The sequence below is a fragment of the Sarcophilus harrisii genome, chromosome 5, assembly GCF_902635505.1.
Source record: "Sarcophilus harrisii chromosome 5, mSarHar1.11, whole genome shotgun sequence".
NCBI lineage: Eukaryota > Metazoa > Chordata > Mammalia > Dasyuromorphia > Dasyuridae > Sarcophilus > Sarcophilus harrisii.
In genome coordinates, this window is record NC_045430.1 from 184,071,598 (window position 1) to 184,359,955 (window position 288,358).

The window sequence follows — 288,358 nt, forward strand, 5'->3', positions numbered from 1 at the left end:
TAGTGCAGTGCTGTGTTCACAGTTGGTATTTAATAATTGTTTATTGAATCAAATTGAATGAAGAGTAATGAAAATGATGCTGAAACACAATGGGACTATATTGGACTTCTGCAATGGTAAAAAAAAAAAAAAAAAAAAAAAACAAGAGGAAATTGTGAAATGTGAGCATCTGCCCTGGAAAAATTAGATGGTGACTGGGCTTGTATAGCATGAATGAAATTAATGTATAACCAAAAAGATTCTGTCAGATGGTTTCCCTAGAGACTTGCTCTCTTAGTGAAACACCAGCTGACAATTTAGTATTACCAAGTCTCTATCTGACTAATAAGGATGCATCTGCATCAATAAAGACAAACTGGGGCAAATGAAAGATAGTGTTAAACTAATTGAAGCTTAGCTGATAACCAGGACTGCATGACCTTCATCAAGCAAACCAGATAAACCCTCATAATTCTACACTAGTTGAAGTTTCTGATGATGGCAAGGCACTGCTTGACACCATTAATCCACCTTCCTTGTACCTCTGAATAAGACCAATAAGTATAGGTTACTCCAGAAGCTACCGAGCACATACTTAATTGCCTTTTAGGATAGTTTGACTCTAGTTGTAGCTTAATAAGATCATTATTAGGTCATAGCAAATGATGCCACAATTGCCAAATATGGAAAACATTCTTAATGTGTTCCCTAAAATTGGGAAATAGTAATGTCACATTTCCATGGTATATTAAAGTTTTACAAACTTCTTTCTAATAATTATGTGAGAAAAGTAGTATAAGCATTATTGACCCTATTTTATGAAGGAAACTGAGGGTGAGAGAAGTTGTTACTTGACCAGAATCAGGCAACTAACAAATGGAAGAGGCAGGTAGCTGTGATGAAATGAAGAGCAATGATGAGTTAAATCAACATACATTTATGATGTGCCATGTTCCATGCTACCCACTGGGGATACAAAAAAAGATAAAAATTTGCCCTCAACAGCTTACAATCTAATGAGGGAGAAAACTATGTAGAAACAGGACATATGCAGCATACATTTGAGATCATCTTAGAGTGAAGTCACTAGCATTAAAAGGGACCAAGATCACATTTGTGTCTAATGATTGCTAGTCTATAATTTGTGGCCCATATTTTGATGTCTTTGTAGAATGAGGCCTGAAATGAGCCTCTGAAGTCTTGTGATCCACATCCCCCTTCTACATATTAGCATCCAAAGCATCTGAGTGAATTATACACACTTAACAAATGTTTATTGAATGTATCTTAAAACAACAACAACAACAAACAAACATGAGATCATGGACTTTGAAATTTTTTTTAAAGTTGAAAGTATAAAGAAATGCATTGTAGCTGTTAATATTGTTACTATTTACATGTTAAAACCATTGTCCATTATAGATTGTAAGATTCTAGAGAGAAGCAATTGACTGTGTATCTTGATTCTTAGATGTCATGTGGCTTCTTGCATATGAAGTACGTTAGATAAATAAATCAATGATGATTTTGTCTCAAGAGACCAATTGGTCTGGGAGCTAGCTGTGTACTCTTATGGGTGATGAGGAAAGAATGAGCTTCCTTTATCCATCTGATTTACTAACACATTAGTAATGTAGCTGCTGGCTAAGGAGAAGCACACACAAGTATACAAATTGTTTTCCTCACTAAGGAAGGTAATAGAAATAGGGAGCACACTGGTAGAATTATTTCGCTCCAGTCTTGGCCATCCAGCCTCACCCTCAAGAAATTATCTTCATTGGTCCTAAAGTACACATGGGCATTTGAGTGTCAGTCATCCTGCAATACCTATGAATTGAGGAATGTGGTTAAACATATCAACATGCATGCATGTGTCCACTTTACCCAGAAAGTAATCAGTCTTTGTGTTTGGTTCTTTTTTTCCCTATTTAAAGATGATCTGTTTTCTGAACTTACATATTTATTAAATAATATTTTATTTTCCCTCCAGAAATATGTAAAGACACATTTTAGCATTCATTTAAAAATTTTTTTGAGCTGCAGATTTTTTCTCCCTCTCTCACTTCATCCTTCCCTCAGAGAGTAAGCAGTTTGATAAAAGAAATTTATGTTTAATCATGCAAAATACACTATCATATTAGTCACATTGTTAAAGAAAACACAGACCCAAAAAGGAAAAAAAAAACATGAAAAATATGGAAAGTGAAAAATAATGTGCTTTCATCTGCATTCAGATATCATCGGTTCTTTCACTGGAGGTTGTAGCAATTTTTATTATGAGTTCATTAGAATTGTCTTGGATCATTGTATTATTGAGAATAACTAAGTCATTCACAATTGATTATTGTATAGTGTTGCTGTTCAATGTACAAAGCATGTACAATGTTCTCCTAGTTCTGCTCACTTCACTTTGCATCAATTCGTATAAATCATTCCAGGTTTTTTCTGAAATATGCTTATTCATTTTTATATCATACTAATGTTGCATTACAATCACATATCAAAATTTGTTCAACCATTCCCCAATTGATGGGTGTCTCTTCAATTTCCAATTCTTTGCCACTTAAAAAAAAAAAGACTCTTTTTTGAATCTCTTTGAATACAAACCTAGTAAGGGTCATTGTATTTGGTTTTAAATCTAGGTTTGAAATGTTAGGGGGGGAAAGGAAGGCAGGAAAAAGGGAAGGAAGGAAGGAAGAAAAGAAGGAAGGAAGGAAGGAAGGAAGGAAGGAAGGAAGGAAAGAAGGAAGGAAGGAAGGAAGGAAGGAAGGAAGGAAGGAAGGAAGGAAGGAAGGAAGGAAGGAAGGAAGGAAGGAAAAACATTCTCCAGTGTATGCAGGCATATTTACTCCCCAATAGGATTCATATTTTCCAATAGGTGTCTTAAAAAAACAAATAACCTATTTTCCTTTCATGGCTTTTTTAGTAAGGAACACATTATTGAAAACTTCATAGCACAACTGTTTCCAAATATGCCTCACAATGTTACTATGTAGCCTTAGGGCAAACCAGTGAAAGAAAGTTACATATGCTGAGATAAAGGTCCTGTTCTTTTCTTTTTTCTCCTGTTGACCCTCTCAGTCTTTGACAAAAGTTGACAAAAATTTCTCTCTCTCAGTCTTTTGCAAAAATCATAGAGAAATGTTTCCAGTTCAAGGCATTTGCAAATACTAAACAAAAAGCAGAGAAATTGAGACAGAAAAATGCACTCCTTCATCTGGTTGAATTCAGTCTGCAATATGCCTCTTCTTTCCACTGGGAGAGACCAATAAAATTTACAGACATATCCCCACCCAAGAAGAAAGCTGCCTTAAAGCCACCAACAGGGACCATGTTACACCCACTCACCCAGCCATCCACCTACCCACACACAATCTAGAATATTCAAGTCAACACCTATGTTATATTGTTTATATGCATATATAAGCACAGGGTATGGAATTTTCTTGATGCAATTTGTATTTTTAAATGATTATTCATTTTAAATTGATTATTTATTTAATATTTACCTTCTGATTTCTTCTCTTTTTCAATAGAGGTATTTGGGGAAAATATAAGACCTTCTTATAAGATCTAAGGCAAAGACCTAACAGTTAACAAGCCTATGTGGCAAGTATTTTGCTAAGGCTACAAAGAAAAAACAAGAGCAGCCCCTGCCCCCAAGTTGCTCCCAGACTATTAGGGGATATGAAATATACATGAATAGGTACAAATAAAATACCCTATTTTTCTTTATTTTTTTTAATTTGTTGTTGTTTTTTCCTTTTTTCTTTTCTTTTCTTTTTCTTTTTTTGCTGAGGCAATTGGGGTTAAGTGATTTGCCCAGGATCACACAATTAGGAAGTATTAAATATCTGAGACCAGATTTGAACTCAGGTCCAGGTCCTTCTGACTTCAGGGGTGATTCTCTATCCACTGAATCACCTAGATGTCCCCCCTTTTTCTTAAATAAAATTTTTAAACAATTATAATCAATGTCAATTGATAAACACCGTGTGTTTACTATGTGTTGGGTATGCCACAGAATACCAGGGATATGAAGAGAGACAAAAGCATGATCCTTGTCTTCGAGGAGATCTCATTTTAATTTAGGGAGAAATATGTGAACAACAGTACACACATAAAATATATACAGTAAAAATAGAAGATGATCTCAGAGAAAAGGCACCAGCAGAGGGGAAAGTTGGGAAATGCCTCCTATTGCAGATAACATTAAGCTGAGTCTTAAAGGAATCCTCCAAGAGGAGGGAGTACTTTGGACATGGGCATTAGCAATTCAAAGTTATAGGAATAAAAAAATGGAACTTTGAGTGACAAATAAATACTTTGTCCAATATGATTGGTCCATAGAGTACTAGTATACATGGAATGGAATAATGTATGAGAAGACTGGAAGGACAGGAAGGGGGCAGCTTGTAAAGAAATTGAAATTACAAAGAATCATCCCCAGTTTAATACAACATAAGCAAGTAGGATTTATACCAGGAATTCAGGGATGGTTCAATATTAGGAAAATTATTAGTATAATTGACTATATCAATAACCAAACTAACAAAAATCATATGATTATCTCAATAGATGTAGAAAAACCATGTGACAAAATCTAACACCCATTCCTATTAAAAACACTATAGAGTTTAGGAATAAATGAAGTTTTCTTTAAAATGATCAGTAGCATCTATTTAAAACCAATAGCAAGCATCATAGTAATGGGGATAAACTAGAACCATTTTTGATAATATCAGGGGTGAAACAAAGTTGTACACTATCTTCATTACTATTTAATATTGTATTATATTACTATATGTAACAGAGGTCTATCTTGTTTCTAAGGCCAACTTGCTATCCCTTATGCCACAATGAATTTCTAACTCTGCAAATGACTGCCAAGTCCATCTGTCCCTACATTCTGAAATGCCAATCCCATAACACCATTATATTACTGGGTATCGTTACCTGGATGTCTCATGAGATTCTCTTAGTCAAGCAATTCCAATGGTTTCTTATCACTTCTGGAATAAATATAAACTGTTCTGTATAGTTTTTAAAACTGATTGTAATCTGACCCAAACCTACATTTCCAGTCTCATTGTACATGATTCAATGTACTTCAACTTCAACTTGAGATAAACAATCAATGGTTTCAACATTGATTGACGATGGTCTGTTGAGAATACTATGGAAGTGTTTGATCCATCTCTCCAGGATCATATCTTTATAACTAATCTCTATGGCTCCAATAGAATTGACTAGTGGCATTCACCATACTTTAGTCCATAAGTAGCCTTTAGGGCACCATAATTCTCTGAAGAACTTTGGAAGTGATTGTATGACATAGGAGACATTGGTACAAGACTACCTGGCATGGTGTACTCCCATTAAAGAAGACGAAGTGTTCTATGAGCAAAACAGAATTGAAGTTGCTCAAAAGAAACACAAGATTCACAACTTTAAAGAATACATTCCAAGTGTTCTTTTAGACTATTTGTTCCCATAACATTCCAAACTCACATTGGTCTGATCAGCCACAGTTGAACACAGCATAACTTGATTCTAACATAGTGATATCATTTTGTTCTTCTTTGAAAGTGAAAGACAACAACCAACCAATATGACACTTCTTGCATTCTGTGATACAACCAAGATGACTTTCTCTCTATTCCTCTAATATTGCATCTTCCTTCCCTTGCTCTGTTTGTCTCCATACCTGGAATGTACTCCCTCCTTTCTTACATTTTAGGGTCACTCTCTTCATTTAAGATACAGATCAGGTGCCATCTTCTTAATGAAGCTCTTTCTTATCTCCTAACCACATTTCCTCTTTCCCAAACTACAGAATGTAGTATTTAATGACTTTGTAAATGTTTCTAATTTTTAGCTTTATATTTATAGGATATTCATTTTAATATTTAGCTGACCGCTCTTTTAAAATATAAGCTTATTGAAAGTTGGGGTTGCTTCATTCTTTGTACTTTGTACTTGTATCTCCACCATCCAGTACTGTGCCTGTAACATAATACTTAATAAACATTTGATGATTGATTAATGGGAGCAATAGAGGTAGGGAAACCAATTAAGAAACTCTTGAGACAATCTAGATTTGCAGCTTATATGTAGTAGAATAGTGGCTGTAGAAATAGAAAGGAAAGAAAGAGAAGAGAGTCAAATCCAAGATCCTAAATATGAGAGGATCCTTAATAGAAACTGCACTCAAAAGGGAAGGATAAGTTTACTGGAGAGACAAGTTTGTTGCAGATATCTTGTATTTATTCTGTTCTGAAGCAATGGAGCACTTACATCCTGAATATTCAAGTAAGCATGTTTCCTGGAGGTAGGCAGTCTCTGGAACACTAGAGAATTGAGGTCCCTAAGGTTTTCTTATTGTGATGAAGAATGTCTTCAATGGGTTAGAGATTAGCTTAGTTTAATTTGGATGTAAGGTGTGCTAAAGAAAGAGTAGCATCCTTTTCAACAGCAAGGTGATTCTAGCCAGTTCCAATGGTCTCGTAAGGAAGAGCGCCATCAGCACCTAGAGAGAGGACTGTGGGAAATGAATGTAGATCACAACATAATATTTTCACATTTCTGTTGTTTGGTTGCCTTTTGTTTTCTTTCTCATTTTTTTTCATCTGATTTTTATTTATTTATTATTAAAATTTCTTTCTTTTTTAATCAAAGCTTTTTACTTTCAAGACATATGCATAGATAATTTTCAACATTCACCCTTGCAAAATCTTATGTTCCAAATTGTTTTCTCTCCTTTCCCTCCACCTCCATCCCTAGGTGGCAAGTAATCCAATATATGTTAAACATGTGCAATTCTTGTATACATATTTCTACAATCATGCTGCACAAGAAAAATCCAATCAAAAAGGAAAAAAGAGAAAACAAAATACAAGCAAACAACAATAAAAAAGGGAAAATACTATGTTGTGAGCTATACTCAGTCTCCATGATCCTCTCTTTGGGTGCAGATGGCTCTCTCCATCATAAGACCATGGAACTAGTCTGAAAAGAGCTATATCCACCAGAATCGATCATCATATAATGTTGCTGTTGCTATATACAACATGTTGTATGTTGCTATGTATGTTCTTTTGGTTCTTGATTAACACATCAGTTCATATAAGTCTCTCTAGGCTTCTCTGAAATCATCCTGCTGATCATTTCTTATAGAACAATAATATTCCAAAACATTCAAATACCATAACTTATTCAGCCCATAACTTATTCATCCACTCAGCTTCTAGTTCTTTGCCACTATAAAAAGGGCTGCTACAAACATTTTTGCACCCATAAGACCTTTTCCCTTTTTTATGATCTTTTTGGGTTAGAGGATAGAGACTCAGTAGATACACTGCTGGATCAAAGGGTATGTACAGTTTGATAGCCCTTTGGGCATAGTTCTAAATTGCTCTCCAGAATAGTTGGATCTGTTCACAATTCTACCAACAATGTATTAGTTTCTCAGTTTTCCTACATCCCCTCCAACATTCATCATTATCTTTTCCTGTCATCTTAGCCAATCTGAAAGGTGTGTAGTGGTACCTTAAAGTTGTCTTAATTTGCATTTCTCTCACCAACAGTGATTTAGAGCACCTTTTCATATGATTAGAAATGGTGTCAATTTGTTCATTTGAAAATTGCTCATATTCTTTGACCATTTATTACTTGGAGAATGACTTGAATTTTTACAAATTTAAATCAATTTTCTATATATTTTAGAAATGAGACCCTTAAATCTGATTTTTCCTGTGCAGAGTAATTGTAGAACTAGGTATAGAAGAATTACACATGTTTAACAAACATTGGAATATTTGCCATCTGGGGAGGAAGTGAGGGGGGATTTGGAACACGAGGTTTTGCAAGGGTGAATGTTGGAAACTTATCTATGCATATGTTTTGAAAATAAAAAGATGAGAAAGAAAGAAAGAAAGAAAGAAAGAAAGAAAGAAAGAAAGAAAGAAAGAAAGAAAGAAAGAAAGAAAGAAAGAAAGGAAGGAAGAAGGAAGGAAGGAAGGAAGGAAGGAAGGAAGGAAGGAAGGAAGGAAGGAAGAAAGAAAAGAAAGAAAGAAAGAAAGAAAGAAAGAAAGAAAGAAAGAAAGAAAGAAAAGAAAGAAAGAAAGAAAGAAAGAAAGAAAAGAAAGAAAGAAAGAAAGAAAGAAAGAAAGAAAGAAAGAAAGAAAGAAAGAAAGAAAGAAAGAAAGAAAGAAAGGAAGGAAGAAAGAAAGAAAAGAAAGAAGGGGAAGGAAGGAGAGAGGGAGGGAGGGAGGGAGGAGGGAAGGAAGGAAGGAAAGGTAGTATTTCTGGGATGAGTGGTGCTGAGCTTTTTTCATGGTTGCTTTCCACCTTTGATGTCCACCTGATCCACCCAACTCTCACCTATGGCTCTAAGAAGCTGTAGCATGCACAGCGGTCACAACCCAGTAAACTGTTTCAGCTGACAAGCTAAATTTAGTTGAGAGTTACCAAAAGATCTGAAATCCTACAGTGAGAGGGATGGGTATCTACCCCAACCATGTGAAGACTTCCCCTGGCGGAATGGGTGGATGAGAACAATTTTTTCCAATAGCTGTGAAAATCGGTTAGACACTAAAGAGACCAAAGTCATTTACTGCATCTCGAATCACTGGACTGTGATGATTCTGGAAGAGAGAGTGAGGCTGATGAATTCATGCAACTCTGCCTCATTAAGTCCAATTTACACACAAATCAAAAGATATCACATGACATTTTACCATTTCTACCATGTCCCTTATATACTCAGAAGGCCTCCTCTCTATTAAATATCCAAAGACACCTGAATCTTAGGTGCTAAACACATGGGGAAAATTTCTTATTGGGCCATTCTAACTGTTCTATGTTTGTGATCTAACTTGCCACATGCCCACCTTAGTTACTGGCTTGTTATGGACATGTTTGAGGTGCTCAAGGAACATCTTACTATATATGTCCAAAAGCAATTTGAGATATAAATCTAGAATTTAAAGAAAAGGGCAGATTGAATTATGTCTCTGAGTGCATGATATGATTTTAGTGTCACATTTAGTCAAACTATAAAACAAAATATCAGGGAGATATCAATTTACATAAAAGTAAGTAACTATTAAGTATATGCATAGCAATTTCAAGAGAGAGGAAAGCATTGGTAACCTGGAGAATCAGGAAAGGCATCCTATAGGAAGTAGCACATAAACAATCACCTGCCAGATGAACTATGGACAATAGAAAGGGGTGGCTTCACCTTTAGTCTTATTGCTAAGGAAGCTTATTGTTTTCTCCGTGCTATCTTGTGTGCCCTTTGGAGAAATAATTTGCAAAGTAGTTGTCTGTTTGCTGCAGTACAAGTGGAAGCTTTCTTCCAACCTCTTTGTCTATCCTTTAGGAATCAGTTGAGAAAGAGCCCTTCCCCCAGTTACATAGGCTCTTCCTGGTCAAACAGGGTGGGGCAGGATAGGACTGAGAGGGGCAGGACAACATATAAAGGGATAGTGTCAATTCAAGCAGTGGGCAAAGACAGTACTCAATGATACCAAGATTCTTCTGGATTTCTGGGGGTAAGGTGATTACTTATCATCTAGACTTGCTTAGCCTGCCAGTCCCTTACTTATCTAGTTTAGCAATAGTGGTTCATTTAAGATCAAGTTCTGGCTGAGAAGCTAGAAAAAGCTGGCATAATCTCAACCCTGTAGTCCATAGATATCCCTCAGCAAAATTGTCTTAAAAGCCCATCATCCTTGGGTTCAAAGGAATATATAACCAGATTAACACATTTTTATGGAAAAATTCTATCTACCTCCAGAAGATTTGATGGGGTCTGAATAATGATCAAAGCATATTTTCTTTTCTTGACATTTTTTCCCTTGGTTTGTGCTTTCTTTTGCAACATGGCTAATGTGGAAATATGTTTTGCATGATTGTACATGTATGATCTATGTGAAATTGTTTGCTTGCTTAAGGAGGGGGAAAAGAAGAGAGAGAATTTGAAACTCAATTTTTTTAAAAAATGAATGTTAAAAATTGTTATTACGTGTAATTGAAAAAATATAAAAATTTTTAAAAGAACAAAAAAGTATTTATGAATATGGTAGTAAAATATTTATTTACTTATCATTGGTATGGTTTTGTTTTCTAATCTACCAAAAATACCTGATATATTAAGAGTTAGTCCTAAGAGGAATGCCAAATCCCTGCTGGAATAATTGAAGACAAGCCTCATACTTCACCAATAAGAGACTACGCTGGATTTTATTTGGTATATCCTAAGAGATGTGCCCAAACTAAAAACTATCTTAATCAAATGTACATTTCCTATAGGCAGGGGTTCACAAAATGCCAAATCTGGGTGAGAAACACTAAGATTAACTTAGTCCATCCAATAAATTTATTTGGAAGGCTGACAGAGCATGAAGATATCCATCCTACTATAGTAGGATATCTTGCTCCCCTCACTCAGATGAATATAAAGTATCTTCATGGATATTATCTGGGCTTTAGGAGATTGCTTTTCCAGACCACTTGCAAGCCATATCTTCCATACTGAGATCATGTGTAATGGCCATTAGATCCTCTAGACTCCAGTGGTATAAAGGAGCTTGGCAACAAAGCCTTGTCTCACCAGTGTCATAAACCAAGAATCCTAGTTTTGGGGTCAAAACTCAATTAAGTGGGGAAGTAGTAGTGCAAAGAATAGATTAACCATAAATGAAGTTATGACACAAAAGAAGATGATCCATGTTCTAGATAGTCTGGTCCTTCCCCCTGGGAAAATTATGGTGGAGGAGGGTCCTACATCAAGGACAAAACAATGATTGTATTATTGGGGTGGTGGCACAGAGAAATGTACTGCATGGAAGACTGGGCAGATGGAAGAAAATCACATAATGAGATGTGGGAAAGAAACACACTTTACCAGGAAGGAAGCATTCCCATTTGCCTACTGGAAGTACTCCATAAGAAAACTCCTGCATTAATTATATCTTTATGTTCTACCAGTAGATGATAATCAATCAAAGGTTAATGGCCAGAAACTGTACTCAGCAGACCTGAGCATCCATCTGCCATATAAGAAAAGGAGATTGCTATCAGAATTTTGAACAGAGATGAAAAAGATTAGGACCACTAATGTACAGTGAAATAATGTGAGATTGTATAGATCATAAAAAAAAAAGGGGACTTGATTTAGAATCCAAAGATTTTGGATTCCAGCCTTGTTTCTGTCATTTTGAGCAAATCACTTAGGTCCTTAGAGCAAGCTGCTTACCTCATCTGCAAAACTGAAATAATGCTTATTTCATGTTCAGAATCATGGTATGTATAACCTATATCAGATTGCTTGCTGTTTTGGGGGAGGGGAAGGAAGAGGGAGGAAAAAAATTGGAACTCAAAATATTATAGAAATGAATGTTGAAAATCATATATGTAATTGGAAAAACAAAAAACTTTAAAAACAAACAAAACAAAACAAAAGAAATAATGCTTGTTTCTTTACCATTGGGCTATTGTACATAGGTGTGCTGTGTTATAAAATATCCAGATGCAGCTTCTGTCAAATTCTTTATTTAATTCAGGAGCTTAGGAGCAGTGGATAGATGAACATTTGTAGCAATCAACATATATACCAGGTCAGAATCCTCTTAACAACAGGCTAACAGATACCAACCATTTCTCCTTTTGCCCTTAAAAGGGTGCTCCACTTGTCCTCAGCAGAGATATTTTTTCAATGTCATCATTTCCCAAATTGGGCTAATTCATTCATTTTAAGACAACAATCATTATTATTGCAATTTTCCTGATCACAAATCATTTTTAGCGAATAAGGAAAAAATGCTAAATATTTAGTACAATACTATGAACTAATCATGAACAGTTCACATCCACATATAAATTCTAAACCACATTTCATTGAAAGGTTTAATTTTTTTTTACCACAATACTTTTTGCTGATATAACTTCTAAAAGTCACATGCAATGTAATTTATATAATATTCCATCTACTTATAGATAGCTCATTAGTATCAACGTTTTCTCCCTGGACATCAACTTGTAGCATCTAGGAAACTAGGATTCTATGGAACAAAACTCAGGAAACCATTGTGTTTGTTTCAAAGCTCACTTTGGACTGGAAAATCTGAGGTCTCACTCCATCCCAACTGATATAGATAATAGAAGGTTATTTGTGGTTATTTAAGAAGTAGGCAATACAGCCAGGCCAAACTTTTGTTTCCTTTTACATTCAAAACAGAAGATTCTAAAAAGAAGTCTGAGTCTATGTACCACATTTTTACATCCTATGCTATTGTCTTCTTCTATAAAGACATTTTCCCCCCTTCTATGTCCTCTGTCAGGAGCATTTCAGCACATTCAGTAGGAGCAAACAATGAAGTACAAGTCTTGACATAGCTTGACAAAAACATAGGTCAATTTTCTGACAGATGCATTTTTTTCAGTTATTTTCTTTCGGTTTTTTTTGTTTGGTTTTGGTTTTTAAGGCAATTGGGATTAAGTGACTTGTCCAGGATCACACAGCTAGGAAATGTTAAATGTCTGAGGCCAGCTTTGAACTCCGGTTCTTCTGACTTCAGGACTGGTGCTCTATCCACTGCATCATTGAGCTGTTCCCAGTCATTCTTTTCTTAAGGTCCAGAGAAAACAAATATATTTGGGAGGCAAGGGGCCTCCCTAAATAACTGGATCAGGGAAACCTTGGATCAATCAGTCATCAGTTCATGGTCAATTTAATTACTTTTTACCTCAGAGTCAGAATAACAAGGAAATACAATATATTCCTTTATCTTCCAGGCCTTAGAATAAAGATATGGATTAAGAGATCAGAGCTGTGGGTAGGATATTAGCCATGATGCTTTACATATATTACCCATTGTCCAGAACCAAAATTCTGGGTTTGCAGAGACCAGTCTTCATCCTGGAAGGCACTTCACAAATCACTCCTTTATGCTAATTCTGCCTTCACACAAGACTTCATACTAGAAAAATCAAAATGTGGCTCAAATCTAGAAAAAGAGTAAGACCCTCTTTTCCAGTGCAAGAATCTGGGCTAACAATACATCAAATATAGAATATGTTTTATTTGATAGCAAATGCAAAGTGCAAAAGACTTGCACCCAGGCCCAAAGAAGCAGGGACCCTTCTCAAAATCCTTTGGCATTGTATGGATACCGATAAAACAAATAGGCTGTCCTTCAGACTCTTATTCATGTTGAGTGACTGGCTTACTTCCTTTTCTGCTCATAAATCTCTCTGATGAGATTCTTTATGATACTTTTCCTGAGCAATTCTTCATTACTAACATGTTTCAGGCTATTTCATGAACACCATTTAAGGACCCTGAAACTTTAATTCTTCATAGACTCTGTCACTCTATAGCTAGCAGCCATAGATTTTTCTAGTAAAGATTTTGAAGAAATGAGAAAGTAATTGTTATTAATATTTTCTTGATAGCCTTTTTCAGGGAATAATAATGTCTGTAATATTTTCTAAGCATTTAGTACTCTCCCTCTTTTCACTTCTTTTGAGAATTGGTCTCTCAATACCTTCAAATTTATGCCATCAGCTTAACTCCTCTGTCTAAATTGGTATAGTCCAGATTAATCTTTGGAACTTCATTTTTCTCAATGACTTTTTTGATTTCTTACATTGCATTTCAGAGACTTATGTTAGGAGTTCATAGTTACTGATGGGCAAAAGAGTTTGTTATAGAAATCTTACTAGATTATTTCCATTTTTCAACAGATTTTTTCTTCCTTCATCCAGTTCAATTCTTAAATGTTCTAGGGATGATTTTTCTAAATCGGGTCTTTTATAAAACTTTTTGTTTTATAAACTGTACTGAAAATGTACATATAAAGTACTATGCTTCCCTATTCTTTTTTTCAAAGGCCATCAGCATTAAGTGATGTGACCAAGATCACATAGCTAGTAAGTGTCAAGTGTCTGAGGTCATATTTGAACTCAGGTCCTTCTGAATCCAGGACCGTTGCTTTCTCTATCGAGCCACTTAGCTGTCTTCTATACTGCTTCTCCTTGTTTGTTTGGGGTTTTTTTGACATGATTCTTTCATTATTTTCTTCTGTAAGTCTTTATACATGACTTTATATTCCAAATTGATATTGATCAACTTAACAAAAATTAGAAGGAAAAGTAGATAATTGGGAGAAAATCTTTATAAGTTTTTTTGATAGCCAAAGAAGTGATTAAAATATAAGTGAATAAGGGTCATTTAATAATAAATAAAGTGAAAAAATATATATATAGGCAATTTCCCAAGGAAATCCATTTGCTTAATTAGCATGTGAAAATGATGCTCTAAATCAGTAATAATTGAAAAATGCAAATCAAAGCAACTTTGAGGTTCTGCATCACACCCATCAGACTTGGCAAAGATGACAAGAAATTAAAATGACACGTTGGATGGACTTCAGGAAAATAACTATATTAGTACATTTGCTGGTTTAGCTCCTAGTTGGTCTATCCTTTAAAAAAAAAAGTAATTTAGAACAGTATCAAAACTTTTATTAAGATGTACATATCCTCTGACCCTATTACAATTATAGACTTATCTCCCCCCCAAAAGAAGAAAACAATCCATATGTATAAAAACATTTATGATAATTATTTTTGGTAGCCCAAAATTACAAATTGAGGGGGGTGCTCTCCTATTGAGGAATGGCTAAACAAATTGTGATATATTAGTAAATGTATTGTTATTTTTTCTTCTTAATAGCATTAAAATTATTTTTACTACTTAAGAATATCATATATCTTAATATATTATTGTACCATAAGAAATGATGAAATCAAGTTTTAGAAAAAAACTTGAGGAACAACTAAGATGGCACAGTGGATAGAATATGTGGCCTGAAGTCAGGAAGACCTCAGACACTTACTTCCTATCTGTGTGACCCTGGGACTTAAGGCACTTAACCCCAATTGCCTCCCCCCAAAAAACAAACAGAAACTTAGAAGATCTCTTTGAATTTATATAGAGCAAACCAAGTAGAAGTAGAAAAACAATTTCTTCAGTGATTACAATATCATAGAGCAGTAATATCAAACAAATAGAAATGGGATCCACTGAACCATGTATAAAGATCCCTGCAGGCCCATATTGACTTTTAAAAAAACCCACATACTAATATTAGTTATTTTATTCTATTTTCATTTATTTTGTTAAATATCCCAATAATTTTTAATCTGGTTCAAGTCACACTCAGGAGCATTATGGGCAGTACATTTGACATCTTTTATAGAGAAAAATAAGTTTGAAAGAATGTAGAACTTTGACCAATGTGACGAGAAACTATGAATCCAAAAGAATGAAGAATGTCACTTACTTTTCAATAGAGAATTGAATTTTTTAAAAAATTATTTTCAGTTCCAAAGAATATCATTACAATATTGTTGCTATTCTTTACAATGTTTTAGTTCTGTGTACTTCACTTTGCAAGTGATAAATAAAAAATGCAGAAACAAACATACATTTTTGGACATGATCAATGTGAAAAAATTTTTTTCCTTATTATACAGCTATGTACTGAAGGTTTTATTTTTTTGCGTTGTTCTGTTTTTGTTATTTTGGAATTTTTTTGGGGGGAAGAGTTACTAATTGGGGCTATGAGACTAATGAGAGGGACAGATCAAACAAAGAAAAATATATTGCTCATAGTTAATCTACCATTTTCTAGGAGATCAAATATTTGTTAGCTGAAGTAATTTTTGGATCTCTGGAATATTCCTATATCAAGTGATTTATACCAATCAAACTCCTTTAGGGAATACTGATATTCTGTTTTGATGTCCCCATTTGAGAATACCATAAACTTTAGAATTACCTCTATTACACACCATCTTTTAAAAAAATTATTCTTAATTGGTTTGCTTTTGATTACTGTTCTAATAAGGTAGTAGGTTTACTGCTGACAGTTGATTAAGATATAACTCAAATTAATAATAGTTTTCTATTTTTAGAATATAATCAGTTTAGCATCTTGATGATTTTATTCAATATTTGCCAATTTAGTGCCTCTTGACCCTCTGCTTGATGAAAGTATTCATGTGGTAAAGGTGTTAAGTTTCTACCTTCTTTTTTGGGGGGAGAGGGCAAGGCAATTGGGATTAAGTGATTTGCCTAGGATAACACAATTAGTAAATATTAAGTGTTTGAGGCTGAATTTGAACTCAGATTCTCTTGACTTCAGGGCCAGTGCTGTACTGTGCCCTCTAGCTGCTTCAAAGTTTCTATACAATACACAAGCCTTCACATTTTTTCCCCTACCTTCTTACTCCTAAGCCATGTTTTCCAATATATTTTGTATCATCTTCTTTTATGCCGGTATTTACAGTTGTCATCAAGTATGAAAAGTATGTGTTGATGTAATGTGATGAGTTCTTGGTAGAATTTTTCTATCTCCTTATCTTCTGTCACAGATGTTGATGCATTAGCTTAAATTATCTTCATGGTGGCTTTACTACATGATTTATGTCCAGTAAAATAGCTTTCCTTGGATGCATAATGTAAGAAACTCTACTAGATCCTTCACAAGCCTCTCCAAGGAAAACCTGTGAGCATCTTACCATTAATTTGCTTCCATTTATGTATAAAGATTATCAAATATAAAAGGCATTAGGATATGAATACATGTAAAAATGGTTCTGGGTGAGGCACATATACATATACTCATAATAAATCATAATTTTGTGACCCCTCATTCAGTTAAGATAGCACATATAGGGTGAAGCATAGTTTAAGAAGCTGGGCCTTATACTAATAACATAGAATTGATAATTATAATTCACATAAATGCCTTTTTTCATCCCTCATTCTTTGAAATTATTAACCTGGTCATCCTTTCTCCAAGCAATTCATCAGGCCGCCACCATATGGATACATATGCCTGTAAGAAAAAAACATTATTTAACATTGTTGCAAAGATATATCATGTATTTGATAATATTTAAAATGTGTAGATGGAAATAAAAAGAGGGGGTTGGCCTTCAAAATTTTTTAGAATACTTTATTTTTTTACTTTTTAATTTAAAATTTATTCTGAAATTCAATTTTAAAAGGGTTTTTTTTTTCTTCAAAAATGTTCTTCTCTTTTCTTCCTTTTGAACTTCCTTCTATTCTCTTTTGTGCCTTCTTTTTTTCTTTCTTTTATAGCACCTTTGTTATTTAAGGCAGGTAAGTGGTAAAGTGAATGTGAGTAAAGGACTTGGAATTAGGAGGATTTGAGAGCAAATTCTACCTTAAGACATAGTATTGATAAGATCCTAGGCAAATCACTTAACCTCTCAGCTTCAGTTTTATTACATGTAAAATGAAAATAATAAATGCACCCATCTCAGAAGGTCATTGTGAAGATCAACTAAGATCCACATAACTTTGCAAACCTTAAAGCACAATATAATTCTATATAAAATGATAAAGTACTACATTCTTCTCTTAAATTACACCAAATAAACATAAGTAAAATGAATATACGTATTGGCCATATTCAAAAATGAACGACTGTATCTGGTATTCATCACTTGTGTCAGGAAATGAGTAATATATTTCATCACTGGTTCTCTGTAGACATGATTGGTCATTATCTTAATCAGAGTTCTTAAGTTTCAAAGTTATTTTTCTTAAAGTGATTTTCCTTTCATATATTGTTTTCTTTATTCTACTCACATCACTGGATCAATTCATACTACTCACCTATTTTATAATTTTATAATTTCTTACAATACAATAAAACTCCATTGCATCTACATACCACAACTTGTTAAGTTTTTACCCACTTGTCTAAGAGACAAATTCTAAGGCACTCCATCATATTCTTATTCTTTACTCTCTCTCTGTCTCTCTCTCTCTCTCTGTCTCTCTGTCTCTGTCTCTCTTTCTCTGTCTCTCTCTCTCTCTCTCTCACACACACACACACACACACACACACACACACACACACACACACACCATTTAACTGATGCCCTTACTGGTTTTTTATTTTTCTCATACACCACAATTAGGAGAAATAGTACTTCCTTGACATCTTTTTTCTCCTTTCTATACTACTTTATTCTTCTTTTTATCCTTTCTTCTCTTCCCTCTTCCAACCCTCAGGTCAAAACCAATCTATATCTAGAACTTCTATTTTTTTTCTTATTTAAACTCCTTTGAAGACATTAAATACTATGCCATCAGATATTTCCTTCTAATTGCTGAAATAAATAAGTTTACCTTTCTAGTTTCTCTGGACTCTAATGCTGGAATTTCTTTTTTCTTTTTTTAAATAGTATTTTACTTTACCCCATTAAATGTAATGATATTCAACATTTATATTTTTCTCAACAGTATTTTATTTTTTAAATTACATGTAAAGATAATTTTCCACATTCCATATTTCCACATTCATTTTTGTAAGATTTGAGTTATGGTTTTTTTTCTCCCTCCCTTACCTCTCCATCAAGAGAGCAAGCAATCTGATATGGGTTATACATGTACATTCATTTTAAACATATTTCCATATTAATCATGTCATGAAAACAAAAATCAGAAAAGAGAAAAATACAAGAAAAATAAGAATGCTTCTATTCACGTTTTCTATTATGTATTTATTTCATCTTTACTTAACCAACTTATTTCTGCTTTATTTTATGAATTGAAGTTTTATGATAGGGCTCCCTTTCTTTCCCTGATGCTCTTTTGAATGGGATGATCCATATTGCTTAGTCTCAGCCTGGGTCCCCTTACACTGGGAATTCTTACATTGACTTTCACACCTTAGCAATAGCTCTCTTCTTCATCCCACTCTATAATTGAAGTTCATAGTGCTGGGTCTTCAGGGCCTTCTCTGAAGTATCACAAGTGTTAGAGATCTCAGAGCCTCCAGGCCAGAGTTCTCTTAGTCTGAGCACTGTGATACTATGGTAATCATAGCCTATTGCTGTTCTACTATGAATTCCATGCACCTACTCTAGCGAGTTCTCAAGGAAGCCCTCTGTTTTTGATATTCTTGGACAGAAAGTCCTGAAGGGTGCATGTATACAGTATCTGGTTGCATAGGAGGGGCTGGCACTGACTTTTCTTTAGGGGATAGGACTCATTTCTCTTATCTGTTGGATACTGGTTAAGTTTTTGTACCATTCTCAGATGAAAGATGATACTATAGTTTCTCACTGAATTTCTTGATCATTATCTGCTGTAGTTTCTTATTGGATTTCTTGATCATTATCTGATCTGTGAAAAGTTTGGAATTTTGCTGGAGCAGGTATTTGAGAGTTAGGATGGGAGTTGGAGAGATAAGGATTGTCTCTTATTCAGGAGACCATTTTAGCCACTAGTTTCCTGGAGCAGAGGAACTAAAGTTGCAGTCCACTATTCTCCTGGGTACTACCAAAACCATAAAATGCAATTGGGAAATACTAAAAATAAAAATACAGTAAATCAAAGATAGCATTACCTTTTAAAACTGAATCAATATGCTCACTTGAAAGGATTCTTATGTAGGGGTTAATGGCTTCCCATTTTGATTTGAGTTTGACACCACTGTCCTAGAATACTTTCTCTGAACTTTTCTTTCCTCCTTTGTTAACTGCCTTGTTTTATACATTTCTTTGTTAAGTGTAGCTCTGCCTTGAAGATAAGAATTATTATTATTTTTTTTTGCTTTTATATCTTTGGAGTTCCCAACACATGACAGACATTTCGGAAATGATGAATTTCATTGAATTAAAAAATCTGGAAAATAAACTACCATGGAAACTTAACAAAAAGTACTAAAACAGATTTATCATAAGGGAAGCTTGGATGAAGTGAAGTAGATGTCTGCTACCAGATGGATCCCTTTTTGGAAAGAAATCATCTTGGAAAGCTGTAATGCAAATGTTAGCATGTTGCACATGTCTTTGTTTCAGTACTGGTTTATCTCTCCACCAGACTAAGAGCTAACAGGCCTGAAAATTTAGAACTTGAGCCTTTTGCTTGGGAAAAAAAATGAAAGCAATCTTTTCCTAGGAGCAGAGACTGTTAGTATATGAAGTGCTAAATTTTAAAAAGATGGTCATTAAGGAGAAATTTAATGAATCCACATCTTTCAGGTCAGAAGCTAGATTCTGAATATAGTTGCTGAACCACTAAACAGTAATATTTGAGATTATGGAGGACAGGGACTTCAGATTTGGAGAAAGACAAGTGTACCAATTTTTCAAAAGGGGAATAGATTGGAATCTATAGATTCTAGGCCAGTAGATTAGATTTCAATTCTAAGTAAACTTTTAAAATCTAGAAAAGGAAGTAGATATGATAATGACATAGTCTGAATTCAAGGCTATGTCATGAGAGAATAACTCTACTATTTTTAAATAAGGTTTGTAACCAGATAAATCATGTAAATGGTGTACCCATAGTTTAGTTCAATTTTAGCAAAATGTTTGATAAATTGTCTTATCCTATTCTTCTACAAGAAGAATATTTTCTACAAAAGATGGATAAATGTGAACTATTCCTCTATATAATTAGATGCATTTGGGACAGGTTTAATGGCCAAAGTCAAAGAATAGTCCTTAGTGCTTCTATCAAGTTGGAAGGAAATCTCCATTGTAATACTCCAAGAATGGTCCTGTGCCATTTAACATTTTGTATCAATGAATTAAAGCACAGATGGTATAATCATAAAATTTGTAGATGACAGAGACCTAGTAAGGATAGCTAACACACTGGAAAATAGACAGAATTAAAAATTATCTTGACAAACTAGAACATTGGGCTCAATCTAATAAAATGAAATATAATAAGGATAAAATGCAAAGTTTATATTTATTGGTTAAATCAACTGCACAAGTATAAGGAGGAGTAAATATGGTTAAATAGCAGTTTATTTGGAAAAGGAATTTATTGGATCTTGCAAGCATAGTATTAGTCCAACAACATGACATGACAGACAAAAACAGTTAATTCAAGCTTAGGTCACATTAAGAGAGTCATATCTTCTAAGAATAAGGAGGTAGTCTTAGACTTCATTTGGATTGTCATGTTCAATTCTAGTGACCAAATTTTAGAAAAGACATTAATAAGATGGAGACTGTTTAGAAGAAGGCAAATAGAATAGTATAAGACCTCAAGTCTATGCCACATGAGAACTTGTTGAAGGAAATGGGGAAATTTACCCTGAAAAAAAGAAAATTGGGGCAGGGGAAATGGTGAATGAGAGAGGAAAGAGCATCAGGACACACATAATAGTTATATTTATATATTTGAAAAGCTATGTTTTGGAAGAAGAATTCTACCTATTCTGTTTTGCCCCAGAAGAAAAAAAAATAGGAGCAAGAGGGTAGACATTACAAAGATGCACATTTCAACTTAATGTGAATTCCCAATAATTAGAGACACTCAGAAATGGAATATACATACTCCCTCAGAAAATAATTGGTTCATTTTCATAGGACATCTTCAGGTAAAGATTAAATGACTATTTTGGATATATTATAATAATTATTAGTTATTGAATATAGGTTGGACTAGATATCTCTTAAAGTCTCTTCCAAATTTGAATTTCTGTGCTTCTATTATTCTCCCACAACTAATCTGAATATAGACACCATTGTGTAGTTCTGAATCTGGCTGTCCCTTTGGATTGACACAGAGTCCTCTTTGCTCTTTTAGCTCACTGAGAGAACTCACTAAGCATACTCTCTTTAAGAATAGAAGTTTCCAATTATAATGAGATTGACTGAGCAGATGTAAGTTGGCTAAGACAAATCGAGGCTTAAAAAAATGATAGTCCTTTAAGATGGCTTTACCAGAGATATATGGAATAATTTGCAAAAGATGATAATAGCAAATAGATAATAATTTAAAGTTTGTAAAGTATTTTGCATGTATTATATAATTTGAGCCTTTAAAAAAGCCCTTAATCCTCTGAGGTATTACTACAGTATTATTAAAAGTTGAGAAAGCTTAAGGCTCAAGGGAGGTTAAATGACTTACCTAGGTCACAATGATGTTATATGTCAGAGATGGGATTTGAACCCAATAACTCAGGACTATAAAGAATGAAAAGCATTTATTAAGTGTTTTATACTTAAAATTATTATTACGCATCAATGTGCTAAGTGCTAGGGATACAAATATAAAGTCAAAATATTTCCTCATCTGCACACATATATTGTATCTAGGATATACTGTGACATATTTAACATGTAGGACTGCCTGCCATCTAGGGGAGGGAGTGGAGGGAGGGAGGGGAAAAGTTGGAACAGAATTGAGTGCAAGGGATAATGTTGTAAAAACCAGTCATGGGTTCTGTCAATAAAAAGTTATAATTATTAAAAAAAATTTCCTCAATGAACTTAATTCTAATAGGCAGATCCAATACCTACCGATGAGTGACTGGCAAACAGAATGGGCTATTATGGTTTAACAGGAATGATGACTTGAGTGATAAGGGAATTGATTGACATGCTCTTTTCAATGTATTGATTTGATTAAGTTGCAGAGACAGAAGATAATTGGATAGAAAGTTTTAAGTCCAACAGTTTTTACTGTGATTCTCCAGGATACCCGAAGGCAAATTATAGATCTGATAAGCATTGGTCCATGAGGAAGCTCCTCTTCTAAAGTATGCCTTAATGTCAACCTAATCTGATCAGCATCATTTTACAGCTTCCTGGACCAAATGTTTGCTTAGTGCTTTGCTAAGTATGCCTCCTTGAAACTAATATTTTTTATTTTTACAGTCAAAGGTTCCGATAAAGGCCTCATTTCCAAAATATATAGAGAATTAACTCTAATTTATAAAAAATCAAGCCATTCTCCAATTGAAAAATGGTCAAAGGATATGAACAGACAATTCTCAGATGAAGAAATTGAAACTATTTCTAGTCATATGAAAAGATGCTCCAAGTCATTATTAATCAGAGAAATGCAAATTAAGACAACTCTAAGATACCACTACACACCTGTCAGATTGGCTAAGATGACAGGAAAAAATAATGATGATTGTTGGAGGGGATGAGGGAAAACTGGGACATTGATGCATTGTTGGTGGAGTTGTGAACGAATCCAACCATTTTGGAGAGTAGTTTGGAACTATGCTCAAAAAGTTATCAAACTGTGCATACCCTTTGATCCAGCAGTGTTACTACTGGGCTTATATCCCAAAGAGATTATAAAGAAGAGAAAGGGACCTGTATGTGCACGAATGTTTGTGGTAGACCTCTTTGTCGTGGCTAGAAACTGGAAACTGAGTGGATGCCCATCAGTTGGAGAATGGCTGAATAAATTGTGGTATATGATTATTATGGAATATTATTGTTCTGTAAGAAATGACCAACAGGATGATTTCAGAAAGGCCTGGAGAGACTTACACGAACTGATGCTGAGTGAAATGAGCAGGACCAGGAGATCATTATATACTTCAACAACAATACTATATGATGACCAGTTCTGATGGACCTGGCCATCCTCAGCAATGAGATCAACCAAATCATTTCCAATGGAGCAGTAATGAACTGAACCAGCTACACCCAGAGAAAGAACTCTGGGAGATGACTAAAAACCATTACATTGAATTCCCAATCCCTATATTTATGCCCACCTGCATTTTTGATTTCCTTCACAAGGTAATTGTACAATATTTCAGAGTCTGATTCCTTTTGTACAGCAAAATAACGGTTTGGTCATGTATACTTATTGTGTATCTAATTTATATTTTAATATATTTAACATCTACTGGTCATCCTGCCATCTGGGGGAGGGGGTGGGGGATAAGAGGTGAAAAATTGGAACAAGAGGTTTGGCAATTGTTAATGCTGTAAAGTTACCCATGCATATAACCTGTAAATAAAAGGCTATTAAATAAATTTTTAAAAAAAGAAACTAATATTTTTACTTATCCATTCATAACACTTGTTGGCTCAAATTTGTTTGCCCCTACTTTAGCAGGCATTATAGAATTTCATCTTTGGAAGGCACTTCAAAGACCATTAAACTTGGACTTCACTAAGAATCTCTTCTACAATAGCTTTAGCAAGTAGTCCTATTTCTAGTTGAAAACCTTTATTGAGAAAAAAAAAAAAAAAAAACTATTGCCTCATGGAGTTGATCTGAAAATTATCATTTCTATTCAACCAGTTCAGAATCTACCTAAATATATTGTCATCCAATATTATGACTTTGTCAAATATCTTGATAAAATCACTGTATACTTTGACTATAATATTTCCTGATCTAACAGTATAATAATCTTGTTAAACTGGAGGATTTCTTTTTTTGTTTGTTTTGTTTGTGAGGCAATTTGGGTTAAGTGACTTGTCCAGGATCACACAGTTAGGAATTATTAAGTGTCTAAGGCTGGATTTAAACTCAGGTTCTCCTGGCTTCAGGGCTGGTGCTCTATCCATTGCATCATCCTAGCTGTCTGGCAATCCTGTTGAAAAAGTAAATAAATTCAGTATAGCATGACTGGGGCTTAATGAACCAAAGTATCGATTAACTTGCTATCCTTTTAGTAACGGATTTTACAAAGAAGAGATGTCCACATAGCCAACCTAGAACTTAAGGTCTTCATTCTCTTCCTCTTTTTAAAAACTGAAATATCTATTGTCCATTTCTAGACCTATGGTATACAGATGTTCAGCATTCTCACCAATTTCTTTTGTTTCCCTTAAATGCTGTGTGTCAGAACTAGTTATCTTCAACTCATTGATGTCAGTCTTACTATTTTTCTCATTTCTCATGCATTTTTATCAATGGAGTTCTAGTAAATGTTTAGGAACCAGCAATCTAGGAAATTTATATACACATACATATACATATGTGATGATTAAAAAGATTCAAGAGACATAATTTCTTGGTAATTTAATCATTTCATTAATAATGCTAGTATTTTGATAAAAGGGTGATCATTTGGCTGTATCTCTCTTAGACCAAAGATAATCATTGTGGCCAGCTCATGGCTTATATGCCCATTGGAAGAGGGGTATTCCCAAGGATAATAATCAACTGTGATTGATTAACAATTAAGGAGATAATGAATATTACAGTGAAGGGCTGCATTTGAACTTTGGAAATAAAGTTTGTACTTTGGTTATGACATTTACTTCTAAGTTACCCCCAGTCTTGGGAAATCTATTCAAAGATCCCCACCCAAACCTGAGTAGAACACAATGACTTCTCTACCTGGGCAGAGTCTGATTAGATGAGAAGATTAGCTCAGCCTTCAGAGTCTGAGTCTTGAAATGAGAATAAATTGGGGAAATCTGAATCTTCCCAAATATTGGTCATTAAAAATCATTTCTCTTATATATATATATGTATGTTCATTTATTTACATATATATGTACATACACATAAATATGAACACATTATATATATTGTTGTTCAGTCATTTTAGTCATGTCAGACTCTTTTTGATCCCATTTGGCATTTTCTTAAAATAGCTTTTTATTTTTCAAAATATATGCGAAGATAATTTTTAATATTTGCTCTTGCAAAGCCTTGTGTTATTAATTTTTTTCTCCCTCCCTCCCTACTATCCCTTTCCTAGACAGCAAGTAATCCAATATAGGTTAAACATGCATAATTCTTCTAAATACATTTCTACATTTATCGTGCTGCACAAGATAAAATCAGATCAAAATGGGAACAAAATGAGAAAGACAAAACAAGCAAATAAAAAACAACAACAAAAAAAGGTGAAAATACTATATTGTGATCCATATTCAGTCTCCATAGTCCTCTCTCTGGATGTAGATGGCTTTCTCCATCACAAGCTGGCCTGAATCATCCCATTATTGAAAAGAGCCAAGCTGATCACTGATCCTCACATAATCTTGTTGTTGCTGTGTACTATGTTCTCTTGGTTCTACTCACTTCATTTAGTGTCAGTTCATGTAAGTCTTGCCAGGCCTTTCTGAAATCACCCTCCCATCTGACATTTTCTTGACAAAGGTATTGGAGTTGCTTGCCATTTTCTTCTCCAGATCAATTTATGTATGAAAAACAGGCAAACAAGATTAAGTGACTTGCCCAGGGTCACATAGCTAGAAAGTATCTGAAAACAGATTTAAACTCAGGTCTTCCTAACTCCAGGGTTGCTATTCTATCCACTGTGCCATCAGGCAGCATATGTGTCTGTCTATATGCATTATTATTAATAACATATTCTCTGTCACTTTTAAAAATCCAGACAATTAACAATAAAATCAAGCTCTGATGTGTAGTATTTTTTCAAGTTTTTTCCTCTATTACATTTATCATAAGCCAGAAGTCATAGTGGTCTTGATATTAAGAGTATTGTTCTATTATTGTCATTTATCTGCCCCACACTTCCTTCTTTTTGTATATGTTTGAACTCATCAAGGAAATGCTTTAAATCCTATAAGTCTTTGTAGACTATTTTTCAATAAATGCATTTGTGATTTTTTTTTTGTCAGAATTCTGTCAGAATTGTTGAGCATCCAACAATTCTCTTTAGGTAAATTTTCTCTTATAGTCTCAGATCATGGAACCTTATTTATCTTATCCTCAAACTCATCAAAATTAAATTAAACTTGAATGACCATGGCATTATTATTGCTGTAATCAATTTGTGTTAGGACCACTGCCTTCTGAGTTTCACTCATTTTCTCCCTACCAGTTAGTCCCTCCTTGTTGGTCATAGGTAAGTTTCAAGTAACTGTTCTCTTTTGTTACTTCCTCTAAGTTCAGAATGACACAAACATCAAGAATGTATAGATGGCCTAAGAGAAAGAGACAGAGACAGAGACAGAGATGATGGTAACAAAAGCATTTATTTCATAGGGTTGTTGAGAGGAAAAGAGCACCGAGGGAGGGAGAGAGAGAAAAAATGAATCACTAGCCAATCAATGCATACTTGATATTCCTAGTAACAACTATATTGTTCTACTAGATGACACTTATGGATAGAGCTTGGGATCAGAAAGACTTCTGATCTTCATGACATCTTCATAAGTTCAAATCCAACCTCAGATACTATTTGATTCTAAGCAAGTCACTTATTACTCTTTGTCATCTATGTAATAAATTGGAAAAGGAACTGACAAATCACTCCAGTGTTTTTGCCAAGAAAACCCCAAAATGGGGTTCACAAAGAGTAGGGGAAGACAAATGATTGCATCAGGATTCATGCATTTCTACTAGATACTTGTATAGGATGATGTACATATGTATATATTTTAAAATTTATGAACTGCTCTTTCTGTACTCTGAAGTAGATAGTATAAATATCATTATCCTTATTTTGCCAATGAGGAAACTAAGTTTTAGAGAAATTATGTGTGAGTATCAATGGTCACACAACTAATAAGTGTTAAAAGTAGCACTTTGACCCGGTTTCTTGCTTCTAAACTTTAATGCTATTCCATTAAATTTCAATGCCTTGGTGCATCATCCTCTTATATTCTGGTAATATTTCTATCTCAAGAACCAATCTTCATAATCAAAATATTCCTTTCCCTGGACAGTGTTGGCTACACAATAACAGATTTTTGATTCATTTTTTCTTAGGTTGCATGGGGATTACCAATAGTATACCCTCCTGTCATGGTAACTTTATCTTGAATGTACTAAAATATTTCCACATAGATTAGGATTTTTTAAGTCCCTCAAAACAAAGCTAATCATTATCACAAAAAAAAGTCTTTTACCTTCCCCCAATTTCTGTTTATACTCTGAGTAGTTGGATGCTTTTGTCTTTCACATGCTAACCATAGTATTTAAAAAGGAGTTGCCTTTCTTCTATACATTATAAAATGGCTTATGTTTGAAGGTAAAGGAACAGGCTTGGGAGTATGTTTAAGGTCTCCTCTAGCCTTAGGAAGCTATAATAATCAAGGATTCCTAACATCATCATAAAAAAATTACTAAGTACCTAGCCTTGTGCTAGGTATGATGTAAAGTTAATTTTTAAAAGCCCAGGAGCAACAAACATTTTAATGTAGTAATCATGTTTTTTTAATTAAATGCAAAAATAATTGCTTATTTTATCATTTTACAGTGCTCACTTTAATACAATTTTATGGTTGGAAACTAAAATTCTCAAAAGTCATGGAAAATGGCAACTTCAATGTTTCCTGAAGCAATATTAATTTGATATCTAATTTAGCATTTTAAATAAATGTGTCTATTACTACTTAAGCTGTTATTAAATGTTCATTTAAAAATATTCAGTGAACTTCAGTATGGCCAAGTTAAAACTGCCACAGGATGCTCAAAGCTTGATAGCACTAATAACATTCATGAGCATAATATACTGCTGTGGTAGTAGATTTCAAGTGATTTTCAAGTCTTTCCTAGGGGATGAGAATTCATCAACCTTTGGCCTTCTTTCTTTTTTTAATTGAGGATATAGCAGGAGCTTCTCCTATAGCCTTTGGTGTTTCAGAACGATGCTAAGGGGAATTCAGGGCAATGTATCCTATCTTATTTTTGCTAAATCTCATTAGCTGTTTAGTACAACCAGCCTTGGAATTATCTACATAATTCATATTTCTGTACTTTAGGCTGATTACTGTGACAATGTGGGTAAAAACGTTGAACTGAAGTAGAGAAAGACATTACATCTAGAGAGTCCAGATAGGACTTGACACTATCACTGAAGCTAAGAGAGTAACAGTATCTAGGAGAAGGGGGTGGCTAGGGCTCTAAAACTACAGAGAGGTCAATGAGAGTGAGGTTTAAGAATTTAATTAATAGATCATTGGTAACATTGGAGAAAGCAGCTTCATTACAGAAGTGTGATAAGAAGCTTGATTGAAACGGTCTGAGAAGTAAATGTGTAGTAAATGAAATTTGGGTTTGTCTTTTTTATTTTAATCTTTATTTGGCGCATTTATTTGTTTTTCTTACACATTGTTTTATGAATCATGTTGGGAGAGAAAAATCAGAGTAAAAGGGAAAAATAATGGGATGAATTTAAAAAAAAAAACAGAAAAAATAAGTGAACAAAACATATGTTGATTTAGATTCAGTCTCCATAGTTTTTCTGGATGCAGATGGCATTTTCTGTCTAGAGTCTATTGGGATTGGTTTGGATCATTGAATTCCTGAAAAGAACCAACTCTTTCATAGTTGATCAGGCATATTCTTTGCTATTGTGTGCAATGTATTCCTGGTTCTACTTGTTTTGCTTGGTATCAGTTCATGTAAATTTTTCCAGACCTTTCTATAATCAGCTTGTTCATCATTTTTTATAGAATAATATTCCATTACTTTCATATATCACAACTTGTTCAGCCATTCCCCAATTGATGGGTACCTACTCATTTTCCAATTCTTTGCTATCACAAAAAGAGCTGCTACAAACATTTTTGCATATGCGGGGCCTTTTCCCCTCCTTTATGATTTTCTTGGGATACAGACCCAATAATGGCATTGCTGGGTCAAAGGGTATGCACAGTTTTATAGCCCTTTTGGCATATTCCAAATTGTTCAATGAAATAATATTTGTAAATTGCTTAGCACAGTGCCTGGCACATAGTAGGTGTTATATAAATGTTAGCTATGATGATGATGATAAAACATACTCCCTACATCTTAACAAATGATGGACTCAGTATAGATTTAGACATTTACTTTTTGTTTTTCTTGACTGCATATGTTTTTCAGTGGTGAGGGGAATGGGAACAAAGGAGAGAAAGAAGATAGATTTTCATTAATTGTAAAAAAAAAAAACTTTAAAGAAGAAGTGTTACTTTTCTTTAGAGTCAAGAGTAAAGGAGGATTAAGTATGAAATAGGGATTCTGAAGTGTGGACTAGGATGAATGATGCAAGTTGTACTGGAGAGCCTCAATTTTTTTCAATCAGAAAGTTGAGTCATTACTAAGAAACAAGTAATTAGGGGTGTTAAGTTCTTGAGGAGAGAGGAAAAGGTTTGGAAAAGCTGCTGTAGGAAGGATTGACAGAGAACTCAGGTATATTAAGGTTAGGTAACATGAATTTGGATTGGTCAATCATCTTGGTTGTACGTATGATTTTCTTCAGTGGCACTCAGAAGCATGGGAGTAGGTGAAAAAGAAGGTAGAATGAAGGGAAGTGGCCCACCTCCCTTCACTGACAGAGCTTAAGGTTGATTGAAAGATGGAACCTATGTAAACTGGTTGTGACATCTTTGCCTATTCCAAGGTAGCTATTAATGGCTTTGGACATAGAGAATCTCCTAACTGCTGCACTCTCAGGATCTCTAAAAAAGATACAAGGAAAAAAGTTTTTAAAAATCTCTGAAGATTCCCTTTGTGGGGCAATGGATGAATCTCTCCTCTAACAAGAAGGTATCCTCCAAGGAGCCTGAGCCAATGAATTCACATTTTGGTAGTCCCTCTTCTGGAAGGAACTCAGAGTTGTTGAAAATTAAACAGTTTATTTTGGTGGCAGCCCTTGTCACTGTATCTTAGGAAGATCTTTTCTCTTCTCAATGAGGTATTCAGAGGTATGTCCATATGGAGAAGTGAACAAAAACAGACTCACTTTCCCCTGTAAACTCAAAAGTTTAATGGATGGATTATTTAAAATGCTACTGTTAGCTAAAGGGTCATGATGAAAGGAGGAAAGGGAAGTTAAGATTATTTATGATGGACAAGGAAGATAGAAATTCATATTATTGTTCCTGTTGAGGATGAAAGTTTAGATTTAAGAAGTGTCAGGTGGAGGCAGAGTTGAAAGAATAGGAGATCATGATCAGAGATGGGAACCAGGTTTGATTCAGGTAAAGATAGGAAAGGATCATTCACTGCAAAGGCTAAGTTTGAAGATGTTTGGAAGCTTATAATATTAAAAATTTCAGAGGGCACAGTGGAAAACTAGTACAAATTCTTTGAACAGCAGTTAGATCTATAATAGGTAGGGCTAAGTTAAATAGAAATGAGAACTGGAAGTGAGAATTGTAAGAGGTATTTGCAAAAAGACCTAATAATATGAATACAAGAGATATAAGGAAAGCTGGAGTTTGGAAAGTAGACAGGAAGTCTATACTGATGATACAAGAAGAGGATTAATGAATAGGAAGGATTTTGTTATAAATTGTAAAAACACTTTCAAGTTTCTAATTAGAATGTTAGTTTATGTTTGAGCATAACTGCAGCCCCAAGTGGCAGATCTGGGCATTGATGGGGAGAGTGCTAAGAGAAATTTAAAAGCAATTATTGTACATTCCTGTAGAAAATACATATATATTAGGAGTACCACTGTGGTTCAGGAATTCATATTGTTTAAACTTTGTGAGTGATGATATATGTACATCTGCAGTATCTCAATCTTATATTATTGTACCAAATGCTATATAAGTCCTTAAAGTTTTAGATGTAATAATTTTACTGGGTGTATCTATTAGGATTGTTTCATATGTTCTATGTATAATTTAGTCTTTATACAATGATGATTTCATGTACTTGGCATGCAATTATAATTTCTCATGCTACTATGGTATTATATTAAAATAGGAAGACACTCCATTCTTTTATTGTACTATAAATACATTTCAGCTCTAAGATTCATTGAAGGTAATTTCAAACTTAAGACAGGTCCAGGGAAACTAAAATCTAGTCTGCTTGAGGCCTTTTGGGGGCTAACAGGAATAAATATATTGAATTATTTGGGGGAATCAGGATGAATTTATTCTCTAGGAAAGATGACAGCTATGGTGTAGTGGGAAAATGACCCAAATTTTTCTATTTAAGGATTCATCCAAACCAAACAAAAAACCTGGGTTCCAACCCTGGCTTTTCTAATAGCAGCTACTCAATGAATTGAGTCATCTATAATATGAAGGGACTTTGGACTAGATGCTAAGTAGGATTTGCTCTACTTTTATTCTCTACTCTATATTTTTGCTCATGCTGAGTGTGTCTTTCTCTATGCTTCTTTTATTCTCATACATGTCTATTATATTAACACGTCAAGGAGCTGTGATTTCATAGATTGGTGAACTTCATAGGTCAGATGACAACCACCTATAATTTAGATAAATTTTCAAGAAACATTAAGTGATTGGTCCATAGTCACAATCTGATATGCATCAGAGGGAAGATTTGAACTTAGGTTCAGTACTCTGGCCACTATACCATGTTATCTTTTTTTGATATCTATTGTTTAATCCTACCTGGCTCTTCATGAGCCTGTGAACCATAGTGTTCCTGGGATATTCTTTTTTTGTTGTTGTTATTTTGTTTTTTAATAATTATAACTTTTTTTTGACAGAGCCCATGCCTGGGTAATTTTTTACAATATTATTCCTTGCACTCACTTCTGTTCCGACTTTTCCCTCCCTCTTTTCATCCCCTCCCCCAGATGGCAAGCAGTCCTATACATGTTAAATATGTCACAGTATATCTTAAATACAATATATGTGTACAGAACCGAACAGTTTTCTTGGTGCACAGGAAGAATTGGGTTCAGATGGTAAAAATAACCCGAGAAGAAAAGCCAAAATGCAAACAGTTTACATTCATTTTCCAGTGTTCTTTCTTTGGGTGTAGCTGCTTCTGTCCATCATTGATCAATTGAAACTGAGTTAGATCTTCTCTTTGTCAAAGAAATCCACTTCCATCAGAATACATCCTCATACAATATCATTGTTGTATATAATGATCTCCTGGTTCTGCTCATTTCACTTAGCATCAGTTCATGTAAGTCTCTCCAAGCTGAATTCATCCTGCTGGTCATTTCTTACACAACAATAATATTCCATAACATTCATATACCACAATTTACCCAGCCATTCTCCAATTGATGAGCATCCATTCAGTTTCCAGTTACTAGCCACTACAAACAGGTTTCCTCCTTGATGCAGTTTTGATGCAGTCATACTTTCTTTACAGCACAACATTAGCCTTACATTTTCCACATAGCTTTCCTTGTTATCACCTCAAATCAACCTCTCCATGTTTTACTTTTTTTTTTTTAAATTAATTTTTTTTCTCCATGTTCTATTCTTACAACACAACTTTAAGGTCTATTCTTACAACACAACTTTAGCCTTATATTTTCCAGGACATCTTTCTTTGTTTACTACTCCCTAGCCCTTCCTCATTCATGTTCTAGCCTAGAAGTAGAAACTTCTTTGTAAGCTCCTTGAGGTCATAGACTGTTTGATTTTTGTTTAGTATGCTCAGTACTCTAGCATACTCTTACTCCTTTTAAGTCCTTAAGTAGGTGTTTGTTAAACTGATTAGATCCCTCTTTGAATACTAACAACATCTTTACTTTTAAATATATAAAGTTGTTATGTTTGTACTATGTGATTTAATTAAATGCAATTCAACTTCTCTTTCTTCCTAGCCAAATTGCTATAAAACTTGGTTTAAACTCATTGGTTCTATTTCTTCATTTCCTGCTATTCATTTGTCAAATTCTTTACAATCAGTTTCTATCCACAATACTCACATGATAATTCTTACTCCAAAATTTTCAGTTGTCTGTTAATTAATCAATCAAGAGATGAGCATCAGTTAAGCACTAGCATGTCAGGCACTATACCAAGTGCACAGAAATACAAAGAAAGATTTTTCTTGGGTCTCATTCAACTTGATCTTTTTATAGTTTTAAACCACTATAGATTTCTTTCTCCTGGACACTCCTTTCTTCTGTTTTCCACAGTTCTCTTTCTTGTTTTTTTTTTTTTTTCTTCTACTTTTCTGTTCTTTTTTGCTGGCCCATCCTCTTCTTCTGTGATCACAAAGAATAAATTTCTCAAAGGGCTCTATCCTGGGCCTTTTCTTTCTATACTTTCTCTTGGTGACCATATTAGCTATTATGGATTTAATTATCATCTCTATGCAGGTGACTTCTAAATCTATTTAATTTAGCCTTAATCTCTTTGTTGTATTGCTTGGTGTTAAGATAGCTTCAATTGGTTATTCTGTAAGCATCCTAAACTAAACATGTATAAAAGTGAACTCATATTTTTTTCTAACACTTGTTTCTTCCTAAACAATCATTTTTCTATTGATGGCACCACTATATTTCTTGTCACTTACATTTACAACCTTTTGGATCATCTTTGATTCCTTCCCTTTCTCTTGAATGACTGATGATTCTGCCTTCACACACTTCTCAACTCACACAGCCTCCCCTTTCAATTTTCATTTTCTCAACTGGACCATTGTTATAGTATCCTAATTTGTTTCTTTGCCTTTAGTTCCTCTCCTCTATAATCCATTATCCACTTAGCTGTCAAATTTATAGTCTTTCAATGTCACCTATATGTCTGTGCTAGATACATTGTAAATGCTTTAATATCTACTTGTATCCTTCCCTTAACTAAAAAATATTCAATAGTTTCCTGTTTCCTTTAGGATAAAATATTCTTTTGTTTAACATTTAAAGCCTTCAACATTTTGGTTCCCACATAGCTGTCCAGTTTTATTTCATATTGTTCTTTCATACATTCTCCATTCCAGTCAAACTATTTTGTTTGCTACTTTCTTGTACAAAATATTCTATTTAACATGTCTATGCCTTAGCACATATGTAGTCTCTTTTCATCAGTGCCTTAGAATTTCTAGCTTCCTTCAGAGCACAACTCAGGTACCATTTCCTCAAAGAGAACTTTCTTGGTCCTTTCAGTTATTAGCATTCTTTTGCTCTTGAAGTTATCTGGAATTTACTTATTTGGATTCTTGTTGAATCCCCAAGGAGAATGTAAACTCCTTGAGGTCAGGGACTACAAGTGCCCCTCTACCTGCCCTCTTTGTATTCTCAGAACATAACAATGTAAATGCTTAAATAAATTGAATTTTCTCACTATCCTATTTGAACTTAAATCCTGGAATATATCTTCCAGTTTTTTTAGGTAAAATAGTTTAGGTAAAATAGGTAAAAAAAAGTGTTTTCCTTTTAACTCTGTGGAAAATTTCAAGAAAATAATGTTTCTTATCCATGGGATATGTTTAAAATAAAGTCATGAAAATGCAGACTCTCATCCTTTGCAAAGATAAGAGATCCAATAGGATGTATGTATATTGCATAATTCTCACACTTTTCCTATATATTGATCAGTATTTTAATTTATTTCTTTATTTCTTATGTGTTTTATATTCTATGTACTAACGGAATTTATAGTAATGTTAAAAAAAAAAAAACCCAAAATACATAAATAAAAACTTACTTTTCAAGAAAAAGAAATGTTTACATCAAAATATATGAGGTATTTATGTCCTAAAGCAACAGAGCTAGGAAAAGAAGCACGTGTTTGGGACATTCATGTACAACTATGTTGACAGATTAAACTTGGAATACTGTTTTGTCTTGTTTTTTTGGAATATTGTTAACAGTAGATTCAATTTCTGGTCTCCGGGAAACTTGGTAAAGACTTCCAGAAAGAAGGGAGTAGAGAAGAAGGATTTAATACGGAAAAAAGGATGACATTTCTCTAAACCTAGGAGGAAATAATAATAACTTATCCGGAACCAAGAAACATTAATAACGAGTCCCAAATGATTAACTTCGGGGATTTTGCTCTCCGCTTTCACTTACTAATTGATGATAAAACCGACAGTAACAACTGAACTACATGTCCCAGCATGTATTGCGAGGGGCGGCGTTCGTACGAAGACCTTATATGTCACTCGAGCGGCCCCTGCCTTATTTGAAAAGAAACGTTAACGACGAAAGTCGGTAATTAGCACCAGCGGCCGATATCTGGGCTGGGTCCACGCCTCCGTCGCAGAGGCCCGAGTTTCGTAGAGAGCGGGACCGCAGCAATTCTGTGCAGGCACCGCCACAGCCTTCCCTAGCTCTCTCGGGGGCCTCCATGCGCCGGGGAACCCGGGTAGTCGGCCTCCAAGATGGCTTCGTTGTTGGCGGTAAATTCGGGTAAGAGCCGGCGGGGCCCCTGATTGAATCCTCCGCTGCGCGGAAGCTTGGCCCCGGCGCCGGCTCCCTGCGCCCCAGGGTGCGGAGAGGCCGCAGGCGGGGCGCGGGAAAGCGGCTCCCGCCTCGGCCCGGGCTTGGGCCCCAACGCGGGCCTAGCCTTGGGGCCGGCCTCGCGACACGCCCCTCGGCGCGGTTTGAATGGAGCGAATTTGAATTCGCGTCCGGAAGGGGTGCGGAGAGACGTCCCGGGGGTGCCCCGCAAATGTGCTCTCGCGGGCACCCTCAGCCCCCCGGGGGGAGGGGCTGCCGTTTCCTCCGTCCTGCCGATGGGGAAACGGAGGCAGGCAGCGGTTCCGCGCATTTACCCTGGCTCCCTATCGGGATGCCGGGAACTGTTACTCCTCCTCCTCCTCCTCCCCTTTTACAGATGAGGGAACTGAGGCCAGCAGAGGTGAACTGGCTTGCCCAGGGTCACGCAGTCTCGGGAGAAAACCCCTATTAGTGGTTTTCTACAGGTGGAGAAACTGAGGCAGAGGTGAACTGGCTTGCCCAGGGTCACACGGCCAAGAAGCGTTTGAGGCTCAATTTGAACTGAGGTCTTCCTGTCCAGGGCTCCATGCGCGGAGCCGCTCATCTGCCTCTGGTCCCCATTTGTCTTAAGGCTCAGGGTGCTGCGGACTGGGATCAGAGGACCAAGAAATGTGAAAATGTCACATAAAAACAAATTGTAATTTCTACTCGAGATCTTTTAATTGTGTCATGTGCCAGGGTTTGTGTGTTATTTGCTCAGGTTGGGGGGGAGTGTAGTGGTGCTGGAGCCGGCTGGGCTGCCTGCTTTTAACAGACAAGGTTAAAAAAAAAAAGCCTTAGGGCTTAGGAAATTCACCTGGGCTACCTGCTTTTTTATTTTTTTTTTTTTTTGGGCTACCTGCTTTTAACAGACAAGGTTAAAAAAAAAAAGCCTTAGGGCTTAGGAAATTCACCTGGGCTACCTGCTTTTTTATTTTTTTTATTTTTTTTTTGGGCTACCTGCTTTTAACAGACAAGGTTAAAAAAAAAAAGCCTTAGGGCTTAGGAAATTCACCTGGCTACCTGCTTTTTTTTTTTTTATTTTTTTTGGCTACCTGCTTTTAACAGACAAGGTTAAAAAAAAAAAGCCTTAGGGCTTAGGAAATTCACATTAGGTATTAAGTCCACAAGCTTTTAATAAGTATTCCCCATAGACTAGGCACTGTTTTAAGGGATGATGTGCCCTAAGGAAAGCTAAAAATATCCTTACCTCAAGGATGGGAAAGACCACATACAAACCATTTTACATGCATGACATAGTATTTGTTGTATAAGTGAATTGGATTTAAGTGAGGGAGGGCTGTGCAAGGTCACTTTCCTCTCCAGAACCATCTGGGTCCATATGCAGTATAGATGAAAAGTTATCTCAGGGAAGGAGGACTGGGAATGTGGTTTGCAGAAGGTAGGATTTGAGCTGAGTCTGGAAGGAAACCAGGAGACTCAGGTGAGGAGAAAGATCCAGAGTCAGGATTCATAGTAAATTTAGGGCATATTGAAACCACATTTTAAAATTGTGTGAATACTTAAGGACTTTTTGGATCCTTGTGAGGAAGCACTTGTCTGTGACTTGGAGAAATCGCAGACACACATAAGAGATGGAAGGATTCATCCAGAATCACAGCCAGTAAGTATCAGAAGAAAGATTTGCATCCACAATTTTCATAGTTCAGTCCTCCATGAAGTCTTTCAGTTTCCTAAGGCTTGTTGCCAAGGATTCAAAGAACGTTTATTTGAAATTGTCCCTTAGAAAATTAGTGCAAAAAGTGATTTCACTTTACTTCAGGGTTCATATAAAAGGTTTCATTGACCCACAGCTTTTCAGGAACAAATGCCACCTACTGAAAAAAGTTATTCATCAGTGCTATCTACTCAGTCACTGAGCCCTCCTGCAAAGTCTTCTGGAAGAAGATTCAGAGTTTGGACACCCTGTGGAGCATAAAGCAAGGATATCTTTAACCGCCTTCCTTTGTCACCTCAGTCATAAAGAAACATTAAGTATCTGCTGTTTACTAGGCACTTTGGATACAAAATGAAAGGAACTTAGAATTTATTGGGTGAAGAAATGGACACACAAATGTGATGTGAAATAAGTGAATCAAAAGAAAAGAAAAGAATAAATAGTTCAAATAGAGATCAGATAGGGCCTAATATAGGAGATTACATCTGATTGGAGTGTTGAAGGAAACTAGCAATTCCAAGAGACAAATTAGGATTGAGGAATGCCTCTGAGAAAGAGGCATTATATTGAATCTGATAAGATGAAGTTCAGTAGAGATAAATTTTATATGTGATCGGAAATCAACTTCACAAGTATAAAATGGTGACTACATAATTAGGAAATATGTTTTATGAAAAAAAAAGAGGCTTTTATTGGACTAAGTTTAATATGTGGCAGTCAGAAAAGGTACTATATTTTTACTTTTACTCCGAGGTTGAATTGAGAGCCATTTCTTCCAGGAATATGGATCTGGAATATTACTTTGTTTGGTTCTGTATGCCCCAGTTTAAAAAAGACATTGATAAGTTAAACTTGAGAAAATTCAGAGGAAGCCATCCATAATGTGAAGGACTTGGAATCCATGTCATTTGAGGTTAAATTGAAGGAGCTGGTGGTTTTTTTAATGTTGGAAAAGACTATGTGGGGACTGTAATAGCTGCCTTCATGTATTTGAATGGTGTGTCAAGTAGGAGAGGGACTATATTTTTGTTTTGGCTTTAGAGGGCAGACTCAGGAGCAATGAGTAGAATTTTCAAAAGGAAATTTAGACGAGTTTTAGGAAAAATTTCCTGTCCAAAAGTAGAATGGTTTTTGTGTGGTGTTGATAGATTCTTCCCCTGGCTCGGGTTTTCTGGTTTAGGTATGGCATGGGAGTGAGGGGAAGTGTGTAGACCAATTCTCAAATTCTGTAATTCTGAGTTTTGTGATTCTTGAGTGAACCAGACCCAATTATTGACATTTCCTTTCATATTTGAAATCAGTTGTTGAGAATTGTTTGATGGTATTCTCAAAACGTAGAACTAGAATTTTAGATCTTGAAGGAACTTGAGGTCAGATAGTCCAATCTATTGCTCAGTGTGGAAATCCTTGTAAAATGTCACCCGATATTTGCTTGAACATATCCAGTGATTTTCACAGGCTCCTTTTTCATTTTTGGTAGTTTCTTTATTATATTGAGTTTAAATCTGCCTACCTTTTCTAGTTCTTACTGTTAAGAATGATAAAAAAAAAAGTCTAAAACTTTATTCTGTATCTTAGCCCTTCTAGTATTTGAAGACTAATAAAATATAAATATAAATAATAAAAAATATAAATATAAATAATTTCCTACTTATTCTTCCCTTTAAATGGTTCCCCTTTAATTATTCTAGTTGCCACACCCACTTTTCCTTCTGTACAGTTCATTTTATTCATATGCCCTTTTACTTTTTTGTGCCTAAAAATGCCCTAGTCAAGCCACATAGTACAGTAGGAATTCTATTTGCATAAAATTTTTTAAAGGGCACATAATGTTATTCTTTTGAGCCTTTAGGCAATTTAAGACCCAGATTTTTTTACATGAACAACAATTTAGACCTCGCTGAACCTGTATTTGTGCAGCTGATTTAAACAAAATCAAACTAAGATTTTGTTTCCCTTTCATATAGAATTTTGACACATTGTTCTAGGCCATTGTCTTTTTTAATCTAATGATTTAGCATTTTAAGTATTTCTCCCAGTTTTGCATCGCCTATGCTTCAATAAGAATGTTTTCTTTATCTTTATGCTTCTAATAAAAATTTTGTACAAGGGAGGACTATGGAAAGAGACACACAAGGTGCTTCTGTTGACCAATTCTTTAGTGTCTTAGCCCAGATCACTCCTGCTCTCATTGATTGATCAAAAGTAGGTCCCAGTTTGTCTTATTTGGTCATTGTTTGGGTACTGATGTCTCTTAGTGAGTGCAATTTTTTCAGTTTGGCCAGAAATCTTGAGGATTGATTGATTTTTTTTTTCTTGGACGAAATTAGAGGCCATTCTTGCTTTAATTACTGAATGGATATTGCCTCAGACATACTGAGACCTGGGAAAGACTGCAACCGGGACTATTTCCAGTCTCCTGATCTATATCTTGCATTGCCATGGACTTAGATGACTGTGAATGAAAAAGTGAGGCTGGTAACTTTGTATAGCTCTGCCTTACTTAAATCCAGTTCATTTGCGAGTCATGACATCACATTCCTGATTCCCTTCAAGAACAAAGAATAAACAGTCACACTCATAAATGGATCTCTGTGGCAGCATGTTAACTTAAAAAACCACGAATGAACAATTTATCTGTTTTGTATTATATTTTTATTTCATTCATTCATTTACTTTTATTTATTTGCTTGTTTGTTTGTTTATTCATTCATTCTCAATAACATTTTAATCTGGTTTGGGTTTGGCTCTTAAATGATTTGCTCTAGATTCCACAGGTTTAAGTAAATAGGGTTTTAGTCAGGTTTCCTGACTCCAAACCAGTGTCCTTGTACTACATTACCTGTTAGAAGAAAGGTGAAGAGCAGATTACCTGTTTGAAGAAGAACTAAGTTTCTCCTAGTTGACTAAAACAGAAATTTTTCAGATTATTACATATAAAACTTAGAAATTGACTGGTTTTTAAATTTTTGGCTATTGCCTTGAGTATAACTTTGTAGACTAGGACTTAAATATTTAAGTTCCTTAATTGTTCCTTTTCTTGTATTATTGTTTTTGTGACATTTTACCTTCAACTTTTTTTGTGACTTAGCTTAAAGTTATTTTGGCTCTTGTCCTTTTTATTTCCTGTCAATCACTAAGTTTAGTTGATTTTTTCTTTGCAATGCTTCTGGTGTCTGTCCCTTTTTATTTTCAAGCCAATTCTAGTCCATGTGCTGAAACCTAGATTACTGTAATAACCTACTACCAAACTTTTATACCTTTGATGTCTCTCCAGTTCATTCTGTATAGCGCTGCTAGATTAAACTTTCAGAAACACCAGTTTCATCAGTATTCCCTCGTCCCCAGATCTTACAATAACTTCAAGCAGAAAATCCAAACACTTTAACCTGGCCATTCAAGGCAGTTAAGTTGCTTACTCTATACTTCCACTTTCTCTGTTATATCGGTTTTTGTACTATATATTTGATTAAAGCACTGTAATCAGTAGGGCATCTTATATGTACACTTCGGTATAACATGTATATTCTCCAGAAATCATCTAAGAAAGTCCACTTAACCTCTATCTACATAAACTTAAATTAAAAACCTGTAGCATTCTCAAATAGCTTCCAAGAAAAATCATTTTTTTTTCCTCTAGATTGCTAAACGGACTTATTCACTGACACTTCATAAAACCATCTCTGCTTTTCATAAGCTATATATATTGTCTTCTACTGTTGTTTCTGTAATTTTTATCAGATATGGGACTGGTGTAGTGATTTGGTGCCAGGAATAACTGGGTTCAGTTAACTGTACATGGGGTGGGGTTAGGAGGCAGAGTTAACCTATACATCAAGATCCCTGTGGGTGGTATACTGACATAATTTTACATTAGAATATAATCTATGTTTTGTTGTATTTTTATTTTGTTAAATATTTTTCCAATTGCGTTTTAATCTGGTTTGACCTTGACTTGAATGTTGTATCCTGTTTTTAACTCCTCTGCTCTAGACAAATTTGAGAATTGATTGTTGTAAGAGAAAGTACCAAACTGCATTGATGGAGAGAGTTTTCTATAATGATCAAATCACAGATTTCATTTCTGTTCCTAATATGTAGGGAAAAAAATATCATGTATATTTGTTTTTGAGAACTTCAGAATTTCTAAATTTATGCTTGTGTGTGTGTGTGTAATAATTTGCACAGATAGCTTCATGTTTTTAGAAGTAGGATCATTTATCCTCTGCAAAATACTTTTCTTTGTCTACTGAATAGTTTTAGATTTACAAGATTTCATTCCAAATGTAGATTTAAATTTGTTAATTTTTCTTCAAGCTGCTAGCCTCTGGGGTCCATACAAAGACATCTGGCAAACAGTGGGAAACGCCATTTGGAGAAGACAACCTGAAGCTGTCCATCTTCTTGACCTGATTTTAAAGAAACACAAACCTGATTTCATCTCATTATTCAAGAATCCAGTAAGGGATTTTCTTTTGGGAATTATGTGAGAAAAGGAGTATTAACTGCTAGGGGTTTGAGGAACTATGTTGTGGCCATGTGAGTTGATAGAAAAGAAGGAATATTAGAGAAGTTACAGAAGTATGATTGAGAAGACAAAATAACTATTGGGATGTATGGGTTGAGGATGAAGGAACAACTCGGGATAATGCTGAGGTTATGAATGATAGAGACTGGGAATATAGTAAATTAATTGGGAATCAGAAAGTTTGGAGGAAGATTAGGTTTAGGACGAGGATCATGAATTTTTTAGATAGGTGGAATACAACTCACAGTTGTATATTGGATGTCCAGGTAGAGATTTCAAGCAGTTAGTAATGCTGCAGAAGAGCTTAGAATATAGGTTAGAATATAGGTTAGGGCTGTTAAAAAATGTGTGGGAATTTTCTCCATGAATATCATAAATGAATTCATGAAAATTGAGGAAGTGGTTAGACTGAAAGGAAGGGGCTAGAGTAGTATTATTTAAAATCATTATCTTAGGTCTGTCAAGTTCTTTTTTGTTTAAGAAAAAATGATTCTGCTAGTCCTATGTCAAGGTTAGGTTACTGATGTCATATTTTTAGGGATCATATGAAGCCTCTTGCTAACCATATGTTCGATTTATCATAATTTTCCTTTTTCAGGCCAAAAACGTTCAGCAGCATGAGAAGGTTCAGAAGGCAAGTACAGAAGGAGTTGCTATCCAGGGTCAGCAAGGAACTCGACTTCTTCCTGAGCAGCTCATTAGAGAAGCCTTCATCCTTAGTGACCTCTTTGACATTGGTGAACTAGCTGCTGTTGAACTTCTTTTGGCTGGTAGGTTGGAATTAAATCAAAGCTCTGTTGAATGCATGGGGTTGTGGTTTTAACCCCCCCCCCCCCCAAAAAAAAAAAAAAAAAAAAAAAACCAAAACACTTTGAAAATCTTAGACAAATTTATGTACATGTGGATCATACTGATGATTATATTTATATATCAGAGCATATTTAGAAAATGGCAAAGATCTAGAATTCAGATCTATCCTTTTTTACCTTGAAAGGTATTGCTCTTATTGATAGTTTTAAAAACTAATTCATTTTAAGGTAACTTTGAGATAGTAAACAAAGGGATCCCCAAATTACTTTATGACATAAAAAGTGTGTGTGTGTGTGTGTGTGTGTGTGTGTGTGTGTGTGTGAAAGAAAACTGAGTGGATATTATCTTAGGCATCTTTAGAGACAGATTTTTTTTTTTTTTTGCACATGGGGAAATTGAGGTTTTAAGAAGTTCCATAAATTTCCTGGTGTTACATGAGAGACTAAGGATAGAATTAGAAATGAATTAAACTTTCCACTTCAACTTTGGCAACTATTTATCAGCATCTGATATGTGCAGAACACTTGGCAGAGTGATGGAATAGATCTACTGAATAAATGGGACCCAGTTCCCTGTCCCTATGGAAAACATAGGCTAGAAGGGAATTATGACACCTACATAAATAACAAAGGTACAAAGTGATGTGAAATAAAAGCATAAAAGAGTTTACAGGGTCTTGGAAGGCTGGCATTACTGTTGTCTAAGAGAAATCAAGTAAGGCTTAATGCAGGAGATGGCTTTGAGACCAAAGATTTGGGAGTAGGAAATAGCATTAGCAAAGATTCAGAGGCTTGACAAGAGTAGGAAATAGGGAAGGCAGAAAAGTAAGTGGGTTTTTGGTGAGGATAATTAATCTGGTTTTGAACATGCTGGGTTTGAAGTGCCAAAGGGAAAGCCAGCAGGATGGTTTGAAGAAAAACCTGAAAGATCAGGAATAGGGTCCTAGAATACTGTATTATGGTACATTATTTCATCTTTTCTTAGAAAACTCTGTAAAACCACTTGTTTTAGGTAAAATAAATGCTGTAGCTATTATTATTATATATTTATATATTATTATATGTTATATATAATATATAATATTATAATATTATACTTATATATTATATTATATACTTTTTTTTTTTTTTTTTTTAGGTAGTTGGGGTTAAGTGACTTGCCCAGAGTTATATAGCTAGGAAGTATTAAGTGTTAAAATTTGAACTCTGGTTCTCCTGAATTCAGGGCTGGTATTCTATCCACTGCACCACCTAGTGACCCCTATATTATGATACTCTTTAACAGGCATACACCCATGTGCACACACACAAAAGAAAAACCTGCTGGAGGTGATATTGTTTCAAAAGTTTTGAAGGACTGATTTTCAAAATACCTGAAGGAAGAAATACAGAAATTTTTTTTTTGGGGGGGGGAAGAATCACAATAACTAAAAGCAGATTAAGAAGCTATCCGTAACTATTAACCCATAAGTCTATTTTCTTTCTTTTATTAAATTTTTGTAAGAATCTAGGGTATCCTTGCTGAAACTGTGAGATAATAATCATTTAATTGATCCTACTATATTTATTATTTTTGTAAAATATAACAAACTAGAACCAAACATGTCTTAAAGACATTTAAAAGGTGTCTGTCATACACATGTTCAGATCACACAAGAGAACATAAACCAGAGACATCACTTTTTTCATCAATCCATTGATAAGCAGGATGAATGGAGCCATCAAACAAAAGAGAATGAATAGTGACCAAAGATCATGTCATGGAGGATGTTCTGCCCAGAGACCAAATGGAAGAATGTTTTCTTTTATATGCTGAGATTTTCTAGATACTCCTGTTTGTAGATATCTCTTTGTTCAATACAGGTTTCCCCAGAATGCTGCAGAGCCTTTTCTGAAAACTATGACCAATGGAAAAATCTCAGGCTGGCAAACTGAAAATATGCCATATGAATGCAGAATGTTTATTTCTTCCAGCATGAAGTTAGATGGGCAGTCCATTCACTTAATTCATCAACACTGTAGGTTTCAGTTAGACTCTGCAGACACCAGATACACTGGTGGAATATTAAATCCTAAAAGGAGACCTCTGGCTGATTTATGGGAAGATATGGATAGGAATCACTCAGGAAAAAGTATGATTGAGTTAAGATCTGCTCTTTTTAATGGAGTACCTACACAGGCGAGATCAGATGTGTGGAAATGTGGAAGTACCAAAGCTGGTGTTAGGCTTTATCCATTATGCTTTCTCTCTACCTTTTTTTTCACATTGATGGTTTTAACTTGTTATAAGTAAGTAAAGATTATCCATTCAGTGATTTTTAGTTTATCTAGAAGTTTTTTTTTTTTTTTTTTTTAAACTAAAAGAGTCTTTAATGGACTCTTTTAGTCCATTAAAAAACTTGAATAATTATCTTTTTTTTCTTAAATGCAATTTCCTGGTGGGAATGAGGTTAAGTGGAAGCTAACAACAACAGTTGCTTTAATTTTTCCACCCACTGTTTTGTTATCATGGATTTTGATTTACCATATTGATGCTGAGATTTATGTGGCAAACATGCACTGAAGCTTCACAGTATCTCACATATTGCTGTTGAGTTAATATTCATCAACAATACTTTTTGCTGTGGTACAACATATATTTGATTTGAGGAAAGAATATTTTAAAACAATGTTGACTGGAATTCTATAAAGGCAGAGGTTCATATTTTATTTTGTATTCCTCTTTCAGGTATGACTTTATGGTTGCATTTCTGTATGATAACTTGTCTTTTAGAGCAAAAGTAAAGGTAGTGATCATTTAAAGCAAAAAATATATTCTAAACTAAGCAGATGTGATGTAAATGCATTGTTAATATGTTGTTGGTCTTTCCTTTACCTTTTATATGTATTATATTTTCTTGTAAATTTTTTTCGTTACTATTTTCCCACTTTTAGGAGAACACCAGCAGCCTCATTTTCCTGGTCTTACAAGAGGATTAGTAGCAGTTCTTTTATATTGGGATGGAAAACGATGCATTGCAAATTCTCTCAAAGCCTTGATACAGTCACGGCGAGGCAAGACATGGACACTAGAACTAAGGTCTGCTTATTTCTTTGGATTTCACTTTGCAGAATTTAAAAAATTTAATTTTAGAAGTTACATGGGAAATCTTAATTTAACTGACATGGAGACTCAAACCAAATATTTATAATAACCTGAACAATGACTTTTTTATTCTACCTGAGAACTGTGGTAAATTTAAAACATGTAATACATTGATTCAATATGAAAATAATGAGTGTACATAGGATGGAAACCTGATGAGATTTCAAAACATAAAAATTACATAAGGGATAATTTTAAGTATATCTAGTTTTTTAAATTAAATTTTAAATTTAAAAAAGTAAAAAAAAATCTTGTTATAAGGGAATTGTTTTGATTTAAACGTAATGTTTTTGTTTTTTTCTTATTATAGTCCCGAGCTGGTTTCCATGACAACACGTTTTACAGATGAACTAATGGAACAAGGATTGACTCATAAAATCCTAACTCTGGTGTCTCAAATTGATGTGAATAATGAGTTTGAGAAGTTACAGCGGGAAAGAGGCTTGGGCAGTGAAAAGCATCGCAAAGAGGCAAGGGTTCATCCAAATTACTTTAAAATGTCTCTGAAAAATCTAAAAGTAGTGGGACAGTTAGGTAGTGCAGTGGATAGAGCACTAGCCCTGAAGTTGGGAAAACCTGAGTTCAAATCTGGCCTTAGACACTTAATACTTCCTAGCAAGTATGACCCTGGGCAATTACCTTGGGGAAAAAACCAACAAGCAAACAAAAAAGTAAAAGTAGTTTTATAAAATTATTTAAGATTATACATCTGACCTAGCCATGAGGAATGAATGCTATAGGTAGGGCAGCCAACTGTAGGGAACTGCCTAAAAATTGTTGTTTCTCTGCCTCTTGTCACTCTTATCTGTGAATGCTTCATTCATGAATAACCTTCATGTACCACATGGTCCTAAAGGGTTGAATGGCAGGGACTGGCTACAGGTTTAAAAGTAATTTTAAAAATGACTTGGGGATTCAAATAGATTTCACTTAATTAGGCCATATTACCACTGTAGTTGATTCATAATGAGAATTGTATATTTGACTTCTAGGTTTCAGATCTTATCAAAGAATGCCGCCAATCTTTGGCAGAAAGCCTATTTTCCTGGACCTGCCAGTCACCTTTAAGCAAAGATGATACTCTGCTCCTTATCGGCCATCTAGAAAGAGTCACAGTTGAAGCTTCTGGCTCATTGGATAGTGTGAACTTGGCTCTCGTCATGGCTCTCCTTTATTGCTTTGATATCAGTTTTATAGAACAGGGTGCAGAGGACCGAGAAGGTACTGGAGAGTGCAAGGGGAGAGGGAGGGAAGAACTGTGTTCATGAATGTATATGGGTATGCTTGCATGTTAGTGTATGTGGGTAAACATTCTTGTTTGTATTGATGTGTGATGCGCATGTATTATTTTCCTCATTATTCATCTAGACCTATGATTTCATTGCATTGGGGAGTTCCTGGTGTGGAAACTCCTCCTACCAGTGCCTATGGGGAGTTAGGAGCTCTGCAATTTCATTGCCATAGAGGGTTGTTTAGGATACCCAGAGGTTCAGAGACTTGTTACATGGTGTGTACATGATAGCAATGGGACCTGAATCCAGTTCTGTGTTACATGTCAAAATAGGCATTTTTAAGTCTTTGAAATTGGGGGATTAGTGCTTAAATTTGATCACTTAAAATTGCTAAAAATGAGAAATGGTATAAAAGTTGTTTCCACATAAGTTTTTTTTATTACCAGTATTTTTCTATCCAAATGACATATGTACAGTTTTATATGTTTAGTTCTTATATGTAGCATATATAGTTCCATTTATATCTTTGACCTTTGCAGTTGGAAAAGAATTGGAATAAATGAATTCTATATGCCTGGTACATAATTCTAATAGCTTTTTTTTATTTAAGATTTCCTAAGCCGTTTAAAAATTATCTATTCTAAAGGAGGGTCTTGAGACTTGAGGTTTTTGAGCTACATATTCCTGTGTTTAAAATTTTACTTTGTTTCTCTGGCACAGTCAACTCTTCATGACCCCATTTACAGTTTTCTTAGTAATATTCAAGTGGTTTTCCATTTCCTTCTTCAACTTATATGAGAAGTGAGGAAACTGTAGCAAAAAAAGTGACATGCTCAGGGTCATGCTACTGGTATTTAAATTTGGGAAGAAGAGTCTTCCCATTTCTAGGCACAATACTATGTCTGTTGTGCCACCTAGCTGCCGCAAAATTTCAATTTAATTTAGAATTAAAAATAAAAGAAATAGTTTTCTTATTCCCAGCAAAATTGTAATCATAAATGTTTGAACATATAACTTTGAACATATAATTCTGTTTTGTTTGTTGGCCCAGACCTGGACTCCTTATAGGAGCTAACTCCTTATGAGGAAACTCTTGACCCAGGCTGATACACTTCTATAACAGTTCTCTGGGATACTGAGGTTAATTGACCTAAGTTTATAAGCAATGTGTGTCAGATATAGAACTTGAATTTTCTCTTTGACAAGCTGTCTTAGTTATCCCCTAGTTAAATTGTTTATCTCATCCTAGTCCCCTTAATTGGGATAATTGATGGAAGGGTGATGTCTTTGCTTTACCTGTGAACTGTTTTTCCAAGTCTCTTCAATTGTGACTAGTAGGATAATCTAGACAATTACAATTTCTTACTAAAACCTATTGTTAGGTCTCTTCATTGTGTTTTGGGGGAAAAAAATGGAAGTTTCAGTAACCTGTCTGATGCATTCTAATGCAATTTAAAGGCCTGTCTAAGCCGAGTGGCTTCTTGACTAATTTGGTGAGTTTAATTAGGATACATGATTTGTTCTTCCATCATGTTTTGGTAGCATTTGAGCTATGTGAAGATTTCTAAGTTTTTGTTGCTGATAGATTACTTACTAAAATTGTGTATAGATATGACTAAATTGTTTTCAGTTGTGTTTAAATTATTTTCAAAGACTCATTGATTTTCTTAATTCGGGAAATGAAAATATAATTTTTAATGCAGTTTTTGCTTAAATCATCCACTTTACAATTACAGATATAATTCATCAACTACCACTATTAACAGAGAGACAGTATATTTCATCAATTCACTCGCGCCTTCAAGACTCACAGCCTTGGAAACTACCCGGCCTACAAGCCACTGTTAGACTTGCTTGGGCATTGGCATTGCGAGGGATTTCTCAGCTCTCTGATGTGCCAGGTAAATTGATTAAAAATAATGTCATTTCTGAAGTCTTTGAAACAAAACCTGTAATTTGTTTTACATACTACAGTGTCAATAGAAATGGCATCTGCTCATTGAGATAGAAACATCTATTAGTATAGGAAACTATTTAAAATTATATCAAGTGTAAATTTTATAGTATGTTTTTCAGAATACATATACATATATCCTTAAGTTATTTAATTCTATCCTTAAGGCAAAGAAATTCAGTTATGCTTCTTATAGGAATTAATAATCTTTTAAAAAGAGCCTTTAGTCTTAAGTTGAACATAGTCTTTTTCTTGAACTTTGATGTTTGATGATGTTTGAAGCTCTTTCCCCCCACATGTCTGCTAATACACTTCTGCAAATGTTACTAAAGACTTGATTCTTCTATGGTCTGAGACCCTTCTGTCCTGCTTTCACAATTTCTTGAACCTAAGTCAGTGAAAATGATGTGGGAATTAGTGGGACTAGGAAAAGAGAGCTTCCCTGCCTCCTGGTCCTCTTCACTGTGAAGTTGATCTCCACGGTGAGCAGTAAAATTAGAAAACAAAAACACTCACTTTGAGTTTTTAAGGAAAGGTGGTTTAAATTTATGGGATTAAATCAATTTTATTTATGTTTTAATATCTTTTTTTTATTAGACTGTGCCACATTTTATGAGGTCATTCCTTAATATGCTTCTTTAGATAAATTTAAGGCTGTTCCTGTGTAGTTTTGAAGCACAACCCTTAGTACCATGTTAATATTGTGAAACTTGGTAGTCCAGATAATGTTTGGTCATATCAGATGTCACCCCTTGCCCTCTAAAGTAGTTATTTGTCCTTAATTCTATCAACCTGTGGAGATTGTGGAATGCCAGACCATCTCCTTAATATAAATATGTGCTGTGTAGTGCAGTATTCATTTGTACATCAGTGAATAGCATTTTGGCAGCTTTTCTGGTATTCTGCAAAGTAGTGAGTAATTATTTTATTATTTTTCCTAATTTCTTTTAAGCTCTTGCTGAATTTACAGAAGCCGATGAAGCAATGGCAGAGCTTGCAATTGCAGATAATATCTTCCTTTTCTTAACTGAGTCTGTAGTGGGGTCAGAAAATTTCTACCAGGAAGAATTTTATATCCGCAGAATTCATAATCTCATCACAGACTTCCTTGCACTTATGCCAATGAAGGTAAGTTAAAGAAACACAGAATTGGGACATAAATACAACAAACTTTGATAAACTTTGATAAATTACCTTTGTTTTGGAAATAAGCCAAACTTTTTTAAATGGCCAGAACTTTGAATCCATTCACTAAACTGACTTAAGAAAATGTTAAATGTTCATGCCCTAATTTAGTTTCTGAATCATGACAATTGATGGCATTATATATTCTGCTAATTGAGTTAAGAGGAAAGAATTTATTTATTATTTTTGCTGTAAGTGAGTTGTCCAGGGTCACACAACTGTGATAGACCAGATTTGAACTTGGGTCCTCCCAACTAAAGGGCTGGTACTCTATCCACTGCACCATCTAGCTGCCCGGAAAGAATTTTTATCATGGATAGAAAACTGGTTTCAGGAAAGGAAATAGTACATAAATGGATGATTCTGTGGACAGAAATGTAGGAACAATATGGTTTTCAATGAGCAGTGTTAGAGTTTATTTTATTTCAACATTTTTACATATGAAGTGGGAAAATGTCATCTTATAGATGACATCAAGTCCTTTTGGGTGCCAGACAATCCAGATGACCACCCATCTGCAAATTAGTAAACTTAGGGGAAAATACAGACTTCGCTTATTTAGTAATTTGATTTTAAACTTCTAAGAAAGAGCTCTCTTGGGTGCTATTTCCTAAAAATTTCAACTTGGTATGGTGCTGTGGCCAAAAAAAGCTCACAAAGTTTTTGAGGTTGTCGGGGAACAACTTAAAAACAACAACAACATACATTATTTAACTTCTCTCTTCAGTTTCCTCATCTGTAAAGAAGATCTCTATATTCCTAAAATATATGGTCATAAGAATCTGAATAATCTTGCCATGCATGATGTCCATATTTGAAATACATTTGTGCAGTGGTACTTCCAGTAGTGGATAGAGCACTTCCCTGGAGTCAGGAGGAACTGAGTTCACATTCTGTTATTAATACTTGTTAGAGGTGTGACTCTGGGTGAGCAATTGCCTCAAACCTCCCCCCCCCCCCCCCCCCCCCCCAAAAAAAAAGAAATGTAATTTCATTGCATGAAAAGATAGCATTTCATTTGGGAGTAAGGTCTGTTTTATTATTTTGAGGAAAATAATAATAGTGTCCAGAAGAATTTTCTGACTGGTTTGCTTTCTTTTCTGTTTTCATTGAACTGAAAGTATATTTGCTTGACAGCTACAAATTAAGTATTGAGCAAGTAGGAGCACATAAAAATTTGATTTTGTGTGCATATTTGCAATGAAGATTTTGGCTTTCATCTTTTCACTGTAATACATAGTACTGTTTTTAATGTGAAAATGGTGTTCTATTTTTATCTTTTTGGAATATGATATGATAAAGATTGGTAACAAAAAGTCTATCCCTATCCCTATCTGTAGCATGAAATGATTATTGAAAGTCAGCTGTAAATTTCTTCACTTGTACAACTAGGTTAAAAGAAACATTCTTTTATACTTAATCTTCTTAGGTAGGCTGCCTGTTTTAAAATTTTCATTACCTTTAATGTGTCTTTAATGTGTAATGAATGTAATAGGTGAAACAGTTAAGAAATAGAGCAGATGAAGATGCTCGAATGATTCACATGAGTTTGCATATGGGTAATGACCTTCCTATTTCACTTCGGAGAGATCTGGAACATCTTATGCTTTTGGTAAGCCAGATTATTAGATACAATTTACCTTTTTTTTTTGTCCTTATGAACTCAAGTTACCTTAAGTTAATTCATACGTGAAGAGATAATGTATGAACTATCATTATTTCTTGTTGAATCATGAATATTTTAAATGTTATTTTACATTGAAATTATTGTGTCCGAGTTAGTGTGGAATGTGGATAATTGAAAGGAAGCCAAAATGTAACTTTCTTTGTCTAAATTCAGCTTTTCTGGTCTAAATTTAGCTTTCCTCAAGTACTTCTAGTTTTTAGTGTTTTCTCTTAATTTTTTTTTTTCTGGACTTGTTATTCATTAGTCTAAGGAACTCCCAGTAAAGAAATTCCTTTTACTGAACCATATAGGCATCTTTTTGGCAACTTGCAATGTCTTCCTGGCCTGGGGCCATCTACAAATTAAATAAATTGCCTTGAGCCTTATGGGTAGTTTGTATCAGAGGTGGATCTTGAATATAGATTTTGTCTGTCTAGTACATGGCACAGTTTCTCTTAATTACTTAGAAAATCAATCAATTACTTAGAAATATCAATTGTGGGATGGATTGGATAGGAGAGGAAGGGGAGAAATCAAGTCAACTCTTTAATACTAGGATTGTGATCATTAAATTTCTCAATGTTTTGTTAAGGAAAAAAGTGACATTTCCCCTCAAAAGTCTTTGTTCACAACTTGCAGATTGCTGAGCTGTATAAAAAAAACCCTTTTAATTTGGAGCTTGCTTTGGAATATTGGTGTCCTTCAGAACCTCTCCAGACTTCCACTATAATGGGATCCTATTTAGGGGTAGCTCATCAGAGACCCCCTCAACGCCAGGTGACTTATACCTTTCATTCTTTTGTTTAGTTAGATTTGTTAAGATATAGCCTTAATTTAATTGTGTCCCGCTATTTTTAGTTATTTCCTTGGAACAAAAGACTATACATCGACATTAATAATCTATTTCTTTTTTTTATTTTTCTGGTTTCTAAATGTTTTAAAATAATTGAAGCCTTTAATTTTATGTCACTCCAGATAGTGTAGCTAGAATTATGATCTGTCCATCTTTGTGCTTAAAAAAAGAAACAAGCCTCTTTAATAGTCTTTTTTTTCAGGTTGAATGATTTATCTTAGAGAGCTGTTTGTTGTAGAGAAATTGAAACTTACTTTGGGTAGCCTAATTGAGGTATAGTATTATAATGATTAAAGAATACCTAGAATTCAAGAATTTTTTTAGTTCAGTGGAAATTTAGCAATCTATTTTAATTGTTGCATCTTATGGATGCTTAGTCCTTTATGGCCTTCCAGAGCCCCCTCTTTTTACTCAGTTTTCTTTGGACATAAAGAATGGTTGGCACTCCTCTCGTAAAATTGGAAAGGAGGCTAGGCCAGAGTACAGAAGAAAAAATACTAGAGGTCATGGTAAATATTAATGTTTCAGGTCAACAGTGTTGGGGTGTCAAGAACGAGCATGATGCTGGCATGTATTCTTAAAAAGCCTAATATATGAAGACCAAGAAATTGTTAAGTTGGGATTTGTATGACATGTAAAAAACCTGACATTGCCATCTCACTTTTTTTTGTGTGATTTGAAATTCTAAAAGTTACTGTGTAGTTGTAAAATATTTTTTTGTCGTTTAGTGTGGCCTGTAATTTGTAATGGCGAAGTGGATAGAATGCTGGAACTGACATCAGATCTGAGTTTAGATCTGGCCTCTGACACATCCTAGTTGTGTAACTATTCAAGTCACCTAACCTTTGCTTCCTTCAGTTTTCTCATCTGTAAAATGGGTATCTGTTTCAGAGGGTAGTCTTGAGAATAAAATGAGATGTTGTAAAGCACTTTGCAAACTTTAAAGCCCTCTATAATTGCTAGATAATAGCCACAGGAGAAGGTATCCCGTATTTGGACTCGGGAGGATTTGGCTTTGAGTTCTAACTCCTGCTACTTCCTGGTTGCATGACCTTGAGCAAGTCAACCTCTGGCTTCCTCTAAATGTTCCTAAACTTCTGCCTAAATCAGTGTGGGGATATGTATGGGATTCCACTACATATAGTCCAAAGGAAAAATAAAGAAGAAAAGAGAAGCAAAATATCAAAGGAGGAAAAAAATGGTATTGAGGGTTGGATATACCAACTCCATTGTGTTATCCTGTTCCATGTAATACCTTTTCCTAGTTTAACTAATTAATTGGACAAGGAGTGAACATTTACTTTTTTCAATCCCAAAATCTGCCTGTGGATTTTTTGTTAGGTGAGTCATTTCCTAGAGTTCTCTTTTATATATTTAAGATGTCAGTTGCCTAGAAATATTCTTGGATCTTTATGAGGTTATTAGCATTGTTTTAAATAAACGTCACTTGAAGTCCATAAAACAATTCCTCTCAGTTTAGATTAATTCTAATTAATTAAAAAGAGTGGCAAAAGACAGACTGTGCTCTCGGAGTTCATACTTTAATAGGGAAGTCAGCCTGAAAATAACAAAAGTAAGCTATATTTATGTGTGTATGTATCCATATTTCTATATTTATACATATTTATATTTATACATATATTTATACATATATGTGTATATATATAAATAATACACATAAGAATTAGAGGTAATCAGCATTGTGAAAGTACTAAGAGTTAATATGAGAAAAGCCTCTTATAGAAAGTGAAACTGAAGGAAGCCAGGTAAGCCGGGAGGCAGAAATGAGAAGGGAAGTAAGATAGCAGACTCTGCAGGACAGTCAGTGAAAATATCTGGAATCTGAACACAAAGATCATGGAAATTAGTAAGGTATAAAAATTCTGGATAGTTTAGGACAAGAGCTACAGGTTATAAAGGGCTTTGAAACGGAGGATTTTATATTGGATTCTGGAGATGATAGGGAGCAATTGAACAGAGAGATGGTGTCTTTGACCTTATACTTTAGGAAGGTTCCTTTGTCACTGAAGTGAAAAGAGATTTGTGTCAGGAAGACCAACCAGCAACTGTAGTAGCTGTAGTCCAAGTAGGAGGTGATAAACCAGAACAATAGCAGTGTCAGGAGAGAAGAGAATGTAGAGGATAGAAATATTATGAAGGTAGAAGCTGAGTGACCGTTGAAAAAATGGGTTAAAAATGTTATATGGGTTGGGAGTCTCCTGTTAAACTGGAACTGTTGATAGATTTTAAACTGAACTATTTTAATTTTAATTTAATTTGTTGTAAAGTACAGACTTTTTTTCTTTTTCAGGTTGTTTTATCAAAGTTTGTTAGGCAAATGGGAGACCTACTTCCTCCTACTATTTATATTCCATATCTGAAAATGCTCCAGGGATTGGCCAGTGGGCCACAGTGTGCTCATTACTGTTTCAGTTTGTTGAAAGTCAATGGCAGTAGTCATGGTAAGAGCATTTTCCAAAATTTTCCAAACTGGTTGTAGCACCCCTAGGCATAATATCCCCATATTTCTATAAGTACTGATGGTAATATTTATTTTCTATGTATATTTTCTTTAAATATTTATTCAAAATTTTTCTTTCAATATTTCAATATTAAACAAGATAGGAAGTGACAAGATTAGGCTGTATTGTATATTGTATATATTGTATTGTAGTATATTGTAGTGAAAACCAGTAGACAAGGCAGTGTTTTGTTCCATTTTAAAATATGATTCAGTTTGCCAAATTTTAGTTTTCACCCACTTTTTCAAGATCACATCTATTGTCAAAAGCAAAGTTTATTTATATACCTAGTCTTCCTGCACAGATCAGAGTTTACCATATTTTATTCAGTTTGATTGATTTTTTTCTAGGCTTTCTCAAACTTTCCCATTTAATTTAGATTATAAATTCACATAATCTTAACAGTACGAGTCTTAGCAAAACCAGTGTTTCCTGGTCCTAATTTTATTATCTTAATACTTCAGAAATTTGGGAAACTGCATTTATTATTCTAAGTACTCCCTCTAGTGGTGCAAGTTGCATCTATTTATGCCTTCTCATTCCATTGCACACTTTTGTCCACATACTCTCATAAATCCTTCATGGGGGCTACACCCATTGTTCAAGACTCTCCTCTGAGCACACAGTATGTCTGTCACCTCTCATGATATGCAATAATAAAATTTAATTTGAAAATGTTATCCCTTTACAATGTTATACATTGCATTATGGAATACTTTTTTGCTCTTTGTGGAAAGAAGCAACCCTTTTTATAGCTATATGATGATACTTTGTTGTCAAAGAGGGACTTTGGCTGACTAACCCATAAATGTTAATCATGAGCTAATTGATACATTGGCATAATCTCATATTAGACAATGTACGAAAATTAATCTGAAGGTTTGAAAATAGTGATGGAGAGAATACAATATAATAACCACCAAAGTTAGAATCAGGCAGAAAGAAGTTCATCATTTAAAAGTTGTTTTTCAACTTAATTATTATTAAGAAATAGTATATTGTGTCTTAACAGCTGAAAACATTCAAGGAGCAGGTGGCAGTCCTGTGTCTTGGGAACATTTCTTTCACTCTTTGATGCTGTATCATGAACATTTAAGGAAAGATCTGCCAAGTGCAGATAGTGTCCAGTACCGGCATCTCCCTTTACGAGGCATCACCCAGAAAGAGCAGGACGGATTGATTGCTTTTTTGCAACTTACAACTACAATCATTACATGGGTAGGTAATCAGACCCTCTAGATAAATAGACTTCTATCTATGTGCTCTTTGCTAGGTGGAGTAGATTTCTGTAATTAAAACCATAGGGTGATAAATATGACATACACCTAACATGCCATAATGATCTCCATGTCAGATGGAGGCATACACAGGCTCCTTAGGACAAACTGAACACTAGAAATGTCAGTCAGAAAAACATTTTGGTATAAAGGACTTAACAAAGTCAAAATATAATCCATAATTTTGGAATTATATTCTTGCTGATGTTTAAAACTCATTGCTGTTACTTCAGCAGTGGGATCTATGGAAATGAATATTTTTCTATGTTGATAGTAAGAATTCTCCAAGGAGTTCAATTCTAAAGCCTGATAATAGCATAGAAGGGACCCTGTGTTCTTAAGGGTTGTGCTGACAGAGCACAAGGACAAGTCCCACTAAGTGAACTTCCAGGATGGGCCTAGTGTCAAGGACGGGATATAAGTTTTAAAAAGATCATTACTAGCTGGGCAAAGAGCTCAAGACTCTCAATGACTCTCAAAGACCTGCTAAAGGTAGAGAAGTTGCAGGCTGTATTACAACAAAATTATAGATGCTTAATTCAGAATTAATGACTTGGTTTCTTTGTTCATCTCTGTAAGTTCTGCAAATCAGTTCTGCAAGCACGAAATATGTTTTTGTAAAACATTATTTTAAGGAGATCAGTTTCCTTAGTCTAGCATTTTAGGTTTATTACCTGATAGGCCCAGCTTACCTGCTCTGTCTTTCTATTTTCCAAAATAGTCCAATAGATTCAATTGACCAATAAGTCAAGTTATTGTTCTGCATACTCTCTAGGCCCATTTATGTTTTTGTCCCTTTGTTCATACACAGTACCTTCTCCCCTCCCCCCCTTTGCCCCAACTCTCTCCTGGGCAATAGAGATTTTATATTTTCTTTGCAGTCCCACATCACCTTTACTTTTAATGTCCTCGGCATTTAGCTGAGCCTTTGTTGTCATATAAATTCCTGCTTGAGTTGTTCTTTGGGGTTTTGTGGTCTTATATCCAATAATAGCTAATATTTGTATACTGCTTTAAGGATTTAAAATTTCCAACTGCACAAGAGAAATCATAAAGGGAAAAAAAAGAATAAAAAGCAAGCAAATAACAACCAAAAAGATGAAAATACTATATTGTAATCCACATTCAATCCCCATGGTGCTCTCTCTGGGGGCAGATGGCTCTCTCCATCTATTGGATTATTCTCTGTCTATTGGAATTGGCCTGTATCACCTCATTGTTGAAAAGAACCACATCCATTAGAATTGAACATCACATAATCTTTTTGTTGCTGTGTACAATGTTCTCTTGGTTCTACTTACTTCACTTAGCATCAGGTCATGTAACTTTACATGTAACATGTAAATTTTCTTAAGTCAGTAATAAAACCAAGGTCCTAAAATTGGTTGCCTTTTGATTTTTTATTTCTGTGTTTAATTCTTAAGAGTGAGAATGCTCGTTTGGCTCTCTGTGAGCATCCTCAGTGGACTCCTGTGGTTGTCATCCTGGGACTCCTGCAGTGTAGCATCCCTCCTATTTTGAAAGCTGAGCTATTGAAGACACTTACAGCCTTTGGAAAATCTCCTGAAATTGCTGCTTCCCTCTGGCAGTCTTTGGAATATACACAGGTAGAATAAATCTCAACTCATATGCTTTTCTAAATGTACTTTGTAGAGTAATGCCTATTACTAAAACAGACTTAAAGCATTATTGTGTATTAGTTGTATGTGCAGTCATAGTATAGGACTGGAAATGAATAGGCTTGGGTTTTGTTGGGAATGCCTCATCTGTAAAATGAGCTGGACAAGGAAATGGTAAACTTCTCTAGTATCTTTGCCAAGAAAACTCCATAGACAGTCAAGAAATATTGGACGTGACTGAAATGACCAAACTAGCAACAACATGAGTCTCTTGGTAAATTCACATTTAAAAATAGCAGTTCATTATTAATAAGATTCATTCCAGAAATACCTTTTCATTTTCCGTTACTGGAGTAATGAGGAAAGGGTTTGTTTGTTGCTAATATTTGAGAATTGCTAAAAACCTATTTAATTGGCATACCTTTAATTGAAATGGAGAAAATTGAAATGGAGAAGTGCTATTTTGGTCAGTGGACTTGTAAAATATAATCAAGCATGGTACCTGTGATAATCGGTGTGATAACCATCACTTCATGAACAGAATAGAAATGTTTCTAATTTCTTTTTCTTATTTTTAAAAGATACTACAGACTGTAAGGATTCCAAGCCAGAGACAAGCAATTGGCATTGAGGTAAATAGTTCTTATTGGGCAAAATGTTAACTTCATAAATTTCACTGAATGTTGGAGGAAGCTGTAAGAAATTTGTTTTTGTTATCATATTGCTATATTATTTTCAGAATTTATGTATTTCCCATTCAAGATTCAGAAGTTTTCTAAAAGTGCTGAATTGAAACAAATTCTACATAGATTTGAATTTAAATTAAAGCTAACAGAAGTAGTACTTGATTTATAAAGGCTCTTTTAATGGAATTTCAGAATTGCATTAAATGGATTAATTTAATGGATTAATTAAATGGATTATTGTCTATTTTGTTCAGCCATGTGAGCTGTTTCTAGATTCACCTCTTAAGTCAGAATGTACTTCTTTTGGTTTTACTTCCAGTGTTTTAGTTTTTAAAGTTAAAAGGTATTTGGAGATGTACAATGCAGTTTATCAAAAAGGGACACTGGGTTGAAAAATTATAAAGTCATTTACAGTATACATCTGTAATGCTTTGAGAGAGAGATATGTTTGTGTATGTATGTGTACTGGTGTGCAATATAAATACATATAGATGACATGTGTATATATACATGTGTAATGTGTATATGCGGATATGTACACATAATGTACATGTGTTCTAACCCTTATTTTCATTTATTTGTTATTTTTGTTATTTCACATCTTGCAAGAATGTTATAATGTTTTTTAATGGCTTGAGTGCCTTAGCTTTTGTTTTTTGAATGTTTTTTTTAACTTTTGTTTTCAATGTTTGTTTCTATTGGTTAAGGTTGAACTAAATGAAATAGAATCAAGGTGTGAAGAATATCCACTGACAAGGGCCTTTTGTCAGCTTATTAGCACACTAGTAGAAAGTTCATTTCCATCTAACTTGGGGGCTGGACTACGTCCACCTGGCTTTGACCCATACTTGCAGTTCCTCAGGGATTCTGTGTTTCTTCGATTTCGCACCAGAGCTTATCGCAGAGCAGCTGAAAAGGTAACTTCTTTAATATTAATATTCATTGATTTTCTTTTCCTTTTTTTTAATATTGCTGGCCTTTGTGAAAAGGAAACTTTTTAAAAATGTTTTTGAATGAATAAAAAGAATTTATTAAACAAATTAAGAAGGGAGATAGTCCTTACCTTATATTCTCACAGGAAGAGACAAAACCTATAGAGGAGTGGTTGTCAGAGAAAGATAATTTTATTTTTCCAAATAAATTTTAATTTTATTTTTCCAAATACGTGCAAAGATAGTCTTCAACATTCACTTTTGAAAAACCATATATTCCATATTTTTCTCCTTCCTTCCTCCCACCCCCTTCCATAGTCAGGAAACAATCCAGTATAGGTGAACAGCAACAACAACAAAGGTGAAAATACTATACTTTGTTTGACATTCCATCTCCACGGTTCTCTCTGGATGTGGATGGCTCTTATCATCGCAGGTTTATTAGAATTGCCTTGAAAAAGAGCCAACTCCATCATAGTTAATCATCACATAATCTTGTTGCTGTGTGCAATGTTCTCTTGGTTCTGCTCACTCAGCATCAGTTCATATAAGTCCAGGTTTTTCTGAAATCAATCTGCTCATAATTTCTCATAGACAGTAATATTCTATAGCATTCATATGCTGTAACTTAGTTCAACCATTTTCCATCCAGAAACTCAGTTACTAGTTTTTTGCCACTACAAAAACAGCTGCTACATACATATTTGTACATATTTTCCCTGAAAAAGTAACTTCTAAGAGGGATATTGCCTTTTTAAAAAGATTATATTTGCTAACCTGCTGTTCTATTAAAAATAGCAGTTGGAAGATACAGTGATATTCATTGGAGCAATTTTTATCTCGTGCATATCAGAATTTTTTCTATGAATCAAAAAAAAGGCTAGTTTTTGCAGTTAAAACCAGAGCATTTCATTTGTAGCAGCCCTCTTTGTAGTGGCCAGAAACTGGAAACTGAGTGGATGCCCATAAATTGGATAATGTGCTGAGTGGATGCCCATCAACTGGATAAAATTCTGAATGAATGAACCAGCTACATCTAGCGAAAGAACTCTGGGAAATGAGTATGAACCACTACATAGAATCCCTCTGACATTTTCCTCTTGAATTTGTGAATCTTTTAGATGTCAGACATCTATAATGTGGTAAATATTTGACACTTTATTGAAATTAGATTATTAATTTCAAGTGCATTAGAATGAATAGTTATTCAGAAGTTTGTCAGAAAAACAAAGACTATCTGTAGTGTTGACATCTTGGCCATTGAGATTCCCAACTGGTTTAGTTCAAAAGATTTTGTCTTTCAAGGATTCTTTATTTCCTGGACAGCTCACATCTTCTAGGCATCTTCTAGTCTAATTTATAATGTTAATTTCTACTCATCAGTAAATTTTTACCAAAAAATTCACTGGATTTAGACCCAATTTGACTTGGATCTTGTTGTCTGGGGTAGCTCCTCTGGGGTTTCATGGGTAATAAAGGATATTGCATTATTTTTTCCAGGCTGGGTTTTTATGGTTTGAACTTTAAAAAACATTAATATTATAATCATATAATATTATAATATAATAATATGATATAATGGTAATAATATTCCCATTAATATAATATAATAATATATATTATAATAATATATTATAAAAGTAATATTTGGGTTTATTGTCAAACATTTCATTATCAATTGCATTATATATAATTATATAGTACTGCATGAATTATAAGTATTTTCTGATTTTTAAGAAATATTTTTCACTTCCAGAGATCAGTATGACATTAGCACCTATTACCTAAGTAAGCATTGTTCCATCTTGTTCTTACTTTGTAATCACATAGTCTAGAATCAGGATTTCTTTCATTAGCCAGTCAGAAAACTGATATTAAAGGCTTGTGTGTAAAATAATATACTGTTATCCAACATTTTTGCTCATATTTTTATGGTAGAGACAAAGCAAATAATTATGTGTGCATGAAATTTGAATGGTGTAAATTGGACACAATCTTGAGAGGAAGGCACTAGTAGGAATAAATGAGGGGAACATGGTATTTGAATCAAATCTTGAAGGCTAGGGAAGCCAAGAGGTGATGATGAGAAAGATAATTAAGAGATCATTAATAACTTTGGAGAGAGTACTTTCAATTGAAGAATGATTTTGGAAGCCAGACTACAGGCAGTTTAGAAGAAGAAAGGAAAACTCTGATTATAGAGTTTGCAAAACCTTTGTTGCAGTTTTTCCCCTCCTTCCCTCCACCCCCTCCCCCAGATGGCAGGTAGACCAATACATGTTAAATATGTTAAAGCATATATTAAATACAATATATGTATGCATAGCCATACAGTTATTTTGTTGCACAAGAAGAATCAGACTTTGAAATAATGTACAATTAACCTGTGAAGGAAATCAAAAATCAAAAAACAGGGATTAGAAATGCTATATAATGGTTCACTCATTCCCCAGAGTTCTTTTGCTGGGTGTAGCTGGTTCTATTCATTATTGAACATATGGAACTGATTTGGTTCATCTCATTGTTCAAGAGAGCCATCTCCATCAGAATTGATTATCATATAGTATTGTTGTTGTAGTACATAATGATCTCCTGGTCCTGCTATTTTCACTCAGCATCAGTTCATATAAGTCTCTCCAGGCCTTTCTGAAATCTTCCTGTTGGTCATGTCTTACAGAACAATAATATTCCATAACATTCATATACCACAATTTGTTCAGCCATTCTCCAATTGTTGGGCATCCACTCAAGTTTCCAGTTTCTGGCCACTACAAACAGGGCTGCCACAACATTTTGGCACATACAGGTTCCTTTCCCTCCTTTAAGATCTCTTTGGGATGTAAGCCTAGTAGTAACACTGCTGGATCAAAGGATATGAACAGTTTGATAACTTTTTGAGCATAGTTCCCAATTGCTCTCCAGAATGGTTGGATATATTCACAATTCCATCAACAGTGTATCAGTGTCCCAGTTTTCCCACATCTTAACATTCACCATTATCTTTTCCTGTCATCCTAGCCAATCTGAGAGGTGTGTAGTGGTATTTTAGAGTTGTCTTAATTTGCATTTCTTTGATCAATAATGATTTAGAGCACCTTTTCATATGACATTTCTTAATCTGAAAGTTGTTTTTTCATATCCTTTGACCATTAACAGTTGGAGAATGGCTTGATGTATAGACAGTTTTCTTAATGACTAAGCATGAAAGGATTAATGGGGATGATAGTATGCTTGAGAGTTTTTTTAAGGGTGATGGAGACTTGGCCATTTTTGTTGGCATCAGGAAAGCAACTTATAGAGAGGGAAAGTAGGGGGGGGCACTCTGCTGGAAAGGACAGGATGGAATGAGAGCAATTGCACATAGAGGGGTATGACTTGGCAAGGAGGACACGTCTTCATGTATCAGTGATGTTAGATAAGAATGGGATGCCATATAATGTTTGAAAAGTAATTTTGAATCTTGTTATATTGAATTGTTTAAGGAGATGTCAGAAGGATTGCCTTGTTACATAATTATGCAACATAAATTTGTAATGGCCTTAGTCAACATGTGATTTTTCTGGTCTTTCCTAATTTTCTTGAAAAGCATAGTTATGGTACCTGGTGATGGGAATAATCCAAAGTTTTCCACAGATTTGGGAAAGCATTATCTGCAACAGAATAAGGGAGTGAGGGATTCAAGAAGAGATGAACTAGTTTTTTACCAACAGGTTGAGATAGAAAGGGATGAGAGTATAACTAATGCAAGGTCTGGGAAAGAACTTAGGGATGGATAGAGGAATTGGAAAATATGATCAAGATGAAGAGAGGATTAAGAGTTGTAAGGCTGAGGGAAAAATTAAAAGATTTGTGATTAGGTAAAGGAATTTCAGCATTGATGAACATGAAAGTGGAATACTTGTGGGTGATGACAAGGTAAAGTAGATCAAGATTAAATTCATCTTTGTGTCTGCCTGAGGTTGAGAAGTGCCAGTATATATGATAAAGTCCCCTCGTAGGAGTACAAGAGTTAGGCATTAATTTCATCGTGGAAGCAAGGAAAGATTTTTGATTGAGTAGCCACATTTTCTGCCTTTTACAGTTAACATTTTATCTATGCCATTTTCTTTTTGACTCCGTCAATTTTTCATTTACATATTAGATGTTCAAAGATGTTGGCTTCTTACAGGGCATAATTAGTGCTTTGGAGTGGATTAGGTGCACACAAGTATTACTTGAGAATTTCAAGCTTTAGTATACTTGAGTGAGTCACATGCTAGATCAATCCATCGTCAAACATCTTCAAAATATGGAAAGTTGGGGCTGTTTTGGTAGGGAGCAGGGCAAACGATAAAATATAGTTTCAAAATATGAAATACTGAAACCTTTTTAAGTTGGAATTTTATGAAAGGTTGGTTTATACAGTCAGCATATATAGTAAAATATAGTTAAGGTAAAAGGCACAGTTTTATTTTAATAAATTTCTCATGTGATGAATGTAATATACATAATTATCTACTTGTGTAAATACTCATATAAAAAAATAAGCCCCACTCTTACACATAAAATACAGGAAAATGATAAAACAAAAGACATATTTCTTTATTTACTTTTTATGGGGGAAGAACAAATAAAATGTAAAATGAGTCAAATGCTATCAAGAAAAGTATTTTTTTTCATAGTCATAAGTTGGATTTAAAACTTTCTATCCTGCCAACTCTCACCCCCTTAATGCTACCTTAATGAAAATTATGATTTTCTTTTCTTAGTGGGAAGTTGCTGAGGTGGTGCTTGAGGTGTTTTATAAACTGCTCAGAGATTATGAACCCCAGATGGAAGATTTTGTGGACCAGTTTGTAGAATTGAGAGGTAATTTGATTCTTTTTACTTTAAATTTGAAACATATTGGATATTTTACTTTTGTAGTTAAAGTTAAAAATTAAGTATTTAAAAACATTTTTCACTTTTAATATGTTTGTCACATCAGAAAATTCGGGTCAGATCCTTTCACCAAGCATGGATACTTCGTTATGGAGTTCAGTTAGTTGACAAACATTTATTGAGCAATTATGCATGCAGAAGCATACTTAATGAAATTTCTCCTTACAAAGCCCCCTACAAACAAAAGTAATGATTTACATTAGATTTTAATTTCGTAGCATGGATATGCTATTTGGGGCTGATTATTATAAAACAATAAACAATAGGTTAATTTTTGATATGAATGAAGGAGTATATGAAGATTATTTCTTTTTAGGTGAAGAAATCATAGCTTATAAACCTCCAGGATTTAGTTTGATGTATCATCTTCTGAATGAGTCACCAATGCTGGAGCTCTCTCTTAGTTTGTTGGAAGAAGGAGTTAAACAGCTTGATACCTATGCACCTTTCCCTGGTATGTATCTGGATGCTGTTTCTTAAACATATAACATATATACAACTATATATTATTTTAGGGATTACTGCCTAATCTAGGGATTCAACATTGTGAGTGTGAACCACTAAAAATTTATATAATGATAAATGATATATTGATTATATATTGGACGTGACTAGCAACAATATGGGTCATTATTGATATAATGATAAATTATAAATTATATAATTTCACTTCTCTGAAGTTGGAACTTTGCTTCTGGAAGATCTGCCAAAATTATTGTAATCCAGAATAATTTGTTGTGAAGTGCATATCTATTGAATATGTATTTTATTAAAAGAACAGTTGATCTGAGGATGTAATAAAAACATCCATAAATTTCAAAGCCTTTTAAGACTATTCAAAGAAAATATGCTAAGTATGATTGTAAAAGTAGCAAAAATAGTTTTACCAATTTTTCATTGCCTTTGGATCAAGTTTGACACTTCTCATAAAACTTTTTATTCATGATAAAAATTCATTTCCCCATCTGGATACCTTCACCTTAAATACTTGTGTGGCATATTTTCTTATTTTTTGATAGGAGAAAATAACAGTAACTCTATCCTCTGTCTGCTAGAATATGTTGCTCAGTAACAACAGGGTACTTTTCTTATCAATCTCTGAAATTTATTGGACTTGTTTCCTATTTTAGTATTGCTGAAAGGATTGTGCTCATTCTGAACAATCAGACATGAAAATATTATCTCTTGAATTCAATTATTTTTTAAATGGTTGCTAAAATTTAGCTATAAATATGCTTCAGGGGATTGCAGCATTGGGGAGAAAATAGTAGATCACTTATTTTTGCATGAGAACTTAATGAGAATTTTGAGTGATGCTGGTCCTTTGTGACTCACTTTGTAAATTTTGTATACTTCAGATTCAGTTCAGTGATAAATGAATTTTTGAAATTCATGAATGAAGTTAATAAATTCTTTGCTATCATGGTTTAATATTTGCTCTATAGAATCACCTGTTTGAATTGTGTTGGGTTAAAACATTTGTAAAATTATTCTATGGGGCATAGATATGTGGATATGGGTTTTGAATTTGTATCAGATGATAATGGGACCATTTATCCTATCTGTGATTTATCATTGTGAAAGAGCTTTAGTGATAAACTTTCTTGTCCTGGTCTTCAGGAGCTATAACTACTTGTGGGATGGGCCTAGAATATCTTCAGAAGTTGCCAAGTCATGTCATATTTTAGTAGTTAGGCTCCAAATTTTAGAAAGTCTTCATTTCATTTTTGTCAATTATAGGAAAGAAACATTTGGAGAGAGCAGTGCAGCACTGCCTTGCTCTTCTCAATTTAACTCTGCAGAAGGAGAATCTCTTCATGGATCTTCTAAGAGAAAGTCAACTGGCTCTAATAGTCACTCCACTGGAACAGCTATTACAAGGCATCAATCCCCGAACAAAGAAGGCAGACAATGTGGTTAACATTGCCAGGTAAGTGGCCACTGGAGACAGAAAAAAAGACACAAAATGATTTGTTTTGATTTCTAAATTTGACAGAACTGCTAATGCAATTTTTATATATGTATGTATGTATATGTTGCTTTTTTAAACATGATGATTATTTCTGGTTTATTACTATTCTACTGTTTCTGATATGCTCATAGCTTACGTGTTTTCCAGGATTTGTTGCCTGTAAAAAATTAAATTAACCATAGTGCTGTGTTTAAAAGGTGCTTGTTATTTTTCCATATCAGCAGTGTTGTAGATTTCCGTATTAGATTAAATTTCTCAAATTTTCTGAGTTATGTATTTGATTATAATTTTGACCCATTAGTTTTGAGCTTTTTTTGTTCTGAATTCATTCTTAGGAGGCCAAAATTTTTACTGTAATGTACTTCTAACATTAATGTTTTAAAGGTATCTGTATCATGGCAATAGCAATCCTGAGTTGGCTTTCGAAAGTGCCAAGATCCTTTGCTGTATCTCTTGCAATTCTAACATTCAGATAAAATTAGTAGGAGATTTCACACATGATCAGGTAAACTCTGTGTGTGTGTGTGTGTGTGTGTGTGTGTGTGTGTTATGTAACCATGCTCACCCCCACACCATGTTGGGTGAATATATTGTCAAAATATCTTAGAGGAATTTACTCTGGTTGATAACTTTTCATTATCTCACAAGGGAAAAAATGTCTTTATATGGTGGTTCTTTATACTTAAGAAGGATGCTACAAAAAATTATTATGAAATTGTACACTGAACACAGTACTTTGTAGCTCCAGATGCTATGTATGTTGCCTATTTAAGTTTTTGAATGCTTCTTTGTCTCTGATTACTGCTCATTGTCTTGTTTTTTTTTTTTTTTTTTTTTTTGTGGATTCCCAGCAGTTCCCATTGATGCCATATTATTTGAGATTATGCTTTATCATCTCTTTTACATTTGATTATCATTTTTCCTTTGTATACTTTTCAAATTTCTGACAATTGTTACACTTCTGCTTGCCAAATGCCAGCTGTTTAAAAGAGCCTCTTACCATTGAGGCTGTTATTTAGAAGATTAGAAATTCTTCTACATGATAAGCAGAGTATCTAAACCATAGGCTCCACATGTGTAAAATTGGTGATCATACCTCTGTATAAGTGATTTTATTTAGTTTCAAAAGTGTGACTTTAGTTTTCAAAGGAAATATGTTTTAGACATTGCTATTAAGTTTTGAAGTGGGTCTTTTTTGTTTATTTTTTTATTTTTTGGAAGGATATCTTATGTGTTTCTTTAGAGGACTAACAATTTCATAAAATCTCTCAAAAGAGAGAAATCACCCGATCAATAAACATTTAAGTGCCTACAATATGTCAGATACTGTGCTAAGTATACTTACTGCGGATACAGAGAATTGAAAGCCTCCCAAGGAGTTTACAATTTAATATATATATATATATATTCAGGATAAATAGAAAATAATTAAAAGAGGAAAAGTACTAGTATTAGTACTATTTAAATATTAAATATTAAAAAAACCTTCTGTAGGAGGTTTGGTTTTAATTGGAGGCCACAGAGGTTAGTGTCAGAGTGGAGAGAAGGAGGGATAGAGAGAATGCCCAGAATTGAGAGATGGAGGCCAGTGTCACTGGGTTGAGATGTGAGAAGACTGGACTGGTAGGAGGGGGGTAGGTTAAGAAACATTTAAGTCAAATTTACTTAATTTGTTGAAAAAGCATCATTTAATACTTATCTTCTTCCTTCCCTAATATGTGATTCCATTTTTGTAATTTTCTACCTTTTTGTGATGATTTTAGAGTGTAAGCCAGAAGCTGATGGCTGGATTTGTGGAATGTTTGGATAGTGAAGATGCAGAGGAATTCATTAGTCCAGAAGAGGGTATGCTTAATTTTGGATTATATTAACATGTTGTTTGTTTATATTAATTTAGTTAAGTAAATAAAGGAAAATGGATAAAATTAAGAAAAACAAAAACAATTCATTAGTAGAATCAGAGAAAATAGGGAAGTTTTGAGAGACTTTTAGGGAAAAAGAGTAGTGACAAGTAAAGGAATATTGAGTAGATTTTAACTTTTAGAATAAAAAATGATCCTAATATATATATTGGAATGTCATTTTACTCACTTTTCATTTTTATTTCCTAATGAAGAATTAGAACCTGATAAGAAATTAGCACGAATCCGCCATGAAACAAGAATCCACATCTTGAATCTTCTTATCACTTCTCTGGAGCGCAATCCCCCCAACCTTGCCTTGTATCTTCTGGGCTTTGAATTGAAGAAACCTGTTAGTACTACGAACCTCCAGGATCCAGGTATGGGGGGGTCATTTATTTTCTTTTTAAATTTATTTATTTATTTATTATAGCTTTTTATGTACAAATCAATTGGAACTAATTTGTATCCTCTCATTGTTGAAGTGAGCCATGTCCATCAGAATTGATCATCATGTATTATTGTGTATCTAATTTATATTTTAAAACATGACCAAACCTTTATTTTGCTGTACAAAAAGAATCAGACTCTGAAATATTGTACAATTAGCTTGTGAAGGAAATCAAAAATGCAGGTGGGCATAAATATAGGAATTGGGAATTCAATGTAATGGTTTTTAGTCATCTCCCAGAGTTCTTTTCTCTGGGCGTAGCTGGTTCAGTTCATTACTGCTCCATTGGAAATGATTTGGTTGATCTCCTTGCTGAGAATGGCCAGGTCCATCAGAACTGGTCATCATATAGTATTGTTATTGAAGTGTATAATGATCTCCTGGTTCTGCTCATTTCATTCAGCATCAGTTCATGTGTGTTTCTCCAAGCCTTTCTGTATTTATCCTGCTGGTCATTTTTTTTTTTTTTTAATTTAATAGCCTTTTATTTACAGGTTATATGCATGGGTAATTTTACAGCATTAACCATTGCCAAACCTCTTGTTCCAATTTTCACCTCTTGCCCCCCACCCCCTCCCCCAGATGGCAGGATGACCAGTAGATGTTAAATATATTAAAATATAAATTAGATACACAATAAGTATACATGACCAAACTGTTATTTTGCTGTACAAAAAGAATCAGACTCTGAAATATTGTACAATTAGCTTGTGAAGGAAATCAAAAATGCAGGTGGGCATAAATATAGGAATTGGGAATTCAATGTAATGATTTTTAGTCATCTCCCAGAGTTCTTTTCTCTGGGCGTAGTTGGTTCAGTTCATTACTGCTCCAATGGAAATGATTTGATCTCCTTGCTGAGGATGGCCAGGTCCATCAGAACTGGTCATCATATAGTATTGTTGTTGAAGTATATAATGATCTCCTGGTCCTGCTCATTTCACTCAGCATCAGTTCATGTAAGTCTCTCCAGGCCTTTCTGAAATCATCCTGTTGGTCATTTCTTACAGACCAACAGGTCATTTCTTACAGAACAATAATATTACATAATATTCATATACCACAATTTATTCAGCCATTCTCCAACTGATGGGCATCCACTCAGTTTCCAGTTTCTAGCCACTACAAAGAGGACTGCTACAAATATTTGTGCACATACAGGTCCCTTTCCCTTCTTTATGATCTCTTTGGGATATAAACCCCTGCTGGTCATTTCTTATAGAACAATAATATTCCATAACATTCATATACCACAATTTATTCAGCCATCCTCTAGTTGATGGGAATTCCTTCAATTTCCAGTTTCTAGCCACTACGAAAAGGGCTATAGCTTTTTATTTTCAAAATACATGCAAGGATAGTTTTCAGCATTCCCCCTTGCAAAACCTTATGTTCCAAATTTTGCTCCCTCTCCCTTACACCCTCTTTCCCTAAACAGCAAGTAATCTAATAGAGGTTAAACATATACATTTCACTAAACATATTTCCATATTTATCATGCTGCATAAGAAAAGTCGGATCAAAAAGGTTTAAAAAACAACAACAAAAAAGGTAAAAATACTATCTTGTGATCCACATACAGTCCCCATAGTCCCCTTTCTGGATACAAATGGCTCTCTCCATCACAAGTTTATTGGAGCTGGCCTAGATCATCTCACTGTTGAAAAGAGCTGAGTCCATCTCAGTTTATCATTGTATTATAATCTTCTTGTTGCCAGGTATAATGATCTCCTGGTTCTGCTCATTTCATTTAGCATCAGTTCATGTAAGTCTCTCCAGGCTTCTCTGAAATCATCCTGCTGCTCTTTTCTTATAGAACAATAATATTTCATAGCATTCATATACCACAATTTACTCAGCCATTCTCCAATTGATGGGCATTCACTCAGTTTCCAGTTTCTTGCCACTATGAAAGGGCCTGCCATAAACATTTTTGCACATGTGGGTCCCTTTACTTTCATTATGATCTTTTGATCTAGCAGTGTTTCTACTAGTGTTTCTACATCCCAAAGGGGATGCACATACTTCCAGATTGTTTTCCAGAATGGTTGGCTTAGTTCACAACTCCACCAACAATGTATTATTGTCCCCATCTTCCCACATATCCTTCAACATTTATCATTATCTTTTCCTGGGAGACTTAACTTAGTATGGCCTAATTATATTTAATGGTAAATGTTTCTAGAAAGTCTGTCTGGTATATCTATTTGGGATGATTGGTTGGAGAATGAAATCTTTGTTGTCTACTAATAACTAATAATAAATCAATCCTTAGCCAGTTGATAGAGATTGGCTAAACTTTCTTCAGTTTAACATTTAACCTATATGTATAGTGATTATTTATCATGTAAAATTTTTTTAATTATTGGCTTTGTTGGGGGATCGGGAGGGCAGGATTAGGTCTTATTTTGGTCAGTCATGGGCACAGTGACCACTCAGTTTTACTCCCCTTCACTTGCATAAAAACTTGCTGTGTTTTTGACCTGGTTTGGTTTGCCTCTTGGATAACCTGGTGGCCTCCCACCTGTTCATGAGGACTTCCTATGTTAATCCAGCTATTCTGGTAAATTGGCTCAGAACTCCTGAGCTCAAGCAATTTCTTAGCATCAGCCTCCTCAGGAGACAGGAATTATATTTGGTTTCACCTGAGTATTACTGGCTTTTTAAAGAAATATTATTGAAGAAATTTGCTTCTGACTTTTGCAAAGAATAACTTTTAATAATCAAAGTCCAGTAAAGGTGCTTTTTGCTTTTTGCTTTTGACTTGTTTTCAGGAGTCTTAGGTTGCCCTCGGACTTGTCTTCATGCCATATTAAATATCTTGGAGAAAGGAACAGAAGGGAGAACTGGCCCAATGGCAGTAAAGGAATCACCTCAACTTGCAGAACTGTGCTACCAGGTATAGAGAATACCTGTTGATGTGTTTATTTATTTATTTGCTGAGACATTTAGGGTTAAGTGACTTGCCCAGGGTCACACAGGTAGGATGTGTTAAGTGCCTGAGGCCAGATTTGAACTCGGGTTCCCCTGACTCTATCCACTGTGCCATGAATACCTCTCATTTTAAAAATCAGGAACCACAATTGATCTGGTGACTACATCAAGATCTTAAGGAGGTTGTGTGAGCAGTTTTTCAATCTTTTGTTAGTTTTACCCATTAGTCATTGAAAGTTCAAATCTTAGAAGAAAATAACCAGAAAACAACAAGCAGTGACGTGGTCTTTTGTTGGTGCTCTTATTTTTGTTAATAATGGTTAAGTAAGATGATCTGGAAGCCTTTTTTGTTTCTCTTGAGAATTTTATTTGGTTATAGTATTAGGATTTGATTTATTTGTCTCTTATCCTTCTATGTCTCAATGTCTTCATCCCAAAATTGGAAATATTTCAGAAAGTTATATTCATGCAGAGCATAGAAGAATACTACTCTCCTCCCACATAGGTACAAATGAATGATTTAAATAATTAAGGGGTTAATCATAATTAATTTGTGCCTTGTTTAGTCATGAAAGTAAGGTTGTCCATCCTATTTGGTTATGTTTATAATGACAGTGTTCATTTAACCTTTGTGGAGCTAAGATTACAAAATTCTTTATCTTTGTGGTTTTGTAGCTGATTTAATTCTACTGACTTAAACATCTGTTTATTTTATTTTAATTACATAGGTTATTTATCAGCTGTGTGCATGCTCAGATACATCTGGTCCAACTATGAGGTATTTGAGAACCAGCCAAGATTTTTTATTTTCTCAGTTGCAGCATTTGCCTTTTTCTAACAGAGGTATGACTTTTTTTCCTTCAGTCAGTAAACTTTTTTAACCATTAACAGTGTGCCCAAGTACTATGCCAAATAATAAAGATAAAAAGGAAACAATGAAATCGTCCCTGAGCTCAAGGAGTTGATAGTCTATCAGGGAGACTATGTATATATAGAGCATGTACAGAAAATACAAGGTAGTTAGAGAATCCACCAATTTTATTTTAAATAAAAATCTTTTTTGGAGTACATCTAGATTTTCCAGATTTGGCATAATGTGTTGCTTTTGTTTTGTGGGGTCAATAAGATTGGTGTTTGTAGCTTGTAGTTTTAAAAACCTGGTCTTTTAAGAGTTCGCGCTTGATTCTAGGACTACCAATTGAATTTACGAAATCATATTTAAGTCATATTTAAAATCATATTTAAATCATAAAAATAGAAGAAAGAGCTGAGAATATTTCATGAGGAAATTGTGAAAAAACAATTTCCTGGTTGCAGTGAAATCACTTCAGTTGATTAAACTTTTTGTGCAAAAACTAGTTCAGTATGATACCTTCCATTTGTGGAGTTGGTATTCAGACATGGGACTAGTACAACTAATAAAAGTCATTGCAGGTTTTTTCTTTCCATACATGCCTGAACTCTCCATAAAGTGACCCTGACAAATGACACTGTCATAATGTTAATGCATTATAATGATGTTTTCACCAAGTCTTTCCATTAATCTCTGAAAACCTGCCTCCCTGAACCTTTGCCCATTTTTCCTTTAACTCTCCCATCATGGACATATGTTGAAAACTTCATTAGTTAGTTATCCCTATTCATCAATCACCAGTGACAGAAAGTCTTAGAAAGAAACAAACTATTTGTCCCTTGTCCCTGCTTTATTATTTTGAAAAACAGGGCCCACATCTTTTATTCCAGGCTCCAGCCTTAGTTGATCACCCTTCTACTTGTAGCACTAAGTTTTAACTCTTTTTCATTTCCTTGTTCTAAGGAAGTTGGGAAATTGGGAAGATTGGATGGATTATAACCTTTTCCAGCTGTAGACATTTTTTTTAAAGATCTTTGAGCTCTAAACTTTTATCCAAAAACGCTTAATGTAATTCCCTCTCATCTTTATAAAGTTCGATGTTAAACTTTTATTATAGGAATTTGATCTCCAAAGAGCATTTGTTATTTTGAATTGTGAATTATTTGTCCCTGGCAACATCCAATTAAGAATACTGGATATAATTTAGGGATAGATTTTTAAGGGAGCTATATCTAAATCCATATATATGATCAATGGCATTCTACTTAATATGTTTTTAAAATTTGGAATCTTATCTTATTCAAGTAGTGTATATTTAATAGTTAGCTTTACAAATCTCAGCAATTGTTTCTTTACTACTTTGCCATTTTAGTGAGTTAAGGATCATAGATAAACAGAGCAGAAACCGGCATTTTATAGCTGGCAAAAAAGACTTTCCTGATGCTCCCAGTTATTAGTGCTTTCTATCTTTTCAAAAAAGCAGTTTTCTTCTTCAGCAGAATTTGTGCTGGCACCTAGCATTGTGGCCTGTATAGAGACAGTGAATACTGGTAGAATTGAGTTGTGAAACATATTTTTAAGATAGAAATCTTAGATAGAGAACGAATGATTTTTTGCTGTTATTGAATGATAATGCAAAATGTGTCTTGTGTCTTGTCAGTCTCAAAAAATTTAAAAAAAACATTTAGTATTGCATTATAAATAAAATACTAAGCAGTATCAAATCCATTATGATTATAATTTATAATTTTTATAATTTGGTTATCTATAAGTGTCATCTGAAATTTAATTTATGGTTCTAGATTCATTTTCATTAAACATTTCCTAGATTATGTGGAACACAATGTTCTTGCTGCTGGAGATACATTGTGATGGGAAATGCTGCATGTAGATTAATATAAATTATACATGTTCAGCCAGTGTACATCAAACTGAGGATTTTAATTTCTCCTGTATCTTCATTTAACTTTTTTTAATTTCACTGTTAAACTTTGTTTTCCCCAGTTATATTCAAAACAATTTTTTTTACATTTGTTTTTAAGATTTTTGAGTTCTAGTTCTCTCATCTCCACCCACAATTAAGAAACCACATGAGAAGTTATGCAAAAATTTCCATAAAAGTTAGCTTATAAAAAGTTAGCTTATAAAAGAAAACATAGATCTCCTATCTTAATGAAAATTAAAATTAAAAACTCTCAAGAAAAAGTTAAAAGTTAAAAAGAGAGAGAGAAAGAAAGAGTGCTTCAATCTGTATTCATACACAATCAGTTCTTAATTTGGGTATGGATAGAATTTTTCATCATAAGTTGTTCAGAGTAGTCTTGGAAGTTGCAGAGCAACTCTTGATCTGTAAGGAAGTCCTTATGTCAATAAAATCATAGGTCAAGAAAAAATAAAAATAAACACAAAAATATATATATTTTCAGCTTTGCAAGGCACTTTTGCACACATTATCTTGTGATGTAGCAAGGCATAAATGGAAGACTGGATTTGGAGTCAAATTGCTAGCAGTATTGCTCTGGGCAGATTAATTTCAGACAAACCTCTCTTGAGTTTCCATTGCTTCAGCTAGAAGATGGTCATGATAATAGTGCCTATCTCACAGTGTTGTGAAGATTTAAAGCACTTTGCAAATCTCAAAGTGACCTCAACGTGAGTTATTAAATTAAAAAAACAATAGCCCTATGAGGTAGGTACTGTAAATATTACCCAGTTTTAAAGATGAAGACACAGGCCTAGAAGTTCTCATTTGCTTGTCACATACAAGTACTGTCTGAAGTATACTAACCCAAATTTCAGGGCTTTTTCTGCTTCCTCATGTTGATTTGCTAAACTGTTATCATTGTGCTAAGAAAACAGTTCCTCATTTATATTGCATTGTTTTTTCCTTTGTGCATTCCCTTTTACCCACACATATTTTTGATTTATAGAATGTGAAATATCCATGCTGAACCAAATGTCATGGCTTATGAAGACTGCCTCAATAGAGCTAAGAGTAACTTCTCTTAATCGCCAGCGCTCTCACACGCAAAGACTTCTGCACCTATTGCTAGATGATATGCCAGTCAAACCTTACTCAGGTGAATTATAAATAAAGCAGTTTGTTTTATTGTGTTATTCTAAGTGCATATTTTAGGGTATACTATTTCTATTCACATAAAGACATGTTAACATGTCTTTTCTGGATTTTTTTTTTTTTAAGTTTGTAATATATATTTATGTGTTATGAGGCCTCTACTGAAGACTTAATTTATGAACCATTGTGGCACACTTTGCATTTGTGATACTTGTATTTGATATCACATTTAAAACCATAGACTAGGTGTAATAGCCACTTCTTGGGCTAGATTTAGTCTTATCCCATCCACATGGTGATTTTGGTTTCCATATATCATGAGTTGGCATAAAAAAATTAAATGGGAAATTTTGGGGAATTTTGTGTAACTGCAACTGTAACTGTAACTTTGTGTAATCTCTAACTGCAGGTGCAAAGGCCAGCAGATGACATAGAACCTGTGACCAAATACTTAACCCAAATTTAACTGTACTGTAAATATCCCATAAAAGAATAAAAGATTCACACTTCAATTCTAGTATGGAGGACCAAAAATATTTATGCAGATTTTTCAGTTGATGGGGGCACTCTAATCTGCTTCGATGTAGAAGAGATTACTGTACATTTATAGTACTGGCTAGAGTACTGGCTAGAGAGAGAGCAAGATGTTGGAAGTGATGGGTTTTAGTCACTAAAACAAATTGTCTTTGTGTTCTTGTTGCCTCCTTCTAAAGGGCTAGCACCATGTGTTACTGAAATTTTTATATGCATATATGTATTTAGATCTGTTTATCAGTTTAAACTTAACCCTAGGTTTAAAAACCAACTCTTAATTTAAATGAAGTTTAATTAAAATAAGACTGTTTTTGATGGTTAGTCTAGTTAGCATTATTACTGAAGTAAGTGAATTAAAAAAAAAATTTTTTTTATTCCTTTTCTAATGTTATCGCAGATGGTGAAGGAGGAATAGAAGATGAAAATAGATCTGTCAGTGGGTTCCTTCACTTTGATACTGCCACAAAAGGTAAAGCCCTTTGGAATTTTTAAAGATAATTTATTTTCTAATCATGAAGTCCTATCAATAAACTAATAGAAGAGTTTTTCTTAGTAGGCATAGATAAGTTATACAAAGGGCTATTTGTCATCTAAATTTATTAGTAATTTGGAACTTTCAGCTAGAAGGGAATGGAGATGGTAAAAGTATGGTATTTCAACCTTTCATATTTTTAACAATTTAAGACCTTATGGATAGCATAACACAGTCTTCAGCCTTTGATATATCTTCTTAACCCTAGCAAAAAAAAGAGGAATTTGCACCACTGCATGGAGTGCTTAAGAATCCAGCCATTGTCTCTAAACTAAAAGAAAAACCTTTTGTTGGACCCAGGATATTATAGGTTTGCTGTAACATTAGTGTCAGTACAGCTTCCTTTTGGGTAGTTGATGCATGGTTGAAACTGGCATTGACAGCAAGAAAGCAGAAAGTCCCGATCTTTTGATTCTAACAGAAATGAGAAGAAAGCCTGCCTTTTTCAGGGTCTAGTGAGTTGTAATTGAGTATAGAAGATAAGAAAGAAGAAAGACTTAGAAACCATGTTATAGTTAGGCATTGGAAAAAACTGAAATATTATAGTAGACATTCAGTCTACTGTATCAGTAGACGTCAGTAGAGATTTATGCATACATGCAAATAGATATGATATAAAGTGGCCTGTGACCTTGAATGTTGTAAATTCATATTCAGTTTCAGTTGGTAATACATGTGATGATATAGAAAGTGGGGACTAGCTTTTGTGGATCTCTTACCTATTCCAGGAAAGGTAGAAATTACTATTAGGCCTCACAGCTGTATTAAATCAAAATTATGAAGGTGGGGAGATGGCTACTGTCAGAATGGACTATACTTGGGAATTTAGCCTAGAAGGAGAGAAATCTCACAGGACTAATATTGTACCTGTTCATACTGGGAAGAGTGATTAAAGGTCTGCCCCTTACCTTCAAATGACCTTCAAAACACTGGCAGGTGACACATGCATGCTGACTTTTTGGTAAATTGTTTAGATATGTTTTGGGGTTAGAGAGATTCTTGTTGCTTTAGCTCTTATTAAAAAAGACCTTTTAAAATAAAGATTTCATATAATTGGATGTTGGCTTTTTATTTATATTTCCTAGTACGTCGAAAAATACTAAGTATTTTAGATTCAATTGACTTCAGTCAGGAGATTCCTGAGCCTTTGCAGTTGGATTTCTTTGATCGTGCTCAGATTGAGCAAGTCATTGCCAATTGTGAACACAAGAATTTGAGGGGACAAACAGTTTGCAATGTCAAGGTAAGTAGTAGTTTGACTTAATTGTAAATGGTTGAACACATGGCTTTTTCCAGCGATTATACTGATCATGCAGAAGTTTTTCTGACCCCATTTCCCATGTGCAAAATGTCTATGTACAATATAGAAGTCCATTTGTATGCCTTCTCTTCCCGTTTCTAGTTTCTTCACCCAACTAGATAGAATTGTGAAGTGTTTTGATGCATTTTATCATCTGTAGACAGATAATGGATCTTACTATTTTTTGCTATAAATATTAAGAACTTTGTCACCAACAACATGCTACAGAAAAAAACTTGGAAAACCACTCTTTTCACTTTAATTTCTATCAATATTTACTGAAATGTACATGTGCTGATGCTTTGTCAGCTCCATATTTTATGTGTGTGCATGTGTGTATATATATGTAGCTGAGCTTTCCACTGCCTTCCATTATAGTGGAAAGTGAACCCTTTGAAAGTAAGGATTGTCTTATTTTCATCTTCCAGCACACTCTAATTGCCTCACTCAAACAGTGATTGTTGAACTGTTAGAGCAGCTCCTGGTCATTGGCTTTTAAATTCTAGTTTTTCTTTGTGTCAAAACAATAACTTTGTTTCTCCCTCCTTCTCTAAATCTCTAGCTTCTTCACAGGGTTCTTGTGGCAGAAGTAAATGCGCTTCAAGGTATGGCAGCTATAGGTCAGAGACCTTTGCTTATGGAGGTAAGATCTGTTAAACTTATGTTTTAAGTTACTTGTTCTCAAATAATAAGCAATCTGGATGAGGAAAAGAAATTAAAGAGGGCATTTAAATGGGAATTTTTCACATGATAAACTTAGTGAGGTATTCACCTTTATAGTTTGTCAAGTAATAAAAATATTCTATTGAATGGTATGAAATAGACAGATATTAATTAAATAACTTTAAAAGTAAAACACAGGCTTAATGGGAGATAGAGAACTGAAAATTTCTCATGAATTTCGTTGGTATGGTTTATACTGTTAGGCTGTTAAAGGTCCTGTTTTCGTAGCCCAGAAAGTGTAATTACTGAGTCACATGTGGAAATTTTATTCCAAAGTTGAATTAGAAAACCAAACTGTTAAGTAAGCACTTAACGAACTAAAAAGTTAAATATCAAAGGCATTTCTGGAGTTTTTAACTTTTGAACTAGTTAGCTGAATTTTATAACCTTGTCTGATCCAGGAGAGTAAATCATATGTGTCTGGTTTCTGACAGGACATAGATCAAGGGTTGACCTTTCTGAAGTGGCAGGCTTCAATTATTGATGCCTTAATAAAAAGGGTGAGGGAGCTGATGGTGATGGTGGTGGTGGTGACTTCTTCACTGGTGGTGAAGTGGTGTGACCTCTTCACTGGCAGTCACAGGCAAATGGGGTCCTGGTGGTAACAGCACAGGTGGAGAGGCCGGTCAAAGGGATGGATTTATCCCAGAAAAATTCCAGTTACCTGGGAGGAGGGGAAGAGTGGAGCTAGGCACTTTTTAGGCACTTGCTTGTCAATTCCATTCTCTATAACCCTGCCTCTCTCATAGGAAGCCGTCTTACATATGCTGTTTTTGCTATAGAAAATGTTTTGCTAGCCTTGGAAACAAATATCCAAAAATTACCTTCAGTATTAGTCTCCATAAACACATGTTCTTTTTTAAAAAGTCATCGGAGCTAGGCAAATGAGGGCAGAAGGGAGAAAGGAATCAGATGAGCTAACATGGCTAGCTTACTCTTGGCACTCCAATGGATTCTAAGGCCCACAAGTTTGACTGTGTTTGCCTGTATACTAACCTATGACTTCTTTTCACTATCTGGATCTTTAGGAAATCAGCACTATTCTACAGTATGTTGTGGGCAGAAACAAATTGTTACAGTGCCTTCATGCAAAACGACATGCGCTTGAGTCATGGAGGCAGCTGGTAGAAATTATTCTGACTGCTTGTCCTCAGGACCTCATACAGGCAGAAGATAGGCAACTGATTATTCGTGACCTCTTACAGGATGTACATGATAAGGTAATATATCTTATAAGTCAACAAATCCCTTAATGTTTTTTTCAGGTATGAATGAAGTGTGATAATAAATAGATCCTCCTAACTTTTTATTATGGTATAGGGCACATTATTAAAGGACTTTTCTTTGTGTTCAAATAGAACAGACTGCTGGTCTAGACTCTAGACTATTTTTTCCTTTAAACTTTTGTAATTTTATTTTTTTGCTTTTGCAATAGTTGAAAAGATCATAGGACCAAATGCCAGTGCATAAAGATACTCTGATAACAGCTGAAACTCTTAAGCCTAATCTTTTTTTTTTTTTTTTTTCTTTCTTGTTTTCTTCTTTAAGATATTGGATGATGATGCAGCCCAAGAATTAATGCCAGTTGTGGCAGGGGCCGTGTTTACCTTGACAGCTCATTTGAGCCAGTCTGTGCGGACAGAGCAGAAGCAGCCACAGCCACCGCCCCTCGCTGCTGCTGGGCCTGGGGAATCCCAGTTTTTGATGCTTGATAGTTCTTTCACCTCGCCACCTATGACAGAGTGCATGAATGTGGGGTTTGCTTCTATTGGAGATTCCTCACTTCACATCATATTGAAGAAACTCTTAGACTTCATTTTGAAAACAGGTGCTTCTTATATATTTTTATATATAATTTTCGTATGTCAAATTGTAATCACTATTGGACATCTCTGATATACAGAGACTGAAACTGTTTTCTCTCATCAGGTGGTGGGTTCCAGCGAGTGAGGACACACTTGTATGGCTCTTTGCTTTATTATTTACAGATGGCCCAGAGACCAGATGAACCAGACACTTTAGAAGCAGGTAAAATAATTTGGATTCCTGGTTTGCTTTTTAAGAATAATAATTTATTAACCTTTAACCTTATCCTTATGTATATTCATGAAACATTTAATGCAAATTTCAGGTGATGTCATTATGATTTTTAGAAAGGCAGTATAATAAGTTGGAAAAGATACACTCTCATCAAGGCCAGAAGTTTAATGTCACTTTGCTCTATGTGACTTTAGGCAAGGCACTTAATCTCTCTGACCCTCCCTTTCTTCATCTGTTGGGCTAGATAGTCCTCCCTAGCCTTGAGTTATAAGAATCCTAATAGGATAACTCTGGTTTCCAAAAATAAATTAAAACTTTAAAAAAAGCAAATTTGGATGGTTTATAGTGTTGTTAGAATGGGTAGTAATCACCATAATGTATTAAGTTGATCAGAAATACTCTTGTATTTTGATGCTTTTCTGTTCTTTTCTAATGTTTGGAGGAGACAGGGTTTTTTTTTGTGCTCAAAATAATTTCATTTCTTTCTTTCTTTGATATATTGTCTGCATTTATCTTACTTATGCTTTTACATAGCTTTTTATTTAAAAAACATGCATGGTAATTTTTTATCATTGACCCTTGTGAAACCTTCTGTTCAACTTTTTCCCTCCCTCCCCCCACTCACTCCCCTAAATGGCAGGTAGTCCAATACGTGTTAAATATATTCAAGTATAATGTACCCAGGGCATTGTCTATCACACATCACTTTGTTTGTATAGTATTATTTCGGTAGTAAGATTAATTCAGCAACACACCTTCCATTGTTTAGAGTGGAGCCTTCTTTATTGTGTATCACTTGAAAAGAGTACAGTTAATGCTGTTGTAAAAGATGTTACGAACACAAGTCACCATCACATTTTCCAAATTGGATCACAAAGGCTGCTTTCTTGGTTCTGGATTCTAACTTCCCTGCTGCCTCTTTATATGGGTTTTCATTGGAAATCCCTCGGTTATGATGCTATTTTTGAACTCTGATGAATTTTAAAATTATCTTTTATCTGATTACAGGTATTTTTTAAAAATTGCATATGTCGTTCCAGATAATTCTAGAGGGACAAGAGAGTTGAATGTATATGACTGGAGAGAGGGTAGTCGGCAACATAATCATTTATTTCTAGTTATACCAGATTCTTCTAAGTTCCCTTAAAATTAATATCCTCTATTGATTGTAATCAGAAGAAACTGGCGGGTTATATAGCGTTCTTTGAATTTGTTTCCTTGCTGTTTTAGCCAAGAAGACTATGTGGGAACGGCTAACGGCACCTGAAGATGCTTTCAGTAAATTGCAGCGAGAAAACATAGCTATCATTGAGAGTTATGGAGCAGCCCTTATGGAAGTAGTCTGTCGAGATGCCTGTGATGGTCATGAAATTGGAAGAGTAAATTAACCCCTTTTTTTTTTTTTAATTTTAAATAAGAAATTCAGTTGCTTAGCTATAAATGAAGTTTATAAGAAGTTTATAAAAATGAAGAATATAATGAATATATGCCATGATTAGGAAGTTATAATCTGGCTACACATATATATATATAAATGCATATATGTGTGTGTGTACATGTATATATGTGTTGATATACACACATTTATATACATGTGTATGTGTGCGTGTTTATAGCCAGTTTTCAGTCTAGTAAAATATATTTAACACTGAAAATATATTGGACAGTCTTTGATAAAAAGGTATTTAAGTCCAAGAGGTAATATTATGAATAGCAGTGATCATTATACTATAGAAGCACAAAGATGGTGCTTTAATATAGTTTTCTGGTTTCAGGATACCTAATGAATTAGTAGAATTTATTTGTATATTCTGTACCTGTTTTTCCCTGGGAGTACAGTTTTTAAAAAAAATTATTTTAAAACAACATGTCATACATATTTGTTTAATACTACCATTTTGAACATGCATATGTAAATTATCTATAAAGTTTCTCATTTTCACACAGCAAATTGTGCTTCTCAAATTTGAAACTAAGATCTTGAATAATACAAGAAAATATTAGCTTTTATATTTCTTACTATTTATTACTATTATAGACTTCTGGTACATAAATATTATTGTTTTAGTTATATTAAAAAATCATTTTTATGGATTTTTGATTTATTCTTTCTTCAGATGTTGGCCCTGGCGTTGCTTGATCGAATTGTGTCTGTAGATAAACAACAGCAGTGGCTCTTGTATCTCTCTAACAGTGGTTACTTGAAGGTGCTTGTGGACAGTCTGGTGGAAGATGACCTTACTCTTCAGAGCTTGCTTAGTCCCCAACCTCCTCTTTTGAAAGCTCTCTATACTTATGAATCCAAAATGGTAAGTAAGCTCTGTGTTAGTAGGAATGTAGGAATGAATTACTGATTGAGTGAATTACAGCTCCATGTGTAGGGTTTACAAACCTACCAAAGATACTGTATATCTTAAATGTTATTTCCTATCATGTGAGTTACAGATATTACCCTATCTACATTGGTATAGCATACCAATAAGTAACAAAATATAGAAATATATTGTTATAGTATATCCATATATACAAATATATTGACTATAGTTATCTATAGTTGGTAGGGACTTATTATTTGAGCCAACTCATCATTTTGCAGGTAAGGAAACAAGCTCAGATGATTTGAATTGCTCAGGGTTACATCTATTAAAGAGTTAAAATTCAAATACAGAGTTTCCACTGGATTCAAATTCAGTGTTTTTAAATGTGTTTAATATGGTTATAAAGTGGATTTTTTTTCTTTTTGCTAAGGCAATTGGGGTTAAGTGTACTTGCCCAGAGTCATACAACTAGGAAGTGTTTAAGTGTCTGAGGCCAGATTTGAACTCGGGTCCTCCTGACTTCAGGATGGTTGCTCTGTCCATTGAGCCACTTAGCTGCCCATGGACATTTTCTTGGTGTTAAAGGGTAGGGTTGGCATGTTCCTAAGTTCCTAACTGGCTAATGCCCCTGCTATGGAATTTTGAAAACTTTTCTTATTACTGCTTTGATTCTATTAGTTGGTTCAAATCCCAAATCATGTATTCAAAATAGCTTACAAAATAGAGTAGCTGCATTAGCAGCCTAGATCTAGGCATTCATGGAAAAACACTTGCTTCCTCTTAGCCAGTTTATAATTTTTTAATTTTTGAGAGAATCTGGTTTTATGTAAGAGTAACTTTTTGGGTTATGGTCATCACTTTTGTATTTGTTTCCCCAGTGCCTAGCATTTACCAGGTACTTAATACATTTTTCTACCTTGTTAGGCATTCTTGACAAGAGTGGCCAAAATACAACAAGGAGCATTAGAGCTGCTGAAGTCTGGTGTGATTGTGAGACTGGCACAATGCCAAGTCTATGACATGCGTCCAGAAATAGACCATCAGGGGTAAGTATCAGTGTAGTGGGAGCCAGAGGGAGTACTCTCTCATGATATTGTGTCTTTTTAGGGTCTTTTTAGGATAAGAATCAGTGTACCAGTGAAAATGAAATTTTCCTGGCTTATTGCTGGTAAGATTCAACTGTTGTATTATACAAAGCATTCTACACTCAATTTTCAGAAAGATAAATATTTTATCATGTATTAGATAAATTTTGTTAGTTCAGAGATCAGATTTGACCATATAAAATCTCTTATGTTGCATTTTCTATTCAATTGTGCTTTTTTTTTTTTAAAAAAAACCATAAATGCCTGAAAGTTTTTTTTTTTTTAATTTTTTTAATTCAAGATTAAGCCTACTTAATCTTGCTGGGTAAGTTACCTTTGATTGTAGCTCCTGCTCTTTTGCGCTATGAAATATAGTATCCCAAGACCTAATGTCCTTCAATGTGGGGCATGCTGCGTTTTTTGTAATTTTTATTTCTCTGCGATATTTAGAATTTTTTTTCTTGTTGCTCCTTAATCTAGGAGCTTTGAAATGTGATTGATGTATTTCCCTTAACTTTCTTATTTTAGCAATGTATCAAGATTCCTTTTTTTTCCCCAGAAATTTTTGTTGTCTCTTGATCTTTTCACATCAGTTGCTTTTCTAATGTTTCACATTCTCTACTATTTTTTCATTCTTGATTTTGTTTTATTATTTCTTTGCGTCTTTTAACATCATTCATTAGCTTTCCCTTGCTCAATTCTAGTTTTCGAGGAACTAGTTTTCTTCCTTAAATTTTTGATTCTTTTTTCCAGTTGGTTGACTTTTTATAATTTTCCTTGGATTGCTCTTTTTTTCTCTAATTTGTCTTCTGTCTTCTCTTAATTGATTAAAAAAATAGTTCTTCCAAGAACTGTTTTGGGGCTTTTGTGGGACTATTTGATATTTTTCATTGAAAATTGAGTGGCTTTTTTAGCTCTGAATATACATACACATTGCTGTGAATATGAACCCAGATTTTCTCTTTCTCCATAGTAACTATGGTTAGGTTCTTTCTCCTTTGCTTACTCATTTTTATTTTTATTGTTTTGTTTTTAGCAACTTACTATATTATGTTTTAGGCTTGTGATGTAGAGACAGGCCCCCAGGTCTCCAGTCCTTTTTACTAGTCTGTCCTGGGCCCTAACCTTGCTCCTTCTCCTTGCCATGGCCAGAACTCCAGTTGTGTTGTCTCAAATGCTCTTGCTTTTGTAGTCCTTTTGGTGATTGCGAACTATCCTCTCTGCCTGGAATTGAAGTCAGGGATTCTGCTGTCGTGCAAGTTCCCATAGTTAGACGGATCTCTCCCTCTTTATTACCACATCCACCAGGCACGTGCTAGCTCCTTTGCTGCTTCAGCAGCCAGGACCGTAGTTGAGGATCTCATCTAGTCTACACAACTGTGCTTGGCATTCTTTGACAGTGGTCAATCATGAGACCCCCACACTCTCCTTGAAGTTTCTGAGGCTGAGGCTGCCTCCCAGTCCAACTTGTTTGTTGATTTGGGGTGTATTTATATTATATATTAACAGTTCTATTTAAACTGCGAATTTAAAAATCCAAAAAAATCCAAAAAAATGGAAATAATACCTACATGGTATTTGAAATATGTATGGTGGAAAATAACAAAATTATTGGGTAATTAAAGCATAGCAATAAAAAAACAAAAAAGGGCCCAAGTAGCTCAGAAATAGATGAATTATAATTTTGCTTTCTCTATAAAGTAGTAGAAGGGCAAAGACAAACACAGAATTAACTCACTTATTGAACTGTCTTTTTCCAAATAATTGAATAGCTGAAAAATGTTCATTTAAAAATCTCATGGCCTTGGAGATTCAGAGATGTGTGAAATTGATATAATTTATTCATCAAATAGTGAAGCTTTATTATAAAACTGGCCCTCTAAACATGAAAGAGAGCAGAAAAGATTGTCTTTATCTTTATATATCTTTATATATCTTTATATCTTTATATATAACCACAGTGTTTTGCTATTCTAATAACTAAACCTACTTAAACAATATTCAAATTCCACTACATAGTGAAGTATATTATTACAATCAGTATACATTTGGGGTCTATATTAATCCCTCTTCCAAAATAGACTCCTATTAAGCAAATTGTAGTTTGGGTTTTATTTGCAAGATATTTGAAGTTGGTGAAGTTTGTAATATTTCTTTAACGTGATTTGGCCATGCATTTACCATAATCTTTTTAATGGCCTAGAAACATTCATAAATAACATTTAATTGTCTCTGAACTATTTGCTGTCTCCTTTGCCTTCATATTGTAGTGGAAGAGCCAGCCCTGACTGATCGGGCAAGGAAGGGTCCACAACATCCAGATAAGAGAATAGATTAGGAAACAAAAGGTCGCCTATTGGTATGGCATAATTGAACAGAATCTTTGTTGAGATTATTCAATTAACAAAGCAAATGGCCCATGTGTATACAAATATATTCATATTTAGGTTCAAAAATAGATGGACAAAAACTGTATAAATCCTCAAGTCGATGATTAGGCAGATGGTAGTATATGGAATTTGATGATTATAAGAAATACAAATTTGTAAGGAGGGGAATGTTTATGAAACAAAAAAAATCTCATAACTTTGACAAAGTTCTTATTGTGGAAAATTCAAGGCTGTTTTATTAAAAATACATTTCTTAAAAATTTTTTTCTTAAAAATTCATAATTATGATTGAATATGTAGTTTAGGTAAGAGCTTTTTTCCTTCGATCCAGATTATGTTTCCTTCCCATTTTAATGTGTACTATTAAAGCAAGCACTAGCAATCTAGATCATACCCTTTTGTCTCTATGAAAAACAATAATAGAAGTTCATACCTTAATTAAATCATCTTCTGTCATTTGTCTGTTTTGCAAATTCCACCAATCTGAATATAAAATGAATATAAATCTGAATATAAAATGAAGTGTAATCTTCTTGTCGTATTGTTTCTGTTTTTTGGAATGCATAAAGACTGTTTGGCATAAGAGAACCTCCTGTATTCATTCCTGCCCCTGTGGACCGATATCGCCAGATTCTTCTTCCCGCTCTCCAGTTGTGCCAGGTCATCCTCACATCTAGTATGGCTCAGCATCTGCAGGCGGCAGGACAGGTAAGAAGGATTTTAGAATTTTGGAGTTAGAATTAGTTAAGATGGTCTGACCAAGATTCTTGAATTACAAACAAAAATGATAGTCCTTATTCCGAAGCAGCTTTTATTCTATCAAGCACAATTTGGAAGAACTATAGCATTGTCTAACCCTCTCATTTTATGGATGAGCAAGTAAAGAGAGATCACTTGACTTGTGTAGGTTTCATGAGCTATTTTTTTTTTTTTTTACTGTTAGTATTGTGAGTTTGTTAAATGTGATATTGTGATTAATGGACAAAGCAATTAAGTGGAATGCAGTAGATATAAGGATGTACAATATATTTTATGAGGGAATAAACTTTATTTTAAAATTTTTAATGAAAATGTCCCTCTCAACCCCAATTGAAAAAAGAAAGGAAAAATAAAACCTTTGGAAGAGATATATATGGTTTAGCAAAACAAATTCCGGTATTGTGTATATTAGGAAAATATTCTTGAGTCCATCTCCCTGTCAGGAAGTGGGTGACATGTTTTATCATAAGTCCTCTGGAATTGTTGTTGGTCATTACATGGATCCAAGTTCTCAAGTCTTTCAAAATTATTTTTCTTGATAATAGAGTATTAGAGGCATAGGTTGGTCATATTGTTTATATGAACCTGGACAAGTCTCTTAACCTTTCAGGGTCTCAGTTGTTATCAGAAATGGTACAAAATATTTTCTCATCTGTAGCATAAAGGAACTTTGAAAAAAATTTGCTTTATACTTTTATATTTATATTTGTATATTTATATATTTATTTGTATATTTATATATTTATATTTATATTTGCTTTTAAACAAAATTCCTTTATGCTAATGAAATAATATCCAGCTCAACTCTGTATTTAGTATTCTGTATATTTCACTTCCATTGTCTTAGTATAGAAGATATTTTTTAAAAAAACCTGATCTCCAGATAAATGTGTTATTACTATATAGGATATGGTTCTTGTCCTTCAGAAACCTAGATTTTTATTGGGGAGTCAATGAAATAATTAAGGAGCAATGTGTCATAAAATACTGTGGAGAGCAGGGATTGGAGGTGATAATGGAATTTTGTGGACATAGCCGGTATATAACTAGGGGGGATTTGAACCCAGATCTTCCTGACTTAAGTCTATCCATTATGTCATACTTCTTCACTGTAACACAAGTTATAAGATAAACAGTAAAAGGTAAAAAATAGAAAAAAACAGATCCAGATTTCCCAGCTTAATGCCTACTCCTGAAAGGCTAATTTTTTTTTTTATAATTATAACTTTTTTATTGACAGAGCCCATGCCTGGGTAATTTTTTTACAACATTATTCCTTGCACTCACTTCTGTTCCGACTTTTCCCCTCCCTCCCTTCACCCCCTCCCCAAGATGGCAAGCAGTCCTATATAAGTTAAATATGTCACAGTGTATCCTAGATGCAATACATGTGTGCAGAACTGAACAGTTCTCTTGTTGCACAGGTAGAAATAACCTGGGAAGAAAAACAAAAATGCAAGTGTTCTTTCTTTGGGTATAGCTGCTTCTGTCCATCCTTGATCAAGAGTTAGATCTCTTTGTCGAAGAAATCCATTTCCATCAGAATACGTCCTCATACAGTATTGTTGTTGAGATATATAATGATCTCCTGGTTCTGCTCATTTCACTTAGCATCAGTTCATGTAAGTCTCCTGCAAATAAATTGCAGTAAATTCTTTTGCACTCTTCCTTTTTTTTTAAACTTTAAGACATGTAAAGGTTAGAATTTATTTAATTCTAACCTTTAAATGTCTTAATCTATGAGATTGGAAGTGACAGTTACGAAATTTGTTACCCTTAGAACTCCAGGAATACTAAAAATGAATTTTATTTAAATAAAAGGACAAATGAAAGAAAAAAGGACAACCCAGAGAGAGAACTGTGGGAACAGAGTGTGGAACACAACATAGCGTTCTCACTCTCTGTTATTTGCTTGCATTTTGTTTTCTTTCTCATTTTTTCTTTTCCTTCCTTCTTGATCATATTTTTCTTGTGCAGCAAGATAATTGTATAAATATGTAAACATATTGGTTTTAACATGTATTTCAACATGTGTAACATGCCAGCTAGGGGAAGGAGGGAAAAATTTGGAACAAAAGGTTTTCCAGGGTCAATCCTGGAAAAATTACCCATGCATATGCTCTGTAAATAAATAAATAAATTTTAGTAGCTTTTCTTTCTGTTTGCAGCAGACATTGGTCTGTCTCAGTGGAGAGACTTTACTTATCAGGAACTTCCCTACACTGATGAAATCAGATTGGGTCTGAAAAAATTCTTAATTCTATTCAGTTTATTGAAGGGCAAGGTTAATTGTCACCAAAAACTGTACTTTAATAATTTATAAGAAAATCTCTCTCTTGTATTCCTCTTTTTCCCTTTCATTCTCTCTTCATCTTAGGTGTTGCAGTTCCTCATTTCTCACTCTGACACCATTCAAGCAATATTACGTTGTCAGGATGTCAGTGCAGGGTCCCTGCAAGAGCTAGCCCTCCTCACAGGAATCATTAGCAAAGCTGCATTACCTGGTGAGCTAATTGTGTTTAATGGACTTTTAGCATTCTTTTGCAGACTCACTGTATGTTTTTAAAATGTTGATGGTGTAGGTGATTTATTTGAAATTTATGCCAGTGATATTATTGTGCTCATTTAACAGAAATGGTCTAAAATGCTAAATCTTTGGCATATTTTTTTTATTAAACTTTTGAAACAGTTTACAGCATCGTTTAGGATCATTGTTCTAACTTTAGAAGTATATTTGTAAAAAAAAGTGGTTAAAAAGCTGTCTGAATATAATTATCAAGTGTTTACTGTGTAAATATATGTGTATAATTTTATATATATATATAAAATGTATAATAGATGTTTTAGGGATGGAAGAAGTAGAAAATATAGTCTAGTTAGGAAAAAATCATACGCACATGTGAGACAACTGGGAAGCAAATGCAAAGCAAAATCTATGACATCTTAAGACTTAAGAGAGTGAACTGGTTCATTTTTCCTCTTCTTACTCTTCCTCCCTTCCCACTCCTTCACCATTGAGAAAGCACATGTGAAGTTAATATAGAACATTTCCACAAAGGTTGTTGAGAAAAAATTGTAAAAGTTAAAAACAATGAATGGAAAAAAAAGTATTTTTTTTTTCATTATAAGTCATTATTTTTCATTATAAGTCCTTGAGAGTAGTCTTGCATTATTGTATTGCAGAGAATCACAAAGTCATTCATAGCTGATCATCTTACAACATTGCTATTACTTTGTACACAGTACATTTCATTTTTCATGAGCTCATGGAGGACTTTGCAGGTTTTCTGAGGGCATCTTGCTCATCATTTCTTATAGACCAATGGTATGCCAACATAATCACATACCACAATTTATTTAGCCATTCCCTGATTGAGGAGCATCCCCTCAATATTACCTGAGAAAAGAACTGCTATATTTTTGTACATACAAGTCCTTTTCCTTTTTTTTTCCTCTTTTGCGTTTCATCCCTAGTAGTGGTATGGTTAGGTCAAAGCATATTTTATAGCCCTTTAGGCATAGTTTATATCTTTTGATCATCTATTAATTGGGAGTTGGCTCTTATATTTTTTATAAATTTAATTTATTTCCTTATAAATTTGAGAAAAGAAGCCTTTAAAAAGCTCTTTCTCTGATAGAGAAACTTGCTTTGAAATTCTTTTCACAATTACTATTGCAAACTTTATTTCTTCTGCCCTATTTATTCTATACTTTCACCCTGTTTTTCTTCAAAAGTGTTTTGCTTCTGACCATTCCCTCCCTTAATATGTCCTCCCTTCATTCACTCTTCCCTTTTTCATTCCCTTCCCTTCCTACTTTCCTATAGGTTAAGATCGATCTCTGTACCCATATAGAATGTGTATGTTATAAGAATTGACTTACTTGTCCTTTCCTGCCCTCTCCTCTGCACTGTAAAAGCTTTTTTGCCTCTTTTGTGACAAATAATTTATTCCATTCTACTTCTCTATTAACTGTTCTTTCAGTCAATTCCTCACTCATCCCTTTACTTAAATTTTTTAGATATGATCCTTTCATATTCAACTCACAGCTGTGTTCCCCCTTCCTCCCTCCCCGTGTATATATATGCCTTCTAACTACCATAATAATAAGAAAGTTTAATGAAAATTTAAAGTGTTAATGTCTTGGATTATTGTAATAGTTTCTTGATGGATTTCCCTGATTCGGGTCTCTTCCCTCTCTAATCCCATCTACACAGCGATACAGAGTTATTCCTGAAGCACATTTCTACCCAAGACATAACTTTTGCTTAGTAGATCTTATGAATAAACTCCAGTGGATCCCTGTTAATTTTAGCATCAACTATATATTCCTCTGTTTAAATTTCTTTTCATTTACCTCTCTTTAATCTTTTTCTACACATTGCTTTCCTTCCCACAATACAGTGCAGCCAGACTGGCCAGCTAATTCTTCTATGTTCTTCTCCACAAGCTCTTCCCCATGCCAGAAATAAATTCCTCACCTCCACCTTTTAGAATCATTAGTTTTCTTCAAAACTCGTCTTAAATGACAATTCCTCCATGATGTCTTCTTTCATGTAGGAATATAAACAGATAAATCTTATTAAATCCTTTATGATTTTCCTTTCCAGATTACCTCCTTATGTTTTTCCCGAGTCCTATATTTGAAAATCAAATTTCTATTCAGCTCTGGTCTTTTCATCTCAAATGCTTAGAAATCCTCTATCTCATTGAATGTTCATCTTTTCCCCTGAAGGATTATACTCCGGATTATACAATTTGCTGAGTAGGTGAATCTTAGTTATAATTCTAACTCCATTGTTCTCTGGAATATCATATTTGATGGTAGGAGCTGTTAAATCTTATATTATCCTGACTTTCTCTTTGGATGCTTGCAATATTTTCTCCTAGACTTGGGAATTCTGGAACTTGGCTATAATATTCCTGGAAGTTTTCATTTTAGGTTCTCTGTCAGGAAATGGTTGGTGGATTCTTTCAGTTGCTACTTTATTGTTTAATTCTAGAATATCAGGACATTTTTTCTTAAAAGATGATGTCTAAACTCTTTTGATCAGGGCTTTCAAAGAGACCAATAGTTTTATATATCTCTCCTAGATCCAGTCAGTTGTTTTTCCAATGAGACGTCTCACATTATTTTCTATTTTTTTATTCTTTTTTGTTTCTTTTCATAAGCTTCCATGACCATGGATTTTCCTCAGTGAACTTTTATACCCCTTTTCCCAATTGGCCAGTTTTGCTTTTTAAAACATTCTCTTCATTAGCTTTTTGTATTTCCTATCACTTTGTATCACTTTGATTTTTTCCCAATTTTTCCTCTCCTTCTCTTACTTGATTTTCAAGATCTATTTTGAGCTCTTTCATGACCTGATTTCTTATTTTTGATCTTTCTTGTTACCCTAGTAACTTTGTATAATCATAATCTTTTCTTGTTGTTTCCCCAGCCTATTACTTGGCTTTTAACTTTTTGTTGAAGTAAGTTTCAGGGGTTAAAGCTTTGTTGCTTAAAGTAACAAAGTCCTTCCTCATTGCTAATAAAAAGACCTCCTGTGGGCAGAAACTGCTGCTGGTACTGCGACTGCTGTCCAATCCTGACTTGCTAGACTCCCAAAGCCCTCTTATCCCCTTTGCCAACTTTCCCAATTTTTCTTGGTGTCCTTGAGGTCCAGAAACTGCCACTGATTCAGAGGCCCCAAGGTTGCCCCTGCCCTGCTGGTGCTTGAGCTGGGGCTAGGCCTGTCCTGGACTTCCACCTCAGTAAGTAGACCTTTCCTGTTGACCCTCCAAATTATCTTCAGCTTAAAAATTGTGGATGCTAAAATGAGTCATTTAAAGGAGTTTGGGGGACAGCTCAAGTGAGTCCCTGCCTTTACTTTGCCATCATGGCACTCTGCCTCTTAATGATTTTTGATGGTTCTTTGTTATGTGGGTTTTATCTCTCCAAGTTGACAAGTTTCATTTTTTAATGAAAATTTAAAGTGTTAATGTCTTGGATTATTGTAATAGTTTCTTGATGGATTTCCCTGATTCGGGTCTCTTCCCTCTCTAATCCCATCTACACAGCGATACAGAGTTATTCCTGAAGCACATTTCTACCCAAGACATAACTTTTGCTTAGTAGATCTTATGAATAAACTCCAGTGGATCCCTGTTAATTTTAGCATCAACTATATATTCCTCTGTTTAAATTTCTTTTCATTTACCTCTCTTTAATCTTTTTCTACACATTGCTTTCCTTCCCACAATACAGTGCAGCCAGACTGGCCAGCTAATTCTTCTATGTTCTTCTCCACAAGCTCTTCCCCATGCCAGAAATAAATTCCTCACCTCCACCTTTTAGAATCATTAGTTTTCTTCAAAACTCGTCTTAAATGACAATTCCTCCATGATGCCTTTCTTTTCCATTACTCTGTGACATAGAGAACAGATGCTATGTGCTGAGATCTTAGAGGGACAGCATTACTTTGCAGTGATAAAATCACTGCTATATCCATGCTAATATTGGTGATTGGTGTGGAGTAGAGGTCAGGGAACCTTAAATTTCTAGGAAAGAGTATGAACCTGGTGCTGAAATTATCCAGGAACCTGGAATTTAATCCATACTGAGAAAAAATTAGTATTTTAACCTAGAGAAAGAACATTTATATTGCAGAACTTATAGATGACAAGAAATACTGTAATTCTTACTTTTTGATGTTTCAGAATGTTCCTTTTAAAAATTTTCCTGCTGAATTTTAATGTCATTAATCTTGGAGATGATGAAAATTTATGAAAAATTTCTCAGAACTCTTTAAAAATAGCTTTTTATGGTTATTTTCACGTTTCAGGAGTTTTTTTGTAAACCCTTAGCATTTTCATTTTGTTATTTCTTCTCATATAATGATTCAAATTCAAATATCTATTTCAAAGTTCTGTCTAGGTTCATTGAGGATGTATAAATATTAGAAATATGATAGTATTTTTCATTTGGTTAATTATAAAATTATAATTTTAAATCTACAAATGTATTTTGTAGGAGTGCTAAGTGAACTAGATGTTGATGTAACTGAAGGGTCTCTGATGGAGCTACAGGGTCACATAGGGCGATTCCAGGTAATTAATTTTGTTTCTTTTAGCAATAATTGTGCTTGGGATGTAATTTTTTGGTTCCATTACTGCCACTGTGGAAAGCTTTCACTTTGTTTCTTTTGGAGAAGTCTGTTCCCCATGTCAAATTTGACTCCCATATTCTAAGTTTTCTGTGAGTTTTGTGTGATAAAATTTACATAAAAGTGATTTTTAGTGTATGTATCACAACTCACTGAAAGACAGATGGTCTATACTTGTTTAATTTTTCTAGTTACTTTCAGTGTCAGGTCCAATAGAAAGAAGTCTGAGGTGTTCATATTAATTACTTTGCCTTGTCAGAGTCATATTGTGGCCTATCTTCATTCATTCGAAGAAAAATTAGTGTTTTATTAATTTTTTTAAAAATGTTGTTAACTTAGTCATTCTCTTTCCCTCAAGAAATAGAACCTATTCTTACAGGGAAGAAATATAGCTAAGTGCAACAAGTACCCATCAAATTGACAAAAAAAGGAAAATAACAATCCCAAAGGGGCTGTGAACCAAAAGGCATGTTAGTACATTATTGCTTCTGGTCCATTCTTGAAAGCAATTTGGAATTATGACCCCCTTATAACCTTTGACCTGGTGATATTATTCTGTATACCTCAAAGAAGTCAAAGAATGATGAGAAGGGACCATTATTTACAATTATATTTCTATAATCCCTTGTTAGGTTGGTAAAAATTAGAAACTTGAGGGGATAGCCATTAGTTGGGAAATGGCTGAAGAAGTTAATGATCTATGAGTATGTTGTGATGTAAAAAATGTTTCAGAGAAATCTGGGGAAAATGTATGGATTCAGAGTATAATGCAATAGTTTTTTTCAGAGGTGGCTAATATCTGAAATTTGTTTTGACTGTATATGTTTGTAACTTTTTTCCTTTTTTTTTTTTCTTTAGGTAGGGGGAAGTGGAAAAGATAATTCATATTGTCATTTGAAAAGAAAATTTAAATAAAAAAAAAAAGAAAAATAATTAAAACAGATACACTGCTTATATCTAACAACAGCTGCCTTACTTCATATATATATATATATATATATATATATAGTCTTACTGCTCTCGTTCCCTTTTAAAGAAATTGACATCTCTTCACTTGTAAAATGTAGCCATGTCTTTTAAATTATTTTATCTTGAAATAACTTCCTTAAATAAGTAATTACTAAAACTAGTTTTGTATAAAATACCAATTTTTACTTTGGGTTTGAGGGTATAGTTATTTTTATCAAAAATGTATTTTTATACTCATATGTTTGCTTAACTAAAATGTACTTGTTATCAGAATAAAGGGAAGGCATTTGCTTATTTAATGCATCATTAGGTAAGCAGTAAGAATGTTAGTTATAAAATCTGTAAGAATCACACATTAAGGCCTTAAAATAGACATTTTAAAATTGAAAGTCCTTGTTAATTTTGGCAAAGTAGGATAATAATAATAGTAATTAGCACTTATAGTACCTCTAATTACCATGCACTTGCAAAGAATATTATTTCATTCCTAAAATAACCTTGAGTGAGGAAGGTACTGTATTATTCTCATTTTACACTTGAGGAAACTGAAGCAAGCAGAGACTTGTTGCCTATATGTGGCAATTCATTTTATATATCTAGATTAACCATAAGGATAACTTATGGTTAGAACTGCTGTAAAGTTACCCATGCATATAACCTGTAAATAAAAGGCTATTAAAAAAAAAAACTTATGGTTAGAACTGTCTGGTCTCCTCATCTCTCTCATTTGAACTATTGCAATGGCCTCCTACTTGTTCTCCTTGACTCTTAAATCTATCTTCCACAGAGCTGCCCACATCCCAGTCCAGCCACATCACTCTTTGCCTCTAGGCATCAAATATAAATATCCCTTAGGTCCCATCTTGCCTTTTTGTACTGACTGTTTATGTCTGAATTGCACTCCCATCTCCCTCACCCCGCCCCCCCCCTTTCAATTTGCAACATTAGTGCTTTATTCTACACGAATCCTTTTCTAAACTACCTAGTGTTATTCAATGATAATGTCAACTGGAATTTTTTATTCCTTTATTTTTTTAAAGCGCCAATGCTTAGGACTACTAAGTCGCTTTGGTGGTTCAGACAGACTACGCCAATTTAAGTTTCAAGATGGTGTGGATGGTGATAGAATGAACAAGAGAGATGAGATTGAACTGGCTATGCAACAGGTAAGAGAAGTAAGGATTTTGGAAGTATTCTTTGAATTGGGAATAATTTGAAATAGTTTGGGAAATTAAATGGTAGTATTATATTTTGAGACTGGATTTTGCTGGTATGTGTCTTGGTTTTGTTTTGTGCAGTACTTATGCCTACTATTTTTCCACTCTAGATTTGTGCCAATGTCATGGAATATTGTCAGTCACTCATGTTACAGAGTTCTCCAACATTTCAGCATGCAGTGTGTCTCTTCACCCCCAGTCTTTCTGAAACCATTAACAGAGAGGGACGACAAGGTGGGAATTATTAATCTTTTTTAATAAATTTGGAAACTTGAGTTTCTTTAAATTGTTACAAAGTTCTATTTTTATTTTAATGAGTGAGATAAAGAACTGAAGTATATTCTGAATATTTCTTACTGTAAAAGATTACTGAAGTAATCATAAATACAATTGCTTTTTAAATTAAAATTGTGTAGATAAATTAGAATAAAAAGGAGAAAACATAATAGTCCTGGGTTTGTGGATTCCAGGATCCTATTTATCCTATTTAAGAGATATTGGCAAAATTTTTTAAAAGTATTTATTTTAAAGTTAGAGGAAGGTTAAACAGATCCTGGTATGGTGGGGTTTGAGAATATACATGGGAATAGATGGAATTCATGTGTTTCTTGGGCATAGGGTAAGAGCTGGTCTTTGAGCTGACTGGGGAGAAAAGAGTTCAATCCATAAAAGCTATCCATGTGCTAAACTAATCCAGTTATTAAAATTTGTTTTAGCTTTTCATAATTTGTCCTCTCAAAATTTTTATGGTGATTTAAAGTCAATGTTGCCTCTCATACCTTGACTAAGCATTTGACATGCTGATGATCAAAGCAGGGATGTCGGTGTGGTGAAGTTTTGTGTGTGGGGTTAGATTGCTGTCTCAGGGTGTCTTCCAGACATCTGCCATTTCATTAAGTGGTAGAAGAAAAAATCAGTAGCAACTCTTAGAGCTTTGTGTATGCAATTTTACCATGATTCCTAAAACATTCGGGTTTTATCATCTGTGTTAACAAATAATTAGCAAGATACTGAATGAGATAACTCAAATATTCCATTGGAAGATAGTATGCATCGATAGGTTTTTCTAATTGTAAGCCATTTTCATCTACCCCTACCATGTATGAATTAAGCTAATTACAGTGAATTGGCTACTCTTTGGTAACTGGCAAGATCATTAGCTGTGCCATTATCCAGTGATTCATTGGAAGCATTCCTAGTTTTATTTTCTTGTTGTAAAACTTGTGATATGTTAGCCCTGACTCTTCCACTAGTTAGCTGTGTGATCTTGGGCAAATCGTTTTCTCAGGGTCTCTGTTATTCATAACTTGACGAGTTGTACAGATTACTTTTAAAGTTCTATGATTCGATATCTAAATGAAATGGAAGGCTGAAGAAGTCTTTTATTGCCCTGTGGAAGATCCAGGTCACTTTACCTGAAATAAAAATTCTTATATTCACTGACTTGAGTTGGTGTCAAGAGTTGAATTGCTTTATTCTCCCTCTAGATACTTCTGCAGGGAGTTGTACTTATTATTTGGAATTGATGTGTAATGTATATATCTTGGTTTGGTAATTGTACATGCTTTACTTCATCCTACAATCTTGTTTCTATCGTCCTCATAGAATTGAGAACAATTTGATGCCTTGTTGTTACCTTATATTGAGGTAGGAACTGGACTTGTAATTTCTTTGGTATGGGAAATTCCCAAGTAAGGCAACTCGCTCCAATGAAAGCCAGAATTCTCTGACAAAGGTTGTGACTTAAGGTCACAAATAGGGGTCAGTGTGTGTTGAGAGGTTGAACATGGGTCTTTCTGCTTTAAGACTAGCTGTTTCCACTAGAGCTACAATAGTTATTATTATCCTCATTTTAGAGCTGAGGAAACTGAAGCAAATAGGTCATATAACTAATAATCTACAAACAAAAAAAAATTTGCTGATTCATTATATTGAAACTGGTGACAATTTTTGTCATTTGACAGATTTAATACTCAAATCTAATTAAAAATAAAAAATTAAAAATGTTTCATCCTCTAGTTTCAAGAAGAGGAATAAATTTCTCACAAACAAAAGGATAAGAAAAATGAAAATTAATCTTCAAACCTAAACTTTATGTTAATACAAAGCCTAACTTAGAAAATAACTGCTTTTCACCTTGGAAAAAAAAAGGGGGGGGGGGGAGGTTTAACTACTGCCTACCATTCATTCCTGAGATGCTTATCGTTTCTATTCTATTTTAATAATTAGAAAGCCAGTTTTTATCTGGTGAAAAGAAAAAAGAAATAATTGAATTTATGAATTTTCCCTTTGTGATAAATTATAAGCAGACTTTGAAAGATTTTTCCTTAAAGAGTGGAAAAATGAAAAATCTCCATTAAAAAGATTTTACCAAACTCTTCTGAAGAATGGAGACCAGAACTGAGAATTGTGTGTATACTAATTGGGGTTTCATCTACAGGACTGACATTTATTCTACTTGGTCTTTGAGGAAATAAACAAAATAAATCCTGAATAAATTAAGATTAAAAAATCAATTTTTGATTTAAGGTTTTATTATACTTTTTCTTATCCTTTCTTTATTCCTCTTTGTTGAAACCAAAGAATGAAATTAATTTGGATTAATATTAAATCTGTGAAATGAAAAAGATTGTCACCAGTTTCTCAATACTGAATCGCAAATTTTTTTTTTATGATAAGTTTGTAGATTCTTAGCTATGTGACATGTTTGCCTCAGTTTCCTCTGCTGTAAAATGAGGATTATAACTTCACAAGTTTTTTTTTTTTTTTTTTTTTTTTTTGGTAAAGTTAAATGACTGGCATATAGTAGGGATTTGTTTAATTTTTTACTTACTCATTGCCACAACTATTTACTTTCAAGTTGGATAAAATGGAACTATTTTCTAATAATGATAATTTATCTATACTTATACAGTATTTCTTAGCCATTGGGAACAAAATGGCCTTTCTCTTCCTCCCCAAAATGAATATAAACAGAAAGTAAAGAATAACTTTGTATTAAATAAACCTTAATGAGAAAATTAGACAGCACAGATTTTTAGAATCTTGGGTGTTGGAAGGTATATTAGAGAGCATCTAGTCTGTACGTGAATTCTACAATATTCCTGACAAGGGGTAAATCTAGTTACAGCTTGAAGACCCTTAATGTAAAAAACTCGGTGCCTTTTATAGTGATCCTAAATTTTCCTCTATTTAACTTTTATCCATTGATCCTGTTTTTACCTGTTAGTCAAGGAAAGCGCGAAAGGAGGAAAAGAGGAAAGTATAATTCCTCTTCTATCTGACATCTGACAGATGTTATCTTCTCTAAAATATGATTTCTAGTGAGAACATTATGGTAGAGTAGAAAGAACATTAGATTTGGAGTTGGAAGCCTGCTTATCTTAGTAGCTGTGGGGTCATAGACAAGAATCTCAATATTTTCATCTATAAAATAAAATGAGGACAGTAATTCCTCCTTTCTTGATACCTTTCCTTGAAGGATTTTTGTGAGGTTTAAATGACACATTTTAACTTGTTTTGAAAAACTGCCAAAAAAAAAAAAAAAGTACAATATAAATATCAGCTTTAAATATCAGTACAATATAAAAGTACAATATAAATATCAGCTTTATTGTGATATAGCGTGATTTTCAGTTCCATAACCATATTGGTTGCCCTACTTTAATTTGTTTTTAGTGATATAAGTAAGCACATTTGTCAGTAGGAATATAGTAACTGTCTTTTTAATATGGCACCTTGATGGAGTTTCTCATGTGATGATATTGGTTATTATAGATTCTGATTAGTGTACTGATATAATTGTGGGTTTAATATTCTATTTTGTCATTTCTACTTAGACACTCAAGCTCCAGTAGTTCCGTATTGGCGTCTGCCTGGCTTAGGCATTATTGTCTACTTGCTGAAACAAAGTGCTAATGATTTCTTCACTTATTATGACAGTCATCGACAGAATGTCAACAAACTACAAAATGTAGAACAGCTTCCCCCCGATGAGATAAAAGAGGTGTGTATTTTATAATAAACGGCCTAGTGTTACTGGGAAAAAAGAAATTGAGAAAAAGTTTTCTTGCTAAAGAAAAGTATTGTTCTTAACTATAATTGATGATAATATCATAACAAATATGATAAAAGGGGAGTGACTTTAAAATGAGGAGACTGGTTCTTTATGTACAGCTTATGGATTCACTCTCATACTATTAGATCTTTAATAAAATGTGATATGGGGAACACCTTATGGAATCCACCTATTAATCTGTGGGAAATTGTGTTTGTGATATTTTTAGTAACTTGTAGTCTAAAGTCTTTGTTGAGGAAATTAGGATTTTTAGGTAGCTGCCTTTCCTTTAAAGATGATAAAGTCTGACAGAGCCCTGAGCTCCTGATATACTGACACGAAAAGTTAAATGATAACATAAAGCATTATAATTTAGTAAAAATAATAATGATAATGTTTTTCGTGTGTGTGTGGAGGGAGATAGAGACAGAAAGTGTTGGAGTGGTAATGATAGTAGTATACTTGAAAAGGGCTTCAGGAGACACAGAGCTTATTATGACCTCCAAGGAGGGATTACTTATAATGGCTGCAAAGATTGACACTAAAATGTTGTGCAGGATTAGTCATTGTAGCCATTTTATGACCAAAGCACCATTAGATGCATTCCATCTCTACCTCAGCGACTCTGAGATGATAATAGCTTAGATTTTTGCTGTCACTTGAAACTATCATTTTTAAAGTTGAGAACGTGAGATTTCCTTCCCTGATCATCATCTTCCATCATAGTCACACTCTTTCTGAGTAAATATTTAAATGTCTACTTTGGACAGCTTGCTGTTAGGTACCTAATTATACATTAGGAACCTAACATTCCACATTGTTGAAAGAATTGAAGAATTGACTTTAAAATAAAGGCCATTACCTAAACTTGTTCAAATATGGATTACTAATTAGTGTGCATCCTATAAAAATATCAGTAGAAATTTATCAAAGTTCTGAACTTAAGAATTAATTAAAATTAAAAATTCAATTTCAGTAACAATATTTCCTCTTTATAATTTTGGGGGTTTTGTCATACTTTGCTAATTTCTTTAGTCGAGCTTCTTAGTTCTCTTTACTTAGGATATTAGTCTGAATTAGTCTATTAATCAATAATCAGCAATTTATCAGCTTTATCAAACAATTTTGATATAGTAAAAATTTCTGAATGAGGCTGGATTATATGTTTCAATGGATCTGTGATCTTATCAATATGAATATTCTTTCAGTATCAGGTTAGTATAGATACTTGTGCTAATTTGTTAATTGTTGTTGGAAATCGTATATAGTTCTTGGTTGAGTAACTTTGAAACCAGTGCCACTTGATAGCTAAGGTTTGGATATTTTAGGCCTTAGTGTTTGTGTTGTTTATTTATAACGAAAGAGCCAAATGACACAACAAGCTACACGTTAAGTATCAGTCTATGGTGCTGTCTTGTGCCTTGTAACATTTTAGTGCCACAAGCACTACTTTGCATCTACTGGATATGCCATGAATATTTTCTGGATTTGTATTATATACTTCATGATGTTTCTCTCTGCAGTTGTGCCAGTCAGTAATGCCAGCTGGAGTTGATAAAATCTCCACATCCCAGAAGTACATCTTGGGGAGACGGCGTTTGGTGAAGTTGATCAACAATCGAGCCAAACTGCTCTCCCTTTGTTCTTGTATCCTTAATCAAATAATTGGCGAGCCTTGGAAGTAAACCTGCTGATCTGCTCACTGTGGCATGTTTATTTACTCTCTCACTGTATACCACAGCAACTTAATTGAATTGAAAGTGATTGGGTTTTGTTTTTTCCTGATCCATTCTCTGTGAGGGACATTACAATGTAATGGATAGTACATTGGCTGTGTATTCTGGAATATCAGAGTTCACATTTTGCCTTTAACCCTTACTAGCTGGGAGACCTTGGACATATCAGCTCCTTGGGCCTCAGATTTTTAGCATTCTTATTTATGGTTTGTAACACGCCCTGGGAGAGGAAGTCCACCAGCTATGGGTCTTTGATGATGTTTTGTGCATATTAATGTTTCAAAACCAAAGTATTTTCTTAAAACCTTTCAACTCAGTATATTATGAGTTTCCCACTGAAATGTATTCAGTAATCCAACAGGGAGTGTCAACAATCCTATCTCAGAATAAAGTTTTAAGTATTGGGGAGAATGTTGAGGGGAAGCTAGGAAGACATCCTTCCACAGTCAACTGCTTGTCTGTGGGGTGAGGGCAAGCCCAACTGGGATCTTCAGTTATTTGTTGATGAGAGTTGCAAGTAAGCCTGCCCTTTTCATTGCTCTCTTGAATTCTTTTTTAAGATATTGATCTTTCTCTTTGCAGCCAGAATCATTCTTTTACTTTCACTTGAAAAAACAGTTGTTCTTTTATCAGGATAAGAGTGAAACTTTTATCAGGATAAGAGTGAAACTAGTCCCTTTCATCTCTTTCCAACAACTTCTGCCTTGTGCTGGGTGATGTTCTCTTTCTAAAGACCATGCTATTCAAAAAAAACCTTTTTCGGGGGGTATCAAATGTATGATTTTACACATTTAATGTGTTTTTCTCCAGGTGAATATAGGAGAGAAGTTAAAAATTTTAATGTTTAATGTAAAGCATAGTTTTTTCTGCAAAGAAAATTATAAGGAGTCTTCCTTTGGTCTATTTTGTTTTCAACCCCATTGAGATGAAAATGACTTACTTAAATCAAGGTGATACAGTTCATATGATGTTACCCTTTGGCTTATTAGGAACTATCTTTTTGCAGCTAAGAAGATTAACAGCTTCCTTTCCATCTGTCTTCTATTTCTTTCCCCTTCACAAAATAGCACCATTGTGTCATCTTAAAAACTGTAAAAGGTCTGTAAAGATGGCAATGACAATAAGGTCAGTTGGTCATATATAATTGAAACTATATCATACATAATTGGAACCATAATAAGCAACTCAGAAGTAGTCTAAAGAAGTACAGACACCACTTATTCACTGTTCAATCAGTCTGTCAACAGGTTATTGAACTTTTGTCTTGAGGGAGTAACTATGGTACAGTGAAGTATTATGTTAAGACCATGTAATCTGGTATGTGTAATTCTAGTTGGCTTAAACAGTTGAATCTATTGAGTACTGACTTGCGTCCTTGTCCTTGCCTTCAAGGCGTATGAGATGACAATCAGATTTTGTATCAGACTTGGATAAAGAATAGAATGTATGATTATCAAGTCTACAGATGATGCAGAAGTAGAGAAGTTTAGATAACATGTTGAGTGACTGAATTTCATTAGAATACTAGGCTGAAAGAAGAGACCTGAACAATTTGCTCAGATTTGAAATCTAATAGAGATAACTAAAAATTCTACATTTAGGTTAAAAACATCATTTCCTTTCATTGAAGTTTTCATTATTTTTTTTTGTTTGTTTGTTTTTTTGTTTTTTTTTTTAAGAAAAACTCTGGGAAGACGAAAGTTTTAGAGAAACTGAATGAGGCAAATCTTTGATTTAAATTTAAGCCCCTTCTATGTGCCAGTTGCTATGCTATGCACTTTACAAATCCTTACAATAGCCCTGAGAAGTTAAATGCATTTTATAATTGAGGTAAACAGATTAAATGACTTGTCTAGGGTAACAACTGGTGTCTGAATCTGTATTGGAACTTGTCTTCCTGATTCCAGGGACAGTGCTTTTATCCCTCCATCACCTAATAGTCTTTTGCAAATTGAATATTTCACTCAGTTATTTCACTTCACTAAGTTTACTCATGATCATCTCAGTAACTGATCTTCGGACATAATGTAGTTTGCTAATATATCCTCCCTAAGAAGTGATGTCCAGGACTGAACACATATATGTCTGATGTGGTTTGAATAAGGCCGAGAATAATGGGACTATTTTCCCTGTTCTGAATGGGCTTAGTGGCGTTTTATATATAAGTAAAAGTCTTGTAATTATCATTGTTTCTTTTTCCAAGCTACTCAATACAAGAAAAATATTTTCATTGCCTCTTAAGTATATTGAAACTAATAGTGTTGATTAATTGGTTAAAAATTGTTTGGGCTCCTGAAATAGAAATGGGAAATTACAAACATCTGAGGGACAAAGAGCCCTAACCATGCTTATGATTCCCGTGAGGCTACTTTGCACCTATGTGTAACTCCTTGGTTCTTCCTGTACCACTGTCTACTTGTCTATCCTTGGACAAGACTGTCCTCCTATGGAGATCTGGGGATCTCCAAACAAGTAACCTCCCTCACTGATAATACTGCAAACCACTGTTCAGTAACAAAAATAGCTAAATGAGTCATTTTCCCATTTTCAACATTGTGTCATCTTAAAAACTTAAGTCTTTCCTGCTCTTCAATTAAAACTATGCTAATAGCTGCTTTATCATGTATGTATGTTTTCTATTTATTATATGACTTTTTTCTCCCTCCCTAAACCATGAGAATAGTACTATGCATCATATCTACAGCAGCAGTAATATTTTAAAAAGCTTGTACTCTAGCATACACTAGACTCAGAAGATCCCTTTTTAAAAAAATATCACTAATAAAATTGTTTTCCTTGACATGAGGTCATTTTTGTAGATATCATAGAGACCTGCTTATTTATTTTTTGGCGCCACTTAGAATACTATCTATTACGGTGCACTCCCACTGATTCCCAAGATTCTCTACTGGCTTCTACGGCTACATTTAAAAGTAGGAGGTTACAAGGTAAGACTTATTCTGCATGTGAATTATTATATTACATAATAAAATTTAAATGCCTATAGAGAATGAGATTTGTATTTTGACAAGGCAATTTTGACTTTTTTTTGTGGAATTATCACATCACAAGCTAATATTTCTCCAGTTTTTTAGTTCTGTCTTATTTATCTGAAAAGTATCTTGTAATTGTGTTCATATAGTGCCTGCTTTTGTCTTGGCAAATAAATTCCTAGGTATTTTATATCACTGAATTTTTTTTCCCCTGTTTAAAAATAAATTGATTTGTGTGATAGGCACTTAGATCAGACTTTCAGCAAGTCTAGTCACATGCCACACTTGGCTTGGAGGTGGCTAGTTTATGAATAAAATGTATGTACCACTACAGCATTCTACCTCCAGATCCTTGAGCTAACATTTGCCCAGTTTACTTGGTTTGACCTTCTCTACTCCCATATTGTACTCAAGACCATTCATGAACCTTTTATGTTTGTATCCTTCAGTTGTGGACTGACCTCTGGATATAAATTCATACAGGGCCTTGGCATCTGACTGGCTAAAATGCTTTATAGATGCTGCTCTCTATAATAATTGGAAATATAGTCAGCAACACTTTTATCATGTGCATTTTTGCTTTCACAGAGGTAGGTCTAGAAGTACAAAGCAAGTTTCATTTCTTGGGTAACAAATCATAGTATCTAAAATCTTTATTCAATGTGTGGATAAATTGATATCTAGGTATACTCTATATAAATACTCTATAATAAAAGTAAAAAAAAACTTTTTTTTCTAGATGCTTTCACTTCAGAGACAAATTTGGATTTCAGAAGTGGGTTGACTCGAGTGAGCCAGCATGATATAGAGCAGGTAAGGTACATTCCATAAGATACTCAAATTGGAAAGAGACTAAATCATTTTAAGTGGGCTGACAGCATACTTAAATTTTAGGTACTTACTAATTTTTTATGACTTGCTTGAAAACTGGTCTTTGATGACAAAACAGTAATACTATAGTTGTTTTATAAGAACAACAATATTATGTATTCTTTGCTTAATTTTAGATATGCCATATAAATATATAAGAAGCAATCTGGCTTAATGAAAAAAAGACTGACAGTGAAATTTGGAAGAGTGGGTTTAAAAGTTTTATCTTAGAAATATACTAGTTTTATCTCGGGCAAGTCACACAGGCAAGACACTCCACACATATCTCACACATGCGTGTTTTTGCATACACACTCAATTGTTGAATGAGATAGTATTATTGCAGTTCAAGATCAAGAGGAAGTGACCAAGCTTTGTACTCATGTCTTAGTTCTTAGATCTTAGTGTCTTAGATCTTTCCCTTTCTAGTCCTTGCTCTATATTTCTCAGTTGCCTAAATAAGGAATAAATATAAATAAGCATTGAATTTGTAATCAATACTTAAAGCAGTCTTAATAAACAAATAAATACATATGTTTGATTTGCTGTGCCTTATTTGTGGACATCTATACATATGACAAATTGGTCTTTTGTGCACGTAGCTCCCTGAAAAGTTAGATAAAATTGGTGACAATGACTAGCATTGCAGATAGTGGACTGAGCTGGCTTGGGAGTCAGGAAAATGTGGTTAAATCCGACCTGGCATATATTTCCCAATGGCCATTGACAAATCACTTACTTTACAAATCACTTAACTGACCCAGGCAAATAAACCAGTCTGCTAATGTCAGATGTACTTAAAATGTTCCCAAACTGATATAATCAGAGATCTAGACAGTAATACACATTATATGTAATTGATGGATGTTAAAAATAGTTGATATCCACTTTCCAATCCAAACTCCCCACCCCATCCCCCAACCCTATCATATTAATTATTGGGTAGAAAATGTGGGATATGAATGTGAATGTAAAAAACTTGATATATACAAAAGAACCAAATTGGTCTAGAAATTTCTGAGCTGTATTAAATTGTGAAATGCCCTTTACATTGCCATTTTAAGAAATGCCCTCTTCATTTCTTCTAGCTTCAGATTGAAGCCATCAATGTCTTTGGTGAATCACTGCAAAAGAAGCTTCTGGATATTGAAGGATTATACTCCAAAGTTCGATCCCGCTATTGTTTCATACAAGCACTTGTCAGGCGCATCCGTGGTTTATTAAGGCTGTCAAGAGCCTGAAAGACTCTTTGTATTCCTTTCTTACTGAACAGATGGAATGGGGGGACATTCTTAATTTCAGTTTTATAGACCAGTTTATTTCTAAATTATGGCCAAAAAATATTTTCATACTTTTTTTCTTATACAAAAAGGTTTTCTGCATAATTCCCACCTTGATTACCCATCAGTAAAAATAAAAATTAAAAGAATAAAGTTTTTTTTTTAACAAATGGACCTTACATCTTTTGAAAAATGATCTAATGAATGATATCCTTAGGAGGTGGGAAGGTTGGGAGGGGTAGACAAAAAAAAAAAATTCTATATGTAAACAAAGTGTATTGTTGAAACTTTGGGTTTTCCTTCATCCCAGTAAAGCTATCGTTCTACTGTTTTCCATGTTCATTTTTATCCTCGGGAGTAGGAATATGGATAAATAGCCATACTATTTTATAAATTAGGCCTGTCTGCTACAAAAATATAAAACCACTCTTTTCCAGTAATATTTTGTGGGCTGAAAGTATATATTGTTATGCATATAACTAGAGAAATAAGTATTTGACATTCGTTTTTCAAAACTCTTCTTGAAATTTCCCAAATTAACTATATTTTGTCATATATAATTAACTTGATAGAAATAACCAGTTTCACATCACTTCTTTATATCTGCTCATACTTTGTCTAGTAAAAGTGCTTCTTCATTTCAATCTCTCTGTTCTGGTCTAATATTTCAGAAATACTGCTGAGAAGAAGCAATAGCTCCTTCTAAACTCAGGTAAGCAAAGAAAATGAAAACTTTGCTTCCAGTGTTACAAATTTTCAGATAATTCAGAAGGCTTAAAATAACTTCAGCAGATACTTAGCAAAATGCCTTTGTTTCTCTCAAATGATATTTTGGAATTATTTTGGATGCCCAGAAAGGCTGGTAAGATTTAGAAAGGAGGGAGAACTTCCAGATAACAACACCACAAAGGACAAAGGTGGTGAGGCATGTTAAGTGTCACTGAATAGACTTGTTTGTCTAGACCTAGAGGATTCTGTGAAGGGTAAAATTGGACAAGTAGTGGCTTACTCCATGACTCACCCAGCGCAGGACGAAGCTGTATAAGAAGTACCTGGAGAAGGGAGAGAGGCATCCTGATGTGGCAAGTTTGGAAATTCTGGTTTCAAGTCCTGTCCCTGACAAAAATTTCCCAATAGCAGAGAAATAACAAATAGCAGAGAAAGCAGATGACTGCTTTGCTCCCATGCCTTTGATTTTGAATTGTATTTTTAATTTAGCTTCCATTTGAGCTTTTCAATTCAGTTCTCTGAGTACAACAGATATGAGGCAAGGGTCAAGAACATTATCCAAGTTAAAGGCATGGAGCAGGTAAAATTGAGAGAAAATAACAGTAACCACAGTAGACTGTGGCAATTTTGGTGGCACATCAAGCTATAAATACATGCTTCAGTGTATCAGATATCAGAAGTGGGCTAAATTCTTGTTTCTCATACATGGTTTGAAAAGGCAAGGAAGAGTGGAACTATTTTGTATATAAATTTCAGAAAAAGAATGGACCAAAAAAGTCTTGATGATAACTTCACGTATGCGATAGAATTTATTTCCTACTGATGCTGGATAAATGAAGTACTTGTTTTGTATATTATCAATCAATTGCTTATTGTAATTTTTGTCACTTTTAAGTTCATTTTTTCAGGCAAAACCATACAAAGGTTAATTTCCTGGGTTTGTAATTTTGTTTTAAGTACTTGAGGACCACTGGTGAGGTACTTGAGGACCATTGTTAGCTTCTCTTCTGTGGAATCTTTAGACCTGATCATCTATCTGTCTCAACCAGTTTTATTTGGAAACCCAACTCCTAATAATGACAGCCTGAATAACTTGGTACACTCACCATTGGGGAGGAAGAAGCTAACCCTATTATATATAAAGTAAGTTTGAGTTTGCATGAGAAGGTCTGTTCTTCATTCTGCATTAACTTTTCTCCATTGTTTTATATAAATAGATGTTCTAAAATTGTTTAAGTTATTGAATATCAGCAAATAAAATTTCATTTTCTCTAATGCCTCATGGCATTCTGGACGTGACCTGGGTTCTTGAAAGGCATGTTAGCCAGAATTTGGTAGATATTTCCAAAATGGGAAAGGGCATTAAATGGAAAGGGGTGGGTAGAGGGACCATTTTTATGGATGATATCATAAGTGATTTTTCTTTAGTATGACAAGTATTAAGTAGCGGAGGTAGATTTGAATTCTGGACCTCATACTTCACTAGAGCAGCTGCATGCCATGGTCATTAGAGTAGAGCACTTGGAATCAGGAAGACCTGAGTTCATATTGTGCCTTGGACATTCCCTACTATATGACTCTATATGTCATATATATGACTATATGACTCTATATTAAGTCCCTTAACTATTTATGTTTCAGTTTCCTCTGATGTAAAATGGGGATAATATTTTCAGTGTTGTTATAAAGATAAATGAATTAAAATGTAAAATATTTTTGAAAATCTTATAAATGTTAGAAATTATCAATTACCAGAGGGTGGATACCAGAAGATTGGTTTTTTTGTTTTTGTTTTTGTCCATAACAATTCATTTAAATATATGCTGGGCTTTAAGGAGACAAAGATAATCATTGCAATAACTTCCTGATTAGGTTTGATCTCAGTTCTCATTCCATTCTTAATACCACTCTCAAGTATTCTAAAGCACAAGTTCTCTACCTTATCATTTTCTTGCTTAGAAAGCTCTATTAAAGTAAACATCTTACTTCCAGATGTTTACTGTTTTTTTGTGTCATTGACCCTTTTGGCAATCTGATGAATCTTATGGATCCCTTGTCAAAATAACATTTTTAGAAACATAAAAACCATGGGATTACAAAGGAACCCAATTATATTGAAGTTCATGAATCCCAAGTAAAGAACCTCAGCCTGGGATACGATAGAAACAAGAATCAGAAGGATCTTTAGAAGCTAGTGATTTTTTAAAAAAATATTTTAATATTAGTAGTATTTTTCCAAATACCTGTATAGTTTTTTTAAATAGAGTTTTCAATATTCACTCCTGCAAAAAACCTTGTGTTCGAAATTTTTCCCTCCCTCTACCTTAACCTCCTCTTCTAGATAGCAAGTAATCCAATATATGTTAAACATGTGCAATTCTATACATATTTCCACATTCCATATGGGTATCCACTCAATTTCCAGTTCCAGTAGAGACACTGCTGGATCAAAGAGTATGCACTCTTGATAGCCCTTTGGCCATAGTTCCATAATGCAATCAAAATGATTGGATTAGTTCACAATTCCACCAATGTATTAATGTCCCAATTTTCCTACATCCCCTTTTCCTGTCATTTTAGTTGATCTGAGAGGTGTGTAGTGGTTGTCTTAATTTGCATTTCTCTGATTAATAGTTAGAGCACCTTTTAATATGACAAAATGGTTTTAATTTGTTAAATTATTCATATCGTAAGTGATTTTTCAAGTATTAAGTGGCAGAGGTAGGTTTGAATTCTGGACCTCATACTTTAAATCCAGTGCCCTTGTCTCTCTTGCCTGCCTCCCTTAGCTTGTTCTTTGAAGCTTCATTCATTACAACTCCTGCTGATCTTTTAGGCTTAGTGCACATGATTTCGGCTTCATGAATTCTGTCTTCTGTGCAGACTGACTGGTTTGCTGTTCCTGTACATAACATTATCTCTTGCTTCTTTGGCTTTGTATTAAATTGTACTACATCATACATGTCTGCCTTCAGTCTTCTGTGAGTTATTTCAAAGCTTAGAATATGTCTGTTTAACACAAACCCCTCCCTCCAAAAGAAATTACCTTTTATCACTTCACACACACATGTGCATATATGTATTTGTATATACACACATATACATATGTATGCCCATGTGTTGTCATTTGTCTGTGCCCACGATTTTCCCTGTTGTAATATAAATTCCGGCAAGTCATGGGCTGTGGTGTTCTCTTCTTTAAAATATAATGGTTCTCTCTGGGAGCAGGTTTCTTGGGGAGGTTTTCTGAAGGTAGCCTTAGTTTCAGTTAAAAGTAATAATCACTCCAAACGCAGCCAGGTGATAAAAGTTCAAACGTGTTTTTTTTTTTCTCCTTCCAAAATAGCCCGGTTAGTTTTTCTTAGAGGCCTATCTTTCTACTTGGTTCCAAGAGCTCTTGCAGTTGTCATTTGCCTCTGCTTTCTTCAGCCTCCAGCCAGCACAAAGATGGAAGATGGAATGAATCTCTTGCCTGGAGCTGGGCAGCTTTCTGGAGAGCTTTTCAGACCAGCCTTGGTCTCAGTGGGGGAAGTGCCCAAGCCCAACCACCACGGTGGTGTGAGATGGGATGAATGAATCTGGCTGCACCTCTGAAACTGGGTTTCTCCTGAACTGCCCTGACTGACTCACTGAAGCTCTATTTATTCTGGGTGTAAATGGTTGACTCCTCCTCCGAGAATGGGATTGTGGGATCCAAGAGTGGGATTATGGGTTTCCTCCCAGAGTGCTCTCTGGCCCTAGGAGCTTCTTGCTTATATGAGCTCTCTAAAGGTGTAAACACATTGTTTCTATCAGTTCCACTTAGTACCTTGTTTCTTCTGGCCCATAACATCTTGTAAGATCAGATCAATCATACTGAGCCATGCAATATTAGATAATTATTGTCTCTATCAACTCTATCAGCACTTTGTAAGGATTCCAACAATGGGCTTATATTTTTTTGGCATTTGTGTTCCCAGCACCCAGCACAGTGTCTGACAACAAGCTTAAGAAATGCCTCTCAACTGAGAAACAGACTGTGCTTTTTAAAAGTTTAATTCAAATGGAGTTCAAGGAAGAATTTAATAAATGTAAGGAGAAGCTTCTGGAAAACATGTATATCACTGGGTCAGAGAACTACTACAAACAGAAGGATCCCTGGGGGCCACATAACAGCTTAGTTTTAAAATGTAATGTTATTTATTTTTATCTTTTATTTTTAAAATTTCCCAATTGTTTTAATCTGGGTTTGCTGGGGTTTCCTATGGGTGTGTGTATGTGTGTGTGTTTTGATTCCTCTGCTTTTGAGGGTTAGAATCATCTTCAGGAGCACTCACAGTGGTTTATCCCCTATCTTTTGAAATATATTGACTTGTTATAATATGCTTTATCCTGATTACTGATTTATTTGACAGTTGGCAGTTGTTTTAAAGACTTTTAAAGATTCATTAATCAGACTAGCATTTTATTTTGCAGAAAATAGCTCTAGACATATTATCATCTCTCTGGCTCAGTTATCTCTTGTTAAATGAAAGGCTTAGTTAGATAATGTCCCAAATCCTCTAAAAGTGTGTAATTCTAATATCTTTTCACAATTTAACAGGAACTTGCAGTTTTAGTAAATTACCACTAGATGGTGCTGTTGCTCACTTGGGTAGATCAGCAATTATTTCTATTGAATCATGATTTCAGAATCCCTAGACATTGCATCATATACAACTAACAAGAAAGTCATAGAATTTCAGACTTGAGTGGAATTTAAGATTTTATCAAGTTTGTAATACTGGTGACCTAGTTTAACTTACAGTTCTCTTTAATGACAATTAAACGACAATTCTCTGCTTGCAGGACTATATCTACTTATAGTATGTAGTGGGTAGTTTCCATTATTAACTGCTATTTTCTCTTCACTGATGATATTTAGGGTCTTCAGGATTTAACTTAATACTGATGCTTATTAGTCTCTGCGATTGATCAGTACTCCAGAAAAAGAGAATGACTAATTGTCTCATCTTGCTCTCCTGTTTCCTTTTCTCTTTTTTTTCTTTTTTTTTCCTTTTCTCCTTTTTCCTGTTTTCTGTTCCAATGAAAACATGCAAACCATTTCAAAATCATTTCAGCTTTAAATGAACCTTTTGTTCTTAAGTAGGTCTTTTGTTCAAGTGGACTTTATAGATTTTATTTATAGATTTAATTTATAGATTTATTCAGTGTCACAATTGAATAATTTTGTGAAAACTTTACCAATACAAAATTTCAGCACACCTCTCAGTCCGGTCCCTATGTTTTTTTGTTGTTTAGTGTGAGATAGCCCAATGTCTCAACTTAATGTACTACAATTAACAAGTTTCCTGGGCAGGAAATAAGCATTTATTAAATAAGCATTTATTAAATGTCTACTCTGTGCCAAATGCTTGCATAGCATCTCATTTGATTTACCATTGCTGATAACAAGTTTTACAACCTGAAATCTTGGGTTAACCCTGAGTTACTTGGGGGCATAGAGAGGACCATAGCATCGATATATGTAAAAGGTGTTATTTAAACCCGGACCTTTTTGATTCTGAAACCTAGCTCTCGATCCTCTATGCCCCATTACTTAATTGAAACAAAGTTAATAAGTTCTCTGTGCATTCATATTGGTTCCTTTTTCCAGTTATTTTTTTCTCTTCTTGGGAATCGTTTTCCTTTAGGTATTTGCAAACTTATTCTTCACAGTCCCGTGAGACCCTTCTTCTGAACCCTTTGATAAATGCTCACTACAAATCTAGAGTACTTGTAGGGGGAGAGGCTGTTGGGAGGGAGATGCAACAAGACTTGACAATTGATTCTTAAGGAAGGCAAAGGTCAAATTATTAGCACATACCAATCCCAACGCCAGGGAAGTTACCTTTTGATGCTAGGCGAGTCATCACCTCTGCCCTTGGAAATTTTTTATCTATGAAATGAGGGGAAGAGAATGGAATTCAGAAGTCGGCAAACTACTATGGACTTTCGCACGTCAAAGAAGCATCCTTACACTATCATATGGAGTTTTGTCGCACTTAAACTTTGAGAAAGTTATGGGTCAGGGAAGCCCTCATCCCTTGTGGCATCTCAGTGTGCCTCTCCTTCCGCAGCCCGCCCATGGCCGAGAGGCTCCTTTTGGGGTCCTCCTCGCCATCCTTCCCATTTTTAATCCATGATTCTGTGCTTTATGTACAGAGTGAGAGCGGAAAACCGCACTACCTACTCGGAGATACCGTGACCCTTTGATCGGATGGTGGGAGCAAATCACAGCCTTAGTTGGGCGCTTAATCCAACCGAGTTGCAAGCTCGACCCTTCCCCACCTAGAGGCGGAGCCTTTCCTGTTCAAAACTCTAGGCGGGAGGGGGAGGGCGGGGCTAGGCAACCTATAACACGCGTGTGTGCGCTCGTGACCCGGAAGCAAACTCCTTTCCTCTTTTCCCTATCCTTCACTTCCGCTAACCCCTCTCTCAGAGGGAGGTTTAGAGCTTATTGGTTCGGGCTCTTACTTCAACTGCTGCCGTTGCCGCTGTCGCCTCCTCCTCCGTCACCATGATTCAGTTTTTGGTGAGTGTCGGCCTCGCGCGGCCTTTTCTGCTTCCACTCCAGCCTTGGAGATGAGGCGGGCAAGCGAAGTGATCGGGATAATTAGGGGGGAGCCGGCCGATAGGCATCGGAGTCCCCCCGCGGGGCGGAGCCAAGGGGGGCGGGGCCGGCGGTGAGCCTTTGGACCCTCCCCCCCCCCCCCGCGGTGTTCCCAAACTGGCTCTCGGGCCTACGGCCCCTGAAGTGCACGTTTCGGGTTCCGACTGCCACGTCCCCCTTCTGAATCCTCGGTTTTGGAAGATGACTTCTACGTTGCCTTTTGTCCGTGCCTCGTTTGTAGCGTGTAACCGTTCCTCCCGTTCCGTAAGCATCCCGAGGCCGCCGCCCGATCTGATCGCGGCCCGGTGCGGAGCTTGGCCCGAGAGGGCTGAAGGAAAGCCACGTTTCCTCTCGCAGCCCGCTGTGATTTAAAAGCCTGCCGCCGTGTCCCTGCTGCTTTTTTTGGGGGGGGGGCGGGGGGGAGAGTAAGGCAATCCCAACTTGTTAGCCAAGCGGGCTGTTTTGTGACAGAAAATAATCTCGAAATAAAGTGGCATTAAATACGTAAATAAGGAAGGGAGTGAATCGAGGCTTGCAGGTATTGGTGTATTTGCAAAGGACTTTACGGCTTCCAGATTTTGAAGAACGCCGATCGGGCTGTGAACAGCTGGAACAGTTCCGACTGTTGTACCCAACTTTACAAAGTGCTCCTTGGGAGTGCCATTCATAACTGCAATATTCGTCATAAGCCTTTTTTTTTTTTTTTTCAAACTACAGTTCTGTATCGAACTTGATTGATTTCTCCCTTTTCAAGGAAGTAGTACGTTTAGTGGGACTTGTCCATAAATTTCTACGGCAAATCGTGGGTTAAGATGATTTGTAATTCTGGATTCTTTTTTTTTTATATATTTTGAAAATAAGCTTGTGCCTTTTTTTTTTTTTTTGGCTGAGGCTATTGAGGTTAAGTGACTTGCCAAGGGCCACACAGCCAGGACGTGAGTGTTAAGTGACTGAGGCTGGTGCTCTATCCACTGCACCACCCAGCTGCCCCTGCCATATTGTTTTTATGTCGTGTTCATTTTCTGACCTTTTCTTCCACTGAACCTTACCGTATAACCAAGTTTGACACACCAGTATCGGTATGCAGAAGCCATAGTTTACCTAAAATTTTGTTTTAATTTTTTCTGGTTATACATGTACATTTTTTTTTTTAAATAATACACTTCTTTACGAATCATGCTGGGAGAGAAAAATCAGCAAAATGGGAAAACCATGAGGGGAAAAAAAGCCCAGTAGACCAAAAAAAAAAAAAAAAGTTAAAACATATCATGTGTTGATTTACATTTAGTGTCTATAATTCTCCCTCTGGATGCAAATGGTATTTTCCATCCGAAATTTATTGGGATTGCTGAACTCCTGAGAAGAATTTTTTGTAGTTGATCACTGCACAATCTTGCTATTATTGTGAACAATATATCTTGGTTCTGCTTTTAACTTGGCATCAGTTCATGTAAATCTTCACAGGTCTTTCAAAAATCAGCTTGTTCATTATTTTTTATAGAGCACTAAGCCATCTACCATAACTTAGTCAGTCATTCCCCAATTGATGAGCAGCCACTCCTTTTCCAATTTTTTTCCACCACAAAAAGGGCTGCTACAAATATTTTTGCACATGTGGGGCCCTTGGGATACAGTGGCACTGTTGGATCATAGTGTACACAATTTTAGGCTTTAATATTTTTAAAGTGGCACCAATTTAACTTTATGAATGTAAATCAGCAAGTTTTAGGGGTTTACTGCAATGATGTACCATCTACTGGCAAGGAGCATGCATTCTCATAGGGAAGAGAAGTATTTTTATGTAAATATATACGGCATATAAGTGAATTAATACATAAAAACCAGCTAAATACAAGGTCCTCTGGAAAAGAGAACATTTGGGAAGGGATCAGATTATGTTTTAGCCAAAGTAAAGCTTAGTAAACCTTGACTTTTAAACCTTGACTGTAACTGTTGGTAGTTCTGAGTAGCTAGATAAGCCTGAGAAAGCCTGAAACACTGATAAGAATAATTATAGGCAAACTGGAAAAGGAACTAATTTGGAATCTGTTCAGCCTTCAGTAAGCCTTTTATTTTTAAGTAGTCTTTTTGTTCTAGTGGACTTTCTATTACAATCCCACCTTACTGTATCCTGTATACTGTATGTAGGAGGTGCAGAAGTACTATTTTAAAAAGGTATTTGCAGATGAGAAATCTGAGGCTGGGCGGTCAAGTTATTACCTAGAGTTGTTACAATCGGAAAGTTTCTGAGATGAGTTAACCCCAAACTACAAATCTAGCTTTAAATAGGACTTGGAGCTATCATGTGCATATGAGAGTGGAGGTAAGGAGCAAGTGATTAGAAATGTGTTGGTAGAATGGGCAGGATTCGGAGGGTGAAATTGAGCCAAGAGTTGATTGAGGTTGGGAAATAAGAAAGCTCATTAATGGTTGCTGGTTTCTTGGCAAAGTAGTAGGCAAGATTATCTGACTACAGACCAGCCACCAGATTAAATAACATTCTATGTAACATTTTCTACTTAAAAACTTTCAGTGCCTCCCCATTTTTCTAGCTTCTTTGGGGGGGTGATTAATTTCTCAAATTTTGCTTATCTGGAGGTGTTGGTAATCTGAGCCAACAAGGGAAAGGCCTAGTTTACATCCAAAGTTTCTTTCCCCAAGAGAATCTTGAAATTTTAGGGTGGGGAAGTACGAGTCATGGCAGCTGACTTGGAGATAATGTAGGCAAAGCTTTTCAAAAGATCCTGATGTACTAGTTTAGAGTTGAAAGTAGGGCTGAGTAGGACACTCTTTGACTACATTGTTGTTTGTCCTTCATTCTAGAAAAGGACCATGGTATTAGGGAGGGGAGATGCCTTGATGAATTGGATTTAAGAAAGAGGGCTGTGCAAGGTCACTGACCTCATTTGTTCAACTAGAGCCACCTAGTTATCAGTGGCCAGAAGAGATCAGAAAAATTGGAGATGAGCCTCCTGAGTAATAATAGAGATGACTGTATACACACTGAAGCCATACTTCTCCCAGATTGAAAGACTTTATATGACAAAAACCAGATATCTGTCTAAATAACTATAAGCAACCTAGAAATACTTATTCCTGAATACATGGATACCTGGTGTTAGAAAAGTTTTTCTAACTTTTGTCACATCAAAATTTGGTGTTGGTAAAATTTCTGGGGTGTAAAGTATGTTAGAAACTGAAGTGTGAATATTTTTTCAGTTTTGGTATTTAGACTGCCTTTTAGGTCCTCAATTATTTAGTCTTGGCAACCTAAGAAACAAACAAAAAATCCTAATTGCTGTTTTGTCTCTCTTACATATATGCAGTGATAATAGCAGAATGATTCCCCCCCTCTCCTCTCCTTCCCAATAAAAAGCAGGGACAAAGAGTACTAAGAATTGTACAGAGTCTAGGCAGTGAGTAATAATGGGTTCAGTTATTTCTCTAAAGTGTGGTCCATGTCTAATGACCACTGAGTATACACACCACTAGAGTAATAGAATTATATCAGTTTGGATGTTCTTGCTATAAACAAAGCTAGGAGATAAAAGGAAATTGTAGCTAAATGGAAAAATGGCTCACAGGCTGTTTTTGGAGAGACGAATTAAGAAGTTGACAGAGTTAGTTTTAGAGTTGGCATGTCCAAATGAAGCAATAATTTCTATTTCAGTAAATCTGAAGAAGTGGAGTGCTTGGGAAACAGTAACATTAATTGTAGACAAATTGAGAGATTACCTAGAGTTGTTACAGTCGGAAAGTTTATGAAAGGAGTTAACCCCAAACTACAAATCTAGCTTTCTCCATTATGCCATCTAGCTACCAGCCTTTTTTTGGCTACTGTGTGGAGAATGATCTGAATGGAAAGAGATTGGAAACGGGGAGATCAATTAGAGTATTATGATTATTATAACAATGCCAATCTCTCAATTTGTGAAAAGATGACATTGGTCATCATGCACCCCTGTACCTGTTTTTCTATCTCTACAGTAGCTTTATGAGAATGATCTGCTCATGTATTGAGGGGGGCCTCCTTGATGAAGGGAGGAGAGGCAGGATTTTGAAGACAGTTGTCTGTGGCCTACCACATCTTGGCAGTGGAGCTGATCAGGAGGTGCAGAAGCCTTGTGTTTATTGATAGGGCATTCAAATGGGTAAAGAAGGTGTTTTTCATGCTTATGTTGCGACTATAGAAAGAGTTCTTGATTGTTAAAATGAAACAGTGGGAAAACATACTTGCCAAGGATTTTTAATTTTGTCCTGGAAGATGTCAGTATAGGGGTTCGAGCCAGAGAGAAGTGGGAATGGTGTAGGGGTTCCATGTGTTTGTTCAGATTTTCCAGATTCTCCTGTTTGTAAATAGCATTGTGTCGATTGCTTTAGAGTCCTAAAATATTGCAGAGCCTAATTGAAATCCGGAATCAATTAAGAATTTGGTCCAATTCCCCAGGAGGGGAAAAAGGATGCTTCTTGTCCAGATATATGTGCACATATATGCAAATATATAATTGCATGACTATGCATGCAACATTCTTTACCTTTCTAATACAAAGAGCTATATTTATTTTTTTCTGAGACCAAATTCCCAAATTCCTTAATCATTGTTCTTAAAAACTTAAAGCTTTTACATCAGCAAACAGACTAGGTTGTTTCCAAGACCTCCGCCCTGGGGGAGAAGTTTGTTTCACCTTGAATTCCCTTTTTCCCTTCCAGAATCCAAAGAGTCTATGAACTTCCAAGCCCATTTTGTGCCTTCAGAGAAGGCCTAGATATTCCATTTAAACTTTTCTTTAAATGTTAGCACACTGCTCTTCTAGATGTTTTTTAACTTTCCAAACTTTCAAATCCTTTTTATTTTATTTATTTATTTTTCATTTATTTATTTATTTCATTTATTTATTTTTTAATTTCTTCCATTCTCTCACTTTTTCTCAGGCTACTGCAGTCAGCCAGAGAAACACACACACACACACACACACACACACACACTTGATATTTTCTAAGCCTGAAACACAGAGGCTGAATTCTTATCTTTTACAAACTTGCTAACTTTTAACACAGACAAACACAGACACACATGGAGCTCCATTTTACTAAGCACAGTTGCAACGGTGTACTTAAAATTTTTTTCAACCAACAAAACAAGACAAATCACACAGAACATAGAACAGTTACAACATTAAACATATTAACACCCAAAGGATATTTTCCAGCGTCCCAGAAAATACCCGTTTCAGAACTTTACCCAGAATAACCAGAACCAGAACCAGATGGGTACGCCAAAAGGCACTCAGACAGACTTAACTCTCCCAAATGCCCAATCAGTATCATTGTCCAGCTGAAGAACCGCTTCCTTCAAGTCAGCGGAGCTAAAGGCTCTCACTTGGGGAAGCTGAAGAAAAGCCATTGAAGCTTTGGGAGGAGGGTCATACAGAAGAATCCTTTTCATTGTTTTTGGGAGCCTAATTTGAGCCTAGAATTGGTGTGCTTAAGGGCACCTTTTAAGAAAGAGGCGTTGTCCTGAATTACATAAAAATCATTAAAGCAATCTACAACTCTTTTTCACCTTTTCTCATCAATGGTTCCTTCCTGCGGAATCATGGGCAGACATCTTCTAAAAACTTAAAAATTTTACAAATTCATTTTTTCTTAACCTTTACTCTACGCGTCCTTAATAAATCCTTGAAATCCTCAAACTAATCTATCATATACACTAATTTCTTCTATTGGTATCGAAACCTCTTACCACACCCAGGTCTCTGTTCCTCGGGGCAGGTGGACCCGTGGCGACCTTATTCTCTAAATTCTCCAAATTCTCCGGGACTGCGCAATCTTCTTATTGAGAGGTTCGATCTAGCAATGGCTGCTCCTTTCTCCAAAATCTTCCAGGCCCCAAGTATGGGCGCCATTTGCCTCGGCCCACGAGGCAGAATGTGTGGACCCTGGAAGAAAAGAGATAAGGGCAAGAGAGAGGGGACGGGCAAAATGGAGGCAAGTCAAATCATTCTGATCAAGCCTCATTTTAATGGGTGCAATAGTACAGATATATATAGCAGTAGAAAAGAAGGCAGGGTTGTTCAAACACAGTACAGGGTGGGGGTCCATGACAAAGGGTTGGTATCCCGCCCAAGGATGGACTGCTCAGATGTTTCTGGTGGCAGGAAGCTCTATGATGTGATTAGGGGATGCCTAGATATCTGCCTATTCAAAGTTAGGATGTGATTAGGAGATTCCTATTCAGGAAGTCTTTGATATAATGTGATTAGGAGATTCAACCTATTCAAGGTTGGCCTTATGTGGCTGTAGTTTAGTGCAGGCTCCCCACAAAAATCGACCAGTAATTTTGTTATTGTTGTTATGTCAAAGAAACTGCACTATAATTAAATAATCAACCTCTGATTTATCTAATTAACAACTCTTATTTTACCCTCAACCCCCAATCATTTCAGATGTATGGCATTGAGAAAAAGTAATTGACAGTGATAACACTGAGGGAGAATGAACAGATTAGAATTAAAATGAAGAAGGAACAGGTTTGCTATAGAGAGTATTAACAATATTGCGGAATTCAAGGAGGAAAACTGAAAAAAAGGGCAGTTGATTGAATAATTAAGAACTTTTTTGGAGACCTTGGGTTCAGCAATTTTCGTAGAGTGGGGAGAAAAACCAGATTGTGAGGGCCATGACATAATAAGTGGCGGGGAGTGGGGGGGGGGGGAAGTACACTAGTGAATTTATGCTTCTCTTTCTTGAACTTGAGCAGCAAAAAGAAGAAAAGGACGAAAGAAGATTTTTCAGGATGTAGAGATCTGAACATTTTTGTAGGCAAATGGGAAGGAGCTAGGCAGTAGAGAGCAAAGATAGGTGTGAGAGTAGCTAGGTCTCAGGAGATGGGATCAGAGACTTGTGATGAGGTTAGTTTTGGCAAGGAAATTAAGTTTGAGTTCACACTTTAACACTGATGTGAAGATAGGATGTCATTTCATTGAATGTTTTTAGAATAATAACTGCACTTTATTCCTGGGAAGATGTTATAGTATTTTAGTGTTAAACTTTGTTGAATGCTTTTTCTCATAAGTGGAAAGAAAATGTCAACATTCTTACAACTTTTAATTTTAAAAAGTTTTGTAATAAATTTGTGTAAACACAGATAAGGAATAAATTTTTAAGAATATTTTATATATACACATATGTGTAATCTGAACAATTTAAAGAAAATAATTTAAATGTTAACAAAAAAATTTACTGTCCCCTATTGATCTGTCCATTTATTTAAGTCTTGTTTTTATATAGTTGTATTAAGTGTATATACTCTAATTCTGCTTTTTAGACTTAAATTGCACTGAATGCACTGAATATGTAAAATATAAGAGCTTATCTTTCTACATTCCTTTATAATCTTTATTTGTAACAACACAATAATACTCAATTACATTGTTATGCCATATTTTATTTGGTCATTTCCCAAATCTTTGGATTTATAAGTTGCTTCCAGTTTGTTTTTTACAAAAAACAAAAAACAAAGCATCACAAATAATTTTGTGTAGTTATAGTTCCTTCTCTTTTTTATAAAAAAATATCAGTAGGTACCTACTGCTGGGATCATTGCATCAAGAGGTATACATCAGTTTTGTAACTCTATTGTGTATTGCCAAATTTCTTCAAAAAAAGAAATCAATTAATATCAACTTTGAATCAAATGGGTTAATATTTTTACAGTGATGAATGTGTGGTACCTGTCACTTAGTGTGTGCTGTGTAAATACTTGTTACTATCCTTTCCCTTTTCACATCTGTAACTCTATTCCATTTTTTTCCTTCAGCTAGGATTTACTCTTGGCAATGTGGTCGGGATGTATCTGGCGCAGAACTATGATGTAAGTGACTATCATCCAAGACCTTTTTGTTTCTGTTGAAATGTTTTATAGTGATTGACATTAATTGTGGGTGCTTTTCTTGCCAGAATTGAATCCCAGTAAAAATAAGGAGCAGTTTCTCCTTAAATATTTAAAAGATGATGCATGAGGGTTAAATCTTGGAGTAAGTCCAGCATTTAGTAGCTATTTTTTCATCACACTCATAGACTCAAAGTGTTATTTCTGCCCCAAGTCACCACAAGAGGGCAACTTGTTAAATTGAGAGCAATCTCCCAGTGATTTTATGCTGTAATTTGTTAGCCCTAAGCTCATACTTTCTCATTTAATTGGGAGTCTTCAAGTAGAAAGGGCATAAAAAGACTTTTAGCAGATAATTTTTGTTTCCTGTTATTTCCATTTGTAGAGAGAAATTGGTTAATTACAGTAACAGAATTTACCAATAATTTTAAAGACTAATTTTTAAAGTATAGTTTCTGCAAATTTTTTTAGATTTCTTCAGAACTGTCTAAGGAAGCAAGATTCTTTCACGGATAGAGTACTGAATTGGGGAGCTCAAATTTGGGACTTAAAGATTTACCGGCTCTGTGAACCTTGGGAAAGTAACAGTCTTTTGTCAAATGGAGATTTTAACAGCCTCTGCCTTACAGGATTGTTGATGGAGATTCAGAGGAAATTTCATACATACAACATATGCATCTGTGTTGTGTGTGTGTGTGTGGGTGGTTTTGTAAATCTTAAATCATAAAAATGTTAGCTATCATAATTATCATCCTTCTCATTAGGAGATGTTATTAAGCTTTTACTGATGGAAAAGGAAGTTTATTTTCCTAGAATCACAAAAATGAATCATTGATAAAAGATTAGAACCTCTTAGTATATCTGAAATTCAGGATGAAGGTGGAAATGAATCTCTGAAAAGGTTTTCAGAGGAGAGAAGAATGTTTTTGCTTTAAAGAATGATAGATAAAGAACACAGGATAGTTTGCCTCTCAGACCTGTGGAAGAGGAAGGAATTTATGACCAAAGGAGAATTAGAGATCATTATTGTTCACAAAATAGAAAATTTTGATTATATCAGATTGAAAAGTTTTTGTACAAACAAAACTAATGCAGACAAGATTAGAAGGGAAACAATAAACTGGGAAAACAGTTTTACAGTCAAAGGTTCTGATAAAGGCCTCATTTCCAAAATATGTAGAGAATTGACTCTAATTTATAAGAAATCAAGCCGTTCGCCAATTGATAAATGGTCAAAGGATATGAACAGACAATTCTCAGATGAAGAAATTGAAACTATTTCTAGCCATATGAAAAGATGCTCCAAGTCATTATTAATCGGAGAAATACAAATTAAGACAACTCTTGAGATACCATTACACACCTGTTAGATGGGCTAGAATGATGGGGAAAAATAATGCAGAATATTGGAGGGGATGTGGGAAAACTGGGACACCGATAACTTTGTTGGTGGAATTGTGAATACATCCAACCATTCTTGAGAGCAATTTGGAACTATGTTCAAAAAGTTATCAAACTGTGCATACCCTTTGATCCAGCAGTGTTATTACAGGGCTTATATCTTATGGCTTTTTCAGAGATTTTAAGAGATTTTAAAGAAGGGAAAGGAACTTGTATGTGCCAAAATGTTTGTGGCAGCCCTCTTTGTAGTGGCCAGAAACTGGAAACTAAGTGGATGCCCATCAATTGGATAATGGCTGAATAAAATGTGGTACGTGGATATTATGGAATATTATTGGTCTGTAAGAAATGACCAGCAGGATGATTTCAGAAAGGCCTGGAGAGACTTACATGAACTGATGCTGAGTGAAATGGGCAGGACCAGGAGATCATTATATACTTAAACAACAATATTATATGATGATCAATTCTGATAGACCTGGCCATCTTCAACAATGAGATGAACCAAATCAGTTCCAATAGAGCCATAATGAATTGAACCAGCTACACCCACCGAAAGAACTCTGGGAGATGAATATGAACCACTACATAGAATTCCCAATCCTTCTGTTTTTGTCCACCTGCATTTTTGATTTCCTTCACAGGCTAATTGTACACTATTTCAAAGTTCGATTCTTTTTGTACAGCAAAATAACTGCATGGACATGTATACATATATTGTATTTAACTTATACTTTAACATATTTAACATGTATTGGTCAACCTGCCATCTGGGGGAAGGAGGGGAAAAGTTGGAACAAAAGGTTTTGCAATTGTCAATGCTGAAAAATTACCCATGCATATATCTTATAAATAAGAAACTATAATAATTTAAAAAAAGGAAAGAAAATATATTTTAAAAAAAAGAATGATAGATAAAATGATGTTAATCTTCAAGACTCAGATTTTTAATATGCTAAAGAGCATTTGCAGTAGCAACCTCATTGGGATGATAAAATTTCCTAGTCATGGGTTTCATACATTCATAGAGTATTTGGAATGTGTGGTATAGTGGAAAATGAAAAATCTGTTTTCTAGGAAGTCTTTTCTTTTATCTTAATAACTTCTTGCACATTTAGCACTCAAATAACAGTATTAATAGTACTTTTTAGTCCAACAAGCAGTACTTTTGAGAACTCTTTTGGAAAGAAACATAAACTTGTGAAATTTATCTCATATATATTTATGAAAATTGCCTTTGCTGACAGTTGGGAAAGGGAGAGGGGAGAAGCTATTGGTCAGATGCAAAGTTAAAATCTATTTTTTTCTTTTCAAAGATTCCAAACTTGGCCAAAAAGCTTGAAGAGATTAAAAAAGATTTAGATGCCAAGAAGAAACCACCTAGCTCTTAATGCCAACTTGTAGTAATGTCGTCTGGATGCTTTCCTATTCGGCACTCCTATGCTGTCCTCCAGGACTGGATGACTTTCTTCCAAATGAGATACACTGAGATGCCTTTGAGCTAAAATACACCCATAACACCAAAAGTACCCTTTATTACTTCTCCTGGACTCTTCTGATCACTATACCTGCGTGGGAGATTCTGATACTTGCATCATGGTGCTTGACTAGGAAATGCTAGTTTTAATTAGTGGTCTCCCTTGTTACCTTTAAATTGTGAATTTTTAGTAATTTTTTAAGTTGCTTTTTATATGGCTGAACAGATGGCAGTAATGCTAATTCTTTGTCTACCACACTGGATGCTTTATAAGCATTTAGTGTTAAATAATATTGTTCCAAATCAATTAAAACTATTATAGAGCAACTAATTTTTGGTGAGTTCCATTTATTTTGTCATAGCACAGCATTTTTATAATTGTTTGTGTAACCAGTTAAATAATGAGCAAGTATATATATTTTTTTTTTATCAGACCTCTTAGTTGTCCAACAATATATGCTTTAGGGGGGAAAAGAAATGGGATGTTAAACTTGCTCTTGAGATTAGTCTCTTTGGAATGCTTTTTTCTATAATTAATGTACTTATTTTGTCCTATATTGCGTCTTAAATGTGATCATTCTCATTTAACTTTCTGTAATTGTGTATGAGTGAAAGGTTGTATATAAAGAAAATATTTCTTGCACCATATTTTTATGTTTATTTTAATTATTTCAAAAATATGTTCTTTGTGAAAAAATTGACTTATACAATTTTTGTTTTACAAATTCAGTCATATTCTGTCATTATGTTCATTTAGTTTTCTTTCATGACCCTTGCTGCTGGGGAGATAAACTACCAATCCACATACTAATTTAAAAGTATTGTATTTATAGAAAGCCAAAATTAAATATTTTCTGCTTTAGTGAGACTAACAGGATTTTTATTTAATTTTTTTTTCTTTTTAGCAACCACATTCATGGTAATGACAGAATGACATATTCAGATCATGTAGCAAACCTACAAATAGAAAGAACTAGTTTTTCATGCTTTTATACACACTTAGCATAACAGTATATTTTGTGATTATAAAGGGATTTTAAAAAACCCACCAGACCATAAATATCCAAAGTAATAGACTTCCAAATATCATCCCCTTGGGAAAACACACACTGTCCAAATAATGTTTTCGCTTCCTATTGCCCTGTAGTAAGTAAGAAGCCTGATGTGGGACTTGGTCTCTGGAGACCAGGGTTACAACTGTTTAGTGCCTTTGTGACCTTGGGCAAATAATATCTTTTTATAACCCTGTTTCTTTATCTTTAAAATGAAGTATAAAAGGAGAGAATCTCTAAGCTCTCTTTCCCAATTCTAAAATCTCTGCTAATTTGTTCCATCAAAATAGCTTATTTCTAAACTTATTTATAAATCTCACAAACTAGTCATTACTTTTTGGGGACTGGAGAAAGGGACAAGGAGGGGAAGAGATGTGTTTTGGCTAGCTAGGATTACTTTGAATTTGGGGCCAGCCTTATAGATTTCATCTGTTCTTTAGTCCTTTCACTCATGTCTGACTCTTCATGACCCCATTTTAGGATTTTCTTGGCAGAGATACTGGAGTGGTTTGCTATTTCCTTCTCCAGTTCATTTTACAGATGAGGAAACCGAAGTAGACAGGTTTAAATGACTTGCCCAGGGTCACACAGCTAGTAAGTATCTGAGACTGACATTTGAATTCAGGAAAAGGAATCCTCCAGACTCCAGGTCTGGCACCCTGTCCATTATATGTATATCTACAAATGGATATATATTACCTAGTTTGCAACTTAGATTGTTTAGAGTATTGCCTGGAACAGTGAGAAATTGATGACTTACTCCCTCAACCATTATATATCAGAGGTGAGTCTAATTATGGTCTTCCTGATTTTAAGGCTTCCTGTCTCTCCTAAGCTTTACTGCCTCTCACTAGCCAAAAGATGAGGATTTGAATCTTGCTTCTACCTCTTTAATTAGATGCTTTAGCAAGACTTTGAATCCTAGTTTCATCATCTGCAAAAGAGGGTAATGCTAATACATCTACCATATAAAGGGCTCTTGTGAGGATCAAGATCATATGGACATGGTGTACTTTTCTAAACTCTATGTAGAATGTGCATCCTGTTGAGTAATTTGGGAAACCTTGCTGTACTCACTGTACTTTTACATTATAAAGTAACAGAAAAACTTAAATGTTCTGCCAAAAAAAAAAAGGAGAGTTCATTCATAATTTCATTGGCTGAAATTACTAATGCTTTTAGCCAGTTATGATTTGGTGTTTTATTCTGCTGTGAACTTCAGGTCCCTGCTACTTGAGCAAAAAGAACAATTTTACTATCCCATTTCATTTTTTTCCGCCTAATTTATTCCCCTTCAATTTCCATTTGTATGAATGTAGGTAAAATAGAAGACATCTGTATATAAATATTTTAAAACATGTACACAGAGTATGTACACATTTATAGCACGTAGTGTTTTCATTTCCATTAAGCTAGGCCTCACCCTTTGGATAGTATTCCAATGATTATATTTCCCTTGTGATTTACCCCTTGTTCACTGTGCTCTGATTAGCCTAGGCTAAAGGAACATTACATCCTATACTGGAGGAAATTAACTTTCTCTTATGTTTCTTGTACTGTAATTTGTACATAGCACTTTTTTAAAATTATTGCTTCCTCCAGTATATTAACAATTCTAAGACTTATAAATTATATGAATTAACTGAGGCATGATTTATTTATCATAGATTTCAGTGGAAGATTCTGATCCATTTTTCCATTAAGAAAAAACAGCATCAATGAATAAATAATACAATTTAAAATCATTGTTTGTCTTTTGTTAATAATTGTCAAAGATTATTTAGCATTTCCAGGTTATTTTTTCAAAATTCATTTTTGTCAAGCATTTTTTGACATTCCTCCCTCTTGAATAGTAATTTAAAAAATAAAAATAAAATCATAAAAATATGCATAATCCACCAAAAAAATATACCACCTATAAAAATGTGTGTCTCATTCTGAATTTTTGAGTCCATCATTTTTATGGGCAGAGGAAATGACTCTCTGAATGCCTGGAACCAGATTAAACGATTGGGAAATGTCTAACAAAAATAATAAATAACAAAAATATGTTAATTTCTAAGTTAACATGTGGCCCAAAGACATTCATTCCTCTTTGATACCACTACTCTGGACAACAATGTAGCATTTTAGTCCTTGATTGACATGAACTGTTTTTCTCCCTCATTTCCTGGAATCTGGACTTGAGGAAGGGAATACACTGAGACTTATATAGATATTCAAGCATTCAAATGACATCTCTGAGTTTGAGAAACAACTGTGTAATCAATTGTCAAATGTTGTGTGCCTTCAGTCCTGTGGAGGAATATTAAGAACTGAAGAAATGTCATGGCAGAAAGCTGTGGAACTAGGAGTCAGGAGACTTTGGGATTAATGGTCTCGGCTCCACCACTCTCTTTCCTGTGACCTTAGGCATTGTCTTGCCATGAACCTCCATTTCCTTAGTTTTAAAATGAAGTTGAGAGAGAGGATGGTTTGATGTAAATGCACTGTAAAATGCATTTGGAATCGGGCAGACCTACCTTAGACACTATTACCCTGTAAAAATCACTTAAACTCTTAAGGCTTCTGTGTTTTCATCTGTGAAATAAAAGGGTTGCACTAAGTCCCTCAGTTCCTTAACAGGTCTACAATTCTTATGAGTCTAGAAAGAATAGCTCATCTTGGGAGGTTGGAAAGAAAGACATATCTATGGAAGGGCTGGGTGAGTGTTAATGTCTAGAAATTAATATTCATGTGGTGATGTGAAACTACATCTCAACACTGGAATAATGGAATAGGTAAATTTGTGTGCAGAACTAGGAGCCATGATTGATGTTAATGGCTTCAGGAAAGAGTTTTTCTGTTCCCACAGGCCTGGATTCTATTTTTCATATATATATATATATTTCCTGCCCCCTCCTGCTATCCCCAATTCAGATGATTTCTTCTAAATTTTTAAAATACTATATACTAAATACTAAAATACAATATGAAGTGATAATGTTAAGATTAGAAAAAGAATCTTTATAACCCAGAGAAGCTAAATAATTGATTTTATTTGTGTTCATGTGGGAAGGGTCAAACATGCTAACAAGGAATTTAAAGCTAATTAAAATAGATGCAGATGACTACAAGAGATTATTTCAAAGACATAAATAATTGACATCAGTGATCAGAAATATATGATGCTGGTGAACTATTGAAATAATGAGCATTCATTTAATCCTTGTAGAACATGATGGAAGAAGTAGGCTAGTTCTCATTGAGATGAAGAAAAGCTTGTATTCATTAGCTACAAACATTTACTGGATGCTTATTGAGCACAGGGTAATGTGCTAAATTACTAGGGAAAATAAAAAAGATCATTTTTGTCCCATAAGGCCTTCTAGTCTGCTAGTGATGACAATAATTCCTCAGTCTATTCTAAGGCTACTTAAACTGTGACCCCACATGGAGTCATGTAATTAATTGAACATGGGGGTTGTGAAATTATGATTTAATATCAGTAAAGTTTGATCAGTAAAGTTGATCAGTAAAGACCTATTTTATATACTGATATATAAGATTTCTTGGGTGAAAAGGTCACAAGTGGAAAAAGTTTTAAGAAGTCCTAGGGAAATGACAAAAACTTCATAGTTTCCTGTGGTCCCTTCTAGCTCTAGGGGAGGTTTGAGTAAAACAATGAATTTGGAAGCTTTACTGGCTTATGTATAGTTTTTATCCTTCTGATAAAATAATAATAAAAAGTTTTCCTTCTGTAGTCATTGAGAAGATATTTGTGGTAATGAAGCTAGAGACAACAGAGAGAGGGTGGTGCCAAACTCCTTGCTTTTTTCTCCTTGTCTTTTTTCTCTTTTCCATTTTGGCATAGTGGAAATGCTGGATTTAGACTCAGAAGCCCTATTTTCAAATTCTGTTAGTTTTGCTTGTGTAACTTTAGGAGAGTTTCTTTCTCTGGGCCTCAGTTTTTAATTTCCTTATCTGTAAAATAAGAAAGCCAGACTAAACCCTTCCCACCTCTAAATCTTATTAATTCTGAGCACTTCTATTGAGAAAGAATATCGTATAGGCCTATCTGAAAAGGAAAGCATTCTTTTTTTTCCTCTTAATGCTATTCCTACAGAGAAATGCTATGGATAACAAAGGTGATCCAGAGGTGGGGAGGTTCTGCTTGGCCGGAGTTAGGACAATGGAACATTTGGAATGAGTCTAAAGTTGCCTTTTAGGATCTAGGAGAAGCACCTGGATTGGTCAGCATTGTTTTATCTTCAGTACTTATCTATCTGGTAATTTGATTCCCTAACTCCTCCCCCCCATCCAAGGTGACATGCAATGCTACATGTGCTGCAAGTCAAGGGCTAAGTCAGCCCTTGCAGGCCAAGAGCTCAGCATCTGGGATGCACCAAGAGGCTGCTTTTAAAACACAGGGCAGGATTTGCACTGGAAAGACTAGGCCCTTTTCCTTAGATGTGCTGGCTTTGAAAAGTGAGAAATTCTTTTCTTCTACAAGGTCCTACATAAAACCACATCTCTGTTTTAAGAAAAATATCTAAAGCCAATGAATAGAAAGGAATGAGAAAAATTCAGAAGTCCTTTCTTAGTGACTCCTGTATGACAGACAGGAAAGAAGCCAATGGAAAATCACAATGTCTGTTCTTCCAGTTGCTGCATTTTCCCGTCGTGACTGGCCTTCACAGAGAGGAGGCCTTCAGGTTGTTTGGCTCCAGGGTTGTTGCACACGCCGGTCTCCTTAACTTGCTGTTTGGACTCTTCCCTGCACTCCTTGTCTTTGGTCCGCTGAGTCTGTCGGCAGGTGCTAGGCCTGATGGGTGGTGTTACTGACCTTAGCCCAGACTGGAAAGGTATCCAAATGGAAGAGGTTAATTCCCCAAGTGTTGATAGCCACCATGACAACCACCAATCCAATGATGTTGACACCTAAGCCAGCTTTCACCTGTACAGAATAAACCAATATATTGAAGTTACTTCCCATTGAGAGGGAATGAAGAGAGTGATAGGGAAGGAGTTGTATAATTCAATTCTACATCTTATCGCTGTTCCCCAAAGTTCTTGTTCCTCTGCTGTAGGTTCTAGTTTTGCCAGGTAATTACAGAAGGGTGAGAAAGGAAGGGAGATTTCTCAGGAGTTTAGAATGGGAGAGGGTGAGCAAAGCAGCTTCACCTGTTGTGCCACAGTTCCTTTATAATGTCCTGACCCACTTTCCCTAATTGTCCTATTCAGTTACTCTGCCTCAGGTTATAACCATTCCCTCTTAATGTTTGATGGATACAAGTCTTTATCCATTTTAGACATCATTAGAATATCAGGAGCCTTTCCAGTGCCTCCCTCCTAGGTGCTTGCCTCCATTAGATTCTTTCCTCATTATGTCATCATTTTTGTAATCCTATAAAAGAATCTTGTATCTGACATTTGAGTCTTTGAGAGGATAGTCTCATTCAGCCCTGGGACCAAACCATGGATCCATTTGATCCCAGTAAATCTCTCCCTTTAAATAAATTATTAAATACTCTGTAATCTCTATCTTGCTCAATTTCTCAGGCATTGCACACCTACTCTGTAGGTCTCCGTCCGTGGAGGTGGCCATTAGCTACTTTCTGCTTACCCCTTCCCACTGGAGATGAGCCCAGGAGGAAGGAGCAGCAGATTTCTTTTTCCAGGTGTATCTTCTCAGCAGCCCTTAGCCATACCATTTATGCCGTGGCCCTGAGTAGAACCATATGTAGGAAGAGTGTGGGAGATGTGATGGGAGCAGCATGTTCAGATGGAGCGATTAGTACAGTAAGCCTGATCGTTACCCCACCCAGGGGAGTTGCCAAGCATATAAAGAGTGTGTACAAAACAAATCTAGTCTGGCGTTTACTTGGAAAAACCGAGGGAAAAGTGTATGCTAGGAAATTTTTTCAAACATGACTCGGCAGAGGGGAAATGACTGGACTCTGGCCTGAGCTGGGAGATTATTAATCATTCCAATCCTTTGCTGTGCTTAGCATAAAGCCTGCTATTCAGATTCTAGGGCAATAAGGGCCCTTGCTTGGATACTAAGGTAGAATTCTGAAAAAGCAGGTGGTCAGTTTGAGAATACCATGTACCAGGCAATGAGGCGAGAGAAGAATTACCACTGGGTGTCCCTATCATTGAATATGTATAGGTAAAACAAATTATAGGAATAGAGACTGGTCCTATGCTTTTACTGATATAGGGAACTCCCTAATAAGGAAATTCCCTTTACCAAAGTAGATTATCTTCTTTGCAAATTGCAACCTTAGGAAGGAGTTACCTAAGGAGTTATCTAAAGAATCCAGAGTGACTTCCTGAGGGTCACACTAATAAATATCAGAGATGGGATTAAGTCTTACTAGTTTCTAGGAAAGCTCACTCTACCATGCAGACTTACACATTTGTGTAGTATTTTTTTTTTTTTAAATTTAGGAAGCTTTCATTTTCTTTGTCTTGTTTCATCCTCACAAGAACAGGTGGTAGATTCAACTTAATCAAATACATATTAACTTCTAGGTTATGGTATCTGACTCTTTGTGACCCCATCTGTGGTTTTCTTGGCAAAAATACTGGAGTGGTTTGCCATTTCCAGCTCCTTTTACAAATGAAATGAGGCAAACAGTTTCCTCAGAGTCACAGCTAGGACGTGTCTGAGGTCAGATTTGAACTTGAGAATGAGTCTAGACCTGGCACTCTATCCATTTTACTATCTAGCTGCCCAATTCTAGGGAGCATCATGGAGTAATAGCATACTGATACAGGAGTCAGATCAACCAGGAGTTCAGTCTGGCTTTGGAGACTTGCAGTGTATCTCTGGGCAAATCCCCTAACTTCTGTGTACCTCAGACAAGTGGCTGGGGAGCTTGGTGGATGGATGCTAGAATTGGAGTCAGGAACCACTGAGTTTGAAGCCTGACTCAATTAATTAGATGTGTGATTCTGGGAAAGGTACTTAACCTCTCTCAGGCTCAGAATCCTCATCTGTAAAATGAGAATAAAAATGAGATAACAGGTAAAGGACTCAGCAAACCTTAAAGTACTATTTAAATGGTAATTATTTTGCATAGTCATTTTGTAGAGGGAATTTCTACCCCAAGTAATCTCTGAACCTGATGAAAACACAGATACTTTATGTAATGGCATCATGCAGCGCTACCACACATATAGTAGCACTGTACCAAGCACTTAGGAGAGAGACAAAATTAAACTAGTCTTTACCTTCAAATAGCTTACCATTCTGTTGGGGGAGAGAGGTGTACATAGAGAGCATAAGACAAAGTAGGGATGGTACAGAGATGAGCAAAAGGTGCTTTGGGCATGTTTTCTGAGGGGGGGAAGGAGGAACACTAATAGTTAAGGAAGAAGGAAGGCTACATGAAGAAAATGGCCTTCAGGAAAGATAAAATTCTGAAAGATAAGAGATGAGGAGGGAGAGCATATTGTGGGGAAGTAGGGAGTTGAGCTTGTGTTAAGTTGAGAGTATTAGAGATAAGAGAACCGAAATTAGAAGGATGAAATGGCCAAGACCACATAGCTAGCAAAAGCCAAATCTAGCCAAAGTCTTCTGATTCTGATGCCTGGCTTGAAGGTGAGAAAGTTAATTTTTTTTTTTTTTAAAGGGTACTCTTGGGAAAATTTTAGGAGAGAGTTGAGGGCCAGAGTTCATTTCTCATGATTTAGAAGGGAGAAGGAATTCTGGTGCCTTAGGGAGCCATAACTCACCATATCTTTGATCTGGCAGTGGCCATAGCTGAAGACAATAGCATTCGGGGGATTACCCACTGGCAGCATAACGGCAAAGGAGATGCACATGGTCACAGGGATCAGGGTGTAGAGTGGGTTAATATGGAGGGTTTCAGACTAGGAGAAGAGATAATTAATAGGATCATTAAGTTCAGTATGGAACTCTCTCTTCCCCCATTCACATATTTTGTTGTGTTTGCTGTTACATAGTAAGCTCTAAATGATTGTGTAATGTTAACTGCTGCTCCTTGGAGAACACTACTATGATGTGAGATTACTGCCCACAAAAACTATCTTTTCTAAGTAGACATCATGTGCTGATGCTATTGAACCATCTACAATAGGACATAGACTCTGAGATCTTTACCCCAATAGGAATGGATTGCATTAAGCCGTCTACATTATCTTTCACAGAGTCTTTCTGACCAATGGCATACTTATATTGTATGGGTGAGTATGCTCAGGATACAGCTCTAAAATGGAATTTTTCTTGCAAATGAAGATAATGGACAATTATAGAATTTTGACTCTACTGGCTTGACTTCACCAATACCACCCCAAATCTGGCCCAAGGGAAAGAGAGAAACAGGAGACTGAGGATAAAAAGGATAGAAAATGGCTGGAGTGGTCAGAGCAAAGAAAGGGAAAAGAAGAAAAAGAGTAGAGATTTTTTTTTTTTTTTGGCTTCCTTTTCACCAGGTCTCATGATACATGAAACAAGACAGAAGGCTGTAGAAAATAGTCACTGATGGAAGAGAATAGAGTCCCACCCTTTTTGTCCCTGTCCATTGATCTTGGCCTCCAAACTGGCACTATTTTGGGCAGTTTGGCTGGGAAAGTGAGAACGCCTCCTGTTTTACTCACCAAACTGCAGAGGATCGGCAGGAAGATGGTGATGGTGGCAGGGTTGCTAACAAATTCAGTGACTACGGACACCAAGATGCACGCCAGTAGGGTGACTGCCCACGGTGGGAAGCTACTCAGGGATAACATCTGGTGCCCAATCCATGTGGACAGCCCGGAGGACTGAGAGAAGGGAGGGTGACAAGGAAAGAATGAGATGGAAATGCTGGGCCAGAAATATTCAAGCTGGATTCTTGAAAGGCATTTCCAGGCCAGACAGACCACTTTTATCCCTTTGTAGATCTGGTCCTGACTCCTTTATTCCCATTCCATCACCTTCCATGGCAGTAGAATTCCATTCCAGACACAGGTAAGTGGTGCAGTGGGTAAGAGTCCTAGACTTGGAGTCAGGATAGAGCTGAGTTCAAATCCCGTCTTAGATAGTTAACTGTGATCCTGGGCAAAGTCATTTAACCTCTCTCAACCTCAGTTTCCTCATCTGTAAATCAGGGATAATGATAGCATCCACTCATAGGGATGTGGGGAAGACCAACTGAGATAACTGGTATAATGTTTTGCCAACTTTTAAGTGATATACAGATGTTAGCTTTTATCTTTAAATCTTTCTTGTGACTGAGAAATTCTTTCTTATGATTATTTTATGTGTGAAAATGATGCTGTCAATAAGGAATATGGTTTGAAGTGAAAAAGCTAAAGCAGTTTCTGATGTGATGTCCAGGACCAAGGTGTTTATGGACCTATGAAATCTGACCTGGTCAGATCACATCTAGAGTATTATACTTAATTCTGAGTGTCACATTTTAAGAAAGAAATAGATAAGCTGGAGATTGCCCAGGGGAGGCAGTCCTGTATGGTAATGGAAGGTTTCAAGACATTGCCATACAAGAATTAGTGGAAGCAAGGGAAGATTCAGAATGGATATGACATCTATCTTTAGTATCTGATGGGCTGTCACATGGAAGACCAAAAAAACCTCATTCAGGACAAAATTAACAGTGACAAATAGAAGTTAGAGAAGGATAGAACTAATAACCTTGAGTATTATACAAAAATGAAATTGGCTTTCTACTCACCCCTTGGGTTTTAGGATGTTCCCCCTAACTAGAAATTGTCATGTAAGTTGTTCTGCATGGCCACTTGTCGTGGCCTAAAGGGGATTGTTATTCAGGTGCAGATCCATTCCACTGAGGGTCTCTGTGTTTAGTTACCTTCCTAGGAGTCTTCAAGAAAAAATGACTAAAACTTCTGATGAAATCTTGGGTCATTTTCTAGAAAACTGTAGGGAAATGTAGAGGGAAATACCCTTCTTTTGCCTTACTGCAATTGGTATGACTGCTACCTCTTTCTAAGCATATTCTCTTATTTTGTTAAAAGACTGCTCTAGGGATGCCCATCAATAGGAGAATGGCTGAATAAGTTCTGGTATATGAATGTTATGAAATACTATTGTTCTGTAAGAAACAACTGGCAGGATGATTGTACACGGCAACAAGATTATATGATGATCAATTCTTTTTTCTTTTCTTATTTTTTACTGAGTCAATTGGGGTTAAGTGACTGGCCCAGGGTCACACATATAGAAAGTGTTAAGTGTCTGAAACCAGATTTAAACTCAGGTCACTGCACCATCCAATTCTGATGGATGTGGCATTTTTCAACAATGAGGTGATTCAGGCCAATTCCTATAGACTTGTGATGGAGAAAGCCATCTGCACCCATGGAGAGAACTGTGGGGACTGAATGCAGATCACAACAGTCTTTTCACCTTTGTTGTTGTTGTTTGCTTGCTTTTTTTTTTCTCATTTTTTCCCCATTTTGATTTGATTTTTCTTGTGCAGCATGATGATTGTGGAAATATATTTAGAAGAATTGCATATGTTTAAGCTATATTGGATTATTTGCTGTAAGGGGAGGGAGGGAGGGAGAAAAATTTGGAACATGAGGTTTTGCAAGGGTGAATGTTGAAAATTATCTTTGCACGTGTTTTGGAAAATAAAAATATTATTACTAAAAAAAAAAAGAAAAAAGTTAAAAAAAAAGGATACTCTAATCTTATTTCTCATAAGATACTTGTGACTGATCCTATGACTTACATTTTGGGGGTCCTTTTGCTCAGGATATGGGGCAGTTAATGGCTCAGGATAGAGTGGCAGGTCAGGAGTCAAGAAAATATGAATTCCATTCTGGCCTCACATACTTACTAGATGCATGACACTGAGCATGTCACTTAACCTCTGTTTGCCTCAGTTTCCTCAACTGCAAAATGGGGATAATAATAGTACCTCTCAGGGTTTTCATGAGGATCAAATGATATGATATTTGTGAAGTGCTCAGCACAGTGGTTGGCCAATGAACATTAGTTGCTACATAAATGTTAGCTATCATTAATAGTTCAGCACAGGATCTTGAGGGTGACCTTCCTAGGGCAGAAATAGGATCCCAACCGCTAAACCATTATTATTTTTCTAACTGGAACCATAATCACAAGTTATCCACGTTTCATAATTACATTTATAAGGGCAGAAGACCTCTGAACTTGGACCTTTAAATCTGATCCTTCAGACCATTAGTGTAATGTAGCTCCTGTCTGAAGTAAAGAGGGTGATAAATTTGAAGTCAGGGGACCTGAATTTGAACACTAATTGCCCCTCCCTACCTAAGCTAACCACAGGCACCCCTTACCCCCTTGAGGTCTCAGTTTCCCCAATTAAAGGAAAGTATGAAGTCAAGTGGCCTCCAGCTCTAGAGCTATGATTCCATTCAAATGTTTTAATACTCAAACATCAAAAAGATTTCAATAGACAGAAAACAATGGCTCCCAAGTAAAATAAGTAAAATTTAATAGTGCTAAGTATTTAATATAAGATTTAAAAGTATTTTTAAATCAACTATACAAGCATAGAGCATTAGAAATAATTGCATTAATAAACATTTCATAAGAAAGTAACTTATTTCTTGGACTTGTTATTCAGAAAAGGCTTTGAAAGAAGGAAGAAAACAAGCATTTATTAAGTACTTAATTATGTCTCAGCTACTGTACTAGGTGCTTTTCAAATGGTATTACTTTTGATCATCACATCATCCCTAAGAGGTGTTAATTTTTTTTAACAATTTTTTTTTTTTTTGCAGATTTTATGAATTTTCCATTTTAGAGATCAAGAAACTGAGGCGAACAGGGTTACATGACTTGCCCAGGGTCACACAACTAAGAAGTATCTCAGCCTATATTGGAACTCAGTCCTTCTAGACTAAACATCTGGTCCTTTATCCACTGTATCACCTAGCTGCTAAACCTTAAAATGCTATATAAATGTGAGTTGTTTGATGTTATTATGATTTTAAGTTGATTGCAAGCTTAGCATGAACCCGATAATATGATATGCCCACCTAAAGGTACCATCTTCTTTAGTTGTAAAAGGGTAAGTTGTCTTAAATTCTTGATACCTTTAAGACAAAGTGTTCTCATCCTTAGATCTCAGGTAGCTGGGCCTTGTGCAGAATTCTTGATTACTGGTATCACTACAAGCTAATCAAAATCTTGTAGCTGTTTTCTTAGACCTTCAGGTGGCCCCTCTCCTTTCCTCAATGAGTTTGGTTCATGGCTTACAATTTTTCTGTCCTTCCCAACTCCTGCCTTCACACTAGGGGATTTCAGCAGTACATAATGACTCTCCCTTTAACCACTGGGTTATTCATCTTGCTTCTCATGACCTACCTACTCTTCTGCTGCACCTTAGCTACATATCAGCCTTCCAGTCCCTCTGGTTCAAAATCTAAGTGTCTTTCTCAGCTTTTTACTGTCTCTCATTCCTCTCCCCCTACATCCAATCTGTTTCCAAGGCCTACCAATTTCACCTTTGCCATATCTCTTAAATGTGTCCCCTTCTCTTTTCTGATAGTGTCACTGCTCTGGTGCAGGTCTTTATTAACTTATATAGATCTGCCTGCCTCAAGTTTCTTTCCAATCTCTCCTCCATTTGGCCACTAAAATGATTTTCCTAAAATGAAGCCCTGAACATGTCAACTTCGAATTCAGTAACTCCAGTGGCTCCCTGTTATCTCTGGGATTAAAAACAGGATGCTCTGTTTGGCATTCCGAGCTCTTCAGCTGCCTCCTACTTTTCTAAGTCTTATATTCTATTCCCTTTCATCTATTCTTCCATCCCTGACACTGGCCTTCTTGTTCCATGAACAAAACACTCCATCTTTCATCTCTGAGCATTTTCTCCTACTGTCTCTCATTCCTTCTTTAGCTTCCTTTAAGTCCCAACTAAAATCCTTCCCCTTTCTCCCCTTTTTAAAATAGGAAGCCCATTCTAGGCTTTTTAATATTTAATTTAACCCTTCCTTTCTTACTGATTTTCTCTTCATCCTGAATTTATCTTATTTGTATATATTTGCTTGTTGTCTCCCCCATTAGATTGTGAACTCTGTTTCTTTTTGCAGGCCTAAAACTTAGCATGTAGTAGGAGCTTTAATAAATACTAATTAATTGATTGTGGAATAGATATTTTTATTCTGTCTCTCATTCTCTCAATTCTGAGAAATCACCAGTTAGATATTCCCTCTGAGCACTGAGAGAACCAATTAAACAAAGCTTCTATAACAACATTCAACAAATCAGACCCAGAAAAAATGTTACCTTGCTTCCAGATGCTAGAGCATAACCTCCTCCCACCAGAATGACAATCTCCCAGGGCATAGTCTTCTGAAAGTCCTTCCATGTAATGATGGGTTCCATTTCCATTGAATCTTCTCTGCTTTCTCCTGAATCTAAAGTTTCATGAAGACCCAGATCCCATATTAAAACCATGGCACCTCATTAGAAGAAATAAGGAGCATTTGAATAGATCACTAATCAGTATGACTACTCTGATGTTGAGGCTCTCTTTAAAGACTTTTTTTTCTGAGACAGTTGGGGTTAAGTGACTTGCTCAGGGTCACACAGCTAGGAAGTATTAAGTGTCTCAGACCAGATTTGAATTAAAGTCCTTCTGACTTCAGGGCTAGTGCTCTATCCACTGCACCATCTAGCTGCCCCTCTTTAAAGACTTTAAAAAAGTTTTATTGATCACATTTGTTTTTATCCCATGTCTTGATACACCTTCCTCCTTATTGAATCCTCCCTTGAAACACAGAAAAAAAGGAAAGCCAGACCAACATACAAAATAACCACATCTGACAGCAGACTCACATAATATATCCATAGTTCCCTACTCTCCTGAGAGGAGGGTAAACTATTTTAAACTCTATTTTCTGGGATCAGAAACATGAATGATCCTTACAATTTGTCTTATTTTAACTGGCTTTCATTTTATATTGCTATATAGTATATAATTTGACATTATTGTTACTCTTCTGCTTCTGTTAATCTTTGAAAACTTCGCAATCAGGTGTTCTTAAATCATAATCAGTCTTTAGGACCCAGTGTCCCCCATCACAGTTTGCGTCTTACCTTTATCTTTTTTTCCAAAACAGGGTTTCTTAGCTGGGATTAGGAAGAGGAGGAAACCAAGGAAGACAGAGACAGTAGCATCTGTACGGTAGCCTTTCCTAGTGAAGAAACAAGTATGAATGTCAAAGATGCCATAGGAGAGACTAGACGTGTAGTGTGATAACCAGAAATTTCTGGCTATCTCTGGGATCCTCTGGATATTATGCCTCTTCTTTTGAGAACTCCAGAAATTGGCTGTCAACCTAATCTCTTTGATTTTTTTTTAATTTTAAGGAAATGATCTTTTATTTCTTCTATTTTACAAGAGAAAAAACTTAAGATCTTAAAAGGTTAACTAGCTTGCCTGGTTGTGTACCTAATAAGTGGTCAAGTTTGTAATTAATTTTAGGACTTTGGAGTCCAGTTCTAGTATTATCATGCTGTATGAAGTTTAGCTGGGAGGCTTACCTTTAGCTCTTGTTTAGCCTGGAAAAGGGAAATATTGGATTGAGAGAGAAACTCAATAATTGTGTTTAAGTGTCGGAAGGATTGTCCTGCAGAAGAGGGAAATAAATTCTTCTAAGCGTTAGAACATAGAATAGGAGCAATGAGTGGGAGTTGTCAAGAGATGAATTTCTACTTGATAGAAGGAAAAACTTCCTGACTGGCAGAGTTATGGCCCAGAAAGAATGAATGGCCTTGGAAGACAGGAGGTTCCTTCTCCTTTCACATCTCCATGATCACTTCTGCGCTATATTTAATCTAACTTCTTCCTGGAAATAGCTACTAGAGAGTCTGAATACCAATGGTAATGTGGAGTGCTACCCATCTTGAAGGCAGAACATAACTTTTCAGCAGTTGTGAGGTCAGAAAGTGAGGGAATCAGATGGTGTTTTTCTTTGTTTGTTTGTTTCTTTTCATCAGTGTGAGCCAATCATTTATGGCAAAAAAGGAATAGAAGCTGACTGGCGATTAGAGACCTGCTTCCTCAAACTGAAGCATGAATGTCAAACTGAAGCCTTGCTGTGTGCTAACATCAATCTTGTCTAACAGGAATGATAACATTGGCCTTCATCATGAAGACAATTTATTTATTCTTCCCAACTGTCTTGTAGTGGAGATACTGCAAGAGGGGGTGTTCCAAAAGTCTTAGTGTAGTTCTGAGCTATTAAACCTTTCATAAAAATTTCAATTTAATTCATTTTTTTATTTTAATCTTATTAACATTTTAATTTAAACTTTAATGACTTAAAGCTGCACTAATACTTTTGGGGCATACTGTTATGATCCTTATTGTACAGATGAGGAAATGAGACTCAAAGAAAGAAGTTATGTGTTTTGCACTCAAGGTCACACATTTCGAGAAGTAGGATAGGTAAAGCCTGAACTTCCATTTTCCTTCATCAAATTCTGTGATGTTTCTATTTCAGAATATTGGTTTCTGTCAAAAAGCAATTCATCTGTGTATAATAACCATTGTACTTGGTTCTTAGGGGTACCTCATTTAATTTCATTGACTGGTTTATTGAATTAAAAAAAATTGGGACTTTCATTTTTAAAATGACAAGTAAGGGGTAACTAGATGGTACAGTGGATAGTACACTGGCCTTGGAGTCGGGAGGACCTGAATTCAAACCCAGTCTCAGACATTTACTAGCTGTGTGACCCTAGGCAAGTCATTTAACCCTGATTGTCTGCAAAAAAACAAAAATCCCAAACCCCTAACAAGGTAGGATCATAATTTATTGAGTAAAATACCGAGTATCATTTGATTGGAAATATTTTGGTGCCATGAAAACTAAAACATGGAAATGTATTACATATCCTGCCTACCTGGACACAAAATAGAAATAATGCATTGTGTCTACATGGCTTCCCAAAGGGCCAGAATAAAAGGAAATTGGCAAATTGCCCCAGAAAGCTTTAGGTTAGTTAGAGAAAAACTGTTTTCTTTGTGGGGAAAAAAAATTATCTTAAGAAAAAGAAGAGAAAGAAAGAGGGTCCCTAAGGCATTTTTTTTTTCATTTTTTAATGGAGAAAAAAGAACAGGAAGAAAATGGGCAAGAAAGCTAGACAATCAGGACTGCTGTGAAAGCTATGGCTTGGAATATACTTAAAGCAAGCTGTATTTTAAATAGTCTTTTCTCTCTTGTCCTGTTCTGTGATGTCCATGAAAATGCCTATCCTATTTGGTTTTTAAAATTCAGAACAAAGATAAAAATTATCTTTTCATTGATACTTTTTGTTTTTTATTTCACATCCATTTCCCATGTCTCTCCTACCCTGACTTTCCCCTCTCTTACCCATTCCTTGTAACAAAGATTAAGGAGAGAAAAAAAGACATTCAGTTAAACATTAACCACTTCTTGATGGAAGAGGCTTCTAATAGTATAATGCAGGATTTCATACCCATTAGCCCTTCCTTCTCCTTAGAAAAGGAAGAGAGATGGAATTTCTCACCCCTTCTCTAGAATTCTCCCTTTTTTGATAGGGTAAAGGGTGGGGAGAAGGGAGAAAGTTTTAACTCTTGGAAAAGGTACAAAATTCTCTTGCCCTCCCTTTCTATCCTTCCCTATTTTTTTCTGTCACATAACAGTAAGATTAGTTATAGGATATAAGGAGACTATGATTCTCTTGCTTTGAGATTTCTGAGAAGGAGATAAACTAGTTGTAGGCCAGTTCTGCTGGGCCATGGGGCAGGGAAAGTGGGAAGGGGAAGAAGGGAGAAGGAAAAAGATGTCTCTAACTATTTCTTCCATGTAGAACAAAGGGAATGTGAGAATGCATTGTGAGGAATGAGGGGTACTTCTTCACAAGGAGGGAGCTTCTAATACTTACTTCTCAAAGAATGAATCCCAGCCAGGGACAAAACCAGGCTCCCGGGTAAACCACAGCAGAGTCATCAGGATGAAGAAGAATCCAGTCACCATTTCGGGGTAGCTAGAAGGAAACGCCCACTGACTGATCCTCAGTCCTCTAGTTCCTCATTCCAAACTGGCACAGCAGCAGAGGAAAGAGAAGCTCTGAGCAGTTGAGGGATTGGCCCAAAGTCACACAGCTGGTAAATGTGTGCGGGGAATTTGAACCCACTTCCTAAGACTTACAATCCATCGGTCTTCATGTGATCACCAAGCCATGTATGTTCCTCACCAGCATAAGGGCCATCCTTAACCATGGTTTTAGTCATGTGGAAAGAGTTGGTAAAGACTGCTTTGGGTTCTATATCCTTAGAACCTATTTGCAAGCCTGCATTAAATATTTCCTTAGCTAGTAGATACAAAACAAAAGCCCTTCTGTGCCTGTAAAAATAAATGCATAAATTTACAGACAGACAGAAACTTCAGGCCATCTAGTCCAGTATCTAATTTAGTATTGGGTTAATAACTTAGCCAGTATCATTTGGGGTATTAGGTGGCAGAGGTAGGGTTCAAATCTGGGCCCCATGACTTTAAATCTAGTGAATTTCTCTTTTTTTTACTGTGTACCCTGCTGATCCATCCCCATTGTCCACAAGTCATGGTTCTGTGTAAGTCTGTAAAAATTGAAAGGGATAATTGGAGATGAAGCCTTTCAGGGTACATCTTGTGTTACAGAAGGGTGGTTGAGTTCCCTTGTCTTCTCATTCCTCCCCTCACTTTTCACCTGTTATAGGAATACACTGAGAAATATTTTTGGGATAATGATAGTAAGATCATATGAACTCTGGGTCAATAGCGACTCTAGAATGCTTGGGTTTATAGTAATGAAAAACCTTGGACTTGGAGACTCTAGAATAAGCCTCGGGCAGCTGGATGGCACAGTGCATGGAGTTCCAAGCCTGAAAACCTGAGTTCAAATTTGACCTCACACATTTACTAGCTTGGTGATCCTGGTCAAGAGACTTAAAATGGCAACCCTTCAATATGTCAAGAAAACCCTAATTGGAGAAAACCTCAGATGGAGTCATGGAGAGTGAGACATGATTAAAACAGCTGAACATCAATAGGGCAGCTAAGTGACACAGTGGATACAGCACCAGTGCTGGACTCAGGAGGATTTGAGTTCAAATTCAGCCTCAGACACTTACTAGCTGTGTCAACCTTGGTAAGTCATTGCCTCAAAAAACAACAAAAACAGGTTTATTTTGTATTACCATTATGTATTCGCTCCTGAAGGAGGGAAGGTTGATTTTTACCTAATGTCTCCCAGTTTCTCATATTCTGCTTGAATCCTCCTTTCTGACAACTCTTCTCTTTTTGTCTTCTTCTTTTTACTCAGGGAGCAAGTCTCTTTAAAACTGAGAAATGAAAGAGAGAGATGTACCTTGTGATGTTATAGGTAACTTGAAGTAGTGGAAAAAATTTACCAATTCTACCATTTACTAGTCTATAAGACAGACCATACACTTCATTTCCCCAAAAATTAATTTCTTCATCTTACAAAACTAAAACTAATAATTTTCTCATCACCTGCTTCATAGTGTGGGAATTAAGGAATGTATTTTTTTTCTAAGCTATCAAATAACATGGAAATGTGAAGTTTTTGTTATTTTTGTTTGTTATTTGTTATTTGTGAAGTATTTGTTATATTTGTTAAAATCACCCGATTTTCTTTCTCTTGTATTTGCCAATGCCCCAATGACTATAAAATTCTGATTCAAATAATACTTCACATTTATAGGGTTTTTTTTACATTTAATTTTTATTTTACTTTTTCTCTATATGCAAACAAAATTTTTAAATATATGTTTTTAAAATTTTGAGTTCCAAATTTTCTCCTTGTCTTCCCTCCCCGTTGCGTGAGGCATTTTGATATAAATTATATATAAGAAGTCATGAAACATTTTCATATTAGTCATGCTGTGCAGGAAAACAAGAATAATAAAGAAAACTGAAAAGGCATGCTTTAATCTACATTTAGACTTCATCAGTTCTTTCTCTGAAAGTGGCTAGCGTTTTTCAGCATAAGTCCTTTGGAAGAGTTTTGGATTCTTTTTTTTTTTTTTTTTTCTCTTTTTTTTTCTTTTTCTTTTTTTCTTTTTTTTTTTTATTTAATAGCCTTTTATTTACAGGATATATATATATGGGTAACTTTACAGCATTAACAATTGCCAAACCTCTTGTTCCAATTTTTCACCTCTTACCCCCCCCCACCCCCTCCCCTAAATGGCAGGATGACCAGTAGATGTTAAATATATTAAAATATAACTTAGATACACAATAAGTATACATGACCAAAACATTATTTTGCTGTACAAAAAGAATCAGACTCTGAATTATTGTACAATTAGCTTGTGAAGGAAATCAAAGATGCAGGTGTGCATAAATATAGGTATTGGGAATTCAATGTAATGGTTTTTAGTCATCTCCCAGAGTTCTTTCCCTGGGCATAGCTAGTTCAGTTCATTACTGCTCCATTAGAAATGATTTGGTTGATCTCATTGCTGAGAATGGCCTGATCCATCAGAACTGGTCATCATCTAGTATTGTTGTTGAAGTATATAATGATCTCCTGGTCCTGCTCATTTCACTCAGCATCAGTTCATGTAAGTCTCTCCAGGCCTTTCTGAAATCATCCTGTTGGTCATTTCTTACAGAACAGTAATATTCCATAATTTTCATATACCACAATTTATTCAGCCATTCTCCAACTGATGGACATCCATTCAGTTTCCAGTTTCTAGCCACTACAAAAAGGGCTGCCACAAACATTCGTGCACATACAGGTCCCTTTCCCTTCTTTATAATCTCTTTGGGATATAATCCCAGTAGTAACACTGCTGGATCAAAGGGTATGCACAGTTTGATAACTTTTTGAGCATAGTTGTTTTGGATTCTTATATTGTTAAGACTAGCTAAGTCATTCACAGTTGGCCATTGTACAATACTGTGTATAATGTTCTCCTAATTCTGCTTACTTGACTTTGCATCAGTTCATATAAGTCTTTCTAGATTTTTCTGAAAGCATCATGTTCATTATTTCTTATAGTACAAATAGTATTCTATCATAATTATATACCCCAATTTATTCAGGCATTCCCCAATTGATGGGTATTCCTTAATTTCCAATTCTTTGCTGCCACAAAAAGAGATATAAATATTTTTGTACATATAGATTCTTTTCCTTTTTTTTCAGACCTAGTTGTGTAACCTCACATGTATGAAGCACTTTAAGGTGTTCCACAAACACTTCTATTACAGCAGCCCAGGAAGTAGAAAATCCTCATTTCATAGACAAGCAGTTGTAACCCAGAAGGCAGGGTAGATTTGCTTATGGTCACACAATAACTAAGTGCCTGAAGCAGAATTTAAGTCATGAGGCATACCAAATTCAGTGATCTGTGTAATTCTAGACTTTAATGTTGCAAAATTTATGAAAAATTGGCCTGGGCTGAAGCTTATTTTTGTACAGTTTATGAAGCAACAGTTTGCCATGCAAATTAAATAATACTGCAGGGAACACAAGGAGAACACAGTGTCAGGCCTCTAGACACTAACTAGGCCTGTTTAAACCTTTATGCTTCAGTATCCTTATCTGTGAAATAGAGATAATGATAGCATCTATCTCACTGGGCTGTTAAGAGGATTAAGTGAAATAACATGCAAAGTACTTTGTAAACTTTAAATCACTAAATAAATGCTATTGTTATTATTCAAATGGAAGCAGTTAATTATAAATAGCCTATGTATTCCTTATTCCAGAAGCTAGATTTTGGGGGTTTATCAAATATTCGATTGCTATAGTCATTGATTGTGTATCTAACCTATTCCACTGGTCTACCATTCTATTTCTTGGCCAGTACCACATGGTTTTGGTGACTGCTGCTTTATAAGACTTATGTATTCCTTAAATGAGATTTAGAGGCGCTCTCTCTCTCTCTCTCTCTTTTTTCTTCTTATTTTCTTTCTTTGGCAAGGCAATTGGGATTAATTGACTTGCTCAGTCACACAGTTACTATGTGTCTGAGCCAAATTTTAACTCAGGTCCTCCTGACTCCAAGGCCAGTGTCCTATCTACTGTGTCACCTCCCTACCCAAACCTGTATTTCTTTAAAAAAAAAAAAAAATCTAATTCACACAATTAATTTGGATATGGCTTCCACTAAAATAAGTTTTAATTGTGAGGGTTCATTGTTATTTAATTGTTTCCAGTCATGCCTGACTCTTTGTAACCCCTTTTGGGATTGTTTGGCAAAAATTTTGGAGTAATTTTCCATTTCCTCCTTCAGCTCATTTTATAGATGCTGAAACAGGCAAATAGGATTAAATGACTTGCCTAAGTTCACACAGCTAGTGTCTGAGACCATATTTGAACTCACTTTTTCTTGATTCTAGGTCTGGTGCTCTATCCGGTGATTCACCTAACTGCTCGAATGAGCGTTCACTTTCCTGATATCAAGTCTATATTTACCTCTTTGCAACTTTCATTTACAGCTCCTTAGCCAAAGGTTGGAGTCAGAGATCCAATTTCTCTTCCAATGGCTTCCATTCCAGTACATTTATTATGTCCCGTCTGAGTCTTCTCTTTTTGGATCAAATAGGTCCAACTCCTTCAACCAATCCCTAAATGGCTTGTGGTCCTTCTTCATTCTTTATCATTACTCTACTCTGCTCATTCTCTTCCTCATCAATCCTTCCTCCCCAGTTTGCTGTCAATTCCCAACCACAGTAGAATACAGTGGGACCCACCCTCTTACTCCTGAAAAATCCCACCTTTTCTAAGAAGCCTTTCCTGATTCTTAGTTATCATAGGGCCTTCCCTCTGTTGATTATTTCCAATTTGTTATGTATATAATTTGTTTGTACACAGTTATTTGCATTTTGTGTTTTCTCCCCCTCCTGAAAGGTTGAAAATATATTTTTTTAATCTTTCTTTATATCCTCAGTGTTTAGCACAAAACCTAACATATAATGTGCTTTTTGTTTTTTTGGAGAGGCAGTCAGGGTTAAGTGAATTGTTCAGGGTCACACAGCTAATAAAGTGCCTGAGTCTGGATTTGAATTCCAGTCCTCCTGACTCCGGAGCTGATACTCTATCCTTTATACCACTTAGCTGCCCCCATAGAACCCTCTTAATAAATGTTTATTGACTGATTAACTAGATATTTGACATGGCTTTTAATTAATAAAATAGCTAAGATTAGAATAGAGAATACCTTTTTAGGCTTAATACAAAGACACCTTTAAACAAAAGATATCAGAAACCCCTTCCTTGAGGAAAGTGAGTTTCCCCAGCAGCACATTGCTAGGACTGTTGCCATTTTCTTCTCAATACTTAGCATAGAGAAACCATGCCAATATTTTATACTTGAGAGGAATCAACAGGGCTTCTGAATTAGTTCTACTCACTTGCAACCCAAGAACAGCCAGTGCATCCAAAACCAGCTCACCACCAGCATGATGAGGGAGATGGGAAAGCTAAAAAGGAACCAGGTCCCAAAGTTCACCACCTCAGCATTTGGATATTGGCTGGAAAAGAAAGAGTTGGGTCAGTGACCAGCAAGGCTGGGGGGATGAAGTTCTAAAATGGCGCTTTGGGGTTAATAAGCTCTGGAAGGCAAATGTGGGTGGGATGATCCTTATAATTATAGACTGACATCTTCCATATCTAGAAGCTATTTAGTTAAAAACCTTAACTCTTAAGGACTTTGGTAGGAACTAGGAAGTAAGCAAACAAGCCTCAGGAATAATCATAAAGACAGTTATTGAATCCTCTCTCTCTCTCTCTTTCCCCCCTTCCTTTCTCTCTCCTCTCCTCTCCTTTCCTTCCTTTCTCTCCCTCTTCTTCCTTTCCTTCCTTCTCTCTCTTTCTCTTTCTTCCCTTCCTTTTTCTCTCCTCTCCTCTTCCTTCATTTCTCTCCTTCTTCTTCCTTTCCTTCCTTCTCTCTCTCTCTTTCTTCCTTTCTCTCTCCTCCCCTCTTCCTTCCTTCCTGTCTCTCCCTCTTCCTCTTCTTCCTTTTTCTCAGTCTCTAATTCTCTCTCTTTCTCCCCTTCCTTTCTCCTCCCCTCTCCCTTCCCCATTCTTCCTCCCTTCCTTTCTCTCCCTCTTCCTCTTCTTCCTTTCTCTCTGTCTCTGTCTCTATCTCTATCTCTGTCTGTCTCTGTCTCTCTGTGTCTGTCTCTGTCTCTCTCTCCTCCCAATCCCAATTTCATTGGTACAAGAATTTTCAATTAAGGATATTCAATTGACTAAAGCAGATTGATCTTTCCTCTTCTTTTTTTTTTTTTTTTTTTTGAAAAAGTAATTATTTATTATGACAAAAATACACAGTTGACTGAAAACACATGAATAGCACATGATATTGCACAGAAGCTAAAACCTGTTTGAAAAAAGATGGGACATTCCAGAACATACAACATCCCTTTAGTTGGGTAATGAGTCATGGAAAATGATCCATTAAAACCCAAGAGCACAAAATAAAACCATCCTCTTTCACCAGGCAGAACCCTGCCATACCTCCCCAACATAAGCTTCTCCCATAAGGAGTGCAGTTTTTCAATGTCCTCTTAAAGAATTGCCTGGAGTTATAAAGTGACTTGTTCAGGGTCACCTCACTGGCCAGCTGTATTTAAGTCAGAAGTTGTTTTAAGTGCAGCTTTCCAGGATCCAAGATCAGCTCTGTAATCCAAAGAAAACTATCTATTTCAGAGTTTCATTTAGGGCTGTTTCTGTTCTCAGTGGTTTTTTGCAGTTGGGTTGTCTGGGGGCCGAAATCTCCCTTTTGCTTAGCCACTGGGAAGCCAGGATTCACTATCAAGTATTTTTTTACTTTATAGAAAAACTGTTTAGGTGCTGACACGGTATTTGGTGATCACAAGGCTGCAAGCTGCAGAACCTTAATCGGTGCTGTTGGGACCCAAGTCGGCATTATTCTCCGGGCCAGGCCCTGCCCGGGACACCATTGCTTGCGTGACTTACTTGTTGAAGTGTTCCAGGAAGATGAGGCTGGTGGATGTGCCGATGATGGTGGTCAGGCCCCCAATGGTGGCGGCGTAAGAGATGCTCAGAGAGAGGCACTTGCAGACCATGTGATCATGCTGGGACCTGTACTTGCCACTCAGCTCCAGGTTCCCAGGGGGCAGGACTAATAGCTGTTCCTGCCAAAGGAAATGTACTGTACCCCTTCGTCCCGGTTCTGGCTGCCCCGTGGAGAGCATCGTGAGCAATGGGATGTTCAGGGTCCTACTCCAGGAAAGAGATTGGCCTTCACCTTCATCCCCACTCTTACTGTTAGCACTCCCATCATCGCCATCATCACCAGTACCACCAATCACAACCACTGCTACCACACCACCAGTAGCAGTTACTATGTTCTACAAATGCTCTACTAGAAATGAGGGGCACAAAGAGAAATGAAACAGTCCCTGAATTCGAGTTGTAGTCAGAGAATCCCAGAATTCAACAGCTGGAAGGCTGTTATAGTGCAACCTGTATTTGAGGAATCAGCTCTACAAGAAGCTGGTGTGGTAGAGGGGGCAGAGTGCTGAATCTGGAGCCAGGAAGGCCTTGCTAGCTTTGTGATTTTAGGCAAGTTAATTAGACCCTCTTAACATAAGTCTCCGAATCTGTAAAATGGGATTGATAATATTACCTATTTCAGAGGGTTATTAGGACAGTTAAACATCTTTCTTTCTTTCTTTCTTTTTTAGAAAGTAGCAAGCCCATTTTCAGTTAAATAACTTTTGTATTATTATGATCCATACTCTGTTGGGAAGCTTTTGGTGGTAGGAAACGCATTACTTCAAATTATTTTCAGACTACTCTATTTAGGAATTTTTTTCCTTCTGATAAACTGAAACTTACCTTTTTACAACTTTCACCCATTGCCCATTTCCAGCTAAACAATTTTTGTATTATTATGATCCACCTCTGTTGGGAAGCTTTCAGTGATAAGAAACTCATTACTTCTAAAAAGAACTATTTTTAGACTACTCTAATTATTTAGGAAATCTTTCCTTCTGCTAAACTGAAATCTACCCATTCTTTTAATTCAAGTTAGAAAAGGTCTTGGTTAGATGAATATTAATGGATCATTTTTGAGGTATAGAAGGAGTCTTGCCTTCCAATCAGAAGAATGTGTCTTCTTGGTCTGGATGGAAGGTAGACAGGGGAGGAAAGTTCTTGAGTTGGTCTAGATAACTTCTGACAGACGTGTCAACCATACCCCAGCAACACTCTCCTGTGTGTGTGTATATGTGTGTGTGTGTGTGTGAATCAGATTAAAATGTAATTGAGAAATAGCTGACAAAATAAAAATACAATAGAACATAATTAATGTTGAGATATAGTTTTCTAAGTCAATATGCTCTCTGAGGGATCCTTCCTAATGTGTAGTTAAATACTGCTTTGTATTTGAATTTGACAGCACTGATTTATGTTTTTATTGCTAGTGAATTTGCCTGGGTCATGATTCTCTACTATATGTATCTTTTTCTTCCTTCTTTTGTTTTTTTCTCTTTCCTCCTCCTATTCTATTTTTTTTCCTTTTCTGTTTCCTCCTTTCTTTGGTGTGTTGTTTGTCTGCCAGTATCTCCCATAGGTATGGCTTATCTCTGTTGGTGACTCCTAATCCTTAGTCTACAGCCTGATCCAGAGGACAAGGTGGGAATCTCATTCACCATTTCCTTTCTTTGCGTTCTCTTCCCTCCTGGCCCTGGCCTATTGTTGGGTCAGATTGTAGAGGAACAGACCAGCTGCTTGCACCCAGTGCTTGTCTCACCTGGGAAGGACCTAAGCTGGACCCTTCAAAGTCCCCATGTAGGTGAAGAAGGGGTTACTTTATTCCTGTGGTACACGAGGGTGAGCCACGTCCATCTGGACAGAGAGGGCTCACATCACAGCACTAATCAGGGCGCGAATTCTGCGGACTGCAGGGATGGTGGCTTTCCTGGGAGACAGCATGGCCCGAAGCCATGCTTCATATATGAAACAGCCCTCCCTCCCTTACCTGAGGCGAGCACTGCCTCTTGCTCTGAGGTTTCATAGACTGGATAGAGTTGGTGATCATGGGTACGCCATTCAGGTTCTGTAGGAACAAGAGCAGTGAGCCTGCCAGGAGGAGGACGAGTAGGGCGAAGTATCCCTGACACCTGGGGTGGGTTGGAAGGTAGTGCTTGATTTGTGGGGTCAGTGAGCTAGAAGCCAAGGAAAGTGACCATTTGACTGGGATCGCCCACCTCTCATCAGTTCTGCCTCCATTGTGCTAAGAAAAACACTGTGTAAACTTTAAAACCTTATGTAAATTTATTATGATTGCTGCAATAATAATACTATTTTCTAAAACCCCCTCAAGATCAAACACCTGTAGTGCCAAAGTTCCCTTTTGATGTCCTGATCTAGTTTCCCTAATTGTCCTATTTAGTTACTCTGCCTCAGGTTATAACCTTTCCCTCTTAATGTTTGATGAGATAAAGGTCTACCACAGTTGCTCTGCCCCAAAGCCTCAGGCTATAATCATTCCCTTTTAAATGGTTGATGAGATAAAGGTTTTATATCTTTAGGTTATAGACATTCCTTCTTAAGGTTTGACCGGATAAAGGTTTATCCATTTTAGATGTCATTAGAATATCAGTAACCTCCCTCCATTGTGTCATCCTAGGGGCCTCCCCCCTCCACTAGGTTATCCCCATTCAGCTATCTCCCCCATTATGTCATTGTTCTTGTTATCTTATAAAAAGCTTGCCCTCTGATACTTAATTGCTAGACTCTTTGAGGTGATAGTCTCCTCCAGCCCTGGGACCAACCATGGATCCATTGGTCCCAGTATACCTCTCCATTTCATAAACTATTGAATTGGTCTCTAATCTCTGTCTTGCTCAGTTTCTCTGGCATTACACACCAAGTTAGAAGTCTGATAAAAGATAACTATTGCTGATAATAACTTTTTGAAATTTTATTTTTTCTAAAGAAACTTTCTTTGTCCCTTTAAAATAAAGAACATCTTTTAAACCCAGAGTTCTTTATTTAACCTGGGATTTGTGAGCATGCTTTAATAATATATCAATAACTGTCTTTAGATATAATTGATATAATTTATTTCCTTTGTAAACATGTATATTTTACTCTATGAATTTAAAAACATGATTCTAAGGAATCTATAGACTAGCTTCTCAAATTTTCCATGATACAAAAACTTTAAATTGCTTCAGACTTATAATATATATGTGTGTATGTATATATATATATGCATTGATATACATATGTGGGTATATATATAAATAACCCTTTAAAATTCTGTATTGAATTTTTGTAAATTGAATCATTTTAAATAGAAAAACTTGCTACTTAAAGGACAATAAAAACTTTTTGGGACTATTAATGCTATTTAAATGGGGAATCATTTTTGGGATAGGAAGAATTTTTCTTTAAAATTAACTATATTATATATTATATACATCATATATATTACAGGTCTCATATAATGTATTATGTATTATTACTATATAATTATACAAAATATTATATGTCTCAATGTATCTTATAAATCTGGCCTCTCCTATATTAAGGAGAAAAGGTGAAAAATGAAATGTCTGTCAGTTGTATCTGACTCTGTCAAATCCCATTTGAGCTTTCCTTGGTGGAAATACTGGAATGGTTTGCCATTTTCTTCTCCAGCTCATTTTACAGATGAGAGAACTGAGGCAAGTAGGCACTCAGGGTTACCCAGCTAGCTATCCAGTATCTGAAGACAGATTGGAATTTAGGAAAATGAATCTTCCAGATTCCAGGCCCCACAGTCTATCCACTGTGCCACCTAGCTCTCCTAGGAGGATTTCTGAGGTAGTGTCCATTATTCTGAGTCATTCAGGATTGACCCTGTAGTAGAAGAAGATAACACCAGTCACTGACTTGCCAAGAGTTGGATACTTTTCCCTACCCCTCCATTTTTGAGTGTTTTTTGCCTACATTACACAGAAGTAGGTGATGATTTGCGGGGCCAGGGAGGCTGGGCATTGCTACCTCCCTGATTTATCCCACTGGTCTGATGAGTGATTCCAGAGCACAGAAAGAACAAAAAGCAGTACCTTTCTCTGCATCAGAGAAGGGAAATCTGGAGTTGATGAGCTGGAAGAAAGCAAAAGGTAAAAGAAATGAGGGAAGATGTTGACAAGACTATATGGGAATTGGGTAAATCTAAGTTCTGTTTATTCCTGACACTCATTATTTTTTTAATTGAAAAAATGAGCATTCCCTAAGTTACCTACCGAGTAAAAGGCATTGCGCTTAGAAATGACTACATATACACCACCTTCAAGGAATTTGCAGCTAGTAGGAGGTATAATATGCCTGAGAATTGGATCCATGTCATGGGGACTGCCTCTGTTAATGCTAGTGGACTCCTTTGCACCTTATAGTTGAAGAGAATTAACTATAATTCTAAAAAGTTAAGTGACTTGCCCAGGCTCATATAGCCAAAATATTCTGAAATGAGGCTTGAATCATCTAGGTATTTCTGAGTTCAACATAAGTGTTTTATTTATTATGTCCTGCTGCTTCTTGATAATGATAAGTAACACAAAGAGTATAATGTAAAATAGAATATAAGTGCACAAGAGACATATAACGAGAAACTTTGCCCCTCTTTCTGTTGAAGAAGAGATATACTTACTCTTCATTGACAAAAATGAGCTCCAGAGAAGGGGGTCCATTTTTTTCACGAATACCTACAATTGGAGAGGAGAAAGAGGAGGGAGAAAGGGGAAAATATTGGAGTTTCAGGTAACAGAAGGAAGTAATTGGTTCTTTAAGGGTTCTGAGTTTGGTGAAAAGGCATTTCAAGCCTCCAATAATATTCATCATCGTCCTTCCTAACTCCCAGAGTGGTTGGTGGATAGCAATGCTTGCTTTTTTTGCTCTGAAGGTCCAGAGGGGACAGTATACATAGACGGACTTCAGGGAGGACTTTGGACATAGACCACAACATTTGAAGGAGGAGGAGCAGTTTGTAACAGCAGTCATAGGAGGAAGAAGCAGGGATGGCATTGGCCAGTCTCATGGGGAAAATGCTCAGGCCCTATGAGTAAGTTTGTAAATCATAGGAGCAGGGAGATGTTTGGAGGGGGAGGAAGGACCTAAAAGCCTGTTTGGGGAAGAGGAGAGTGCTAAAGGTTTAGGAAAACTCAAGCAAACTGTACTGATTGGCTCAGTTTCTTCACTGCTGGAGTTGCCAGGGGCCGCCATGACCTGCTCTTCTTCAGCACTGACCAACTCCTGCAGCACGGCCTCCACGATCGGCATCACCATGGCCGTGGTGGAAGTGTTGGAGAGCCACATGGACAGAAGGGTGGTACAGCACATGAAGCACAGCAGCAACCTGGAAAGAAATGAGAAGCTTTCCCTGGGGCCCGTGGGACTTAACAAGGACCATAATGCACTTTGGAAACAGAAACAAGTCCTGCGGACTTCTCGGTAGATTTTGCATTGGATGGTCCTACTCTTGAAAATAATGGTGGATTTCTATTAGGCTTAAACTTAGACTAGCATTTCATACCAGAGAAAGAGCAAACACAATTTTAAGAGCTAATGGTTTTACTCAAGGCAGAAGACTTTACTTACATAGACAATACCACTGGTGACAGTAGTATAGCATTTGCTAACCATTCTTCACTCCAAACACGTAATGCTTCTGTTTGTGAATGCATGTAAATAATAATTTAAAAAAATCTCAGACAACATCCTCATGAGGGAGCTCAGTGAAATAATGAAAATTGAAAAAATTATTATATTCTTGATAATTATAAGTTGAAATATTTTTAAAATGTAAAATTTAACTTAAAATTGAAACAATATTAGTTTTGAAATTGAAATAATTGAGGTAATATTGAAATAATAATAGCTAACATTTATATTGTGCTTACTGTGTACCAAACAGTGTGCTAAATGCTTTTCAGTTATGTCATTTGATCCTCAAAATAACTCGGGGAGATAGGTTCTATTATTATTCCCATTTTACAGATAAAAAAACTGAAGTAAACTGAAGTTAAGTAATTTGCTCAGCGTCATACAGCTTGTGTCTGAGGCTGAATTGGAACTCAAGTGTTCCAAAATCCTCAAATATAAAGGGAAAATGTCTAAGGTCTCTCATTGGCCAAGTAGAGAACTCAGTATACAGTTTATGGTTTCTCACTGAGGCAACGAACTCACTTAGTCAAATGCTTCCTATTTTTCTCCTCTATAATACCATTCTTGACTATACTCGTTAATGGCAAAGAAGAGTATGGATAATTTTTAAAAAATCATCTATTTGACTTTTTGATATATCATATAGGATTATGTCTATATTAGTATATATTTCTGTAAGGCATATATGAAAACAGCCTCATTATTTGATGGACAAGAAATAAAATGCAATTTTAAGGACTAGAGTACATAGCATATTTGATTTCTGAATTATTACTTATGTAGACTAATGCTCTAAAGGTGTTTTAAACAGGCTGATGTCCGAATGATTTTTAATACCCCATCAGCTCATGATAAATGACGAGAGAAGTGGGGAAATGGAAAGTGAGAATGATCCAGAAATAGGCAAATAATGGGTCAAGGACAATCTAGTCTGGGATGAACATTTTCTTGTGGATAATCCTCAAAAAGGATTCAAAAGAGTTCAAAATTCTTTCCAGTGTGACCCAATTAATGATCTCCACATGCCTAGAAGGTGTTATCTTATTGTTCTCATTCTGCAAAAAAGAGAAACAATTAAGCAATCAAGATCAACTCTGCACAATGGAAGGAGCAGTTCTGGTTATAGGGCAGACCTAACATGGGACAGTATATAGTGTCCTTTCAGGCATCATCCTTATGTTGATCTAATTTGTCAGTAAGAAAACAATCCTTGTGACTTTAGAAATGGCAGAATAGGAAAAAAAAAATAATACTTGAGTGAGAAGGTAGTGAATTGCTGGCTTTATGTACTCAATGTACTCTCCAAAGAGAATTAGGAACACAGATTTTGAACTTAATGGAAAATATTAACATATATTTATACATTCTAAACATTGTGTTGTTATTTTTTTACATCATCATTATTCATGCATTATTAACATTTTCTCCATTACTTTCTTAATCTAGAAATAATGAAAAGAAAAAATAAATCCTTGATTTATAATATTTGCTCATTTCTGAGGGAGTGATGTCCCCTCTGAAAATTTAACCATCAGCTCTTGAGAACCGTTCCAACTTGGCTCCAATATATCTTCGAATTCTATCTGTAGGTACCTAAGTTTTTTTATACCAATAAAACTGTCAGTTTTATGACCACCCTAATGGTTGATTGTCATCTTGAAGGTGTATATTACTGATTACATCCGGGACAGGGTAGGAGTGTGGATGGTTCAGGGCACATCCATTCACATTCCTAGAAAATTAGAGTGCATGTCCTGAGCAGTCTTTCCTACAGAGGAGAGACATTAACATCAATGATACTGATGTATAGGAGGCATGAAGACCAGTAGCCCAGGGATGTACTTACATTCCAGGCTTGGCTCCTGCCATCATGACCATTCGCAGGGCAATCCGTTTGTGCAGGTTCCATTTCTCCACTGCCGCTGCCACACAGATGACTCCCACCAACAGCAGGGTGGTGTTCTTGAAGTATTCCGCAGCCACCTTGGAGAGGCAAGAACAGAATCTAGTCATCTAGAAGTAGAGGGAGTTTCTGAGGGTGTTCCTCTAACTTTCCAATCAATATTTATGGACTTGATTTGACTGAGTGCTGAGGAGGGATCCCTTCTGGTTCTAAATTCACAACTTTCATAGAGAATCCACAGGACAATATGGACACGAATGAACAAGAATCACACAGGATGAGAAGGCCGGGTAAGTTGTGATCGGCACTAATGGAGGGAGTATAACTATTAATTTATGAAAATGTCAAATAGAGCTTATGTGTAAGGTACTGTGCTAGAGCCTGGAAATAATAAGAATAAGAATTGTCACTGTTGAGTCATTTTTCAGTCATGATCCCATTTGGGTTTTCTTGGTAAAGCTACTGGAATGTTTTGCTATTTCCTTCTTCAGCTCATTTTACACATAAGGAAACCAAAGCAAATAAGGTTAAGGGACTTGTCCAGAGTTACACAACTAGTAAGCGTCTGAGATCAGATTTGATCTCGGAAAGATGATTCTTCCTGACTTCAAGACCAGTGCTCTATCCACTGTACCACCCAGCTGCACAAGAATAACATTTATATAGAACTTTAAAGTTTGTAAAGCACTTTAGAAATATTATCTCATGATCTAAACCAGTTTGAATTGTTCAGTGATGAAGAGAATCAGAGAGAGAACTATAGGAAATGAGTGTGGACCACAGCATAGCATTTCCATTCTGTTATTGTTTACTTGCATTTTTGTTTTTCTTCTCAGATATTTTTACCTTCTTTCTAGATCCGATCTTTCTGTGCATCGTGTATAAATATGTACACACATATTGTATTTAACATATCTTTAAACATATTTAACATGTATTGGACGAACTGCCATCTAGAGGAGAGGGTGGGGGGAAGGAGGGGAAAAGTGGGAACAGAAGGTTTTGCAAGGGTCATTGTTGAAAAATTACCCATGTATATGTTTTGTAAATAAAAAGCTATAAAAAAAAGAAATACTATCTCGTTATATCTTCACAAACAATCCTGAGAGGTAGGTATTATGATGATCTCCATTTTTACAGAGGAGGAAACTGAGGCAAACAAAACAATAACTTGTCCAGAGTCACATAGCTAGAAGGTGTTGGAGGCTGGTTGAGTTCAGGTCTACCTGACTCTGTGACTACTGAGAGAACTACAACATGAATTGTTTTCTCAAGAAACTTATAACTTAATGGTGGAACCAAGGGGGAGGGAGGTATGAAGTGGAGAGAAGACATATACACAGAAGTAATTATGATACAAGAGAGTGAGTTAAATGCAGGTCTAGGGGGGCAAAAGAATTATGAGAAAGTCAGGAGAGATTCTGGGTGTGGGGAAAGGAATAGACAAATTGGGCCTTGGAGCAGGATAAGGAATTCAATAGCCTGAGATGGCAGAATGTGGAATGGAATGTGTCAGTCATTGGAGATGTCATGAGCAAAGGACAGTAATAAAGATAGATTGATAGTTCAGACTGATTGGAACATAAAATATATGGAGAAGATGAAATAAAGGTGGATTAGAGACATCATGGAAGACTTTGAATATAATTAAATGTTTATAATTTTTCTTTAAGCAATGGTGGATTTTAAGTAGAGAAGTTTCATGACCCAAGAATAGCAAGATAATCAATGAAAAATAAAACGTTAAGAAAGGTAGCTTAGCAGCTTCAGATTTCAAACTATATTACAAAGTAATAATCATTAAAACAATGTGGTACTGACTGAGAAACAGTGATGGATAAATAGAATAGATTAAATATACACTATACAGTAGCAGATGACCATAAAGTTTGATAAACCCAAAGATTCAAGATTTTGGAACAAGAAGTCGATATTTGACAAAAATTGCTGACACGACTAGAAAACAGTTTGGCAGAAACAAAACATAGATTAACATTTGACTAAGTCAAATTGAATAAATGATTTAGACATAAAGGGTGATGGCTTAATTAGAAGAACATGAAAAAATGTACCTTTTATATTTATAGATGGGAAGAAAATTATGACCAAATAAGAGATAGAGAGTATCATAGGTTATAAAATGGATAATTTTGAATCATGAAATGAAAAAAAAGCTTTTAAACAATTAAAATTAATGCAGCCAAAATTAGAAAGAAAACACAAAAGCTGGAAGAAATGTTTATAGCAAATTTCATTGGTAAAGGCTTAATTTCTCATATAGATATTTATATATATAGACAACTGAATCAAATTTATAAAAATGAGAGTCATTCTTAATTGATAAATAAAAGCCATTCCCTAATCAAAGTATATGAACAAAAGAAGTGTCATGACAATCCAATCATACTCCAATCTATAATTCCAGAATGATTATACATTATTACTCTCTCCATTCTCAACTAAACTGGTCAATTCCTATTTCTGATTTTCTCTTATGACATTTCCTCTTTTCACTCTATACCTTTGTACAGGGTATTCATCATATCTGGAAAACTTTCTTTCTTTCTCTTCAGAACTTCTAATTTCTTCAAGGCTCAGGGCATTGGCTACCATTTTCAAAAGGCCTTTGCTGGTTCCCTAGTTGTTAATATGTTCTCTCTCATTGTATATTTAGTTTGTGCATATCCCACATGTATTTATCTGTGTTGAGAATGTATCTTTCCTAATCGTAAGTTACTAAGGACATATTTTGTATCTTTTTAGAAGAATGTAAAATTTCTTTTTAGAAGAAAACCCCTCGAGAGCAGGGAATGTCTGATTTTTATGTTTACATGACTAGCATCCAACACAGTTCCCGGTACATAGTAGCTGGTTAATTAAATGCATGTTGATTGATATTGATCAATCAGAAAGATTAGGACATATATAGATTATATAGATTATGTATGTATATGTAGATTAGAAAGATTAGGTACATATGTGAAATATGTACATGGTGAGAAAAGATCAGGGCTTAAATGGGATATCATGGGAGTGCTAGTATAATACAAAGGAGAGATTTCAGAGGGATGGAATCGGCCAGAATTGCATTGTAAGAGTGAAGAAGGAATAAAGATGACTTGTATTATGTGCTATGTTATGATGTTGCATATTATTTAATTTTCATTCATGTGTATGCTATTTATCCATTAGACTGTAAGATCTTTGAATACAGGGACCATAATTTTTTTGGTATTTCTCAGCACAAAGTAGATATGTAATGGTCATTGAATAAATGAACGAAAATGATTATTAACTTCCTAGGAAATGATCGAAATTAGAAAGGTAAGGCATATAGCACTCGACAAAATGGTAAAAACAAAAACCAACATGTTTGTATGGCCTGTGCTTGATTCATCCATTTTGTAAAATTCACATAGAAGCTCAGGGTTAGAAAGGACTTCCCCAGTTACAAGTTGGCCTAGCCCCAAACTGGTAGCTAGAAGAGGAAATACAAATTCAGGAGGGCGGGTAGTGTCTCACTTTTGGCTTGCCCAGTACCTAGCATGTGGCACTTAATTAAATGCCTATTGATCAACTGATTAACCTCTCTTGATAACTCAGTCCTCACAGGCAACTCCATTTCCTCCTTAGTATCTAAAGGAAATAATTATCCTACTAAGGTAAGGAGATGATATCCTGTATCTGCAGGAGCTCATTAATGTTTTGGGGAATCCGTCCTCCCTGACTTGATGCCTGATCCAAGCATAAAAGTGCTGATCTTCTGAAGGGAGATGAAAATACCATTGAAATGACTTTAGAAATAGCTTAAGCAAACATCTAAAAGTCATCTAGGACTCATCTCTCATCTTAGAATGGAAAAAGCACCAGATAAGAAGTCAGAAAGACTATTCTGACTTTGAATGACTCCTCTTTAATGACTAGTCTTATTTGCATAGTACTTTCCATACTCCTGGCAGGTAGTTCAGTAGTATTATCTCTAGCTCATACAAGACTGAGCCATAGACAATCCATTTTTTCCCGCACTCAGCTGATTGGACCATGCTTCTGTCTCGTGGTACTCTGAAGTGCTTTTTCAGTCACTTCAAAAGCTGCCTTCAAGAATCTATGTAGTCATTATATATTTTGAAGGTAATTACTGTATCAGTCTCTTGGCACTCCCCATCACAAAATGTTGATTCTGGCTCTTGACAGCCCTTCAGGAAGTCCAGTGTGGGTATTAGAGGTAATAGGTAGGGCTATGGCTTCTGGGAATTAGAAATACCTGGCAGTCTCAATAGCAATTGAATTTACTCGGGTATCCCTGACAAAGAGCTGAGGCAGTGGCTATGACATAAGTCTCCATAGAGCATTTCTTCAGCTCATCCCTTCTCATTCGTTGCCACAGCCATAATTTTGATCCCAAGGTCCCAGTCTTCTCATTCCTGGAGATTTTGCTTTTCAGAACTCTGCTACAATTTCCAAATCAGTGGTCATACTATTGACCCTACCACCACCTGGTGGCAATGTAGAGAAGAGAGAACCAGAACTGAACTCTAGTCCTTGGAATCCCTTGGCACTACAGTTTTGAGCTTGGGATAATGGACAGAACATAGGATTTAGGTTTAGGATGCTCAGGGTTCAAATCTCATCTCTGACACTTACTAGCTATAAATAACCACTTCTGTGAACCTCAGTTTTCCTTTATGTGAAATGGGAATAAATGATACCTGGATTCCCTACTTCATGAGAGTGTTGTGAGGCCCAAATTGATGTTAAGTAAAATACTTTGCAAACTTTCAAGTACTAAATAAATGTCACTTATTATCCTTAATGTAGTAGATATGTGACAAATACCTTGACTTTTGTCCTGCCATTGGACTCCAGTGACTTAGGAAGAAAGAATGAAATGGATGCCTTTGCATAGATCTGCCTCACTTAAATCAAATTCAAGTGCAAGTCAAGATATCACCCGTGATGTCATTGGTCCTCTTCAAAAATGAAGGCTGAGGGGCAGCCAGGTGGCTCAGTGGATAGAGCACCAGCCCTGAAGTCAGGAGGACCCGAGTTCAAATTTAGCCTCAAACACTTAACACTTCCTAGCTGTGTGACCCTGGGCAAGTCACTTAACTCCAACTGCCTCAGAAAAATTTAAAAAATAAATGGAGACTGAACAGCAATCCAGAGTAGTACAGTACCTCACTGACCTCAGCCTCTCGATACATAGCTTCAAGAATCAATCAATAGGCATTCATTAAGCATGAGCTATGTGTCAGGTTGTAGGGAGACGAAGTCAAAAATGAAAGTCCTTGTCTTCGAGGAACTTGTGTTCCATTTAGGGGAACAATATGCTTGCCTGCACGTAGATATCAGATCTCTAGTATCCTCATCTTTTCAGCATCGTGAGTGCCCCAGGAGACAAAGGAAGCACTGGTCTCATACTGTTGCTTGTCTCCCATTTTTGAAGAGGACCAGGACATCAGCAAGGGGATGTCATGACTTGCAAGTGACTTGGATTTAAGTGAAGGAAGGCTGTGCAAAGTCAACCGTTCTCACTCTTTCCTCTGGAGCTGAGTCCAAAAGAAAGTATTAAATCAAGATGACTGTAGATGGCCCCAGATGCAGTGGGAGATCTTGACCTTCTTTTACCTACCCCCCTACCCCCCCAAAAAAAATCTGGGAGGGGAAGACCCTCGCAGTTTCTGACCCAAACAGAACCAATTGCTATTTACACTCACTCTGAGCTGTCTCAGCCCAACAGTGACCAAATGAGGTTTATTTATTTATTTTTTTTAATTTAATAGCCTTTTATTTACAGGATATATACATGGGTAACTTTACAGCATTAACAATTGCCAAACCTCTTGTTCCAATTTTTCACCTTACCCCCCCACCCCCTCCCCTAGATGGCAGGATGACCAGTAGATGTTAAATATATTAAAATATAAATTAGATACACAATAAGTATACATGACCAAAACGTTATTTTGCTGTACAAAAAGAATCCAGACTCTGAATTATTGTACAATTAGCTTGTGAAGGAAATCAAAGATGCAGGTGTGCATAAATATAGGGACTGGGAATTCAATGTAATGGTTTTTAGTCATCTCCCAGAGTTCTTTTTCTGGGTATAGTTAGTTCAGTTCATTACTGCTCCATTAGAAATGATTTGGTTGATCTTGTTGCTGAGGATGGCCTGATCCATCAGGACTAGTCATCATCTAGTATTGTTGTTGAAGTATATAATGATCTCCTGGTCCTGCTCATTTCACTCAGCATCAGTTCGTGTAAGTCTCTCCAGGCCTTTCTGAAATCATCCTGTTGGTCATTTCTTACAGAACAGTAATATTCCATAATTTTCATATACCACAATTTATTCAGCCATTCTCCAGCTGATGGACATCCACTCAGTTTCCAGTTTCTAGCCACTACAAAAAGGGCTGCCACAAACATTCGTGCACATACAGGTCCCTTTCCCTTCTTTATAATCTCTTTGGGATATAATCCCAGTAGTAACACTGCTGGATCAAAGGGTATGCACAGTTTGATAACTTTTTGAGCATAGTTCCAAACTACTCTCCAAAATGGTTGGATTCGTTCACAACTCCACCAACAATGCATCAATGTCCCAGTTTTCCCACATCCCCTCCAACAATCATCATTATTTTTTCCTGTCATCTTAGCCAATCTGACAGGTGTGTAGTGGTATCTTAGAGTTGTCTTAATTTGCATTTCTCTGATTAATAATGACTTGGAGCATCTTTTCATATGACTAGAAATAGTTTCAATTTCTTCATCTGAGAATTGTCTGTTCATATCCTTTGACCATTTTTCAATTGGAGAATGGCTTGATTTTTTATAAATTAGAGTTAATTCTCTATATATTTTGGAAATGAGGCCTTTATCAGAACCTTTGACTGTAAAAATATTTTCCCAGTTTATTGCTTCCCTTCTAATCTTGTCTGCATTAGTTTTGTTTGTACAAAAACTTTTCAGTTTGGTATAATCGAAATTTTCTATTTTGTGATCAGTAATGATCTCTCCAAATGAGGTTTAGGATGAGATCTATTGCTGGCCAGTTAAGGAGAGAGCCAGAGGGATTTGGGTTTAAGGCATGGTCCTTAAAAAAAGAAATTTAGGCTGTAAACCCCAAGTTACTTGCAAGGTTTCAGAGATCAAAATTTACATTCCTTTGGGCAGAGCACCTGCAGATAATGGTATGATATCCTGGGTGAACAGAAGGAGAGCAGGGAAGGAAGTAGTGGAGAAGGAAAGAAAGAAAGGAAGGAAGGAGGCAATGGGAAAAGGAAGGAAGGAAGGAGGGAGGAAGGAAGTGTATTGCTCAACTGGAACTGGCCAGTTGTTCCAGTGGGGCAGCTCCTTCCATTCACAGGTTGTTTGTCTTTCATTCTCCAAGAGGACCATGATATCTGGAACGTGATGCCATGACTTGCAAGTGAATTGGATTTAAGTGAGGGAGGACTGTTCAAAGTCACCAGCCTCACTTTCTCCTCTGGAGCCAGTGATAAGATACAGATCAGGATGACTGGAGATGGCTCTGGGTGCACTGACTTTTTAAGCTAAGCTCTTTCCCCAGTCTCAGTTAGTCTAGGGCAATGCCCATGAAGTGAGTAAGACTAGATATGAAGAAATGAATATTATAGTTTTGTATGGGAAGGATATCTAATAGAATGAATGACAGTTAAGATCCAAAATAATCTCATCAGGCTGGAAAGACAGTTAAAATGAGGAAATTCAATAGGCATCATTGCCCACTATTTTAATAAAAAATAAATTTTAATAAATAGGTCCAACATTTAATTTTTAAAAAATCAGTTATAAAATATAGGCTAATGCTTAACATATATTGGATTATTTGCCATCTAGAGGGGGGGTAGGAGGAAAGGTTTTGCAAGGGTCAATGTTGAAAAATTATCCTTGCATATGTTTTGAAAATAAAAAAAATTCAATAAAAAATAAAATATAGACTAAGGAGATATAGCTTGCCTGAAATACATGTGGGGGAAAAAATCTGGTAGCTCTGTTTGAATTAGCTAAAAAATTTATCTTCCAAATAGAAGCAATCAGGCAGTGTTAATAGAACCAAGCTGTCCATTTTGGAAAATAATATTTCTCCTCTATGTTTCACTGGTAAGACTATATGAGAAGTATTGTGTCTAGTTGGGTGCTACTTTTTAAGAATATTAAAAATAGACTCCTATGTTGAGAAGAAAGTGATCAGATTAGGGTCATGAGAGATTTGGAAGGAAAGGCATAACTTGGAGATATTGCAAGTTTGCTTCCAAATTACTACAATAAAGTGATTATCATAATTAAGCAAGTCACATGATTTGTTTTCTGGTTTCCCAGTGCATGTAAAAGTTATCTTTACACTGTACTGTAGTCTATTAAATAAAGAATAGTGGTTGTTCAATCATTTTTTTCAGTCATGTCTGAATCCTTCTGGACTTTTCTTGGCAAAGATACTGGAGTGGCTTGCCATTTCCTTCTCCAGCTCATTTAACAGCAGGTGACCTTGTCCAGCCCTAGCTCACTTGAATCCGATTCACTTGCAGCTCCCTGATGTCATGGTCCCCTTCAAGAACGAAGGATCATTGCCACCACAGAGGAAGAGACTGAGACAGATAGGGTTAAATGACTTGCCCAGGATCACACACAGTAAGTGTCTGAGGCTGGATTTGAATTTAGGGAGAGAAGTCTTTCTGACTCCAGGCCGGGCACTCTATCCACTATACCATCTAACTGTCCATACAATGTGCATAGCTTAATTAAAAAACCACTTTATTTCTTCTTTTAAAATTTTAATAATATCCTTTTATATTCAAAATACATGCAAAGATAGCTTTCAACATTCACGCCTGCAAACCTTGTGTTCCAAATTTTTCTCCCTCCTTTCCCCCATTTTCCTCCCCCAGATAGCAAGCAATCCAGGATAAGCTAAATATGTGCAACCCCTCCAAACACACCTCCACATCTGTCATGTTGTACAAGAAGAATCAAATCAAAAAGGAGAAAAAATGAGAAAGAAAGAAAAAGCAAGCAAACAACAAAAAAGGTAAAAATCCACATTCAGGCCCCCAGTTCTCTCTCTGGCTGCAATTGCCTTTCTGTATCACAAGCCTTTTAGAATTGGTCTGAATCACCTCATTGTTGAAAAGAGCCATGATCTATCACAAAAGCTACTTTATTTCTAAAAATTGTATTATTAATTTCCTTCAGGAACATTTCCTTTGCATTCACAACTTGACTAACTGGTAGAAGAGACCTAGCTTTTGGCCTGTTTCAGCTTTTGACATGTCTTCTTCACTGAGCGTAATTATTTCTAGCTTTTGGTTTAAAGTGAGAGATACAGGACTGTTCTTTTCACTCGAACACTTAACAAGCATTGTAGGATTATTAATTAGTCTAATTTCAATATTGTTGTGGCTCAGGGAATAGGGAGGCCCAAGGAGAAGAAAGGAGCCAGAAAAGAAAGGCAGGTCAGTAGGGCGGGCAGGACACACAAAACTCATTAGTTCACCCCAAACAATTATAATTGTAATATAAAAGATCATTGATGACAAGTCACCATATCATAATAATGAAAAAATGAACAATAATGATGAATAATGAAAATAATAATAATAAATACCAATAATAATGAAAAAATTAAAACTATTGTAAAAATTACCAAAATGTGACATAGTGGCACAATGTGAACATATGCTGGTGGGAAAATGGCACCTGATAGACTTGCTTCACACAGGATTGCCACAAATATTTAATTTGTAGAAGACCCAATATCTGTGAAGTGTAATGAAGCAAGGCACAGTAAAACAGGATATGTCTGTAATATCCTATGCTGTTTAGCCTGAAGAAACATAGAATGTTGGGGACTTAGAGTTAGAAATTATATCACAGTATTGTAGGATTGCAGAACCTGGAAGGGATGGTGGAGGCCATTGAGTTTAAGGGACTTGCCTCAGCTCTTACAGATAGTAATGCCCAAGGTAGGGTTCCAACCTGGGAATTTCTGATTCCAAGTTCTGTACTCTGTATTCTACACCATACAATCCTATTTTTTTGGGGGGGGGAGGGTGGATCTTAGAGGTCATTCTGATAGAAAGTAAATTTTTTGAGGGCAAAGGCTATTTAATTTTTGGCTCTGCGTCCCCAGCAGCAAGCAGGTAGATACTTAATAAATGCTTATTGATCAGTTGAAGTAATCCCACCCCCTTGTTTTATAGATAAGGAGCAGAGGTTTAGAGAAATGAAGGGATTTGTCCAGTATCACACAGGTTCTAAATGACAAAACCAGGATTTCAGTTGAGAATCTCAGAGCTCTTAGTGCCTTAGAGAAGAGATTATGGCATAACATGACTATCCTCCAATTCTTAATTATTGTTGTTCAGTCATTTTCATTGTGTTTGATTCTTTCTGACCTGCTTTTGGTTTTTGGTGGCAAAGATACCAGAATGGTTTGCCATCTCCCTCTCCAGCTCATTTTACAGATGAGGAAACTGAAGCTAACAGAATTAAGTGACTTGTCCAGAGTCACATAGCTAGGAAATGTCTGAGACTGGATTTGAACTCAAGAAGATGAGTCTTTCTGACTGTAGGTCCAGCACTGGGCCACCTAAATGCCCCCAATATCTTAATAAGCCAGCACATAGAAAAGGGGCTTTTGTTTCTTCAGAAAGCAGGTTTAGAATCAGTGGATGGAAGTTATGAAGGATTAACTTTTTGTTTAACGTAAAGCAAAAGAAGATGAAAGGAAAAACTTTCTGGAGAATAGGCTATCCTTCTATAGACTGATTAGATGATAATCAGATCAAAGTATTTAAAGAAAAGGTGGATAAACCAATTGTCTATTGGTAAAGACACAACAGATAGGATTTTTCAGGGATTAAACGATAGCCAAGGTCTACCTGACTAAAATTCTATGATTCTGTATTCTTTCTGAAGTGCTTTTTCATCCCAACATTCTCCATCCTACACAGTAATTAACTGAGGACCCTAGTTATTAGTTACTATAAAACTTTGAATGCCTAGTCATGGTCTTTCTATCAAATGGAACAAAACCTCCATTTATTCCAATCTCAGACTGTCTGCTTCCTGTACAGGATTCTGCTCAGCATCATCATTTCCCATGAGAGCCATTTCTGCTAGTTTTTCTCTCTCCCTTGTTTCAAATCTTAGTTAGAAACCCTCCTCCTCCAAAAAATCATACCAGACTACCCCACCCAACTCCATTCATATCAACGACCACGCAACATTCATGTACAGTAGGTAGTTCCAAGCAGCTGCTACTAGTTATGTGCAGAAAAGATTTCCCTCACTTAACATACATTCTAGCAGAATTCATTCTAAAACTAAAGTTTAATTAATTCTTTTCCACTGATTTCAATCACAAAAAATGGAGCTGTACTTTGTCAGAAAAACTGATGTAATAAAATCACATTTAACATCATTATGATATAGTTAACACGTATTGGACTACCTGCCAGCTAGGGGAAAGGATAGAGGGAAGGAGGGGAAAATTTGGAACAAAACGTTTTGCAAGGATCAGTGTTGGAAAAATTACCCATGCATATGTTTTGTAAATAAAAAGCTTTAATAGAAAAAAAGAAAAAAAAAGATCATTATGATACATATTAAAATCATATATACAAAGAAAAACTTCTGATAAAGCATTAAAGAATATTTAATAATATTAAATAAAGTATTGTGAATACAATACTATCCTGAGAGCTAGGAGATGTGGCTTTTATACTTCCCTTTTCCACTGACTAGCTGTCTGATCTTGGGCAAGTCACAATCTCTCTAGAACTGTTTCCTTATTTGAAAAATGAAAGGATTGGATTAGATGACGCTTAAAGTGCATTCCAGCATTAAAATACTATGATTATATAGTTTATAATGTAACATGATTCTTTAAGACTTCAAGTGGTAGGTGTTCTCTAAGTAAATTACAACTGGGGATTGATCCTGGGAGAATAGGTACCCTTTATATAGGACACCGACCCTCAACTAGTCTATTTCAGACCCACAAATAATTGGTTTTAGGGCTGAAATCTCAGTCCCCCCTTTCCTATTCCACTGTGGCCATAGGTATTGGGATAAAAAGGCAAAATGGCTGGAAGTTGCTTGGCCCTTTTCATTAATATAACCATCTTCCTTTCCCACTCCCAGACACTTACAAGTGTAAGGAGGAATTTGGATAATTAAGTCTACCATCTCCTTTAAATTTAGGCAGACAAATGATCAAATGCAAGTGTTTCTATTAATAAAGAAAAAAGATCGACAGGCAGCTAGATGAAATGCTGGACAGAGCACTGAACTTGTAGTCAGAGACAAGTTCAAATCGTGCTTCAGATACAGTTTACTAGCTAGCTGACTCTGAGCAAGTCATGTAACTTCTGTGAACCTCAGTTTTCCCGTCTGTAAAATGGGTATGACAATAATGCTAATACCTATATCACAGAGTTGTGTGATGGTCAAATGAAAATATATGGCAATCACTTTGTAAACCTTAAAGTACCACACAAAGATTAATAAAATATTATTAAATAATAATATATGAAATTAAAATAATAACATATAAATAATAATAAATGTTAGTTATTATTATTATTGAGAAGTGGATGAAATCTCTAAATTATTTCAGTCATAGTCCCAAAAGTGGCCTGGGAAGACTACTGAAAAAGACTTGACATACACAGGGCTTAAGGGGTGGGGAAATGAGGAGGATATCTGAGATTGCTTTTTTCTCCAATATATCCTCAAAATGCCTTTTAAAGCATTTTTAATTAATTGCTTTTTCAACTCTGGAAGGGTTGGAATAATTCTGATCATGGATCACAGGGACCACAGAAGTCTTCTAATTCACTTATTTTATTATAGATGAGGAAACAGAGATATAGAGAGGCTGACTTGTTTATGGTCACATTGCTTGTTAGGGGCAGAGCTTGGACTCTTACTAAGCATACTAAATCCTAGTCCAGGTTTTGAAATTTTTTTTTTCATCCCAAGTTTTTGTCTGGTGTTCCTGGGATTGTGAGAGTCAGTAGAGGGGTCGACTAAGTAGTGCGGCCGCCTGATGGAGAAGATTAGGCAGCATGCCCGGGCAGGGTTACAACGGAGGCTCACTAGATTTTGAAATGATCTGATTATTGTGAACTGGGGCCAGTCCCATGCCTGGTTGGTGCAAGGCTGTCCAGGGGAATGGTTTCCTGGTGATTAGGATCCCATTATGAACTTCCTGAAGGAACTGAGCTCATGTGCAATCATCATCTTGGATGCTTCCCTTTCCCCCACTCCTGACGTCCAGTGAGTTTGAAATTCTTCCGGGTTGGTCTTCACAATATCTCTCATGTCCAGTTCTTCTCCACTATCCTGGTTCCTTTCTAGTTCTTTCATCTCTTTTAGATTTTTTTTCCCCACTTAATCTCCCCAAGTAAACTTTGTAATGCACTACTTTGATCATACTATTTCTCCACTAAAAAACTACCCATTGTTCCCCATTGCTTATTAAAGTATAAACTTGATCCTGTCATAAAATCTACCTGATCCTGGCATTCAAAGCTCCCTGTTACCTTGCTCTAACCTTTTGGTTAGCCTGTTACCATTCTGCTTGCATAGTATGCATATGTATGCAGGTTTTTTCATGGTTTCCAGTACTTGTTCTGGTCTTGTTTTATTTCCAAGTCTTTGTTTATACTATTCCCTCTTACATATACAGTTGATGGAAATCCTCCCTTTTTCAAGTCTTGATTCAAATGATATCTTCTTCTTCCTTCTCCTCCTTGTCCCAGTGAGATCATTTCCTCCTCAACTTTCTTCCTAGCACTTTGGTCCTTTTCAATTACTATCCCATTCTACCTTTAGCATGCTTTTGTGTAGTTGTAAGTACTTAACAAATACTTAAATAAATACATACAGTAAAGTGGACAAAGTTCTGGACTTGTGACTTAGGATGACTGAAGTTCAAATCCTGCTCAGATACTTATTTAGCTGTATGACCCTAGATTGATCGTTTGACTTGTCTCAGAATCAATTTCCTTATCTGTAAAATGAGGATAATAATAGTGCTTATCTTACATGGTTTCAGTGAGATCAAATGAGATAATATATGTAATCTGCATATCTTAAAGCATTATATAAGTGCCAGCTATTAATATCTAGTAATTGAATTGAATTGGGGATATGTTGGTGCTATCCTATCCACCCATGGGAGGGTACATGATGCAATGCAAGGAGCCACAGCATCAGGACTTTAAGTAAAGACCAATGTTAATATTCTTTTATTTTTTTGGGGGGTGGGAGGTTGAGTCATTTCAGTGGAGTCTGATCTCTGTGACCCCATTTTGGGTTTTCTTAGGCAGAGACACTGGCGTGATTTTGCATTTCCTTCTCCAGCTCATTTTGCAGATTAGGAAACTGAGGCAGAGTTAAGTGCTTGCTCGAGGTCAAGTGTCAGAGGCCAGATTTGAATTCAGCTCCTCCTGATGTCAGGGACAGTCACTATCCACTGTACCATCTAAGCTGGGCTACTTATCTTACTTTTTACTTTCTTTCTACCTTTGTGAATGTGGGCAAATCACTTTACTTCCCCAGGCCTCAGTTTCCTTATTTTAGTGAATTGGACTCTAAGATTTCTTCCCATCCTAGATTTATGATCCTGTCATTAAATCTCTGTGTTGATTGTGATGATGATGAGGAGCTGTTTTCATTTGAGAAGCTAATGATGTGATGGGAATTGGACTTGCCTTCCACGAGGAAGGAGAGGATTTCCCTAGCATGCTCAGGATGGAATATTTGAGGATGGGAGGCCAGTTTTATCAAGCACACAGGTGAGTGGTACTTAGGCTTCCTACAGTATGGATGGAGTCCAACAGAGTAGCTCTCTATGACTGAAATCCCATTGTGGGTCCTTTTTATTGATATGGGCTCCTAAGCTAATGGTCTAGTCCCCTCTGATTGCTGATGAGGGCTCAGTGGGTATGTGTGCTCTCTCTAATTTTCATGGGCTTGTCTTTGGGCCATTTGTAGATAGACCAATGAATTATGAGATTGTGGGGGTTGGGGAGTTGGTAGTTATTTGAACAAACTCATCCTTCAAATTTTGGACTAAATCCTTGTAATAATGGGAAGCACAGCACTGCCAGACTCTCAGCTCCTGTGCTTCTCTGTTTCCCCTGGTGTAGTTGCTGGAGGACCATTTCTGTTTCTTGGTTTGAGTTCTCTCTCTTCAAATTAGATTTGGGGGCATCTGATCTGTTTTCTCTAGGTTCTAAATTCTCTGCATTTGGATCCTCTCTATCCAGGAATGACAATGTGGTTATTGGGATAAATAAAAACCTAAAAGTGGATACTGAGATTTTACTCCTTTCTGAAGGATACAGGTAATGGTAGGTTTTGAACGTCAGGAAGCGTTGATTAATATAGATACCTATAATTTCTTTGAGTGCCCATTGAACTGCTGCAGCAGTGCAAAAGCCAGAGCAGAGAGGGCTGGAAGAGCCAAGATTTGGTATTGAGTATGGAATAGGAATTACAAGTGGCTTTCCATAGGAAATATATCCTTCCCCCACCAGGAGGATTCAACCTCGGATTGAAGGCTATGAAGGGTATGGCAGTCCAAATGCCGTCCTTTCTTTCTACTTTCATTTTGCTGTCTGATTCTAGTGGATCTGAGCAGTATTCTTTTCTGCCTTTTTTTTATTTTTTTATTTTTTTAGGATCATAGACCATAAGTCTTATGTTTTGGAGACCATGGAATCTACTTCTCTCATTTTACAGATAAGGAAACTGAGGCACAAAAAAAGTTAAATCATTTGCCCAGAGGCATCCAGGTTTTGAATCTGGTCATTTTTTACTAGGAGTCTGATGATTCTTAAATTCTCCCTCCTTGTTCTATTTCTCAGGTTAGTTTTTCAGAATAGAACATAGGATCATAGGAGTATAGATGGAGCTGGAAGGGATCTCTGAAGCCATTGAGTCCAATCTCCTCCATTTATAGATGTGGAAACTGAGGGTTAGAAAGATTAAATGACTTGCTCAGGGTCAAACAATTAGTACATGTCTGTGGTAGAGTTTGAACCCAGATCTTCCTCACTCTAAATTCTGATATCTCACATGTTTTCTTATTTACCAGAGACCATGTTAGTATCAGGTGCCCTTTTTGTATTGTTCTAGAATGAATGGAAGAATTTTTTAGGTGTTTTTCTTTAGTTTTATTCATGATTGAGATCCAGTTTTAAAACCACTAAGATCTGGGTTCAAATCTCACCATTAAAATATATTGGCTCTGTGACTTTGGACAAAACACTGAACTTCTTGTAGTTTTAGACAACTCTTTAAAAATGCAGCATCCGGGGTCAGCTAGATGGCACAATGGATAGAACACCTGTCCTGAAGTTAGGAGGAACCGAATTCAAATGTGGCTCAGACACATAACACTTACTACTTATACCATCCCTCTGGTACCAAGGGAGCTTCTTCACTCAGGATTTCCCTGTATTAATATAACCATAGGTTAAGTCCCTATGACTTATTGATCATTGCTTCATCTGATACCCTTTAAAATCTTTGCTGGGGAGTTTCTTAGGGAAGTCATTATTAGCTGTAACCATATTGTTTTCCCAGAGTCTATCTTTTCTCCTGATTGGGGTCTAAGTTATGTTGTCACACTGGACCAAAGATTGGGGATGTCTCTAAGTGTTAGATCGCTAACAACAGTTGTATTTAGTTAGTTGAGTATAGAGAAAGTGAGAACAAGGTCAGAATATTCAGAAAATTGAGGCCAGGTGGCCAGGGTAGAAATTGGTTCCCCAAGTAGCTCAGGGCTACATGAGGATGAAAAGTCTAAATTATGATGTGTGGCCAGAAAAGGAAGGTGGATGTCAGCAGAATTAAGATCTCCTTGGTGACTGGGCAGTTTGGTTATCTCACATCAAGTTTTTAATAGTTCTCTCTTAACAAGAGTATTTATCACTAACTGAAGGTGGCCTTCAGGATTGCAGGAAAAGGTGCCTGAGAATAGTGCAGTGAGTTGAGGAATACCAGGTCGGGAGCTCTGGGATGCTTAGAAGAGGTCATCCTGACACTTCTCAGTACCAAAAATAACTGTCAAAGCTCGAGCATTAAAGCCCAGAACTTTACTCCGTGGTAGAGGCCATTAGGTTATCATTCACGGACAACTTTCTCCTAATTAAGTCACTCTTTGTGACAGGCTCAATCATCTAGTTTCCGATCCCGTGACAGATTAAAAAAGCAATAACCCAGAAAGAGATTTTTTACTTAGTGGTTATAGTGAGAATTTATAGCTGATGGCCCAAGGCTGAAGGATACAGAAAAATGAGAGAGCAGACTCAGCCTAATGCTATGTATAACAACATAATAATGGATCATATTATTCTGGTCTCAGACACTTATTAGTTGTGAGCAAGCCATTTAACCTCTCTTTGTCTTGGTTTCTTAATCTGTAAAATTAGTATTAAATAGCTTCTATTTTCTAGGGCTGCAGAGGGGATTAAATGAAATGATAATTGTAAGGTACCTTAGCATATTATCTAGCACAAAATAAGTACCATGTTATCATAACTATTATTATTATATTAAATTAAGTATAAATATTAAATATTATATTATAAATTGGGGATAAAACAGTGCCTGTCTCCCAGGATTGTTGTGAGGGTCAAATCAGATTTTAATTGTAAAATGCTTAGGACAATGCCTGGCACATGGAAAGCTCTATAAGATGATGATGTTGTTGTTGCTATTCAGGTTTAGAATAGGAGAAGGCTGGATTGCCTTTAGAAGACTGAAAATTCCTTTCATATCCTAGAGCTTTTAAATACTGATACTCTCCTGGTGATGGTATATGACTATGGACACAAGGAACTCTAACAGGTTCTGATGAATTGAAAATGAGAAGACAATGGGAAGACATATTGTAAGTAGGAACAGACCACAACAAATACAGAATTATGAAGAAGAAGTATAAATGAATATGGGTTGAAGGAAATGTATTGGCAGAAGAGGTGGGCTGGCCATATGACAAGAGCAAAGGAGAATTGAAGGATAGTATCTGGGCTCCACCAAAATCTTTGTGATATTAAAAGAATATGAGAAACAAGTTACCAACTTGTGAGAGAATGTGGATTGGAATCATGTAGAAAGGGCAGGAATGAATGCAATCTGCTTCTTTGGAAAGAATTCTCATATTGAAGAGATGACACCCATCTACACATATTTATTTTTATATATGTATATATACACATATTTACTGATGTGCATATGTATATCTGTATGGATACTTGAAATGATAAAATAATAGACACTTTAAAAATGGAAGGGACCTCAGTGGTTAACTGACACAATTTCTTATCTCATAGAGAAATCTTTTTTGACATAGTACTGATTGCCAAAAAGTTCAGTCAAAGTATATACTCCTATATACTTCATGTTTCTAGTTTTATTCTGCCCCTTTGCAATTACACAGAATAAGTCTAATCTGTTTTCCAAATCTGAGGTCAGCAATTATGTTCTTTGTTTTCCACCCCTTTCCCAAACCATCTTTTGTCATTTTTATTGTATTAGCTTGACTTACCCAAGGTCAATTAGTCTTTTTTCCAGTTGTGTAGATCTAACTTTATTTGTTTGACAAGTATTTTGTAGTTGTATTCATATAGTTCCTGGCTTTGTCTCGGCAGGTAGACTCCCAAATATCTCATATTATCTACAATTCTTTTAAAAGATATTCCTCTTCCTATCTCTTGCTGCTGGGCTTTGTTGGTAACAATAAAATGTCAATGATTTTTTGGGTTTATTTTATATCCTGCAACTTTGCTAAAGTTGTTAATTGTTTCCAATAGCTTTTTAATTGATTCTCTAGATATGCCATCATATCATCTTCAAAGAGTGATAATTTTTTTTCTCCTTGCCTACTCAAATTTTCTTCAATGTCTTTTCCTTCTAAAGGTAATAGAAGGAAATTTCTATATTTCTAGTATAATATTGAATAATAGTGGTGATTATGGGCATCCTTGTTTTACCCCTGATATATTGGGAATGCTTCTAGTTTATTATCACTATATAAAATGCTGGCTGATGACTCTAGGTAGATACTACTTATATTTTAAAGAAAACTCTATTTATATCTAAGCTCTTTGGTGTTTTTATTAGGAATAAGTGTTATATTTTGTCCAAAGCCAAAGCCATCTTTAAGGATTTTTTCCCCCTTGATTGGAATTCCCTTGATGGAACCAATCCCCATGCAATATTATTAGGAGAATCCTTATACCTTCTCCTTGATTTCCTTTGGTCCTGCTCTAGGTAATGAATATATTTTTATAAAAATATGGCATCTGAAAAGGAACACATTATTTTAGAGGTGGTCTAATATGTGTTGGGAACAATGGAACTATTGTCTCCCTTGTGCTGGATGCTTTTATTATCCAGATTTATTTATTTTTTTACTTGTGCAAAGAGATCCAAAAGGCAGCTAACTGTGCAGCAACTTAAGAGTCTTAAAAGTCTTGTTGGGGGGCACAGAGAAATTGTTACTTGCCAAGGTCACATAACCAATTTGTGTTAGAGTTGGGATTGGAAATCAGGCCTTTTTCCCCACTACTTTTGGCAGTTTAATGAAACTTGTGGACCCGTTGTCAAAGTAAAAAAAACAAAACAAAACAAAACAAAAACAAAAACAAACAAAACGAAAGGAAATGCTAAATTTCAGTTAGATGTCAGTGAAAATAAAGAAGTTACTTTTCCCATCCAAATTTATAGACCCCCTGAAAGTCACCCATAGTCTCATTTGGAATCTGTGGATCCCAGGTTAAGAAGCTCTGCTCTCAGGTTAATCTTTGATCTGCTATGCTATGATGTCTCTCTCTATGCTCTTATGGACACCAGACTTCCTGTAATGTGCTCTAAGAATGAATTTTTTGGTTGATACATCAGAATGCAGGCCCATTTAGTCAATAGCTAAAACTTTTAGGTGGTTTTCATATAAATTACTGACATTTGTTATGACAATTCTTATAATTCCATCTTGTTACACACACATTCTATCTACTATCTATTTTATGTTGCTTTCTCAAAGATTGGAATGGAGCAATACACTGAGAAATAAGTAATGAATTGGTTCCAAGTGGATTAAAAAGCTATAAAAGAAGGTCCTTGCCTTTCATGCCCTTATCATCAAGCAGGGAAGATAAGGGCATACACACAGATATTAATAATATATGGCACATTATAGTGGTACAGGCAGAAGAGCTATAGATGATTTCAGAAGGAGAAATCATTCCTAGTTGGGATGAACAGGATGCTTTTTGACAAGGAGCCTGTTAGAGTCAGGCCTTGGAGGATGCAGATTTTGATAGGCTTGGGGAGAAGGCATTCTGAATGGGGGTGTTCGTGGCTGGTATAGCGGTGAGAAGGTAGAAGATAAGTAGAGAGCAGAAAATGTTTTCTCCTTTTGTCTTGGTATCCCCAGCGCCTAACAATGTGATAAATGTTTGTTGAGTTGAATTGAATTGGTAAAATACCAAGTCTATTACAGAGACAGCATGAGGGCTGGTTTGACTGGAGCAGAGGTTTTCTCTTGGGGAATAGGTAGCCTGGTTCTTTTTATGATTAAAGTCATACATTGAGCATGTAGAGGATAGAGTTCATGACTGGAACTTTCTACATGTGAAAAGTTAAGTTTATTTATATAATGGCTAAATCCCTGTCCTTGGTCTCACTGGCATTGTCCATTAACCAACAAAGTGGAAGTCACATTAACCAATCTATCAGTTACTGGGAAATTGGTACTGGATATTTTGCAGTTCCTGCCTCTTCCTGCTCCATCCTTGCCAGTGAGAGGGATATTTTAGCATTGGTAAAGAGAGAAGAAGCCTTTTTATTTCATCCAGATGGCTTTCCTCTTCTACCTTCGAATAGCAGCAATTCTAGCTTTTCACCTTGCCTTATAATAATACCTCCACAGGTTCTGCCTGCATCTCTTCTTGACTTGACCTTCCTGACTGTTCATGATCATTGGTCCTTTGTTGGACTGTTGCTTAGCAACTTCCTTGAAGCACTCAGAACCTGACCTAGCTGCTTTTTCCACTTCCTCAGAGCCCTGTGCTGCATCTCTAATCTAAGTCTAGGACATTTGTCTGGTCTCTGTCCTGTTTACAATGAGATAAAAAATTTATCCTACTTAATTAAATGTTGGTTTACTTAAAAATTTCACCTCTAAGTTAGCAGTTTTTAATTTAAAAACTAGAATGGGAAAATGAAATCCAGTAGCAATTTTTTTCTTAGGCCATTTAGAAAAGAACTGTCAAATATGGCTCAATCTCTCTTGAGTGCAGCCTGAATTAAAATTCACTGGCTTCTCCTTACTCAATATCCTTAAACTGTTTAATTAAACATTAAACAGATTAAAATATAACTGGTTCATATTTAAACAAATAAATAAAAATTCAATAAAACAGAAAAAATTTTCAGTTAGTATGTGACCTTCAGTGATTCTTATATATTGGGTTAGGAGCCTGTTTCTTTTTGAATTTGACACTACTGCTTTAGGAGACATTCACCCTTTCCCTTGTGAAGTTTTAAATCCAGGAAAGGTTAAAGGTGCCAGGGTATTTGTAAACTAGGATGATGGAAAGCCTGGAGATCGTACTTCATAAGAATAAATCGAAGCAACTGGAAAAGTTCTTTTTTTGGGAGAATGATGGGTATCTTTAAGTATGTTAAGGATTGTCATGTGAAAGCATGAGAACTGATCTATTCTGCTTTGTCCCAAAGAGCAGAATTAGAAAGGATTGAAGCTGCAAAGTTTCAGATTTTCAATGCTTGACATAAGCAAAGACTTCTTAACAATTAATACAACCAAAAAGTGAAGAGGGAGGTATTGAAATAGGTATCACTGGAGGATTTCAGACAAAAAGCCAAATGATCTTTTGTCACTGATTCCACAGAATAGAATCTTGATCAGCTGAGAGCTGACTGAAATTCTAGGATTCTTTGAATGAAAACTCTCATTCCGTTTGCTTCTAGGATCTAACTCCATTTTCTTTTCTATAGGTTTGGGTTGTATATATACACATATATGTGTTTAAATTTACTCATTTTGGACAATTTGTATCAAAGAAGGTACAAACTGTCTCAAAGAGAGAAAAGAGTGACAGTTTAAGGATACTGAGTAAGGAGAAGCCAGTGATTTAAGGCTGAATGAGTCTAAGAATGAACCATCTAGTGACCTGAGATGGGAAAGAACAGGGATATATAGGTAGAGTCATTTACAAGACGATTATGAGCATTCTAGGAAACTTTGTTAAATGAAATGATAAATTCTTGTGTTCTTAGTAATTTAGAGAAATGTAAAGGAAAGGGCACGTACGTATCTGAGATGGTTACATTATAATGGGGGTGAGACAAACATATGGAAAAAGGGTTTTTAAAAATCAGTAGCAGGACATCATTAAGCACAAAGCCATATACTATGAATAAAATATACTCATGCTGAAGGAATACAGAATAAAGTGGTCATTGGATCTGGGTGTATTGAGATCATTAAAGAAAAGAAGGGCATAACACCCCAAGTGTAAAGCATGGTTGTGTGCAAAGGTTACTGGACTGTAAAATCCACTAGGGCACTTCTGTTCATTCATTCTCTGTATGCAGTAGGTGCTTAATTAATGCTTGAATAAAGATTCCTTTCCTCCAGAAGGTAAAGTGATCGCTCACTCAAGTGGTAGTGTGTAAATTTTACTTGTGAATTACCATGGACCTCTCCCTATACCTGGAATATTTAATCAGGGCGCAATGGGACCTGTGGTGGGCACATTGTGGTCTAACCTCACTGGATCGAAGGACTCCCAAAAGGGGGTAGAGGAAGGCAGGCACGAGGGCTGCAGCTCCGAGGGGGACTGCTTCTGACACCCAGTATACAGCTGTAACGATCAGGACATAGGCACACGCAGCCTCCTGCAGGAGAGGAAATACGGGGATTAGTTGCAGCAAATACCATTCTCTATTCTGTTCAAAACCCTTCTCTAGAAACCAAGAGCCACAGATTGGGCAGGCTGAGGCAGTGGGTGGGTACATGGGGCCATTAGATTAAAAAGCTGGTTTTGGGATCCAATCTAGAAAACTGTCAAAGAGACAGTCAGCAGAAGACTTGGACCTGGTAGTGAATAGTGGGCATCTTTTTTTTTTTTTTAATTAAAGGTTTTTATTTTCAGACCATATATATGGATAATTTTAAAACATTAACCCTTGCAAAACTTTCTGTTCTAATTTCCCCCTTTTCCCCACCCTCTCTCCCAGGTGGCAGATAATCCAATATATATTAAACATATTTATGCAAATATATTTATACAATTATCTTGCAGCACAAGAAAAATCAGATAAAAAGGAAAAAAATGAGAAAGAAAAAATGCAAGCGAACAACAACAAAAAGAGTGAAAATGCTATATTGTGGTCCACCCTCATTTCCCTCAGTCCTCTCTCTGGGTGCAGATGGCTCTCTCCATCACAAGAGCATTGGAACTGGCCTGAACCACCTCATAGTTTTAGAGATGGTGGGCTTTACACCTTAATGCCCTCTGCTAAGCTGGCATCTTGAAGGCTACTAGCAGATCTGCTTGGTCTCAGAGGGCAGAACTAGGAATAACGGGTAGAAATAGTTTAGAGGCAAATTTATTCTTGACATTAGGAACTATTTCCTAACACCAAGAGTTGTGCCGAAGGGGAATAGGTTCCTTTTCACAGGAAGTCTTCAAGCAAAAGCTGAATGACCTCTTATGGGCAATGAAGAAGATTCTAGGTGGTTTCTGAGGTCCTTTCTCACTCTGAGATGCCATGATTCTGAGATCCAGGAGTGGAGTGGTGCCATAAAGGGATACATAACAGGAATTCTGGGGGCTGATTCCCAGAGGGTAAGTGGGCTGAGAACCTGAGGGGGCCAGAAACCCGGGGGGGGGGGTGCCAAAGAGAGTCTGGCTGAGGTTATGAATGTGGAAGGAATCTGAGGCTAGATACACAAATATGCCATTTTTATGGATATTTGGTCGGTCTCTCTACTAGTTATTTGATTGAACTGAGTTTTTAAAATATACATATATTTCAAATTGAAGAGACAAGTCAACTGTGTCAAAATTCATCAGATTCGGTTTTTATATGGTATGCACATTTCAAGAGTTGGAGGGCCTGAGTTTTTAATCTGTGTTTTTCTTCACTCATTCACATTTTGTGTGCCTTGTCAAATAAAACCAGGGCAGCCTTTCTCCTGAAACTATTGAGAGGCTTAGCAAAACCAGCTCAGGAAAAAGGAAGATTTATCATAAGCCAGAAAATTCATAGCATCATAGAGTTAGAGCAGAAAGGGGTCATAGAAATTATGCAGTTCAGCCCCCCCCACCTTTTTTCTTTTTTTAAAAATTGTATTTTATTTTTTCCAATTCCAATTTTTAACATCCATTTTTAAAAATAAAATTTTCTATCCCTTTCGCTCTCCTCTCTACTCCCTAAGATAGTAAATAATTTGATATAGGTTCAGTTCCCTTATTTTTAAGATTAAAAAATCCAATGCCAGAGAGGCTAAGGCTACACCAATGGCAAAAGTGGGTTTTGGACACCAATCCTTTGGCTCCCAAATCAAAAGTCTTGCCACCGTACTATGCATGTAAATGCTACCTGAATGAATGAAATCCATGAGTGTCACGTGGAAGATCAATTGGACTTGTTTTATTGGGTCACTCAAGGAATAACCAGAAACAAATGGACTGAAATTGTAAAGGGGCAAATTTAATTTCAATGCCAGTAAAAACTTTCCATTACAGCTGTATACAAAAGGAGCGGGCTGCCTCAAATGGTGGGGCCTTCTGCCTTGGGGTGTTCAAACACAGGCTGCTGCTTGTTGGATGTGTTACAGTAGGGATTCCTTTTGTGTACAGATTGGACTAGAGTGCTCACTGAGGTCCTTTTCAACTCTCAAATTCTGTGATTCTGCCTGGAAAACAATTTCATTCCAGTAAGATGGTTGCTAATGGAAAAACTCTTTGTTGCCCCAAGGACTCTGAAGAAACATTCTGTTTAGCCTTTTTCTCTTTCTTGAGAGCAAAATACAAAACTAAATCCAGCAAAATTTAATCTTCCACACAGATCCTCTGTACCAAAGAAAATCTTTTTTGGTGGTTGAGTTATGTTTGACTCTTTTTGATCCCATTTGGGTTTTCTTGGTTTTTCTTTGGGGTTGGAGTAGTTTGCCATTTCTTTCTCTAGCTTATTTTATAGTTGAGGAAATTAAGGTATACAGGCTTAAATGCCCAGGGTCACATGGCTAGTAAATGTATGAGGCCAGATTTGAACTCAGGGAGATGAGCCTTCCTGACTCCAGCCCTGGCACTCTATTCACTGCTTCACTCAGCTGCTCCCATTTTAAGCACTTACTATGTACTAAGCACTAAGTGCCTACTACATAGTAAGTGCTTAATAAATGCTTTTTGATTGATTATTATGATTATTATGTATACCCTAGGAAACTTATAAGTTTAGTACATGTACATGAGATATGCATACATGTGTATAACCATCAAATTGAAATAGTAACGTGAAGATATCTCTAAAACTCTACAATTTATTCTTTAACATTCCATTCCCTTATTTGAACTTCATACTAATTCTTTGGAGAGTCAGGGGAATATCATGATGGATCACTAGACAGCCTCAGAGTCAAGATAATTTGGGTTCAAATCCCTCATACTGTCTGCATGACTTTGGATAAGTTATTTCCCTTCCTCAGTGCCCCACTAAGAGGCACAGTCAGTGGGCTGAATGGGTAGGGGATATTTACTCCTTAGGAGTTTCCTATGACAATGAAATCCAAGATTTCATTAAAAAAAATTATTTATCCCCATTAATATTTCATTTGCCTCTTTTTGTCTCCCCAATGCTTAGGGGATAGTAGGTGCTGAGTAAATGCTTATTTAACACGTGTGAGAAGGTGAGTGGTTTGCTCAAGGTTACACAGAAAGTAAGTAACAGAAATGAGACTCTATCCTGGGTCTTATGATTTCAAGTATGGGACTTCTTCCATTCCATCATTCTAAAGGAGTAAGAGGCAAATTTTACAAAAATTCTGAAATGTTTCACAATAGCAAAATAGCTCAATTTTTTTTTTTCAAAATAAAAGGGACTTTTCTGAAGTTGTGTGTAGGTTGAATTGAGTTTAGCTTCATAAAACTCAGTTAATATATTTATTTTGGGGAGGTTACTTAAGCTGAATAGGAGCATTGAGGTGATAGTGGATAGAGCAATAATCCTGGAGACAGGAGGAGTTGAGTTCAAATCCAGCCTCCGATACTTACTAGCTATGTGACCTTAGGTAAGTCACTTAACCCTGTTTGCCTCAGTTTTCTCATCTGTAAAAATAAGCTGGAGAAGGAAATGGCAAACCATTCCAGTATCTTTGCTAAGAAAACACCAGTTGGTTATTGCCAACTCACTCATTGTGAGTGAGTCACAACTGTAATGATTAACAACAGTAACAACTCTTAAGCTGAATTAAATCAGTTGTACTTCCTCTCTCCTTTTTCCATATACAATTAGATTCTGGGTTTCTAGTTCTTATGTACTTGTGAGTCAGAGATAAAGTGAAGGTCTTTGGGAACAGCTTAAATGACACCCTTAAGACCACTGTGGTTGGACTGAGGAGCAATGTCAGTGCCTTGGGAACTAAAGCAGATCAAGCAATGAAATCCAGTTGGAGATTTTAAGGACTAAGTATTAATCCTAATGTTATCTTTACTTTCCTGAGATGCACTCCAAGTTGAAGGAAGAATTAAGGCTCTAAAGAACATCTCTCACAACTAATTAATATAACTTAAAAAACATGAATGATTTTTAAAAAGCCAAAGAAAATAAAAGAGGGGACAAGTTAGGTTCTGGGAAGCAGAGGACTAAGAGCCCAAATTTGGAAGTCAAAACAGATTCCCCAGGGATGCTCCATCATACTCTTCTCCTATTTCATCTCTTCTGATTTCCCTCTCCCTAGCTCTTTTACCATTGTTTTTTCTTTTTCTTTCCCATCTTTGAACAGAAATGTCCCAAAACAAAGCCTTTCTGCTTTCTTGCCTTTAGTGTGCATATTATCTCCCACCTTCAGAACCATTAACGAGGGTTGAGTAACACATTTTTTACCTCAGAGCACTGTTATTTAAATGGTGTCTCTAGTCAGTATCTCTCTCTGTCTCTCTCTCTTCTCTCTCTCTGTCTCTCTCCTCTCTCTTTTTTCTCTCTCTGTCTCTCTCCTCTCTCTTTTTTCTCTCTCTGTCTCTCTCCTCTCTCTCTTTTCTCTCTCTCTTCTCTCTTCTCTCTCTTCTCTCTCTCTTTTCTCTCTCTTCTCTCTCTTCCTTCTCTCTCTTTCTGTCTCTCTCTTCTCTCTCTCCTCTCTTTTCTCTCTCTCTTCTCTCTCTTCATTCTCTCTCCCCTCTCTTTTTTCTCTGTCTTTCTCTCTCTTTCTGTCTCTCTGTCTCTCTTTTTTCTCTCTGTCTCTTTGTCTGTCTGTCTGTCTCTCTCTCTCTCTCTCCCTCTCCTCTCTGTCTCTTTCTGTACCACCTTTTCTGTTTTTCTGTCTGTCTCTCCCTCTTCTCTCTGTCTCTGTCTCTCTCCGTCCCTTCTTGTTCCTCTCCTTCTCTCTGTCTCTTTCTCTCTCTCCCTTTCCTTTCTGCTTGTCTCTCTGTCCCCCTCTCTCTTTATATCCTTTCTTCTTCCTCTCCTTCTCTCTGTCTCTTTTTGCATCTGTCTCTCTGTCCCTCTCTATACCTCCTTCTCCCTTTCCCCATCTCTGTCTGTCTCTTTCTGTCTATCTGTCTTTCCCTCTCCTGTCTGTCTTTGTCTCTCTGTCCCAGACTCTCCTTTCTTTCTCTGTTTGTGTCTCTGTTCCTCTCTCTGTCTCTCCTTCTCTCTCTCCCTCTTTCTGTTTTTCTCTCTCTATCTCTCCCTCTCCTGTCAGTCTGTCTGTCTCTTTGTCTCTGTCTTTCTGTTTTGGTCTCTCCCTCTCCTCTTTGTCCTCTGTCTGTCTCTGTCCCTCTCTGTCTTCCCTCTTCCCCAGAACAGTTAACTGAAACTGAAATTACCAGACCCTAAGCATTGTTAATAACACCCATCTGTGAGCCACTATTGTTAACTAATTCCCACTCCTATTTAACTGAATTACTTCTATTATTTTTAATTTATAAATTGCATAGTAAATTTGAGAGTGTTTTTATTTTTTGCAGTATGTTCTGGGCAACAAAATTGTGACTTATAGCTCTGCCTACTCCCACTCCATCTGTCACATATCGCATTTTGCTTCTGTAAGACTTCTTTCTCAACTCACTATAGGTCACAGAAAAATTAGACATCACACATTGAAGCAAAAGAATGAAGAAGCCTAGAGTTCTTTTGGCTAATAATATTAATAACTGACATTTGTAGAGCCCTTTACAGTTTACAATGGCCTTTATATTCAGGTGATCCTTACTGTAATTCTTTGAGCTAAACAGTGAAAGTATTATTATTTTTGCTTTACAGTTGAGGAAATTTAAAACCGGAAAATTTAAATGAGTTGCTTGAGATCTCACAATTACTGCGGGACAGAACTGGATCAGAACAACATCTCTTCTCCCATGATGGCTGCTTCCTTCAACAGAAATTTAAGAAACTTTAAAGTTGCATTGAAAGAAAATAATGATTTTCTTCTGGAGAGAAATTGCTAGTGACCTCCTCTATATGAAATTGGGGAGATTATTAAAAAGTCCCCATTAATTTCATTTGTTCAGTTGTGTATCCCTTGTGATAATTTCATTTTTGGCAAAGGGCAGTTAGGTGGCACGTGGATGGAGTGCTGGGGGTAGAGTCAGGAAGACCCAACTCCCTGAGTTCAAATCCATTCTCAGACACTTTCTAGCTGTGTGATTCTGGGAAAATCACTTAATCCTGTTTACCTTTATATTTCTCATCTGTAAAATGAGCTGGAGAAGGGAATGACAAACCATTCCAGTATCTTTGCCCAAATGGCATTAAGAAAAGTTGGTCACAACTTTTTGATCACAAAAAAGTTGGTCACAACTTTGAGCAACAATTTAATTTCATTTTGACGGGTTCCCATGCCATCCTTCTGTCTCCACCATTTTTTCCCCCTTTTTCCCAAATGCATATGGATTAAAGAGAGGCATCTGGGGACGGAGTCCTGGGGTGCAAGTGCTGGGCAGGCACATGCTTGGCAAATCATTTTGTCTCTTACAATTTCTGTCCTTGTTGGCAAATAGTTAGTGATATTTGCACTATCTATCTACTTCACAAGGTTGTTGTGAGGAAGGCATTTTTTCAGCTTTAAAGAGCTTAAGTGGGAGTTATTATTAAAATAGAAAACCAGGTGGCAGTAAGGGGACATGGGGAGGGCGGAGGTATGAAACAGAGGCAATCCTTGGCAGGCCAATCCCAGCCAAACCTTAATCAGCTTCTCTCTGCCTCTTTAGGGGATTCATTGAAAGATTTAAGCCAGTTTGTTTCCACGAGGAACCATCCTAATCTCTATTTAGCTTTTTTTTCTTGGTTTAATCTTAGTGACCAAGTAATTACAGCAAAGGGAAAAGTGATTTTTTGTTTTTTTTCCCACTCTTCTCTCTTATCCAGTATCTCAAAGGGTTGGACCAGTTTGATGGAAATTTATGGAGTCACAGCTTACAGAGGACTCTGGGACTAAGGACAGTGTTTGAAGCGGGAAGGACAAGAGGGGGGAGGAGAGGCAAGTGGTAAATCTGAGAGGAATTCAACGTGGGGAGCCAAAACAGTCTGCTAAGAGGACTCCGACTGATCTGTTTCCATGAATCCTGCTGAAAGTAAAGGTCACGCTTTAGGAGTTTAGGGATCTTCTTTGTTTTTGAATGTGTCATTAGTTAGTATTTTGTTTCTCTGCTTCTGAGAGCACAGAGGGGAAATCCACAAAGAACAAAAATAAGCAGATGAATCATGTGCTTAAGATCAAGGCAAAAAGCCACATTTCATTTTTGTTGGGGAGTGTCCTCCAGAGTAAGGATTCCAATGAAATTTTGGCTTTCTGGCCCAAGAAACTTTACTGAACCAATCTTATTTCCTAATTGCAGTAACTGTACACATTCAGAACACCCTTGTGCACATACCGTGTGTGCTGGTTGTAACTCAAATCAGTTTACCCTTTTGTATTAAGATGATTTCACCAGCTGCTATAGTCTCTTGGTATGAGAGAAAACAACTAAAATTTTATTTTTCTATTGACATTTCCAATGTTGGTGTCAACATTTACCAATAAAAATTATTACATAAAAAAAAAGAAAGAAAGAAACTTTACTGGAACCGAGTCTGGTCTCTGAAAGCTAAATCTTGACATCTACTGTCACAGCAAGGTACAGGATCATAAAATTCAGATCTAAAGGGGAGCTTTGAAATAATTTATTCCAGCCTTCTTATTTTAAAAATCAGGAAACTGAAAGCATAGATAGATGAAATAACTTGCTGAAGGTTACCTGGGTAGTGTAGCTGGTGTGGAATTTGAATCCAGGACCCCTGACTTCTAATCTTTTTTCTGGATAACAAATTGACCAATTCCATAGCATTTTAGTCTATCAGCATCATTCATTACAAGGCCTAGATCAGTGGTTCTTAACCTGGAGTCTAAAGAAACATTTGAGGGAGTCCTTGGACTCATGTGAGAAAATCCATCTATATTTTCGTCAACCTCTAACTGAAATTTAGTATTTCCTTTTAGTATGAATGTTAAAAAACCTGATTGTTTTGGAATGGGCCTGTAGGCAGCCAAAGGCTGCCATGACATAGAAACTGTTTACAAACTCTTGGTTTAGTCTATACTCCTAGCATTTCTCAGATCATAGAACTTAAGCTGGAAGGAATCTCAGAAGCTATCTAGTCCATCCCCCTGCTTTTGCAGATGAGGTGATTTAGTCCCAGGAACAGTCACACAAGGAATAAAGTGTCAGAGGTGGGATTTGAACCCAGGTTTGCTCACTTCAGAGCCACCATGCTTTCTAGTTTTACCACATGGCAGCCATGTGGTAATTTCCAACAAATACAAGTTCATCATTAATTATAGGAACTATTCCTGGAAGAGCTCTCAGAGTCCTTTTTAGCTCAACTCTCTCATTTTATGGATGAGTATGATTATTCATTTCCACAACTTATAAAGGATCCCCATTTCCTGTCCCTGAAGATGCTGTCTTATAGAAGTGAATGGCTTTTTCTGTCTTTTCACCTTTGAATCATGTCTTTTCTTCTGCGATCTCACTGTTGGTAATAAAAATAGACCAAGAGGACCATGGTAGTAAGAATGGCCCTTTCAAGTTGAGGAATTCTTTAGTATTCTCCTTTAAATGCAAACCAGTCATTTTTAAAAAGGAATGGTCAAGAGTCCAAGTACTGAGTCTCATTTACTTGCTACAGAAGCATCCAAGAGACTCTACCCTTCCTTCATCTGATAGAAAGTTCCCCCCTTTTCCCATTCACCATGCAGTGGTAGATCACGTAGACACCAGAGGGAGAAAACAAATGAGGTACTTACGCTGTTGGGGTGTAGAATGGGTAGAGGCAACAGCAGAAGTGGTATAAAGATGACCAGCAGCAAATTCTTTGCTTTAAATAATTCCTTCAGAAAGGCCATTGTCCACTCTTCCTCTTTATCTTCTTGTGGACCTTCCTGCTCCCCTCCTTTTCTTCAGCTTTCCTTTGTCCTTACCAAGAACCCTCACTTTCTCCCTCCTCGCCAGTTAAAAACATAAAACAAATAGCACCACCACCAAGCTTTTAATTTTCCTTGTCTCTCTTTTTAGGTCGCACCCACTTTGAGACAACTGAGTATAGTGGTGACTCTGCCTTTACTCTGATTAGAAAAAAGACCAAGAAATGGTACCAAGGCCTCTATGCCCTTGAATACTTTAGGTAGGATTGATGAGCAAGGTATTCTGAGCAAGAAAAGGGAATTGGCCAAGGATTACCAACTGGGACATAGTGATTTCCGTCTTTGTTTTGGCTTGGGTGAATTAGCATGGACAATCCTATAACTTGGTCCCAGCGTTTTAGCAATTGACTTCTTCCATGAAGTTGTTATTGTTGTTGTTGTTTCAAAATTTTTGTTGATTCTAAGACTGATTCTAGGAAAATCACAGGGGAGCCTATTATGATGATGATTAAGGAAAGTCTGCATACACTGATTTCTCTTGGTCAATTCCCTTGATGGTTATTTCCAGAGTCCACTCTCCCTTGGCTCTCTCTGCTCTCTCTGATTCTATGAAATCTAACCTCTCCTCCACTGTAAGCGACCAAACAAATAAGAAAGACCCGAGCTGGTTGGAGGAAGATGATGGCTTCAGATCAGGCTGATTTTCTTTCTTCCAAGGTTTGCCACTATGCTAGAATCAAATTCTTCCCCTTTAACTTGGTTTCCTACTTTTAATTTACCTTTTCCCTACTTCTTGAGCCAGGGCCTCCCAGAAAAATCCCTGAAGACTTTCCTTTCTGGAGCAAGATAAAAAGCTGTTGGGGACCCTCCTTTACTTTGAATCCACCTATGAAAAGCCTGGAAGAAGAAAGTGGCCCTGCCCCAACTCCCCAAACCAATCAGGGTGTCTCAAAGAATGCCCCAACTTTTTTCCCCCAAGGCCTCTACTCATTGGTCACAGCAGGGTCTTGCGTCTGCTGACTTTGGAAAATAGCAGCAACTGGCAAAGCTTATTTTTAATACCTTTTTGTAACATTCCAAGGGCAGAAATAACAATCCTCCCCAACATAATGCCACTTCTCCGAGCGAACACTCTTTTCTGGTTTGAATGCATGGGTTAAGAACTTTTCCTGGGAGATTTCCCATGGCTCTCAATCCAGCTAGAGGCAACAAAGTCCTTTGGAAGGTGTATTAAGAGCTCAGGGACTGTGAGACATACATGACTTAGCACCTGAGAGAAAACCAATGGTCTAGAGCAGGGAAAGAGTTTGGAAGCTGAGATTTGGAGTAATGATGCAGCCTTATTGCAAACCAGAAAGACTTCCTCTGGGACGCTGAGAAAGTTCCAACTTCCTCCAAGTCAATGAGTTCCATAGATGATGTTGGCCATCTCCTCAACGTCTCTTCTGAGGTCCCAGCAAAGAAATTGGGCCGACTTTGCAGTCAAAGAGATTTATATCAAGATGAAAGATAAACTCTAAACTCTCTCCCAGTTCTAAATTCCATGGTCCCTTCCCAGACATTTCCAAACCACGATGACTCTCTCTTTGAGCCTTAGTCCTCTTCCCAGCAGATCCTGGACTCTGCCCGGGAGTCTGGGCTCGGAGAAGGGAGCGTTTACCTAATCTTGCCTATATCCATCCTACTACGACATTCTGGGTCTTGTTCAGATGAGGTGCTGGTCCACATATACTCCCCCTCCTAATTTCTACTTTGCCTTGATGTCTTAGGATCTTCCTCATTAGACTGTAAGCTCCTTGTGGCTCCAGGATTGATTGCTTGTATTTCTGTCCCCAGACATTTATTAGCAAGGTACCTTATGCAGAGGAAGCATGTAATAAATGTCTTCAGTCATTTTATGGCTACTGGCTAGAGCAGGGTGGTCAGCAGTTGAGGGGCCAACTGTTAGGAGGCTGAGACTATGACTGGTAATTCTTACCTTATCTTGAAGCCAGGGGAATCTAGGTAAAGAGCTGCTGAAGAAAGAAGAGCCATGGGGCAGAGGTAGTTTAGATGGGTGGAAGAGGAGGAAAAAAGAATTCTTTGAAGAGTGTTGTTTCTCCATTCATTACAAGACTTTGACCAGCAGATCTGGGATTTGTGGATAGATTTCAAGGGGTCCTTAAACTTATATGGGAAAAATAATGCATTTTGATTTTCACTAATTTTTCTTCTTTCACAAACTATGTTCTAGTCAAGTGATTCCCTCCACACAATATGCTATCTTTTAACTTTGTGCCTCAAATTCTCCTCACTTTTGCCTCTTGCAATCCCTGACTCCCCTCAAGGATCAGCTCACATCCAGACTCAATGCCTTCCAGCTGTGGGACTCGGTACCTCTGTTTACCTCATTTTTCTCGTCTGTCAAATGGAGATAATAATAGCAACCTATCTTACAGAGTTGTTGTAGGGATAAATGAAGTGATATTTGTAAGAAACTTTGCAAACTTTCAAGCACTATATAAATGCTATTGTCATGATTGTGATTATGATTTCCTAATTTCCCAAGTTGTTAGTGCTCCCTCTGACTTTGTGTCTCCTTTGTTTTTACTTAATTATAACTTGTTATATCTGTCTCCTTTCTTCCCCATCTCAGTAGAACACAAGCACCTTGAGATCCAGGATTATTTAAGTTTTTTTCGTTAGTATTTGTGCATAGGGCCTAGATCATAGCAGGCACTTCAATTTTTTTTAATTGAGCTGACTTTTATATTTATGTTTGTGCCTCTCTACAATCTGACTTTTGATCTTATCATTTAACCAAAATTCTGCCTCCAAAACTACTAATCTCTAATTGCCCAATCTGATAATCTAATCTAAACCTTATTTATCTTGACAGTCTGCAGCCTTTGACATTGTCAATCATCCTCTTACTGAGTCTCTGCTTTCTAGGTTTTGGGGAAATTACTCTCCCTCTCTGACCTCTCCCCAGTCTCTTTTGCTGGATTTTGATTCAACTTATACCAGCTAATCATGGGTATCCCACAGGACTCTGTCTTGGGTACTCTGTCCTATTCTCTTTCTATATTATTTAACTTGAAGATCTCATCAACTCTTATGGATTCAATTATCATCTTTGCACTGATGATTCTCAAATTATTTATTTAATTCCAGCTGATCTTTATCCTTGCATGTCTGTCTATTGGATATCTCAAACTTGATGTCCTATAAAACTTTAAATTCAACATGTCCAAAATGAGATTATCTTCTTCCTAAATTCTCCCCTTTTCTTAACTTCTTTATTACTGTCCAGGGTACTATCATTCTCCAAATTGCCCAGCTTTAACTTGTTCCATCTTCAACTCTTTACTCTCTTTCAACTCCCATATCTACTCTATTATGCCTTTCTCTCTCCTCTGTCACCATCATCGCTCTGGCAGAGGACTTCATTGTGGACTAGTACAATATCCTGCTGGCTGATTTTCCCCATGTCTCCCCAGTCCATCCTCTCTCCAGCTGTTGACCTGATGTTCCTAAACCACAGCTCTAACTATGTCAGTTCCCTACTCTGTAAACTCCAGGAACTCCTATTAGAATCAAGTAGAAAATCTTCCTTTTGGCCTTTAAAGTTGTTCGGATCCTGGCCCTGTTCTACCTTCCCAGACTTTTTATATATCATTCCCCTCCATTTATGTGTTCTGTGATCCAGGGACAGTGTACTCCTTACTCTCCCTTAAATAAAACATTCCATTTCATTACTCTAGGAATTTTCACTGGCTGTCCCCATTCCTAGAATTTTTTCCCTGCTTATCTCTACTTCCTGGCTTCCTTCAAGTTCCAGCTCAAATGCAGCTTTCTCCAGGAAGGCTTTCTCTCTTGACCAACCATTTCCATTGCATTTTGTGTATAGTTAATTATGCATAATTGTTTGCATATTGTATCCTCCATTAGACTATGAGCTCCTTGAGAATAAAGTCTCTCTTTTACCTTTCTTTGTATCCTCAGAACTAAGCATGATTCCGGGCACCTATTATGTATTTAATAAATGTTTGTTGATCGACTGATTGACATTTTGGCCTTACTTCTATGCTGGCTGTTAAAACTCAACTTGGGCCATATAGTATGTGACATATTTTGATTGCCAATGTTGAGAAGAGTAGGTAATAAAATAACAAATATCTGGGGATGATGGCTGCTGCCATGTGCCAAGATCCGAAAGCAGTTGCTTGAGTCAGCATGTGTTATTAAGCTTATTGTAGCACTTTAAGTTTCTCAGTAAAGTACCTTGATAAAACAAAGACACAAGAGAGATTCATCAATCTGAAACAGCATCTTTATTGCATCATATGTGATAATCTATTAAATAAAAATGGAAAGATGAATGATACAGCAAATCCAAGAATTCTCTTTTGGGGCTGTATCCAATTTTGAAAGAAGCAAATCATTTCCAGAGTATGATTTTGTAAGAACATAGGAAATCCAAATGGATTGGGAAATTAGAGATTCTTTTAAAATTCTTTAATCTTTGTTTTTTAAAAGGAAGTTAACCTTAGACTAGCTTATCCATGGAAATTCATCTTGACAACATACCCCCAGTTCCATAATCTCTTTTACACTAACTTGGAGGAGAGGACAAGACAGTGAATGGTAATGAACACATACTGTGGGTCTTCAGTGTCTCCTATGGCATCTGTCCACATAGGTTTCTCAAAACATATCGACCAACTGGTTGAGTGCTTCTAGAGAATGGTATAAGGATGACTTCTAGAAGGTCTTAACTCTCAAAATTTTCTAATAAAAATTATCTAGAAGTATTATGTAGAAAGGAGAAAAAAATATTGTTGTATGTGGAAAATTCCAAATGGGCACAGGTCAATGACCACACCATTTATTGTGACCATAATGTTCAGAGTAAGGAGTTAATAAGATAAAGGCTACATAAGCCAGCTAGCTTTGCTATATTCGTTGAAAACAACAATTAGTTGGTTTTTGGTAGGAGGGGAAAAGTGTGTATATTGATTTTGCCTGTAAAAAGTAAGGGAGGCTTTCAGAAGTTTTTCTGAGTTTAAAAATAAAAACAAAAAAGTTTTAGCTTATATCCAAGCAAATCCAGTGCTTAAAAATTGATTATCTAAAATTTTCTTATTTTCAAGGAAAGCTTTTTTTTTTTTAACTTTTCACTTTATATTTCTTTAACCATTGGCTGCTACATGGAATTTAGAATCTCTGAAAGGACATTATTTATTTTACATTTTTAGTTAATGAATAGGTTGCATCAATACATTTGCATCATAATTTGGGGTCAAAATAATCCATCTATAGTATCCTAACCATTAGCTATTTAGAAATCTTTGTCCTCAGAGTCTAGCATGCACTGTGTTTGGCACCTAGGAAATTAATAAGTGCTTGTTAACTGGGATGGAATAAAAAGATATATCTACCTCTGTAAGAGATTGATTTGACCAACAATAATAGTGAGAATAATTCTTGGGAATGTTTTTCTGTTTTGTAGGTAAACACAGGTCCAGAGTTGGATATTCCAGAGAGCAGACCTAGAACATTTCTTGGATACCGAGTCATTAGATAGAATTCTTCCATACTCAGGCTCCTGCTGCTTAGCAAAGGAGCAGACAATATAGATTGCCATATAGGCTATGGGACAGATACCTAATTGCTTCCCTGGAAAGTCCAAATCTCTGGAGAAATCTTGGTTTTTTTGAAGCAATTAACTGTTCCCCATTCTCCCAACAACACACTGAAAAAATAGTATTATATTAATTAGAAAAAAAGAATTCAGAAGACAGGTCCGGGGAGACAAAAACAGACAGTTGACTGAAATAAAGTCAGATAGAGAATTAGAGATAGACAGAGATAAACAGAGATATCTCCCTCCCTCCTGCCATCCCTATCCCCACCCCACCCTACCCACCCCCCAAAGCAAAGGGAAATAGATTGAAAAAGAAAAGGGAAGGAAAGCATGTCAACTTGTGAGATGTTCCATTTTCCCTAGGAGAAACAGAAAGTGCAATAGTGTATAACAAGGGACAGAGAAAAGGAGAAAAGGGGAAAGTGGAGGGAGGCGGGGAGAGAGACAGAGACAGAGACAGAGACAGGCAGAGACAGAGACAGAGATAGAGACAGAGACAGACAGACAAAAAGAGACAGAGAAAGAGACAGAGACAGAGACAAAGACAGAAAGATATTAACATTGCTTTTCTGAGCCAGAGCTGTGGAGGTTGGAGCAGAGTTATGTAGCATTTTTTGATAGTGAGTACCTTCTTCCTGCCAACCAACTTACTAATATTTCTCTGAAAAAGCTATTAGGCTTGGGTATACAAAGCTTCATTTATCCCAAGATTTATGGAATTCCAGACCAGACTTTTATCATTATCAAATCACAGTCTTTAGAGTCACACTTGAAATAACCAGATTCAAGGCCTCAATGTCCTGCTTATCTTGAGGTCAGTCTCGGAGCAACTTCAACCCTTTAGAACACAGCAATGAACTTGGAGGTAAGCCAAAAGGATCTCTTTGCTACTAAAATAGCTATTTACAGAGTACTTGAAGGAGGTCCTTAACTCAGAGAATTGACTGACTTACTCAGCACACAATTCTGACAGAGTGAGTTATGTGATTTCCTGACCCACAGCAAGTTAGAAAAAAGTTAGGGAAGGACATAATAGGAAAAAAGTGAAAACTGATAGCCTGACAGTCAGGGAGGAGACAGAATAATTTAAAACCCAAACACAAAATTAGCAAAGTCTGGGAACATTTAGTGTAGGTGCAAATATCCCTGCACTCCTCACAGCCCCCAGACAGGATTATTACATTACAGAATACAGTACAAAAATTGATGATCATAAAGAACTATAATGAACCATAGAGATAAAAAATATAAATTATTTTCCATATTCTCAATTTAAGAAGGCAGGGAAATATTTAATACATTTTGGAATGATTTCTATAGAAAATGGTTAAAAAATAAAAGACTTGGCATGTGAAGGGTGACTTTTAGTTATCTGGAAAATTCACTTGTATCCCTCCTTTATGCTGTATTTACTTTATTTTTGTTCTAGGTCAGACTTATATTTCGTGACTTTTGTGGAAGAAGTTGAGAAATATCTCAATAGAATAAGTTATTGTTTATTGTTCTAGTATCTATTTCCTACCAATGAAAATTTGGAAAAAGAGGTACTTTTAATCTTGTTTTTTTAGCTAATTAGCCCCAAAGAAGGACCGATCCCTCTCCCCAACATTTGTCCAGTCTCCTTGTGCCTGTACTTACTCTTGAATAGTTGGGACCCTTGTCTGAGTCTTCCACCTACCACTGAGAGTAAACCATTTTCTCCCTGGAGGTATTTTAAAAATACTGGCCTGGAGAATCTTGACCTAAAGCCAACATATTTGTTGGAAATAGTCTAGAGTAAAGAAATATAGGCTTATTTTTTTCCTTTTTTTCTGATCACTATTTTTCTTTCCAAGTAGAACATGCTTCAATTGGCCCTTTCCATGAGGAAGGTAATGGGTAAGAGAATAAAGACCTTTTGGGTTGTTGGGTGACAAGCTAGAAAAAGCTCTGGGTTGCTGCTCTCCCCTCTCAGTATGCAAGTGTCTTTCATTGAGAGTGCTTGGAACTAGAAGACTTCACCAAGTCGTGTCTCAGGGCTTGGAAGAGGCTAAGGAGAGACTGGGCCCATATGTCTTTCTGGAACCCTTGGGCCAGGGCCGTTCTATAGGCCGTGTAGGCCAGGGTTAGTACTGTCCGTTCAAAGTCTTCTCTCTTGAGGACTCCAATCCGCTCAGAGAGGTGGGCACTCAGCCGGCGGATGTCTGTGATGCTCTTGGGGATGACTTCATTGCAGATGATGTTGAAATCAGAGGCCTTCCGCAAGGAGGAGAGTTCCTCATCTTTGATGGAGATCCTCAGGTCTTGGCTGATCTCAAGTTCAGCCAGAAGAAACTATGAGAAAAGGAATATGGGAAAAATGTTTTAGCCTTCTAGGTGAATTCATTGTTGAGCACTCCCCATCCTCATTCCCATCATCACACTTCTCTTTCCCTTTTATAAAATTAGAATCTTTGAGCTGGAGAGGGGATTTTGAACTCTAATCCAAGCCCAGCACTTTATAGGTAAAGCAACTGAGGAACAGGAAGATGAAAAATGATTGGCGTGTCATTGGTGGTCATACAAGTAGTTTGGACAGAATTAGAACCTGATTGATTTCTTGGCTCCCATCTCATTGTCCTTTATGTTATATGCTATTGAATTTATACTATCTAATAACTGGAACAGTATCAATAGTGACATTTATAGCTGACTTGAGGTTTGCAATATGCTTTATATACATTACTTAATTTGATCCTAGAAATAAGTCACTGACAGTCTTAGTCAATTGACTAACAAACATTTTCTGCACTAACTGAAGGGCTCCATGTTAGACTCTGTGGAGGAGGGGGTTACCTTTAGACTTTCTTTTCTCAGGGCAGCCAGGTGGTGCAGTAGGTAGAGCACTCCTGAATTCAGGAGAGCCTGACTTCAAATTTGACCCAGATACTACTACCCACATGACCTTGTACAAGCCACGTGATCCTAATTGCCTCAAACCCCTTCCCCCAAACTTTCTTTTAACCTCTACTACAGTTTTCCCTGAAATTCACTTTTGGCAGAAATCTCAAGGGTTTTTTATTTTGGTTCCAAGTTCAATGTTAAGCCAGTAGGCAGAATTTTTATTAAAAAAAGTATTATTGAGACTATGTCTTATCTTTTTAAAGCAACATTATTTTCTAATAACACATTTTTTCTAATAACACAATATTTCCTAATAACACATTTCCAATAACAATAGCACAATTCCCCATAAAGGACTTTCCCTTATGACAAGTTAAGCAAAACAAATGTGTACATTTATTGTGTCTGACCTCATGCATGACTTTTCTGCCGCCATTCAACTAAGATAGGGGAGACGTGTTTGGTATCAGTCCCTGAGAGTCAAGACTAATCATCTCATTGATCTGAATTTGGATCTATTTTAATATTGCCTTTCTTTGCATTGTTTAGATTCTTCTCTTGGTTCTCCTTTTTTTTTTTTTTTTGCACATTAGGAAAAGTTTCCAGAGCTTAGATCATTGGTATCTCCCAAACCTGACTTCTTGAAGAAAGAGTAGTGCCCTCTGAGGCACTGGGGCTCCAGCCTACCTCATAGAGCAGCTCCACTTCCTCTAGGGAGTTCTGCAGCACAGGATTTATAGGACCTGAAGATGATCTCTTTGACCGATGAGCCGAAGGGAAGAGCACAGCTAAAAGTGAAAAAAAAGGGGGGGTTTCAGAAACAGGGTTCTTGGGGTAATGGGCATTAACCAGGTCATTTTGATATTAATCAATATATTGATTAATATTGGAAGCTGGAAATGTGTGGGAGGGATGGCAGACCTTCGGTAATTGTCACCTAGTTATTATATATAACATAATACAAGTATTTTATGTATAACCCATAATGTTCTCCTCTGCCTCTTAAATAGCATCTACCTCCCAGGATTGTTGTGAGGATGAAATGAGATAATATTTGTAGTGCTTAGCATAGTACCTGGCACATTAGCAGGTGCTATATCAATGCTAGTATTATTATTATCAGACTTCTTCCCTCGAGGAGCTCTGCTAGATTATTAGAAGCAAAGAGAGTTGATGCTGTGAAATACAGTTTCAAATACAGTTTCAAATACAGTTTCACAATACCCAAACCCGACATCCCCTCAGGGCAACACCTCTCAGGCCTTGGATGCCTTGGGACCAAAGCTGGCACTTGGTTTTTTCTGGGGCCTCATTTTCTAGCTCAGCATTTATCCAGACTGACTCTCTACCAGCTGCACTAGGAGGGAGTCAGTTTTTCAGCTTCCATTGATTTACTGTCCATTTCTGAAGATTTTCCAGGTGGGAAGTAAGAAGCACTAGGTTTTCGGCCAAGGGCTGGCTTCCAATAAAAGGGATTTTGAAGTCCAGGGCTGTCTAGGAGCTCATGCCAATGGGTAGACTGGTTGCTCAGAACATTAGTAGGATTCATAACTTCAGGCTATGGTGTTCCAGGACACTGCCTTCCAGAACAGTGTTTGGCCCGAGGCTCTCTGGAGACCAAAGACCCTTTCTTTATTTAGGATTTTAATGGTGTAACTGACAGGTAGGAATTTCCACATTGGCCTTTTCACAGAATAATCAGGGTAAATCTGTAACCTTAAGTAACAGTCAGAGTTGACATTTGTACAGCATTTTAAGGTTTTTGCATTTGTTACCTCATTTGACTGTTTTACTTTTGTCTCTATATTCCTAGAGCCTAGCACAGTGCCTAGAAAATACTATTTTTAAAAAATTTCTCTGAGATTTACTTGAGGAAAGTGGACAGGAGGATCTTATAGGTAGAAGATATCTCCTGTCATTTCTAGCATCTGAATGTGACTGGCCACTTTTTTGGTCTTCTTCTAGTAATTCTTTTCTTTCTTCCTTCCAAACCTAACAATGTGGGACTGCTGAGCATGTGCTTTTCTCCTGTCCTTTGCCAGTGGGAATCATTCAATGAGATGATTTATAGGCAATAGAAGGCAAATTCACTCAATCTTCTCTTTGCCATTTTTCCCCCTAAAGTCTTATCTTCTACCAGCTAGGTGGTTCAGTGGATTGAATGCTGGACCAGGAATCTGGAAGATCAGAGTTCAATTGTGATCTCAGAGACTTATTAGCTGTGTGACTCTGAGTAAGTCATTTAACTTCTGCTTATCTCAGTTTCCTCATCTGTAAAATTAAAATAGTAACAGCAACTAGTTTGAAGGGTTGTTGTGAGATAATATTTGTAAAGGGCTTTGCAAATCTTTAAAAGCTACATAAATGTTGGCTGTTATTACTGTAACTGAACTAGGGCTCTGAAAACGTCTTTGGGAAGCAGCATCCCCTGCAAAAGCAGGGGAACAATAAATAGCATTACAGAAAGATTGGGAGACCTTGTTTTCTGGGTAGAGGTGGAAGTTTTTTAAAAATAATTTTTTATGGATATCTTTTGTTTTTATATTGCTTATATTCCCCACTCTCTTTTCCTCTTAGCCCTTCCAGAGAGCCATTCCTTATAATAAATTAAGCAAAATTTGATGTCATGTAGGGTAAATGGATCATAGGAAACCAAAGCTTTTTTTCAGAATAGCATTAAGATCACAGAATTTTAGAGCTGGGAAAGGGCTGGAAGATCAGACGCTGATGTCTTCATCATTGATGAAGAAACTGAAAGGGATCAAATCATGACTTAACTCATCCAAAAGTTACAAAGCAAGCGGGGATGTACTAGTGAGAGCTGATTACTAAATTTTAATTGTGAGCATTTACAACTCAGAAATCAGCAAATGCTACAAAGCAGGGCTTGATTTATTGTTGTGTTATGTTTCTAGACTTTAGAAAGTGCTGGAGAAAATGTTAATATGCAGATTAAATTAAAAGTGTCTGTGCTTCCCTCCCCTCCTCCCCCTAAAAATCTAGTTATTAAATATTTACCTGTACATACCACTGAAGCTTGCAGATCTGGGACCCCAATTTTAGTCTACTAGATTTCTTGTACAACAAGTTTCCATTACATCCACAATATCAACTTCAAATAGAAACAGGGCCATTAACCCATACTGAAGGATCCCTCTGAGTTGCATATTGACTTAGTTTTTAAATGTACTATTGTCTGTGTTTATTTTTATTAATTTTGTTGAATAATTCCCAATTACATTTTAATCTGATTTACATCTCTGTCTCTCTGTCTTTATTTGTATCTCTTTTTCTTTTTTTCTGTCTGTCTCTTTCAGTCTCTGTACATCTCTCTGTGTCTCTCTGTCTTTCTGTGTCTGTGTCTGTCTCAGTCTTGCTTTCTCTCTGTCTCTTTCTTTCTGTCTGTTTTTCTGTATATCTTTCTGTCTCTCTCTCTGGGTGTCTATGTCTGTCTGTCTTTCACTTTCTCTCTGTCTCTCTGTTCCTCTGTCTCTGTCTCTCAGTGTCTGCCTGTGTCTCTCTTGTCTCTGTCTCTGTATCTCTATCTCTGTCTCTGTCTCTCTTTCATGGAACAAAAGCAATAAATCACGAGAAGGTGTTATCTTAGTGGCTGGACGAGAAGAGAGAAAGATAAATAAAGTTGGAGCTAGGCTGGAGGAGGTAGGTTGTGTGGATGAGACAGAGTTAAGAATGATTTAGCAAAGTGACCACAGATTAATCGGGCTCTGTGTGTGTGTGTGTGTGTGTGTGTGTGTGTGCGTGCACATTTGTGTTTGTGCATACCCACCAATGCTTTTGCATTCACGTTGTTATTTTTGGGAAAGAGATCCTGGGATACAAGGGAAAAAATAGAATAATTCCTTTCCCAATTAGGGATTAATTAAATTGATCAAATTGAGCCATCTCCTAGGTGACAACTGATGCTTAGCAGACTGCATGTGAGCCGCCTTCCAGTCCTAAGATGCCTTGAGTCTGTGAGTTTCCGAGGTTAGTACTTTTTAATTTTCCTCTGCCACAAAAGGAGCCTGTTAGACCTCGGGCATCTTTCTGATTCAATTGCAGCATGTATATATAATGAAAAAGAGAATTTGGAGGCTTTGTGAGGTGGAGAAAATGCTGGAATCAATGGACAGAGTCAAGGGACTGTTGTGCAAGTGAGGGAGAGGGGATTTCTGTAATACCCAGGCTTCTCAGTTCTATCTAATTAAAGAGGAAGAATGCCCAAGCTCCGTTAGACTCTTGTTTTCAGTTCTGCTCATTATTTTTAGTGTCAGATAATAAAAAATAAATGAAAATAAAATAAAAAAACTTCAGTTTAGCTTTTATAACCCAATCTCTTCCTACCTTTCCAATGTTCTTAACACATTGCTCATTTCCACAGATCTTACAATCCAGCAAACTCTGCCTTCTTGCCTGCCATTCCTCCCACAGGACACTCCATCCTTGGACACTCCATGCCTTGGACTGGCTCTTCCTGACATCTGAACATCCTAGACCCTCATCTTGCCTTCCTGACTGTCTGTAAGACTCAGATTAAATCGTCCCTTCTTTCAGAGTTCTCTCCCAGTCCGCTCCACGGCTAGTTCCTTCTCTCTGGGATTATCTTCTATCTGCTCTGTGCATACACAGTTGTTTGCATGCTATCTCCCATGCAGTATCCTCATCACTCAGCACATTGCCTGACTCCTTCTTCTTGACTGATCACTTCCTTCAAATCTGCCATCCTTTGGCTTCTTCACACCATTTTGGCTCTAAGGCTTGGGTGGGAGGGAAGAACCTAGGGGTTCACCCACTACAGAGATGGATTATACACAGAAAAACACAAATAATTCCAGGAGCTTCAGGTAACTTACAGAGCATCTTAAGGCAGGAATGATCCTTGGATCTGTTTAACACCAAGGGATCTGAAGACTAGATCTCTCTCAAGTAAAGTTTAGCAGGTACTTCTACACCTGAGCAAGTGTTCTGTGCACTCCAATCCTTAGTGTAAACTTTGTCCAGAGGGTGTGCTACACCCAGACAGGCGACTGACTAGAAATTCACTGCTCTGTCATTTTCTTTGGCCTCTTTGGGCTTTTTTCTTTTATGTCTGTGCTTTCTGTAATTTTATAGTGTGACAAACAGCTCCAAGGGAGGGAGACTCTCAGCAAGGCGGCTCTATCTATAAGGTGAAGGCAAGGATCAGGGAAGGAAGGGAGTCTAAATTTACCTTGTATATCTTCTCCCTCTCAGAGATAAGGGACTACATTTGGCAAGAGGGTCCCCTGCCCTGGGCTGTTAATCCATCCATTGGGAAGAGTTTGTATCCAAGACTGTTCTCCCTTTTTACCTTCCTCCTTTGAGCAAGTAGCTCACCTGCTCACCTTCCTTCTGATGAGAAGGAATTCTAGGTTTTCCCACATATTCTACCTTCTCAGTCTTGGACTCTGTAGTCCCCTGACCCCAGAATATAAACTACCTAGATAACTATGGCCCTCAGTGTCTTAATAGTTATCATTCCACGATCAAAGCCATAGGACTTCTGGATCTTTCTAGCTTCCTTCACAGGTTTTTTTTTTTTTTTTTTTTTTTTTTTTTTTTTTTTTTATTCTATGTTGTCTCCTCCTAATTAGAATATATTCTTCTTGAGAACAGGGACTGTCTTGATTTTTCTGTTTACATCAGTGCTTAATACAGTGATTGGTACAAAGTAAACACTTAGTAAATGCTTTTTTTTTCATTCATTCTTTTTTCTTAGTCACATGGTGGTTTTTGGTATCATTTAGTCCAAGCCCCTCATTTTACAGATGAGAAAACTGAGACCCAGATGGGATAAAATAACAGAGGCAGGATTTGAATCCAGATCTTTGGAGCCCAAATCATGTACAGTTCCTATCATATTCTGAATTGCTTTTAACTTTCTTGAGTGTTTCACCCATTGACATGCTTTGTCCCTCATTTTGTCCTACATTTTTCCTTCCTTGGTGATGAACTGGGACTAGGCTGGGGTTCCTAGGGACTAACTTTTTGCTTCTTCCTTGGCACTTCCAGTTGGGACAAGAATGAAGGCACAGAGAAAGCGATTCTTTGCAGCAAGGGAAGGAAAGATACACACACAATTCCAAACATCAGCTCTCTGTGCCAGAAGAGACGAACTTTCCTCCCTTCCATTGCTTTTAGCCAGAGTGCAAGTAAACAGTTTTTGGAGGTTTCCCTTGCTGTCTGCAGAATCAGGCCCTTCTCTTGTCCTGCAGGCCATTTCTGAGGGCAAGTTGTGTCCATGAGACAAAGGATAAAGGATGGTAAACTACAATCACATTTAGGAAAGATACAAATTGCCTTCAACACTTCCTTGCTATGTGACCATAAGAAAATCATTTAATCTGTGAGCCTCAGTTTTTTCATTTTGAAAATGGGAACAATCTCAATTTGAAGAGGAAATAAGGCAACATAAATTAAAGACTTTGTAAAAAAAAAACTTAAATACTATGATATTAAACAGGCTATAACAAAATTATGATATGGACAGGAAAGAAGGGGATAAGAAAGAAAGAAAGATAGAAATGAGAGAGAGAAAAGGAAAAAAATGGCACTTGGTAAGATTTGGCAAAGAGCACTCCTCATAATCACCTTAGATTCTACTTGATAGTTTTTGGTGTGGGATCTTTACTAAATGTGTGTAAGGATAATAAAACTAACTAACATTTATATAGCTCTTTCTTTGTTCGCACTTTACAAATGTTATTTAATTTAAGTCCTTGGGAAGGAGATGCTATTATTATCATTTCTATTTTATAGATGAAAAAGTGAGGCAGAGAAAGGTCAATTAAGTGATTTGTCCAGGATTACTCAAGTAGAAAATGTCTGAGGCTTACTTTGACCTCAGCTTTTCCCAATTCCAGACCAGGTGCCTCTAGGTCCACTGTACTACCTGATGCTGAGGGATGATGCTATTGCCTTAGAGAGCCAGATTTGCCGAACTTTGTGTTCTCAAATTATTCATTTGATTTATTTTCTCAGTAACCCCTGGAAGACTAGAGAGTCTTCAGCTTGAATTCCTATGACTCTAAGTGAGTGTTGGGTCAATATTACCCTCTCTATGTCCCAGGTGAGCCTTTCTTTGAACTTTGCTCTTGTAATTTATGATGCCTTCCCTCACATCTCTGCCAGAAGAAATACCATCCATTCTTCAAGATCTACCTAAAAGTGCTATTTTCTCTGTGAATGCTTCCCAGATATCCCAACTCACAGCACCCTGGATCTCTTGGAGTCTTTATTTATATTTCTCTAATACAATTATCATTTTCTCTTTGTATTGTATTATAATAAAAATAGCATGGGATTGTGGAAAGACCTCTGGAATCACGGCATCTCGATTTGAATCCTATTTCTGACACCTATTATCTGTGAGATGTTGGGAAGTAACTTTGCCTCCCTGAGTCTCAATTTCTTTCTCTGTAAAATGGAGGAATTAGCCTAGGATAGCCTTTGTAATACTTTCTAGTTCTAATCCGTTGATGCTGTGTATCTGAGTTTTCCTAACTCTCCCCCTCCCCTGAATATGATTTGTTGCAGTGATGACTGACTATGAGTTATTTGTGAATTGAATTTTCCCCAAAGCTGTAACTAGGATAAGGCAGTTGGGGCTTTTTTCTGGTGTCAAATTTAGAGGGCTTTGATAGCCCTTGTAGTCCTTCTAAGAGACAACATAGCTCAGCAAGAAAAATTAGTTAAAATGAGTTATCAAATGACTTCATTCTCAGGTCTCCCCAGCAGTGGCCCCAAGGTCCTAGAAGCTCTTCCCAGAGAGGTCTGTATTCAGGCTTTAGAGGAAGCACTCTCATGTTTCTTGCCTCAAGCATAACCTGCATTGTCCAACACAACACAATTGTTAATAAAAATTGCTGCTTATTGCCATAAATCACATGCCTCTTATTGCCATTTATTACATGCCTCTTATTGCTGTATATTATATGGCTTTCAGAGCACACAGATGCCTCACAATTGATTACTTCACAAGCTTTGCCTTCTTCTTTCTCTCCGTCCCCTTCACTCATGGGAAGAAGGACTGGACTTTCTACTTGAATTTTCTTTTTCTATCCTTTCTTATTTCCAACTAAGTTTTGAACCCTATAGAAGTGCACTATAACTGATTGAGAAGATACCGATTTACTAAGAAACTTTTTTTTTTTGCTAGATTTCTTTTGCTGGGCACAGGGAATTCAGGCCATTCATCTGATTCCTAAAGTATTGCTAATTGGCTGCATGGCCCTCCCCAAAAGCAAGACAGAGTGCTAGTGTCCCAAACTGGCCCTTGCTGTCTATTTGCGATCTTGAGATAGCTTCCAGGACATGTGCTGCTGCCAGGAAATCCCAGCTCAGTTGTCTTCTACTTCCTGAGGAGTCCAATCCACACCCTTAACCATGGAACCTTATACTAGGGTGAGAGTCTTATTTCTTCCCTGAAACAGATGTCTTTTCTTTCTCCGGTGCTTGATGAAGCCACGTGTAGGATTTTAAAAGAGATTATTGCTCCTCTTTCTAAATGCTCACCAATTGTAATAGTTGTGGTGGTATTCCAGGTCACATGTTCCACAGCCTAGGTTCACATAAGGTCTCTGAAGCTCTTCTTACAGGAGAGAGAATTGTCTCCATCTGTACCTACTGTCAGTGAGCATTTCAGAAATGTTTGGGTGACTCAGGGAACTCCATATAATCTGACTTCAAATGTTTCTTAAAAGCTGATAAAATAAATAACACTATAATATTTAAATAAAATTTCAGGAAAACAACAAAAGAGTTGTAAGACATTATAAGATGAATTGTTAAATGAATTTTTCAGAAAATAATTGTTACAAGAGTTAGAGATTCCTTTAGGTTCAAGTTTAGATGAGTGGAATGAGATGTTGGTAAGTCTAAGTCTTGCAGTGATTGCAAGACTCATTTTACAGAAAAGGAAATTGAGGTTTAAATGACTTGAGCATGGTCATATAGATAGTATTAGAGGCAGTATTTCAAACTGGTCTCTCCTGATTCCATATTCAGTGGTTTTTTCAAAGCAAATAGTAATAATGTCATTGTTCAGTGATGTTCTGGTCTGCATGACCCCATTTGGGGTTTTCTTGGCAAAGATCCTGGAGTGGTTTGCCACTTTCTTCTCCAGATCACTTTACAGGTGAGAAACCTCAAGCAAACAGTTAATTGCCTTGCTCAAGATCACACAGTTAGTGAGCCTGGATTTGAATTTTTTGACTTCAGGTTCAGTGTCTTATCTCCTGCACCTCCTATCTACCTCCTCACTGCCCACCCCAATAGTAATAATATCTACCTTTACATTGGGCTTTAAAGATTGTGAAGAGCTTTATAAATATTATCATATTTTATCTTCAGAACAATCCTGGGAACTAGGTGCTATTATTGTTCCCATTGTACAGATAAAGGAATTGAGGCAGACGGTGGTTATGTGACTTGCCCACAGCCACACAGTTAATAATAAATTCCCATTTATAAAATGGGAATATCTGAAACTTGATTTGAACTTAATGCTTCCTGACTCCATATCCATTGCTGTATGCACTTAGATGTCTTATTAATGTTGGATCATCGGTATCATCTTTACAGAAAGAGGGCAGCTCCTAGATCCAGATGCAGAAGTGGATGCCCAAAAGGAGAACGCTTATATTTTTAGTGATCCAGATGTGAAATTGGAATAAAAACTGGCCGTAGGTGAAATTCAAAGGGTCATTGATGATTTACAATCTAGAAGGGACCCTAACACTCATTTAGTCCTATCCTCCTAGTTCACAGGTGAGGAAATGGAGTCCCATAGCAATTAGTTAAGTGACCTAGCTGTGGTCGCTAAGTAACAAATAGAAGTGGGATTCTAGCACTTCTAAAAAATATAGGATTCAGAGCCAGACGTGATTTAAGAGATTTTGTATTCCATCTTCTTTTTACATAGAAGAAAACTGAGGAGGAGGGGGAACAAGTGCTTCAAGTCACATAGCAGGTAAATTGGAAATAGGAGAATCTAGAACCTTTGTTTCCAAATCCCTATGCTCCATGGGAACCTCTTTTTCTCCCTCTCTCACATCTCTGTCCTTCAGCTTTTGAGGCACTTGTATGTTCCCTTCAATGTAAACCCATTTTAGGAAAAAATTGGATAGCAATCATTTTTACCTTAGTATGAATTAACTCAATGTTTGCCTCTCCTAGGTATATTTGTATTTAAGACTATATTTAATTGTGGGGAAAATATCTTTGTAAGGGTAAGGGCACTGATAGAGTGCCCTTTCTAGGCCCCTAAAATCATTCTATTTAGGGATTTGGTTCTGACCAGAGCCAGTGTTCAGATGTTCAGACCTAGGCTTCTTGCACTTTATCATGCCCCAAGTACCATAAGGATTCATAAATCCTGCAGATTTCCTGAGAGTTCTCAGTATACTGGGGAGAAGGCTTCCTGACTCAAATCCAGGTTTAATTGTAGAAACCATTTAGTTTCCCACTGCTCTTGTCCATGCTCTATCACCAAGGAGCTCACATTGGTGGAGTCAATCTGCAATAGTTTAAGTTCTCAGATAGCCTCCTTTCTCTTCAGAACAATATGAAAAAAGTTCAGAGGACCTTAGAGAAGTATGATTCCCCTGTGCAATGGAAAGAATGTTGGATTTGGAGTCAGAGGTTTCGTTCAGTTGTTTTCAGTCGTATCCAACTCTCTGTGACTCCATTTGGGCTTTTAGCAAAGATACTAGACTGGTTTGCCATTTCCTTCTCCAGCTCATTTTACAGATGGGCAAACTGAGGCAAATAGGGGAATGACTTGCCTAGGATCACACAGCTAGTAAGTGTCAGAGGTTGGATTGGAACTTAGGAAGATGCTCTGTGTCCTGTGATGTTACCTCGCTGCCCCAGAGCCAGGGAACATAGATTTAAATCCAAGTTCTGTCACTTAATACCTTTGTGACCTTACAGAAGGTAGGGGCAGGTAGGTGATGCAATAGGTAGAGTGCTAGGCTCAGGAAAACCTGAGTTTGAATTTTACCTCAGATACTTATTAGCTATGTGACCCTGGACTTTTTACCTCTGTTTACTTCAGTTTTCTTATTTATAAAATGGGAATAATAACAGCCCTCAGAGTTGTTTTAAGATTCAAATCAAATAACAACTGGAAAGTGCTTAGCGTAATATCTGGCACATAGAAAATACAATATAAATGTTAGTTATTAGTCTCAATGGCACTTAGTTTCCTCCTCTATAAGATGATAAGATTGCATCTCTAAGATAGCTTCCATCTCTAGATCTTTTATTCCATGATTCTAGCTATAATAGAGAAAGGTATTACTGCCCTTGGTCAGCAGCAGTGCAAAGTCAGCTTAAGGGTAGAATTCCACGGTTCCTCAATATTTGCGTACTTTTAATACCTAATACATGAGGAAGGAAGGAGGGTCAATATATTTCTCCTGGAAATGTCAGAGGTTCCTTGTGAAAGAGGCTGTCTATCTAATGTCATGATAGCAAGGTGTTCACTATTTCAATATTTTGACTTAATATGCAGCATTTCAATGTTTTAGTACTTTGAGGTTTAAATGCTCTTTCCCACCCTTCAGATCTCAATCTTCCTCAAAATATAAAAATCCCTCTTCTTCCCTGAAACCTTCCTTGATGGACCCATCCTGTATTCATGTTTCCCTTGTCCTTTGATACCTATTGTTTCATAGAGAATGTAAGTTTCTTGAGAGCAGGGACTGTTTCAGGTTTGCTGTTGTTTTTTATCTTTCTATCTCTAGGGCCCAGCATACAGTAGGTACTTAATAAGTGCCTGTTGATTAATAGTATTAAGTTTTTTCATAATTTCACAATCCTAAGTCTTTTGCCCAACTGAATTCTAAGCTATTCATGATCTGTGGCCAGATAATGTGGTGTAGTAGAAAGAACACTAGTATTGGAGATCATAGGATAGATAATACATCTGGAAGTAGAAGGGATCCAGAGCCCAGTTAGTCCAATTCCCTCATTTTACAGATGAGATAACTGAGACTTAGGAAGGTAAAATAACATGCTCAGTAGGTCAGGTCAATGAAGATTTATTAAGTGTCTACTATGTATCAGATACTGTCCTAAACACAAAAACTATTCTTGCCTTCCCGGAGCTCCCAGTCTAACGGGGGTCACAACATGTGACAGCTTTGTATAAACAAGAACTAGACAGGGCAATTTAGAAGTAATCTTAGGGGGAAGGCACTAGTATTAAGGGGATGGGGAAAGGCTTCTCATAGAAGTGGGATTATGGTTGAGACTTGAAGGAAGCCAGGAAATCAAGGAGGGGAACATTCCATACTTAAAGGAGAGCCAATAAAAATGCACAGACTGGGAGATGAGTGTCTTATTTGAGGAACAGCAAGGGGGCCAGTGTCATCTGCTCATAGAGCAAATGGAGGGGGGGATGTTATTGTTGGTCCTTCGTTCTTGAAGAAGACCATGACATCATAGAGGTGATGTTATGACATGCAAGTGAACTGGATTTAACTGAGGGAGAGCTGTGCAAGGTCAGGTGAGGCAGGTGCCTCATTTTCCCCTCCAGAATCATTTGGGTCCAGTGGCAGATATAGATTAAAATGACAGGAAATGGCCCCAGATAAAGGGGGGAAATATATAAGGAAACAAGCATTTATTAAATACCAACTGTATGCCACATGCTGTGTCAAGAGCTTTATTATTTCATTTAATCTTAATTTAATTTAATTTAATTCAACCCTAAGAAACAGGTTGTAAGAAGACTGGAAAATTAGGCAATGGTCAGTTTATGAAAAGCTTTTAAAGTCAAACACAAGTTTTTTTTATTTGATTCTGGGGGTAACAGGGAGCCATCCGTGGAAGTTTACTGAATAGACACCATGGTGAGACTTATACTTTAGGAAGATCACTTAGACAGCTGAATGGAGAATGGACTGACAGGAAGAGATTTGTGGCAGGTAGACACAGCAGTCTGTGTGTGAGGTGAGGAAGGTCTGGATTAGCACAATGGCAATGACAGGAGAGAAAGAGGTATCCCAGGGAATCTGAGATTTAGGTCAGCTTCTCTGACTCCAACTCCATCAGTGGTGTTCTTTCCACTGAACCTGCTTGTCCTTAGAAGATCCGGCTTGGAATCCTGGCTCCACTACTAGATTCTGAGCTGTTGTTGTTGCTGTTATTGCACTCTGTATGTCCCCTTGGATCATGACAATGATGTCCCTGGGTGTTCCTGGCAGTTCTACTAGAATGACCTGCCATTTCCTCCTTCAGAAAATTAAGGCAAACAGAATTGAGATGGCTTATCCAGAGTCACTTAGCCGGTAAGTGTTTGGGGTCAGAGCAGAACTTCCGGCTGACTCCAGGCGCAGGACTCTATCCACTACCAGGGGCCCTCAAACTATGGCCCCACGGGCCAAATTCGGCAGCTGAGGACGATTATCCCCCTCACCCAGGGCTATGAAGTTTCTTTATTTAAAGACCCACAAAACAAAGTTTTTGTTTTTACTATAGTCCAGCCCTCCAACAGTCTGAGGGACAGTGAACTGGCCCCCTATTTAAAAAGTTTGAGGACTCCTGCAAGCCTTCTGGCTGCCTCCTGGCTCTCACTCTCTGAGGGTAAGGATGCTTTCACTACCTTTTACCCCGTGTTATTTTAAAGAAAAATTTGAGGTTTCTTCCCCTTATACGTCTTCAAAATCAAACACAGAGCCAGAACTAAGACAAGTCAACCAAGGCTTTGTCTACTGGTGCCAGATTTTGAGAGTGCTGTTGGCCCGTGTAGTTGTCATGTACTTTAAATCTTAAAAGAAACCAACAGATCTCACTACCTAATTAGTAAGAGTAATTAGGTCACATGGGGAGTTGTGAGATGACAGTATATTTTCCTCTGTCTCCCAAACTTGCAGACCCCTTCCTTACTCCCCATGACAAGAGCTGGCTTCTCTTCAGCTCTGACCTGCTTCTTTATCGCACTCACTATCTTTGGGGCTTCTAGTCACTTGCCCTAGGCCAGGTTGTGCTATTTACCCTGTTACAAAGATGGCTTTGTCTTAGGAGAGTGACAGGTACTTAGTAGGTCCTATTGATTTCTTAAATCAATCATGAACATTTGAAAAATTCCATACTTTAAAGTTTTATTTCTACTATCACTAAATTTGTGTGGAGTACCTTCTGGGTTTTCTTTTCCAATTATTCTCCACAACCTCTCCCCTCCTCCCCCCAGCAGAACATTAAAAATCTCTATTTTTATGAATATCCTACTCAGTGAAGTATACCTATTGACTAAATTTTCTCGTCCAGCAACTGTAGAGATCAGAAGTGGGAGAGCACCAAATCTCTGACTTCAGAAGTCATGTGATAATGGCACAAAAACACATTTTCCTGAGTTCAAATCTGGTTTACATACTTAGTAGCTGTGTGATTCTGGGCAAGCCACTTAATTCTGTTTGCCTCAGTTTCCTCATCTGTAAAATGAGCTGGAGAAGGAAGTGGAAAACTATGCTAGTATTTCTTCCAAGAAAACCCCAAATGGGGTCATAAAGAGTTGGACATGACTGGAAAACAATAACAAAAAGAAAGTTTCAAAAGTCTTCCTAGGATTGCAAGGTTCCATCAATCTCGGGACTCTATCTCATTACTATACCAAACCCCTCTAATTAAAGATTGGGAACATAAGCTCCAAGCCCATCATTTAAAGGAGTGATCTCTCCCCATTTCTTACCTGGCTGCATTATTTTGAGACTTCTCTGGATTCTTCACTGTGTCCCTGAGTGAGTTATTTCCTCCAACCCCTTCCCAGATTTCCAGCTCTCTTTTATATGTTTTCTTCCTCTATTTGATTGTAAGCTTCTTGAGGGCAGATATTGTCCTTTTTTCATATTTGTGTTCTCAGAACTTAGCACAGTGGTTAGCACAAAGTAAGTATTTAATAAATGTTTATTAACTGATGCCTAAATAGAGTTGGAAACAAGGCAGTGTTAGAATTTGCTGTTCTCTTAGGTACTTTGCTTAAGCTTTGGGAGTCACTTGTCACCTGTTTTGTGAATGCATATTCTATGTAATTAGGCTTTTCTTAGGCTCAGATCACTTAAAAATGAATACATGAATGAATCTGATGAAAAAGCATTTAATAAGCTTCTACTTTGTGCAAGTGCTGAGCTAAGCACTGGAGATGCAAATAGGAAAATCAAGCAGCTTAAATTTTAATAAGGAGAGACAGTACTTATATAGGGGAATGGTGGCTAAGGGGTGGAAAGTCACTGAGGTATTGAGTAGATGGAGCCATTGAAGAGTACATTGACACACCTTTTCCAGTTACAAAGGCCGCATTGATTTGATTTATTCCAGAAATGGAACAAATGTGTCTGTGTGCGTGTGGGGTGTGTGTATTTGGGGAAGGGGAAGGGCAGTACAGAACATAGTTATATGGCACATGATTGATTTAACTATTTTCTACAAAAATATCTTTTTATCAAATTTATAACTTATTTTTATTAACCTTTAATTTCTCTTTTGATAATACTAGTGCACACATTAAAATAACATAATATCTAAGGATGAATCAAATGGTCTTCTTATTTTATTTCACTATTACTAAATTGTGCTTATCCAGGTCTTTTTTACCCACAGTACTAATCTTGGACATTTTCTCAGTTTCCATTCCCTTCTATTTATTCATTGATTCATTGGAGTGTACGTGTTCACCATGTCCTTAACACCATGCTTAACTATTCCCTTCTGCCTAGAAGATACTGCTTTTAATTTCTCCTGGGAAAGACTATGCTTGTTTACTGTTCTGAGCTGTCAGACCCTCTATGTACCTCAAGCCAGAAACTAAACACTCCCCAAATGGAAAACGTTGAATGGAACCCTTGATGAACTTTTTTTCATTTTATAATCTGGCTTTTGTCCCTCATCTATGGCTGATTGATATAGATTTTCCAAAGGGGGTAGCCTTCCTCCACACTCTCCCACCCTCAACTCCTGAACAGTAAAAATATATCTGAACACACCAGAACAATCTGTCAAGATGAGAGCATGGGAAAACTGCCTTCTCCGTTTAGCAGTAAGAAACAGTGGTATTAGAAAAGCCTTCCAGCAATGAATCCAACTGCATAATATAGAATGTCATTTACAGCATTACATTCAATACATTTTTCATGAATCAGACGAAGCAACTTTTTATGGAAATGAGAGTGGGTGTGGAAGGGAAAGGCTCTCATTTATAAAAGAGCTTATTTCAGGTCCTGCTGATGTAATTTACTTTTTGCTTCTGGGCCAGGCCTTTAGAAACAGCCCTGTTCTGGGGAAGCTGGAAGAAGAGCCCAATACAGTGGGGTCCTCTGGTAGCACACATGTGGCCAGTTGTGAAAGGAATGGATGCCAGCCAGCTTCCCTTGGCCCAGGCCCTAGCCCTCCACGTTGCACATGTGGTTAACTGAATGGAGGTGCTGCAGAGCACTAGAGCAGAATGAATGGAGGAGTAAATGAGGGGGATAAAGAATGGTCTGCCTACAAGCAATCATCACCCCCTGTCCCAGGATGTCCATGAGGGAAGATTGTGTGAGTCAAACACAGTGAGAAAAGACTTGTAAGAATGAACTTGCTTCCTACAGATGACAGCAATGCAGTGATCCCACTTAATCAAATAAAGCTTTCTTTTTTATATTAATAATTGTTTAATAACTTTTCCTGTGACATTTTGAAGGCTGACAACCTATTAAGGCTCTTTGGATATTGGAGATGATCTCACCTGTGTCCTCTGAAAGTTGATCAGAGAAGACTCTGTACTGGGAAGGGAGCCAGGGGGACCACAAAGGAGTGGCTACCTCCCTCTGGCTAGCTTGCCTGGCCACAGGTGACTCATTCTTTCTCAATCCAACTGCCAGACGGATACTACTAGACCAGAAAGCTACATTATGGGGCTGAATCCTAGAAAGCATCCTGCAGGCAAGCTGGGAGCAAGAAAGGATCTTATTATAGGAAAGTTTTTACAGGGTCTGGTTCTAGAAGGGTTTTCTTACTCAATTCCCTCCTTTTACAGATGAGGAAACTGAGACTCAGAGAGGTTATGTGTTCTCATTATCTTAGGTAACCCTTTGTGTGGAAAATCCCTTTACCATGCAGATTGGAAACTCAGAGATAATGTGTCCAGAGCAATACATGAATGTGAACTGTTATCTGGCAGGATTTGAATTCATATTCCTCTCCAAGTCAAGCCCTCTACCTACTATTGCCTAATAGCCTTAATCTTTCTCAGGATGTGCTCAGATGATCTGGGAGGTCAGATTGTGCATATATTGATTCTATTGGGACTCTCTTGGAAATCCTAAACTTCAGGTCAGTTCTAATTGGTATGGCAACTTGATTGGACAACTGGATTCTACTTTAAGATTTACTAGAATAGTTTCCAGGTTCAAAGGTTCATCAAACTGGAAGATGCATTGGGTGTCATCTGATCTGGCTTCTTGATTTTACAGAACCCCATTTTACTCTAAAATCCGTAGAATTAAGTTGTTTTTGTACAGTGACAATTTCATAGCCTTTGACGTTCCCTACCCTTTTGTAGCACTTCATTTTGCAGCTCTAGCACAGAGTTCTTTTGGAAGAGGTCTATGATTTTATCTTTGGTGCAACTCCTTTCACAGATTAACAATTCACTTTTAACATTCAACCTTAGCCAGGTATGAGAGCATATTCCTGTAATTCCTGCTACTGGGGAGGCTGAGACTGGTGGATTGATTAAATTTGGGAGTTCTGAGCTATACGAGGCTAAGCTGATTGGCTGTCTAAGTCTGGGACCAATATGATGAAGGGAAGGGACCATCCAGCTGCCTAACGATGAGTAAACCAACCCATATCAGTACCTGAGTTGATCATTAGTAGGATTAGGCTCTTGAGTGGCACTTCTCACTTGGAGAAGATGGAACCGAATCTCAAAAACCAAAATAAACAAAAAGCATATAATCTTAGTTTCCTAAGTCAGTGAATCACTGAATGATATAGAATACTTGTCCAAGGCCACACAGTTAATATCAAAGGTGTGATTTTTATTTAAGTCTTCCAGATATCAAAGTGGGCCACTATACCCTGCTATTTGGGATATGCTTAGAGAGATAAATTATTTATTAAGAATTTGCCAGGTCCCAGGCTCTATATACCTAAGGTATTATTTATTTATCTAAGCAAACAAATGAAATAATACATAGGAATGCAGGTTAGGAGGGTCAGAAAAGAAGAGAGCTGAAAAACAGGAAGGGGCACACCTGAATGGGTCGAAGGCATAAAACTTGGGAGAGTCAAGAATGGAAATGAGCATGATTGACTTGCTTACTTCCTTAAATGGAGGTTACAGAAAGAAACTCATATAATGGAAGAGAGGTCTGAAGAGGTAGAAGCAATTTACAGCTTGAGAAGGCGAGCCTGGATGGCTGGATAGAGGTGTAAAAGATTAGGAAGTTAGGAGTAGAGCTGAATTGGAAGTGATCATGTAATATTATATTTTGAAATTATATAAAGTTATAATTATTTATAACTATAACTTATAGATACTTATAGGTCTAAGTTAGAAACATAGTGTCGGGCACATAGTAGGCAATTAATCAATGTTTATTAAGTGACCAATAATGATCATCCACAATTCCAAAGGACTCATAATAAAGTTTGCTATCTACTTCTAGATAGTTAATGGACTCAAGAGTGCAAATTGAAGCATATCCTTTTCTCTCTCTCTCTTTCTCTCTTTCTTTCTTGACATGGATAATATGGAAATTTGTTGATATTTGTAATGAGTTCTCTTTATTACTTAAAAAAGATAAGTATCTTATTGACAAATTAGATTGGAAGCCCAGTGAGGTTAGAGATTATTTAGCAGATGTTGGTGGATATGTTGTTGATTTGCATGGTACAATTAAATTTGAAATCATGGGATTCACTTTTTCATGATGTATTAGGGAATTCATGTAGCCATGGATTAGATGATCTCAAAAGGACGTTTTAGTCCTTGGTCCATGAATCCTTCATTCTATGAAAATTCACTCAGTTAATGAGGGGCAGAATCAGTACTAGTATCTGGCTTTCTTTACTCTCAGACCAGAATGCTTTCCCTGTAGAACTCCTCCAGTTCCAGGATATCCTCTAGGTTCTTGGAGGCCTGAATTTGGTCCTACCACCACCTTGTCTCCAAAACAGTGTAGATTTTCTAGAACCCCACCCTTAGTACCCCATGGATTTCTGGGTCTGGACTAAACCCCAAATAACTTTTCCCTCTACTTGCAATTCAAATACTGCATCCAGTAAGTCTCGTGATTTTCTAGTTCAATTCCATAACTCACAAATGGCCTGAAGAGTAGCTTCAGAATGCTATCTGGCCAACTGTGAAACCTCTTGGGTGGAAAGGGTATATAGCATTGGAATACTCTGTCAGAGAATATTAATCAGTGGAATTGGGGATGGGGGAAGCAAGGGAAAGGTAAACTCCCTTTCCAGAAGACAGGATGAAGGAATGGGACCCCAGGATGGAAAAGGAGTCAATCTCTAGATGTACCTGGACTTGAAAAGTTTACATTTGTTTCTTCTTTCCCATTGTCATGCTCATTCTTTGTTGGGTGAACATATAAACTTCAGTGGAAGGTCCCTTTTCTATGTTGCTACCCTCAAGCTAGTAAAATTGACATCAAGATCTTAAAGTACTTCACTTATCTCCTAGTTTTCTGGCTCTCTTTTTCTCTTCAGAGAATTATTCTTTGTGGTTTGGAAAAGAAAGGGAAACCAAGTAAAAGAAATAGAATTACCGTGTATACAATTGTGAAATGACAGACTTTGGAAATTTGGCTCCAAAATACTCTTGACATGGTCAAAGAAACTGGTGCTTGCTTGCTAGACATCCATCTGTCTAACATCTAGGTTAGATCTGGCTGGATCTGTTATATAGTTAGTCAACACATTGCTTCAGGAGAATGATTGTCTTTTTTCCTTGGAGAGATGGTGGTTTGGAGGAAGGACACTACTGAGAGAAGAATCAAGTTCAAATCTCAGCACTATCCTTTAACAATTCATATGATTTTAAGCAAGTCATTTTAGCTATTTTAATAGAGAAGGAACTGGAAGGATAGTAATTTTTTTTCCCCTAGGTTTTTTTGTTTGTTTTTTTTGAGAGGGCTAAATGACTTGCCAAAAGTCACATAGTAAGTGTTAAATATCTGAGGTGGGGATTCGAATTCAGGTCTTCCCAATTCCAGGGCTAATGCCATTGTGCCAACTAACTGCCCCAGGTATTTTATATTAAAAAAAAAATGACACTGATTTATTTGTTTCTTCCCTTCCCCCATATACTTTCTTTAAAAGCTAATTCCCACTGTTTTCTGAAGGTAATTTTAGTTATCTCTCAGACACAATCTCTCTTAAGCATGTGATCCAGTGGATTTTAGGGGCTGAATTTAAAATTGTTTCTCTTAGATTAAAGAATATCAAATGACTATAAAATATCTTAAAGTTCTCTGCCTTGGTTTCTTATCTGTAAAATGGGGATAATCATCTTTTTATTACTTACTTTGCTGTGGTATTGAGAAAAATACTTTATAAACTTTTAATATGCCATAGAAATGTGAATTATTATTAGACTTTTCTCAGACCAATGCAGGTTCGTTTCTATTTTGAAACTGGCTGCTTTCTGCCATTTTCCAAAATCAGAATTTCCATTTGTCATGAGTCGACCACATTAGCATGACTCCACCCAGATTTACTGTCATGGTGCCCCACCCTCATTACCAGGGAAATGTTTACAGATTTACAATACACACCCAACACTTTCTAGTCTGACAACTTTACCCTATATAAAGATATAGGTGACCATTATTACATAAACATTATTAAGGGATACTTCAAGCTACATTCTAGGGAATATATAGAATCATCCTTTTTAATCCCAAAGTAATTAGACCAGAAATTCTTTGCTGGAGAGCTCTAGTTTACATATTCATTAATCGCCCAGGACTGAATCTTTGAACATACTCTTTCACATATTTTACATCTCTCTGATCCCTGATCCTTTTCTGTCCTTTTTATCTTTCTGACTTTTCCCGCTTTCTTCTTTATCAAATACTTTCTCTCTTAAGATATCATTACCTTCTGTTGTAATGAAAATCATGGGGGTTATAAGAAATAATATGCAGAAAATGTTATTTGGAATATACATGGCCTCTAGCTCTAGATTATAGAACAATCTTTGATAAGTACCTGAAAATTTCTTCTTCCTCCATTCTTTCCTTCCATCACCTTCATCAAGTAGCATACATTGACTTATCAGAAATTTGACATGGAGATAGAGAGATATCCTGGATATCAGAGAGACTTGGATTCAAGTCCTGCCTTTCACACACATATTTTCTGTGTGACCTGAGTAGTCACCTAACCTTTCAGTTAGGTTCTCTAAGGCTGCAACTTTCAGTGCTCTAAGGTTTCAACTCTTAAGATTATATAATGCAGATTTGCATTTAAAGGAAGTTTCTCACCAGTGCTTCCCTATATTAATAAAATCACTACTTCTATTCTACAAGGGGAAGAGATGGGCTTATCACAGATTTATCATTGTAAGGGATCTCAGAGATTATCTCATCCACAGTCATTAAAAAATTTTTTTACATGAGAAAACTGAAGCCTTGAGAAGTCATACAAAAGCCTGATGTGACATACATCATAAATGGTGGAGATAGGATTCTAACCCAGGCCCTCTAATACTAAGCCCTTCATCCTTTCCACTCTAGTTCACTGTGTATTCAGTGTCAACCATCTTCATTTGTTCTTTGCCCATCTTTGTTCAAAGAAGATGAAAAAGGTACAGTTGTTTTTACTTTTAGAAAGGAGGTAGAAGGGACATATTCTAGTGGAGATATGTGAAAGTTCTCTGCTATCTGTCTTGCTGAAAGGCAGGATGAAACTCCAACCCTTTACTTGCTTAAAAGGAAGGTACCTGGAAGATTGATGAGGAGAAATCAAGTGAGAGACATTTTCTCATGGAGGGAAAAATTATAGCTGTTTGAATCAGCCAATGTATTTGTTCTACAAAGTTTTTTTTAAAATGATAATAATAATAATGTTATTGTTTAGTTGTATCTAATACTTTGTGATCCCATTGGGATTTTCTTGACAAGGATTCTGGAATGGCTTGCCCTTTCTTTCTCTAGCCCATTTCACAGATGAGGAAACAGAAGCAAATAGGAGGTGACTTGCCCAGGATCTTACAGCTAGTGTTTGAAGCTAGATTTGAACTCAGGTTTTTTTGACTCCGGGAATAATCATAATAATAACAATAATAACTTGCTATTTCATTTTACCCTCAGAACAACCTTGGGAGGGAGGAGCTATACTCATCCCTCTTTACAGATGAAGAAACTAGGAAAGGGGTTAAGTGAGGTGGTCAGATCACACAACTAGTAAATGTCTGAGGCTGGCTTTCACCGCCAGTTCTCCCCACCTCCAGTCAAACACTTCATCCATTCTCCAATGCTGCTGCCCATCGCAGAGAATTGACCACATTTATGTGACTCCACCTAGCACCTAACACAGTATCTTGTTCATGATGGGGACTCAAAGATCATTTGTTTAATGAATGAATGAATGAATTAGAAAACACTATACATTCATTCTTGAGTTGTGGAGGAAAAAGAACAAATATAACTTCGTCTAGAATATAATTAATGATATGGTAGAAATCATTAGATAAAGCTGGTCACCTACTTTACTCAGAAAGTATCTCTGTGAATTAGAGTTTCTTTGTGAAGTCAGCCACACAGACAGCTGGGGAGTGTGTGTAGCGGGATCAGGGTTTTTAGCCTCCAGCTTCTGATTATTTAGCTGGTTTTGAAGAGGGGAAAGTATGATTGGGGCAGCTGTCATACTCCTTCCCATCCCTTCCTTCCTTACTCTCCTATCTGGATGAATGAAACCTGTGCTAAGCACTGGGCTATGGCAGATGTATTTATGAATAATCTGCCCAGAGAAAGAGGGACTGGTGGCTTGCCTATTCAGGGTTTTCCCTTATGAAATTTGGTATAAAAGAAAGTTTGTATCCTTGGAAGGAATAAATCCTGGTTCTTGTCAGCATCTCAGCAATTCACTCTCTGAAAGTCCATGTGATACATGTAAATCAATATTAAAACCACTTTCTTAAGCACACACTATATTCAGGACACTTTGTTACTATCCTTAAGGAGCTTACACTCACAGAATTATAGAATTAGAGTTGGAAAGACAGCAGAGGTCATCTAGTTCCTCTTTCTTATGGATGAAGAGACAAGTTCAGAGAGGTAAATAGTAGTTGGAATTTGCATTCAAGTAGCTGACTCCAGAGACAAGGTTCTTTTCATGGATCTACCCAGTTTTCTTTTCTACCAGAGTAGTTTTAGCGCCTAAAGCTAAAAAGCTTAAAGTTTACAAGTTTTAAGTTCTTGTAGCGCTGGGAATGGACAGGATGTGGAGGGTGTGTGTGTGTGTGTGTGTGTGTGTAAGGCGTGGGCAGTGGTGATTGGGTGTTATAGGTGTGTAGGTGAGGGTGGGGGTGGGGTGGGAGTGATGGGGAGCAGAAATGACCAGCGCAGTCCGAAAGGTAAGACCTAGAATTCCGCACAGCGAGCTAGCTGAGCTCCATTCTTTCAGTCTCTCAGGAGTCTCCAAGAACTCAGGTTTAGAAAAAAGAGGATTAAGAAGGGGGAAAGGGGAGGGGCGGGGGGAGGGGGGGGAACGGGACGGGACGCGTCGTTCTTTTCTTTTGTTTGGGGAACAAATACCTACCCGGGGGAAATGCTGCCGTGTCGGCGGCTCATTCTCAGGCGCCTTGCGCACCCCCCTCTCTGCTTCCGTTCCCCTCCCTCCCCGGCTTGGGAGAGCCTCCGAATCCCGGTGCTGATTTCCTTACCATCTGGGCTTGCATTAAGCACCTTCTCCACAAATCCCGTCCAGTGGATTACCAAAGGAGTTCACTTCTAGGCAACCGCGATCAATTCCTGACCTAGGAGGCGTTCTAATTAGAAGCGGAGCCTGCGGGGTTGGCGTTATTGGTCAAAGTGATAAATTTAACTTGAACTCCGGAGTCTTGCCAGCCCCGGCTTCGAGAGGGTTGTGGGTCATAGGAATGCAAAGTGGAGCTATTTCCTCTGCCCTAGCTGCTAGCCCAATTTCTGGGAAGTCCAATCCTGGGGGAAGGAATATTAGCAACACGGAAAAAAAGTCCCTCTTTTCCTAATGGGGAGCTCTTGCTGATCCCCTCCCATTGCAGAGAAAGTTCCTTTTTGCACGTTATTTCATTTGATAATTACAAGAATAAGATTGTTATCCCCATTTTACATACGAAGAAACTGAGAGACAGCGGAGAAGTGACTTGCCTACAATCACATAGCTAGTAAATGTCTGAGAACTAAATTCTTCCCAACTCCAAATACCAACATTCTCTGCACTGTGCCACCTGGCTAACCCATTTATTATGAGCATTTTCTTTATATATATATATTTTCCCATGGGGATGAAGTAATGGAAGGGAGACAAAATGCTTCGTAATTTAAAAGCAAATTAATTTTAAAAATTGATTAATTAATTAAAAAATAAACAGAAATTTAAAGAGAAGTAGTATGCTTGTTGATTTTCTTGTTAGAAACACGTCCCTCCCCACGGTGACAGCTCTGACTAGCTAGAGAGATGATCAAAGTTCCCGCCAATAGTCAACCTCACCTCTAGGCTAGGAAGCTGGGCAAGGCTGCCTTCTGCCAGCTAGGATGAAGGCACCATCACTCTGCATCTCCATGTGCAGGCTGGCTGGTCCTTTGAGATGCAGAGCACGGCACCTGCTCACAGCTGGAGAGAGCTGGAGAGAGCTTCCCAGCTAGAGCAGCCAGTGTATCAATGAGAGAGCTGGTAAGGTTTTCTTGGGGCAAAGGAAGAGAGAGAAAGATTCTGTCCTATGGCACCAAACAGATCTATTCTTTGGCTCCTGTGCCAGGCTCTCTCTCTGCTGCCTCATTCCTTCCTTCCCCCCTCCCTTTTAAAAAAAATAGTATTATTTCTCTCTCCACCTGCTGCTATGGGACAAAAAGGTCAGGTCTTAGGGAAGGGTAGTCTAGTGAAGTTAAATGAAAATAGAATAGAAAATTGGAATGTTCTGGGTCCCCTTTTCCCTTCTGCCTCCCCCCCCCCCCCCCCATAACAACTTTAAAAAATTTGGAGAGGAAAAAAAAACACAATAAAAGACAACTCACCTCTGCTCCATCTGCGGGCCAGAGTAGCCTGAGCATTGTAATATAGCAGCAGAAGCATTAAGGTCTTCCAACACATCTTTTACTTCAAGAAGAGAAAACCACCTCTAAAACCACACAGAACCCCAATATCTGTGGGTGTTTCAGCATATAATTCGACTAAGAAGTGTGTATATATCTTTTTTTACTGCCCTTCCCCTCTCAGAAATGGAGAAACGCCTTCCCCTTTCCTTAGAAGGAAGGGCCTGCCTGCCCTCCTGGGTGGGACAGAAGTCAGCACCTCTTTATCCAGCTCTCCCTGGAATTGGGGGACTCCGCTTTCACAGACAGACTCTGTTTTTGAGCACATCTGGAGTGACTCATGGGGCATGTGATTTCCTTGGCAGAACGGTGGATAAATATAATTTCTGTACTTAAGTTCCATGTGTTGGATGGACCCACTGGAACTTTTCTTTAGCAAACAGACACAGGGAACTTCATTAGGGAGCCTGGTAAAAGGTTGGCTGAGTACTCCACGGTTCCTGGGACACAGTAGCTGGAATTGGAGAAAGGATGAGCAAGGCTGTATAGTCTAGGATGGAAGGATCATTGCTTTGGGGATAGATCTTCAGCAAGCTGCCCTCAGCTCAGCAAAAACATTTTGTCGCCTGGAGGCAAGATGTCAATTAGATGCCATTCCTTAGGGACAGAACTAGGAATTTCTTACTTGGGGCCAAGCCTGAGAGCTGTTCTCTGGAGAATAAAAGGGAGGGAAGATCCCAATTTTGTTATCAGGCTTCTAGGAAAGAGAAGCTCTGCTGAGAGGCATCATGGTCTTGTGGAAAGGGTACTAGACTCAAGGTCAGAAAAATCTGGGTGGAAATTCCACCAGAGACACTTATGAGCTATGTGAGCCATAGCTGGGAGAAACCAGTTAATTTCTAAAGCTTAAATCTGCAATCTTCTGATAAGTGAAGGTAACAAATATTCAACAAATAATCTAGTTGCAGTGGTGTGCTGAAAAAAAAAATGTAAGCAGAACACACTTTAGTTTAATGTGCATTTTTCATATTTTCTCCATCACTTTCTTGAGTAGGGAGTATAGTAACTTTGTGCCTGGAGTTGAAAAGAGCTCCAGTCTCTGACATTATTTGGGTGACTTTGGGCAAGTCATATAACCTCTATTTATCTCATTTTACTTAAATGTAAAATTGGGATAGTAATAGCATCTACCTTGCAAAATTATTGTGAGGATTAAATGAGATGGTATTTGTAAAGTGCTAAATACTTATTAATTCCATTTCAGTCTAGATTTGTAGAATTTTCCAATTTTTGTAATTTAGATGCTCATGCTGAAAATTTAATAATCAGCTCTTTGGAGAGCCATATGAGCTGGCTCCAGCATATCATTCGTTAGAAGTCACCTAGATCAGGGAATGCTTAAAACTGGAACTTCTGGTCAGTACCTTCTGTCCTTCTCCAGTCCCCTTGGGCTATGATTATATGATTATCTCTTCTATCCATCTAAATAATTGGAACTTAAAATTTTTATTACATTTAGAATGATTTTATTTAACATTTTGTAATTTGAAAAATTTATTTCTATGTACTGTTACGGAAGATAGATTTTATCTCCTGTCTCTGAATTGCCAATTTGTATTTATAAACAGAATAATTTGTCCTTCATCTTTCTCTGTTTTACGCATATTAACATATAGCTAGGAGTTATATATTTACTTAGATAAATGCATTTGTGTTATATTTGACACTTCACAGATATTAATATTATATTTGACACTACAAAACACTAAAGTGTTTATTCCATTTGATCCTCGTTACAATTATGGGAGACAAGCACTGTTATTATCCCCGTTTTATAGATGCAGAAACTGAGGCACAGAGGCTAAATGACTAGGGTCACACACTTGGTAAAGGTAACCATTGTATCGTCTATCTGCCTGGTAGCAGCTATTTATTTTATAATATTATTATGGTACATTACAATTATATTGTTTTATTTTTTTATAATATTAGCTATGTTTTAGGTTGGTCTTGACAGCTAGACTATAAACTCATCAAAGATTGTCCCCTAATTAGTATGCTCAATAAAAACACAATGATATTTTTTTTTCTTTGTTAAGGCAATTGGGGTTAAGTGTCTGAGACCAGATTCAGGTCCTCCTGACTTCAGGGCTGGGTGCTCTATTTACTGAGCCACTTAGCTGCCCCCTAAAAAATATAATGATTGATTTAATAAGGGCTTAAGCTCAGGTTTTTTCAGCCTTTATCTAACAGATCTTAAAAGAACTCAAAGAGATGATTCAGATAAGGAAATTGTAGTTGAGAAATATGGATAACTTGTTCCAGTTTCCATCCCTGTGAAGTCAGAGTCAACTTACATGTTCTTTTCATCTGGTCAGACATCTGGTCCAAGTCTCCAATGGACCATTTGTCATTTACTTTACCATTTCTGTGTCTGTCACTAATTTGTGATGAGATAAAGAGTCATTTTCTTCAACTGCTGTGATCTGGTATCTGTATTCTGTTGCCATAGTTTCCAAGGTGGGTACCTTAAGTCATGAGAAATTGGCATCTCTTGGTTTTCACTCTGGGTATAGAGGTAGAGGCTGGGAAAGAAAAGCACACTAATGCCCTTTTGCAACATAGTAAGGGTCCATGAATTTATTAGAATCTATCAGATTCTAGAACAAAATCCATGGTTGAGTTGACAAAATTTTAAAGGCATTTTTAAAAGAGGTAACAAGCAAAGGTAAGCAAGATTCTAAAAGTATGGAAAAGATTGCACGTAGTTCTATTAAAAGAAAGCAAAAGAGAAGACTCCCACTGGCAACACACTGTTCTCTTCATGTATAAAAAATGAAAATATCTTATGTACATGTTAAGGCATGAGAAAGGAACAAGTTGGTTTCCACACATGCTTTTATGTAACAGACCATATTTTGTGGTCATACATTTGACTGATGGACATGTAGAGAATCCAAGATGCTACTGGGCTTACTGTTTCTTGATCTTAAGGAGGATTTGATTTAGTAGAACAAAATCTAGCTCTTCTCTGTCTTTTGTTCATAGATTAAAGGTGAATGTGAAGTGGTTCCTGGATTTCTCTCATATCTCCCTCCCAGGGTATCCTGAAGGATTAACATGTCTCTTCCTAATGCCATCTGCTAGATGAGAGCCCCTAGTAGTTGGTATTCCCTCCAGTTTAGGACTGGCATCTCAGTTCATTTAAGCATTTAATATCAATCATATATTGAAGAAATACGTTTTCTCTCAATACCCCAGAAGCACACTGTCTTCTACTCTGCTGTAGTCTTGGGGGGGGGGGGGTAGGCTCAAGACCAAACTGAGTTTTTACATAGTGTTGGTCCTACCAAGTTCATTTACAAAGTCCCATCACTGTTGTATAAGTCCTCAATTGAGGTACCAATGGCTTGGGTCTAGAAGGTCATTTTTTTGTTCCTCTGGGTATTGATGCTAGGTTGGTTACAAAATGATCTAGAAACCAGGTTATAGAATGATAGGGTGCAATAGCACACTCACAATCACTTAAAAGTTTTTTTTTAAATTTTATTTATTTTTAATACACATTGCTTTATGAATCATGTTGGGAGAGAAAAATCAGAGCAAAAGGGAAAAACCATGGGAGAGGTAAAAAACAGAAAAAAGAAGTGAACATGGCATGTACTGATTTTACATTCAGTCTCCTTAGTTCTTTTTCTGGATTCAGATGGTATTTTGTCTATTGGGATTCCTTTGGATCATTGAACTATTGATAAGAACCAAGTCTTTATACTTGATCATCTCACAGTCTTGCCGCTTTTGTGTAGATTGTATACCTGGTTCTGCTTGTTTACTCAGCAACAGTTTATGTAAATCTCTCCAGGCCTTTCTAAAGTCAGCTTGTTCATCATTTTTTATAGAACAGTAATATTCCATTATCTTCATATACCACAACTTATTCAGCCATTCCCCAGTTGATGGGCATCTACTTATTTTCCAATTTGTGATCACTTTTTGAACTGACAAGAGTTATAAATTTCCAGTCTCTCAAATAGAAATAATAATAGTAATACTTAACATTTATATGTGCTTCCTATGTATCAGGCACTGTCCTAGGTACTTTACAAATATCTCATTTGATCTTCACAGCAACCCTTAGAGATGCATGCTATTATTTTACAGATGAGGAAACTGAGGCAAATAGAGGATCAATAACTTGCCAGTGTTACCTAGCTAGTAAATGTGTGAGATTGAATTTGGATTCAAATCTTCCTGACTCCACACTGAGCATTTTATCCACTCTGCCTCATTACTGTCTTATCTCTAGAAGAGAATAGAAAAAACAAGGACCAAGGTCTGTGTCTTGGGGGCCATATGGCCTCAGAGGAGAGATGGATCTAAGATTTTCCTCTTTATTGCATGATCTACTACCAGACATCATGAATGAAAAATTCACTGAGCTCCTCCAGATGCGAATGAAACCAAGAGGCTCTGGTTGTTGCTGATAGGCCTTTTTGTCTGTTCCACCCCCTAACATCCCATTTAAGAAATCTCTCCATATTTATATAATGTCATTCCCTTACATTTCACCATGATTAATTTCTTAAAAGGGAACTCTTCTATGAGGGGATGTTATATTAACCAACTAAGATCCTCTATATCTTCATTAAGTAAATAAGATTATGAAAGATATTATTACAGAGATAACTGCCATAATCCAGGGAATATGAGAGTGATAATTGTTGATACACTCATCCCTCCCTTCCTTCAGTTTCATGCCCCCCAAGTTTGTGACACCCTCTCCCCCAGTACATTCAGAGAGTTTGGAGAGCACATATAGTTTAGGAGTAACTGGCAGGTAGAAGTCCTTTTGTCCTTTTTGTGGACTGCACATGAAGTTCCCCATCCCTCCAAGAAGTTTCCCATGGCACATTTTAATATTCTGTTAGATTTTTAGTGGAGAGTTGAATCTTTTCCTTTTTAGGTCTAATCAATCCTTGGCTCCCAGCAGGCACTGTTTCTGGTTACTACTGTTCCATGGATACTGCAAGGAAACTGCAAGGGGGTTCTGTCAATAAAAAGTTATTAATAAATAAATAAAGGAAAAAAAAAAAAAAAAAAAAAAAAAAGGAAACTGCAAGGGAAGCCTAGGTCCTCTGACACTCTGAAGTTCACAAGCTCTAGACAAGTCAGGGGGACTGACCAAAGCAGGTGGAGTAGGACAGGAAACTGAGACCAAAACAGAAGCCCAGGCTCTTTTCTTTCCTCTCCAAGAAATTTCTTTCTCAGGGCCTTGGCAAGAAGGCTTCCACCACTTTAATTAACAGATGGTCTAATCCTTTGTGTTCCAAACCAGCTTTTTTTTTATTTTTTATTTTATCTTTATATCATCCACAGGGCATGACCAAGTTTCCCCAATAAATCTGAATGCATTTCCTACTCAACATCACTCCTGTTCATGCAAATGGCTTTCAAAGACATCTTAACTGATTAAAGTACTTCCCCAATGTACTCTACAACCTATGACTGGTTCAATTGAGAAGTGTTCTTACCAGGTTAAGGTAGCAGAACAAAGCATCTCATCCATTAAAGGAGGTGGGTAATTGATTTATTGACTTGCTGGAGTTCCAGATTACAAACATAAACAGTTGATGAGTTAATTAAAAAAACACCATTAATTATTTCCTAAATCTGGAACCCCTGAGGTATTACTTGACAATACCTACCTTCTCTAGAAAGTGTGTTTCAAAATTCTTTGTCTACCTCCCCACTTTCCCATTAAACTCCTGTTCCTTCTCTTCACAGATTATTATCAGAAGAGCTCATTTAATATAAAGTATAAATGATCAATAAAAGCTTGTTATTCATTCTACAGATTATTTACAATTAAAAAATCCCTCAGGTTAAGCAAAGAATCAATCTCAAATTGTAGGCTTTAAGATAAAGTAGAGAAATTGGAATGGGAAAACTATTTTTGGATGATGACCTTTTAGCCACCCTCAAGTTACATTATAAAAAAAATTGCCAATATATTACCTAACTTTAAAGTTAGCCCTTTTAGAAGCTAACACTTTTGATTTGTAGGCAGGGAAATTGAGACTTGGAAAAGTTATATAATTACTATTATGATGTAAGACTATGAGAGTAACAATACTTTGCTGAATAAATGAATGAAAAGGTACTTATTAAAAACCAATTACATGCTAGTACTGGGAGCTAAAAATACAAAAGTGAGATAGCTCTTGCTCTCAAGGAGATTTCCTGATCTCCTTGATGCAAATAACCTTTTTCTCTAAACCAATCAATTATTCCTAATATTCTGTTGTTTATCCTGTAGCTCTTTTGCCCTAATTTACATTACTATTATTTGTGTATATGTCACCCCAGGAGACGATAAGCTGATTGTAATCAGGATAGCTTTGTACTCTTTACAATATTGTACTTTCTGCATATTAGACACCGGATTGAATAGAATTCAATTCTATTGCTTCCCCGGGAAGGGAGGAATCATAGTGTTGGACTTCATGTCTCTATTTTAGCTCAGTGATGAGAAGGAGAGATACCGATCTTACTGACCGTCCAATTCTTACGCATATTTTTAATAGTCCGGTTCCCTTGTCCCTCACCCAACACCTCAGTTCTGCTGCCACAGGGATTCGGAGAGTTCTGAAGTCGTTTCAGTCCTTCTCTTGCCAACAGGGCCAACACCTCGATCTGTGATTCTATTTTTGGGCTGCCAGTGAGGTCATTTGGTACCATAACTGAAACATTACAGTAATTACGAAATCCCAGCATAGGTGGGTAAGTCATTTCAGCTCCGAGTGTTGCCAACACAAATGTTGCTGTGGTGGATGCGTCTGTGCCACGTCCAAATGTGGCTTCATGCCCTACCCAGCTTTCCTACAACAGAGAAGGCCTTGTGTAGATAGACTACCCTTCTTTCTAGGTAAAAGTCACTTCCAGGTGGCTTACAAAACCGATCTGAGCCTGCATGAGGCCAAAATATTCAGCCAGATACACCTACCCGGCCAGTGAGAGAATTGGTTAAACCACTTGCTGGACTAAATCCACCCGTCAATTAAGTAAACGAGTCCACTGGGTCAACTGATGTTGGCACAGAAGCAATCTGGGTAAGGAGACAGCGATCTGAGGTTGAGCTTCCCTGGGGCCAAGCGATCGAGACAAGTGGGGTGCAAATTCAGCCAGTCTGGCCAGAAACAAAATAGGAGAATGAAATCTTGGTAGCCCGGGAGGCTTTGCCTACATAATGCCCAACAGTCAGAGTAACTCCGTTTCCTCCTCGACTTGTCTATTATTTTTAAGTCTTGTTGACTAAGATTACAAATAATTATTTTAAAATCATGTTTCATGGATTTAAAATAATTAGAATTTCCTTTTGCTTCTGTTTTTCTAGAGGCATCCTGGCACAGGGGAGAGAGAACTGAACTTGGAGCTAAGAGGACTTAGTATTGAATCATTCTCTGATACCTACTGATTGTGTCACCGGGGATAGGTCCCTTAACAGTATCTACTGATTGTGTCACCTTGGACAGGTCCCTTAATAGTATCCTAGACAACTCTTAACATAAATTGAAGAAAAGGTGGTGAGATATCATCATTTAGGAGTTCTCTACACTAATAAAATCACAGGTCTTTATCCATCTTTTCAGGATTACAGGTTGTGGTCAAAGCATGTGTTGTATTTCAAGAGGAAGGGAATCCACGGTCCTTTCCAGGCAACCACCTAGTTGCTCTTCCTAACTCTTCTAAAAAGTCTAATTGTTTTTATCAATTCCATTCCATAGCATCCCATCCCATTTTATCCCATCTCATCCCCTCCCATGCCATTCCATTCCATTTCATTCCATCCCATCCCATCTCATCCCATTCCATCCCACTGCACAAGTATATTTAAATTAAAATCATATACGAGATATTGCTTATTGATAACATACTGTATGTAAGGTAACTGGCTGAGGGGGGAGGTTAAGACACACACACACACACACACCTATATATATATATATATATATGAAGTTAATTATAGATTTAGAATTCTAATGAGATGAAGCAAGGATCAGTAGATAGATGTCTAGCCTTAGAGTTAGGAAGACTCTTGGATTTAAGTCTCTTCCTTCTCTAACTCTTCTGGATGGTGGGATCTCAGGTAAGGGCAAGTCACCTAACCTTTCAATGTTCTATTAGAGAGTCAACAAGAAATAATTAAGGGCTCTCTCATTGTGTCAGGCACTGTGCTAAGGCAAAAACAGTCCCTGTGCTCGAGGAACTTACTCTCCAACACCATAACTTGCAGAGAAGCTGTCAACTTGCATAGGTTGAAGGAATTCATCACCAGGGAGTCCCCACACTCCATCCCATTGAAATTATAGGTGTAGTCCCAATTATAAATGTTTTTTTTTTTTTTTTTGAGAAATTTTATTTTGAGAAATCTTAGAGATCACTTAGTTTAACCTGTTCATTTACTATAATGAATCTATAAGTTCAGAGTGATTGTCAGTGATCACACAATTAATGAAAGGACTAAACATCCAGATTGCTCAGTGTATAGTCTGGTGCTTTTTCCACTAAAAGAGGAACACATTTTAATAATAGCTAACATTTACATAGTGTTTGCCATGTGAGAGGCACTGTTTTAAGTGCTTTACAATTTTTAACGTCATTTGGTCCTCACAATAATCCTGGGAGGTAGGTACTATTATTATTACCCTCATTTTATAGATGAGGAAACTGAGACAAACAAAGGTGATTTGGCCAGGGTACACAGTTAGGAAGTGAGTGGGGTTGGATTTGAACTCATTCTTTTGGATTCCAGGCCCAGCATTCTGGTTACTTTGCCTCCTAGCTGTCCTTTAAGTGTCAGATAAATACATTTTAGGCTAGGAAGTTTTGACTATCTTGGAGGCTGAACAGACCATTTGATGTTTTATTGTTCAGTCATTTTAGTCATATCATATTCTAACTAATGCTGTTTGAGGTTTTCTTGGCAAACATATTGGAGTGGTTTTCTATTTTTTTTCTCCAGCTCATTTTACAGAAGAGGTAACTGAGGCAGACAGGATTAAGTGCCTTGACCAGGGTCACAGAACTAGTAAGCATCTGAAGTTAATTTTGAACTCAGAAAGATGAGTCTTTCTGATTCCAGACCTGGCACTCTACTCACCCACCTAGGTACTTAATTTGATGTTTTATAACATTATGAAAGTGGTGTTTGAAAAGACTAAGATGGCAGTGTGATGCTAAGAAGATTGTAGGGGGTAAGACCTGAGACAGGAAACTAATAAGAGAGTGTGGAGAGGAGTTGGTGGCTCATTGTCTATTGGATCTGAGGGAAAGGGAAGAGATAGATATTGCTCTGAAATTTCAACCCGAGGTGACCAGCAACCTGCATTATATCCCACACGTGTCCTGGGCCACCACCTTGAATCCTGCCTGGACTTTGATGACTCGGGAAGGGAGAGTGAGGATGATGACTTTTTGCAACTCTACCTCATTTAAATCCTATTCATGCCCAAGTCAAGATATCACCCTGTGATGTTACCAATCTTCTTTGACAAGGACAGACAGCAACCCCACATGTAATAAGTGCTTGTTGATTGATTGGTTGCACTTAGAAAGTAATCAATATTTGTTGATTGTTTTGAAAGATGGCTTTGCTGATAGAAACAGAAAAGATGGTGAGATTGGGTTTAAGCATGCTTATTTTAAGGTGGGGAGGGTTTTACAAATAGAAATATTAGAGAAGATTGGAGATTATAATCTCATAGAATTATAGGAGGAAGGGACATGAGAGGATATCTCTAGAGTTCAGTTCCTTCATTTTATGGATGAGAAAACTGAGGTTCAGAGAGAATAAATGACTTGCCAAGGTCATTCAGTCATAAAGGAAATAAGTGTTTGAGGGAAAGTTTGAACCCCAGTCTTCGTGATTTCTAGCACAATATTCCATTCACTATGTCCTACTGTCTCTCATATAGGATTAGAATTCAGAAAGCACCCTGCTTTAAAATTTTTCTGTTTAAAAGTAGTTTTTGGACCCAACAGAATATGTGCAATTTCTTTGAGAAAGAATATAAAGAGGGAGGCTCTATATATTTTTTGGTTCATAAATCCCTTTGGTGAAGTCAGTGGATTCCATTTCAGAGTTATGTTTGCTATCTACATTCATAAAGGAAGAAAATACTGTTTGAGGTAGAAGTTAGTGAAAATAAAGATGTGTTTTTTTTTTTTTTTTTTCCATCCAAGATCATAGACCCTTTGAACTTTACCCTAAACCCCTTAGAGGTTTATGGACTCTAGATTAAGAACTCTTGATATGAGTTAATAGGGAAATAAGGAAAATTATATTATCAAGGAAGTCAAAAGAAGGGAAGAATATAATTTTTACCTCCTTCAAGAGGTATTTTCTGATCTTCCTGGATTCTGGTGCCTTCTCCTCTCAGATTCCCTTTTTCTGTGCACACCTAGTTATTTATCAGTTCCATTAAAATGTACACTCCTTGAAGGCAGGAACTGTTTTCTTTTAATCCCCAGTTCTTAGCATAGTTCCTGGCACAAAATGAACCTTAAAAAAATGTTTGTAGACTGACGGGATGAGCAATACTGCTGAATTTCATAAAGAAGTCAAAGAAAATGAGGGCTGAATAAAAGGACATTAAGTTTAGCAATTAGTTGGCACTTGTTGACTTTTAAAAGAACAGCTTTTATAGTATGCTGGAGATCGAAGCTAGAATTTAGGAGGAGAAGAGGACAGTGTAGGCAATACATATGGACTCCTTGTTTGAGAGTTTTAGCAGTGTAAGGGAGGAAAGACATAAGATAATAGAAAGAGATAATAGCTTCAGGCCAAAACAGGGATATATAAAGAGAGACAGAGAGACCAAAAGACAGAGAGACAGAGACACACAGAGACACACACAGAGAAAGAGACAGAAAGAGATAGAGAGACAGAGTCACACAGAGAGACAGACAGACAGACACACACACACACACACACACACACACACACACACAGAGAGAGAGAAAGAGAGAGAGAGAGAGAATACAAATGATGTTCACAAAGAAGAGGATGAAATTCAAAGCAGGTGAAGGTTTTTAGCCTTGGTAAGGAAGCATTAAGGTAGAAAATAACATTTTAGAAGATTTTTTCAATTCTTTGAATTGAAACAGCCTGAAGTGAAAAGATCAACAGAGTGTGAGAAGTCTTTACAATATAAGATAGGAAGGAAAGACCCCGTACTACCATGATCCTCTTCCCCATTTGAATATGTCTGAGCCATAGGAAGTAGGCTGTCATGTCTGCTACCAGTCCATAACAGACTTAGAATCAGATTTTTGACTGTATGCTGAAAATGACTCGATTCAAAATTACCAATGATTTCTGCTAAGTCTGATGGTTTCTTTCCAAGTGTTATCTTGCTTGATCTCTCTACCAGAGAGGTAGAGAAGAAGGCCAGCCAGCCTTCTCTACCCGCCTCTCTTCCTGCCCCTCTGCCTCCACCCACCAAAAATCATCATTTCCTATACAACACATCAGGACTTACACAAAGAGTGGGCGGGGGCCATTCTTTCTCCAAGCATATATACTAATAGAGTATGGTCCAATTACTATTTAGCCTCATATGCTTGGGACCTCAGTGCATCAAGTCGAGCTTCAGCTCATTACAGACCATCATCTATCCCTACACAAAGTATGGAGATCTCCGAGTCATACTGGACCTTCTAATATACTCTCTTTATATGCTCTTTGGAGTTCTCATTAGCTTTCATAGATTAAATTATTTTTAGGAGAATGATCTCCAAATTGAAATCTAGCACTAATTTCTCTTATGAACGCCAATTCTATATCACCAGCTGCTGACTGAATATTTTTACTTAGATATTCCCCAGCATCTTAAATTCAACATCCAAAACAGTACTTATCATTTTCCCTCCAAAGACATCAAAATTTCCCTTCCAAACCCACTGAATTCTTTCAAACTATCCCCTTAATTCATTCAAGCTATTTCTGTTAAGGAGAGTAACCATACTCTAAATCCCCCAAGGTTTTAAATTCAGAGTCCTTCCTTTTACTTGCCATATCCAATGTGTTGCCAGCCTTTGTCAACTATAGCTTGTTGCTCCATTTCTCACATCTATCTATCCTCTTTTCTCTCCAACCTCTCCAACCTTTGCCCTCCCCCCCCCCCCTTTTACTCTCTCTCCTTGTTGCAATCTCTCCTCTACATAGGTGTCAAAATAATCTTCCTAAACCACTGAAGGTTTTGACCATGCAGCTCCATTGCTCAAAATTCTTTAGTGGCTCCTTGGTGCCTATAGCATGAAATATAAACTCTTCATTTTGTTATTTAAAGCTCTCCAGTTTAGCTCCAACCTGTCTCTCTAGATATTTCATGTTTCTCTCTTTCATATATTAGTTAGTTCTGCTAGAATTCGTATTCTGAAAATTCAATTTGTTCCAACTCGATCGATCTGTTAGGGACCATTTTGAGCATAATTTAAGTTTCAAGTTTGCTTCTGTTTGATTTCCTCTATGAGAAATATTAAGAATTCAGAAAACTACCACTTCAATTATTCACTAACTGCAACCCTTCCTAATTCCACTTTTACAAGCAGACTTCCTTGAGTAGTCTGGGTACTGGGATGTATTTTAGTACAGTAGGAGCAATGTGTCTGAAAAGGGCTGGTCTCTGCTAATCTCTCCTCACTCCTACGCATTTCTGCCTTGGCCTCGGGTGTGAGGAAGAGTGATTCAGGTTGCCTAATTTGCTAGGACAGTCTAGGGAATGTACTGATTAGCAGCCCCAAATGACCAACACAACAATTGTTTACTGTAGTGTGTGTGTGTGTGTGTGTGTGTGTGTGTGTGTGTGTGTGTGTGTGTATTCTATCTCTTTTGTGCCCACCCCCATTTTCTCCATAAATCCTATGGTTCTCATTTACTATTTTGCATAATTCAGTGCTTTTTGTGATGTCAATTCAATAACAAAACTGACTTACTCAATCAAACTGGCATACTAGTTTTACTGAATTCCCCACTTCATCTCCCATGTCTGTGCCTTTGCCTAGGCTATTGCTCATTTCTGGAGTGCACCCTCTCTTAGTTTCTCAGAATCCTTACTGTTCTAAAAGGCTCATTTTACAAGCCACCTAATGAAGGATTTCTTCATCTTGTCCTTCATCAATGCTTTCTCCTTGCTTAAATAGCTACATTTTAAACTTATTTGTACAGATTGCTTTCTTCAAGTAGAATGTAAACTCCTTGAGATCAAGGATTTTTTCTTTTTCTTTCATCCCTTGTGTCTACCATAACACCTAGCATATAATAAATATTGTAAATATTTGTTGAATTAAATTGAATTTTAATATTGATTACGACCAATTAATTGGAACTTCTGAGCTGGAGAATAAATAAATAATGAATAAAAGAATGCCAAAGAGCTGTAGGTTTTTGCTGAATTTAGACAATGTGAATTTGTAGTGGGCTTAGCATTTCCATGACTTTCTCCAGTGGTGCTCTCTGATCCCCTAGGAACAGAGAGAAAAAAGTGGAGGTGGAGGAGAATGTAAGAGGTGGGTTGTGAACAGCTGTGAGGTGGGGTCAACCAGGAGGAGCCAAGACTGGGGGTGGAATTAGGCTGGTGGATACAAATAATTATGAAATGGGAGCCGGGCAAAGGCTATGGTAGGGAGATCTTTTTTTTTTTTTTTTTTAAAGAGTGGGAGATATGAATAGGATATAGGATGGTGGAATTAGAAAGGAAGCAGGGTCTCAAATAATTTAGGGTCTGCATTTAAAGGAAATTTAGAAAGAAAAGGACTCATAGTTGATTCTGAAGGGGGGGCAATGAGGAATGATGCCATAGATTCAGGATAGACAAGATGTATGGCAGGGGTGATTATTGGTCCAAGGATGGCAAGCTAGTCTCTGTCCTGGGTGTGTTCCGAAGAGAGAGTATGATGTGGTAGAAGCTAATGAGGAGGGAGGATAAATATTGGCAGGTATGCATTGGGAGCCAAAGAGAAGCAATGTCTAACTCACAGAGATCATAAGAGCTGTCACAGCAAAGTGGCTGCATTTATTAACCATTTGGGCAAGGGCATAGTGGATACAGCAGAAAGTCAAAGAGGGGAAAGGGTATCGAGGTTTATTTATAAAGAATTGAAATAATTGTTAATGCAGCCAGATTAGGCAGGGAGTCAGAGGAAGCCAGACAGGGTTCTTTCTTTCTGTTTCTCTTTTTCTATCTCTTTCTCTGTCCCTCTCTCTCTCTTCTCCTCCCTCACCTCTTTGTTTCTTCTTGTTGTTTTTGTTCTTCTCCTTTCCTTCCTCCCTGCTCCCTCTCCCATCTTCTCTCTCCTCTTTCTCTCATTCTCTCTACACCTTTTCCTTTCTTCCCTTTTCTCATTATTATTCTTTCTCCTCTCTCTTTAGTTCTCCACCTCCTTCTTTCCCTTCCTTCTCCTCCCTCCCTCCTTCTCTGCTCTCTGTCTTTCTGTCTGTCTCTCCCTTTCTCTCTCCCTCTCTGGCTCTCTTTGAGTTAGGCCCAAGGTTGCAAAGGTAATACATGTAACAGGTAGGATTTGAAATCAGCTCCTTTTAAGAGTTATTTTCTCTGTATCATGCTGTTGAAAGCCAATGTTCTAGACTAGGATGAGGAACCATGAGACCAGAATATTAGATGGATCATCATGGAATTTCTTATATCTCACTTCCCCATGTAAAACAGTTTAAATGATCATTGTGAAAAACAATTAAAACCAGTGTGTTATTCTGCCATCTATGTGTCTTAAACTCACAGTGCTTTGAAATGAATACAAGGCTTCTTTCCATGTCTGAAAAAATCCATCCTGCCTGCAAGTTGGCTGGTTTTCTCTCTCTTTGACTATTTAAACAATCTCTGATCAGCAACTTTAAAAATGTCTTACAAGGTCTTTTTTTGGTCCCTCTAATTTCATCATCCTTAGACTAGAGATAAGAAAGTACTTCAATAAGATTGGTATGTTGGATAGAAAACCAGATTGTATCAGGGAGACTTGTGTTCCAAGTCTCACCACATTTGACACATCCTGACTGTATAACCCTTGCCAAGTCACTTCACCTCTCAGTGTCCTAGGAAACTCTCTAAGACCATTCAGTCCTTTGTGTCCCATTCTGTGTGACCTCATTTGGTTTGTTCTTAACAAAGTTACTAGAGTGATTTGCCATTTCTTTCTCCAGCTAATTTTACAGATGAGGAATTTGAGAAAAAGGGGTTAAGTGATTTTTGCTCAGGGTCACATACCTGGTAAGCGTCTGAAGATAAGGCTTTCTGATTCCAAGGCCGTTTATCCAGCGTACTATTTAGCTGTAAATTGCAGATAAAACTACAGATACATATTGATAGAGAAGTTTTCTACACCAGAGGTTTCAAATCAGAGGATCTATAAGGGTCATTATATATGGATTAATCACCCTGTTTCCATTTGAGTTTGACATCATTGCCCTATACTATTGAAGTTCCAAGTCTGCCTCCTCTCTCTCCATCGATTTCCCAATCCCTCACCCTTCCTTCCTTTTTCATAGAATTCATCCTATGGAAATGAAACTGATAAGGGGAAAAAAATGGCCGAGAGCCTTAGCAAGTAAACAAAAGTTGAAACTTCCTTTAATTATCACATATAATGATCTTCTTGAGAGGGGCAGATTAGTTAATTTCTAAGGTCCCTTAGAAAGGATGTTCTGACATTTTTTGATTCTCAGAAATCATACTCTTCAGAATAACACATATAACTGAGTCTATTGAAATTGGGAAGCTGTGGGACTGAACTGGTTCTTTGTAGGATTTTTTTTTTGAACTTTCATTAAATGGTTAGTCAGACGTGCTTTGAGCCAGAGGGAGGGTGATGTAGGGAGAGAAGGGGGTTACTGAGAAGCCTCAGGCTCCAGATCCCAGCAGGAATCAGAAAGGGAGGTTAGCTATGCAGGGCATTTCCTGCCTTTTCAATTCATAATGCCAATAACCACAGCCTTGAAATTTCACCTCCTAGGGACTTAGGGTTTTTAGAACAACTGAAGAAGTAACATGGGGTCTGACCATAAAACCTACAGGCAAGCCCCGTCCAGACCATTCCCCAAATTACAGATAAAGATTACCTATACAGTTTGTTCATTCTTTTCTCCTAATACTGAAAGCAGAGCAGAAGTTTTTATATTTATTTTCTGCCTTAGCTAGGAACATTTGGGCAAAAACATTTTTCTCTTGGAAGAATAAGAGATGGAAGGGAAGGGCTACAGTGGGAAAGAGTTAGGAAAATATCCATTTAGAAAGAATCCTTAATATTAGTAGAAGATGTATAAGATGGCTTTTCAAATGTCAGGACTAGAGAAGATTAATACTGGGATACCAAATGAGTCTTTTTTTTTTTTTTTTTTTTTTAAATTTAATAGCCTTTTATTTACAGGATATATGCATGGGTAACTTTACAGCATTAACAATTGCCAAACCTCTTGTTCCAATTTTTCTTTTCTTTTCTTTTTTTTTTAATTTAATAGCCTTTTATTTACAGGATATATACATGGGTAACTTCACAGCATTAACAATTGCCAAACCTCTTGTTCCAATTTTTCACCTCTTACTCCCCCACCCCCTCCCCTAGATGGCAGGATGACCAGTAGATGTTAAATATATTAAAATATATTAGATACACAATAAGTATACATGACCAAAACGTTATTTTGCTGTACAAAAAGAATCAGACTCTGAAATATTGTACAATTAGCTTGTGAAGGAAATCAAAAATGCAGGTGTACATAAATATAGGGATTGGGAATTCAATGTAATGGTTTTTAGTCATCTCCCAGAGTTCTTTTTCTGGGCATAGCTGGTTCAGTTCATTACTGCTCCATTGGAAATGATTTGGTTGATCTCGTTGCTGAGGATGGCCTGGTCCATCAGAACTGGTCATCATATAGTATTGTTGTTGAAGTATATAATGATCTCCTGGTCCTGCTCATTTCACTCAGCATCAGTTCGTGTAAGTCTCTCCAGGCCTTTCTGAAATCAACGTTGGTCATTTCTTACAGAACAGTAATATTCCATAATTTTCATATACCACAATTTATTCAGCCATTCTCCAACTGATGGACATCCATTCAGTTTCCAGTTTCTAGCCACTACAAAAAGGGCTGCCACAAACATTCGTGCACATACAGGTCCCTTTCCCTTCTTTATAATCTCTTTGGGATATAATCCCAGTAGTAACACTGCTGGATCAAAGGGTATGCACAGTTTGATAACTTTTTGAGCATAGTTCCAAACTACTCTCCAAAATGGTTGGATTCGTTCACAACTCCACCAACAATGCATCAATGTCCCAGTTTTCCCGCATCCCCTCCAACAATCATCATTATTTTTTCCTGTCATCTTAGCCAATCTGACAGGTGTGTAGTGGTATCTTAGAGTTGTCTTAATTTGCATTTCTCTGATTAATAATGACTTGGAGCATCTTTTCATATGACTAGAAATAGTTTCAATTTCTTCATCTGAGAATTGTCTGTTCATATCCTTTGACCATTTTTCAATTGGAGAATGGCTTGATTTTTTATAAATTAGAGTTAATTCTCTATATATTTTGGAAATGAGGCCTTTATCAGAACCTTTGACTGTAAAAATATTTTCCCAGTTTATTGCTTCCCTTCTAATCTTGTCTGCATTAGTTTTGTTTGTACAAAAACTTTTCAGTTTGGTATAATCGAAATTTTCTATTTTGTGATCAGTAATGATCTCTAGTTCTGCTTTGGTCATAAAGACCTTCCCCTTCCACAGGTCTGAGAGGTAAACTATCCTATGTTCCTCTAATTTATTAATAATTTCATTCTTTATGCCTAGGTCATGAACCCATTTTGACCTTATCTTGGTGTACGGCGTTAAGTATGGATCAATGCCTAGTTTCTGCCATATTAGTTTCCAATTTTCCCAGCAATTTTTATCAAACAGTAAGTTCTTATCCCAAAAGCTGGGATCTTTGGGTTTGTCAAAGACTAGGTTGCTATATTTGTTGACTGTTTTATCCCTTGAACCTAATCTATTCCACTGATCAACTAATCTATTCCTTAGCCAATACCAAATAGTTTTGGTAACTGCTGCTCTATAATATAATTTTAGATCTGGTACAGCTAAGCCACCATCATTTGATTTTTTTTTCATTAATTCCCTTGAAATTCTTGACCTTTTGTTTTTCCATATGAACTTTGTTGTTATTTTTTCTAGGTCATTAAAATAGTTTTTTGGGAGTCTGATTGGTATAGCGCTAAATAAATAGATTAGTTTAGGTAATATTGTCATCTTTATTATATTTGCTCGCCCTATCCAAGAGCATTTAATATTTTTCCAATTGGTTAGATCAGACTTAATTTGTGTGAAAAGTGGTCTGTAATTTTGCTCATAAAGTTTCTGATTTTCCCTTGGCAGATAGATTCCTAAATATTTTATATTATCAGTAGTTACTTTAAATGGAATTTCTCTTTGTAACTCTGACTGTTGGATTTTGTTAGTGATATATAAGAATGCTGATGACTTATGTGGGTTTATTTTATAACCAGCAACTTTGCTAAAGTTGTGGATTATTTCTAATAACTTTTTAGCAGAATCTCTGGGGTTCTCTAAGTATACCATCATGTCATCGGCAAAGAGTGATAATTTGGCTTCCTCATTGCCTATTCTTATTCCTTTAATCTCTTTCTCAGCTCTTATTGCTATAGCTAGCGTTTCTAATACAATATTAAATAGTAACGGTGATAGTGGGCAACCTTGTTTCACTCCAGATCTTATTGGGAATGGTTGCAGTTTGTCTCCATTACATATGATGCTTACTGATGGTTTTAAATAGATGCTGCTGATTATTTTAAGGAAAAGTCCATTTATTCCTATACTCTCAAGTGTTTTTAATAGGAATGGATGTTGGATTTTATCAAATGCTTTTTCTGCATCTATTGAGATGATCATATGGTTTTTGTTAATTTGGTTATTAACATGGCCAATTATATTGATAGTTTTCCTAATATTGAACCAGCCCTGCATTCCTGGTATAAATCCTACTTGATCATAGTGTATTATCTTGGAGATGATTTTCTGTAGTCTTTTTGCTAATATCTTATTTAAGATTTTAGCATCAATATTCATTAGGGAGATTGGTCTATAATTTTCTTTCTCTGTTTTCAGCCTACCTGGTTTAGGTATCAGTACCATGTCTGTGTCATAGAAGGAATTTGGTAGGACTCCTTCATTCCCTATTTTATCAAATAATTTATATAGCATTGGGGCCAATTGTTCTTTAAATGTTTGGTAAAATTCACATGTAAATCCATCTGGTCCTGGGGATTTTTTCTTAGGGAGTTGTTTAATTGCCTGTTCTATTTCTTTTTCTGAAATGGGACTATTCAAGCAATTTACTTCCTCCTCTGTTAGTCTGGGAAGTCTATATTTTTGGAGGTAGTCATCCATTTCACTTAGGTTATCAAATTTATTGGCATAAAGTTGAGCAAAATAACTCCTTATTATTTCTCTAATTTCCTCTTCATTGGTGGAAAGTTCTCCCTTTTCATTTTTAAGACTACTAATTTCATTTTCCTCCCTCCTTTTTCTAATCAGATTTACCAAAGGCTTATCTATTTTATTGGCTTTTTCATAGAACCAACTCTTAGTTTTATTAATTAGTTCAATAGTTTTTTTACTTTCAATATTTTTAATTTCTCCTTTTAATTTTAGAATTTCCAATTTAGTATTTGATTGGGGGTTTTTAATTTGGTCTTTTTTTAGTTTTTTTAGTTGCAAGCCCAATTCATTAATCTTTTCTTTCTCTGTTTTATTCAAGTAAGCCTCTAAGGATATAAAATTCCCTCTTATTACCGCTTTGGCTGCATCCCACAAATTTTGGTATGATGTCTCATCATTGTCATTATCTTGAGTGAAATTATTAATTGTATCTATAATTTGCTGCTTCACCCAATCATTCTTTAAGATGAGATTGTTTAGTTTCCAATTACTTTTTGGTCTATTTCCCCCTAACTTTTTGTTGAATGTAGTTTTTATTGCATCATGATCTGAAAAGAAAGCATTTACTATTTCTGCTTTCTTGCATTTAATTTTGAGGTCTTTATGTCCTAATATATGGTCAATTTTTGAATAGGTTCCATGAACTGCTGAGAAGAAAGTATATTCCCTTCTATCTCCATTCAATTTTCTCCAAAGATCCAACATACCTAATTTTTCTAATATTCTATTTACTTCTTTAATTTCTTTCTTATTTGTTTTGTGGTTTGATTTGTCTAATTCTGAGAGTGCAAGGTTGAGATCTCCTACTATTACAGTTTTGTTGTCTATTTCTTCTTGCAACTCTCTTAACTTCTCCTTTAGGAAGTTGAGTGCCATACCACTTGGTGCATATATGTTTAATATTGATATTGCTTCGTTGTTTATGCTACCCTTTAGCAGGATGTAGTTTCCTTCCTTATCTCTTTTAATTAGATCAATTTTTACTTTTGCTTGATCTGAGATAAGGATGGCTACCCCTGCTTTTTTGACTTCACCTGAAGCATAATAGATTTTGCTCCAGCCTTTTACCTTTACTCTATATGTATCCCCCTGCTTTAAATGTGTTTCTTGTAAACAACATATTGTAGGGTTCTGACTTTTGATCCAGTCTGCTATCTGCCTCCTCTTTATGGGGGAGTTCATCCCATTCACATTTACGGTTAGAATTACTAAATCTGTATTTCCTGCCATCCTAATAACCCCAGATTGTGCTTTACTTATTCTTGCCTCCCCCAACCCTCTTTCCCCCTTTTAAACTTATGTACCCCTCTTGTATCACGATACTTATCCTCTTTATAATCCCTCCCTCCCCCCCTTTGAGTCTTTCCCCCTTCCTTCCCTTATTACTCTTTTTCTTTTCCCTTTTCCTCTCCCCCGTTTTTAATGAGGCGAGAGAGAATTTTCTCTAAAACAAATGTCAATTATTTTTTCTTTGAGCCAACTCTGATGAGAGTAAGATTCACACAATGTTCCTCCCCCTCTCTAAATTCCCTCAGATATGATAAGTTTCCTTAGCCTCTTTGTGGGATGTGGTTTCCCTCTTTTTATCCCTCCTTCCCACCTTATTCTGCCATCATCCCTTTTCCATATCTACTTCCCTTTTTTATGTTATATCAGTACAATCAAATTATACATGTATTCTTTTTGTATATCCACAACAGAAATACAATTCTCAAGAGTTATTTTTACCTTTTCTGCATCTCTTGAGTTCTATTCTTGGAGATCAAATTTTTTGTTTAGTTCTGGTTTTTTCTTCAGAAACAAATGGAATTCATTTGTTTCATTAAATGTCCATCTTCTTCCCTGGAAGAAAATGCTCAGCTTAGCTGGGTAGTTTATTCTTGGCTGCATCCCAAGTTCTTGTGCCTTTCGGAATATCATATTCCAGGCCCTTCTTTCCTTTAATGTAGAGGCAGCCAGATCTTGGGTGATCCTTATTGTGGCACCTCGGTATTTAAATGGTTTTTTTTTGGCTGCTTGTAAAATTTTTTCCTTAATCTGATAGTTCTGAAATTTTGCCACAATATTCCTTGGGGTTTTTATTTTAGGGTTTCTTTCAGAAGGTGTTCGATGAATTCTTTCAATGCCTATTTTACCTTCTGATTCTATTACATCTGGGCAGTTCTCTTTGATGATTTCTTGTAAAATAGTATCTAGGCTCTTTTTTTCATCATAGTTTTCAGAAAGTCCAATAATCCTCAGATTATCTCTCCTAGATCTATTTTCCAAGTCTGTCGTTTTTGCAAGTAGATAATTCATGGTTTTTTCCAGTTTGTCATTTTTTTGTTTTTGCTTGACTGATTCTTGCTGTCTCAATGAATCATTAGTTTCTATTTGTTCAGTTCTAATTTTTAAAGAATTATTTTCTTCATTAGCTTTTTTTACTTCTTTCTGTATATGTCCAATTGAGTTTTTGAATGTATTGTTTTGGTCTGTGGAATTTTTTTCCATTTCACTAATTTTTTTTTTTAGTGAATTATTTTCTTTTTCCAATTCACAGATCCTACTTTCTTGCGTGTTCTTTGTCTTTTCCAATTCACGGATCCTACTTTCTTGCGAGTTCTTTGTCTTTTCCAATTCACAAATCCTACTTTCTAGTGAATTCTTTATTTTTTCCAATTCACAATTCTTACTTTCCTGAGATTTTTTTACTTTTTCCAATTCATATTTCAGGAAGTTGTTGCTCTCTTGTAAGGCTTCTCTTTCCTTTCCCCATTTATCTTCTAACTCTCTTTTGAGACTTTTAATGGTCTCTTCTATGAGAGCATCATGTAAAGGAGGACAGTCTGATGCATTTTTGCTGTTTGAGGTCTCTTCAGGTTTGCTGACCTGCTCTTTTTCTGCATAGAAGCTGTCGATCGTTCTTTTCATCTTTTTATTCATGTTTTAAAGCCTTTAGGGTAGGTCTCCTAGGCAAGGGGGTTACCAGCTTCCTCTGCAGAGCAGGGAGAGATGTAAACCGATTTCCGGCTCCGAGTATGGGAGTGCTCTGAGTGAGAGTCTTCCCTTCCCCCAACAGGAAGTGGATTCAGTACTGGCCGAGCTAACGAAGTGCCCAGTTGGGCTGAGTGGTTTAGCGATTGCCCTCGGCTAGAGACTAAGGGGTGAAAGTGTCACTGCCCCAGGCCGGAGCCTCTTGTGGGACTGTGAGTATTAGCAGCTGACCGCAGACCGCTGCAAACTCTGCCCAGCGTCTCTGCCTGATGCAAATCGGCCCTGGAGAAGCTCTATGGCCCCAAGCCGAGCCCCCCACTGCGCAGATTGGAGGCTAACCCGGGCTGCGTCCTCCTGCCGTGCAGGATCACAACTGCCCCAAGGAAAAGCCCCGTACTGCGGGTTGGGGCTGCGCGCTTGTGCTGAGATCTGTGCCTTCACTTTCGGTTTGAGGCTCTCCTCAGAACCTAATTTCTCTCCCCGTCTGCGCTGATCTCCCCCCTGGCCCCGGAACCAACCTTTTTTTGGCGAGACTGCAGATTTTCTTCGGCCGGTGAGTTGTTCTACTTCTTATCTTTACGAATTGTAGCAGTCAAGACTATTTTTGAGGCTCGATATAATATTGATAAAGAGGGTAAGAGAAGAGCTTAGAAAGTCGCGTGTGGCTTCTCCGCCATCTTGGCTCCGCCCCCCCAAATGACTCTTATGGGACATGATTCTACAGTACTATCTGGTTAAGAGTGGGGTGGATGGGAGGGGTGGGTCTGATACTGTTACTTTAGATTTGATATTGATATTTAGATTTGATTAAAATGAGGCACTCATATGTCTCTAAATGGTTAACAAAAAGTTTACTTCGCTATAAACAGCAAGGGTATGTAACAAGGGTACAGTGATATTTAGCTTTAGTGTAGTCTCCCTGGTCTCCATATCTGAATCTGGTCAGCAGAACAAGTGTATGGTGACTTGGGGGGTCTTCAAGGATCCATCTAGTTACAAGGGCTTCAGATTCAATGAGAATGGGGCATTTTATGCCTTTAGGTGACCAGAAAACATTGTCAAGACAGTCAGAGCTCACCAGAAAGCTGTGTCGCAGGAAGTGGGGGTCCCTCAAGGCTCGGGAATAGCTTATTAGCTTTTCGGGAAAACATCTACTCTGGGAGATATCAGTCCTATCAAAATGGTATTAGTGTGGGGAGGAAGGAAATCAAAGTAATATAACACATAAATCAGATGCTTCTTTGAATGACAAAGGGCTATATTTCATGAAGGTCCTAATTAACCAACATGACTTTTTTTTTTTTTTTTTTTTTTTAACAAAAAGGAACCAAGTACTAGCAGGAGATGTGTTAGTGTCTGTCCTAATGGGGTTAGTAACAGAAGAAATATACACTAAGGCTTTTCCTGCAGGACTGGTCTTTTTTGAGTCCTTCTAATTCACTTTGAAAGAAGAAATAGAAACTAATGGTCAGGGAGGTAAGAATTAAGCACATGAATTGGTCTGTATCCTCTTTACTCCTTATAGGTAACAAGAATAAGAGAAATGAAGGGGAGAAATAGAGCTAAGGGTAGAAAAAGAATAGAAGAAATGAGAGGGAAGAGTAAGGAAAGGGAAAGGAGAGGAGAAGGAATGAAATAGGAGAGAAGAATGAGAGAGAAGGTCGGGATGATTGAGGAAGTTTCATCTTTTGTAGTCCGTACCTATGTCACTCAGGCATAAATTTAAATTGGGGAAGTGAAGGTAGTCAGGGAGATTCCCAAAGGTAGTTGATTGCTTGCCTTTGTGACAAGGAATTATGATGTTAAAATGGTGGCAATGTTGGGCAATCTTTTAGTGTCTGAGGCAGCTTTTGAAGACTGTAAGTTGCGGAGCAGGTTTTGATATGAATGAGGAGGGAAAATTTCCTATGCCAGTGAAATTATAGGTCCACTTATTCCTCATTTATGTATGTTTATATTTGTATATTCCTATATTTACAGATATAGCTATAGACAATGTATATATTTATATCTACATTTCCACTTCTGTATATTTCCTTAATCATTTATAATTTTTATATCCATAATGCTAAATTATTAGTTTTTTGGATCAAAACTTTTAGGCCTTTTGAACAGGCATTATTAGACTTTGTTGTTCAGCTATTTCAGTCGTGTCTGATTCTTCGTGATCCCATTTGGAGTTTTCTTAGCAGAGATACTGGAGTGGTATGCCATTTCCTTCTCCAGCTCACTTGACAGATGAGGAAACTGAGGCAACCAGGGCTAAATGACACACAACTTAGTAAGTGTCTAAGGCCATATTTGAACTTGGGAAGATGAGTATTCTTGATTGTTCTTGCACTATGGTGTCACCCAGCTGTCCCTTTTATCTCACTTATTGTCCTTTCTTCTCTGAAAGAACCATGATTATCTAACTTAGCAAGAGGTGAAAGAAGTCTGACATCAGTCTTTTCCCATATCTCTTGTGATAGCTTGTGAGTGAAGCAGAAACAAAAGTGGCCATCTCCTCTCTAAGATTTTTTGGAAAGAGCTGTAGTTTCACTGATGTAGAGAACCTCTCAGTTAACTCCCCAGATTGGCAATTCATCTCTAATTTTTACATGCCTTTATTTCTATCCTAAACCCTTAGTATTATATCTGGCACACAATAAACTTTTTTTTTTAAAATTAAAGCTTTTTATTTTCAAAACATATGCATGGATAATTTTCAACATTAACCCTTGCAAAACCTTGTGTTCCAATTTCTCCCCTTCCCCCACTCCTTCCTCTAGATAGCAAGTAGTCCAATATATGTTAAACATGGTAGAAATATATGTTAAATCCAATATATGCTTCCATATTTAAGTAATTATGTTGTACAAGAAAAATCAAATCAAACAGGAAAAAATGATAAAAATGCAAGCAAACAACAAAAAGTGTAAAAATGTTATGTTGTGATACACACTCATTTCCCACAGTCCTTTCTCTGAGTGTGGTTAGCTGTCTACATCACAAGATAATTGGAACTGGTCTGAATCATTTCATTGTTGAAGAGAGCCATGTCCATCAGAATTGATGATCATATTCTTGTATGTATATCATATCATATTCTTGTGTACAATTTTCCACTGCTCATTTCACTAAGCATTAGTTCATGTAAGTCTCTCCAGGCTTCTCTGAATTCATCTCACACAGAAAACCTTAATAAATATTTGCTGTTTGACTGACTTATTTTTATTTATTTATTTATTATAATAACTTTTTATTGACAGAACCCATGCCAGGGTAATTTTTTACAACATTATCCCTTGCACTCACTTCTGTTCCGATTTTTCCCCTCCCTCCCTCCACCCCCTCCCCCCCTCCCCCAGATGGCAAGCAGTCCTATACGTGTTAAATAGGTTATAGTATATCCTAGATACAATATATGTGTGCAGAACTGAACAGTTCTCTTGTTGCACAGGGAGAATTGGATTCAGAAGGTAAAGATAACCTGGAAGAAAAACAAAAATGCAAACAGTTTACATTCATTTCCCAGTGTTCTTTCTTTGGATGTAGCTACTTCTGTCCATCCTTGATCAATTGAAACTGAATTAGGTCTCTTTGTCAAAGAAATCCACTTCCTTCAGAATACATCCTCATAGAGTATCATTGTTGAGGTATATAATGATCTCCTGGTTCTGCTCATTTCACTTAGCATCAGTTCATGTAATTGACTGACATAATTTTAGGCAGACTATAACTTTAGACAGTATGAGGGACACTCATATTGCTAGTTTATGTCTAAAATAGCATTTGAATCCAGGACTTCCTGACTCCAAATCCAGAACCTCTCCATTCCGTTACTGCCTGAGATTAAATGTAGTTAAAAAGTGTCACTACTCCCTTCTAAGCCCTGAAAGGAGGCTTATGGCTGGCGCAAGAGGCAGAAAATACTTTTCCTCCTTTTTTCTCCCTTGCTTTCCTGCTGCTATTTGCTCCTTTTCTTAAGCTCTCTTGGCTCTGAAAGGCTGTCTCTGTTTGCTGAATGAATGAAAGCCGCAGAGCCAGCTGTCTGAGCAGACTCTCACCCTAAAATGGGTGGCCAGGAATTTGAAGGTAACCAACATTCTCCTTAGGAGCAGACAAGTGACAATAGAGTTGCTTGACCTACTTTGTAAGGAGACAGTCCCTCCTAGGAGCCAAATGAATCATAAATAACCCCACCCTATCCTAATCCCTTGAGAAGAAGAAAAAAGGGACATTCTTAGTTGGATCCCGTTATAGTAGTAATATTTATGGATTGTTCCCTGTCCGGCTTAGCTCACTTGCCACCTCCTCATAGAAGCCTGATGCTTTTGGTGAAAGTGTTCCCTCGTCCTCAAATTTTCCTGGATTAATTTGCCTTGAATTTCTCCTCAATATAATTGCTGTATAATTCTGGAGAGAGCTAGGTAGTGCAGTGGATGGAATGTTGGATTTGGAGTCAGGAAGACGAGTTCAATTGTTGTCTTAGAAACTTGCTAGCCTGATGATGTTGGTCCAGTCCCTTAATCTCTGTTTACCTCAGTTTCCCCACTTATAAAATGGGGATAATAGTGGTATGGTGGATCTCAAGAAAAAAAAGTTCAAATCTGGCTCAGAAATTTACTTGCAGTGTAATCCTGAACAAGTCACTTAATCTTGTCTGCCTCAGTTTTCTTATCTGTAAAATGAGCTGGAAAAGGAAATGGCAAACCACTGTAGTATCTCTGCCAAGAAAATCCAAAATGGGGTCATAAAGAATTAGACATGACTGAACAATAACATGCTACCCCCATAGGATTGTTGTGAGGATGAAAAGAGAAAATATTTCAAATTTTAAAATGTTTTATATAAGTGCTAGCTGTTATAATCATCTTTGTACATGTCATAACCACACAGTAGATTGTAAATTTTGGGGGTCAGAAATAGTATGGTTTTTTCATCTTTGTGTCCCTGGCCCTTAAGCACTATATGTTGAACTTATTAGGCACTTGATAAATACTGAACTGAATTCACCCATTAATTCATTTAATTAACATTTTTGTGGCATAGGAACAAAGCCAGATTTATTCTTTTTTATGCATGGGGCATAGGATTTGCTGGCTGTATGATCCTAGGAAAGTAATTTCATTTCTATGCTCCTCAGTTTATTACATATAAAATGAGGGGAATTTGTGACTTCTAAGATCCTATTCAACTGTTATATACTAAAGAGATTTATTAGAGGGTCTGAGGACAGAACCACATCCATCCTCCATGTGGAAAGGCAAAACCAAACTTTAGATGGGGAAGAGTCCATTTTTGGCAAAAGAAGAATTTAGAGTTTGAGCAAGGGTTGGGGATGATCTTGGTCATGTAGGTTGACAGAGAAGCAGATCCAGGATTCAGACACGTCTTCTTACACCAAATTGAGTGCTCTTTCTGAGCATTCGGCATTCTCACATGTTGAACAGTCTTAAATTGGAGTCATGAATGTCTGCTCAAGCTGCTTGTTTTGGTCACCCAGTGGTTTGGAACTTGGAATGCCTCTGACCACAGAAACCTTGGACAATCAATTAATTTACAAGCATTGATTTTGGGTGCCTATTATGTGTCAGGCACTGTGATAGGCACCGGTCATCCAAATAAAAAGAATAAAGTAATTAAAACTCTTGAGGAAGTTAGATTCTGATGGGAAGACGTTTTAATGGGACAGCTAGATGGCACTGTAAGTAGACAGAGTCCTGGGCATGGAGTCAAGTTTGAATTCAAATCTTTTACTCATTTACTTTTAATTCTCATTACTTTTAATAATACTCATTACTTTTAATCATTTACTAATCATTTACCCTGAAGAAGCCATTTGATCTTTGTTTGCCTCAGTTTCTCACCTGGAAAATGGAAATAATAGTACCTATTTCTCAAGATCGTTCTGAAAATCAAATGAGATAAAAATTTTAAATGCTTAGCATAGTGCCTGGTATAAAGTAGGAGCTGTATATATATATATATATATATATATATATATATATATATATATATGTTAGCTATTATTATTATTGTACAGGGTGTGCAGAGAGAACTGGCATTTCTAGTGTGAGGGCTGCAGAGCCTTTTTCAGGGCTGCTTATCCACTTTTGGTGCCTACATTCAACCAACTCTCACCTGGGCTCCAAGAAGCTGTAACACGTGCAGCAGTCACACTCTGGTAAAACCATCTCATCAGACAAACTAAACCAGGTTGAGGGTACCAATGGGACTCAAACATGGAAAGGTAGGGGGACATCCACCCAAAGCTTATGAAGTCTTTCCCTTGTAGATGGGTAGATGAGAATAATTTGTTTAAGATGCCGAGGCCATCCATTGCATCTGGACCATCACTCATCATCTTGACTTTTTTCTTGCTTCTGGACTTCAAGAACTGGAAAAGAGAGCGACCCTGATGTCTATACAACTCTGTCTCAAATAAAATTCACAAACAAATCAAAACATCACCCCGAACATCGGTTTTCTTCAAAGCAAAAGATTGATAACAAAACTAAGCACAAATATAGGACTATCCAGAAGTGATATAAAGAGAATACTAGATAGTCAGGAAGGGAGGTCACTAGTCATTGAGAGGATCCGAAAGATCCCATGCAGAAGCTGAGGCTTGATTGAAGGAAGAGAGGGATTTTTCTGAGGCAGAATTGAAGAAGGGGTACATTTTGGCATAAGGGGAAAGCATATGTGAAGGCTCAGAGGTAGAATGTGGAACATGTAGTGAACAGCCACAGAGTGGCTGACCAGTGGAGTAAGTGGAATACTCTTCTATGTAAGAAGACTTGAAAATATAGGGAGATCAAGATGTGAAGAATTCAAGATCACACAGATAGAAAGTGAACAAGATTGAAATGGAAACCAGGTCCTCTGATATCAAATCTGATGCATTTCCCAATGTATTATGATGCTAAAGGATGTCTGGAGGAAGGTTAGGGTGACAGAGATCTCTAGTAGTTGATATAAGAGCTGCCATGGTAGTGAAGGTGTGTAGTTCCTTGGAGGGTCATCATGGGGTAAGAGAGAATAGAAGGGGCAGGGTTTGGCAGTGGTGGCTCACATAAGGGGAATTGAGTAAGAATCTGGAATGTTAGACCTTGAGAGACACAATGAGAAGGGGGGAAAAAAGCCCCTCAGATATTGCCATTATCAGCCAAGTGGACACAGATGAGAGATTGTTTTTCACGGAACTGTCAAATTTTAAAGCTGGAAGGACCGTGTTACAAGTAAAATAAAAACAGGGGAAAAAAACCCTGCCACCACAAAATCCAATCATGCTATTTTTTTCCTTAGTCCTCAGGCAAGCGACTAAAACCATTCTCTGTCTACATTCCCAACAGTAAAATGAATAAAAGAGAAAAGTTCCCTTTCTTACAAAGAACCCCAATGGCAATATTGGTATTCTGAGAGCAAGATATTCTTGCCAAGGTTTAGAAAGAAAGAATGATGATGAAATTTTATAAGGTAGACTTATTTCAGGAAAAATGAAAGAGGAGGACAAGGAGAGAGGAAAGAAGTCAAAAAGAGGAGAAGGGGGAGAAGACGTGGAATGGATTGTTTTAATTGATATCATTAGTGATTCAGTGTTTTCAGTCTTTGTCAAATGAGTTGAAGAAATAGGTCATTTGAATGGTATATACTACTGTAGGCAGATGCAATGAAAGAGATAGAACGCCTTCCCCTCCCCCCCACACTTTTGGTCCAATTTTTCCCATACAATATGACAAATATACAAATATGTTTAAAAGGATTGCACATTTAACCTCTATCAAATTGCTTGGTATCTTGAGGAGGGAGGAGGAGATAGAGGGAGGGAGAAAAATTTGGAACACAAATGAATGCTGAAAACATGTATTTGGAAAAATAAAATACTATTTAGAAAACAAAATAAAAAACAAACAAACAAAAAAGAGAAAGAGACAGAACAGACAAAAGGGAAGCAGGAGGAGCTGAACTTTCAGGAAAAGAAGACCCTACTATTGGAAAAGGTTAAAGAGAAGAGGACCATATCCTCTAGCAGATGCTGAGTAAAGTTTTAGGAGATTTACAATGCATCTTAGCAAACTGCTGAAATCATCCTACGCCTTAATCAGAAAACCCTTGGAAATTATTTTTGGCGAAACAATCTCACTATTAGAATTTGTATGTGATATCTTTTCAGTTGAAAGTTGTGCAAAATTATTCTTACATGCTAATGACTACAGATTAATTGATAATGGGCAGAGAGAAGTTATCTAAATCACTGAGAGCTGATAATACATTATAAATACTCAGCATTATACCACAGAGGTATCAAGCATGCTGCCAGTAGGCCGTTGTAGCCTGCATCACTCCCAAGTGAAACTGAATCACATTAAAATGTAATTGGTAAACATTTAACAAAATAAATAAAAATACAAAAATGTAAATATATGATTTTCTAGGCTACTATGCAGGACTATGTAATCATCCTTATATGTGATTTAGTGGCCCAATTTCTTTGTCTTTGAAACTACTACTGTAGAAGATTTCATTTCTTAAATTGTTTGGGGCCAAGAGCATTACTCCTTGGGAGAGAATCTCTGTACAATGCTCTGTGCAATGGTGACCTGATGAAATAAGACTTGGTTTGATGAAAAGTGTACTACATAGTGGAAGGTTTAAAAAATGGGGGCTAATTCTGGAGACCAGTTTGGAACTATACCCAAAGGACATTCAAACTATGTATACCCTTTGATTCAACAATATCATTACTGGGGTGTGTGTCCCAAAGAGAGCTTAAAAAAGGAAAAAGAATATATATATATATAAATATTTGTAGCAGCTCTTTTTGTGATGGCAAAGAATTGGAAATAGAGAGAATGCCCATCAACTGGGGAACTGCCGAACAAGTTGTGGTATATGAATGTAATGGAATGCTATAAGAAATTATGAACAGGTGGAGTTCAGAAAATCTGAAAAGATTTAATTGACGCTGAGTGAGGTGAATAGAAGCAGGAGAAAACTGTGCACGATAACAGCAGCATTGTGCAGATGATAAATTTTGATAGATTTTGCTCTTCTCAGCAATACAATGATCTAAGACAATTCCAAAAGAGTCACAATGGAAAATACTATCCACATCCAGAGAAAGAACTGATGGAGTCTGAATGCAGACCAAGCATATTATTTTCACATTCTTTCTTTTTGTGTTTTCCTTTTTGTTCTGTTTCTTCTTTCATAATATGACTAATGTGGAAATAAGTTTAGCATTATTGCACATGTATCACCTATATCAGATTGCTTGCTGTGTTGGAGGGGTGGGGAGGAGAAGGGGAGAAAAATTTGGAGCTCAAAATCTTGTAAAAAACAAATATTGAAAACTATCTTTAGAAAAAATAAAATACATTTATATTTTTAAAAATTGGGGGGGGGGGAGCTAGTAATGCCAGAGTGGTACCTAAAAGAAAGGTAGTGTGGACAGGAGAGGCAAGGGGAAAAACTACTGTTGCAATAAAGAAAAGGAGACCAAGTGAAATGGTATGGAAATGGCATTTCCCAGTCCTCAATGTTAAGTCTGCACCAGGTTCCCTCCAGAGTCCAGGGAAGAGCTTTTATTCTTCTTCTAGTCTGCCACTGATGGAGTCCTGGGAAAGATATGCCAAGAGGCAAATGTCATTCCACTCTGAAGTACCAATCATTAGAACTATGACTTCTGAAGTTCTGCCTCCCACTCTGCTGAGGAGTCAAGAAGATTGAAGATTTATATTATAACTGCCCTGAGGGCATAGGAAATTGCATCTCTTTGTGGGTTCCCAGTATGTTTTAGTTTTTGATTACTTTCCTTGCCATTAAGATTGTTTCATATTTTAATGAAATACATTCTTATATGTTTTACTATTTATTCATTTCCTTGTCATCAGGGTTGCTTTATGTTTTAATGAAATACTTTCTTATTAGTTTTTAGGTTTATGGTCTGGTGTGATCTGGTAATAGAGTAATATATCAAATGAATTCTTAGGTTATGAGTTGAATAGCTGTTATTCCCAAATAGCCACCTTAGCCTAGGAACAGCTAAGTGGGTGGTACAACTTGTAATAATTTTCACAGCCCTGTCACAGCCATTATCTCATTGGATCTTCACAATAACTCTTCCAGATCATTAACAATCTGTCTTAGTTCACAGATACACAAAGTCAGAGAGTTAGAAGTAGTGGTATACTGGTGAACAACCAGATCTTTGCTGAAAAAAATGTATGTGAGACATACTTGGAAATTTAATCTGCATTATTAACATTTTCTGCAGAACTTTCCTAAGTTTAGACAATCAACAAAAACAATAAATTGAGGTCCAATTTGTCACATTTGCCGATTTCCAAGGCATAAATGCTTATACTGAAAATTTAACAAGTGGCTCTCATGAGCTGGTTAGATCTGGTTCCAGCATACTCCTGTGAAAAAGGCATCTCATGGTCATCTAAGCATTTCATAGGTGAAAGTATTCCTTATTATAACACACATATACCTGACAGATTATATATAGCCTTGGCTTGAAGGTCTCCATAAAGCTCTCAGGTGCTTTAAGTTTAAGAATCATTTCTTCACAGCAAACCTGTGAGAACACTGAGATTCTTTCTAAAACACAAATTGGAGCTGGAAATCTGAGGCTTCTTCACTCCTCATTCAGTGCTCCTTCCTTTATATTACACAAGAATGACTCTGAATTCCAGATTAAATAATAGAAAGTGGAACTCAGGAATCTGGATGTGAGGCAAAGGAAAGTTGATAAAAAAGAGGACTTAGTATGGCAAAAGTTAGGGTTTCAGAGAGAGTTCCTTCCTTGGATGCCAGAGAAAAAAACAGGTGGATCAGTAGGAATGGTTCCTTAGTCAGATTGGTTCCCTTAGGGTCTAAACAGGGTAGGAACAGAAGTAGTGTAGAATTAGAAAGAAAATACAAAGTTTTTAGTTAGGCAGAGAAAGGAAGACCTGAGGTGAAATATAGCATCTTTAGGTAAGATCTTTATTAAGCTGGTAAAAATGTTGAGCTCTGGGTCTTTTTCTACATATTTGCAATTATCTATTTTCCTACCTATTCACTCCTCTCTGTCTCTGCTGCCCTATTTGTGAGACCTTGGACAACTTATTTAACACTGTTTATTTCGCTTTTCCCATCTATAAAATGAGCTGTTGAACTCTGCTCCAATAATTTTGCTAAGAGGACCCTGAATAGGGTCAGGAAGAGTCAGTCAGGACGACTGAAACTCCTCTTATTAGATTATAAACTCCTTGAGGATAGGAACTATCTTTTAATTGTTTCTCTAGTGCATAATGTCTGACACATAAAGGAGCTTAATGTTTATTGGGTAGGACTGGACCTGTATAGAGTCTGTCTATCATCTCTCTCTCTCTCTCTCTCTCTCTCTCTCTCTCTCTCTCTCTCTCTCTCTCATCTATCCATCCACCATCTATCTATCTGTCTATCTATCTACCTATCCGCCTTTATAAATCATCATACAGCAAGTAAGACTTTTTTGCTCTCCAGATGACTGCACTGAGAATATATTAAGGCTAAATATATTGGCAAAATATAAGAGGAGGGATACAGAAGATGGGGGCAGGTGAGTATGTTCCCTGGGTGCAAAAAGGAGCCTAAAGGCTTTTGAGAGTGGAAATGAATAACAGCAAAAGCTTTCATTTTCTTTGTACTGTGTATTTAACAAAACACATATCCATGCCAACCACACGATGACAGGTATTACAAATCTCCTTAGCTCCCACTTTCCAAATGATCTGGGGTTGCATGCTGGCCTCTTGAAGGCTGAGAGGCTGGTACATCTGACATTCCTATTTCAAAGAAAAATTGACAGAGATAAGTTTGCTTCTTCCCCCTCCTCTTTTATAGGGGGCTTTGCCTGACCTTGTTAAAACTGACTTAAGATGTCGCTGGTGGACATCAGCAGCTGCCTTTGTTTTGGGAAGCAAGGACATCTGATTTCTGCAGGTCATTTCATCAGTATAATTCTCTTTCTCTCTCTGTGTCTCTCTCTGTCTCTGTCTCTATCTCTGTCTGTCTCTGTCTCTCTGTCTCTGTCTCTCTTTGTCTCTCTCTGTCTTTGTCTTTCTCTTTGTGTGTCACTCTCTTTTTATTTGTCTCACTATAGTGAGATGAACAGTTCCACTTGGAAGATTTGAAGACAGAAGGAAGCACAGCTAGATAAAGCCAGCGGGTACTGAAACATGTGTCCCAGGGAGATAATAGCTCTGAAGTTTCTCTAATGCCTCAAACCTCCCAAAGTAAACAGTCGGCTTTATTCTTGAATAATCATCTGTTGGCAGCTTTGCTCTTCTGTCACTGGCAGCTGGGTGGGATGATTATTATGTCAGTGCAGGGCTAGTGCCTATTGAGGTGTGACCTATGGATGACCCAATTGGTTAGAAGAAAGTTGTGGAATTTATCACCAAGACCAGCTTTGTAATATTTTTCAATCAATAGAAAATCCTCCTTTCCTTTCTCCTTTCTTCTTTCTCCTTTCTCCCTTTCCCTTCCTTCCTTCCTTCCTTCCTTCCTTTCCCTTCCTTCCTTCCTTCCTTCCTTCCTTCCTTCCTTCCTTCCTTCCTTCCTTCCTTCCTTCCTTCCTTCCTTCCTTCCTTCCTTCCTTCCTTCCATACTTATAAACATCATTCTAAGAAGAGATACATGGGCTTCATTAGAATGCCAAAGGGGTCTAGGACATAAAAAAGTTAACAACCCCTAGTTTAAACCTAAGATCTTTGGATCCTAATTTTCAGAGCAAGTTCCTCATTGGGAATGTCCTTCATCATAAAATCAGAACCAATTTAAAAAATTATCCTACAAGTACTAACTACATCACAGTTTTGCTCTGAACAAAATGCTTTGTTCACCTTGAGGCAGTATGGAAATGTGAGCTATTTCTCATCATCGATATTCTGGTCTTTCAGGGATCACAGCAAGGATCAAATGAGATAAGGGATGCAGCGTCCTCAGTAAATCTTGAAGGGTCATGTAAATGGTAATTCTTCTTTTTGGCAGTGGCCAAAACTTCCTTCACCACCAAAATAGTAACAAGCAAAGAGAAAAATCTTATTCACAATGCTTTGCTGCTTACCATGCCCTTTCCTCACCACAATCCATCCTAGGAGGAAGGGAGAGCAAGTTTTATTTTCATTTTATAGATGAGAAGCTACTATAGTGATTGACTTATGGTAAGGGGTTCAGAATTTGAACTCAGGTTAAATTCCTCTTTGAAATAAGTGCCTCATAATGTCGGTAGAATTGAACAACACAGATGTGGGAAGTTAGGGGTTGCCCTATTTCTGATTGACATTGTGAGCTTGAACCAGTCTCTCCCATCCCTATCTCTTTTTTTCCTTCATTCCCATTTCATCCCCAGACTGTTGAAAGGACAACTGAGACCTATTTTAGAGATGCTCTGAGTGCCAAAGAAGTATCATAGAATTCCTTGTCCAATATTCTTTCCATTAAAGCATAAATCAAACTCAATCTGGTTTTTCCCTCATTCCAAAACTAGAAATTCTGGGAAAAGAGTAAATCTGGAGTCTGAAGGTCAGAAAACTTGGACTTGGTTAGAATATCACATGGGTCCTTTCACTTAGAGCAAAAGTTCTTAACCCATTTTGGGTCATGAACTCCTCTGGCAATCCAATGAAGTCTATAGACCCATTTTCAGATGAATAGTTTTAAGTGATTGTGGCAAATGAAAATTTTCACTTAGAAATCAGTGCAAATCAATAATTGCATAAATATGTATACATATATTAAATTTAACACATATTTCTACCATGTTTAATATATATTGAACTACTTGCCATTGTCCATGCATATGTTTTGAAAAATAAAAAGCTTTAATAAAAAAAAGGAAATCAACACAAATAAAAAGATGTAAATTTTTTTTCCCCTTCAAACTCATGGACCCCTTGTAATCTATCTATGAATGACAGGGTAAACACTACAGAATTAATAATAGAACTCTTAAAATAATAATAAAAGGACAGTAAATCTCAGGGAACAGCCATCTGACATATCAAGCAGATAAGAGTGAGATGAAGGCTTTTATTCAGGAGGGAGACTTGCTTGGTTGGACATGACATAACACATTAATAATTAGGATCACCCCAAAGTGTAATGGGAATCAGTGGGGATCTTTGATCTAGAGATCTTAAACTGACTACTTTTGAGCGATGTTGGCCAGGAATAGGTTAGATTAGATGGCTACTTAATATACTTTTCAGTTCTTAGATTTAGTGATTACTCCCTACTGTCTGAAGGACAGGTATGTTACATTTCATCCCTTCCCTAGGATTCTCTAGTATTTTTAAGGAGGCTTGGAGAGATCTAGTCTCTGCCTTCAGCACAAGCCCCAAATGATTATATTCCCTCAATTTTAGGGTGCTCTCACCACTTATGCTTATCTACTTAATCATTTTTAGATTTCACAAAGAAATGTTTACTTCAAAGGTATAACAAGAAGAAACACGCAAATCTCTTCTCCCTGCCTCCTTTTCCCCCTCCAAACACCTGGAAGACACAGTCCTCACTGATACCCTCATGGGTTCTAGGTAAGGAAGGGAAACCCATTTCATAGTTTAGCTCAGTTCCTATATAAAACGGTCCTACCAAGTTCCAAGTCCAAAGTCTCCTTGGCTTCTCAGGACTTTCCTGCTGGGCTGGCAGCAACAATCAACCTGGAATTTTAGCTCTAAGGTAACCATGGCTGAAACTCAATCTTAAGTATCTGGGGCCTTTACCACCTGCATCTAGAACTAAAAAGAACCAAACCCCAAGCTCATTCCTCAGGGACACAGGGTCTAAAGAGTGAGGGGAGGTCAACTTTCCTCCTTCCTACCCCCTTCCCTCATCCCTTTTACATACACATAGGTCAATGCCTGGGGCCCTCACTGCAGATGAGCAGGACTGTTTCCCCCTACATATTACCAGATTATCTCAGACTAGGAGTTTTAAGGACATTATTTGTTGGTCTAGGGTCCTCAAACTTTTTAAATAGGGGGCCAGTTCACTGTCCCTCAGACTGTTGGAGGGCCCGACTATAGTAAAAACAAAAACTTTGTTTTGTGGGCCTTTAAATAAAGAAACTTTATAGCTCTGGGTTAGGGGGATAAACATCCTCAGCTGCTGCATCTGATCCATAGGCAGTAGTTTGAGGACCCCTGAAAGCAGTTAATGGAAAGAGGCTCTTTTCATCCATGAGGTGGAGGAACACAGGATGTCTTCTTCCAGAATTAGGTCCTTGCTGTTTTCTACATGGGTGTTTTCATTTTAGGTGACCTGAACATGTATCAAACCTAGATTACAATGGCATTTGTGGGTTTGATTCTGTACTAACAGACAGCTTTGTATGAATAATAATATCATGTAGTAGAAAGCTGGGAGACTGATTCCTTTAAGCCTCTGATCCTGGTCAAATCACTTGACCTCTCTGATCCTTATTTGTATTTCCTCTTTTCTTCATTTGGTCATGAATGTTTTTTATTTGTTTGTTTTGGGAGGCAATTAGGGTTAGGTGACTTGCCTAGGTCATATAGCTAGTACAGGTCTGAGGCCAAATTTGGAGTCAGGACCTCCTGCCTCCAAAACTGGTGCTCTATCCACTATACCAACTAGCTTCTCCAGATGTGAGTTTTTTAAATGCCCTAATTCATGGTCATTTTTTGTGTAGGTGCCATATACCACTGAGATAAAGATATATTCTCTTCTATTTCCATTTAATTTTCTCCACAGTCTATCATACCTAACTTTTAAAAAATTCTATTTACCTCTTCTTTCTTGTTTATTTTTTGGTTAAACTTGTCTAGTTCTGAGAGGGGAAAGTTGAGGTCCTCCACTAGTATAGTTTATTTCCTACAATAACTAATTTAACTTCTCTTTTAAAAATTTGGATGCTATACACCTATGTTTAATATTGATATTACTTCATTTTGGTATGTTTTAATGAGATGCAGTTGATCCTCATTTGTAAAATGAAGATTCCATGAGTTGTACTACATATTTTATAGGGTTATTGTGAAGGGATCAATTTGGAAACCTTTAATTGCTATATAAGCATGAGTTCTTATTCTTATGGAAAAAAGTGGGTAGTGGATAGCACTGGATTTGGGAGTCAGAAAGAAATGAGTTCTAATCTCTCCTTAAAACAGAGAATAATCAATCCAGACTGGAAGAGACCTGTGAAGCCATATAATTCAACCCCTTCATTTTACAGTTTAAAAAACTGAGATCCAAGAGAGTTAATTGAATGTGGAAGGCCACATAGATAGTAATCATTAAAAATGGGATTCAAACCCAACTATGGAATCAGTATATTTACCCTGGCACATATTGGCTGTGTGACTACAGACAAGCCAAGACTCTATGACCCTCAGTTTTCCCTCCTGTAAAATGTCTGTAGTCAAATTAAGCAAAGTCCATAAGCATATATTAAGTACTCGCTATGTGCTAAATACAAAGTGACTGGGAATAAAAAGTAGTCCTTGACTCCCAGCCAAGATTGTTGTGAAGCTGAAGTGAAGTAATGCATGTAAATCATTTTGCAGACTTTAAAGTGCTTTTAAAAATGTCAATTATTATTATTCCATGGCCACATGCTTCAATCCTATTCCAGACAGCTATTTTAGAAATGTGTGCCCTGCATTACAAAGGGTATCAGGCAAGAGAGCATGCACCCTACTCCTATGGAAAAGCAACTACCAACAGAGTAGGTAGACTGGAGGGTAAGCATCCTCTTTGCACCTGCATGTTCCATTATGATCATAGACTTTTTTACTAGACATCAGCATGAAAAAAACCAAGAACTCTTCCTTTATCTCTACTTCAACCTGTCATTGTTCTCAGCTTAGGCCATGAGTGCTGACTAAGTGCTCCTCAGAGAGTGGGATCGTTAAAACAAAATAAATACAGCAAAATCTCAAGAAAGACATGAGAGCATATTTCCTATTTGCCTTGGATTCTGCAATTCAACTCCTGCTAGGATCTCTTTCTGATCATTTCCAGAACCTTTTCTCTGCTCCCTGGAAAATCTGGTTTTTTTTTTTTTTTTTTTTAAGATTTTAAGATTCTTCATTCTTTTGTTCTCTGGTTGTCTACACTGAGCACAATCAAGGCAGTTATCCATATAATTCAGACTCCAAACCTTGCTATTAAGGGGAAAAAAAGAATTGTTGATATTTCAGTTACCCAGAGGGGCAGCACTATGATTCTAATTCATTGGAATGAATTCAGCTTTTCGCTTTATTTGAATTTTGAAGCAAAAATCTGAGAAGTTATGTGATCTTAGTCTTCATGAGAAGAGACACAGCTTCCAGGAATAAAGAGGTCACAGTACTGCTGTTCTCTGGTCTAATGAACTCACATCTGGAGCATCATGCTTGGTTCTGGATGCCACAGATTAGGACAGAGGTTGACCAGTGGGAAATCATTTAGGCAAAAGCTATTAGTGTGGTGGAAGGCCCTGAGTTCATACTGTAAAGATTGGTTGAAGTAACTGGAAAAGAATAGATTTGTCAGGTGGTGGGATAAGGGTTGGGGATGGACATGATAGTAGCTATTTTCAAGTATTTAAAAGGCTGTCATATGGAAGACTGGTTTAAATTGTTTGGTTTAGCTCCGAATAGAAGAATTAGGGGCAATGAATAGAAACCAAAGAAAGGAATTTAGGACAGGAAAAGCTTCTTATCAAGTTGAGCTTGATACATGGAAGGGGCTGCTTTGGATAGTAATAGATTCCTTCTCATCAGAATTCTTTAAGCTATTGATTGATTGCTTGGAATGTATATTGTATGCACAAACTTTTTTCAGCTATAGATTGAATTAGATTACTGTTGAAGTCCATTCCATCTATAAAATTCTGTAATTCTTTTATTCTCATCAAATCTCCCTTGAAAACATAGCTTATTAGCAGTATGACTATGAACAAGCCATCTAATCTCTGTGAGCCTCAATTTTCCCATCTGTAAAGTGGAAATAAAAATGTCAAATCAAGCTAAGTTAAGAAGCGTATTAAAGCATGATGATGATGGTGATGATGACAAAGATTATGATAACATTCTAGCAAGCTTGGTTCAAGCAAACCCTGATGCTGATATTTATTAAGTGGTATGATTGTAGACAATTCACAGAATGCATTTTGAATCAGTTTTCTTAGGTGGGGATATTTCATACTTTCCTGGCCAAATCATTTAACCCTGTTTGCCTCAGGTTCCTCATCTGCAAGAGAGCTGGAAGAAGAAATGGCAAGCCACTCTAATATTTTTGCCGAGAAAACCCCAAATGGTCTCATGAAGAGTCAGACATGACTGGAACAACTGAACAACAATTAGGTTGCTGTAAAGAAAGATTGCTACAATGCTTTTAGCTCTAATGTGAGCTATCATTATTATTGATGTATTCTAATTCAAGTACTTCTTTTTTAAACTTTTATTTTGAATTTTATCTGCAAAAGAGTCATTTTTAATATAAATAGCAGAGCACAAAAGAGGATTGTATATGAAACCCTAAGTCTCTAAATCAGATCACTTGCTTTCTGAAAGAGGGATATAATAAATTCAAAATGTTGCTTTCAAACTGTCTTGTTCTGTGTTTCCTTCTAGCATTAAAAATATTTTGGTGGCTTTTTTTTGATATTACAATTGCTATGCAGCTTGGACCTTTATGAAAACTTAAGAGAAAGGAAAAAACGCAAACCTTATAACAACTAAGCAAATCCAAGCAAAATGAATTTGTGTAGTGGCTTATGTCCAAAAATATATGTCTTTCTACAATTTAACCCATAACCTCTGGTAGATTAACATGTTTCATCAAAGTTCCTCTGGAAATGTGGTTGGTGTTGCATTGATTTGAGTGTCTTAAATTTTACCAAAACTGTTTTTCTTTCTACTGTTATTGTCCTTATATTAATTTGGGTTTTGCTTACTTAATTCATCAGTTCATATTACCCAGCATTCTCTGAAATCATCTCTCATGCTTTCTTATAGTAGAATAGTATTTTGTTACATTCATATCCTATAGTTTGTTCAGTCATTCCCCTTAATGTCTTTTACATTATAGGTCTTCTCTTTTCCCCCTTTTAATTTGCCTTTCAGAACCAGGAAGTTTGTTTTGCTTTTGGTTATTCCTTTCCCAAAATTGGTCCATTTCTTAACCATTCCCTCTTGTTGAATTCCCTCTTGAGTTGAATTTGATTTATTTTTATATCAAATTATGTATGTTTATCTATGTTCAATCTCCTTTTGTCCATTTAAGATGAAGGTGAGATTTATCTGATGTCCACTACTCCCATCCCTCCTTTATATATTCTTCCGCTCAAGTATCCCAATGCAAGAACATCCTCTCATATATCTATACTGGTGTATTCTTCCTTTTTTCCTTTTCTTATTTTTGCCCTTTTGAAACTCATAGAACAAAACCAATCTGCTCCCCAGGATTTCATGTTTATTATTAAATTCCCTTTGAAAATATTAGGTTGCAGCAGCTAGTTGGTGCAGTGGATAGAGCACCAGCCCTGAAGTCAGGAGGACCTGAGTTCAAATCTGTTCTCAGACACTTAATTCGTCTTAGCTGTGTGAGCCTGGGCAAGTCACTTAACCCCAATTGCCTCAGGGGGATAAAAAGAGGTTTCTGAAAGGATCCTTTTTTCTTTTTTTTAATCTTTAAAAAAATCATGATACAATTTCTTCTAATTGCTCTACATTTTTTTTTTTCTTTCTAGGTTTCTCTGGGATCTTGGGTTTATATTTTAAATTCCTACTTAGTTTTGCTCTTTTCATCAGAAATGCCTAAAAGTTTTCCATTCTACTTATGGTACCCCACTCCCCCTAGTATTAGACTGAGCTTTTTCAAGATTAGTTTTATTATTGGTTGTAAGCTTATCTCTTTTGTCTTTTGGAATATTGTAATTCAAAATTTCAGTTTATAGCAGAAGCTATCAATTCTTTCTGATCCTGACTTTTATTCTCTGTTCTCTTGTAAGAGATCTGTTTCTTTCAGAATGCTTGAAGTATTTTTTTTTTTTCTTTGACATGGGAGCTCTGATTTTGGTTCTGATATTTCTGGATCTTTTCCTTTTTAGAGGTTCTTTCAGGAGATGATCATTGGATTCTTTCAAACATCTCTTTGCTTTTTGGTTCTAACAGATATGGGAATGTTTTTCTTTTGATTTAAAAATATATTCTCTTGGTCTTTTTTTTTTTTAAAGAAAATTATGGTTCTCAGAAATTCCAGTTATTGTTAAATTATCCTTATTTGACCTGTTTTCTGTTCAGGTGTTTTTGATATCAGGTATCTTACATTTCTTTCTTTCTTGTTTGTTTTGTGATTTGATTTATCTAGTTCTGAGAATGCAAGATTGAGATCTCCTACTATTATAGTTTTGCTGTCTATTTCTTCTCACAACTCTCTTAATTTCTCCTTTAGGAAGTTAGCTGCTATGCCACTTGGTGCATATATGGTTTAATATTGATATTGCTTCATTATCTATAGTACCCTTTAGCAAGATATAGTTTCCATCCTTATCTCTTTTAGTTAGATCAATTTTTGCTTTTGCTTAATCTGAGATAAGGATGGCTACCCCTGTTTTTTGACTTCACCTGAAGCATAATACATTTTGCTCCAGCCTTTTACCTTTACTCTGTATGTATCTCCCTGTTGTAAATATATTTCCTCTAAACAACATATTGTAGGGTTCTGACTTTTGATCCAGTCTGCTATCCGCCTCTGCTTTATGGGAGAGTTCATCCCATTCACATTTATGGTTAAAATTACTAATTATGTATTTCCTGCCATCCTAATATCCCCAGATTATGCTTTTCTTTTTCTTGTTCCCCTTCCCCCCTCCATAATATTAAATGTATTGGTCCCACTTGGGTCACACAGCTCTTCCTCTTTAGCATGCCTCTCTCCTCCCTTTGAATCCCTTCCCCTTTCTTGTATCCTTCCCTTATTACTCTTTTTCCTTTTCCCTTTTCCTCTCCCACTTTTTAATGAGGTGAGAGAAGATTCTCTTCTTACATTTCTTTCAAGACAGCTAGGTGGTATAGTAGATAGAGTTCAGGTCCATGGCAAACCGCTCCAGTATCTTTGCCAAGAAAACCCCAAAAGGGATCATGAAGAACTGGAAATGACTAAACACCAATCTCAGATTTTATTCTATTTTTAACTATTTAATTTTGTTGTAATATTTGTGATAGTCTCATGAAGTTGCTGATTTCTTTTGGTCTACTTTATTCTACTTTCAGAATTCATTACCTGGATATAGCTTGTTACCTTCTCTTCTAAGTTACTTATTCTCCTTTCAATTCAATTCAATTCAATTTTTTTCTTTTAAGAATATCTCTTCTTTCATTTATTCTAACTTGTGCAATTCTTGTGAAAAATCAATTTTTTTTCTTTTGAGTTTGCAGTTATGGAATTATTATCTCTTTTCATGTGCTTGTTATTATAATTTTTGGATGGATTATATTGGAAGTTATTTTTGACTGGTTATATTTCTTTTTTTAGCAATGGTATTACCAGAACATTGTTTTATTGTTTTGGGAGGAATATAGATTAGAGGTGCTAGGAATCTTTTCCCCAGATGGGGTCCTCCCTGATGCAGTGGTTATTCCTGATTTAATCTATCAGATCCACTCAAAAGCTTTGGCTCTCAAAGGTGATCTAGAATTACTTTTTTTAACCCTTAAACTGAACAGAGAAATTTCTGATTCTGGTTAATCTATTCTTTTTTTTTTTTTCCCCTGAGGCAATTGGGATTAAGTGACTTGTCCAGGATCACACAGCTAAGAGGTGTTAAGTGTCTGAGATTGGATTTGAACTCAGGTACTACTCCTGACTTCAGGGCTGATACTCTATCCACTGCACCACCTAGCTGCCCCTGGTTAAACTATTCTTTCATTTTTGTTTTCCCACTTGTGAAATGGAGATAATAATTTATATAGTTCTAAGTAGGGTGAACTAGGCAAGATGAAAAAATAAGGGAAAATATGATGATAGAGATTCACTTCTTTAACTACTTTCAGCTTCTCATTAAAATTGTAGTAGTGTCCATTCCAAGGTTATTATTTTCAAATCATATTCCCTTCTCTCTCCCCCATGGCTCTTTACTCCCTTACTCCACCTGCTGAGTCTATGCTCCTTTTCCAGAGTAAGTTAGGTAAGTTCAGGAGAACTTATTCAGATCTCTGGGCACTACTCATTAATTTATCCACATTCTCTGGAGGGGGCCTAAGAATAATGTTGAGTCTTGAAAACTCCAGTATGTCCAGTGTACTGATAAGGGATCCCAACTGTGACAAGGAGATTATTTACTTGGAACTAATAAACAAAGCTAATTACTGCTGTGGATTTGGGCAGGGACAGACTGTACCAGAGCTGGCTGCTGGCTAATGTTCTCAACTCTCAGATGCAGTGATGGAGCCAACAAACCCACTCAAAGTGTCAGTACTTAGAGAAAATAAGATTCCTGTCTTTGTGTCTGTCCTTTGAGAAAAGAAGAAAAAAAAAAAAGCAAAACAAAAGCTCAATGACAAGCAGACTTTTTTGAGATGGTGGTTTGAGGCTCAGTTGTAGATAGGGAGCCAAGTCTGAATTTCTGTGGCTTGTTCCTTTCCCTCAGTGTTCCTTCTGTTTCTTATTTTCTTTAAATGTTTAATAAAAAAATAAAAATCTGAATTTCCAGAGGGCTTGGGGTTGAGACTGGGTTGAGCTTTCAGATTCTCCCATCTCTACACCTACTTCATTTCTCATAACTCCATATACTCCCTCCACTATCCTTAAGCTTATGAGCTTCTTGTTCCTCATATACCACTTGCTAATTTTCTCTTCTGTACTTTTGGTGCTGCAATTTTCTACATTTGGATCATCATAAAATCATGGAATTTCAAAATTGGAAAGGACACACTCAAGGGTCATCTAATCCAAGCTGTACCTGAAAAAGAATATCCATTATAACCTTGCTGTTTAATAGTCACATGATTTGATTGAATTAAACTAAAATCAACTCACTTCAAGAAGCATTTGAAAACTACTCTGCTTGAATCATCTCAAAGATGGGGAAGGTCTGACCTTCTGAGACAACCCTATTCTAATTTTGGAACATATTTATCCTTAAGCAGTTTTCCCTAAAGTTAAGACCAAATCTGTAACTTCCACCCATCGTTTCTTCTAATTCTGCTAGAACCAGAATCAACCTAATCCCTGTTCCATGTGACAGCTCTTTTGCTACATGATGGTCAGTTGTGTCTTTCTGCAGCTCCAATTTCCTTTTTTTTTTTTTTTTTTTTTTTTTTTTTTAATTTAATAGCCTTTTATTTACAGGATATATACATGGGTAACTTTACAGCATTAACAATTGCCAAACCTCTTGTTCCAATTTTTCACCTCTTACCCCCCCACCCCCTCCCCTAGATGGCAGGATGACCAGTAGATGTTAAATATATTAAAATATAAATTAGATACACAATAAGTATACATGACCAAAACGTTATTTTGCTGTACAAAAAGAATCAGACTCTGAAATATTGTACAATTAGCTTGTGAAGGAAATCAAAAATGCAGGTGTGCATAAATATAGGGATTGGGAATTCAATGTAATGGTTTTTAGTCATCTCCCAGAGTTCTTTTTCTGGGCATAGCTAGTTCAGTTCATTACTGCTCCATTAGAAATGATTTGGTTGATCTCGTTGCTGAGGATGGCCTGGTCCATCAGAACTGGTCATCATATAGTATTGTTGTTGAAGTATATAATGATCTCCTGGTCCTGCTCATTTCACTCAGCATCAGTTCGTGTAAGTCTCTCCAGGCCTTTCTGAAATCATCCTGTTGGTCATTTCTTACAGAACAGTAATATTCCATAATTTTCATATACCACAATTTATTCAGCCATTCTCCAACTGATGGACATCCATTCAGTTTCCAGTTTCTAGCCACTACAAAAAGGGCTGCCACAAACATTCGTGCACATACAGGTCCCTTTCCCTTCTTTATAATCTCTTTGGGATATAATCCCAGTAGTAACACTGCTGGATCAAAGGGTATGCACAGTTTGATAACTTTTTGAGCATAGTTCCAAACTACTCTCCAAAATGGTTGGATTCGTTCACAACTCCACCAACAATGCATCAATGTCCCAGTTTTCCCACATCCCCTCCAACAATCATCATTATTTTTTCCTGTCATCTTAGCCAATCTGACAGGTGTGTAGTGGTATCTTAGAGTTGTCTTAATTTGCATTTCTCTGATTAATAATGACTTGGAGCATCTTTTCATATGACTAGAAATAGTTTCAATTTCTTCATCTGAGAATTGTCTGTTCATATCCTTTGACCATTTTTCAATTGGAGAATGGCTTGATTTTTTATAAATTAGAGTTAATTCTCTATATATTTTGGAAATGAGGCCTTTATCAGAACCTTTGACTGTAAAAATATTTTCCCAGTTTATTGCTTCCCTTCTAATCTTGTCTGCATTAGATTTGTTTGTACAAAAACTTTTCAGTTTGGTATAATCAAAATTCTCTATTTTGTGGTCAGTAATGATCTCTAGTTCTGCTTTGGTCATAAAGACCTTCCCCTTCCACAGGTCTGAGATGTAAACTATCCTATGTTCCTCTAATTTATTAATGATTTCATTCTTTATGCCTAGGTCATGAACCCATTTTGACCTTATCTTGGTGTACGGCGTTAAGTATGGATCAATGCCTAGTTTTGCAGCTCCAATTTCCAAATATTTGCTACCCATGCAGGTCATTTAAAGTGTGACCTAAAGCTCACTTTCTTTGAGGGAAAAAGCTCCTCCATGATTGTCCCTACCTGACTGTGCCCATTCTCTATTTGGTACATTTATACTTGGTATGTACATGTCAAATTTCATCCTAATGAACTGTGCAGGGGATTTAAAATCTTTCTTTATGATGGAATTTTATTAAAATGAATGCATTGATTTTATTATTACCTTGTGCAATTTAATACACATCTCCTTCCAAAAACGAACTATACATAACAGGTTTGTAGTTTCATATACAATCCTCTTTTTATTCTTTTTATATTAATATATTTATTGATTGTACTCATGATAAAATCAATGCAGCAAAAGCAACAATTAAGCACTTATTGTATATCCAACACTGTGCTAGATCTTGGGTGAAATGTGAAGTATAAGACATGGTTCCTTCTCTTTAGGGAGTCAATTCTATGGTAATATATAAGTAAGGGGGGAATAGTGCAGCATAGATGCCATCAGTCAATAAGCATTTATTAAATGCTAAGTTTTAGGAAAAGAAAGTCAAAAAAAGATCCTTACTTTCAAGGAGCTCATGGTATAAATATTGTGGGAAATCAACATAAAGAAAAACTTAATCTGGTTGGGACTAGTCACTAAGTGCTTTATGGTTAATTCAGGTCTTTTTAGAAAGCTTTAAAGAAAGGAAAAGATTTAGTTGTCAAGGAAGCATGGTGTAAGGGGAAAGACCTCTGTTGAAATCCCATCTCTGATGTTTCCTATTTCTTTAATCTTAAGCAAATCAACCTCTGTGGGCTACAAAATTTCTCCTGTGTGAGATAAGGAGTTTGGAATAAATAGCTTCTGAGATTCCTTTCAGACCTATATCTGTGATCTTTGATGAGAGAATGAAATTCATGTGGTGAATAGCTGGAGATCAGAATGGAAAGGGAAGACTATGTGACATGTAGAGTGAAAGGATCAGAAAGAAAAAAAGAAAATGAGAGCCATATATGATATCCCTGCTAAAGGAAAGGTTAGTAGATAATAGCAATGATTTTTTTTATAGTGGGGTGACTATAAGCAGAACTATAATGAGCAATTCAGACTTGGGGAAGCTGAGAGTGTAAGGGGAAATCTGAGGGAGAGATACTCTTAGCATACAAGTCTCTGGGAGAAAAGACTTTGGAACATCAACCATTGTTGCTAGAGGGGCCATCACTGGGGCAGGGAGGACCAGAAGAGGAGGCAGGCTATCTGAATGTCAGGTAGCCTGGTTTAAAGTCCTAGATGCCCTGTACTGATTATAGTTCTGACTGTCGATAGATAATACAAATAACATGTAACAGAAGGAAGATGACATTCATTTAGTGGTCTGGAAATGGTGATAAGGTTTATCTCTGTTCTTTTCTCATTTGAATTGGGGGAATAGGAGGTAAGCCTACAGTGGAGAAAACAGTGAGGAAAGTATCATTTGCAAAGAGCTAAAATGAGAAGATGGAGCAAAGAGATGAAAAAAAGGAGATGTAAGATATTGGAACTTTGATCACAATGGAATGAATATTTTAAAAGTCATCATGAAAGGTGACTATTAAGGGAAATGGGAGAGGTGGAGAAGAGAAAGGAGTGGAGTTTTGAGAGACTGATCCTCCCAGACTTTTAATAATGAGTTAGTAGACTGAGAGAAATATTTGAATTTGTGAGGTGGGCAATGGATGGAGGAAGAAAAGAGGGAGAATTTCTGTACCCAATATCTTGTATTCTTAAAAGCAACAACAAATTATGTTTTATACAATATATGTCTGAGGCAGGGAAGTGGATGGAAGAGAAGTTAAGGAGAAGAACAAGTCCCCTCGCATTTTTGATACAAATAGAATGAATGAGATATTTTTTTCATCTTGTTGTTTGTCATGTCTGATTCTTGAGTTTTCTTGGCAGAAATAATGGAGTGGTTCACCATTTCCTTCTCCAGCACATTTACAGATGAGAAAATTGAGGCAAATGGGTTTTAAGTGACTTGCCCAAGATCACACAGTTAATAAGTGTCTGAAGTCAGATTTGAACTGAGGATAATGAGTCTTCCTGACTCCAATCTCTACATTCTATGCACTACCTAGCTGCCACATTTCCTTTTATACAGATTGTTATCTTGATACTGGTTTTAGGGAACTAGGTGTAATCAAGTGTAATTACTTTGGGCCTTTATCTAGGACGTGGAAAAATTTATTTTACAAAATGGTCTAGAGATAGGTATTCTTTGCAATTAGATTTTGACTATATCTGGAATATGTTTGTGTAATGGGCTGAGGTTTGAGTTGATGCACTGAGGTCCCAAGTATGTGAGGCTAAATAGTAATTGGGCTATACTCTATTAATATACATGATTGGATAAAGAATGGTCCCTGCCCACTCTCCGTGCAAGTCCTGATGTGTTGTATAGGAAATGACGATTTTGGTAGGTGGAGGCAGAGAGAGACAGGAAGAGATTGGGCCTGGGTTCCATATTCCTAGCTGCTGGTCGTGTGGCTGCTGGTCTAGCTAGCTTCTTGACTCAGCTGCACACATTGCTATCGCCGATTCTCTTCCATCTACGATCCTTCTTCACTGAGAATAAAGACTGACAATTTTCCCCTAACCTGAATTCCTGACTCCTGCTGATTTAAAAATACGTGATCTTCACATGTTTGTTTTCCTCCCTCCCTCCCTCCCTCCCTCCTTTCTTCCTTCCTTCCTTCCTTCTTTCCTTCCTTCCTTCCTTCCTTTCTCTCTCTCTTTCTCTCTTTCTTTCTCTCTCTCTCTCTTTCTCTCTCTCTCTTTCTCTCTTTCTCTCTCTCTCTTTCTTTCTTTCTTTTTTTCTTTCTTTCTTTCTCTCTCTCTCTCTCTCTCTCTCTCTTTCTTTCTTTCTTTCTTTCTTTTTTTTCTTTCTTTCTTTCCTTCCTTAGCTACAGAATTAGCAATGTGAAAACAGGGACTAGATTGGCTCTTTATCTGGAACCTATCAAAGTATCCAGAATAGAGCATCCAGTGGGGACTTAATCCAGTATATGGGGCTGACTTATTGGAAGCAACAACCTGTCTTCCTCAAAGAGGGCTGAGTTTTCCTGCCTGCTTTCTGTGACTCTAAGAGATTAACCAGTGACTCATGCTAGGCATGGATCAGAGCAGATGCCAAGGGGATGGTTAAAATGTTAGTACAGTATGTACTGTCCTACTGTGAAAGAGGTGGGAAGAGTTAGGACCAGCCAGGTAGGAAAAATGAAAGCCTATTAAAGGACCTCTCTACTTGACTAATCCTTCCAAGCCATTAGAAAGAAGGTGTTTTCTAGAATTAACCAAACAGTTCACCTTAGGCATGAGGATAAATTAGGCATGAAAAATAGTTGGCCAGAAGCTGTGTTAGAGGAAGCCTAACCCCCTTAAAGAGAATATTTTTTCCTCTGTCTCTTTTGATGGGAGTCAGGGCAGGACAGTTCTATTTCCTAACAGATCTACTTTCTTGAGTGAGGAAAGTGAGGAGAAAGTGAGGAGAATGAGGGAAAGAGCTCATCAATACTTAAGATAGGGAAAAAAACAGGAAACAAAAGAAAATGTCCAAAATAGGAAAGAAAAGAAAAAAGATTGGGGGGGCAGGAGTAAAAGAAAAAACAATGTAGAAGGAAAATCAGAAAACAGACTGACAAGTATGCTAAAACAATCCCATAATATAATGAAAAAGGCTTTGGTCTTAGAGTTCTAATACTAGCATGTAGACAGCAGATCATTTAATTACTCCTTTTGCAAACTTGGACATGAAACTCAATCTCTCTTTAAAAAAAAAGCCTAGAATGATATTTTGTGGTGAATGTTGAGTAGTTAATGGTGTTACTATGCCATTTAGTAAATGCCTTTGTCCTGGGCTAATTGTACTGACTAACTATTAAAGGTAAGCATGTGCTGTGATGGCCTGGGAGTTCTACTTTTAGGAAGGCAGGAACGAAAAATACCCACCACCTTCAGGGAACCAAACTACAAATTTCAGTTGTGATAGGCCTGGAAGAATAATTATAGAAGCACACCAAGGAACTTCTGAGGAACTATGGGACAAAAGGGAGCAAATATGATGTTACTACAGTACTCTTGTTTTGTAAAGGTCCATTTTTTCTGCAGTTGATCATAAAAACACAGATATAGATCTGGAAGGTATCTTAAAGGTCATTGGAGCTAAACAGATGATAAAACTGAGGAAGAGTGAAGTTTAAGTTGCTGTGAACTGACTATCCTGTCTGGAAGAAGCCCAAATCCTATTCCTATAGAGTAATGGGAAGTCAGAGTCTATTATTAATTCATCCATTCTGTCTCCAATCTAGTTAGCATCTTTAAAGGCATTCACAACAACCTTTGAGATATCGATTAGTCTATCTTTAGACAAGTCTGGGACCTAGTCTGCCAGGTGCATTATATCTAGTTCTCTGACCCTTCCCCTTGACTTTGCACTTGAGAAACCCCAAGGATATCTTTCCCCTATAAAAGATCTGCTTCTGATGAAGATCTTTGCTAAGTTCTTTTCAGGACCAAGCCCACTATGAGGTTATTCTCTCTCCCTCCTCATAGTGTTTTCTCTCTGATGGCCCCTTTCTCCTTACTCTGGCTTTCTCTGATTAATCTGTTCAACTTCTCTGTGGATCTAACCTGCCTATCGATGGCATGTTTATGCCCCATGGCATATTCCTTTAATGGATACTTCTAATTTTTTTCCCTTTCTAACTACATGCTGTCCCAACTTTATTTCATATTTATCACTCCTGGTACCTATTTTACCTCTTATTTTGTTTGTAAACTCTTCTCTTAAATAAACCTTCCTTTTGGCAAACAGAATGACTATTGTGAATTTGTCAAATATTTATTTCGAACCAGGTCTTGCTACTTCAGTCTCATCAAAATTACTTGCCCCAGACCACAAACTGGTAATTATTTAAGGCAAAACTGAGTCTGTGACTTCATGTCTCCATATTTGGTGGCTATCCTCTACATTAGAGATGTTAAACCAAATAGGAATGTGGAATACATAAGGATATAATACATAAGAGAATCCTCACAGGTTGCCTGTTGACTTAGAAAACCACACACGTTTACATATTTCCTTTTTAAAAATTAATATATTAACAACATATGGGAACTACATTTTCATCTGAATAGGAGTGTGCTTGGGAGTGTTATGGGCTGCATACGGCCCATGGGGCCTCATGTTTGACACTTGCTAGCTCTGTACTCTACAACACCTGACTGATAATTGTTGTTCTTTTTTTTTTTTTTTTTTTTTATTTAATAGCCTTTTATTTACAGGATATATACATGGGTAACTTTACAGCATTAACAATTGCCAAACCTCTTGTTCCAATTTTTACCTCTTACCCCCACCCCCACCCCTCCCTAGATGGCAGGATGACCAGTAGATGTTAAATATATTAAAATATAACTTAGATACACAATAAGTATACATGACCAAAACATTATTTTGCTGTACAAAAAGAATCAGACTCTGAATTATTGTACAATTAGCTTGTGAAGGAAATCAAAAATGCAGGTGTGCATAAATATAGGGATTGGGAATTTAATGTAATGGTTTTTAGTCATCTCCCAGAGTTGTTTTTCTGGGCATAGCTAGTTCAGTTCATTACTGCTCCATTAGAAATGATTTGGTTGATCTCGTTGCTGAGGATGGCCTGATCCATCAGAACTGGTCATCATCTAGTATTGTTGTTGAAGTATATAATGATCTCCTGGTCCTGCTCATTTCACTCAGCATCAGTTCGTGTAAGTCTCTCCAGACCTTTCTGAAATCATCCTGTTGGTCATTTCTTACAGAACAGTAATATTCCATAATTTTCATATACCACAATTTATTCAGCCATTCTAATGATAATTGTTGTTCTTAAAAAGACCTGGGCTCCACTCCTTAGTTATTTAAAAATGTTCCTCTGCTGGATTTGCCTTTTCAGATCTCTCACAGCATTAACCTGAAAAACCAGATAAAACAAGATTGGGGGTACCCAACTGATATTTTTGAACATTTCTTCCTCTTCTTGACTTTATCCCCCTAAGAGAATTAAGGCAAAAAGAATTTGTCTCCAGAATTTACTGTTGTTCACTTAATTTTGGTTTGGATGCTCCTTCTGGGTACTACGAGATTGGGATGAGAGTGAGGAGTTTGAGGGCAGAGAAGAGGAGGGAAACATAACAAAAAGGAAGAAGGAGCCCCTGTTCATAGAACTGACAATTTATTAGGTGAGATTGAATGAACACACATGATGGAAAAGATAGGGAAAGATAGAAAAACCTGACTCCAAGTAAATGAAGCCTCATTGCCTTTTTTTTTTTTTTTTTTTTTTATAAACTTAACACCTGTGAAACATACTTTCTCTTGTTTGAACAAGTGAACTAACATCAGAGGAAAGCTGACTGCCTGGGGTCTGCAAGGCAGGTGCCTGGCCTCTAACCTGAAACCAGAGCCAGGGAACACCCTAGGATACTGACTCTGCAGCAGTCTTGGCCAGAGCCCTTATGTTTTGTGTTTTGGCGGCTTGTTGCCCCCCTCAAGTGCTGTTTTACCTTAGGGCCTTAATTAGACACAGCAGAAGCAGCGCTCTGGCCTGCTGAGTTCCCATTTCATGTGGTACCATAATAGAGCCAACATGGGAAACCAGACCTTTTTTTTATTTCCAAGCTTTTAAACAACTTTTTTTCTCTATTAAGGGCCCCTTTTCTGTTCCCTGTTGGGTGTCATATGTACCATGATAATTTGTTTTAAATAGGTCAAATAACTGTTAATAGTAAAATATTTATTTTTTTGTGTCAGGTCCCATTTACATTAGTTTTTTTATGCTCACTTGCAAGGCTTGCTTTTAATTAAAATTCTTTTATTCATCTACTTACTCATTCAACTGAGATCCTTCCTTTTACCTCTGCTTGGGTAATTCTCTCTCTCTCTCTCTCTCTCTCTCTATATATATATATATATCTGTCTCTCTCTCTCTGTCTCTCTTTCTCTCTCTCTCTCTTCCTCTCCTCCTCTCTCCTGTTCCCCGCCTTTTCTGTCTCTGTCCTCTGTCTCTCTCTGTCTTGTTTGTCTGTCTGTCTCTCTTCCTCCCTGAAAACTATCCTAATCTAATAGGAACTCATTCAATGTTTCATTCAGATTTTTAGAGTCAAAGAAATGAATGTCCTTTTCTTCTTATCTCATTTCATCTAGGAGAATGTTGATATTTTTTTGAAGCACAGATTTGGGTCAGAGAATCACCCACTTTTATTCAAAGATGAACTCTTAGCCCTGAGACATTTTTTAGGTCTTGGGGTACTTCTATTTTGGGAAAGCATCCTAGAGTAGCACTGTTGTTTCTCTGGACAATTCCTTAGGGAGCAGGGAAAACTGAAGACTCTTTGAAGAAGACCAATATGGACAATTGAGCTTCTCAGAACTGTAAGGAAAGTTACCTTGGCTTGTCTGAATTTGGTAGGAAGGACATAAAGGCCACACCCTGGCAAAACTGCCTAGGCAGATGTACTAAATTGACCAGCTGGGAGTAACCATTAGGCTGCAAACTCATTGGTGAGTTAGGGGATGTCCATCCCAAGTATTTGACCACTTTTTTTTTTTGGCACCAAAGGCAGATGAAAACGATTAGTATAGCCTCCATTTTTTCCTGGACATAGTGACTGAGGTAGTCAATAAGCATTAATTAAGTGGGGCCCTGTATTAAGTGTTAGGGATACAGAGAAAGGCAAAACCCACCACAGCAAACAGTCTTAGCCAGTTATATGGTCATTGAAACTGACCCAAGGGTTACCAGAACAAGAAGGGGAGCAGAAAAGGAAATAGGTTATGGAAGGCATCCTTTCTTTGTGTGCAATGGTCCAAAAGTGAGCTTCCAGATATAAGATCGGGAGGGAAGTTAAGTTACTTGAAGTGACTTTAAAAGAAACCTTAGCTGAGGTAGTAAAGTCTTAGAAGAGAAAGAGGTCTGAGTCCTCCTCCAAGTGGTCATGAAAGTCAGGCATAAGATTAAGGGTTTGAAAGTTGCAAATGAGGAAATAAAACCTGACCAGAGAGTGATCAAGACAGTCTTATCTGCGGTTCTCATTCTGGAGAAAGAAGATAAGCATTTATATAATGCTTGAGAGCCAGGTATTGTGATAAGCATCTCCCCCTGCTTTTTATTTTTTTTAAATAACATCCTTATACACATCCTGAGAGGCAGGTGCTATTGTTATTCCTATTTTCCATTTGAAGAAGGACAGCAAGACGGCACAGTGTCTAGAATGCTGAGTTTGGAGTCAAGAAGAGTTGAGTTCAAATGTAGCTTCAGATACTTCCTAGTTGTGTGATCCTGGGCAAATCACTTTACTCTGTTTGCCTCAGTTTCCTCATCTGTAAAATGAGCAGGAGGAAGGAAATGGCAAACCACTATAATATCTCTGCCAGGAAAACCCCCCAAAAGAGTCATGAAGAATTGGACATGGCTGAAAACATCTAAACAATAGCCGGTGAAAAAACTAAGGCAAACGGAGGTTGAGTGATGTGTCTCACAGCTAATTGGTGTCTGAGATCAGATTTGAACTTAGCTCTTCCTGACTCCTTTGTGCTCTGTTCATTGTGCCACTAGTTGTGTCTAAGAGCAGACAAAGCATTGTGATGTAACAGAGACCATCCCTCCAATTTTGACTCAGACCCTCCTGATTCCTTCCCAGGAGGATGGGATAGTAATCCAATAGTAACCCCATGGGTCTGTGGAGGCAAGGGATGGGGTGTACGAGATAGATTATTCACTTGCTCAGTTCTTAGAAACCCAGATTTGCAAAATGGAAAAAGACTTCAAACGGGGCTTAGAACAATTTTAGTCCAATTGGCTCCTATGAGTTAGGGAGTCTAGAATCTTACCAATGAATCTCGTTGATTGAAGAAATCCCACAGAGATGACCTTGCTTTCTCCCTTCTGACCTGGATTTTTTATGTCTGGGGGTATAGGTGGTCCCACAATCTCTATTTCTGGAACCTTGGCTTTGCCTAGAATATCTTTGTTGTTGTTGAGACGTTTCAGTCATGTCTGATGCTTTGTGACTCCACTTGGGGTTTTCTTGGTAAAAGTACTGGTGTGATTTGCTATTTCCTTCTCTAGCTCATTTTTACAGGTGAGAAAACTGAGACAAACAAGGTTAAGTGATTCATCTAGGGTCAGACAGCTAGTAAGTTTTTGAGGCTGGATTTGAACTCAGGAAGATGAATCTTTTTAGTTCTGATACTGGTGCTCTATCCACTTTCTTCACTAGCCGCTCACCTGGAATAGTTTAGAGGGAGACAAATGGCTTCTGTTACAAAGAGGATGGTGGAATGGATGTATAGACCAGACTTGAGGATTTTAAGAAGTGAAATCAACTGGAACTTGCAACTCTTTCAATTTAATCGAAAGAGGTCTTTTTTAACCACTGCCCCATTCATTTAGAGACTTTATCTTGTTTCTTTACTTAAATAGTAAGAAATGACATAGAGCTAACCATATTTGAGAAACATGGGGGAAATTTGAAAAAGCTGTTTGCTCCCCCAAACTCTACCTAGGGAAAAGTTGTGGAAATTTTTTCTAGATCTTTGGGGTGCCCAGGAATAAGCTGAGAGAAAATTAACCTCCTCACCTGTGCATTTCTTTCAGCAAAAAAAGGAGGGAAATTCTCTTTCCTAAGAAAAACCAGGGAAAATAATGGCAATTGATTGCCCTTGTTTCACATCTAATATTTCCAGGAAGAGGGAATGACAGTGTCAGGAGTGCCCCAAAACCAACTAAAGGTCATGGGGAGTCTAGTCCTTACCTCCAGTCCTTGACTTTTCCCCTGACCTTACTAGTTGTAGAGCTTGCCTGCCAAAGGCCTCATACTATTTTATGAATTGAATGGGAAGAAGAAACAGGCAACAATTCATGGTAGTTTTAGATATAAACTCAGATGCTACTGTCATATTATACAACCCCAAAAGACATCCAGGGTACACACTTGCAGGGTCAGAGATGGGATATCATTATTGGTTCCAGTCATGAAAAATAGGTCTCATGGGTCTATGAAGAAAGGGATCATTCTGCTGTCTGGATATCACTGGAATTGTTATACTTATGGGGTGGAGCATTCATACCCTAAAGATGACCAAAATAGAAAGTCAGGACCCCATTCAATTCCTAAATACGAAGTTCTTGCAAAAGAACTCCTGGGAGTTAGTGAAGTTATAGGCTATTGAACACCTGCTGGATATTGGAGTAATATGCTCCATTGTATCTGAATATAATTTTTCTATTTGGCCAGTGAAAAAGGGAGAATTGGAAATGAAAGATGATAGTGGCTGGTAAAAAAATGAACAAGGGAGTAGAGAAGCTACCAGCAGTAATCCCTAATATTATTATCCTAATTGAAAATATAATCAAGGGCCCTAGGAACTGGTTGGTAATAATCAACCTTGCCAATATTTCCTTTGCATGCTGATCACCAGGATCAATTTGCTTTTGCCTGGAAAGGAATTCAGTATACCTTTATCACCTTCCCTCGGGGGTGCATTAAGTCGATTCTATTGATTTGAAGCCTGATTTAACAAGATCTGTATATAGTTTACCTTGCCTCAGGGATTTTCGTGTCTTGTTACATTGAAGATATCATAATCAAAAGCAAAGACTCAGAAAGTGTGCAGAAAGCCTTAATAGATTTGGAACATGGGGTCTGGGCCATTAACCTTGAGAAAGAATAGAGATTGACTTCTGTGCATCTGTAATTTTTACAGGAAAAAAGACTGAAAAGGTCTTAATGCCTAGTGTAGAAAACATGGAAACGATGTTTTCCCTTAGTGGAACTACCTATGCCACTGGGTTTCCTCCAAATATCCACATTCTGATTCCTTTGTTCTAAACACTTTCTTACCGTCCCCCACCATTTATTCTCACCCTCTTGTCCCAAGGGATCAGTTTTTTTTAAAATTATAACTTTTTATTGACAGAACCCTTGCCAGGGTAATTTTTTACAACATTATCCCTTGCACTCACTTCTGTTCCGACTTTTCCCCTCCCTCCCTCCACCCCCTCCCCCAGATGGCAAGCAGTCCTATACATGTTAAATAGTTACAGTATATCCTAGATACAATATATGTGTGCAGAACCGAACATGTTGCTCAGGGAGAATTGGATTCAGAAGGTAAAAATAACTTGGGAAGAAAAACAAAAATGCAAACAGTTTACATTCATTTTCCAGTGTTCCTTCTCTGGGTGTAGCTACTTCTATCCATCACTGATCAATTAGAATTAGGTTAGATCTTCTCTTTGTCGAAGAAATCCACTTCCATCAGAATACATCCTCATACAGTATTGTTGTTGAGGTGTATAATGATCTCCAAGAGATTCAATTTAAGAACATTGCCTGTTTTTGGTTTTTGCATTGTACCTTCAGCACCTAGCACAGTGCTCTGAAAATAGCAGATACTCAATAAAAATTGCTTAAATTGAATTCTATTGAATTGAGGGTACTACTATATTTTACAAGTGAGTAAATTGGGGCTCAGAAAGGTTCCATGACTTGCTTGGAGTCATAGCTTATTAAGTGTTGGAGGTAGCTTTTGAATCCCAATGTGCCTGACTTGTGATTGACACACTTGTCAACATACTGTGATGCTTCTAATGGTATTGTTGGATAAATGATTCTGGGAGGCAGAGCTAACATGGACAACACTGTCAACTTTGACATCAGTACCCCCTTTCTCTCTTTCAGGAATCTAATATCTTCAAATGCTCCATCTCACTGTAGAGTTGGAACTGGCAGTAGGCAATCATGGTAGCTGTGTAGGCACAAATGTGGGGGAGACACAGAGGGATACTTAAAACTTTTCTTCTTATAAATATACATATTTTTAATGTCATAAATACTGTTCTCCAGATTATATATTTTGCATTAGGTTAAGTTGCATATGCTTTCCTGAAGACCTAAAACCTCCCACAGTCAGTGAATGATACCCGAGGCTACTATTTTCAAATCTTGCCCTTTGGTACACAAATGTTTGGACAAGCTTGGGGTATGTCTGCCACGGGGTGTCCCATTTTAAGGCACCCTTGGTTCTGCTATTCATCAGCATTACTTTAAGCTGTGGGAATTTACTTCTTCTCTCCTTTCCTCTGTTATTAAACTATCCTGGTCCATATTCCATCCCCTGGATATCTTACTCTGCTTTCCAAGATACTTAAATAAATACATCTAAACGCATTAAAGAATCAGGGCTATTCACTTTTTCATTAAAAAAGAAAGTTTTAATTATTTTGTTATCCTTTTTTTAAATGTAAAAATCTCAAACTACTTCTTTTCAGACATCATTTTTCCATTTTTTTTCCTGCATCCCATGAAAGTATTGTGTAACCAAGTAGTTTTCTGGTGACAGTGCTCCTGACTCATTTATCAAGATTTGCAGGAGACAACATAATGGTGAAAATCTCAAGCTACATTAACAGTGTTAGTAGGATTGACTGGTCAAGGAGGAATTTTAAAATTGCCCTTCTAAAGATATTCCACAGCTGGCTGCCCACTCTTCCCAGGATAGGGTCAGCTCTCCCAGGAGGTCTCCTTGCCAGTGTTGCTCTTGATTGCTGAGGGGTGGGAAGAGTCCTGCTTCAGCACTGGAGGCATCTAGGATTTGTTTCCCATATTCCTCTGATCCCTCCAAGATCATTTCTTGGAAGGGGTGTTATGGATTGTGACAGCCTCTGTTCTTTCCCCACAGGGAGTTGCAGAAAGCTAGCATTCTCCTACCCTCCCTTCCTCCAGATGAAACTTCCCTAGAGAATGTTGAAGGGCAGGGAAGAGGGTGTTTAGAGAGGAAAGTCAGGGAGAGTAGGGAGGAAAATGAAAAGAGGGAAGAAAAAATGGGAGGACAGAGAAGGAAAGGGAAATGGGTAGACATGAATGAAATCTTTTTAGTACACAAAGACATTTCACAGAAACTCCCCGGATGCATTTGCCATTCATTTTCCCTTCCAGAAAATCACCTCTCTTTACTGAGAACGTGCTCCAGGAGAGAGCCAGACAATGATTCCAAAATTCAGCCTAGTGATTTCAGCCTTTAGTTTCCCACTAACATAAAGGGTAATCAGGTGACTTCATCACAGAGCTAAAAATATAGCTTTCTTTGCCACCCTTGCCCCTCCCAGGCCCAAAACTTTCCAGGGACATCCTGTGCATGTTAATTTTGGTTGAAACTGTGAATATATTTCTGGAAGAATTCAAAGTTCCTTTAGAACAGCCTTCTTATCTTCTTCCTTCCAAAAAAACCCAAACTCTAAACAAAAAGCATGTAAGTTTTTAGTAAAAAAAAAAAAAATGCTTAGGAATAAAGGCATTTTTGAAAAAAACATATTTAAACATTCAATTCACAGAAATCATACTCCTTAGTCTTAACCCTTAGTGAGGTGAGGGCCAACTTCAGATTCACATTATCTAAAGTATTTGTATGTATATATACAATATGTTAAAGCCCATCTGTTATATATATAAGCCAGACATATGAAAATTAACAGATTTAACTTGTGCATCTCAAATGCAGAGAAAAACTTGATTTGAGGCTTACAAAATAAAGAAATTAATTTAAACTACAAAAATAAGCAAAATGAAGATTTTCACTGAGTTCAGGAACAGCAAATGCCAAAATAAGTTACTAATGGAGCCAGGGGACAGCTGATAAGACATGTTTCCCTTCTCTTGGCAGAGAGGTGAGGAGCTCTGGGTGAGAAAGGCTGCAGAAAACATGGTGTTAGATGTAGCATTCTTGGGTTTTGGCTCATTATTTTTCTTCAATTTAAGAGGGGGTTCTGTGGGGGAGGTGAGGGCAAATTACTGGAAAATGCTTGTGGTATAAAAAAGACTGTTAAGAAAACATTGGGAAAACAAGTTAATTTAAAAAACTTGAAGTTTAATTGAATTAGTAGACAGCTCGAAAACAAGGAAAATAAAACGGACTCTAAGTTAACACAAAGGAAATCTGTTTTGTTAACTTGTCATATTGTGCATACGTGCGTGTGCACATATAACTGAACATACACATCATGTCTCTTGCTCTAACCTATATATTTTGCAAACGTTTAATAAACTTGGAGAATAAGCAGGCTGGAAAGTTAGTTGCTTAACAAAAAAGTTCTTTTTGTGGTTTTTATAATGGGAGGGCTATTCTTGATGCTGTTTTAGAGAACTTTTTTATCCTTACAAGTACCTGTTTAGTAGCTATTATTATTCCCTTTTTACAACTGAGTAAACTGAGGCAAATAGTGGTTAAATGATTTGCTGCTCAGCTTATAATTGTTAGGGTCTTGAGCCTAACTGAGGTCTCTTTTGATTCCAGGGATAGAGATTTTTTTCCAATACTCAGCCTTTTTTAAACATTGCATTCATTGTGTGCATTCCTGTTCAGTTACTACAGCAGCTCTCCATTACTTGTCAAATGATTCTGAACTAATTTCTGGGGCTTTCAAGGCTCCTTAATCAATCATACTTGTGTTCTAGCTAGAGGGTTGGAATATTGGATCTGGAGATAAGAAGGCCTGAGTTCAATCCAGACTCAGCTACTTAATAAGGGTGTGAGCCTGGGCATTCAAGCCCCCATACCCTCATATCTTTGATAGTCAATATTCAGCCTCCATATCCTCAGCTGCCTCCTCTCTGATTGGGGGGGGGGGGTAGAATGGGGAGCAAAGAATTCTCTTTTTTTTTTTTTTTTTTTTTTTTTTTATTTAATAGCCTTTAATTTACAGGATATATACATGGGTAACTTTACAGCATTAACAATTGCCAAACCTCTTGTTCCAATTTTTCACCTCTTACCCCCCCACCCCCTCCCCTAGATGGCAGGATGACCAGTAGATGTTAAATATATTAAAATATAAATTAGATACACAATAAGTATACATGACCAAAACGTTATTTTGCTGTACAAAAAGAATCAGACTCTGAAATATTGTACAATTAGCTTGTGAAGGAAATCAAAAATGCAGGTGTGCATAAATATAGGGATTGGGAATTCAATGTAATGGTTTTTAGTCATCTCCCAGAGTTCTTTTTCTGGGTATAGCTAGTTCAGTTCATTACTGCTCCATTAGAAATGATTTGGTTGATCTCGTTGCTGAGGATGGCCAGGTCCATCAGAACTGGTCATCATATAGTATTGTTGTTGAAGTATATAATGATCTCCTGGTCCTGCTCATTTCACTCAGCATCAGTTCGTGTAAGTCTCTCCAGGCCTTTCTGAAATCATCCTGTTGGTCATTTCTTACAGAACAGTAATATTCCATAATTTTCATATACCACAATTTATTCAGCCATTCTCCAACTGATGGACATCCATTCAGTTTCCAGTTTCTAGCCACTACAAAAAGGGCTGCCACAAACATTCGTGCACATACAGGTCCCTTTCCCTTCTTTATAATCTCTTTGGGATATAATCCCAGTAGTAACACTGCTGGATCAAAGGGTATGCACAGTTTGATAACTTTTTGAGCATAGTTCCAAACTACTCTCCAAAATGGTTGGATTCGTTCACAACTCCACCAACAATGCATCAATGTCCCAGTTTTCCCACATCCCCTCCAACAATCATCATTATTTTTTCCTGTCATCTTAGCCAATCTGACAGGTGTGTAGTGGTATCTTAGAGTTGTCTTAATTTGCATTTCTCTGATTAATAATGACTTGGAGCATCTTTTCATATGACTAGAAATAGTTTCAATTTCTTCATCTGAGAATTGTCTGTTCATATCCTTTGACCATTTTTCAATTGGAGAATGGCTTGATTTTTTATAAATTAGAGTTACTTCTCTATATATTTTGGAAATGAGGCCTTTATCAGAACCTTTGACTGTAAAAATATTTTCCCAGTTTATTGCTTCCCTTCTAATCTTGTCTGCATTAGTTTTGTTTGTACAAAAACTTTTCAGTTTGGTATAATCGAAATTTTCTATTTTGTGATCAGTAATGATCTCTAGTTCTGCTTTGGTCATAAAAACCTTCCTCTTCCACAGGTCTGAGAGGTAAACTATCCTATGTTCCTCTAATTTATTAATAATTTCATTCTTTATGCCTAGGTCATGAACCCATTTTGACCTTATCTTGGTGTACGGCGTTAAGTATGGATCAATGCCTAGTTTCTGCCATATTAGTTTCCAATTTTCCCAGCAATTTTTATCAAACAGTAAGTTCTTATCCCAAAAGCTGGGATCTTTGGGTTTGTCAAAGACTAGGTTGCTATATTTGTTGACTGTTTTATCCCTTGAACCTACTCTATTCCACTGATCAACTAATCTATTCCTTAGCCAATACCAAATAGTTTTGGTAACTGCGGAGCAAAGAATTCTCTCCAAACCTCCCTTTATCCAGGAATTTTCCATTCAGCATTTCCCATCATTCTTCAGCACCAGGTACCTTCTGGTATTCCCCCCAACCCTTTTCAGTTTTCTTTTATGGGGTGTCTTGGATTATAAGCTTTTTGAGGGCATGGGCCACCCCTGTTATTATTTACCTCAGAATATGAGGTTAATAATAGCACCTACCTCCTAGCATTATTGTAAACATGAAATGAGATAATATTTGAGAAGTGCTTGGCTCATGGTAGGTGGCTAATAAATGTTGGTTCTCTTCCCTAGTCTATCCCTCTGGTGTCTCCTCATCTCCCATTTGGCTGTGCTTGTTTTGGATTTCTTTGGCTTCTCCAACATGGCCCCATCACATTCATCATTGGAAAATCTCATGATCTTGTAAGATCTTACCTCATTAATACCTCTAATTCCTCTGACTGGAAGGCGGAGCAGTGAACTCAAATCTTCATTTAAGAAGAGCAGATGGGCTAGAAATCCCAGCCATCTCCCCATTATCCCCGCCCTGGATATACTAATTTTGTCATAGTCATAGTCATATTAACCTAC

The 288,358-nt window shown here is 36.6% G+C and overlaps 4 protein-coding genes across 8 annotated transcripts; 2 read left to right on the forward strand and 2 right to left on the reverse strand.

The window, feature by feature from the left end:
* Positions 1 to 9,509: 9,509 nt before the first annotated feature.
* On the forward strand, positions 9,510 to 108,190 carry NUP205 (nucleoporin 205). Of its 2 annotated transcripts, none has more exons than XM_031939122.1 (43): positions 9,510 to 9,536; positions 41,872 to 42,014; positions 42,681 to 42,852; positions 45,826 to 45,970; positions 46,347 to 46,506; positions 47,029 to 47,257; positions 49,005 to 49,169; positions 50,175 to 50,350; positions 51,903 to 52,019; positions 52,713 to 52,850; positions 55,238 to 55,388; positions 56,461 to 56,666; positions 58,150 to 58,332; positions 58,926 to 58,976; positions 59,738 to 59,947; positions 64,711 to 64,810; positions 65,199 to 65,336; positions 66,623 to 66,812; positions 67,239 to 67,359; positions 68,618 to 68,699; positions 68,971 to 69,135; positions 71,981 to 72,105; positions 72,869 to 72,983; positions 75,924 to 76,073; positions 77,001 to 77,072; positions 78,221 to 78,378; positions 78,998 to 79,078; positions 80,187 to 80,378; positions 80,707 to 80,986; positions 81,088 to 81,186; positions 82,429 to 82,577; positions 83,316 to 83,507; positions 84,441 to 84,562; positions 87,561 to 87,699; positions 90,128 to 90,254; positions 94,762 to 94,838; positions 96,904 to 97,029; positions 97,191 to 97,314; positions 100,920 to 101,086; positions 102,661 to 102,784; positions 105,693 to 105,821; positions 106,606 to 106,679; positions 107,825 to 108,190. In XM_031939122.1, exons 5-43 carry the CDS (start codon positions 46,363 to 46,365, stop codon positions 107,975 to 107,977), a joined length of 5,541 nt encoding a protein of 1,846 aa, XP_031794982.1. In that variant the 5' UTR covers positions 9,510 to 9,536; positions 41,872 to 42,014; positions 42,681 to 42,852; positions 45,826 to 45,970; positions 46,347 to 46,362; the 3' UTR covers positions 107,978 to 108,190. The 2 variants fall into 2 exon arrangements, with proteins under 2 accessions (XP_031794982.1, XP_003771681.1); XM_003771633.4 differs by lacking the exon at positions 9,510 to 9,536 and adding an exon at positions 35,358 to 35,807.
* Positions 108,191 to 115,162: 6,972 nt separating this feature from the next.
* STMP1 (short transmembrane mitochondrial protein 1) lies at positions 115,163 to 127,175 on the forward strand. The gene is made up of 3 exons (XM_003771634.3): positions 115,163 to 115,298; positions 123,196 to 123,249; positions 125,985 to 127,175. Exons 1-3 carry the CDS (start codon positions 115,284 to 115,286, stop codon positions 126,057 to 126,059), a joined length of 144 nt encoding a protein of 47 aa, XP_003771682.1. The 5' UTR covers positions 115,163 to 115,283; the 3' UTR covers positions 126,060 to 127,175.
* A 3,040-nt stretch (positions 127,176 to 130,215) lies between these two features.
* SLC13A4 (solute carrier family 13 member 4) lies at positions 130,216 to 191,277 on the reverse strand. Of its 4 annotated transcripts, XM_031939123.1 has the most exons (16): positions 190,321 to 191,277; positions 181,581 to 181,709; positions 158,685 to 158,821; positions 156,352 to 156,530; positions 155,826 to 155,880; positions 155,242 to 155,281; positions 153,165 to 153,242; positions 151,136 to 151,314; positions 149,566 to 149,685; positions 145,413 to 145,514; positions 144,077 to 144,178; positions 141,260 to 141,357; positions 140,447 to 140,577; positions 135,805 to 135,966; positions 134,920 to 135,057; positions 130,216 to 132,133 (listed from the first exon to the last, which is right to left on the reverse strand). In XM_031939123.1, the coding sequence occupies exons 1-16, from the start codon at positions 190,417 to 190,419 to the stop codon at positions 131,996 to 131,998; spliced, it is 1,887 nt and encodes a 628-aa protein (XP_031794983.1). In that variant the 5' UTR covers positions 190,420 to 191,277; the 3' UTR covers positions 130,216 to 131,995. The 4 variants fall into 4 exon arrangements, with proteins under 4 accessions (XP_031794983.1, XP_031794984.1, XP_031794985.1 ...); XM_031939124.1 differs by lacking the exon at positions 153,165 to 153,242; XM_031939125.1 differs by lacking the exon at positions 134,920 to 135,057.
* A 5,047-nt stretch (positions 191,278 to 196,324) lies between these two features.
* Positions 196,325 to 224,522, reverse strand: FAM180A (family with sequence similarity 180 member A). Its single transcript, XM_003771644.3, has 3 exons — positions 224,164 to 224,522; positions 199,613 to 199,713; positions 196,325 to 198,376 (listed from the first exon to the last, which is right to left on the reverse strand). The coding sequence occupies exons 1-3, from the start codon at positions 224,237 to 224,239 to the stop codon at positions 198,032 to 198,034; spliced, it is 522 nt and encodes a 173-aa protein (XP_003771692.1). The 5' UTR covers positions 224,240 to 224,522; the 3' UTR covers positions 196,325 to 198,031.
* Between the last annotated feature and the right edge of the window lie 63,836 nt (positions 224,523 to 288,358).

What these genes read in the sequence shown, in the direction of transcription:
- NUP205 (XM_003771633.4), top strand. Translation starts at nt 35,780, where the DNA reads ATGGCTTCGTTGTTGGCGGTAAATTCGG. An exon ending in TGGAACATCTTATGCTTTTG is followed by an intron (nt 52,020 to 52,712) that starts GTAAGCCAGATT and finishes CACAACTTGCAG; the next exon opens with ATTGCTGAGCTGTATAAAAA. An exon ending in CCAGTTTGTAGAATTGAGAG is followed by an intron (nt 64,811 to 65,198) that starts GTAATTTGATTC and finishes ATTTCTTTTTAG; the next exon opens with GTGAAGAAATCATAGCTTAT.
- STMP1 (XM_003771634.3), top strand. An exon ending in ATCTGGCGCAGAACTATGAT is followed by an intron (nt 123,250 to 125,984) that starts GTAAGTGACTAT and finishes TTCTTTTCAAAG; the next exon opens with ATTCCAAACTTGGCCAAAAA.
- SLC13A4 (XM_031939123.1), bottom strand. Translation starts at nt 190,419, where the DNA reads ATGGCCTTTCTGAAGGAATTATTTAAAGCAAAGAATTTGCTGCTGGTC. An exon ending in CTCATTTTTGTCAATGAAGA is followed by an intron (nt 155,282 to 155,825) that starts GTAAGTATATCT and finishes GCTTTCTTCCAG; the next exon opens with CTCATCAACTCCAGATTTCC. An exon ending in TGGCTGTTCTTGGGTTGCAA is followed by an intron (nt 145,515 to 149,565) that starts GTGAGTAGAACT and finishes TTCATTTCTCAG; the next exon opens with TTTTAAAGAGACTTGCTCCC.
- FAM180A (XM_003771644.3), bottom strand. Translation starts at nt 224,239, where the DNA reads ATGTGTTGGAAGACCTTAATGCTTCTGCTGCTATATTACAATGCTCAG. An exon ending in GGCCCGCAGATGGAGCAGAG is followed by an intron (nt 199,714 to 224,163) that starts GTGAGTTGTCTT and finishes TTTCACTTTTAG; the next exon opens with CTGTGCTCTTCCCTTCGGCT. An exon ending in AAGTGGAGCTGCTCTATGAG is followed by an intron (nt 198,377 to 199,612) that starts GTAGGCTGGAGC and finishes CTTTTCTCATAG; the next exon opens with TTTCTTCTGGCTGAACTTGA.